At 41.1% G+C, this 286,308-nt stretch overlaps 7 protein-coding genes, 1 long non-coding RNA gene and 1 other non-coding gene across 15 annotated transcripts; 4 read left to right on the forward strand and 5 right to left on the reverse strand.

Annotated features, from left to right (window-relative positions):
• The first annotated feature begins 14,617 nt into the window (after positions 1-14,617).
• On the forward strand, positions 14,618-77,094 carry LAPTM4B (lysosomal protein transmembrane 4 beta). Its single transcript, XM_057400516.1, has 7 exons — positions 14,618-14,805; positions 31,257-31,368; positions 38,282-38,355; positions 38,954-39,076; positions 48,091-48,189; positions 55,773-55,868; positions 74,189-77,094. The coding sequence occupies exons 1-7, from the start codon at positions 14,710-14,712 to the stop codon at positions 74,261-74,263; spliced, it is 675 nt and encodes a 224-aa protein (XP_057256499.1). The 5' UTR covers positions 14,618-14,709; the 3' UTR covers positions 74,264-77,094.
• LOC130594552 (uncharacterized) lies at positions 36,008-49,523 on the reverse strand. Its single transcript, XR_008971115.1, has 4 exons — positions 49,383-49,523; positions 46,583-46,683; positions 43,094-43,156; positions 36,008-36,108 (listed from the first exon to the last, which is right to left on the reverse strand). It is a non-coding gene; the product is annotated as an uncharacterized LOC130594552 (long non-coding RNA).
• Positions 77,095-88,742: 11,648 nt separating the features above from the next.
• Positions 88,743-158,986, forward strand: MATN2 (matrilin 2). 4 transcript variants are annotated; one of them, XM_057400517.1, is made up of 27 exons: positions 88,743-88,816; positions 97,826-97,993; positions 112,605-113,174; positions 117,363-117,485; positions 121,529-121,651; positions 125,973-126,095; positions 131,458-131,580; positions 135,485-135,607; positions 137,652-137,774; positions 139,496-139,618; positions 139,795-139,917; positions 140,259-140,381; positions 140,475-140,597; positions 140,811-140,933; positions 143,342-143,464; positions 143,559-143,681; positions 143,787-143,909; positions 144,082-144,204; positions 144,401-144,523; positions 144,663-144,785; positions 144,949-145,071; positions 147,245-147,658; positions 150,041-150,193; positions 154,154-154,225; positions 154,759-154,869; positions 155,115-155,210; positions 158,821-158,986. In XM_057400517.1, the coding sequence occupies exons 2-27, from the start codon at positions 97,840-97,842 to the stop codon at positions 158,871-158,873; spliced, it is 3,837 nt and encodes a 1,278-aa protein (XP_057256500.1). In that variant the 5' UTR covers positions 88,743-88,816; positions 97,826-97,839; the 3' UTR covers positions 158,874-158,986. The 4 variants fall into 4 exon arrangements, with proteins under 4 accessions (XP_057256500.1, XP_057256502.1, XP_057256503.1 ...); XM_057400518.1 differs by lacking the exon at positions 88,743-88,816 and adding an exon at positions 89,451-89,484; XM_057400519.1 differs by lacking the exon at positions 143,342-143,464.
• A 1,590-nt stretch (positions 158,987-160,576) lies between these two features.
• Positions 160,577-166,652, reverse strand: RPL30 (ribosomal protein L30). Its single transcript, XM_057400521.1, has 5 exons — positions 166,586-166,652; positions 166,448-166,498; positions 165,377-165,522; positions 161,959-162,089; positions 160,577-160,742 (listed from the first exon to the last, which is right to left on the reverse strand). Exons 2-5 carry the CDS (start codon positions 166,466-166,468, stop codon positions 160,693-160,695), a joined length of 348 nt encoding a protein of 115 aa, XP_057256504.1. The 5' UTR covers positions 166,469-166,498; positions 166,586-166,652; the 3' UTR covers positions 160,577-160,692.
• On the reverse strand, positions 160,968-161,102 carry LOC130594581 (small nucleolar RNA SNORA72). The gene has a single exon (XR_008971122.1). It is a non-coding gene; the product is annotated as a small nucleolar RNA SNORA72 (small nucleolar RNA).
• Positions 166,653-177,592: 10,940 nt separating the features above from the next.
• Positions 177,593-185,738, forward strand: ERICH5 (glutamate rich 5). 2 transcript variants are annotated; one of them, XM_057400523.1, is made up of 3 exons: positions 177,593-178,243; positions 181,132-181,245; positions 184,866-185,738. In XM_057400523.1, exons 1-3 carry the CDS (start codon positions 177,970-177,972, stop codon positions 184,898-184,900), a joined length of 423 nt encoding a protein of 140 aa, XP_057256506.1. In that variant the 5' UTR covers positions 177,593-177,969; the 3' UTR covers positions 184,901-185,738. The 2 variants fall into 2 exon arrangements, with proteins under 2 accessions (XP_057256506.1, XP_057256507.1); XM_057400524.1 differs by lacking the exon at positions 184,866-185,738 and adding an exon at positions 183,291-183,940.
• Positions 185,739-187,305: 1,567 nt separating this feature from the next.
• On the reverse strand, positions 187,306-197,053 carry RIDA (reactive intermediate imine deaminase A homolog). Its single transcript, XM_057400525.1, has 6 exons — positions 196,954-197,053; positions 193,256-193,361; positions 192,654-192,708; positions 191,803-191,871; positions 190,642-190,697; positions 187,306-189,772 (listed from the first exon to the last, which is right to left on the reverse strand). The coding sequence occupies exons 1-6, from the start codon at positions 197,016-197,018 to the stop codon at positions 189,710-189,712; spliced, it is 414 nt and encodes a 137-aa protein (XP_057256508.1). The 5' UTR covers positions 197,019-197,053; the 3' UTR covers positions 187,306-189,709.
• Positions 197,054-197,348: 295 nt separating this feature from the next.
• Positions 197,349-219,753, forward strand: POP1 (POP1 homolog, ribonuclease P/MRP subunit). 3 transcript variants are annotated; one of them, XM_057400526.1, is made up of 15 exons: positions 197,349-197,515; positions 199,984-200,166; positions 200,975-201,150; positions 202,105-202,353; positions 202,909-202,996; positions 203,301-203,476; positions 205,128-205,378; positions 205,511-205,604; positions 206,367-206,478; positions 207,465-207,584; positions 213,287-213,402; positions 214,789-214,980; positions 215,843-215,997; positions 216,862-217,206; positions 218,031-219,753. In XM_057400526.1, the coding sequence occupies exons 1-15, from the start codon at positions 197,395-197,397 to the stop codon at positions 218,689-218,691; spliced, it is 3,039 nt and encodes a 1,012-aa protein (XP_057256509.1). In that variant the 5' UTR covers positions 197,349-197,394; the 3' UTR covers positions 218,692-219,753. The 3 variants fall into 3 exon arrangements, with proteins under 3 accessions (XP_057256509.1, XP_057256510.1, XP_057256511.1); XM_057400527.1 differs by having other exon boundaries at positions 199,987-200,166; XM_057400528.1 differs by lacking the exon at positions 202,105-202,353.
• A 21,459-nt stretch (positions 219,754-241,212) lies between these two features.
• On the reverse strand, positions 241,213-284,875 carry NIPAL2 (NIPA like domain containing 2). Its single transcript, XM_057400537.1, has 11 exons — positions 284,533-284,875; positions 268,790-268,858; positions 265,529-265,700; positions 258,899-258,958; positions 256,810-256,931; positions 251,991-252,087; positions 247,402-247,537; positions 244,897-244,985; positions 243,111-243,174; positions 241,666-241,760; positions 241,213-241,353 (listed from the first exon to the last, which is right to left on the reverse strand). Exons 1-11 carry the CDS (start codon positions 284,635-284,637, stop codon positions 241,259-241,261), a joined length of 1,104 nt encoding a protein of 367 aa, XP_057256520.1. The 5' UTR covers positions 284,638-284,875; the 3' UTR covers positions 241,213-241,258.
• Positions 284,876-286,308: the final 1,433 nt, after the last annotated feature.

Below are 286,308 nucleotides of genomic sequence, written 5' to 3' on the forward strand. Positions count from 1 at the left end.
CAATCAGCTATTGGAGTAATCTCCTCAGGAAAATGGTGGATTCTCCAGCATTGGACACTTAAGGTTTGACTGGTCAGGTTGCTAGGCCACTTTGTCTAAACTGTGCTTTTGCCACAAAAAGTTGGACTAGATGATCCTTGAGGTCCCTTCGAACCTGGTATTCTTTGATCTCTCATTACTCAAAGCAAGGCATCTTTCTGAAGAGCTGAGCTACAGGCTGGATTCTAGATTGGCTGCAAGAGTTAAATCATCCTGATTTAAAATTACTTATAGTTCAAGCTAAATAGCTAAAAAAGGAAAAGTAATTAGTTTGCTAACGAACAGCTATTCCCTATATGAATTCCCTATTTGTATACACTGATTAGGTATTTCCTTAAACTTTTTTTCATTGCCATGAAAGCTGGGAGAATTGCATTACAAAAGTAATCCATGCCTTGGGAGCTCAGGTATTTCAGAGAACTCTTGTTTTCCTCATCAAAACTGACAGACAAGTGATGATTGGCAAGGTAATCTCTTCCTGACTGTAAGATTGAAATATTCTGACATCAGAATCTAATTGGCCAAACTACTTTTGCAGCCAGAATGCTTTCCTTAGAGCTCCAGATCTTTATCCAGTCTTGGGGTGGGGAAAGCTTTTAAGATAACTGTGGAGCTCTCATCCAGATGAGTTGGAAGATGGTAAGTGTTCCTCATACGGACACCTGTTTTGCCCAGGTAACCAAGGGCCCACTCTGTGCCCGCTGAGTTTGGAGCTATATGTTCTGCTTTAACTGAGGAATCGTGAAGGCTCTACAGGAGGTATCTCAGACTAAGCATAGACCAGTTTACATTTGAATGAAGTGGGATTTCCCAGTTCCCATTTTTTCCAGGAAAAAAAACCAAAAACCCAGCTATACTTAAGTAAGCTATACTTAAGCTGGCCATTGTTTGAATGCAGTAAAATTATGAACTGTGGGGTTTTCTGTGGTATGCATAAAACACACCTCAATAGTTCTGTTTTCTGTCAATCAAATCCTGCATGGACTTACCAACCTGGTTTTCTCTAGAGTCTTGTTTAAGACTTTGAGAGGTCCATGTGTTCTCCTACTGCTTTAGACTAATGCAGTGTTAAACATCAGTACTCCAACAGTCCAGATGCTTCTGAATTATAGAAGAACGTAATCCATCAGTATTTACTTTTCTGATAGCACAGGTGGCAGAAAAAAACCTGTAAATTCAGTGAAACAAAGGCTGTAGTCTTGGCCCAACTGAGTTTTGCCAGGGCCAGTTTAGGACAGGGCAAGCTACCTTGGGTGCCTATTTCAGGTCATCTGTTAGAAGTAACCCTGCTGTGCCAGCATCATCTTTCATTTGACTCTTGAACTATTCTGTTCCAGTTCTGTCTCTCGGTTACCCTGGCCTTTAGCTTTGCTGCAGAGCTAGAGTCTTTCAAGTCCTTTGAAACTTTTTCAGATAAAACCCTTTCTCCATGCTTGCTGCACAGTCTGAGCAGCTACTTCAAGAAAAAACAGATCAGAGACTGTATGGTGACTCACATGCTCTTGCAGACCAACCAGCCAACATCCTACAGCATCAGTGCCCATTTGCCTGTACTTAACCTGGCCTGTCCCACTCACCTCCAGAAGGTGCAAGTGTAGCTGTTAAGTAAGGCTAAAACTGCAGTGGTACTTGACAGGTGTCCTTACGCCAGCTAGCTCTCCAGTATTTCTGCTATGAGTCAAGTCTGTGGCATGTGTAGAGTAGGGTTAATATTGGGGTCTCTTTAAATATAAAGACTTTTGCAGTTGACCTTAACATTGGGGGAGTTCCCCCTTTTTTTCCTGTCACTCTCATGCCTGGATGATTATTTCTAAAACCTTTAAAAATCTTAATTGTAGTAGAGATTTGCAATGTTTTCTTCCTTTTTGCTGGAATTCTCTTCTGCAGTTTCCAGGGACAGGGGTTCAAAGAGCTGTCTCCTTGGAACTAATATGATAATTCCATTAAAAAGAAAAAAAAAAAGGAAAACTTGTCTCTTTCATAAGCAAAAATAATGATACTCAGACTTGACATGGGGATTGAGCATTTCTAAATAGTAGTAACAGGAAAACAGATTTAAGTGCTTTTCTGGAGTGGGCTCAGGATACTCAGCACTGGTAGAGCTGAGCTGGAAAATCAATACTGTGCTATTTTATATTCATGTACTACAGAGATGCAGTTCAAAGTCATCTAAGTCATGCAGCCTGCTGTTAACCATGGAACTTCTTTACAGTGCTTTAGGAATGTCTCTTTTACTGCAAGGCTTTGCAAGGCATGCGGAACAGCAGATTTAGTGATTGGTTTTGTGATGATTAAAACACTTTAATGTTGCCTTAAACATAAAAAAATTCTTTGTTGGCTGTGACAGAAATGTGTAATTGAAGGTCTCCAAAGCCCGGCATTTTAGTGTCTGAGGGGCAGGTTTTACACCACATGGTTTGGATTTCTGCAGTCACATCATACAAACACTAGGCTATGAAAAACTTGGTCAGAAGTCATGTGTCACATCAGAAAATAGCTTTTTGCCTGTTCACTTCCAGGCAGAGCATCTGTCATGTAGCACAAGGTCAACATGCGGAAGCAGGATTGCAAGCACTTCACTTTGCATTAATAATTCTATCACTTAAAAATCTTGACTTTGTGCTAGTATGCCGCTGGGATTCATCACTCTGCTGTCAGAGAGCATTGTGCTGGAACATTTTCTTATGTAAAGACTTAATGTAATGCTAACATCTCTTGAGAGCACCGCACGTTGCCTTTCGCACACTGTTTTACTTCTGCTTTCTGTTGCTGCTGTATGAAGGACATGATATGGTTTGAGGCTTTAAACTCTTTAGACTTAATCATTCAAGATACTTCTTGAGCAGTCCACCTCAAAGGAGGTATTTTGACGAGTTAACTGGAGAAAGAATTCCCAACTGCAAATTGTGTTCATTATTTATGGCAAACCAGTGGCTCAGCTCTGCTCCAAATGAGCTATTAGCAGGGTGTTCTGCCAGGGTTTTAAGGATGTCTTCATCAGCATGGTAAAACCTCTCAGTGAGGGGTGCTGACTATCTCGCAAATATGAAGGTGTACTGTGGCAGTTAAGTGGTTTAAGAGCTCATATACACTAAACATCAAAAGGAAAAAAAATATAAAGATTTACATCGTCAAAGTAATGCTTGGTTTTGAACAATGTCATGTTGGTGTTGTGGTTTAAACCCAGTCAGCCAGCTCATTCACTCCCTTCCCCCCCAATTCTTTCCCTCCCCCTACTCCTGGAGGGACAGAGAGGAGAATCGAAAAGAATACAACTCCCACAGGTTGAGATAAGACCAGTTTAGTAACTAAGGTGTAACACAAATCGCTACTGCTACCACCAATAATAATAATGATAAAGGAAATAACAAGGGAAGAGAATACAACACCTCACATAACTCGCCCCCCCCCCCCCCCCCGGCCCAACCAAGCACCGACCCATACCTCCTCCAACCCCACAGTCCCAGCCCTTCCGGGTAACTCCCAGTTACCTCCTGGGCATGACGTGCTGTGGTATGGAATACCTCTTTGGTCAGTTTGGGTCAGGTGTCCTGTCTCTGCTTCCTCCCGGCTTCCCCTCCTCCCTGGCAGAGCATGAGGCTCACAAAGTCCTTGGCCAGACCAAAACATCATTGTTATCAGCTCTGTTCCCAAGCTGAAAGTCAAAACACAGCACTGCACCAGCTACCAAGAAGGAGAAAAATGACTGCTACTGCTGAACCCAGGACAGTTGGTGATCAGTTATTTTGATGTTAGAACTGAAAAATTCAGATGCTGAGAAGCTGAGCAGTGTTGGGTACTTCACTGAAGGAGTCTGCAGTAAGGAAGCTGCAGAATGCATAACAGCAGCATTGTACTGTTACATACCTACTGACTTGCCCCACCAAATTTTACTTCATTTCAGAGCACTCCCAGTATCACTTCAAAGATTGACTGAATGAGATGCTGAGTTAGTACTAAATGGGAGGTACTGCTCTTCAAAGGGACAAACATGTATGTATCAGTCTGATCTGCCATTTCTAACCACTTGTATTCCAAAGGTTTGTACACAGATGTTTGACACTGAGTTGCAGCAGAGATGATGAGTTAGAATTGTGTATTACTGCAATTAAAACTTCTCTGTGCTATTTACTGAATACCAATGAGAGTTGGGAGATCTCTGCAATGTTGGCTCAATCAGGATTTCCCAAAGTTGCTTCAGACTATAATCCAACGTGTTCAGATGTGCATGCCTATAATATGATTTACAGTCCCAATACAGTAATAGACTTTACATTGATAACCTGTATTGGAACACACAGCAGAAAGCATTGTCATTGTGAGATGTGTTTTTGAAGTGATGTTTACACAGCTTTTGGGGATCAGTTGCTGAGTAATGCTATTTCAGTAGAATTATATTGGTATTTACGATGTCGTTTGCTATACAAAGTGGAGGATGAAAAGTTAGGCATATAATTTAAACTATCAATGTTACATGAAGTCAGGTCAACGGAGCAGTTTGCCTTAGTCGATGAGGAATGGGTTAGAGACCAGTTGAGCAATCTGGACATCCATAAATCCATGGGTCCAGATGGGATGCACCCGTGGGTGCTGAGGGAACTGGCGGAAGTCATTGCTAGACCACTCTCCATCATCTTTACCAAGTCTTGGGAAACGGGAGAGGTGCCTGAGGACTGGAGGAAATCAAATGTCACTCCAGTCTTCAAAAAGGGCAAGAAGGAGGACCCGGGTAACTATAGACCGGTCAGCCTCACCTCCATCCCTGGGAAAGTGATGGAACACCTTATCCTTGGTACCATCTTAAGGCATATCAAGGATAAGAAGGTTATGAGGTTGTGATGTTTTAATCATCACAAACATGATTTCACCAGGGGGAAATCATGTTTGACCAATCTCTTAGCCTTTTATGAGGAAATAACACGGTGGATGGATGATGGCAGAGCGGTGGATGTGGTCTACCTTGACCTCAGCAAAGCATTTGACACAGTCTCCCACAGCATCCTCATGGCTAAAATGAGGAAGTGTGGACTGGATGATCAGGTAGTGAGGTGGACTGCGAACTGGCTGAAGGAGAGAAGCCAGAGAGTTGTAGTCTATGGGGCTGAGTCTAGTTGGAGGCCTGTAACTAGTGGAGTGCCTCAAGGGTCAGTACTGGGACCAGTATTATTTAATATATTCATCAATGATTTAGATGAGGGAATTGAGTGTACTATCAGCAAGTTTGCTGATGACACTAAGCTGGGAGGAGTGGCTGACACGCCAGAAGGCTGTGCTGCCATCCAGCGAGACCTGGACAGGCTGGAGAGTTGGGCAGGGAATAACTTGATGAAATGTAACAAGGGAAAGTGTAGAGTCCTGCATCTGGGCAGGAACAACCCCAGGTTCCAGTATAGGTTGGGGAACGACCTGTTAGAGAGCAGTGTAGGGGAGAGGGACCTGGGGGTCCTAGTGGACGACAGGATGACCATGAGCCAACACTGTGCCCTTGTGGCCAAGAAGGCCAATGGCATCCTGGGGTGTATTAGAAGGGCGGTGGTTAGTAGGTCGAGAGAGGTCCTCCTTCCCCTCTACTCTGCCATGGTGAGACCGCATCTGGAATATTGTGTCCAGTTCTGGGCCCCTCAGTTCAAGAAGGACAGGGAGCTGCTGGAGAGAGTCCAGCGCAGGGCAACGAAGATGATTAGGGGAGTGGAACATCTCCCTTATGAGGAAAGACTGAGGGAGCTGGGTCTCTATAGTTTGGAGAAGAGGAGACTGAGGGGTGACCTTATAAGTGTCTATAAATATATAAAGGGGGAGTGTCACGAGGACGGAGCCAGGCTCTACTCAGTGGCAAACAATGATAGGACAAGGGGTAATGGGTACAAACTGGAACACAAGAGGTTCCACTTAAACTTGAGAAGAAACTTCTTCTCTGTGAGAGTGACGGAACACTGGAACAGGCTGCCCAGGGAGGTTGTGGAGTCTCCTTCCCTGGAGACATTCAAAACCCGCCTGGACACATTCCTGTGTAACATTATCTAGGTGTTCCTGCTCCAGCAGGGGGATTGGACTAGATGATCTTTCGAGGTCCCTTCCAATCTCTAACATACTGTGATACTGTGATACTGTGTGATACATCTGTCATGAGGAATCCTAGAACGACATTGTGGACATTTGGAGGAGCCTATGATGAAGAGAAGCCAAGAGTGGCTTTGGTTTCTATAATTTGAAGAGCATCAGCAGCCTTGATCTGAGTCTCTTTAGAAGAGACAATACAAAATATAAAGTACTAGAGAGCTTCAGTCTCACCCCATGCACACAAACTCATGGTACCGGTGGGTTCATTTTATGCAGTTTTTAATCTGAATTTCCTAGCTGCATTTCCCAGTACATACAAAAGATTTATAGATTGGAACAAACTTCATCCAATGAAATTTTCTGCACCATCAGCACCATAAAGTGTTTTCCTCACTCTTGAAGTCTGTGCTGCATCTCTGCACCTCATGAAGGACATACCATAGGCCTGTAATTATAAACAGTGTATATAGAAGGTATGCATATAAATATACAAAATGTTGCGTGTACAGTACTTGCAGTTTGCCTCTGCAGGGACTGCAGGAAAAGGCAAGTATTGGCTGTGTCTGAATTCCTATCATGTGCTCAGCAAAGCAACCATCAAGGGGATTCAGGACAGGATGCTGAAGGGTGCAAACACAGATGACATTTTTGCATTTAAAGCCACCACGTCCTGTGGCATATTCTGCAGGCTTGGCTGGCAAGGAAATGAACACCACTGGTGACTCCATATTAAGCAGTAGATGGGTGAATTGGTAGAGGATGTGGCACCTGTGAGAAAGTAGAGTGCTTTTCTTATCACAGTAAAAAAATATTACGGGTGGAACTACCAGTTTCTGTAACGCTCCTCTTCAAACCTCTGCCTGTGGTGAACACTGGTGAGAAGTGCCCTGGAGTTTGCTCAAAAGTCCAGCAAACTTGAAAGAAAGCAGGAAAAAATAGCTCCACAGATATTCAGATTAATATCTAGCAATAGATGGTGATGCTATTCAGTTTCTTCAAAGTTGGTGATAGCTCAAAGCTCAGGTTTTTGGCTCATATGGCTTAATGCGCTAAAGAATAAAGTGCACCTGGGGAAAAGTCTGAGCAGGCCCCGAGTGAAATGGTGAGTTACCTCTTGAAACCTGACTAGCATCTAAAAATACAAAACTGGGAAGTGTTTGCTGTGTAAGTTACTGGCAGTAATAACCCATAAATCACAGTTATGGAAGATGTGCTGGTTTAATTCCTCTTGACTGTACTTAAAAATCAGTGTTGGTTCTCAATAGGTTGGAAGAAAATGATTTCTCACTAGACTGAGATTGACAGTAAAAGACAATGATTATGACTTTTCATAGATACAAGTAAAAAACTAATCTAAATATGTAAACAGATCATGTTCCATGAGCAAAACGGGGCGGGGGGGAATTATCTACCTTTTTTAAAACTGAGCTTTTAAAAGAAGGGGCAAAACTCATAATTGCATAATGAAAAAGGAAATAAAGTCTGGCAACATTCCCAGAGTTGAGCCATACTCAAATGAATCCATAAATTAAACATTAACTAATCTAACTAATGGAACTAAAAGGAAGTAAATGCTATTTGATGTATATTAGCTTTTCTTAGAAGGTCTGCCTCTTCTATCAATCAAAGACCTGTGACCTCTCTGACCACAAACTCAACACAGTATTAAAATCTGTCACTGAGATTTCCTCTGCTCAAGCAATCTGGCAAGCAGTGAGACACTGCTGGCAACACAGCAGCTTATTTATCCAGCAGCTCCATCTCATCCTCATATGCTGTATTTCATGTTCTATAAATGGCTACAGACTATGGATAAAATGTCCCAGTCAGTTTAATCCTGTGTCCAGCATAAGAATTCAGGCAAAAAAAAAACCTCCAAGTGTGACCTTCCACTGGGTCTCTGTAGTAAAATGTCAAGTGTAAATCCTGGGATGTTTGAATCTGAGCAGTGGAGAGGAATGGGGGGTACAATCTCAGTACTGTGTCCATTGATGAAATAAATACTGTTATGCCTGATGCCTGCCATTTTAAACGCTTATACAAAACTGTCTAAATCCCCACGCTAATAAGAGAAGCAATAAACATACTTAAAGGACTGGAAGCTGTGTCTGATGAGTAGAACATTAATTCATGAGTTTACCCAAAAGACTTGGAGAAGACTTCATTGTAGAGCAGACGCTACTAGGATACAAGTTGCTAAAGAGCTTATCAGCCTGATGGAAGGAAAGAATGAGTTTGAGTTGGATACAAGACACCTGTATTGTATATATACTGTGGTTATCAATTTGGTTGATACTGACTGGAACCAAGCTGCCAGGATTGGTGGTGGTATCTCTGCTTTTCAGTGTCTTTAGGCATGCTAAGCCAGTGGAGGGGAAAAGCCAAAGCTCTTCTGCTCCCCTGGGCATAAGGTGGGGTACAAGGTTCACTAGCTCTGTTCATCTGGGAAAACTGAAGTTATTATAGGAATTCACAGACTTTTGAGACAAAAGGGGAGAGAATTTATTGCTAAGGTACTGGTTAGTGGTGTAGAAATGCTACAGGGTAGAAAGTTTCAAAGAATAAATATGCTCTTAACACATCATACTCCATCTTCAGATGTACTTTTCACACTCTGACTTTATATAATTTCATGTATTCATCTCAAGCATTTTTACTAATATCAGTTCTCTTTAGTCAAACTTGCATTAGCACTTTTAAAATTTCCATTAAACCTGCACATTATTACTAACCAAAAATTATTTATGAGAGTGGGCCACAGGCAGTACCAGATGGCTCTAACTCCAGTGTAAATACCTTCTGCACACCAAAACTTCAGTGAGGGGAGCTTGTGGCAACCATGGCAAATGTGCTTAAGAAAAGAGCAGGAGCAAGGGAGATGAAAAAGGGAAGGGACACGAAAAAGTCACCTGAGGAGAAATGGAAGGAGACACTGCTGGCGATGTGATGTACTTTTGAAAGGAGGTGCTCCATGCTGGAGCAGGTACACCTCTAAGGAAACTGCAGCCCGTGGGTAGCATATTGCGTCTGACACTGAAGGAAGGTTTCCAGCACATGTTACCAAATTGCAAATCTGCAGCCAGGCAATTAGTGAGATAATCACCTCACCTATTTTTGAGGTTTCTAGTGAATGCAGCACAGATGGCTTCTTATTATCCAAAATGTTAACACTAACCTTCGAAGCTATCATGAATGGGAAGGCCAGAAGGAAAAAGAGCTGGGTCTCAGTGTACTTCAGAGTTCACCAGCCTTCTTGTGAGCCCTCTCCACAGGAAAACGGAAAGGCTTTCAAGTTAGTAAAGGGGAAAATGAAGGAGGCAATAAAATGAGCTTTTTCTTGGAGAACATTTGAGCTCTTGGCTTTTCCAGTTAACACAGGCAGCTTATCCAAATATTTTACTGATATGTTGTTTTAAAGTCAGCAACTTTAAAACAGAATTATGAAGCTGTGGGCCAAGGAAACTAGAGTTACAATTGCGGATTACTATCATGAAAACTAAAATGGGTAAGTATACCAGTTGTCTAAGAGATTAGAAGTGCTGTCTTCTATAAGGCAAATCATGACAAAATATCCCAGAAATGAGCTAAAAAGTCCAGGCATTTCTCTCAACAACTTCTTAAAGGTCAAAAGAGAATTGAGAAAGAAAGGGGGGGGGGGGGGGGAGGGGCAGGGGGAATAAATGAATAAATAAATAACCCAAAATCCACACAACAAAAAAAGACCCCAAATACACCACCACCACCCCACCCCCCCCCCATCCCAGTTTCTCATCCACTGTTTAGTACTGAAACATGAGAATTTGACTAGCTCTGTGTGAGCAGTTGCACACCAAGCTGAGTCTTCACAATGGCTCTTACAGGCTTCTCAGGCTTCTAAAGTGTGCTCTGACATGCTGGAGAAAAATACTATTCTCATCCTGATCTTCTTTACACAGCTCAGAAGAATGAATGACCTTGTGAACTCATTTTTACTTGTGGCAGTAGTCCTATTCTGTTGCTTGTTGGCCAGTCTTTGTGGCAGAGATAGCATAAGACGTTTACTGAAGGGTTACTTTTTTGAGAAAGCAGGATGTTTTTAAAACTTGCATTAAATGTTTCTGTAGCCCTGAATATGTGAAGCATTTGCAGCCATCCTGAAACACAGGCTCTGAAGCAAGCCAAACAACAACTTTGACTCTTAAAATGCCTCTTTGCTAAAATCACAGTTTCCCAATGTTGTCACCACCCTGTGCCCAAGGACAATCCCCAGACCCTGGTTTCTGGACAATGTTCAACCCTTTTCTTATCTTGTCTTAACCTGGCCAAATGCAAAGCAATTAACAACTTCTTTGCTCACTCTGGAGCATGCGGCTAATTCTAAAAGCAGATGTTTTCCCTTGAGCTGCCCTTTAGTGTATGTGCTGTGGGTAATGCTGGGCAACAGTGTAATTGAATTATTCAAGTCCAAATGAACTATACTCCACCACCTCTGTAAGTGCAGACAGAAGATGGGAATGATAGGCAGCTTCCAAGCCACCAGTCCTCCTGCCTTGGTTTCAGCCCAGCCAATAACTCAGAACCACACAGCCGCTCCCTCACTCCCCCCTTTTCTTCCTCCCCTGCTACCGGAGCGATGGGGAGGAGAATGTAACTCCCATGGGCTGAGATAAGCACAGTCCAGTAACTAAAGTATAACACAGATCACTACTGCTACCACCAATAATAATACTGATAAGGGAAATAACAAGGGAAGAGAATACAACTGCTCACCACCTGCAGACCAATACCCTGCCTGACCCGAGCAGCCCTTGGGGTAACTGCCCCCAGTTTATATACTGGGCATGATGTGCTTGGTATAGAATACCTCTTTGGCTGGTTTGGGTCAGGTGTCCTGTCTCTGCTTCCTTCCAGCTTCCCCTCCTCCCTGGCAGAGCATGAGACTCAGAAAGTCCTTGGTCAAAGTAAACATTACTGAGCAGTAACTAAAAACATTGGTGTTAATCAGCGCTGTTCCCAGCCTGAAAGTCAAAAACACAGCACTGCACCAGCTACTAAGAAGGAGAAAAATGACTGCTACTGCTGAACCCAGGACACCTCCTAAAGCCGTCTTGCTCAGATATGTATCAAAAAGGTTGGAAAGAAGAGTACCAATAACCAATTTTAATGAAAGCACAGGAAAAAGCCAAATGGATCAGAGCATCCTCTGGCAGAGAAGTTGTACCCTGGAGTGAAATCGTCATGGAGGATACATGAGCAGCACGGAGTACAGAGCAGCAGTGGGACACAGGATATAATTGTTTTTCTTAACAGCTTGCAGCACAGAGAATTAGCAACAGGCCAAAGTTGGGCTGGGTCCTTCCCCACCTGGCTAGCGCAGCTCTCGGGATGTGCTGCAGCTGTATGAAATAAGCTTGTCGATTTACAGCTCTGCTCTGGTAAGGAGGGGCATGGGCCGTGAGTCTGTATTTCTCTTCTGGATGCAGCCTGCACAGTGACCTGTGGCTGAGCAAGGGCTCTGGTGTTGGACTGCCACCTCCCTCTCTCTTCACCAGGAGTCTGCAGAGCTGTTGCTGTCACATATTCCCATTCCTCTCTCCAGCTGAGGTTGCTCCTGTGCATTAACTTTTCCCTCTCCTTAAATATGTTATTCCAGAGGTGCTACCACCATTGCTGAGGGGCTCAGCCTTGGGCAGCAGCAGGTCTATCTTGGAGAGAGGTGGCATCGACTCTGTTGGGCACCGTGGAAGCTTCTAGGAACTTCTCACAGATGCAACTCTGTGGCCCCCCTGGTACCAAAACCTTGCCACACATACCCAATACAGTTGGTTATAAATCAGGAGTGTTACATGAAGCCTGATGTTTCGTGATCTTTCCCATCAGTCTTTTTGAATGGAAATTAATAATTATACAGGAAACTGCTCTAGAGTAATTAGTGTTCACCTTCTCGTTCTTCCTTCCTTTTTCTTCTAAGGATATCCAAGTTAGTCATTTATGGGAAATAGTAAGCAAAAGAAAACATGCAGTTAATTTCTCCTTACAGAGATGAGAGCTGTGCTGGGGGATGTTACAAGCAGCTACTGCCTCCAGCAGCTCCAGGGCCCAGGGTTCCTCCAGCCTGGCTGCTGGAGCCCAGCTTGTTGTGCCCATTCCAGGCTAATGGATGTGGCCACTGTTTTCCTGTTTGCAGGCATAGGACACCAATGGGGATGGCTACACAGATGACCACAGGCATGGTGCTGCCTTCAGCTGGACTTGTAGAAGACTTAAGTACACACCAGCCAGTCCAGCTTGACCTTGGCACGTGAATACCACACACACCTCACCAGTTTGGGGCAGGTACAAACTCACACTGCCCAGCAGCCAGCCCCAGGCACACAGGCTATGTGTGACCTGTAGTCCCACTCCAGACACTGGCACTGAGCCCTTTGCTTGCCTCACACCAATGCCCGAGTAGCTAGCCCTTACTCCATGCAGCCGTCGTCCATCCATTCCCCACCCCCTCTGTGGAGAGTGAGACTGCACAGAGGGATAGTTAAGAAAGGTTTTATAAGAAGAGAGGGTGATCAGACACAGGGCTCCATCAAACAAGTGCACTTTACATGCAACTGACCCCTTTTATACCTCTTTCTGTCTGATTTCCTCCCTTGCTCCTTCCCCATTCTTTTCCTCTTATCATTCCTCCCTAAGTTTTGTACCGATCAAATATCTCCAATCCTCATGTTCCTCTTGTTTGACCCTTCTTATCAGTCAAAAATTCCAGGTGACACTCTCCAAAGCTGAGCCTGGAGCTCTTCAATGGCCCATCAATCAGTAACCAGAGACTTTTGGTCTTTGGCATTGTCTCAATTGTCACCTGTCCAACAGATTTGCTCTGTGTATTCTTGTTTATCGCATCCCCCTTTGCCTACTATCCCCTTTGTTTTGAAAAGATCAGTTCCTTGGTCAGATAACCTTCATGAAGCACATTCTTTTACCTTCTGTGCACACTTACAAGGTGAATATACAAGGATTTAGTCTCTGACTTACTTACTTTCTGGTGTTACAGGACAAGGTCTCTCAAGGTTACCAGTGAGATAATCCGGACCACATTGCTTGGGATTTTCCTTTGGTCTCTTGAATATTTGCTTTGCCAATGTGGATGTTTCATTTTACTAGAATTTTATTGTCATTTTTGAATATGAATCTTAAAAATACAATATTTGGCTTATGCATACAATCTAGTCAAAATCGTAAATTCAGTGCCAAATGGCTTTTCTTTTTATGTACAAAAAAAAAAACAAACAACCCTGAAAGTTTTATAAGGACAAGCCAAGAAGAAAGGTTATGTAAAGTTGCTACTTAAAGTATTTTTAATTTAATTTACTATAGTGGCTTTATGTGTAGGGATAAGGCATAGTTAAAAATGCTCCTCTGTGCCAAATTAGCTTTTATCTTGGAGTTCCTGTTCTGTGCGGATGTATATATGAAACAACGAAGAGCCCCAAAGCAACCATATAGGGAAATATTTGAGTAATTTCAATGTTATATTTTGATGATAAACTCTGGGATTTGGTAGGAAGCCAAGATAAGACGGCAGTAAATAAATTATTCTTAGGGTCAGGCTGGGCATACAGATTTCCTGGGAGAATTTTCTTTGTTATTTCCTCTAGAGAACGCTACAAGTCTCAGATAAATAAAGTATGAAAAAAGTCAGCTGCTTGGGAGGAAGTTTAGCTTCTACCCACACACATCAGTGCTGGAACACACTGGAGAGTCCTTCCCCCAGTGCTGTTTCCCCACCTCCATCAGAGCAGTAACTGCATGTAGTAACAATGAGATTATTGTTAATAAATTTATCAGTTACATGAGGCAACTCCAGCCTCCTTAATAACTGCAACTTTGGGAATGGATTGGGAAGGCACTATGAAAGACGATAAATCACAGAATCATAAAATGCCAGGTTGGAAGGGATCTCAAGGTGGTCCAATTTTTCTAGGCAAAGCACGACCTAGACTAGATGTCCCAGCACCCTGTCCAGATGAATCTAAAGGTGCCCGCAGCTCATGACTTCAGACTATGGGGCAAATCCAAAGCATTCCATGATCTCCTCCACTATTACCTTTCTTTCTAGTGAAATGGAGTGTTATTTCTGTTGATTTGCCAGTCGAGTTGTCAGATGAGCTAGAAGCTTTCCTAAGGAAGCACTCTCTGGGTCCACTCTCACCACAGTAACTCCAGGCCCAGCGGTGCCTGGGAAGTGCGGTAGGACAGCGGGAGAACTGCGCCACGCCACTACCGCGCCATGCCGGGCACAGGCAGGCCAGGCTGTCCGCTCCCTCAGTTCCCTCAGCTCTGTGTGTTAGATTCCTTCCGTGCTTTGCTGTGACTGCTCCAGCGCTCCGGGGCCGGTGCCCGTGCTGCCACAACGGGATTTGGAAGCAGCACCTCCCCTGACCCTGCGAACCCCCCCGCCCACGAAGCCTCCGCCCGCCACCACAGCCTGGACCGGGTCCCTCCGCTGTCGGCCCCGCCCGCTGGGAGGGGCGGCCCCAGCCCGGCCTGGCCCCGGCCCCGGCCCTGCCCCGGTCCCGCCTCCGCGGAGCCGCGCGGTGAGAGGCGCGTAGCGGCGCAGAGTCCCGAGTTGCCGCGGAGATGCAGAGCTCGGCCTGGACGCGCTTCTACTCCAACAGCTGCTGCCTCTGCTGCCATGTCCGCACCGGCACCATCATCCTCGGAGTATGGTACCTGGTAAGCGCCCCCTGCGGCTGTGCCCGTCCCATGGGGGTCCCCTCTCGGCGCCGGCGGCAGCCTCCGGTGCTGCTCCGCGGAGGAGCTACGCGGGGGAGCGCCCTCGCTTCCGCGCTGCTGTCCCCCGGGTGTCCCCCGGCGAGGTGTTCGGCCTCTGCCCGAACTGGGAAACGAGCGGTGCGTGTGGTTAATGGCCGGGGGAGAGGGGCAGGAGGCAGAGCGCCGGCAGGCTCACCAGGGTGTCATGCGAATTGCTCTTTAGGGGAGGAAAATGTAAGGGATGGAGATCCCCGGAGAGAGGGGTTTCCCCCCAAACTTCGGAGCGGTGTTTGTCGACCGCAGCTCTGAGCCCCCGCTGCTGCGTGAGCCCCAGCAAGGCTGCCCGGACCCTGACCACGCTGCGCAGAAAATGTTGGTTTCTCATTTCTGACCGCTGCTTCTTGAAGTTGGGTGTTCTCGTCATTGCTGTCCCTTGGTTGTCAGATAACTGCTTGTCAGTAGTATCTTGGTCTGTCTGGCAGGGAGCTCTCAAACCTTCCAGGCAGCTGCTATTGGGTACTAGAAAGACTTCTTTCCTCTGGCAGGGTTATAGGACATGAGTGAAGAATGGACCCTTGAGGCACAGTTTTAATGTGTTACCATCGAGCCCAGGGGTTGCTCGACACCCTGTTATTCAGCCAGGGCAAAGACTCGGTGCAGAGAAGGCACATTAAGCCCTTGATTCTTCTCCTGTCTTTGACAATCATTTCCTCAATCCCTTGGGTGGCAATGCAGGAAAAGCAGCTTTCCCAGAGCCGGCCCTGCCATAGTCACAGGATTTGCAAGTGTGTCATGACAATAAAAAGAGTGGGTTCATGGCTGTGGGTTATGTCGATGCACTTCTCAGCCTGCTCAGTCTCTTGGTATGGGAAATCAGTCTCCCTCTGACAGCAAAGGCCATGCAGAGCTGTTTGCCAAGCATCATTTTTCAAACAACTGCAGATGGAAGCAGATTAGACCCGGGTTTATTTGCTAACTACTGAAATTCCCTTCAGAAGCAAGTGAAAAACGCAGGGCTGCCCTCCATTGTAGGACAGCTCATTAAATAAATTAAATCAGTGTAATAAAAAGGCTAGGTTGACATTTATGTCCTAGACATCATATAAAATCTTCCATGTCCTATAAAATACATCTTTCACCACTGAGAAAATGGTGCATTAGTTGAACGATTTCTTCCTCCTGGTTTAATAAAATAGGAGTTAGATGCAATATCCACAGCCTGTGGTATCTGGTATCAAAAAAGACGCCCCTCTTTGCCTGGCTGCAGTGAAGTTTCAATGAGTTTTAATACGACCTGAAAGGTTTTGAACATTTCTTCTAGGATGCTTATTATTTCTTTCTGCCTTCAGCTGAATGAAGCCCTTTCACGTTGGCTCCACAAAGGCAGGGATACAGATAATTCAGCTGTTCAGTGGACCTAAAGATATTTGAGAAGAGGAAAGTGCATCAGCTGGCCTTAGATAAAAAGAAGAGACTGACAGCTTTTTAGACTTTGTTACCTATTGCATTACTAACATTTAAATACCAGTGCCCAACTTGACACAGTATTTTTCTGCAAAATCTGCTTTTAAATTCTCTAGCTAGCAGGTATTTCCTGATTTACACCTCTTCCTACTTGGCTTCTTTTGCTTTCATAACTTCTTCAGGGCGGATTTCTCAATGACTTCAAACTGGCAATAACTCATAACACGTCAAGGTGCATGTTTCTTTCTGCACTTTCTCTACAATTACAAATGTTTAGATTTTCGAAGTTAACTATTAAGAATAGAAACTTAGATGCATATTGATAACAAAGGCTGAGTCTTTTTGCCAGCTTACAGAGTTAGGAAGCAGTAAGGAAGGGATAAGGGATAAGCAGTAAGGAAGGGATAGCTACTTGAGTAAATAGCTCCCCTGGCTGAAAGGATTGGTTTACAAAGTCACATACAAAAATATTGCTTTATCTCAGAAGAGCAATTATGATTTGATGCCATGTTCCATCAAGGGTTTACATAGAAATAGATGCCATTTTTTGCCTGCATTTTGGGTGGTTCTCTTGCCCCAAACCACATGTGAGCTATGAACATTGCCTCAAATAAAGTTCAAACAAAATACCCTTTGATTTTTCACCATGCATACGTGTATTCTTTATACTGTTTGACATTATGCTTTACAGGAAATTACTTGAGGAAAAAACATCCCTCTAAGAGAATGAATAGTTTTGGCAGCCTTTTAAAATAACATTTTCACACGTTGACCATTTTAGTATAATTTCAGGAGGCAGAATTTCATGTCTGAGTAAATGTGGAAAAAATAGTGCATCTCTCCAGGATGGTATTTTAGCTCTTTAGTTTTAACGTTTTAATTGGATGTTTGGGATCCTACGAATAGTGGAGAGAGTGGGGAGCTGAGTGCAGGGCTGCATGATGAGAGCACTTTCCCTCACAGGTAAGGGGAAGGAACACTGTGTGCACTTCCAGCACAGACCCAGCAGCTATGGACACTTACAATGGTCCTGTAAAGTATCAGTAGCTGGGAAATAAATATTTAACTTTGCTCTATTTTAGAACATAATGGACCTCAGAATGCTAATGTTTCTATAGCTACTGTGATTCAGTAGTTTCTTCTTGGTAGAGCCATAGCTACTCCATCTAGAATATTATAATTCAATACAGCATTGGATGATATTGCAATGTGGTATGCCAGAATACAACATACACGTTCTCACCGAGCACTGAGGTACTTCAGTGTCAAAAGTAACTTGCAAAGGGTGGGGAAGCCACGGGAAATTTCCTGAAAAGAATATCTCATCAGGTTGCAGGACAGCCCGCACTTCAGGAACTTGTGTGCTGCCTTGGGGAGGAAAGCTTAGAAGGGGGTGCTATAATGCTGAATGCAAATGTTATGCTGAAGGTTAAAATAGCAGTAATAAGGCTGGCTGGGGTAATATTTATTTCAAACCCTGAGGACCAATTTGGTTTGGCTGGTTATTTTACTTTGGTCTGTAGCCCATTGGCATAGACTGTAATGTATTATAACATGAAATCAGAGGTCTCAAGTAATAACAGAGAAGGCACAAAAGTCTTACAAATGTCATATTGTTAAAAAAAAAGCCAAAACTGGAAAATTAGAAAGTCACTTCCAGCAGCTTAGGTTTTGTTCCAGACAGTTGTATCAGCGTGCTGTTCCAGGCAGGGACACCACTGAAATGAGCCAGCTTCAGTTCTGATCTCCCCTGGGTGCCACAGTACAGGAGAAAGCCAGTATTTTTGTCAGTTCCAAGTGACCCAGTCAGTACTGGTGAGTCAGAGCTACATCCCCATCGGTAACGGCATTTATAAACACAGCATGTCTTCTTCCTGAGGAAACGGGCTCCGCTCTCTTTATCTAAAATACAAAGAAGGAACAATGCCAGACATGCTGGCAGTGTTATGGAAGGATTTCCCACTCTCCTGACACATGGCAGTTATGCACAACCCAAGACCCCACCAGCACCACCTGGGATAATGGGAATTATATGCCATTGACTTGGGTGGGAAGAAGATGAAACTTTAAGACATCAGCTCAGAAAAAAACCCCAAATGTTACAAGAAGGAGCTTTCATTTTGAGCTCTATGTGCCCACTGCTGCTGGCTGCAGCAGTGCCCTGGGCAGGGGCTGCTCCTGCTCTGGTGCCCCAGGAGCATGGCAGGAGCCACAGGAGCTGTGCAGCCCCGCTGCCTTCCCCAGGGCCCTGGCAGTCAGGGGCTAAAAATAAAACCCTAATGGAAGGCCGAGAACCTTTTATAACCATGCGTTACTGCATCGTGCAGCTCCCTTGGAAGGACGTGTGGTAAGAAGGGAAGTGGAGTGAGCCGCAGCTCTTAGCCAGGGCAGCTTTAGCGTTTGAGCTGCTATTTGTGGGCAGCTCATCATCAATTGCTAGTAGTGGCATGCCAGTTCTGGGTTTCTCTGAACATGCAGTTGAAAGCACGCATAATCTCTACCTGCATCCCAGGCAATTTTTAATAGGAGAATTGAATCCTAATGGATGAAAAAATGTGCTGTCTGTAATGTAAAGTGAAGGAAAAGCACTGTTTGCTGTGGCCTCATTGATTCACAGGTTGAACACCTTGCTGAGATCAGTAGAGTACACTTGACCCGATGTCAGAAAAAGACTCAAAGTATATCTTTTGCAACTTATTTACCTATTTCAAGCCCTGTGCAAAGCAGCATTATGGCAATGTGCTTAAATACCAGTTAGAAGATTGCTGAAATACTGGCTTACTTGGCAGGGAGTAGAGATCAGCTCATGTAAGGAAAATACACCTACACTGGGGTCCTTCCAAGCTACTCTGTACCTCTTTCTGCAACCTTTGCACTGTCTGAGACAGCTCACATCAGGAAGGAGCTGTAAGTGGAGGACCCGTGAACAGGGGGGAAAGGCCCTTTCAGGGAAAACAAAGAAATTCTAAGAAAAGATGAAGTTATTACTTACTTTCAGACATGTGAGAATTGGGAGATTTTGAAAAATTAAAAAAGACCTTAAGTTGTGAAAAGGGAGAAATTGCAGCATAAGAAAGCCTGATGTTAGAGGGAATTGGAAACTTTGTTATCTGAGAGCCAGGTTGCGGGAATTTGCATGAACACGAGTATGAGGCCTTGTGTTTTACTTAGAAAATTAGTTTTCTTTGCTTTTATATAGAATGAAACGGGCTAAGAATAAAGGATCTCCAACTTTATCTCCATATGAATGATCATAGTATATCAGCCAACTCACTGAAGGCTCTGCAGTGACTGAATATTTATGTCCCAGTGCCATGTCTATAAAATTATCAGTAGTTTTTCTATTGTCTGTACTTCCTTTCATAAAATGAAAGCTGAGACCTTGAAAAAAACAGTAGCATTCTGAAGTAAGTCATTGGAGACTTCCTGTGCACATGCTTGCTCTTTAGGAGAGTGCAGAGAAAACTTGAAATTCATTATGAATAAAGAAAAATATGAATTCAACTTTCAAAAGCTTCCCTGTATAACTGATGTACCTGTTGAAATCCAACTGAGACTGAAATCAGAGGAAGTTCAGAGCATTTGCTCTTGCAGTGGATCACATCCATTTCATTATCTTCTTCAAGACCAGCAGGAAATAAATGACTGATCCTGCACAAATATCTGCTCAGGGCCTGCATGGTATTTCCTTAAGAAACTGAAAATATTTTAGGTGTGATAGAGTAAAGAATAAAGACCTGCACTGATCATTACCATGAGCACAATGTATCTTGTCTGAAGGACCTTCTCAATAACTACATTCTGATTGTACCTTATCTAGAGGGACAGAGTTAAATAACATTACAGTTAATTTCTTCAAGAATGGCTTCTGGAGAACTTAAAGAACTCCTCCCCACCATGCCCATGCCCATGCCCGTGCCCAGGTTGGTTTCTGCAATACAGGATCTTCTCCTGCCTCCTTTCTCAAATTCATGCTTCAGGCCCTCTTCAGTTAAATTACAAAATACATGGGAGGAAGTTAAATTGCACAATCAATAAGAGAGCTTGCAAAGACTGTAAATACATCTGCATGACAGAATCAATCCATGAACAGCCCATAAAGATTATCTGGAAAAAAAAAAAAGGTGGATTCATTGGTACATATCCCAAGTTACGTTTGTGCTTTCTGTTCTGAATAAAACCAGCCAAGTTTGTGTCTGCTGTGTTGCAGAGAGGAGCAGAAACAGCACTCTGTCAGTCTCCAAAGACTCTGTCATGCAGCAGTGTTTTCACGAATGTTTTTCTTTTAAAAACTTTCTAAGTTGTTGAAGGCAAAAAAATTCTTGTAAGAATCTTCTGGACGCTCCATGCATCTACTGTTTATTAGTCTGCAGCACAACACAAGGATTTCTGTAAACATCTTTAAGCTTTAATCCACTTACATAGTCAGTTTTTCTTATATCCTCAAATACCGCACTGGGATTTTTCACAGAGTGTATGACTCTTTGCAGTGATAGCTGATAATCTGCATCAGTTGTCCAGCATAATGACACAGTTATCAATTTAGAAAATGCAAACCTTTGTTAAATACCCTTCTTTTCTCAGTAAGGCCTTCAATTGGATAATAAATTCACTGGGATTACAGGGAACAGTTGTCTCCCTCCAGTGAGAAAACAGATGGTTGGTTGTAAGAGGAGCAAAATTTACATAAATGCTTGTTAGAGGAAAGAAACCCATGAAGAGTCCAGTATGCTATAATTAAATTTGCGGTTTATACAAAAATCATGAATGTATTTATGGAAAGGAAAGGAGGTATTGCATTAATCAAGTAAAATGTGTTTAGAAGTTCTGTTGAAGGTTTAATACGTATCTCCTAGTGAGCCAAAGGAGAACACATTAAGCTTCATAAACTGATCATTGATTAGACTGACGTCAGTGAAAATGCAATTAGTCTTATATATTCCTGGACATATGTAACGGATGTTGCAAAATAGCCAGGAATTAATTTCCATGATTGCTTTCTTTTTCTCTGGTTTTATTGTGAGGCTTACACCTTGACTGTAAAACTATGCAGTTTAAAGTACCCAAGACTTGAAAACGTGCACAGGAGCTACTGTGCTGTTCTGCAGCTGGGCTTAAGGTTTAAAGCCCCAAATCTCCAAACAGCAGAAGAGGAAGAGAAAAACCATGCTTGTTGCTGAAGGTGCGAGAGAATGCTCCTTGTTGATCTGAGGTAGCGAATCTGCCAAGAAGGCATCACTGAAGAAGCAATCCAGACTTGAGCCTTGCACACTTCCTGGACCTCCTGTGAGTCTCTCTCTTTTGGATGTCTGCAGTCAGCTCTGACTACCCTCACCCTAGTCATCTGCCTTAGAAGAGGTTTTTTAAAGTGCTGTGGCTATTTCTCATTTCATTGCTGGCTTGTGCTGAGCAAGGCCTTGTTCTGTCAGGAGATATATTAAGCTACTTAAAACAGACAGGACAAATGCTTTGGCAGAAACAAAGGTTTGTGGAACATTTTCATCTTGCAGAGGTGTATTTCCCAACTGTGAAACAGCTGTGCCCAGAAAAATTGGATCCATGTGATCATGTTGTTTACTATTTCAGTAATTATCTGTACTGTACCATCCTTTGTGTGTGCCCACTTCTTCCTTGCATAACTAAATCCCTGCCTTGGGTTACAAAGTGATGGAAGGATGCAGTTTATTACTGACAGCGTGTTGTGGTTTAAACCCAGCTGATAATTCAGTACCAGGCAGCTGCTCACTCCCCCTACAACCCTGGGCAGGATGGGGAGAAGAATCAGAAGAATGTAAAACCCACGGGTTGAGATAAGAACAGTCCAATAACTAAGGTACTATATAATTCTACTAGTAATAATGATAAGTGAAATAACAAGGGGAGAGAATATAAAACTAAAAGAGGAAAGGAAAAACAAACAATAAGCCTAAGTGATGCACAGTTCAATTGCTCACCACCAACAGCCTGATCTGAGCAGTGATCTGCCCTTCCATGTAACTGCCCCCAGTTTATATGCTGGTCATGACATGCTGTGGTATGGAATACCCTCTTGGCTATTTTGGGTCAGGTGTCCTGTCTCTGCTCCCTCCTGGCTTCTTGTGCCCCTCCTCACTGGCAGAGCATGAGACTGAAAAGTCCTTGATCAGGGTAAGCACCATTTAGCTAAATCGTTGGTGTGTTATCAGCATTATTCCCAAAATAAAGCCAAAACACAGCACTGCACCAGCTACTAGAAAGAAAATAAACTTCATCCCAGCTGAAACCAGGACACAGCTCTGGTCCCTTACATGGCTTCTGTGGATCTTGGCTTGGTGACTACGTAAGAATAATTGAGCAAAGGTTTGGTGTGTTTTGGTGGTTGGTTTACTGTTTTATTTTTAATTCAGTGTGCATATGTGGCTTGTGGTCCAAAGGTGGGGCACACTCCTCTCTCACCAGTAACAATGTCCAAAGTGGCTAGAGGTGAGTCTGAGCCCATACAACATTGTGGGCTGGTGTGGGTAAGACGTGCTGGCCAGCGCCATCTGCCTTGGGCAGCCCAGCGTACTCACAGCTGTGTTGACTGGCCCTTCCTCTGTCACATGCCCCCACTAAGGTTGAGAGCCACGGAAACTGCCACAGCTCCCATCAACATCTGCCCTCAACCTTTCACAGTCACCTGCAAGACTCAAAAATCCCTTTTTGGAAGTCAAGGGCAAACACAGAAACCAAACAAATCCCAACTGACCAATCTGAACAACCCTTTTTCCAATGAGGTTTTAATGCATACCACTTCTTTGCTGGCTCTTCACAGAATCCTGAACCCAGATGTGCTTTGGTAGAAATTGTGAGCTGGTCTGGCAATGTTATAACTTGAACATGGGTACATGACTGTATTTCCCCAGAGCTCGGCAGAAGACCTCAGCAGTCATTTTCGGGACTTTGCTCAGATACAGTTTCAACTCTCTTTAAATACAATGTAAAAATAATGAAGTAACCACTGATTAATTTGCATAAAACATCTTATTTCCTCAAACTATTTAAGGGCAAAAATTAAGTATGTAACACATTAAACTCTATCTCTAGGGAGGCAGAAAACTCTAGTGGGCATCCTGCACCGTCGGTCCATCTATTTTTTGTCATATAAATGAAGTCATTACCGTGTTGCATTAATAACAGACCTCTTGTGGTTTGGGTTTTAGGACTGTTAAAAGGCTGGCAGTAGGCAGTAGTTGAGTCATTTGTATAGGGGAGTGCTGATAAATTATGCTGGACTTCCTATATCAATTTAATCAGGATAGTCTTTAAAGTTCAATGCCCAGTGTCATTTTAATAATCAAAGTTGAAATTATGTATAAGTATGATGAAAATATCTTATGCAGCTTTCTATTATACGCTCTCTGTAATATGCTAGTCTGAGCCTGCCTGGATCATTCTTTGACTTCTCATGAGTAAAGAAAAATAAGCAACAAGAATTGCAGACTCTAGCCTGTCTTCTCCAGATTAAAAAACACAGAAACTTAATTGCTGCTTCTCATCTGCCTAATGCAGACCCTATTCCAGTGCAGTATTTCAGGTAGCAGCCAGAAACATATCCTTTGAGAAGCCACACAGGGAAGTAAGACAGAACAACTTGTGTAGGAACAACATTTTCTTTTATTCTCCTGTTATTTTAAGGCTGGGCAATAATGTGAAGCAGGAAGGCTTATGTTTTGTTTTTAAGATGCTTTGTAATACAGTTAAGCACTTGCATCTCCTGAATAAACAACTCACCCTTTTCTGTATTCCTCCAACCTTTTGGCTTCAGTAATAATGTCTGATCATGAATTTCACTGGTGAAAGGGATGAAGGATTTTCTTTTAATCCAACTTTATGTGGCTGTCTTTCTGTTTAGTCTCCAGACTCTTACGTTTCATTTGGAGAAAGATAACCAAGCATGGCTGGGTTTTCTTCATTGGACCATTCATTAATTTGTGTATCACTAACACATCTGCTGCTTGTCCCCCAGCACTGGAGAGTTGAAATGTTTTCAATGGTATGAGGCAGAAGGCTTACATAGCAGAGAAGAGGGGAGTATCTACTCTTGACAGCCAGGGTTCTCTTGCTCCTGCTTTCCAAAAGTTCAAGCCACTGACTGAGGTGTGCTCAGATGTAACTCAGGGTCCTAGCGCCCTGAGGAGGAAGGTGACTGAGTCATCGCCATGAGATCTGTAAAGAAAGTTGGGCACGCAGAGGGGACACCTTGTTCCTTCTCACATTGTTTGCCTACTCTCCACAGCAGTCAGACAGCTGGAAAACCTTCTTTGCTAAAATTGCCTCCTTGTTTCCTCTTTAATCAGAATTCAGGGGGAAAAAAAGGAATAAATCGATCAACCCAACAGACTTTGCCTAACAGAGAGAGAGAACAGATAGAAAAATCTGCCTATACAGGGTAATAGTTCATAAAGCTTAACTCATCATCAGTGCTAACAGAGAAGTTTGAGAAAGGCACCCCAGATAGTGCAAATCTGCTCTGTCTTGGGTTAAACCCTGAACTTGATATTTTTTTCCCTTTTGTAGGGTTCTTGTGTCTTTCTGATGAACAAGTGCTCTTGCTTCGATTAGCATCTCCTACGCTAAAAGAAAAAAAAGCAAGAAAAATGCAAAGAACGTGCCAAGTGGGAAGGCAAAGGTGCATGGGGAGAATTCAGGATGCTGAGATAGCTTAACTATATGTTTTCTGTATGTTTTATTTTCTCTAACAGGAATACTAACTTCAAATGTCCAAGTACTATAAAATATTCTTCTGTTGTTAATTTAGTTTCAAGGAGCAAAAATAGTTTAAGACTGGGCTTTTGTTTCTACAGTTTCTATAGAGAATGAGCGCCTACAGTCATAAACTTACCCTGAGTTTTTTTTAAGGGAGGTAGATGGCATGGGGATGTTGCTTGAGACTTTATTCAGTTTTATTGAAAACATTTAGTATTTCTTACTAGTAAAATTAATGCCCTTGGTGATTTGCTTCAATAATGACTCTATAGAGGACAACAAACTAAACACTGCCAGTTTTGTGGAGTATTAAAAACACATTAGTGTTGTGTGTGCCAGCTCACAACCTGGCCAAGGTTTAGGAGCCTTGGTCAGCAGCATCCCAGGATGGGTCACTGTTCAAAGTCCGTAGAGAAATCTGCTGTTATTTGATTCTCAGTCACAACTGTTTTTGTTCAGAAACATTATGTCATCTTTCATCTGGTAGCTCGATATGGACTACAGAGTAAACTCCATTGATGTTTTTGGTAACCCACTGGCCATATCAATCACAGTATTATAATTTACTAGTACAGATTACATAAAGTTGGCGGGGTAGCCCAGAATAACTGTGTTTTCATTACTTTTTTTTTAATTATTATTTGCTCTATCATTAAATCAAAGTTTATCTTTGCAGTTTTCTATTTTTCTCCCCTTATCTAAAAGTATCAGGGTTCACTGTCATTAAACCAGCTCTCCAACAAGGAGCAAAGGCTCCTTAGTTAGTTCTCTACCAGTGCAGAGATTTAAGGAGTGTGCTTAAATGGATTTATCTTGAGTTCAGTGAGGCTGAAAATAGACCCAGAATTGAAAGTGTGCGTAAATTTTTCACAACAGAGACAGCATCCAGACTGTTGGCTTCAGTTATAAGTTGAATCTTCAATATGAATAAAGCTAGGGGGTTTTCCTTACTTTTTCCTACAAATACAAGGATTTCACTTCACTACGTCGGGAAGTCTTGGGAGAACCATAGTAGAACATTTGTAGAGGGGACCTTCAATAGAAACATTGATGTATTTTTAGTACAGTGTGTCAAGTTAAAGTAAGCTTAGTATTTCCTCTTCCAAAACTTCTTTATCAGAGCAATTTTATTTCAGCTCTTGACTGTAAGCTGGAGGAAGGTAGGGGAAAATTAAGCCATTATAACTCCTGACAATCCTTCAGTATTTGCAGATATCTGTGTAAGTTGCTGGCTTGAGCATTTCACTGCTTGAATTAGGAATTGCCTAAAGATCTGTCAATTGCATGTTCTTAGGAGATAGTGGAACTAATTTTATTTTAGATAAACTGGGATAAAGACCATGCAGCTATGTTCCTGTGAAGGGTCTGAAATTACAGTGGTACTCAGTTTCTCACCACTTGTTGATGCAGTGGTTCCTGACACCTTCCTTCCCCTGCACTTTATCTCTGTGGATGACCACAGTTCACTTGTGATCTATGGAACAAATGATATGGAAAAGACAACTCACTTGTTGGTAGCAGAGGTTTGAATTTTAGTGCACAATACAGTTTCCAAATGCTGGATGCTGTCTGTGGAAGACATGAGGTTGCTTCCTTGTATCCTAAACACTACACATTCCCTCTAGCAGAGCTGCCTCATATCATACCTAAGCTGCTGGTTCTTTATTGTGGTAGAGATGGTAACAGCAGCAGTGGCTGGGCGTGCCAGTCAAAGGCTCAGCACCTGCTGCCTGCATGCACCATCTCTCACACAGTTGTTGATGTTTAAAATATCTTCTACTCAAATCTGAAATGGTGTTTGTAAGCCCAGAGCAGGAAACCAAGTAATGCTCCAGTATTTGCACTACGCATCTCCTCCATAGTATTTCCTGTTTCCCCCTTTTCATTATACATTCTGGAGTCTCTACAAAGCAGAGTTATTTTCCTCTTCTATATTGATGAGAAGGTGGATGTTTTCCACCTAGTTGCCAGACAAGCAAGATTTGGGGATTTTTAAAATTATTATTTTACTTCTGTATCAGGATAAGAGGACAGTCGGGCATTTCTAGGGCTTTGTGTGGGATCTTTGTCCAGTCTTTTTTGGGGGCACTCTGGGCACCATTCTTCAGGGCCTGAGCCCAGGTGCAGGTCTGGGAGCTGATAACGGGGTCCACCAACAGCCCCCAACATGGCAGGTGATGAGCCAGGGCCAGGGGCCATCCAGGAGGCCCAACTGGTGCAAAAGGGGATGAGACAGGGGCACAGCTGTAGACAAGCTACAGCATGCATACAAGAGATCCATCCAGAAAGCTTAGCTGGAGACCAGCACTCTAGTGCTGCCACTGGGACAGTGACTGATGACCCCAGGCTGATCTGAAATGGGGTCCTGGACCATGGACAGGGGTGTGGGGAGGTCCATGGTGGGACAGGGTAGGGTCAGTAAGGCCTGTTAGTGCCCCCAGGCTCCTCTTCTATCACTCTGGGTAGCACCATGGCCCTAACCAGCAGCAGGACCCAATGGTTACCGTTCTGACTTGATTGTGCAAAATCTTGCATTTTATTCTTACCACTGAACACCACCCTGTTACATGTTTGTGATCATGCTTCTGTTTCTCCATCCATAAAAAGGAGGATGGCAGGTCTCATTGGGAAGGTATAGGGCTTAGCTGCTTACTGGAACTTTGCATAATAAAAATGCTTTCTAAGCATTGTTAATTAGTTATTACAGCATTTGTTGCTGATGGAATGTAAAGCATCTTGCAGAAATATCCCTTTCCTTTTCCTAGAACAGAAGTTTCAACTCATACAGCTGCATATATCTTCGGGGAATCTCTTTACACTCTTGTCCTTGATTATGTGTCCTTGGAAGATGCTCTATCTGTAAGTTTTTAGACATATTAGTTTTATGCATTAAAACATTTTTTAAAATTCAATGGTGGCATCAGTTTCAAAGCAAAAGGAAAACCCTAATAAATAGAATATACACAACGGTACACACATTTTTTTCTGGAGAAAGAGGATGAGAAATACACATGGTTTATTTCACTTGCACTGCTGACAGCATAGTTGAAAGGTGCTTAAAGATCATTATGAGGATCTCAAGAGAACAACCTGATAGAACAGAAAAGTGATGCACTAAGGAGCATTAGAGAGATTCCTACTGACTGCAGCAGGCTTCAGATCAGGCAAACACAAATCCGTGTCTTAAACAGAGACTTAGAGGCAATGCTGACAAACACGTAATCTGAGTCTGGACGTAGCCAGAGAAAGTAGAGTGCCTAGGTCAGTATTTTGTGAATCTTCCTGGCTGTGTCTGTACAAAAGATGCCTTTAAAATAGCAACACTATATATGTTTATAGTTTCTGATTGAAGGGTTATTTTCAGTACTCAAGTAACATATTTATTACTGACATATGTCCTCTAGCTTTCTGTAAAGCATATAAAGCTATGCATAATGTTAAATAACGTTGTTTGTTATTTTATGCATGTGTAATGTTAAAAAATGTAGGATTTATAAAACATAACTTTGAATATTGACAATCATCTGATCTGTCTTCAAAGACAAGATGAGCAGCTATGGCTGCAGTCTTCCCAGCACAAAGCCATGTAACTGTTCTGTGGAAAAATGCATTAATGAAGACCTCTAAGCCCCTCCAGACAAACTGTTCTGCTATCTGATTGTTCTTATTATGCAGCAAACTGCCTAACCTAGATTTCCTTTTGCTGTAACTTAAATCTGTTACTTCACTCATTTCCCAGCAGATCTGGAGGAAAGTCTATTGCCTCCTTTTCCTTGCCTTTCTGAACAAACAGACTGAAAGCATCTCCCTACGCCACCTTCTTGCTAATCAAGCCCAGTTTTTCCCCTGTCAGTCACACTTTCCAGGTGTCTCATCACCCTGTGTTCTGTGCAGGATCTTCCCCAGCGTTTTTCTTGGAACATTTTGAAGGACTTTGAACTGGACCCTGTCTGCAGAGGCCTTGTGGAGGGCAAGTGGGAGGATGAGTTGTGTGTCAAATACCTTTGTTTCTGCAGTACTGCCCACCACCATGTAGCTGCAAAGATGAGCTCATGGGATGGCACAAAGTCACATTCAGTTTATTCGTTGTCATACCCAGACTTTTTCTGGGGAATAGCTGAGGAACTGTTACCTATTCAGTTATTTCTTCTCTTCTGTAGCTGTCACAAACGTGATGCTCTATGCTTGTTGGTATTGAATTGTGCTCTACTGTCTGAATTCTGCCATACCTGGTCAATTTTACCTCCTAAAGTGCTTACAGTTTGGCATTGTCTGCAAATTAAAGAAAGGTACAAGTCACATGTGACTTGAAATACCAAATTTTTCAATGGTGCTGGAAAACCCTAATAGATACATCTTCCGTGCTGACTGTGAATCCTTGACAACTATGCTTTCATTACAACTATCCAGCTGGCTGTGCACTCACCTTCCTGCACTTTCAACTAAACCATGTTTTCATAGCTCATTTATGAGAATCTCATAATGTCAAAAGGCTTGCTAAGATGCAAAGAGATGATCACTACTGGTTTTTCCCTATCCACAAGGCCTCTGAGTCTGCCCAAAATGGAAAATAAAATGAATTTAATTAGAGCTTGCCCTGAACAAGCCCATGGTGACTGTTGGTTATGACCATACAAATTTGAAGTACTAAAATGGGGATACTACTTGATTGTCTGTTCTTCGTCTTATTTTATGCTTAATTGTCATAATCTAGCTAGAAATTCTTTTACATGGCCTTCCTGCATTGAAACTAATAAACTGTGCTTGCTCATTCCCCATCTTGTGAACTCAGTCTATTCTCAACAGTTTTTCAATGACAGTTACTAACAGATCTGGGGCCAGGTAAACCTGATGGAATTTGTCTATCAAAAAGCATTTATCTTTATGAAATTCTCTACCCTGTTATGTCATATAATAGCCTGTGTTCCTTCACCTTTCTGTTGCTGTTAGTAATCTGTGAGAACCAAAGTAATGAAAATCCATCTTTCCCAACATACTCTATTATGCCAGAGAGAGACTTCATCAGGGACTGTAGTGATAGGACAAGGGGTAATGGGTTCAAACTGAAGCAGGGGAAGTTCAGGTTAGATACAGGGAAGAAGCGCTTTACTGTGAGGGTGGTGAAGCACTGCAATGGGTTGCCCGTGGAAGTTGTGAATGCTCCATCCCTGGCAGTGTTCGGAGCCAAGTTGGACAGAGCCTTGTGTGACATGGTTTAGTTTGAGGTGTCCCTGCCCATGTCAGTGGGGTTGGAACTAGATGATCTTAGGGTCCTTTCCAATCTTAACTGTTCTATGATTCTATTATCAGCTTTCTTCTCTCTGTTTTTCTGTTCATCAGTTATCTTCCTAGTTCTGTAGAATAATCTTTCAGCCAGGCTGTGTTATTTCACACTGAGCAATCTTCTTTTCTGCAATTAGCCCTCTTTGCTTAAAGCGATATGAGCATTTTGTTCAGATTTGTTTTAAAATATAGCTCTTGGCTACATCTGTGTTCCTCTCACAGCTGATACTTGACAATCCGCTTCTACTGAATCACTTGATACTATATTCTTGTGTTTAATTCACTTATTTCATTTCATAGCCAAGGCCTCAACATATGTGATTGCCTGTCTTTGCCGTATGACACAAGAACATGTGCATCAGACATAGGGCTCACATTGCCACCTACTTCTGTCTCCACAAGGCCTCCTCACTTAGCAGCTCATGTGAATCAGCTCATCACTCATGGCCTCTTAAAATATAGCCTCTTCCATCAAATCAGGTCTTCTCTGATCTTCTCTGATCTTTCACAAGGTTTGTCCCCAATTACAGCTCTGCCATGCTAATAATCCTTGACTGCAGCACTCATTTGTAATAATCTCAAAATGATTTGTTTTGATTTATTTTAGTTTTTGCAACAGAACAGACTGAAGTGGATGCGTTAACATGTTTATAATCTGAAAGAGCAGCAGCATCTTTTATGATGCTGTGGGGAAAATAGGAACCAAAAGGGATAGTCCACATTTTGTTTCATTTTCCTGCCATGGCTCGGGGAATAAATAGGTCCTGTTTACACAAACCCAGAAAAAGTAATTGCAGCGTTAGTTAGATACTACAGTTGTACAGTTTGAAAATGGCATTTACTGTGGTTGGCATGGACTGCGGTGGGTATATGTTGCCCAGGGGTTTTTCATTTATAACTTGCACAACTTGACCCTTTTCCCTTTTTCCTCTCTGTAGATTATCAATTCAGTGGTATTGCTGATTCTGCTGAGTGCCCTGACTGATCCTGACCAGTACCATCTAACCAGTGCTGAATTAGGGGGTGAATTTGAATTTATGGATGATGCCAGTAAGTATGAATTGCCTGAATACTAGCACTCATTGCTTCAGTTTTATGCAACTGTCCTATCATTTCAGTAGTTACTGTCCTTTAATTATTGCTTCACCTTGTTATCTTAAAGATATTTTCATTGTGAAAGGTGTATTCATGGCAGAGTTCAAACTCATTACCTACTAGTAACCTTGTCTGCTACCTATTAGTAATCCATGTGCTCCTGGCTTGGCAGAGGCCAACCCTTGACATGGAGATGTTATCCCTGAGCATGATGCAAAAAGCCCCAGGGGACTTTTGCTAGACACAGCATGATATGGAGTCTCTGCACATCCCAGAACTGTGTCCTGTAGTGCCTGCACAGGCGTAAGAACCCATAGTGCTTCTTATGTAACTGGCTAAATATGTTCATTCATGTTGTACATATTTACACACCTCCCATGTACACATGGCAGACTTGCACAAGCCTGTTGTAATAGATGGAAGTACAAATATTAACTGCATGGTCATAAGCATATTAGAAATAACACAGGATGAATTCCTTCTCTCATCGAAGGCCATAATAGAAAATCTTCATTATAGTTTCAGGGCAGAGTGAAGTAGGCCATTTATGTCTCCTGAAAAAACTTCCTATCCATTGCAAATGTCTTTTTCTTCCATGACTGTTTCAGATTATTTGCTGATGTTTGGTCTGTTGATTTGCTTTAACCATTTAATTTGTATCCAGAAAAGTTCTCCTTCAATGTGATTTTGATATTTTCATTTCTGCTCTCAAGATTGTTACATTCAACATTTCTCACAGTAATATGAAACAAGGTCTCCTGCTAATTACACTGGTGTCTTCCTGCTCAGAATCACACCCATCCACAGCAAAAGGCTCTAAGTCCTTCAGTAAGAATATCAGTAAGAAAAGGAATGGCCCCACACATGAGAAAAATAATTGCACCCATAGTGGGTCAGAGCTGCTGGGTATTAGTTAAGGGATGCTTATTTCCACAAGGTCTTTATTGCAGATATGTCTAATTCAATTTATTAGAGGGCAGTTGCTACTTTATTGTGTCTTCATTGAAAAACCACCTACAATTTCCAACTAAAAATCTTTTTATATAACTGGATTTAAGAAAGTAAGGACCATAGCAGATACAGATGGGCTCCTAGCTGATTCTGACATATTAAAACTGACTGCCTTGTCCTAATTCTCAGAGATTAACCTTGGTAATGACTGTCTGTCAGTGTGGTTTTATATAGCCGACATCAGAGGCCTGCCAGTGCCCAAGGCTTTAAAATTGTAATTCTGTTTTGTAATGCAATAGCTGTCAGATCAAGTACGTTGGGGATTTCCAGCTACACTTGAAAATTTTATTTTCTATATTATTTTTTATCGAGGCTTCTGAAGTGAACCCTGCAAGACTGTAAAAGGATGGCTTGTGGGCCAAGTGACCTCATTTCTATTTGGTAAAGAGAACATTCCACAGGCGGTTAAATTATGAATGAACATTTGAATTAATGTCTCCTTTTATTTTTTGCCCCCCCCCCCCCCCCCCCCCCCCCCGTTTTAATGCCTTACTGAGTAAAAGCAGCTGAATCAAGCGACTGGCTTTTATAGTTACTGGAAATAGCTGGCAGGAGATAATTTTGTTCTTTTTCAAGTATAACTATATTTGTTCAAATCTGCAGAAATGCTTTCTGATAAAAAACGGACAAACTTCCACTGTCCTACTTTTGTCTTTTTTCCAAGAGTTTCCCAGGTTAGCTGCATGTGCTGAAATTCTTAGATATGAAACCATGCGTATGAAATACAGGAAGATACATCTATTTTTATGATAATGAAGGTCCCAAAGTTGTTATCTATAGGTACTTGTGTTGACAAAAAATAATGATGGAAATATTAGTAACCATTATTACTAATTTTGATGCTCCTATCAATAGCAAGCAAAAAAATAATTACAATCGCCTGTGAAATTGTCTCTCCCTTTCCCTCCCTCCTGCTTCATAACAGAGCTGAAAATATGATCTGGAAATAAACTTATCAGCTGAGTCACAGTAGTGGAATTACAGCTAACTTGAAGTTTATGACAGATTTCTCTTGACTTCCAAGAAACCAGGATTCCCCCAGTATTTGTATTCATATTTATTTCTGGCTGTTCTCAGGCATGGTTTATGGAGAACAGTCAATTTTCTGTTTCAGCAGTGGGAAAAACTCCTGCCATGCATAGAGCCAGAGCCAGTGTAGTGTAAACTGCTTGAAAATGCCAGTGCAGCATCAGTTCTGCTAATGGCTGCTCAGCCTAAATTTCAGGATTTAGCGTGGTTCCCAGTATGTTGCCAGAGGCTCCAAAATGCCTGTTTGAATAAGGAGAGAAGGAATTTACCTCAGCACTTAAAAAGGCCTGTAGGTTATAGCTTTTCCCCTCTACTTTAGAAAAGGAAACAAGATGGGAGGGAGAAGTCTGCCAAGACCTGCCATACGGCAGATGGAGGTACTGGAAGACACCAGTGTGTGTGGTTTGGCTGGCTCTCTGAGATGTACATCTAGGAGCCAGGGAAGACGCTGGGTTTCCTCCTGTGCTGCATATTCAACTAAGCCCATTTAGTCTCATCTTTCTTTTTATTATTTCCTTAGGGCCTGAGGGAGTTTATGAACTAGAAGCTGGACTAGGAAGAAACAGAAATGTCTGAGCTGCCCAGTGTTAATACTGCTGCTGTTAAAAGACTAGTAATCTCTGGTCAGGAGATGGAAGAGCCCTATAAATTGTTTCAACTCCTCAGAGGGTTTCACCTGAACCTCCTGCTCAGCTTCTCTGGATTCTGACATGCCAACAGCCCAAACAAGCAGTGAATGTTGCTTAGTTATACTTACTGCCGTCACAGTTTCACACATGTGTGTGATACTTCATAAGCCATATGAAAAGGACTGAAATCCAATGTGTGCCCTATCCTATGTGTGCCCTATAGAAACTGAGGGGAACTTTGACACTGATGTCAGCAGCTGAGGCCAAAATCCACCCGTGTCCCTGCCCAGGCAGGTAAGACAAGCAGAGGTTGCAGGGCAAGGTAATGTGATGGTCTCTCTGCTGCATGTGACATGCATCCAGGGCTTAAAAAGATTAATCAAAGCAGATAAATTTAATAAGGAACCTACAAACAGGAGGCCTGGACTTGTGCTGGGGGTTAAATGGAAGTGGTAGAGGAGGTACCCTTCCTGCCCCAATCCATCACCACTACCCAGGTAGCATGAGCCCTATGTCACACACACAGGGAGGGGAAAAAAACTAATTCCATGCTCCAGTGTAACATGTTCAGGGCTGCATCTTCCTCTCTAGCTGTATCCCCTGGAGTAAACAAGCTGGGTTCAAAGGTGCAGCAAACCCTTTCCTTCTCATTGGCCTCCTTCCTTTGCTGGAGAGAAAATGCCACCGCCACACAGGTTGTGACCCAGGAGGCTGCAGGGTGGCTGGCAGCAGCAGGACTGAGCTTGCACAAGCAGTCTGGAGGAGAATGAGGCAGTATTCCTTAGCTGGCAGTAAGGAGGCCAGGCTGCTGGATAAGTAAGGCTAGGAAGGTGGGCAAGACTGCCTGAGGATTGTAGGCTGGTGATCAGCAGCTTTCTAGCCCCTGCTGTTGGAGCTGTGAGCCAGTGATTAACTCCAGGGCTAGGGCAGTTGACGAGCTGGAGGATTCGAGGTCTCCATCACTCCACACAGGTCCTGGCTCAGGGACTGGCCTCGCTGGCTGCTCCTCTCTGTCCCCACAGCACCCACCACCAGCCATCTCTAGACAAGGAAAGCGTAAGGCAAGGAAATGCTTGTGAGATGGGTTTGAGGGAGCTCCAGTTGCAGAGCTTGCTGTGCACAAAAGCACCCCATGGCAGCAGCTCTGCCCAGCCCCAATGTGGTAGGAAGGATCTCACTGCAAGGTATAAAAGGAAAAAACCCACCCCAAATGTTTTCTTTAAATCCAAGCAGAAAACTCAAAAACTGTCTAGGACAAGAGGCTGTATAACCATTGCAGTGGTCCAAGTACAGCCCTTCTAGCCGTAAGTGCAACAGACAGTACAGCATGGCTAGAAATCACACACCTCTGTTAGCTTCTCAATTAATGTGCTATGTATCTAGTTTTGTTCTGATCAACTGAAGCTGACACAAATCAAAAACCCAATGAAGCCTTAAATGAGAAAGAACCAGCTTAAGCCAACTAGGATTTGGCACAGCAGAGCACAGCTAGAGGGACAGTGGGGATGGAGAACATGAATATGTCAGACCAGAGCCTCAATGTCAAGTTTACTGCAGTTTGCTAGGTGCTGGCTCTGAAGCAGTACTGCTGTGGTCACAAGCAGGGTGAGGTCTGTGACTGCTGCATCTGCTGCAAATGACAATGACAGCAGCTTGGGTACAGTGAGTAGGTGGCTGGGATTAAGAAGGGACAGAATAAATACATGAGCAGTGCCTTCAAACTGGTGGTTAGAATGACAATATTGATCCAAAGAGCCTCTTTTACAGGTGGTTCAGTTGAGGTTGGTGGCTACAAGCAGCTATTTCCACTTCTCTCCTTTTCTTTCGTTACCGCAATTGTACTTGGTCTATTCAAAATCGTTTTGATTTCACAGGATGTATGTGGGTAACCAGAGTAAAAGACCACACAGTTATGTGAAGAGGCTTCAGTACTTTTAATTGATACAGGTTTCTTTTGTGGGTGCTTTTTCCTCTTGAGGGCAGAATTTAGATCACCTCTAACAAGCACAGCACATCCTTACAGCTCCTAAAAAGATGGAGACTGGTTATGGCAATGCAGTTCAGATGCCTGTGCTGGATTGTCTAGATTCTCTACGCAGTCAAAGAGGAGAAGGAAGTGTCAGTGAAGAGCAATTTGGGATGAAGAGCATTTTGGGATACACTGAGATGCTATCCCCTCCTGAATTACGAGCAGGGAGCCCAGCTGCCTCTTAATGGCCTTTCCAAGCACCCACAAGCCAAGCTGCATAAAGCCACCAGGTAGGAAACTGGGTGCAGGGGTGTAGCTAACCTCAGCACTGAGTGCTGATGCCTCTCCTGGGTGAGACCTGCTACTTTTGACCATAAGACAAACATTCAAGCAAATAAGGTCATCTGGACTTCAGGCCCTCATCAGACTACAGTGATTTAAATGTGCTCCTCCAGGAGCCCAAGAAAGGGGCCCCATCCATTAAATTAGGAAGTAGCGCACAATAGGGCTTCTTCTGTTTCATTTGAGTCCCTATACAAGGACAAAATCTAGGGGCAAGAGAGAGAGAGCAAGAGGCCTGAAACCCAGACACAGGAAGTGTCTTGGAAAAGAGGAGACCTAGGTACCTTGTTTCTTGATCCTGCTATTGGTAGGCATGGTTCACGAGGAGCCTGTAGCCTAACATACATGTTATGCTGGATGATGCCCTTGCCAGCCAACAGTCTCTTCCTGCTCATTTTTCTGCCAGCTTCACAAGTCTCAGGATCCTCCCTTCATCAAGGGCCAGCAGAAATCTGGTTTAGTGCTGGTAGAAGCTGTAAGACAGAGCAAGGTTTGTGTAACCTCAGGCAGAGGGGGATCAAAGTCTAGCTCCTTTACTTTTCTACATGCATAATTGTACTGGTAGGCTGGAAAAAATGACAGACAGGACTTAGGGTCTAACCCTCCTCTTCAGCCATAAGCTGGTGAACCTGCACTGCTGCCTGGTAGGTCCACAGCTACCAGATCTGGACATTCGATGGAACTTTGATGAAGGTTTCAGGGCACCTGCTCAGAACCTCATTTTGATGTAGCCAGAGAGGTGGAAGGACTGTCCCATGCTGTGGGATGCTCCTCATCATGTGCTGGATTGGATGTTGTGTCAACTCTGTGATCAAATGGAGGTATCTTCACACTTTGAATGCCTCCAAAGTCAGGCAGTGATGGGTAGTGAACAGCCTGAACATTGTCATGTATTTGTGCGTCTCAAATCCACCACAGGTCTCACAAGGCAGGTAGTTTAAACGCACCTGGTGGCAACAGTGTGAACAGCATGTTCCTCACAGGTACCAGGAGAGGTGGGATCTCCAAAGTGATGTCCTCTGTACCTCAAATCCTCTCTCCTCTTTGTGCACTGGTTTAGCCTCAGAAAAGTAGTTGCAATGTTCAGTTGCGTTCTTAAGCTCACTATAAGGTTGGACTCAGAAATATACTTTCAGTATTCTGGCTATGGCCTGTAATAATGATATCAATGATATATGAAAAGATAAAACATACATTATTTTTTCCCCCAGCATCTCCTTCCAGCAATTTGTGGCTTAGGAACTTCCTGTATCTAATGAAAAGTTCAGTGAAAGCTGAGCAGCAATAGAAGAAAAAAATAGAGTCCTGTAATTACTCCAGCCAAAACCTTAAAGAATCTTTTCCTTCCTCTACTACTTCACCTTTCCTGACAGTTACACATCTTCATTAATAAACTGTATATCTCTGTAGTATTCTTGGTTGAAATAGAAATTTCCAAGATGTTATTTCTGCTCTACCTCTGCCTCTACCTTTTCCAGAGTTCTTAGAAATATGCAAGCAAAGATACACAGCAGCTACTAGTACAAAACCAATCTGTAGCATGGGAAAGCGGACACTTTCTGACTACAGATGTCGTCATCACCAGCAAAATAGTTTTCTTGTCAAGACTGCTGCTGATTTTTTTTTTTTAAATCTTCAGAAAAAACAAACCATTCATGGCATCTCCACAACCTCAGAGAGGCTGCAGAGTCTTGCACAGTGTAATCACTGTCTGTGCTTCTCATAAGAGCCACAGATTTCCTCCAGCAATGGCTTAATATGCACCTGACTCCCATCTCCACCCGCTTTCAACCCTGCTCTTTATGATGCTCTGCATCAGGTAGAGGGCAAAATAACTGAACCAAGCTCTGAATTTATCTGCAATCATTTTGATGTGTTTCTCTTCCAGATATGTGCATTGCCACAGCAATTTCTCTTCTTATGATTCTGATCTGTGCAATGGCTACATATGGCGCATATAAGGTAATTCATTATATTTGATGAAGACCTGAATCAAGTGAAATGTAAAACCCTGTAGAAACAAAATTAAGAAAATTGCTTTCTAATGATGTCTTGCTTAGTTGTTTAGCTCAAAACTGAGAGGGGAAAAAAAAGTCAAAGAGGCAGCAGAACTGATTGATTAGATTGAGGGTATCCCAGGGCCCTCTGCTGCAGGCAGGAAGAGTGCCCAGTTGTGTTGAGTGGCTGCAGTTTCAAATATCAGTAAGCTCTGGGCAAACTGGGAATTCAGAGAACTGAATCTTGTACCTACCAAAGTTGAGGGATGATTTTCCCCATTCACCTGCCAAGCCTGTGCTTTGTCTCAGTATTATTCCTATTGATTAGGAGAGAAAAGTATCATGTGGTTTCTAAATATCCTAGTATAATGAGTTGTGGGCTTACACCACACATATTACTGCAGTTCAGCAGCCAAACTGGATTGGCCAACCTTTTTGGCTGAATACCCTATTTCTTTTAGCTGATCTAACACTGCATTGTGTCAAATATTCCTTACAGTTTAGTGCAGAAAGACATAATATCCTTCTATTTTAACTTGTGGCTGTTTTTATTTCCTTTTTAGCAACATGCAGCTTGGATCATCCCTTTCTTCTGTTACCAGATCTTTGACTTTGCTCTCAACACGTTGGTTGCCATCAGTGTACTCGTCTATCCCAGCACAATTCAGGACTACCTCCACCAGCTGGTAAATCACTCGATGTTCACAAGCCTTTAAGGTGGGGGGAAGGGGGGAGAAATGTGCAACGTGCACTGTTTGTCCTCTATTTCTAGCCCACGATTTGCTGTTGACTTACTATGCAGTCCTTGAAAGTCCTCTCAGCCCTTGCTGTTGTGTGTTCAAGAGCCCTTGCAAGGTTACATTACTAGCTTATTACAATATTTGGGCAGACCTCTGGAGTTCTGCAATATCGTGGAAGCTCTCAACACCACTTCATTTAGAATGAGACTCATATTGCGAGATATAGATAATAAATAATTGCTTTTGGATTTAGAGTTATTGTGTTCCTATACATAGCTTATTTTTGGTACTATTTCAAGGATGTTTTCTTGCTCCTTTTAATTCATTTTGTGGCTTTAATGCAGATTTCATTAGGCAGGAGTTCAATTCAATGTAGGTTTGGTTTTGCTAAAAAATACGTTTGGATCCTGTCTTAGGGACAACCAGAGGCTCCCTTATTGCTGTGGTCTGCTTTGGCCAAACGTCCATAGCCGTTGTGTAGACTTACAGGGTATGATTATAATCACCTAAAGTAAAGACAAGAGCCCGTGACCCTCTGTCTCATCACAGGATTACATGCCATGTCCAGCAGGGTTCAGGTGGAGCAGGAGATCTCTTGAGAAGCCAACACTGCAGCTGTCTCTGAAAATCTGCCTTGAAAACCTGAATATAGATTATCTTGGCTGTGAACTTTGTTATGTGGGTGGAAAAATAGTTAGGGCAGTATAAAAGGTGTTCCACAGGTGTTCCCCAGGGCTCAGTACTGGGGCCAGTCCTATTAGTATCTTTATCAATGACCTGGACAAGGAGATCGGTTGCATGCTCAGTAAGTTTGCAGCTGACACAAAGCTGCGTGGGAGTGGGCTTGAGGGTAGGAATACTTTGCAGAGGTGTCTGGACAGGCTGCATGGATGGGCTGTGGCCAATTGTATGAGGTTCAACAAGGCAAAGTGCTGGGTCCTGCACTTGGGCCACAACAACCCCATGCAATGCTACAGGCTTGGGGAAGAGTGGCTGGAAAGCTGCTCAGTGGAAAAGTACCTGGGGGTGCTGATTGACAGAGCTGAACATAAGCCATCAGTGTGCCCAGGTGGCCAAGAAGGCCAAAGGCTTCCTGGCCTGTTATCAGCAATAGTGTGGCAGCAGGGCCAGGGAAGTGATTGTCAGCCTGTACTTGGCACTGGTGAGGCTGCATCTGGGCTCCTCACCACAAGAGACATTGAGGTGCTGGAGCGGGTCCAGAGAAGGGCAACAAAAGCTGGTGGTGGGTCAAGAGCACAAGTGTTATGAGGAATGGCTGAGGGAACTGGGGTTGTTTAGCCTGAGAAAAGGAGGCCTAGGAGGGACCTTATTGCTCTCTACAACTGCCTGAAAGGAGCTTGTAGTGAGGTGAGTGTTGGTCTCTTTTCCCAAGTAACAAGTGACAGGAAAAGAGGAAATGGCATCAAGTTGTGCCGTGGGAGGTTTAGGTTTGGTACTGGGAAAAATTTCTTCACTGGAAGGGTTTTCAAACACTGGAACAGGCTGCACAAGGAAGTGGTGGAGTCACCATCCCTGGAGGTATTTAAAAGACGTGTAGATGTGGCACGCACTTAAGAACATGGTTTAGTGGTGGACTTGGCAGTACTAGGTTAGCGGTTGGATTCAATGATCTTAAAGGTCTTTCCAGCCTAAATAGTTCTGTGATTCTATGAATAATAGATAATAAGAAACAGCAAGCAGATAAGTAGCCACACAGATCTGCTAGAAGAGGCAATGTGTCAAGCCAGAGGGAGCTGGGATGTGTCAGAAGCCTGTTATGCTTCACCAACACTCACCTGCATTCACAGCTGCTGGTACACTGGAAGAGCAGCAGAGGAATAATTCAAAAGGTTCTCAGAGATATGAGTGGAAAAGAGCAAATTATGGCATCTTGTCAAGTGCTTGAAGCTGGCACTGCCACTGGCTGGAGCCCTTCAGCCCATCATTTGCCTGCAGTTCCTTTCTTCTGCATCAGTGCCAGCCCTGCTCCTGTGGCAGCACAAGCATGTATTTGGCTGCAGGAATTCTCCCCTCTTCAGAGCAGGAGTTGTAACCAGGTTTTACTCAGTCTTGGTCACTGTGGGAGAACATGAGGGGTGCAGGAGCAGGCTGGGAGCTACACACCAAAAAGCCCCTGCTCTTCTGCTGAAAACCTAGTGCTACATCTAAAGCTGGCTTACTAGAAGGGCAAAAAGCATCTGATTCGTCTGCTAAACATCACTGTTGTTCCTGCAGATAGAAGAAATAATAGGCCCTTCTGTAGCAGGCTTGGAAGGTATTTGGAACAGTTCAGCAGAGCACAGCGTGAGCCACATTGCTGCTCTGGAGCATTAAAATCTCTGGTTGCACAGATCTCTGTCTCGCTGTTGTAAATCATTTTCTGGACTGGTAATGAAGTGCCGCAAGACTTCAGGAGCACTAAACTGTCAGTGCTCAAAAGGGCAAGGGGGATTTCCAGGATAATTATAGGCTGATTAGCCTGACATTGCTACCAAGCAGAATAGTAAACAGGAGGGCTGAGAGGAAAGTCAATTGGTAGAGGATTAGACTGGAGGAATATGATTAATGGTTGCCAACATGGTTTCATGGAAAATCAGTCCTGCAGGCAAACTCATTTTCTTTCACTGACAGGATTACTGTCTTTGTCAATAAAGATGGGCAGGGGCATAATAGACTTCCATAAGACATTTGACATTGCAGCATGATGTTCAAAGCAACAATAAAACACTAGATCGATAAAGGATGTATCAGATGGATTAGGAAAGTTTAGCTGGCAGACTGCAATGGGTTATGGTCAAGCTGACCATCTGCCAAAGAGTTTCTGTTTTGGGTAGAGGAAGGTCTCCAGGAATCGGCAGTAGGTTTCATGCTCTTCCTGACTTCCATTAATAAAGTTGATACCAAACAGGCAGTTCACAAAGGCTAACGTCAGCCTTGGGAGAGCTTCCCCAGGCTCATTGTCTAGAGCAATCGAATTCTCTAGCTGGAGATTGCAAGCAGGAGCCTAATCTAATTGTTCTGTGTCATCCTCTGAAAGACCCTATCCCTACATTGCCCAAAGTGAGCACATTGGCATTTCACAGAGGCTGTACTTGTGACTTTTCCCAGCAAAATCACTTCTAATATAACCCATGGCTGACACAGAGATTAATGACAAAGTAAATAAGAGTATGGGCAGAGCCATTAATCAGTGAGTTAGAGTGACTGAGAGCCCGAGTTCAGTCACTAATGGGTGCTACACTGCTAAAAGCAAAGAAATGTGAAAACACGAGGAATACGGATGAGCATGCTATGGCAACTGTACCTGGGATGCAGTGACCCTGTAAGTAGTCTAGGGAACTGAGTGTCAAAACAAGAGTACCCAGATTTTTTTTTTTTTTTGCTTTTTCCAGAAACCATTCATAGTATTTGTGGACAGATAAAAACCAGCAATTAATAGTAATAGAGAGGAGACTTCCTTTCTCACTTGGTGACATAGGTTTCATCTGTCTGTTTATGGTGTCTGTTTACAAAACAATGCTTAAAAGTTAGCGAACATTTAGAAAAGTTCCTCAAAAAACTTTATAAAATCTGGATACATTGAAGTATGATGAGAGACAGTCAGCTTTTCCTGCTTCCTTTACTGAGAAAGGTGACCAAGAGGTGGTGCCATTAGAGTTTTCGTATGCAGAATAATGAGGCATTAAAAGGCTGTTTAAATTAGATGTGAGGCACAGTGAGTAGCTAAAACCTAGTCCAAATTAAGTTCATTTAGAAACAAGAAGTTTCTATTTTACCATTCACAGTGGAGATTAGTGATTGGCAAAAACTAACAAGAGCTGTAATGAATTTTGTACAGTTAATGTCACCTGTTAACAAAGTTTTGAAGCTGTTCTGCAGCTGCTTTGAAGCTGTTTATGCCTCCTGTGTCTTGGCTGTGGTCCCAAGCACAAGCAGCTCAGCAGGAACCCCTCATACTCTTACCTGGAAGGGCCACATCAGTTGGCAGAAGGTTGTTGTGTTTGGTTCAGAAGAAATACACTGTGTCTGAGGGGGAAAAGCAAAAGGGAGAGAAGATCAAATTCACCAGTATCGGATACTCACACACACAATGAGATGAAGCTAAAACCAAGCTTTTCAAACTTTTAGCAGTAATGCTGTCATTGTAGTCCTAGCACTCAAACATTGTTAAATGAACAGGCTTGTACCCATGAACTTGTTTCCCTACCTTTTAATAATGCTTATGGTAGATAAGTTTGGCATCTGAAACACCATGTTTAGAACAAGATTGCAGTCAATACCTTTGTACCCATAGGTGAGACCTGAGTCATGCCAGCTGGGTGTGATCCTTCCTGATGATTTATAAATAAGCCCTAGAGTCAGCTTGGCCTCACCCCCTTTGCAGAGGTCTGCCAAGGCAGGCAGAAAACAAGGGTTGTATTTCTTCCTGGCATTCATATAGTTTTTGTTCCTCTAAAACTGCTTTGAATTTGGTGCATGGTATTTTAGGGAGCACAGCTCCATAAGGGAAATGAAAAATCCTGACAGTTTTTCAAATCTATTATTGAATATCTGGAAGAAGGTATGCATTATGTGATGGAATATATTTGGCAGTCTTAGAAGAACATTTCTTTCTTGCTCAAAGGTGAAAACCCCATGTGTTTAACAGTTTCTACTTCCCTATGTTAGTGTTTGGGATTATGTTATCTATTCACTTTGGTGCACATCTCCTAGATTTCAGTCTGTCAGTGATGAGTTACAAGCTGCTTTCAAACCCTCCATGTACTTTTAGCAAGATGATAAATAAGTACCTATCAGTAGGTGAGGCAGAGCCCTAGCTGCAAATGTTGCAATTGTAAAATACAGAACATTGTGTTCACAGGGTATGTGGTAATGTCAGCCTATACTGGCTGCTGATTTCAGAGGCACAACTGTCTTTGGAAACTTTTTGTTGCCTTTTAATATCCAATTGAACACAGGTGTGCCACCTAATTCCCATAAATTGCAAAAGCATCTCAGCATGAAGAGTCATGTAAAATAAGTAGATGTTATAAACTTATAAACCTCACGTTTGAAATGTGTGGCGATGATGTGGTGAAACTTTCTGAGGGTTATGTTGGACATCTTGGTCATTATCACTGTCACTAGAAAAACAAAAACCTTCACACATGGTAAATCCAGATTGTGTAAATCAAAAATGATTTTGCTTCCTGCAGCAGTAATGATCTAAAGCAGTTTGACTTAAAGCACATTTCTTTAGCGACACTAGATCTTTGATATATGGGCTTTCTAAAGTCTCTAAATTAAACACTTCACCTTCTGTCAACTGATAACAGTATTTGAAATGAATTGAAGCAGAGGTGCAGAACAGGTGAATCTGCAACCGAGTAATGCAAACTTGGTTTTTATTACAGTACAGGCCTATGACAGTTCATCTAAAGAAAATTTTAGAGTATATTAAATAGCTTTTCTACGGGACTGCCTCCAGTGTTACTGTTTAACAATTCAGGTGGTTTCAGTCATGCTTTTAAATCCTAGGGGAAATATCTAGAGAATGTGAAAGACATTAAATCTAAAGAAATGTTTCCTATAAACTAAAGCTTAAATAAGGAATATCCTTTCTGACATTCTTAATACCATTTTATAATTCCAAAGGAGTCCTACTAACTTCTAGCAGAGCTTTAAAAGTTCTGCAGACACATTACCATTTTCTTTAGGGTTTGTAAGATGCAAATACTCAGAGGATTGTAACTGCTGAATGAGAATCTGTACCATCTTTTTAAATGGATTTTTGTGGTCCAAGGGAAGAAAAGCATTATGCAAGCAGGCTGAGGGAATGACAAAGTGCTTCAGCCTTGAACTTTCCTTCTTGTGCATTTCTACAATATTGATGCAGTAGAAATATGATTTCCATGCAAGTTTTAGATTCTTTTTAGGTCCCTAATAGAGCTTTTTTATGTATAATTTTTTTAATGGAAAGTTTACCAGGTATATTATGCATGCTGGCCTCTTCATGTCCATGACAAGGTTATAAATGATGCTTTAATTATGAAATTAGCATGCCAGTGCCACACTACTACAACAACATCTTGTTTGTATGGGAAATTTCATCATGTCCTGCTGCAAAATCACTCCTATATTTCCAGTGAAGGGCTTGATTTTTCCTTCCCAGCTGTATTTCAGTCTTAGTTCCATCAGACCTTGCACAGGATTTGACACTGAGCTTTTCCCAGACGTCGCAGCACTGAGCCGGTGTCCAGGGCCTTCCAAGCAGCAGGATTTCAACTACTGGTCTCCCAACAGAAGAGCAAACCCTGAGCACACAGGCAGAATTTTTCTTCCCACCTCATACACCTACATCAGTGTTTAAGCTTATCACTGGAGTCAGCAGAATTCAATGGGTCTATGTTTCATCTGAACCACTGTTGGTACTCATTTTCCATGAGAGTCAATGTTATGTTCGGAGCAGTTGCTGCTATGGGAGGATCCCAAGGGTGAGCCTGGAGCCAGCCAAGATGCTTCCCACCATCTTTCCTGCTTCACAAAAGCCATAGGATTTATAAATTACTTTTCCTACTGCACTGAAGGGATCTGTGGTTGTGAGTCAAGATCAGACTGCTCATAGGCCAGCCTGGGCAAGCCAGTGTTAGGCATCTTCTGGCTGGCAGGTGCCACCAGCCGGGTTAGCAAACAAAGGGACTTTCTTCCATGTTGACCTGATGCCCTTGGGCTATTCACTGATGCTGTGAAAGCAAGGTCTCCCACACAGCAATCCAGGAAGCTCCAGGAGGGACTGCTTCAGTTTTCCAGCCTGCACCCAGAACTCCCGGACACCTGTGGTGGGGGTGACCGCTGCATGGCTGCAGCACCCGCTGCCTTGCTGGGGCTTGCTTAAACTTTGCGTCACTTCAGGACAGAGTCGCAGAGAGCAGAGCCTGAAGGGGACAAACCTCAGCATTTGTTCCTCATGTGCTCTCCTGGCTTGTGATTCTGGTGCTAAATTATTGTGCTTTCACCTGGAGCGCTGCTGCTGTAAGGAAGGCCAGGCGCTGCTCTACAGCACATGGTGCTCCTGGCTTACAGCTCATGGCTCCAGCATATGTTCCTTCTCTTCAAGGTAGCAGGAACTTTCTTGGTCATTTTCCTGCCCTCTTCTCGGCCCCATGCAAATTCCAGTTGAGCTGACATCTGGAAACAGGCCTTTCGCTTATGGCCAAGGCCCCAGCAAACAGTCATCCAGTGTTTGACTGATGACTGGTTCTCAGAAACCAGTGTGTAGGAGGACCACAGCCTCACTAGGAGTTTTTATTACGTTCACAAAATAGCTCGACTAGTTTTTTAATGGTCAGTCAGTATAAAATAATCATGTTGGAGAAGTTTCATTGTAATTGTCCTTAACTGATTAAACTTTCTAACCGCGTGCATGGCCTCCCTCCTGCAAGCAGGAGGGCAAGCTGTGGCGTTAATACTTACATTTTCTGCATATAAGGTTTGTGTTTATTTTTCAGTTCATCTTTTCTTGGCATATACTCTTGCTTTCTTCAACTCTGGGTGACCGCATCCGCTATATTTAGCTATAACCCTCTGTCAAAAAAAAAAATTAATTAAAAAAAGAAGAGCAACTTACTGAATTATACCAAGCTAATGTCTTATAAAAGCTGTAGCTCAACAAAAGATAACATGATAAAAACTCCAGCCATGAAATTCAGTACAGGAACAGAAACATTGCTGTCAAGAAGCGGAAAATGTGCTTATATAACATTATCTGCAAACGGTTACAGCTGCTGTTGATGTTAACCACTCTGAACAGGTCATGGACACGCTAAATAAAGAGCCATTCTCACTAACAGCTGTCCACAAAAAAGAGATGATTTCCTGATTCACTGGGCTGAGTGCTGGTATAAGGGGTGTTAAGGGGTTACTCTGTATTTACATCATCATCGCCAAGAATACAGTTATAGCTTGGTCTAGTTAATTGTCCTGACAAGGATGCAGAGCTGGCCTGGTTAAGTAATTAGACCTGTAAGGGAAACGGGAGTTGTGTGTGGAAGGAGCTAATGCATTCAGTTATAATGAGCTACTGTTGCAGCAAAGCTATCTTTTGTGAACAATAGTTTATTCTAACCGAAACAGGAACTTGTGCCTTGCAATATTTCAAAGCGATTTGGAACATGCGTTTTAGAGGTTGTGTTTTCTTGAAGTAATAACAAGAACTACAAGGCAGTAAAACATCTTCAGAGGCAGTTTTTCAGCCAGTGATCTTAAAGCATTTCACAATTGTAAATCACTAGAGCCTACGCTAAGTGGGAAGATTAGTTTTGTTACCTCCATTTCATGTATGAGATAAGAGAAGGACCTGGGGCACATTTCAGTTTGAAATCATGTCATTGCTCCACTGCAGGACCCATGCCTACTTGGGGCACGCACTCAGACAGCAGCACTAACAAGTGTCCTGGAGAAGTAGTCCAAATTTAGCCAAAACAAGATGGAGCAGAATAGACCAAATGCCTTTTGATCAAATATTTAGGTGAAAGGATTGCAGTGTCCAGCTTTTCCTGCTATGATTTTCTGGAAGGAACTACCACATTGGCAACCAGTGACAGTATAATGATTACTTAATAAGTACAGGACTTGCCTGCCATTGCCCATGATGGCAGGTTTTCTGCTGCAAAGCTCCCCAAGAGATGTCCTTTGCTGGTTTGTGTCAGATACAAACCCAGTCTGCAGAGAGGAGAAGACAGCCCATGCCACATACAAAGCAAAAAGTAAATCCTCAGCCCTTCAGGAAACATTTGGCAGCTGAGCCTTCCTAGTGTGTCCCAGCCAAACTCACTGAAACTGTTTTTTGGTGTGACAAGCTCCTTATTTAGTAGATCACAGAAAGTTTTGTAAACTGTTAATTATAGAGTGCACTAATTGAATGGCTCCTGAATGACTTGTGAGATGAACTTACAGTGGTTTGCTTCTTTTTGCTTATGCAGCCCACCAATTTTCCCTACAAGGAAGAGATTATGTCTGTGAACCCTACGTGTCTGGTTGTGATTATCCTCCTGTTCATAAGTATCATTTTGGCTTTTAAGGTAAGTACATTACTGTGTATAATGTCTACTCCTGGTCCTGGATGGAATGTCCCTTGCTTGGGGGGCCTGGCTTTAGAGAGATCTGTGGAACTGCAGACCAGGCAGCCTGACAGCTCTACAAAGCATTATGGAAAAAAGGCAGAAAATCTCATAGACAAACACATGAACATATAGGCCTCAGTGGGGAAACATGATGCTGTAGGGGCAACTCATAATATAAATCCTTTGAAGGAGCAGGTTGTTCGGTGGGCAAGGGAGAGCCTGCTGATACAGACTTCTTGTTTTTTCAAAAGGTCTGTGGCAGAGTCTGTCATCAAAGGCTTTAAATACCACCCTCAGATGTGTAGGGACAAGAGGAAAGGTCATCTCACAGACCATAGCTAGGAAATAGAGAATAAGGATAAATCACTGTTTTTCACAATAGCAAGACTCATGATCATGAAAGACCTGGGAAGGGGAAGGAAATCTACATCAACACTTTTTTGCAATGTCATTCAAAACAGAGAAAACAGCCAAGAAAGCTTTGCAGAAAGAGCTCATGGCACTGAGTGACTGGGCAGTGAAGTGGCAGAGAAGCTCAGTGGTGACAAATTCCAAGTGGTGGGCACAGAGGAAGCACAGTCTTGTTTTGCAGACACTGCAGTAGACTCTGAACTGCATGACCACCTGGAAAAGGGATCTCATAGCTGTAATAGCTAGACCTGTGAAAATACTAGCTTACTGCTCAGTTCTGATCAACCAAGTAAATAAAATGCTAAGAATATTAAGAAAGGAATAGAAAAACCAGAAATCTAAAGATTTCTTTGCCAGTTTTGATGCCTACCACCTCTGGAAGTATGCGTTTACTTCTGGTGCCTTATCACAAAAAGGATGTTGTAGAGCAGGTAAATAGATCCAAACAATCCCTCCTGGGCAGGACAATGTAAAGGACTGTCACACCAGGCAGCAAAAGGACACAGGGAGTGATGATTTAGTTGCCGTTATGTAAACCTCACGGGTGAGGCTCTAGCTGTGGTAGATACCAGATAAAGGGGAGATGTAGCATCACCCAGCACAGCTGGAAAGGCCTCATGTGAAACCACTGCACCCACGTTTCTGGTCCAGCAAGGTCCATCCCCACCTGCTGTGCAGGGCAGAAGTCCAAAAGGAGCTCAGAGTAAGATCACACAAATCATCATATGAAAAATAACTACCTGTTGCTCAACAAGTCCCTGAGCCTTGGACCTCCTGCAAAGTACACTGGTACATTTGCCCTCTTCTTGCACCCTCCTGCAAGTTTCTCACAGCACAGTGCTGCCGCTCTTGTATTTCTTGTGTTGGGTTTTATTTCAGAATAGCTCTTGCTCTGTCTCTGCAGAGCAATTACGCGTTAGACTAGAGAAGTCCCGAAGAGCCACAGAGACACCAGGGATGTTGCTTCCAGACAACACATTTGACAACATGAACAGGGAAAGTTACTGTGACAAAAGAGGTAGATTAGATTATTGAAGATACTTCAAAATTGAAGGAAAAGAACCCAAAACCAACAAACAGGGTATTTTAAGGTACTGTTGGAAGTGATGTTCACTTTTTTCCTGTCATTTAGAAATATAATTTAGCCTTCTGGCTTTATGTGTTCACAGCCATATAGCTGATTTTTTTGCACCTTTAAGAAATATGAATGAATGTGATAAACATGTAGGTGTGTCAGGTGCCACAAGGGATGTGCTCTTAAATTTCTCAGATGCAAGCATTAGCTCATCTTTACTCCAGGCTGGGCTGGTATTTTGTTGACCTAAGTATGGCAGCGAAGTCCTAAGCTTATAAAGAAAAAGTGGAGCTAAAACTGGCATGGCAAAAATACTTACTACAGAAGAAAGAAACCTAAGAAATTAATAGCAAAAAAGACTAGTTTTGTTTTAAAGTGGCGAACACATGTTTTATGTTTTTTCCAAGAGTATATGTGGTTCATATAATGCTCATTCTAGTAGCATATTATCATGCAAATGAATCACAAAAAATATGACTCATGCAGAAACACATGCTAAATTATACTTAGCATTTTCATTTGAATTTCTTGTGTTCCCAGAAGAGCTGCTATGCAGATTTATGTAGTCTGCTCCATGAAAAGAAAGCTGGACACTATGAGATGCATCACACTTTATCACTGATAGACTTAACAGATGGTACCACATTTATGCATTGAAACTGAAAAGGTACTGTGAGTAAAAATATGCTTGAGCTCCCTCTCCCTCTGGAGTTCAACTAGAAATAAGGAGAGAAAACAAAACATTGTAGCCTAGGAAAAGCTACAGTAGTAAAAGCTGCATTCAGCTGGTGGGAAATACAAAACAGAATCACGTAACTCCTTAGAAACATTTGGCGTCATTATGCTTTTGTTTTGAGTGAAGCTACATGTAAAGGAAAGCACTGTTGAGCAGAAACCAAGATATAGCAGTATAATGTGATTTTGTGCTTTGCAGTAGTGGGATTTCAAAAAGGGAAGGGGGACAAGAGAGGGTAGCAAAAAAGGGAGCCAGCTAGCTACATATAAGCACTTGTCTTTTTAGTCCTTAGGATTTACTTGGATCTGAAGCAGCTAATGGATATTCCAGGTGCTTTCATGCAGAATCTTTTTCAGGGTAGACCAAAATGTGTTATGCCATTTACTGTGTTTGTTTAGAAACTGAACCAGAGTTACATACTATGAAACATATGTGTTTCCTATCTGGCTGAGGAAGGGCATCCAGCAGCACAAATGTATTTATATACATGTACACAGGATTTCAAACAGCATATGGCCAACACGGTTTTTGAGTAGTGCCTTGCTCTGCAGTCGGTTTGGAGAACAGGGGCTTCGTTTCCTCTGGCCAGTCCCAGCTGCTGAGACAGAATGATTGATGCTTCAACCTCTCCCTCGTCACCCTGGGCAAAGATCCCCAGGCCCAAATGATCTAAGCTCTGGTGAGCACAAACACAACTAGAACAGGTTTCCCTGACTACTCTGCAGCTGCAGAGTACTGGACTCTTCTTGCCATTCTTTTGCTGGAAAGGAGATAAGAAGAACTAGTTGCCAGTGGGACAGCTAAAAGGTATTCCAGTTCAGTGAGACAGGCTGGTCTTCACCAAATGGAATATTAACCCTGATCTCCATAATATGCCTATAACCTGCATGTACAAGGTGTTGAGCCTGGAGATGAGACCACTCTGCATGTTTTGGTGTCATCAGCAGATGGGAAAGGATAATGTAGAATGAAGTTCTGTGCTCACCCTGAGACTTTTCATGCCCATGGGGGATGGCTCCTGGCAGGGAGAACCCTGACCTGCAGCACATCACCCCAGTGTCTGCTACCTTCCTGCACCGATGATGGAGCAGCAGTCGGGGCACAAAAACAGCCCTAACAGCCAAGCTCTGATCCCTGCTCCCAGGGGTGGCCAACACAGAGCCATGAGATTGCTACCTGTTCTAAGAAAGCCTGGGATAGGTCCCAGTACGGGGCTTGCTGGTGGCAGAGTTCTTATAGGAGAAGCATCTCTAAAGCAAGGGTCATTTACTTTAAATCATATATGTGTATGTGTGCCTTGTGAGCCAAGAGATGATGTCCTGGCCCATAACCATTGCATGCTAGTGGTTTAACATCATTAATTCTTGCATTTCTTTACAACTGCAAAGAAATGCAAGGTTTGCAGCCTTTTTATACTCACAGGATAGTGAGAAGGTAAGATTTAATTGCAGATTTCATCAGCACAGCAACCCATTGTTTTTCCTGCAGCACCAACATGTGAAATACACATGGCTGACTGGTCTGCCATTAGCATCCGTCTGAAATCTTCATATAAATTTTGTTTTGTGTAGAAATCTTTATCTCATTTTCACCAGTTACTGCAGACCAGCCCAGCTCTGTAAATAGAAAACTCACAGCAGATGGAAGAATAAAATGGGACTTGGTGCAGAAAGCTCCAAACCCAAGGGAGCTCTGTCGGGTCTGTGGCATTCACCCTGCGCTTGCTGCTAGTGAGAGAGCAGCCCAGAGGGCTGCTTTGACCCAGATAGGCAGATTTCTTGCTGTGTTACAAGAAACAGCAGGATACAGCAGCCTCTAATTTCCACAGAGATGCTGGTCAGTCATCTGGTCAGACACATGTCTGGTGAGCAGAAGTTGTGCAGTACATTACTTCGTTATGCCACTTAACAAGTGCATATGCAGTAACAACAGCAAGAGGCAGGGTTAGAACTTTTTGTGGGTTTCAGTTCCTCAGGGGTCAAGTCATTTCTCACCATTCAAAGGGGAAGACTGAAATGTAGTAGAAGCAGGCACAGTGCCTGTTTCCACATTTAGTCCTTCTTGTGCACCCTTCCTTTCACGTGGTGGCTGCTTGAGGCTGCCCCCAAAAGATGGTTGTCAGCAGCCTGTGCCGTGGTATGCGGGAACACCCGCAAGGGTGGATTAGGCTGCAGTGGTTTAATGCCTTTACACAGGACCTATTCCAAATGTGAATATTGGTCTCCTGAGAGAAAAATTGATGTATTTATATACTGCGTGTCCAGCCACACATTTTAAAGCAGTATTGGAAAGCTCAGCCAAGTTTTTCAGGAAAAAATTGGTAACTGAGTCAGCAATCCCATATAACGGTGCAGCAGCATCATTAGAAAACAATGATTAGGAACAAGTTTAAAGAAGAAGTTACAGGTTGAGGAAAATGAGTTTCCATGACTCATGATTTGCAGGCCAAAGCCCTTGGACAAGTACATGCTCCAAAAGCTGCTGCAGCTCGCAGCTGTATGTGGGTCACTGTCTCGGAGCCAATTAACTTGGTGTGTGCTGGTTAATGACCTCTTTAATTCAAGGGCTGGAACGGACCTCACCCACTGAGAAACAACCCGTGCATGCAGGATCAGGGCTGATTAGAGCTAGGGCTCAGAGCTGGAAGAGCTGTAGGAGTTCTCTGTGGGGTTAAATGTGTTTTATTCACCACATGTAATGGAATTGGAGCATTTAAAAATAAATCTCCTGCTAGCGTCTCCCAGATAAGACTGTATTATCTGAAATGGGGCTTCCCTCAGTTTGGATTTTGACAGGAGTATAGAAATTGGCCTGCAAATAGGGTAGGCTTAATGTAAAGGGTGTCTTACAAAGTCAGGCTATATCCCCACAGAAGATTACTGTATTCAGTCTCTGTTCTGTACTAGTTCTCATGCCTTTCTTAGCACATAGTATCTGAGCATTGAAAGCTACTGAACAACTTATTGCTATCTATAATTAACAATGGCATTTTATTTAATTCTGTAAAAGATGCAGTTTTCCATGCATATGCCTTTGCTCCACTTGTTTCAGTAGCCTGGGGCAGGTTTTAGTACCTTACACTGTAGAGTCAGTCTCACCTTCTCTTTGGGACTCTGCTGCTCCAGAAGCCTTTTGCTCTCCCCATTTGATGGTCAGAAGTACTAGGAAGTCTGCAACACCTCCAAGTCACCCAGGCTCTGTGAGATGCCTTAGAGAAGAGGAAGCAAACTTACTGGATTTCAGCCAGCTCAGCCCTGGCTGAAAAACCTTCCTGATCTGCAAGCGAGCCATCAGTGAGTCATGTGGCATCCTGAAAAACACAGCTCATGTGTGACAGCTCTGGAGAGGGAGGAAGCACGGGGCAGCTCAAAAGGATAAGAGGCTTTAGGAAGGTCATCAGTGCAAGTGAGTCATAGAAGTATGACTCACTCAGTGAGGCACAGATGCAAATCCAATCGGCGCTGGCAGTTTAATTTGCACACGCTATGTGTGCTGTGCAGAACCTACTGAATAAAAATATAAGCTGGGCACTAGGAGGTTTTTCTCCTCACCACTGTCATGTGTGACTACATGGGAAGCAGAGAGCTCCAGAGGGATCTGCTTATTCCCACCAGCCTTGTCCCTGGCATGCTGAAAATCTGATTCCTGCTCCTCCACATGTGTTACTGCCTCCTGCCTTTCTTCCAGTCACTTTGCACACCTCTGCTGGCCAAACTGGAATCTCTCCTGCTGGTGAAGGAGATGATGGACATGAGCACTTCACCCAACCAGTTCCAAAATAAGTGGAGACAGCTAGTTGTTTGGCAGGGAGCAGCCACACCCAGAGCCAAGCGAGCTCCAAGAACAAAACCAGTGGAGTTTACGATTCTGTGGTAGGAGTATTGCTACAATAGCAGTTTGTTTTGCTTTATACTGAAAAAAAAGGAGAATAATTTGTAACAGTGGTTAAAAGGTTAGAAATAATGTCAGATTTCAATTAAAACTTTAACACAGGCATGTTCCTCTAGACAGGCAAGAATAGGAAGACCCCTGACATTCCAATCATATAGAATACATTGATTTAATGTCAGATTAAGTGAAACAGAGTATTAGAACAATCAGCTGATATATAGGATCATCACAAAATCATTGGCCAGGTCAGGTCAGGCCAGGCCAGAAGACAAGGAGGGTTTCCTGTAATTTGCTGGGTGATTCTTCAGTCCCCAGCATGCTTGTGCTCTTTTTAGTGGGGTTTGCTTCCAGTTTCTAATACCGTTAACCCCCAGTTGATGATATTTAAACATCCTTCCCCTGGAGGAATTCAAAACTGATTTCTGTTCACTTTTTGCTGCTGTTCCTGAGAATTCTGCATCTGCAGTACCACCTCTTTTGCCACAGTCTAACTTGTGCCTTCATTTTATGTAGTAAAACTCACCCCTGACAGTATGCAGTGTCCCATGCACAGTAACGCAGTGCCTGACTGAACTCATCTCTGTGTTTCTGGAAAGGTGTAAGAAAGAAAGACAGCATATGTGACCTGCTCATTTAAGGAAAATGGGGGTTATATACACAAAATGATGTTACTTTAGCTATATTCAGGACCAAAGAAACCTCTTCTTTTCAAATCGATTGGTCTACCTGAAGAATATTACTACTACCTGTAATATCAAATATCTGGAATAGTAAATTTCATTCAGGTAGGTCTAGGCTGCTGCATCTCTGCCTAGATGGAGCAGCTCATAGTGCAACACAAGTATCAATAACCACAGAACCATATAATCACAGAATGGCTTGGGTTGCAAGGGACTTTTAAAGGTCATCTAGTGCACCCCTCTGCTGTGGGCAGGGACACCTTCCGCTAGATCAGGTTGCTCAAAGCCCCATCCAGCCTGGCTGTGAACACTTCCAGGGATGGGGCATCCACAACTTCTCTGGGCACTGTGCCAGTGTCTCACCACCCTCACTGTAAAAAGTTTAGTCCTTTTGTCCAGTCTAAACCTTTTCAGTTTAAAAGCATTGCCCCTTGTCCTGAAACTACAGGCCTTGGTAAAATGTCTCTATCTTTCTTAGAAGCTCCTCTTATATATTGAAAGGCCACAGTAAGGTGTCCCTGGAACCTTCTCTTCTCAAGGCTGAACAACCTCAACTATAGTTATGAGTAAAGGTGCTAGATTACTCACAGAGCCCCTACACATACTTACAGTCAATGCAACCAGCAAAGTGACTGTCCCTTGCTTCTAGCAGGCTCATATGCTTATTTATATAAGAACAGAATTGCTCTAACAGAAAACTGCATAGTTTATTTTTCTGCATAGAATAATAAATCCCTTTTCTTTTCAGGGTTACTTGATAAGCTGCGTGTGGAACTGTTACCGATACATTAATGGCAGAAACAACTCAGATGTGCTGGTGTACATTACCACCAACGACACTGCGGTAAGGAAGTTAGATCACAAACATTTGTCTAATATTATATGTTTAATAGCTTTATTTTACATTAAATTCTGACTCCTTAGTTAACCATATTAATTCTTTTAAGAGTCATAGAATCATAGAATCATCCTCATCTGTTGTTTATGTTTAGACTTGAGATTCAACAGACTGGTGTACTGTGGTTACAAATCACATCTACTGCTATAATACTGCTTTTATTTTATGCATATAATCTGTTAAAGAATCAGTGTTAAGCGTAAACTACAGTTTACCTTGTGGCCACAGGAATGGCCCCCAGTTCTGAGCTCTTCAGCTGTGTGATGGTCTGGACACTGGGGGGGAGACTGATTAGGACCCATGGATGCCATAGTATATATGTGCTGTGAAATGTGGATTTCACTGTAGAAACTGTCATTTAGGACACTCAACATGTGATGTAGTGCTTTACACACTCACAGAGAGGAGCTAAAAGGCAACAAAAGTTCAGGGATTCATCTCCCAGCACATGATAGGCTTTGTATAGTAAGGAAGCAGAATAAGAAAGGGGATCAACATGAAAGGAATGAATAAGCAGGTTTTAACCTCAAAGAATGGAAGGTTCATTTTATAGAAAGTTAGTTATGACATGGGTACATGCAGAGCTTGACTGCTAAGCAAGGTCTTGCTTGTTGAAGAAGGCACTGAAGAACACAAGAAGAAAGAGTCCCTGGAGAGAGCTGGTTCTGTTTGCAGCAGTATCTCCGTGGAGCTGCTCGGTTCCACCCAAGCTACACACTAGAGCTGTGCCAAATCGGTCCCTGGGGTGACTCCACTGGCTTATGTAATGAGGGTCTTTACATCATTTATGTAACAGAATGAGAGCAGCATGAACTCGGTCCTTTGGATCATCTGGGTAAAATTTGAGGATTGCCTTCCTCAGGTTTTCCTAATCATGGGTGGTCTCCACACACTGAGGTATTAAACCTCAAATTTAAAACCACTGGAATGAGTATTCCTTTGCAGCTGCAAAAAAAAAAAGCCACTTAGAAAACCATTACAACTTTTGCATGAAAGCTGTAACTCTTGCGTAGTTATTTGTCTTCAATACCTGGAGCTTTAAGAAAAGCGTAAAAGGTTTTACAGAATATGACAAGAGTTGGCAACCAAGACATTTAAGTATAAAAATACAGGTTTATTGAAAGCTAAGAAGTATTTACTACTTTCTTTACTGGGATTTACTTTGAGTAAAACCAGGAGGTTTATGTGAAATGATTTTGATAGCTCTTTTGTTCAGCTTGCGGGTAGCTGTAACTCATCTTCAAACATTGCTAACTCTACAACCCACAGAACTGGCAGGCTCGGTGGTGGGATGGTGTCAGCTGGATTATTTTGCAAACTAAATTTACTAAGGCTTTTTAAAAGCTACATTAAAACCACTTGCTGCTTTGGCAAAGGAAAATACTTTGGTTTTCAGAGATGCCTGGTTAACAAAACCTCTCTTGGCACTTTTGTAGTTAGCAATCACCGAAGTGCTCTCAGCTGCCTCCTCATCTTTAAAGTACTTGTGTTTCTGTGCGAATGGAAGCCATTTTATCTCATTTACAGATGACATATTTTTGCAGTGATAGTTTAAATTAATTTTGCTTATCTTGATCTTACAAGACAGCTACAGAAGAGGCAGGTTTTGAGAAATGTTGTGCATTCCTAGCTAGTGGCCTGACCATTTGGCTCTTCTTTCCTTAATATTCACGCTGCCTTAATTTGAATATGGTCTTGCGTTCAGATATGATGCATCTGTGGTTCATTCTTTCTACATCAGTTAAATGAGATGAGATTAGGTTAAATCCTTATTCTCCACTGTGGATCCAAAGATTGTTGTTCCCTTCATTTGCCCCTTCAAATTAGACTCAGATACTTTTTTTCTATGTCTACATTGAGAGACATCAGCAAGAACTCCTGTTCAGATGACTGTAAAAAAGTAAGCTCAACACAATGGATAAAAATGGTTTCAAAAATGAAGTGTGGAACAATAGGGCCTTGAAAGTTGAGTGCTGAGGATCTTTGAGAGTTTAGGACTCTTGAAGAAACCTCATGAAATTTTGAACTGCTGTGATAGATCACTGCTGTCTGTTGAATTGTATAATATTCCTCCAACACTCAAGTGTACTTTTGTATTAAAACAATGTTTTCTTATTTTTATTGATGCTGGGAAACTTCTTTCGCTAGGGCTCCTTCACACAGACATGCCTCTGAATTCTAGACTACCAGGTTCTTAAAACATGTGGGTCAGTCTCTGCTCTCTGTTTTGAAAGAAATGTCTCATTTTTAGACTCAAAACTGCTACATGAATTCCAACAGAGCTACAGCTCATTTCTGCAGGGCATATTCTCATCTTCAGGGATGGTTTTTTGATACATACTTATCATCATAATTGCTGAAAGAATACCAGTCTGTACAAATGGAGGTGAAAATCTAAGTTTAATTATGGGACTGGGCATAAGAGCTACACTTAGACTAACAAGTTTTAAATATGCCCCAACACTTCCAAAACCTAGAGATCAGATCCCACCTAATATCCCTTGTACTGCGTAGTAATTGACGTATCACATCTACACTTTACACACAATTTTTTTAAGTTATTAGGTTTTCAAGTGCTAGACACTGTATTACAATGAAAAAAGAATTTAGAATAAAGTTTAGATATAGGCTACAGTATGGGTTAGTTTACTGCCAAACTTAAAAGATCTGGTTTATATATTTGCATGATTAGAAATTCAGAATCTTTCTCCAGTTACATTAATATTTTCAATGGAGCTAAGAAATTTATTACTCAAATGCTTTATTATTGTGTCTTCTAATTTTTTGTGGGAGAGCTATCTTTGAAAAATAACTTAAAACTAAAATGTATATCTTAGTTCTATTATAATTTGCATTCAGAGGAAAAAAAGAAATCTCTACCTTCAATAACACATCATCAACTAATTCATCCTTGAATTCAAAATTCTATATACCTGGAAGATTTGTACTGAAAATGGAAAAAGAATGGGTAAGCCCCTCTCCTCTACTAATTCTAATTACACACAATTTAATAGCCATAAACAATTACATTCATGTTATGGCTATTTGATGGTTGTTGTGTGCCATTTTTTTGAAGGGAGACATGTCTGTTGTAAAAGAAGACATGTCACCAGCAATAGCTATTTTTATCTCTGGTCTTTTAACACCTTGGCAAAATCAGATTCTTGGATCTTCCATTGCCAGATAAATACAAATTTACTTATACCTTCATAAGGATTATTATTTTCCCTCTTATAACTTTTGAACTAGAAGTTACCTGTTTTACCTGCTCAGAAACCTTGACAAGTATATCTTCAATTTAAATGGAAATAGGACATTAATGACTGAGCTTTTCTCAAGAAGAACAGTCAAATCCTTACTAGCTGGGATGCTGTGGCATGAGAGACAGGAAGGATCCACAGTTACTTGCTGGCTGCAGGAGCTGTGAACCCTTCTGAGATGTTTAAATTACAGGTCTCTTTCTTAGGAAAGTAAGAAACTTCTTTAATATAGAGTGCTAGGATTTGGTTCAAGAGAGTTAGAAGTTGTGATTGTATATAATTGGTTCTCCAGTCCAGGAAGCTGTTCTGAAAATTGTAACTGGATTATCTTTTGTTTTACTGTATTTCTTAATTTACCACTGGGAAGGTGGGTAAGCACATTTACACATCACATTGGATGTAATTTGATTAGGAGAATGGACAAGTCCTTAAGCACAGCCATGCAGGCCTGCTTTTTTGTTCCTTGGCTCTCTGCATTCAGGAAGTCTTTGGTTGATCTCACAATTAGTTTCCCCCATTCCTATCTAAAGCAAATCCATCGTGACTCTGTAAATTCATGTTGGGAGCATCTCAACAGCAGTATTCATCTGTCATCTTCTTGTCTGGTGGCGTGGTGGAAATCTACTGATACGTTCTTCCAAGAGCTGAGCTTTTGTGTTTTCTGTCCTCATAAAGCACTGCTCTTTGCCAGCACTGGTCGTTGGCACTCTGCTGCATCTGTCGTACCTTCTCTCATGCTCCTCATGAGATGCTCTGTATAGACCCCTCTCTGTTACCAGACACCAATTCAGTAATACTTTATTTTTAACAATATTCAGCTGTCTCTGCCTTCCTACTGACTATCCAATTGTAATACCACTAAAAGCCATGGGAACAACTCAAGTGTGGACTGAACTAGGGAGGAAATTCCCAGCACTGAAAGTTAGTTCCCCCCAGTCAAACTGGTTCTTAGAAATAATGCTCATAGATCTGAATTGTAACTAACCTGATAGATATGGTTATCGGCTGCCAGGTAATCTGATTTTTTTTTCACTCAGTGGTTTAAGCCATCCCTTTTGCAAGTGTGCCATCTGGAAGAAAAGGGCATCCTCCCCACTGCAGGCTCTGAATGGGATATTCCTGCTGCCCCTCTTAGGTGAGAGGTCCTCCTCCTGTGGTCCTTGATCAAAATTCAACTTCACATGAATGTACCTGTCTTTGCCCAAAAAACAGACTGTGTTTGTGGAAGGGGGGACCAGGAGGTACTACTGGGCACGGGAATGGACCCCAGCTGGTGGGAAGACATGACCCCCTAGTGCTCCTGGGGCTGATAATGCTAGTACCTGGGTATCCAGCTGTGTACCTTAGTCACAGCAGAGCCTCTTAGAGATATGGTAAAATCTACCCCCTCTAAGTGTTCTTCCAGTATTGCTCTCCCCTCATTTTCTGGAGATATCTGTAGGAGATTTTGGCATGGCAGAAAGGTAACTCCCCTGCAGTGAACTGTAGTAACCTGAAGATTATTTTTTTCCACTTTCCCCAATCTGGGATTGCTTTTTCCTACCAACTGCTCAAGCACACCATGGATGAAGATTAGTTTTCTGCACTAATTTAAACTGTGACAGCAATACCATGGAAATGTTCGTCTAATTTGGTAAAAAATGACAGCTTCTGAGCTCAGAAGATAACCCAAAGTCAGCCACTTTGTTCTCTGGAGCAGGAACAGCTCCTTTGTGTTCCTGGACAGCCAGGGGATTTCATTCTGTTTATTTTTAACTCTCACTGAAGCCAATCAATGGAAGTTTTATCTTCGGTCATGCTGCCAGTGGGGATAAAGCATAAAGCCGTAAATCTCTCTTCAAAGTGGGATTTAGATCCTTACGTACTTTATCAAATCACTTCAGTAGATTCTACCTGACATAGATTTAGTTGCAACAGTTAATAAGTTACTTGGATTTTCAATGCAGATGTATTCCTTCTGTGGACATGAGATCAGCTAAGTAGCCTGTAATTAATCTGTCAACACTTTTGTTTGCTCTCCCTTTCTCAAAGCAATAGGAAACCTATTTGAGAAGTGCAGGGTTAGGTCTTTCATTCCTGTTGGATGATTCCTCTGAGCAGAGGAAAAATATTCTTCGATAAGGTTGGAAAAAACGTTCTTTGTGTTATTATGTGTGGAAGACAATTTGTTTGGCTACTGGAGAAAAACCCTTAGACTCATGCCAATTAAACAGACTGAAGCAGGAGATGGCGCCCAGAGACAGACAAACCATGCACAAAATGATAGGCCCTTTGGGAACTATGATTTCCAGCCAGTTTTGGGATGGTACATGTTAAGAGTAGAAGACAACTTGGAGAACGATACTGCTTTAAAGATAACTTTCCATAATGTGGCATAAAAGTCCTACAGACTTGGCAGTGTTCACCAGGTAGCTGGTGGTGTGCAACAGTTTGTACGCACAGCATTGTTACTGAGCACTAGATCAGAGACATCTTTCTCCAGTGAGTAGTAACCATGAGCATACTTTAAAGTGAGCAAACACCACAAATGAATACCCCTGGTGTGACTCGCTCTCTGAGCCCTTCTCAGGGCCTCCAGTTGAGTCCAGGCAGAGGAGGTCTGACCTTCCTTAGTGGAAACTGCCTGGATAGACCTGCAAGAGGGAAAGCAGGTAAAACAGGAGGCAGAGAAGAGGAAGAAGAAGCAGGAGCAGAACTGCCCAGAGCTGGAGGTAAAGGAGGTGGTTAGTTAGTAACCACATGCAGTAGTCTACATGAGACCTGGGAGTGTGGTTTAAATGCTGGATCTGTTTTTCTGCAGAATTGTGCTTGTAACATTCCCATAGCAATGTCTTTAGCCCAAGAATCTTCAGAGGACTCAGGCTTCTTGTGGATGCCAGCTTTCATGTCTTGCTTGTATGTGTGTGCACTTCCTCCTCTTCTGTTTGTTTTGCATAAAAGTATCATGACAGTCTGCATCTGCCAACAAAGAGCTATTCAGCTTCTCCAGCGTTTCATGTTTTACCTCTAGTAAGTGCCATCCTGTGTCAGTTGTTCTTCAGTCTTAGCAAAGAGAAGGCCTTTTCTTTTTTCTTTTTTCTTTTTTCTTTTCTTTTCTTTTCTTTTCTTTTCTTTTCTTTTCTTTTCTTTTCTTTTCTTTTCTTTTCTTTTCTTTTCTTTTCTTTTCTTTTCTTTTCTTTCCTTTTCTTTTCTTTCCTTTTCTTTTCTTTTCTTTTCTTTTCTTTTCTTTCCTTTTTCATTTTCCTTTTCTTTTCTTTTCTTTTCTTTTCTTTTCTTTTCTTTTCTTTTCTTTTCTTTTCTTTTCTTTTCTTTTCTTTTCTTTTTTTCTTTTCTTTTCTTTTCTTTTCTTTTCTTTTCTTTTCTTTTCTTTTCTTTTCTTTTCTTTTCTTTTCTTTTCTTTTCTTTTCCTTTTCTTTTCTTTTTCTCTTTTCTTTTCTTTTCTCTTTTCTTTTCTTTTCTTTTCTTTTCTTTTTTCTTTTTTCTTTTCTTTTTCTTTCCCTTTCCTTTCCCTTCCCTTCCCTTCCCTTCCCTTCCCTTCCCTTCCCTTCCCTTCCCTTCCCTTCCCTTCTCTTTTTTTAACTTTCCCCACTTTATCATCTATACTCTGCTCTTTCTTCCACTCCTTCCTGGTTTGTGAAACGATTTTGTCCTAAAATCAAGCATTTCCTGTGGTCTGAATCACTTCATACTGCCTGTTTGATCTTTTGCTTAGCGCTATTTGCTATCTTGTTATGTCTTACCTATTACAAGGTAGCTGCTGTCAGGAGCCAGCTGTGCTGTTTGGAACAGTGACAATTTGGAGCAAATGCCCTCTTAAATTTAAAAATAAGATTTCCAAAACATTTTCATTTGTCACTACAGTCGTTAAATTTACTTACAAGTTAAATTAAAAGATCAAAATATACATTTTAATCTATTTTCCCCAGTAAATTTTTATCTTGAACACAGAAACTGTATTTATGTTTGCAGCTCAAATACTGGGATTATTCTAATACATAAAATTCCTAAGAGATTTGCAATAGGAATAGACAAATCTGTTCTCAGTATTCGTAATTAGATTAAAAGGAAGACATGAAATGGGGATGTGTAATTTAAATCTTCCAAATCTCTTTGGATTCACTAATTGGGAGTGTTGCAATGTGGGATGAAACAGAATGTTTATAAATTTGCAGTGTTTCTTTACAGACCCTTTTTTCCTAGCAGGGTTGATTCATTACCATCTGACAGCTGCTGTTTTGTGGGCTTCAGAAAACGAGTCAAAGTCTTCAGTATAATTCAAAGGATATGCATCAGTGCTGCAAAAGCCGATGACAACTTAAATCCCTGTTGCCAAGGATGTATGGGTGTTAAGCTGAGCCATGTGTGAATTTTTCAGGTCAGGTTCAAATTGTAGTTCCACTGTGCAATGAAGGATGAGGGAAGCCTGAATTCACCCAGGCAGGTATTGCTCAAACAGGGAAACACAGCAGGGTGCAAGAGGCAAAGTCTCTGCAGCAGTTAGCCATGTTGTGGCTTTCTACTATATAGTTGGCCCACACTAGAAGCCCTGCCCTCCTGCAGAGCTGCTCTTCCCAAAGGCAGTCCTGCTTTCAGCTCCAGCACAAGCTCATCTGGTGTCTTTGCATCAAATCCCCTCACACAGTGCAAGCCTAGCCTTTGCCAAGCAGAGGAGGAACTCCTCACACATCCCAGTCCCTCCAGCCATGAGCATCACTGCTGAAACTTACCCAACACCACAAACTAGGCAGATGCAGAAAGAACGTCAGTCATCAGCTGGATGGAGGGAGCTGTTGCAGCTGGTGGTTCAGTAGGTGGCATTGTCCTCTTGGATATGGTGTGAAAGCGATGCTCAGCTCCAGGGAGGAGCACCCTGCTGCGGTTGTTTTGCTAAAGATGAGACAATAATGGGGAGATCTGGCTTCCTGTGGTTGTTAATGGTTTCTGGGGACTTCTGAACCATTCTTTCAGTCTAATTTCAGTTCACTTTAATGGCTCCCAGAGCAACTGTGCTCTTCCCAGCTCTTCAGGACTTTTTATGGACCGTTGGCTGCGGTCTGCCCCATACTGCAGAGCACTTTTTGGTTTTGGTCCTCTGTCTTAAGAGCAGTGAGGAAAGTAAGGTCTGAGTTGCCTAAATACATTGTACAAAAAAACCTGTGCCATTTTATACGGCAGTATTATGCCTTACTTTTTAATAGTGATACCAAAAGAATGTGTTTGCTTGTTTAAAAATAAAAATTAGTTGAAAAATTTATATGGAAGACAGTAGAGATTGATCATCTTAAAATCCCAGATCTTACTGCTCCCAAATGTTACAGTGAGACTTCAAAATCTGTCATCAAACTTTACAACTGGCCCATCTCTCTGGTGTAGTGCCCAAAGACTGACATTGGGTCACCCAATGTCCTTAGCCATGTAGATAGGGAAAAACAATGCTTTTGGTGATATGAAGATAAGACAGAAGGATTTTCAGTAATATCTGTAATGCAAGCATGGCTGTGATAGCCACACTTTAGGGGAGATAACCATTCCTATTAAACCATTTGGCTGCTGTATGTGAGCTGTTCCTAGGAGCTTGTATTGTTTATTCTTGTGTGGGATACACAATGTAATTGTAAGAGGAGATAAGGTTAGAAAAAGATGCAGGTTAGTAATTAAAAAGTCTGTTGGAAGATTAGTGCTCTGACACAGTCTCTGCACTCAGGATAACACATCACATCTTTGTTACACAAAGGATACTTCAGGTTTTCAGTATAAATGACCTGCAGGCAAACACCCCCTGCATGTGCTCATCCAGAAAACTCTCATTTTGAAAAAAAAAAAGTAAGGAAAAATTGAAAAATAAGTATGTTCTGTCCATACAAAATCATGATGTGCAACTAGACATGCAGCAGTAGAGGGCTGGCCAAGACACAGGAAAGACTTCTGCGGCCTGAGGTGGATTATCCCTCCATACCTTTGAAGGGAGAAAGTAATTACACCATTATTCTGGATGACTTTTATGAGGTTGCACATGATGGAAAAGTACAATAGCTTCCCGAATCCAATTTTCTTCCCAGGCAAGAGTAATCACAATCTGTCCCTAAATATTGCTGTGTCCTACTAATATATGCATTTATTCCTGTATCTGGAGTGCTGAAAAGATTGTGATGCTTTCTTACAGAAATCCATAAACTCCTGTAAAGTTTCTTAAATAGCGTTTTGGAAAGCTGGTGGCTTGGAAGCTTGGCAGCTTGGTCAAAGGAAAATAAAACATACCAACTCTAACTTTGCACAGATGGTTTTGCAGCCTACTTTGCTGAATGGGGTGATAAATTATCTCAGAGTTATTCTGCTTCCAGTTACTCCATCTGTAATCATTCTAGTGTGGTTTCAAAAGGAAATGCATGCATATAAACATGAAAATACTTCCTGTCCACATTGAGGCAAAGGTTTCTTGGGATTTATTTGACAGACAACATATCATGAAACCCTTAAATTGTAACTAACTAGGACATTTTGGACAAACTTTTCAAGCAAAAGCATATGTGCTTAAAGCAAAGTAAAACATTTCTCATTTCACATGAAAGATAATTTGGCTCAGATATGAAGCTTTGGCCCTATACCCAGGGCTTTTTCATCTGGGGACAGGGAAAGGAGAAAAAGAAAGATGGGAAAGGTATTTTGTAAACATTTCTCTCTGATTTTCTCAGAAACGGTTGCTTTGACTGAACTCATTTGACCAGAGCAGCCATTTACATTGTAAACAGCCACCCCTGAAGCATATATTTATAAGCACTTATTTATAAGAATTGCTTCTAAAGGGCACTTGAGTTCATCTGGAAGAACACCTAATTGCTGCCCTCTTGAGCAATGAAGGAAGCTTCATCCAAATGGAGGTCATCTCTCTTCCCAGCACCCTCCTGACTGTGATACTTCTTCACATGCCTGGTCTTGGAGCTCTCTCTTCAGCCCGGACCCAAAACTGTTTCTTTGTATGAAGAAATTAACTGTGAACTACACTACAGGGGAGCAAGGACCTTTAGCAGGATGAAAGAGGGACAGAATAAAAGAGAACATGATAGAGGTCTTTAAAGTAATGAGTGGCAGAGGAAGTAAAGGAGGAACAACTGCTCACCATCCTAGCAAAAGAACCAGGGTAGATTCAATGAAATAGCTAGTGGCAAGTTTCATAGCACACCAAAGAAGGCATTTTTTTATGTAACACCTAGATTAGCTGTGAAACTGCTTACCACAGGACACTGCAGGTGCTGAAATTCAACATGGATTCAAATGCAGGCTAGGAAAATCAGTGGAAGAAAAATTCCTGTAAGACATGACCACTGATTCAGCAAGTCCCTGACATTCAAATTGCTACCAGTTTGAAGAATATTCTGGGCATGTCGTGACTATATATGTTTGTACTGCTCCTCCTTAATTTCTTTCGTTGTTCTGGTTTACACTTCTCTTTTTCATCATCCTTCACTAATTGCTGTGGTCTGGATGGACCTTTCACCTGATCCAGTAGGGCTGTCCCTGCATGCAAGTGGTTTAGCTGCAGTGTAATGAAAGCTAATCCCTACTTCTTTCTTCAGTGCTTATCTTGTATGCAACATTTGAGTGCTTCTCACCACAGAATAATAATACTAGCAGTAGTAGTAGTAATAATAACAATACTACTACTACTAATAGTTTCTTCATTACTAGGAAAAGCTCTTTCTTCTCCTGAGGCCTGTCAGTCTTCTCATACAGTCAGTTTAAAGTGTGTCTTCATGTTAAGGGCTTAAAGAGAAAACTGAATTCTAATGGATTTAGTTTTAATACTTCCTGACTGTTTCAGTCAATCTCTCCCATTGAGTGTACATGATCTACTGTTCTTCAGGGCCAAATATTACTACTTTTCTGAAGTTATCTCAGAGATGACCAGATCAGGTGACCCAAAGGTGCAGTTTGCACCTCCATTTCATGAACTGAATTTTTAAAGTATTAGATATTAAAGGTAGTGGAAGACCTTGGGTGAGTCACTTCTGAGTCATCTGAAAAGCCTTTGGGCTTAAAAACTCTTGGGCACACATTATAGAAAAAGCACATTTCTCCAGAAGCTCTCGATAAACGCGATTTTTTCCCACCCTACATACAGAAATGTTAGAGACTTTAGAAGAATGTGCCTCAAGAAAACCAGTATATATAGTAACTGCCAGAAAACTTGGTACAGGAAATAGAACATGGAATACATTGATAAGCTTATTTCTTTTCACATAAAATACAAAATTCATTATGTAGTCAGTGAGTCCAGTGCTCTTTATTATGCATAGTACTGAAGGAAAGAGCTGCCACCTGGTGCCTTGGGTCTCCAGCACAGAGCTGTGCTGAGATCTGGATTTCTGAACGTTTTAATCAAAAAACACACCTTAACTTTACATTTTCCTCCGTAATCTCAGAGTTCTCACAAGAAAACCACGTTGTCAAACGTGACAGGGAAATGTTGCAAAGACAGGATTACTCTCAGCCTTTCCTGCATACAGAGTGAAGCAATCAGCCAGCAATAGCTGTTTATGCACACAGAAATCTTCTGTTTTCCCCAGATGATCTCCATAATATTTGCGTAGTCAAGAACCCAACAGAACAGGAGGGCTGTTGGGACTGTTTTGAACTGGACAGGTGGTCACATCAGCAGCCTTCCCTCCAGAGCTGTCTGTAGACTCACTGCTAGCTTCACCGCAGCTGAGCTGGGTTAGATTGCAGTTAATGGCTCCTCAAAGCACTGCAGCTGTGGAAGGAAATTCCACTCCTCTTGGCTGTGTGGGTGACATGAGAGCAAGGAAATAAACATAAAATTAGTAAATGTGATTGTGCACCATTAAATGCTCTCCAAAATGATATTGGATTGGTATAAGTTGGGTGGTCTCATGGAATCATTGAGGTGAAATGAATCCAGAGTAGAGGACTGGTGCAACTAGGCATGTGCTGTTTAAAACCTCATCTTTCAGTTGTGTTGTTTCTGAACCTGGTGCATCAGCGATGTGCTGCACCAAGGAGAAAATTCTTCCTATTTAGGAGAAGAAAGGCATGTGGCGACTACTTCAGCCTGCAGCTGTGTCAGCATTCGTCCCATCACCAGGCCAGGGGCTGCATGTGGGACAGAGGCTCCTGGATGAGGAAATAGCTGTGGTTCAGCACTTTTACCTGTGAAACAGTCCAGTGCTGGCTTTAGTATGCTGTCACCATCTGCTTACCACTATTCACTCTGTGGTTACTCTCTCTCCCATTTTCAGTAAACAGAGTGTAAGGCCTGAACCCACTAACACTTTGTCTGTGAGCTATGTGAAAGAAAAGGCTCCTTTGGCCCTCTCTCCTTTTCCTCCCCATGTATTCGCATGGGTGTCCCATAAAGATTCCTGGTAGGGGGTTGGGTGTCTGAAATGTAAAGATCACTTCTGCAGAGGAATGATGTGTAAGGCATGCATAGCTGTGATGAAGAGGTTGGGGTAAACATTTCCAGGCATAGGCTGAAACTTCCGCAAATATATTTTTAGTTCATGCGTATTTCCATGATTTAGTCCCTGTCTCATACAGTCATATGAAAGTTTCATCCAAGAGAGCTTTAAATCTGTTTTAAGGTTTCCCAATACCTTTTAAGATGTTTCAAATAATATGCCCGATTCACAAATGGGAGATCTTCCTAAACACAAAGTCAAGCACTTTGACAAAACTCAAAAGGTCAGCGACAGGACCAGGATTAAGTTGCAGTGGTGATGACCCTAATTCCTCTCAATTACTCATGGTTACCTGTCCCTGTCTATATACTGTGTATTGATGCAGCGTGAAGTCCTTCAGCGTAAAGGACTAGAGTTTTATTGAAAAGCTAAAGTTTGAGAAAGCAACCCGAACACTCACTACAACCATCTACACCTTCCATAGACAGCTTGAATCTGTAGCTTTTTTGGGATTATCAAATGCATTTCTGTTCTAGAAGGTGTTAGAGGAAAGTATGTTAGAGCTGTCCCTAGCAGCGTTTATTTCTAACAAGACATCAGCAAGCTGTTTTGCCATGGAGACATATAGCTGCCAGACAAAATGCTGTTCAAACTCAAAGCTGCTATGTGACAACTGTACCGTTCTACACGGTGAAGAATACAAATGGCTTGGAAAGAAGTGATCCAAAGTTTTCTGGAGACACAGGAAGATTTGTATTGAGTTCAGTGAGTTTTGGATGAGACTATCAAGAATGTAGAAATAATCAATGAATCAAATATTGAAATTTACTCATACAGGACTAAGCACATTTTCTTTACAAATGTCCTAGATACCAAACAGATCTAAGAGTTTGAGTTCAAACAGCAATAATGGCAGCAATATGAGGAAACTTGTACATAAGCTGAAGAAAGAAAATTTTCCACTGGAAGTTCAGGTAAATGTGGAAATCAGCTGCAAAGGTACAGAGTCACTATTAAAAGTCAATTCCTCTCCAGAAAAAAAAAACTTTTGGGCCAAGATTAATTTCAGGCTGTTTGAATATACAACTATTTGCCTGTTTTTCTTCTTAGGCATATTTCTAAGCAATGTTTTAAAAAATTGCTCTCCAAAGCTAGATTAACCAGGATGTAGAAAATAAATGACAAATGCTTATATTATCTGAATATGTTATAGCTTTTGGCAAACCTGTATGGTAATTATTTCTTCCAGAAAAGGTCATCATGTATCATGTGGTTTATAATAGAGAGATATTTATGTAATACAATTATTCAAACCACTTGGATGACAACAGCTAAGTCAGGACCAGGATTCCTCGTGGGTCAGTTCTGGATTATTTCTGTGTATTATACAACAAGACTGCTTATCACAAAATGCCTAAATGGTGTTGGGAGCAAAGCCCAGCACCCGGGGCTCCCTGTCCCACTTAAGCACCTAACCTGTCCATCGGGCTACATAGTCACATTTTCTCCTATTTTCTTTCTTTCCTCGTGGATTCTTGCACACTTGGCTTCACTGTGACAACGGGAAGGTGGAAAATGGTTCTTCCAACCTGACTGAAAACCTTGTGTCTGGAGCATTCATATGGCAAGAGCTGTGGGTTGAACCCTCTTGGTTTGGGAGCCCCTACAGCTCTGATCTCAAGAGTCTCTGTGCAATGCTTATCACCAGACAACTAGTCATGTCAGCTCCTCCATTGGCTGCATAGTAAGGAATGATGTTAAAATGCTACATGGTTCTTAAATACAACTATAGGGGTTTTGAAAGAAGTCAGGAGCTTCTGTCCTTTGGATTTTAGGCATCTTACAGTACTGACCCCTGCAACCATCTAAACTCGTTTGCTGGTCTACTGATAAAAAGCCAGAATGTCTTTTCACAGGGATCACTGAGTTCCAAAAATGGGGGTCCTTCATACCTACGTTTTGTAGTAACTTGCCAGTGACAATCTCAAACACACTGTAAACATTAGTCCCAGAGCATCCAGGGGAACTAACATACAGTTTTCCCAATTCACAACAAACAAGCAAATGTAGTGCCTAGGAAGCAATGCATCAGTTGCCCTAGTGGATGTTGTACCCTGTGGATACCATGGACGTAAAATATGCATATTTTTGTTCTTCATGAATTATTTTAGACTGCATCCATTCTAATTAGGTTCTTATATAAGACTGAGTAGTGAGTTTATGTTTATTTTTCCAGTTTCTGAATTCACCCTTTGGCTCAGTGACTGGCTTCCATTTTATGTGTCTGGAGAGTAACATACTGCCTGAATAACTATGCTGGTTCCTGTCCCAGGCATTTACCTGCTTCCATTAAACCATGCTGAGATTTAAAATTAACACAAGAGAAGGGAAAACCACTCTGATCTAGATTTTCATACCAGATACTTTGGTATAAATTCAATGATTAAAATTCTAATGAAATTCTCTTTTCCTTAAGATTTTTGTAAACTGTTAACCTTTTCAACAGTGAACAGTTAAAAGCCGAGATAATTCAGGTTTTATTGTATTTTTCCCTTTTGCCAAAATTAACTTAGAAAAGTTGATTTAATTGAGAAAAGATGGAAAAATTGTTAAGGGAAAGTAATGTAAAAAATAGTTAAAAGGTAGTCTTACAGAGGCAGAGTTGCAATATTTGTAGTTCTAGAGTGGTTGCAGAGTTATCAAGCTGTTGTGAAAGCTGAAGGATGATAATTTAGACTTATGTTGACAAATGATTAAATAACAATAATAAAACCACACTGGCTGAAAGCTGAACAGTTATATTAGTTTAAAAGACTTTTACTATACTAATGACATGAGATACTTGGGGTTCCAACCATGTATTCCACAAACCCTGAGGGCTTTCTTCCGTGTTTTGTCCAACATCTTCATTCACCTTACCCTTTGTTTAATATCCTGGTGATATTTCTTTGTCTAACTCAGACACTGTTAGGCAAAGGTAGTAATTTTGAATTCTGCTCATTCTACACTTATTTTGTTATCACTGTTGTGTTCATGCCAGGGTATGCAAGATCAGGAGACTGAAGTATTTAAACACAAAAATGTGTGGGGAGTAAACCTGTAAAGTCATCACTGATAGAACTGTTCAGACAAATAACCTTTGCCAGCAATACAGTGACCCTAAACCTTACAGACATTTGCAAATATTTCCACTGCAGATATTTTCTTGTGATGAGGCATTGTCCCAGGGTTCCTGGGGACATGGACCCATGTAAGAGCTTTGGGTCCATAGAGCAAATCAGAGTGCCCACCTCAGAGGAGGTAAAAGACTCGCCAGAAGGCTGTTCTACTAATAAACAGATTTTGTTTCATACTGGAGTGAAGGGAACGAAGACACTTACTCATCTCAGTAAACCCTCTAGTAGACCTACTGTGAATGACAGCAACCTCAATGCTGAAGTAATAACACTGATGTAACTACAGTAGTCTTAGCACACATTGACCTAAAAGATGATCGGAGCGCAGGAAGAGGTATTGTCCTTTATTAATCAGCTCATAGACCTGGAAGATGGACAACTTTTTGGATTGCATCTGTTGTTATTTCTTATCACACCTGATGGACTCTGAACCTGAAAGAAATGGACCACAGTTTGGGGTTTAGGATTACAAGAGTTCAGTAAGACAGCTAAATCTTCACAAAGTGAACTCGATTCATTTTCAGAGTCATCTGTAGAACAGATTTAATTACAAATTATATTGCTTCATAATCAAGTAATGAACATTTCAGTACATTTGAGAAACTAGTGCTTTTTTAGTAGCACAAGGATTTTACTAGAAACCCTATTATTAAACTAACGATCAGTGCTAGGAAGAGGCTCTCAATTGTAGTGTTTTTCAGTTTACATGGTCTAGCGGTTTGATTCGCCAAAGTTACATTGCAAAATATGTTTATTATTTTTTATCACAATGTTTATTTGAAGTTCCCTGTGTTGTCCTAATTTCACTAGATTAGTCAGCTGTGAACTGTTTGCACCCTTTAAAGTTGATATAATCTATTAAATGCATTTTTAAATATTTGTATTTATTAAATACAAGGGTTTTTTTATTATATTTTTTTATTATATTTTTTATTATACAGTGTGCATAGTGTTTTGTATTTACAAACTCAAACATATGGTATTAATAAAGAGTGATGGCCTGACAATTTTCTTTTCTAAATAATGAAACTTTTTTGATTAAGGGCTGAAGATGCCAGGGTAACCATTCTGTAATCTAACAAACTTGCACAGATGTACTTGAACACATGCTCATCAACACGTCTGTAAACTCACATAAGCATAATTGTGAACTATCCTACAAAACCATGGAACTATCCTACAAAACCATGATCCAAAGTCTATTTAAATCTATAGAAAGATTCCCACTGATTTTGTTATGTTGTGGATGAGGTCCAAAATGGATGATTACAGATGCTTCTTTGCAGGCAGGTTTATCAACTTCATTAGGAACAGGTGACATCCTCTCATGGTGAAGCTTCCATTGACTTTATTGAGATCAGGATTTTCCCTATGCATGTTTAGACAATCAGCTTTATGTACTTTTCAATGACCAAGAAGCAATAATGATAAATCTGGAAATTCCATCATGAATAATTGATCTTCAGCTGCATAAAATATCTCTGCCAATGCATTACAACTGATATTCTTACAAAATACTGAGATATTTTAGGGAACATACACACTCGTTCTTCATTCAGGCATCTATTTTATCCTCAGTCCCTGCTGGGATTCACAGACCAAGTGCTCCTTTGCCTTTTCACATGCAAGCTAATTAATGTTAGTGCTGGTGCCATCAAAAATTGCACAATAGCTAGCTTTCTTGCCTAAAGAAGTAGAAGTCTTGGTTCCAATCTCTTCTCTGCCCAGTGTGGCCTGAACTTGCATCTCCCATGCCCTAGGAAGCTGCCTGGACTCCTATGAATGGGGATGATATATGATTAAAGCTGCCCTAATTTCTATCAGATGTTTAAGTATTCACTGAAGTGCTTTTGGGAATGTAGGTCTTCCTTCTTATGGCTGAGTGCCCCAGAAGCACAAAACTGGAGATTTATTTAGACATTGTGTAATTTGTTCTCCATTTTCTTTTTTTATTCCCCCCCCCAAGAAATTATTAGCTATTCCAGGGAGAGCTCAGGAAGAGAAGTTTTCAGGACTTTTCTCACTCTGGCTTAGCAGTTCAAGCACTCCTCCAGAAGACATAATTTAAGCACTCTTGACAGAGGAGAGCTGCAGAATAAGCAGCTACTGTCACTACCAGGCTGAACAAATTCAGGTACCATCAATGAATGATCTTTGGCTGAATCAAGCTGTCACTGGAGTCAGTAAGAAATGAGGAGAAATCACATTTTCCTTCATAATGAAAACAGTCACACAAATTGAAAAGGAGGAACTTCAGACTAACAGTGTTTCATTTTCTAACTGTCTGCTCCTGCTTACTAATTTACTCTTTTTTGACTATTTTTTTAGGCCAAGGCCGTAAGGGTTTTCTTTTCGGTAAATTTTATCAGATAGCTTCTTTTTAAAAAATATAACCTTTTTTTTCTTTCCTGCAGGTCCTGTTGCCACCTTATGATGATCCTGTGAATGGAGCTGCTAAAGATCCACCACCACCTTATGTGTCAGCATAAGTGACAGAGTGCTGTGTACCTAGGGAGGATAGCTTTACTTTTCAGACATTGGAGCAATAGTTTGACAATTCCACTTCCAGGATACAACCTCTATGGGTTATACATTGCTGGTTCGCTGACATATTGAAAACTAAACTGTATCATTAAAATTCTGTAGATAGTTTTAATAATTTGCTGCAGTAGTGTTTCAGAAACTAGTGAACTACTTTCAGAACAATTCTTGGTAGTGCTACGGTTAGGGTAGTCACTGAATAGCTTTTTCCACCACGTCTGATACGCAGTGATTGATCGAGAACATAGAACTTTGCATTCCCAATCACGTTGAGAGTGTAACTTACTTTTTTTTTTTTTAATTTGTGAACCTTCCAAAGCATTACAAATGTGTTTCTCAGATGCCCACTTTCACCTTCAGAATACAGACCAAGTCCAAAACAGTGACATTCCACTTCGTTCCTGTTCTGCAGGGATTTATTAAGTTGTTATACTATAAAGGATGATGATTGCAAGAAGAAGAATGATTCTTATGCACTATCCATACACTTATCAACCTGGCTAATGGGAAACAAATTTAATTGGGAAGAATAAGTATGGGAAATAAGAGTAGACAAAGCACTCTGGTGTGTAACAAGCCAGAACTTGTGGTCTACATGGACTCACCTTGTCCCAGCCTACAACCGTTTTAACACTTAAAAAAAAAAAAATAGTTCTTACCAACTTTTTGTAATTTTCTTTTCCTGCCTGTACACCTTTTTCCTTCCCACGAACCTCACAAATAGTATTGTGAGGTCACAAAATCCCTACTTTTAAAGTCCCATGGTTAGGTGACAAAGCTGCAACTTTCACACTCAATATGCAAATGTTTTTCCATTGGAATGTGCCTGTAAATATCACAATGTTCTGCTGAGTGTGAACTCAATTATGCAGATTCTAAGATATATGTTCCCAACCTATGGGAAATTTATGCATGTAACTTCCTCAAGTATCAACAGAAATGTTTTGCATGTTTCTCATATACATCAGTGTGGAGATTTTAGATTCCTTTTATGACTGAACTGGTTGTGCTGGGAATCTTTCCCATGGGACTCATCCATCCATGAATGCTTGCTTGAGGTATTTATTTATTCCCCAGAGAAGTGCCTCCTGCACATGTAACTTTTTGTTGCTGATGAAGGTTCTACTTTTAATTGAAAAGGAACAAGGAAGGGAATATAATGTGTGTCTCTACCTCTCTTGGTTTCCCTCTGTGTTGTCTCCTCTGCTTTTGGGGTGATTGAACAGGTTGAAGCTAGACTGATGCCACTGCACACCACCCCAGATAAAGGGCAGTGCAGAGCTGAGCCGCAGTGCAGAGGGGCACCAGAAGAAACCTTGCTGCTGTGTCTCCTGTGGCTGGGCTGGCATGTGAGTTCACACCCTCCCTAAGGAGGACACGCGTTCTCGCCCTCAGTGCACTGACTCCATTGTGCAGAATGAACAAGAGTGCAACTTTTCCTGGCTTTTCCTGGAAAAAGAGCTTTCCAGGGGAACACAGGAACAACTCTACATGGAGATTGCAACTGTGACCTGTCCTTGCAGAGGCCAGGGAAGGAAGGGCCAGACTCTGCCTGCCTCTTCCACACCCCTGGGAAAGGCAGATCCCCATCTGCTTGTTGGAATTTTACTTTGGGGTTCATCTACTTTGAGAACAAACTAAGCAATGCTTTTGACTGAACCAATCCTGAAGTCCATCCATTGATCTCTGTCACAGTCCTATTGCTTCCTTCAAAATAACTCCATGTATTATTATCTCATTACAGTTATCTTCAGGAATGAATCTGAATTTGGGGGTTGGGCTGGCTGGCTGGGCTTCTGAGCTTCATTTTCTTTCATTCTTGACAGATTTGTGAAGGATTTTAAACAGTCATCTGCTTGAGAAAAGCCAGTTGTAAATACATTGCATCTGTGTACACAAACTTCTCTACAATAAAAGGGTGTTTCCTCAAAACTATGGAAATCACTTTACTGGTCTTCCAAGCACAAACAGATGCAAATTCTTGCCCAATCAATCTGACATGGCCAGATTTTCTTTGTAAATGACCTAAACAACAGTTTTTCTGTCTACTCACCAATCCATTCACCAGCTTTCCCTCCATTCTGTATAAATGGAGAACAGACCATTAGGTTCTATAATTTACTGTACAATAAAACCAAGAGATAATTCAAGCTTTTAGCTCACTGTCCAGAATTGCAGGCAGTTTTCCAGGTTTGATGAAGTGTGTAATGCAGAACAGGGCTATACTGAACTGCACAGAAAGCTGGGGCTTCTTTTTCTCCACATCATTATAGGGATAATGTTGTGCTAATTCACATGAAATTTATGTAGGCTTTAGCTTGTCTTACTAAAGAATCAAGACTTCTTCAATACATACCATACGTGCGTAAGTGCGACTATATGTGTCCTGCCAGTACTCCTAATACCTTTTGGATTTTGTCCATTTTGAGTTAAAGAGGGCGGGAAGGTTATGGTACCAAACCATGACCTTCCTGCATGTACTGTAGATAGACAGCTGAGGCAGCTGGTGACAGGTAGGAGGGAGCTCATAAAGTAATGTAAGTTCAGCTGTACAGATGACCCATGTGAGAGATGAGTTCCTCCTCTTCCAAAGAAAAACTAGGTTCCCTGTGTTGCATGAAGAGACATGAAATCCAGCTGAAGGGTTTTTATCCTCAGTTGTTGAATTAATTTTCCATGTCTAATGCTCGGAAATCCACACCACAGCTTTTTCTGTAATTCATTTTTAATAGTCATCTGTGGCACAGAAATCCATTAAAAACTTGGCTTCTTAAGTTTCCTTGCTTTGGGAACTGCTTGCTCCTAAGAGTGCTTTTTTCAATATTCCTTGCATTTTTTCCTGTCTCCCAGATACTAGGAACATGTGCTTATCAAATTCTCTCCTGCTTTCCTTATCTTCAACTCTGATACAGAAATAATTTATTTCATTTATAATTTCTAGTAACTTACTTAAGAGTGGAAAAAAAAATATTTTCAAGGTCTGTTGACATGGAACATCATAAATATGGGGGAAAAAACAGCAAGTGGGAATCTAAACCTTGATAGTGCCAGAAATGTCAGTAGATCTTTGCTGAAATATTCTAAATTTTTGAAGTATCTGTTACAAGGCACTGAAGGCTTCACAAATCTTACACATACTAAGGCACAAATCTGTGCCTGACACTCTTATTCCTGATGCAACAATGCAACTTCCCTTTGCTGTACACTCTTCCATGCATCGCGTTGGAGAAAGCAAAGGAGAATCAGTAGTGGCAACCCAGCGCTGTATGGCTCGTGCTTCTAAGTACATACCATTTTCTAAAACATTATTTTAGGTGTCAGCCTGTCTGTACTTCTTTGAGAAAACCTCCAGTTCTTAAAAACAATTCAGACTTGATATGTTACCAAAGGCCATGTCAGATCGATTAATGGCCACAGAAAAGCTTGGCAAGGAAGCAGAAAGAACAATAACTAGTCTGAAACAAATTCCAAATTCTGCACTTGCAAAATCAGGCATTCCTATGGGGCCTGTTGGCCAAAGTATAGCAACTAGAAGGACATCACAGACAGTGTTAACAAATTTTTGGTAATATTAACAAGTCTGCACACTGATGCTTGGGAATATGCAAGATGGAAGACTTGGCTATTGGTAAGGGCAGAATGGAGAGAAGAGTGGCAACAGGAACAGAGCATGGGAGGGCAATATTCATGTATGTCTTCTAAAGAGCACAGATAGCCAGATCAAGAGCATTGACAGGGTTCACTGCTACAAACCCCGCTGGGTCAGGAGGAAGTAGAATTGCTCCTGTAACCTGTTACATTAGCTGCTACACCAGTTCTGTTTCAGATTTCTATTGCTGTAGTGGATGATACCTTGGTCTCACTTGTAAAGCAAAGACATCTACAGATGTATTATTTTAAACCTGAAGGAATATTGGTTAAATTCCTGCCACACTGTCTAGTCTGACAGACAACTCCAAGCTGCTTCTCTGGAGCTGCTATATCCTTAGAGGCTGCTCTCTTTAGAGGTTTTCTCCTTAGAGGCTACTCTCCTTAGAGGCTGCTTTCCTTAGAGGCTGCTTCTCTGGAGCTAAGTTATATCCTTCCCATTTACATATCTATATTAGCTGCAGAAGTTGCAGTCAGGTACCATCAAAAAGCATTTCTTGCAAAATCTCAGTGTCTATGATAGGGAGGTGTTCCAGCACTATCTCAGTTCACAGCTCTGAGAAATCCAAAACAGCAGCCATGGTTATCTGAAGGGAGGCTTGGCTCTGATAAATCAGGATTAGAGTTCTTTCAGAGAAGGACTCTGCTATGTGTGATGTCTCCACACCCATGGACTTGACCCAAAACAGTTCTGCAACGTGGCCAGTTTTGCAGCTAAATTGTTCAGCAGGGTGTGGAAGCCACATGTGTGACCTTCTGCCTGCAGCCTGAGTCTACCTCCAGCAGAATGGAATACTGAGGCAACAGGAGTGAAAACCTCATCGTCACCCAGCCAGCAGATACAAAGTTATTTCAAAGCAAAAACGCAGTTCTACAACTCTATCTTAGACAACAAGCTACAACCGTAGTTTATTTTAAAGGAAGAACTTCTTTTCTTTCAGATTATTCAAATCTTTCTAATGGGAGGGTTCTCAGAAAGTCATGAAAGGTTCATCTTGTGTAGCCAGGACTGGACTTAACTAATCAGTGGGAGCAGAGGACACGGGGTCGCTTGGAAGGCTGAATAAACAGCAAGGAGATGAATGAGGCATGGAGCAGGGCTGGCTACTTGGCTTACAGGAAAAGCTAGAGAGCCAGCAAAGACAGAAGAGCTGTGAAGCTGCTCTGAGAGGAAGTCATGGCAGAGTCTCTGCAGACCTATCAGAGGACTTCTGTTTGCTCTTTGAGGTCAAAATGACCAGCAATAGCAGGGATGAGCTTTTAGCTTGTAAGCTGTGCTACATTACAGTACTTGCATGCATCCCGCTAATAACACTATCAAACAGATTTCTGTTTTTGTATAAACTTTGCCCAAGTATCCAAATGCTTCTGGGTTTTGGAGGGGTTGAGAGATTTTTTTGAGATTCCTTCTACTTCCTCATCAGAAACTCCTGTTGATCACCTGTAATTTTGAAGCTGTTTCCCCCTCCAAAGTGCTCAATTTCAGGTCTCTTCATTGCAGCAGAGGCAAGGATGAAATTAGAGACAGAGGTCCAGCACTGGTAGACTTTCAGCATCAAATCTTTTGAGGATCTTCAGTGTCAGGATGGGCAAGGTGTTCATAAAAATACAGATGCCATCCTAATAAGACAATCTAAGGATCATAGATCTTTCAGGCTCCTCTCTGGGCCAGAGGCAAGCACAAACAGGTGTCCTGTCCCTTACAGAGAAAAGGTGACTGGATAGACAATTACTTTTATAGTTGTATTTTGTGCATCACCAGTATACCAGTGTAAGACTGCCAGATAAACAATAAATTGTTGGGACACTCTGAGATTGGTACTATCTACTTGAATGCTGTCATTCTTGGCAGTATCAGATGCACTCATTTGAGGGCAGCAAGGGCAATGAAAGTAAAGGAACAAAGGCAAGAGTTGCCAATTAGTTACAAATATTCATCTTTTGTGAGTTCAGAAAGGCTTCTCCCCATCAGACTGTTAGAAAATTGGAATAGGTTTCACTTCCTTCACTGCATTAGAGCCAAGGATGAAATTAGCTTTATCAATTGCATAGGCCAGCTTAAATTTCCTGCAATTGTGAGATCCTGCTTTTTCCTTCTCATAAAGTCAAAGCAACTAAAGAAGTTCAAAATGCTTTTAATGAACCAGACTAGTTGTTGTTTTCTTTTTTGTTTTTCTCCAAATTATTGATATTTCTTCTTTTTTTAATGCAAATGTTTTCCTTTTAAAAATAGATATTTAGGTATCTGTCATATCTGTGGCCATATTTTCATCTTAGGAACTGGCTGGTTTCTGTTCCAAAGGTATATTTTCTTTGTGCTTTTTAATCTTGTGAATTAGCATTAAAAAAAGCCCAAAGCACAACATAATACATCATTATCTTTTGGTTGCTTCTTCTTCTCCTTGCAATGCAATTTTTCTGCCTGGATAGAAAGTTCCAACACAGTAGTTTGAACAAATAAAATACAATAAAGGCGAAGTATCATTATGCTGAACAGACACTGTAAGCTTCTTTGCTGGAGCAGGTGCAAAGAAGGGCAACGGAGCTGCTGAAAGGTCTGGAGCACAAGTCTTATGAGGAACAGCTGAGGGAACTTGGGTTGTTTAACCTGGAGAAGAGAAGGCTCAGGGGGGACATTACTGCTCTCTACAACTGCCTGACAGGAGGCTGTAGTGAAGCGGCAGTCAGTCTCTTCTCCCAAGTAAAAGCGATAAACTGGGAAGCAACAGCCTCAAGCTGCATCAGGGGAGGTTTAGATTGGATATTGGGAAGAATTTCTGCACGGAGAGAGTGGTCAGGCATTGGAACAGGCTGCCCAGGGCAGCGGTGGAATCACCATCCCTGGAAGTGCTCAAAAACTGTGTAGATGAGGCCCTCAGTGACATGGTTTAGTGGTGGACTTGAAAGTCCTTCAGTAAAGGTTGGACTTGGTGATCTTAAAGGTCTTTTCCAACTAACTTGATTCTATGATTCTAAATACTCCAGGGGTCTAGAAAATCAGACCCCCTGTGAAAAAGTGAAGCTCAGAAAAACTTGTCTGTAAGTGTCCTATTCCTATTAGCACTGAGCAACATAACAAACATATGTTTCCATAACTGCTGCTGTGGAGCAGCAGCAGTTAGATGTGAGCTACATTTACCAGCTAGAGCTGCCTTATGCCCTTGTACAAAAGGCTGCATGGGCAGTACAGTTCCAGTCTTGCTGGGACCAGTTCATTTTACACAAGCAGTCTACAGATGAGCTACAAAAAGGGGTGTGTGAGAAAAGGGGGGAGGTGAATGTTTGAGGAAATACAGCTTTGCCTTAGGGATTATGAGAGCAGATAGAGTCAGAAGCTGGGAACGTTTCCAGATGTGATCCTCGATCATGTCTGTGATGTCTACACACTCCCAACCTATGGTGTCTTCTCTGGACATTTTTTAGTTTCTAACTGGCATTCCTGCATTATACTTATCACAGATAACAAAGTAGATAGTTGATTCTTCCTTGCTTTTGAAGCTAAAAGAAATTTATTAATCCTTCTGAGAGTGTATCTTTTCCCTTGGAGTTGAATTCAGTGGCAGTATTAGCAGTATCCTTTTACTACCTATCCAGGTTCAACAAACTGTACCCAGCTGAACACCACCCTTGGGGACTTTCTCAGGTCACTTCCTACCTACATTTTGCCATAATTCTGTCATTCAGTGCAATACTCAGAAAACTGATAACAAAACACAGGACAGCTTGAGGACACAGGCTTTGTCAAACTATCCGATTTAAAGCGGCTATGAAATGGAGCAACATGAGATCAAGAGTAAACATTACAGACATGGATATTCCTTAGGCACTTTACCTCATACAACACAGTATTTTGACTAGGGAACTAGAATGATATAACAACAGCACTGCACATATGAAACAGACTGCAAAACAGCTGATCAGCCTCTGCTGTATGTGAGCAAAGAACACTCAGTGAGTGAGTGCATTTCAAGAGAAACTCTGCAAGGATCAGGTTTTGACTCCATGGTGCTTAAAATTCTTCATCCATGACTTTAAAGAAAGCATAAATCATCAGTGAAGGAAAAAAAAAGAAAAGATTCTATTTTGCCTATACCTTAAAGCTGTGAATAATTCAAGCAGAAAGTTTAAAAAACCTTGGAATGGGTTAGCAAAGGGCTGAAAGAACCATTAGAGAGTTGGAAAATATGCCATCAACCAAAAAATTCAGGAAACGCAATGCCTTTAATAACTGAGATTTAGGAGGTGACTTAAGGACACCATATAAGTACAAAACGTCAATAAAAGGAGCATAGGGTGACCAGCACAAGGACTCACGGAGAGATGAGCAGACCTGCTGCCCTTCCTCAGCTCCCAAGGTCCTCCTCACAGCCCTGGCAGCAAGGACCAGGCTTCTTGTCTTATGGGTGTTGGAACAGGATTGGCAACAAAGGGAATTAACATCTACATTTCCTTACACAATTTCATGACATTTTCCCACAATGGGAAAAACCTAGGTGTTGCAGGACCAAATTTTCAGAAGTCAAATATTTTTTTGAGATGATTATTTTAAGAAACCACCAAAATTTCTGAACACATGTTTAACTTGAAGACCATAAGTTATCTTTAAATCTAAGTTCAGTGCAAGCTTCGGTGCCTCCTATTAACTTCTCAAAATGGTTCATTCACAAGCCAAATTTAACTGGGAGTCACCATCATAGCTGTACCATAGCCAACAGAAGAAATGCTTCCAGTATGCAACATTTAATCACCACCAAACTAGTTCATAATAGCCACAGTTCTCTGTATTAATTGACACACATTACCGTGATAGCCTTTTAACAGAATATATTTCAGCTGGGTCATTCAGAGCCAGGCAAATTTCACTAATCATATTTTCTATATTAACTTTTCTTAAATGCAGACCAGCATATGTGTGTAAGAACTGTGTTGACACTTGCTGTGAGACAGTCTGCTTCCTTTATAAAGTAGTAGTATCATCAACTAATTTTATTAAAGATGAAATCAGGGTAAATCTCAAGTCAGAACTGATCAGTCAACAGTTGTTTCTGCTGCAAATGATACGAAAAAGCACCCAGGAATCAGGCTGGATAGCCTACCATTTGTTTGCTTGGCATCTGAACCATCAAAATTTACGTTGATGTCGTTTTCACTTTTTAATCTTTGATCTACGTAGTTCTGTATGAATACTGCTAGGTCAAGAGCCAAACTGCCTAAATTCTGCCAAAGTTGTAGTTCAGATGAAATTTGCGTCCCTATTTTGAGCACAACACAGACATTACCTAAGACTCATGAAGAACCTTGTTATTTTGCTTAAGATCCAGACACGGGTGAAAATTCAAACACATCACTATGCTTAGTATATTCTTCATGGTGCAAGGACTGATTCAGAACTAGCAACTTGCATGCTTTCTGGATCACGTTGAAACATCTAAAAGTCCAGTTCCTTGTATATGTGATTTCAATTTTGTCCCAGGAACTGAGTAAAAAATTACTGTCTTGGATTCTGAAGGAAAGAGGAGTTGAATTTAAGCATGGCACATCTTAAATTACTAAGGGAAATGCTGAAAATGCAGTTTTACTGTCCACATATTGAAAGTTACAGCAACAGTAAAGCCTGTGAATATACTTAGCAGAATAGCAATCCTGGGACAATTTTTCAGCTAGTTAAAATAGGTGACTGCTGTCCACAGGTGAGTTCAGTATGCATTTTATCAACAGTATGTAACTTCATTTAGTCCCACCTCAGATGATATCATAGATCACAGGTTTTTTTCCCCAGGAAACATTGCCCAGGATGGACAGTAATCATAACCTACCACACAATTCTTCTGAGGAAAAGGAAGAAAGGATGTAACCCCTATAAGAGGCAAATGCTTGCTTTTCAGGTACCAGTTGCAAGAGTTCTTATTTTCTGTTTCCAAAATATACTGAAGAGCCAAATGGAGTTTCTAGGAGAATTTCTGTAGGAAAACATTTGTTAATTGCAATATCTGGGCTTCAATAAGCAAAACCTTTTCCTCCTGCCCATTTCTCTAAGCCACTGCAGGTAACTTTAGCTGCTATCCATGGCACAGTAAGGTGGAGCTCTGCAGTGGGACAGCAACAGCAAAGCAGAAAGGGCTGAACTGAGACTGTATGATGTTTGGCCATGCACACCAGTGAGTTATTTGCCTTTTTCAGATGCCTTAAGTATAATACGTCAATCTTAGAATTAAGTAGAAAGCCAGCCAAGATCCTAATCCTCAAACACCTGGAACTAAAACACAGCAAAATCAACACAGAAGTGTGGGAGAAGAGTAAGTGCAGGCTCTTTACAAATTCATAGTCCATCAAACTCTTTAATCTGTTTCAGTTTCACTGGTTTTATGTTTATACAAGGAAGTTCACAAACCATGAACCATGAACATTGCTGTGCAATTCACGTATCATCAGTCCATCACTAACACTCAGGTGAGTCCTTTCTACCACAAGCAACAAATAAACTTTGCCATTCATCTGTGTTTAAATCTTTACTGAATTTGTTTTTAAAAAGCAGCATGTTCCTTGAAATACGGAAAGTGACAGCTGAAAGGAAAGGGTGCATGCAAGAAAATAGTATGGGTTTTAAAAAAATCTGTTTCTTTTTAGAGGCTATATAATGTACCATGTACAAATTAGAATCATTTTAAGTGTCAAGGAGGTGGCTAGCTGTGGAAGAAATGCTCAAAACAGTAAAGAAAAGTTATGTGCATGCCTGAAGTAGAAAGGGGGAAATAGCAAAAGGATAATGTTTTGGGGGGGGGAGATGATGAGAAATAACATATTATCTAACTCTTAAATAAATAAATAAAATTTATTAAATAAATAAATCTTTTTCTTCAAGAAAACAGATTAGATGCAGACTTGAACTTTATACCCTTCTCTTTTATTTAAGTGATTTTAAGTGATGTCAATGGAGAATCATGAAGCAATTGACAATTACTGACCAACTGTAACATACCTGCTTTACATGACACTACTTTACACTTTTTTTTAACCACAACAGCCATATAAGCCAAAAACCAGAAATCTGTCTTGTCCTTTTTAGAAAGCTTGGTAGAGTAAGAAAAGATTTATACAGTTTATTTTCAAGCTACTGTAGAAATTTGAATATCCAGTTGTAACTAGAAAGAACTTGTACTGTATGGTTTTTAAGATACCAAGTACCTGCTGATCAGTGGAGACAGCTTCATTTCAATGCCCAGGAAAGGGCATATCTTTTAATTATGTAGTTAAGGACGGTGCTTCCATTGATACACTCCAATTTGTATATGCATTGGAAACTTTACTTGATTAATTGCACTGCAGTGTGGCTTATAAGCCCTGTGAGTTAATATTACAAGTATATTATAATATTTCCAATCAGAAGGCTGTGGGATACAAACTTCTGAAGTGATTTAAAAGATATGGTTTGATTTCTCTGGTCAGTAATAAAGACAACAATAAAGAGTAATAAAGACACTTAATTGTGTAACAGCTTTATGATCTTATTTGTAAACATTTCAAACCTTGCATGTCAATAAATAAAAAGCTAAATTCCTCCACTGGCAAAAGCCGCAGATTTTTTTATTGAACGAACAACTATTATTATGTATTTCTTTCAACTTTTTTTACAAAGTTCTAAGTATTTTCTTGTTTGCAGTACAAGCTAACAGAATTTTTATTATCTAGGCCTTCGATAAACACGTCTTTCTTCTTCTTGTCTACCCAACAAAAAACTTTGCTGTTTTAAAGTATTTTATTATAGTCAACACAGATGAAGGCAGGATAATAAGCAAAAGCAGCAGCAACTACAAGCAAGAGACATGAACTTTAAAACATGCTCATGTCAAGGGGAGCAGACAATTTCCATCCCAAATGACAGCACAGGCATCACACCAAATTTTCTTAACAATTGGCTTGAGTCAGATGGTGCCCAATTAAAAGCAACTGGAACAACTTGATTTGTTCAAATGCCATCTCAGCTTTTATTCTTACCCATGTAGTAATAAGAACTTCAAAACAAATTTTGAAGCAAAGAATAACTAAAAATTTTGTGAAATAAGTGATAAATGCAGGATTAGTTTCCCAACATGAGATTTTGCTTATCTAACCTGCTTTTTTTAGGCAAAGGAAATTCAGTGGACCTAATGCGTCTGCACTTCAGGAAAGCATTGCCACAGTGGAAATTACTAATTGAAATCGGAACTAGGAGAGCTAAGTATGGACCTAACTCATGGATCTAGCTCTTGACAACAGGAAAACAGGTGAGGGAGCATTCAAAGGGGAAAGTTAGAGAAAGTTATTTACAATTACTGAAAGATCACTTTGAGAATCTTATTTAACTTTTTAATTAATGAAATTGGCTGGCAAAAGTGGATTTTATTTTTTTATAAAACATATAAGATTCAATAGGCATTGCACACAAGAAGGAGGACCTCATTTGGAAACAACCAAATGATCTTAAGAATGAAAGAACTTCAGGAGACATGGAATACCACAGTATAAAATGAAAGATCATGTATCAGGTAGGATTTATTCACTGGCAAACAGGTGCAGCTGCACACATAAACTGAACACAAAGATGACCATCAGCCATTAACAGTAATGAGGCCACTGAAAATGATAATGAAATCCTAGACCACATCAGGAAAAGTATTTTCAGTAAATAGAAATGATCTGGTGAGAGCTCGGATGGCGTATCATGTTCAGTTTTGCCACATGCACCCACAAGAACTGGCTGAACACATATACAGCAAGAACTTGCTTGTAGAGTGAAACAAGAGTGAAGGCTGAAAGAGAAAATTATTGCTGTCACTAAGTACACTAAGCAAGCCTTGAAGAATAAAAAGAGACGTTTAGGTTGAAAGACAATGTTAGTACTAGAAAACAAGTATAAAAAAGCCATAAATACATTTAGGCTGGAAATTAGTAGGAAGTGTCTAACTGTAGTAGGAAGGTCTGAAACAAACACCTAACAGCAGGAGGAAAACCAATTCACTGCTGTTTTACTAGAGCACCTGCTTTTAAGATAGAATGTACTTTCTGAACTATGTTTTTTACATTATGTGGTTGCCTGTGACAATTCAAAAGCAGCCTACATCACTGTGTGTTTCTTCCAGACTGAAAACTATCCTGCCAAGCACTGAGAGAAGTCAGGAAAGGAAAGCAAAGACTCAGAAAGCTTCTGATACCCAGTCAGCGATCTTAAGATAACTTAATAATTGACTGCAGATCAAAGCACTGCCTGATAGAAGCCTCCAGCTTTGTCTAACTTAGTACCTTCCAACTTTCCTCTACACATTCTCCCAAATGTTGACAGACTGAACGATGTCTCTCCCAAAGCAAAAAAGAAGTCACACTGTGGAAGACAGAAGCTCATCACTTGAGAAAGGACAAGAGGCAAAGAGACAGTGAGAGCCTGTAATGTGTGGAATACACTGAACTTCTGGTATGGTATTAAATAAAAAGCAAAGTTCATTAACAAAGTGAAATAAAAATCCCCCCATCCTCTAAGCTGTTTTTTATGAGGCAAATAGATGTTTTATCAAGCTTTCTCACTGCCATCATACCCTTTCCTGCAATCTCCAGCTGGGATACTCGCCATGTGTTCAAGAGCAGCAGGCTGCATGGGATCTGGGAAGAGCTAGTGTTAAGTTTTCTTCTGGATAAGTTGGAACTGAAGCCACCAAGCCAAGCCCCTGCAAATTCACATCATTTTCTCACCACAGCGCTTTCTCTCCTGTCTTTTGTCTTCCTCTGGCAACTCAGCTGGTGCCTCAAGCCACAGCACAGTGAAATCTCCAGGGGTATAGATTCTGTGTTTGAGTTGACAGAGCATTATGGACTGTGGCCTCTGCTACACTACAAAGGATGAAACAGAACAGGTGAACTATCCTGCACTTGGCTTTGCTGTGTTTGCTATAGTGTGTATCAGTGTTCACCTGCCTTTTTAGTTTTTCCCTTTCCTCTAGATACAGAAGAGGTTCAGGAGCCAGGGCTCAGAATGAAAGGTGGGGTTAATCCAGCCCCTTTCAGTCTGAGATTTGCTCATCATTTACACCCCTCTTCTTAAAGATTAGATTTTGTACACCTGCCTCACAGACAATTAATTGTGCCTTGGAAAACTTACCCAAATTAGCTCTGTTGATTTCTGCGGTTTGTTCACCATCCCAGCAACTCCGGGGGATACAAATCTCCTCTCTCAGACCATGCTGGCACCTAATGCACTGGTTTGGCAATTTTACCCCTTTCCTGCTGGACGTGACGGTAAGCCTGGCTCACCTCTGTCATTTGGAATGCCTTTCACCGACGTTTTTTCCCAGGAAAGAGAAATCGCAGGAACAAAGCAGGAATTTTACTTTATCTTGTTCATACACAATGAAAACGTAAATATTGATACAAACCCCACAGTCAGCTTTTTCCACCTGCACTACTGAGTGTACCTCTGCTGTGACAGCAGGGAAGCGACAGCCCCTTCTACCTGGCCCATTTATTTGACGCCGCCCGATGCGTATTCCCCGACAGAGGCTCCGGAGGCTCGCCGCGGTGGCAGACTCCCGCATGATTCACCGGGGACTGTTTGCCTTGGCCCGGAGGTCCTTGCGCGGGGAATGGGATTTCCATTCCCCAGCGTTTCCCTTGGTCAGCTTCCCTGGAAGGGAGCGCTGGCCCGGCCCAGGGAGCACGGCGCTGGCCGGGGATGGATGCGGACGGCCCTGCCCTGAGCCGCCACACCAAACCCACACCGCTCTCCTCTAGCGGGACCCCGCGTCCGACACTCCCCCGCAGCTACAGGAGCTGCCTTTGCAGGGCAGGGAAAGGTCTGACGGGGAGGAACCGGCGGCTGGGCCGAGGTGCGCAGCGGGCGCGGAGCGGAGGGCCAAGACGGGACTACCGCAACCGGGAGCCTGGGGAGGGCAGGAGGAGCGGGGCTGTCAGGAGGGAGAGTGTCCCCCGTCCCTCGGAGACAGACGGGAGGGAGCGGATCCCGTGAGGGCCGTCGCTCCAGTTTCTTCCCTAACGGCAGGCGGGAGGGAGCGAAAAGCCAGACCGTGTCCCTCACACGGGACAGGCGGGCAGGAGCGGGACCGCGTCCGTTACTCGGGGAGAGAGGGACGGAGCGGGACCGCGTCCCTTACACGGGGCGAGCGGGACGGAGCAGGGCAAGAGCCCGTGTCTCTCACGGGCAGACGGAAAGGAGCGCGACCGCGTCCCTGACGGTGGCGGAGGAGATACGGGCCGCTGCGTCCCGGGGCCGTGCAGGGCAGGGCCGGCTTTGAGGGTCTAGGAATGGCAGCCAGTGTCTCCCTAGCGGGCCGCCCCTTCCTTTCCCCTCGGTGCAGCTGAGCTGGGCTCCTGCTGCTCGGGGAGGGGGCTGGCGGGAGGCGGCAGCTCCCCTCAGCCCGCAGCGCTCCTGGTGGGGTAGGAGGGGGAGCGCTGTCCTAAGCCGCGCCGGGCGGGGAGGAGGCGCTCCCGCACTCGCTTCTGGCCGCCGAGCGGAGTGGCCCCGCCAGCCCCTCAGGTAAGCCCGGCTCTGCAGCTTGCTCTGCCGCGCCCCGCCTCTACCGCCGCCAGGCCGGCCCAGGGCGCCACGCCCGGAGCACAGGCCCCCCCGCTGCCTCACTTGCCGCACGCCGGGGCTCGCATCGCTGACACCTCCGGGCCTGCAGCAACTTCTGCCCCGGGGTCCCTGCCCCGCGGCGGCCGCACCCCAGCCGCTCCCCCGAGCCAGCGGACTGTCGGGGAGGGCTCCACGGGGAGTGGGGGCTGCACCGCGGGCGGCAGGGGCCTGATGGAGGGCGGGGGGCCGAGGCGAGGGGCCGCGGCGCGTTCTGGGGCTGGGTTAGGTGCTCGCTGGGTCCCGCTGGAGGGGTTTGCTGCTCGTGTTTCAGCAGCGGGGGAAATGTTTAGTTTTCCTTTGGACTGCATGGTCTGAGCACTCTCCTCCCCGTGCATGCTTCAGGAGCTCATTTAACAGTGTATGTGCTGTAAGGGAAGAGTGCACTGTATTTTAAAATCAATGCAGAATCAGAGCCAAGCTTTACCTAGACTTTACCAAACTTTACTTTTTTGTTACTGAGTGGCCTGCAGGTGTATCTTTACCAGCTTCCAGCAGGACGGGATGCAGTTTATACCACCTGCAGGTAGCTGTCCACTGGAGTAGTCACCTTTATCACGCAGGTGGGAGCTGCCTGGGCTTCCTGAGAGCAGTGCGTTTGCTGGAGATGGGAGGAGTGGGGATGGTTTGCTGCATCTGATATACTTACCCTTGAAACCCAACCGAGATGGTGCTCTTTAATCTCGTAAAATTTGCTGTGGCATCTCTAATGATCACATGTTCCTTTCAGAAGAGTTCTTTCATGTCAGGCTGGCTACTGTCACTGTTTAACCATGGGTTAGTGTTGACCAAGAGGGATGAATGCAACATCCAGATTTATATAATGCTTCCTAAATGCTTGGGTTTTCTTCTGGGGCCGTTACTCAAGGGGTGAATGATTCTGACTGAGACCTGAAAAGGTGACATGCTGTGTTACGTGTCACAGCTGTGCTACTATCAGGCAGCTGACTACTTCAGATGAAATTATCATACTGAATCCCATAATAAATTCTCTGTAAATCAAGAACTTAATATCTTTTCCCTAAAATCCTACAAAATCTTTCCTGAGTGGTAGACTCCTCACAGAGATGTGTCAGCTTTAAGCACCAGATTTTTAAAAACTTTTCCTCTGTAGTGTATATCACTATGATTATAATTATGTTCATCAAATTAAGTTTGATTTATTTAATATCTTAAGAAAATGTAGCACTCAATTACACAAGGCTGCAGCTAAGATCCTCAACCTTGCACTCAATATTCACACCTAATTACTTTACATGAGTCTTTCCATTGACTTCACTGGGATTTCTCATGGCAAACTAACACACACTCTAGTGCTTATGAGCTGGGACCCTGGGACCCAGCTGTGTAATAGTAAAAGATGTTTGAATCATCCAGGCAAACTAGGGAAAGACTAATCAGATCTAAATACTCCCCCTTGATTTACAAACTATCTCCAAGGGAGGGTAAAACACTAAGCACTGCTATTTAATTATAATCTGGGCATCATTAACAAGCTCCTTTCATATTTTATACTCATTGCCGGACTGTGTTTTCTTTATGAGCAAGGAGTATTTGGAATGGAGTGGTTTTAATCCCCGAATTATTATTTTACACTGGTGCTGGTACTGGGGTCAGTGTGGGTTTGCAGATAAGTTTTAGAACTGATGTATTGGGTTTTGTTAAGAAAAAAAAAAAAGCCTTTCCATTTGCAATTAGCAGTCTGTTATGGTTTGCAACTGTGCTTCACAGACACAAAACTAAGCAGCCCACATATGTATTATATGTCATATAATATATGCTTTTATATAAATACCTACTCTTCATGGTAGAACTGAAGTTTCTCAGTTTTCCCATGCTACTCTTCTGAGAACATTGTGGAAACTCTGATGTCTAGATCAGATTTGGAACCAGAAAGTGCAAATGAGTCTTCCCCAAAGATAATGAAAAGGCCTATTGTCCAAGAAAATCCTGACATGGAGATTGATGCTGTCATAAAATAAGAATTCCTGCTGCTAAAGCTTGCTGTCTGACCACTGGAAACTATGCAGAGTAAACCATACTATGGGTGCACTGTTCTACAGCATCACTGTTAACTTGTATATGATGTGTCTGAAGTGACTGAAATTCAGCTTCAGCTCTGAGCAGGGCTTGGACCTGATGAGCTACAGAGGTCTGTTCTAGACTTCTATAATTTAGTAGTTTCTAGTTCTGTGACAGTGATAGCAGGAAGTCTATGATTTAAATGAGTGACTTACGTAAAAATAAGTAATGGATCCCTTAATGCTCTTTATTGCATTATAGTTGTAGAAAATTAAATCATAGTAGTAGTACATATACACTAAGCCCTTTAGATAACTGAGCCCATTGTGTAAAAGTCCTACTGTGATGTTTACATCTCACAACAAAATTCAGTTGTTGCTCTTTCTTCATCTTTGCTCTTTCTGATACATTCTACATTTCAGTGTACAAATTCATAAAGATGTGTATGTGCTTATCTGACCTCTGTACTTGGATAGGCAAACTGTTCTTCCACCGTCCCCAGTGCTCTTCTAATGTCTTCCAGAATGTGTTTGCCCTCTTGTGTCCTGTAACACCTTCAGCTACACTCTGCATATGGGTACTCATGTACTGTGTTGGCTTTGTGGAAATGTTTGGCTGACTACCAGATGTTGTCATTCACCTCCGTTCTAGGAACTGCTCTATAATGCATTTTGGATCTTCCCTTTACTGTTTCAAAATCTAAGTTAATTTCCATTGTCACATTTCATTATATTACTTCAGGATACAACTCAGCTGAGAGCATTTGTAGCAGTAGTCAGAATAATTAGGTACTGATGGAGTTTCTTTCAGTTGCAGATCAACTAGTACAATGCAGAGGCACCTCTCTGCATTGTACAGAGCACTGGAATAGCCTTTTAGATGCTGAGGTAGGAATATGTGCTGGATGAGAAGGACCATATGAAAGAGCAGGAACCAAAGGTTGGAAGGCTGTGAATCTGTGGTTGTCATCCTGCCCCATCATTATGCAGACATGTCTAGAACAGGCAAATTGCCATCACATGCTAGGATCATGCCCTTTTGCAGACACAAAACAACATGTGGCCATAAAACTTCCTGTCAGGAAGGAGACCTTCATGGACCCATTCAAAGAATTTGACCCAGTCTTCTTGTGCTGGAGTACACAACTTCTGGTCCTTAAGCCACTGTAGATTTGGATTACTCTTAGTGTCTGGACACTCATTATTTTAGATTGGTAAAAGACTGATGTTGCCAAGTCAACAGTTATATTATTGTGGTGGCTTGCTCTGCTACTATGAAAGCATTTGGGTTGTCTGCCTCAGAGCACACCTGCAGTAACAACTGACTTTGAGATAATGAGTTTCTCAGATTCATCTGATACTACTGATAGCATGAATAAGTTAGACTCTTAAAAGGAGCTAAAGAATGTGTTAGCAAGGACATACCAGTCTGCTTTGCAGGACTTGGTGTAGTAGTGGGTTATATACTCATGTGCACATAGTGCCTGCCATCAGGGTTGAGGAGCAAATAAGGAATTTACAAACTTGGAGCACCTGCAACCTGTTTTCTTCTTCATTATTATTTGGTTATTTGGTTATCTCACCAATGATTATTAGTGAGATGCAGTTAACAACCATGATTTAGGGGAGTTCTACCTGTCCTGTGTTGCTGAGCCTGGTAAAGCCCTCCTTGAGCAGCAAGGAGCTGCAGAAAATCCAGTGTGTCATTTGGTGGAACAGGATGACAGCAGAGCACTCCTTTGTAAGGCTGAAGGCAAGATGGTGCTTCTTGCAGATGTGCTAAATATCCTCCTGATTATGGCCCCCTGCCCCAATGCCATACCTGCATGGCTAGGGATGGGTATGATATTGGACTCTGTGGGGCTATATAGCTATTTTTCAGAAATGGAAAATGCCTGTGTCAGCAACTGGTCCAGAAAGATGGAGGAAATTATTAATACTCTATGTCCTGATACCCATACCACACAGAGTGATTTTATGAGTAACGGACTAGTAATGCATGTGCTGGTTTGTGGATAGTAAAGTATCTTGGAACAAGTTGTAACTGATAGTTAACAGGGCTTTACCGTGCCTGATGTCCTTGGGTTTGTATAATTTCTGAGGTGATGGGATTGAGAATGAGGTATTTTGTGGCTTTCATGTAATAAGAGATCATTCTTTTTCCAAGTAACTCACTGTGCTTGCTAACTTGGGGACACAGACTCTGATTTTATTGGCTTGTACAAATCACTTGCTGTTCCTTTAACTTGAGTAAAAGTCTTTTGATTTGATCACAGTTTCTTAAAAATGGGTACATAATAGGGAATGCTGAAAGAACTTCAGAATATTTTCCCCTTTTATGCACTTACATTTTTTATAACTTAAAACTACTGAAGTTGGATCTGCCGACAGCTTAATGAAAATAAATGGCTGTTTCTTTTAACTATCAAACAAGGAAAACTGATGGCAGCTTCTGCGGTGGTAATAACTGCTGCCTCTGCTGTTTTTTCTTGTCTTCCCTTTCCTTCCCATCTATGATGAGAAATTACATAGGGTTCAAGAGAGGGGTTATTATCTGTAGTTATTAAAGGTGTTGATGTTCCAGGTAACTGCTGAGAATTTCCGCTTCTGTGCATTGTGCCAGTTTTGGTGGCAGATGAAGAAGGTGGAGATGTAGGGGTTTGTGGAGTTCATGTTTCTGATTTAGCCTTGGAAGGGAACTTGTACTGCAAGCTGAGGAAGGAGACCACCCAGAAGAGTGGGAGACATGAGCTGAAACATACTGCTATGCTTTCCAATTTCTTCTTTAGCATGACCTGCCCAGCAAGAATAAGTACATTTTTAAGGTACCTGAATGAAAAAAGGTGGCCTTCCAGACTAATGGGAGGGTTTCTGGATTCTGTGTGAAAAAGCTTTTCCTGAAGTAAGAGATGGAAGGACACTGACTTCAGCATAAGCTATAGAGCACCAGTTTGCTCTTCACATTATTTGAGAGTTATCGTAGTGAAGAGGACAAACCTTAATAACATGCACAATGCAGTGGAGAAAGTCATTGATTATCACCATTTACACTCAGTATTCATCAGTGTCTCTGTCCAAAACAGTTATCAGTCCATTATGAGAGGACTGCCATGGACAGGTATTTGAAAGGGTAGAAAAAGGCTTCTGTTTTCGAGTGCTGTCCAACAAAGAAGATAAGTATTTTAAAGATGAAGTCCTGATTTCATTTTTCAGTATTCTTACACTGTACTTCATGAAAACTGAAAATCCATAAAAAGTATTCTGTTGCATGGGTGTATAGCTAAGCAAAGCAGAGGTAAAACTGATAAGAAAACATCATGGAAACATCTAGGTCTTGACCAGCAGTCAATTAGGGAGCAAGAGAAGCCTGAAAAGAACAGGAGAGTCTGTATATTTACTTCCCACCTTCTAGGAGAATCTCCTCCTTTATATATTCTAGGTAGCTGCAGATACTGCAAGCAGCCCTCACTAGATTGTACTGTGAGCAGCAGTTACTTGTTCTCTATTAGCAGCTTTTTCACATGTCCAGTAGAACAGTGTGCTGCACTGGCTACTCCAAGGTTACTGTGAAAGCCCTGCATAGAACCCTTATCTTCCCCTCTCCATGGACGGAAGCTAGTGGAAGCCACTGCATCTGGTGTTTAACCTGGTTGAGCCCTATGGACTGTCACACCTCTTCTTGGTGTCCTTTGCTTTTGAGGTTTATGGGCAGCAGGTAACCCCCAGTGGTGTAATACTGAATAATCCTCCTGTGGCAGCTGGAATTGAAGTGCTTGAAGGTAACCACAAAAGTATGTGTAAGTCTGGTACTTTGGGAGTGTGTTCTTGGCTGGTAGAGCAAGGATTAGCCAGCATGAGAAGGCTGTGCCAGCAGCCTGGCTTAGCCTGCTGAGAAAATGAGGTGTTAAATACCAAATGTGGTACAATAAACACCATCCAACTTCTAGAGTGAAGACAGAGGACCTTGCAGAAGACCCAGAATATAAATAGAGAACTATGGGAGGACTGTATGTGGAGAAGCTGTGCAACCACAGTATTACTGGTCATGTGAAAACGTGAGCAGCAGTGAACACGAATATGTACATGGAATAGAGCAAAGTACAAGTCCAAACTATCATCACCTCAGGAAGGCAGCACAGAAACTTTCAGTGTGGATGAAAGGGTACAACAGGCTTGGATCAGTGTCAGCTCTTACCACATGCACAGCCTTTGGCTTTGGGAAGGAGGGATGAGTTAGGGAACTGATAACTATGTAACAGCCAAGTAGCCCTCTTGACCAAACTCTCATTCCTGGCTCCTGTGACAGAATCATAGAACCATAGAATAGTTAGGGTTAGAAGGGACCTTAAGATCATCTAGTTCCACCCCCCCTGCCATGGGCAGGAACACCTCACACTAAACTATGTCACGCAAACACCATGACATTCTTGATAAAGGAGCATATTTCTCTATGCTCCTTAGCTCTCTGAGCATGCCTTCTATGTTTCTGAAACATTGGTGCTAAAACTGGCATGTGTCCTTGAGGTCCGTTTGCCTTGTGTGCTGAAGGAGCAGGCCAGGCAGAGAGAAGGCCCCCTTGCACAGTGCTGTGGTTGTTGATGATATTCTGGGAAATGAGGAGACAACCTGGAGGAAGTTTTCATTGGTAATCTCCAGCAGTAACAACTGTTGCCTCCAGCAGAATGTTGTCCCATTTTCAGTGGTGCGTGCTGTTTGCAGTGTCCATTTGTTTCTGACTAGAGCACTTGGAAATACTCTACCAGTAATATCATCCAGGTGTCCATGCTGCTAGGGCTCCAGAAATTTATTTTTTGTGGCCTCTATTATAAACACCAACTATTTACATCTCTTTCCTAGTTTGAATGTCCTTAAATTATATATTGCCTGTTATTGGATACTATTGAATGTTTAAGCAAAGTTGGGCATTTTGAGTGCAAAAACTCAGTGCATTTTGTTCTCTAGCATATATACTGAACCGTGTGCTCACATTTGGGGATGTTGAGTAGGGTACACAAAAGGAAAAAAATAGATTGATAGACCAAAAAATAGATCAGTCTGTAATGGTTGTGTGAGACAGACTGGAGAATAATGTATAAAACCTTTTTATTAGACAGAAAATATTTACTCAGAATTTTCTTCACTGGATACCTCATGGGGGGGAAAAAATTCTCTGAACAGCACCATTTAGTTGTCTTCTGTTACAGATCTGTGACTCTGTCTGCTTATCCAGTGTAGGACCCTACTGAAATTGTTTTCAATGTGCTAGTTACTTAACCAAGAATTACTGCTAAAATTTCTACTGCTTCTAAAATTTCCACTCAGTTTCAGGTAGAACAGTTCTTTGTTGTGAGAGCAGGTAGTTTTATTCATCTCTCCTGTTAGCTCCTGTTAGAGAGGAACAATAAGTTTTGGGGGAAGGTAGAAGGAATCACCATCTGAGGAAGCCCACCAACAGGGGACATGGCCAGAAGATGAGTTAGTGTTAGCTTTCTCTTTGTGGACAGGGTCAGCTGTGGCTTTTGATGGTGTGTTAACCAACTCGTGGGCAGGAATCATCTCTTAGTGTAAGAATTTTGCCTGTCACCTTGCTCCTCTCTATGACAAAATTTCTCCACAGTCTATGGCAAGCTCATTACCAGTCCTCAGAAGTTTCCTTGAGTAAACAAGATTCATCTTGCACTGTTATCTTCATGCTGGCAACTATGGACAGTCTCCTGAAAAGGAAGCATGAGCTGTCACCAGTTTGTATTTATAGTTGCTGTTTCTGGAATATATTCCCTTCTCTTGTGTCAATACTCCCAGATTCTCTGAAGCAGGTATCCCTCAGGCTACAAGAGCCATTAAACTTCTGAAAAAATGCAAAAGAGGGCTGAGTAGAATAATGAAAATGGATTTGTGTGCTCCTCAAGCCTGTTTATGCTCATAGATTGACTGAAACGAGGTTTCTTTTCTGCTTTGAAAATACATTCTTATTATGAATTCTTTAAAAAAATGATACATTTTAACTATTCAGTTTGAACTTCAACTAGTAATACGAACGCTATGCAAGGTCTCCTAAGTGCCACTTTATTATGTAGATCTTTCTTGACAGTGTAGGTATTATTCAAGCCAGTGTATCTGCATGTTTGTATGTGATGGGAGGGAAGCAGTGCAGCTGAGGCTGACATGGTTACAGTGGATCTTTTTGTGTAATCAAAGAGCTCATCTCCTCTCCCTTATTGCAGTTTCACATCCTTGAATGTCCTTCTATTTCTTGAAGATGAAGAAAATGATTGTTTGCTTCCTTCTGCTGTTTGGACACACTCTGCTTTCCACTATCTTTGTCATGGCAAAAGATCTCCCTGGACGACAATTCACCCAAAGAAGGGATATTAACTCACAATCTTTACTAGGTAAGTTACAAAAATACCCCCCAAGCCAACCCACAACCAAGCCAAACACCACCACCAAAAGCCATCTCAAATAAAATTATAAAAGGCATGAGCAGCTGGCCAAACTTGGCTGAGTTAGGTAATAATAAAAAGAAGATTGCCATTTGCAATGAATGGAATATGAGGAAGTTTGTTGACCAGTTAGCAGCTGCTGAAAAAAGGTTTTTACTTTTGGGGTACTAGATCTACTTTATGTAAGTGGCATGAAATAAATACATACAGGACTGTTGTCTTGGGAAAAAAAGACCTTATTTTCACTGTTTAGAGAAATTACATATTGGTCCATGGAGGCTCTGCCAAAGCTGCCTTTTACCATGCCAACAAGTTTTAGCTGTCTGTATGTATGTTCTCTGCATAAAGATAATTGAATGGAACTCAGTGGCTATTGAAGTAAGGCTTATCATTACATGACTTGATGCTAATCCCTTTGTTTTGTCAGGTTAATTTTATTTATAATGAGTAGATCATTTTTCCTCATTTTTTCTCTTTTGTCAAAAATCTGGGGATGGAATCTAGCAGTTTTAGCTTGCAGCTGTCATATTTTGAAACATGAGGTTCATCTCTCTCTTGTTGATCATTGCCTGTTCGTCATCAGGCAGTTTGCTGGTCAACTTTTTCATCTGCTAACAGTTGGTGACTTAGAATCATTTTCTTTTGCTCATTGTTTAAATTAATTGCCAGATTATGAAAACAGCATGGATAGGGTTTGGACACAGACCATCATTAGAGCTTTGTGATACACATCAATAGCAGATCTAATCTGATATCTCTCTCCAGCCACTGGGAGATGTTAAGTGGCCTAACTCCCTGTAAAGGTCACCTAACCTAGCTGAACATGAGGAATTTGAAATTTCCTGCAGATATATTGGGGAAAAAAGAAGAAGAAACATGAAAGATTGTGTGACAGAGAGGGGAGCACCGAGTTTCATTAATGAAACTCTTCTCCAAACAAAACATCATCCTTTAAATATGTAAAATTCCATAAAGTACCATTCATAACGTCCTTCATTGACTTGAAAACCCTGGTTGTCAGTTCCTATAGAACAAATTTAAGCCAAATGACAACAGATTTCCGTTTCTTATTCACTTTTCTCAAAACTAATAGATGTGGTCTTGAGACACTTGGGGTTTTGCAGCTGAAGGCTGAAACCCACAACTCTGGAGATCTAGTCCATTGAAAACCATGGATGTGGAACAGCAAAGAGAAATACCTACATTCACGCCTTACTCAGCATGACTCTCAAACTTTCTAAAATCCTCAGTTCTAAAATGTAATTAAGTAGCATCCCCTCCTGAATATTTTAGGATCCCCAGAAAATAGCCTATGTAAGCTTACTACCTTAAGAAAACAATTACCCATCTCTCTAGAAAATGAAGGCAACTGCAAGGTGTTATGTGGAGAAACTAAAAGGTGCCACATTTCCTTGCTTGCTTTTTCTCTCTCTCTATTTTTTTTTAATTGTGTTTGTAGCCTTTTTTCATATTGTAAATAGTGGAAAATATATGAAAAGAATTAGCACATGATATAAATCAAAATGTATAGATAAAATTATTTCTTTCCTCTTTCAAAAGACAAGCTATTTGTGGTCCCTGCATTTGGAAAATTCTGGATAGCTGTTCAGTTTGCCATGTACAGGATGCAAACAGTTTTGGCAGCTCTGGCTGGAAGAACCTTTTCAAGACATTAAATGATGCAAGAAACTTGGGACATTCTCTAGTCCAGCCCATAAAAGTATGTGGCAGTTTGGAGTCAGACTCTTAGGCCTTGTGTTCTTTTGCAATAAATTAGGTCACCTGCTTCAGATTCAGCAGTGCATATGAACAGTGGCATGGTGAAAACGTGCCTCTCTGTAAAGAACAGAATGTGTAAAATGCATGCCACTCTGCTGGAAAGCTGCAGTGTTCCTTAAATTACATGAGATAGAACTGGGCCAAACCATGATCTCAGTGGCATTGAGTCTATTAACTTAATAAAATCACTACAGAATTGCAGTAATTTAACAGGCATTAGAGGCTGTCCCCTTCTACATAGTATGTATATTATAAATAGTGGTGATGACAATTGCTGCTGTCATGGAAAGATGTGGTTGGCAGGCAGAAGTGAGCAATACAGCTGCAAAGAACCAACAGATACCTGGAAAAGTAATAAAAGTTCAGGTTGGGTTTTTTGTAGCTTTGAATGGAGGTCTCTGTTTTTAGGACTAAAATGAAGGAGTATGCTATGCAAATATTAGTTAGCATTCAAATATTTTTATTCATTTTTTCTTCATTTTGCCAATTTTTAAGACAAAAGCATACTGCTGTGATAACTGCTTACTGGTAAAATACTAGTAGTGTCCATGTAAAAGTCACTGCTCCAGGAAACTGACAACATACATAAGCAAAATGAATGGATGAGAAATCCCATGGAATTGTCCACACACAGATAAAAGTACTTTGAGATGTAGCTTTAGGTGGACTTAATTTTTCAGCAGCCATGTCCTAATACTTCATAGATTTGTTAATTTGCCTTATTAGGACTAATAGTTTAGACATTTTAATGAAGGTTTCAGAAGGAATGAGATTCTCTCTGTTTTTTTTTTTATCCCCAGTCTCTGTTAAGCCTCAGTATGTGTTGTTTTAATTTAGCAGATCTTTGCAGAGTTTACTGTTTAAAATTATTATTGCTATATCTAATGATTTCCATTAAAAACATCTGAAATCTTTTGTGCAAGGATTGATTGGACATGCAGGTTTTTTAACTCTTTGTATGTGGTCCTTGACAGCTAAATTGCTTTGCAGGTTTTTCTTTCTTTAAACACGGAATTAAATTTGAAGTATTTAAAGGTTGTCAATAATACTAATTTAATTAAATTTGTCATTATTTTCTTAAATCTTTCTTACAGCATATTAGTTGTAGAACATGTGCAGTTGCTTTAGAGATAGAAAGTATACCTGTATTTCCCAAAACAACAGGATTTGTATTAGATTGCTGGAAAATATTGATTTAATGTCAGTGTACTTATGTTCTAAAGGATCATTTCCATAGTTTTAAAGATCTTGTGAAATAACAGAAAGAAATAGGGTGCTCCATTTGTCTTCCTTGTGGCAGAGGGTGGTTGCCTCTCCCCTTGCATGGTATATGAACTAAATTTTGCCTTCTCTTTCCCCTCATCAGTAATTTAATCCTGAGTACTGGATCCTTGGCCTTACAGTGATTCTGTAAAGGAAATTAACCTTTTGTTTTAGAATATTATCTTTTAAAGGCTTTATCAGCACTCTGAAGAATTTTTACTTAACTCTCTGACAAAACCATTGCACCTGCTGGGCACAGCTGCTTTGTTAGATTATACACAGATCACTGAAAGCACGTTTTGCCATCTTAGCACTGGTTTTTGGATACTAAAGAAAAGCAGTAATGGAAATATACTTGCTACATGGTTATAAAGATAAAATTATGTCTGTTACATTAACTAATTCCATTTGGATATAACTGAAATAGACTTTTGCACCTGAGCAGACTGATGAAGACCTGTGTCAGTTACCCAGAGTGGTGATTTACATACCATGATTTCAAAGCCATGGTCAGAGGTCCACAGCATCTTTTGGCAGGTTCCATGTTCACGAGCAGTGTGTACCCAGTCCTTGCAAGATGTGGCTTTTTTTTGGTGTTTGATGTTGGGAGGGATTTTGGTGGAGCAGATTTGGAACTTTTGCGTTACTGCGTCTTAATCAAAGCAAACCAATATTTCAGCACTGTGGAAAAAAAAATGGAATAACAAGTTTTTGTGATTTTGGTGGGTTTTTTTTCCTTTCGGTGAACTCTGTTCTTGTAAACCGGGCATGTATTTCAGGTCACATGGGCATATTCTTTTGAAGAGCTCTGATGTGGATGCATAGGAATAATTGAATAAGCTGTAGAATAATATTCTAAGAAATATCATTCCTTCTGTTCCTGAGGAAGGAATACCTGGTTTTGAAAATAACTATTTATGTGAGAAGAAAAGCTAATTTAGGGGATGTTCTTTGAGATACTACATGATACCAGAAAAAAAGAAACTACAAGAGATTTACTGATACTGCACAAAATTGAAACAGAGAGGGGAAAGGAGGCCAAGAAGGAAATGTACTTGGCTCCTGTTTAGCAGAAACTGCTGCTGAATGCAAATGTTCCTCTGTGTGTTTAATTATATTTTGCAACAAAGTATGTAATGATTTATCTCTTGGTTGTACATATATGATTCCACTAATAACATGAAGGGAAGCAATATAAAGTACACTGAGTGCTCACTAAATTTATGAATCACTCTCACTACAGTCAGTTAAAATTATTCCAAACATTCTTCTATCATAGAATCATAGAATGGTTTGGGTTGGAAGGGACCTTATACATAGTTAAGTCCCAACCCCCTGCCACAGGCAGGGACACCTTCCACTAGAGCAGGTTGCTCAAAACCCCACCCAATGTAGTCTTGAACACTGCCACGGATGGGGCAGCCACAACTTCCTGTGGCACCCTGTGGCAGTGCCTCACTGCTCTTGCATTAAAGTATTCCTAATATCTAATCTAAATCTCCACTTTTTCAGCTTAAAGCCATTCCCTCGTGTCCTGTCACATGCCCTTGTAAAAAGTCCCTCTCCAGATTTCTTGTAGGCCCCCTTTAAGGTATTGGAAGGCTGCTCTAAGGTCTCCCTGGAGCCAGGTTAAGCAACCCAGTTCTTAAGCTTGTGTGTGTGTAACTTCAGGACTCAAGAACAATATCAGGGTAACCATTCTGGGGTTAATGTGGTATGAAGGCAAGTATGTGACGAAAGTGAGTCTGGTCAGTGATGCTTGTGTGGAGTGCAGATAAGATTTCTGGTTAGTTTTGGTTGCAGTCATTGTACATTTGTACACTAAGAGCTGGCTACAGATCTCTAAATCCTGCTAATGTGGACTGTTGAACCAACATGCAATAACTGCTTCAAGAAACTCATTCATATCTTCAGCGTATGTGTGTATGTGTTATTTCCTCACATAAATGCAACCCTGCCAAGTATTTTGTCCTCAAACATGTTAAGTAGACTCATAGTAACTGAAGTCTGCATTGCAATTGAAGTCAGAATTGTATCTTGGTAACTGCATTTTGTGTTTGACATACTATGTTGGTAGTATTTTAGGGCCACAAAAATTATCAGAGGGATGGAGCACCTCTCCTACAAGGAAAGGCTGAGAGAGTTGGGGTTGTTCATCCTGGAGAAAAGAGTCCAGGGAGATCTTACTGCAGCCTTTCAGTTCTTACAAGGGGCCTATAAGACAGACGGGGAGAGACTTTTTAGCAGGGCCTGTTGCGATAGGACGAGGGGTGATTGATTGGTTTAAACTAAAAGAGGGGAGATTCAGGCTGGATGTGAGGAAGAAGCTTTTTACTGTGAGAGTGGTAAAACACTGGCACAGGTTGCCCAGAGAGGTGGTGGATGCACTGTCTCTGGAGACATTCAAGGCCAGCCTGGATCTGCTTCTGAGCAACCTGATCTAGTTGGAGATGTCCCTGCTCATTGCAGGGCGGTTGGACTAGATGACCTTTGAAGGCCCCGTGCAACCCAAACTATTCTGTGATTTGATGACATCAAAACTATTTCAGTCGGTAGGTAAGGGTAGGAAGAGGTTGTAAATTACATCTTTTGAATAACCACTTATTTAGTTAAAATATAACCAAACTTTTATAAAGATAAAAGGTAATCAAACATGTACCCATTTAGATTCTCTCTAATCAAAACGTGAAATTTAATATTAATAGAGATGTGTTATATTTGGAAAGAGAGCAAAGCATTTTAGTCTGTGAAATCACCTGTTTCTTCCTTCTGAGGTGTGTAGGTACATCTTACAGTCATTGTGCCTCAAGGCAATATTAGCAATTGAGCGCTTTGCTTCCCAGTAGTGATTATCCCAATAGCTGAGAGGTCTCCCATGGATTTTGTGCCCTATCTTGAAACTTCAGCTTTCATTGTAATCTCTCAAAATAGCATTCACTTTTAAGCCTCTTAATGAGCTACTCAATAATTAATGTTATATGGGATATAACTTTCTAGCAGCAGAAGAAATTTTCTTGTATTTATTTTATTTCTTGTCTTTTCTTTATTTTGTGTTTCCTCTAACAAAGCCTTCTTCCATCCTTCCTTTCTTCTGTCTTCTCTCTTCTCTTTGCTTTGTTTTCTTATCTTTTATATCTTTTATATTTCCCCCTCCCCCCCTTTTTTTTTAATTGATTTGGAAGTTTTCCACAAGGAGTAAAGAATAGCTGCTGCTACAGAAAAAGTCGTACTAAATTGATAATGCTCTTTGTATTTCTGAAATTGTTTGCTACACCCCCCACATATTACTGTGAAATACCATTTTTGTTTGAAAAAGTTTGCCTTGACAGTAATTCACTGAGTAAAATTACAAACTGGTTTTATGTGTGTATTCTCAAAGAGCTCAAAGCCTCCTCTGTGTATTTTGTCTTGAAGGAAGGTCAGGCCAAAAGAAAGAATACTGAATGCTCAAAAGTAAGGTGGTTTTGGCTTCATTGTTAGTACTTTAGCTTAATAATTAAAAAAGCACATATGTGCAAAATTAACTTGAAAATCCTAGAAAAAGCATTTGCATAACTTGAGGAACATCTTATTTTATAGGCATGAGTGGGTAATAGGACACTATTGTGAGTTAAGACAACATGCCTTTAAATTGATTTGGAAGCTAGAAGACACCGTCTACTTACTTAAGTACTGCTGAAGTGGTAGAACAAATGGTTTGCCAGGGGGAAGGTTGGACCACATATTTTGGGGTGAGAAGGGAATGGCATATTTCACTATCCTATGGTGCTGTTTCTGAAACTATTCTGGAAAATAATCTAATCCTTAGACCATTACCAATGGATAGAAATATGAGGTGTCAGGTCAGCTGATCAATGAGTAATGTTGAGGTTGCTAACAGCTTTCCCTGTAAACAAAGGCATGGTGACTTCAAAAAAAAGTATGGATAGGAGTTTTTAAAATGCTAAGCTAATGCCCTGAAAGCAGAACAGCACAAACTCATTGAGGGCACATATTTTCCACTGAATTTTCTACACTGCTTCCAACAGTTATTTACTTTGTCTGTTTGTTCCTTCTCTAATAATTTCTGTGTCCTTCCAACAGTACCCCAAGCTTTAGTGTAGATGTTATTGATGCCAGCACTAGCATGGTGGCATCAGGATGCTTCGTCCTTCTGTCCAGGTGTTTCCTTGCCTACAGGGGAAAGCAAGACACTCCCTGATCCTCCTGACCATGAAAGCAGGTTTTACTCCTGTCAGGAAACCCAACAGTTTCCATCTCAGAACAGCTGAAATATGTAAAAAGAACTAAGAAACTAGAGAGTATCCCTACACCATAGTTTGATTATGCCAGAGATGGCACCAGTCTCAGTAAATAAATGAGTAAATACTAGGAGTCAGTTTTGGGACTGTGGAATTAGAGAGACTTCATGTTAATAATGACTTTGTTAGTTTGGAAAGGACGACAGGGAAGGAATAGAAATAGTGAGGTGAAATGAGAACTAGATAATGGACCCTCCTGCAGTTACTGATAAAGAAGCATTTGCATGTAGAAGGAAATGGGAATCTGTAGGCAAGTCTCCTGCTATACAGTTCTTCTAGAAGTTTTGGAAGTTCAGGAAAGATTTTGTCAGAGGCAATAAAGAAATGTCTGGAGGCTCTGGTGCATTTAGAAATTGTTCCCAGATGAAGAAATTTGTAAGGAGGAATGGGTGAGCTGCCAAACTCATAATGAATCTTTGTGTTATGGCCAAAGAACTGTGAGTGTGGGGAAAGGCTCAGAGCAAGGGTGGGGCCAGGGAGTACGGGGGCAGGTCTTGGAGTCAGGGTCTGTCCGGACCTGGCAAGAGGTGGAGTCACCTGCAGAACCAAGTGCAGCATGTATATATGCCAAGAAGGTGGTACTAAGCAGTTTCTAATGTTTGCTTCAAAACCCGAAAACAATACCCGAAAAGCACCATACCATCCTTTTTCTTTGAATCAAAATGAGAAAAAAGAAAAAGAGTGATAACTAACTTGCTCAAAATATCTCACTAGAGCCAAGAAATGCTTGGAATTACTGCCATTCTTCATTTAGTCTAGGCAACAACCACAAAATGTGTTTTCCAAACAGGAGCAACATTATGCTGTGTGCTTCATGCTTGATCTTTGCAAAAGAAGCTACTGCAGTTTCCTGGAAGGTGTATGTAGGTAGATATAGGTATGTCTTTCTTCCCATCTTAATGTTTTACTTTTTGGTATATTTATGAATTAATTGCAAATTTGAGTATTCTTTGCTTCTATGATTGTAGGGTAAGATTAAACCTCAATGAACTAAGAAATTATCTGGAAATATCAGAGAACCTGTCAAACACAATATTTCTGGCTGGATCTTTAGCTATGGAAAACCATAGTTCTGGAATTTAAGAACAAATATTTGACACCTAGCAGGTTCATACATTTTGAAACAAATTTGGTAGGAGTTATACTGAGATTTGTAACGAAAGAAGTTCTAAAGAAAAGAGAGGCAAGTAAGGTTGAGGGCTAGAGGGGAAAAAAATGGCAAAGAAAGAAGTTTAAGAAGAAGTTTTATAATGTGCTAGCTGGAAGAATAGTATTCTTATTTAATTCTGAGTGAAGACTTCTGTTACTTAAAGATAAAGTCTAAAAATAAATCTGGTGTTATTGCTGGCAGTATTACAGGACATGTAATATTTTTGTATATACATTACTGTGAAGTGAGTTAAGAAACACAATATATTGAGTCTTAAAATTGCCATTAATGCATTGCCTGCTCAGGCAATAGTTCTTCTATGATCTCATTATTCCTTAACCGATCTCATTCTTCCTTTTTGCTTAAATTGTCTTACTCTATATAACAAGAAACTTCATGGAACTAATATTTACTTGTTATGAATTACTTTTTCAATGTCTTAACTTTCATGTATTATTTAGCTGCCTTTAGCATTTATCTATTCACATGTATTAGGATAAAGACATACATAGCCAAATAAGTAATAACCAGACTTAAAAAAGTATTAAGGAGTCATAAAGATGCAGGACAACAACAGAAAATAACTCAGTTTTAAGCAGTGATCTTTTCAAGGGAGCTGGCTTGCAAAAACTTTTGAAAAATCACCATCTGATACATCTGGGACCTTTGAGTATGTTTGGTTTAAATATCCCAAAATGGAAATGTTTCAGGAAGTTAAGCAGTGCTAGGGAATATTCTTGGGCATTGGGATTCCACTGTTATTATTGCTGTTTAATTGCTGGAGCTGTCTCTGGCTCCCAGTGATTAGCACTCCCCAAGCAATTCCTTCCCGTGGTTCAGAGGCTACAGGGGGATGGGGATTATTCCCAGTAGACAGCTTGCATATAACCACTCAATTTTAGAGGAAAGGTGAGTTTAATATTGTGAATGCAGGCCAGCTGGCCTCTGAGCGTAGACAATATCTTAGAATGCTCTCTGGCACTACACCAGTGGTTTGAAATGGTCTGTTTCGGTACTATTCAATACCCTGACCTTACAAAGTGTTTACATCCACGTTGCTTATTAGGATGGGTCCCTGGCTTGTGCCCGTATCATGCCTGGGGATTGTTTGAGAAAATGTTAATTGTCCTAGGACAAACAATACTAGGAACTGTTCTAATGATTTTACAGCCTAGAAGAGTCAATTCCAATGCCCAGGAAAACCCTCTGATGCTGCTTTAGTTATATTAAGGCAATGTATCATTAGTTAGAAATAAGCTGAGAGGGTACAAACACACTCTCAGAAAAAGAACCTTGGTGGATGAGCAAAGTCAGAGCAGTGAGAGGTTTGTCAAAGCCAAAGTAGGTGTTCAGGATTGCATGTCATTTGCTTTGAGAAAGGAGTCAAAGGAAACCCACAGGGATCAGGGAAAAAAATCTAATAGAATTTTCAGCTTTAGGGGAAATTAAGATATCTAATGTGAAGTATTCTTTTAAGCTTTATGTATCTGGCTGTAATTGGATCCAAGCAGGATTCTTCCAAGTAGAACTGAAATTTCCTTGCATTTTTAATTTTGCAAAGGTGGCATCACTGAAACTGTCATTTACAAACAGGATGTTGAGTGGGGAGGAGAATTTATTTACTGTTGATTTGACCTTGCCTTGCCTTGCCTCTTCTGTCCTTGTCTTGCCTCTCCTGGTCTTTCCTTTGGATAATAGAGCTTACACGGAGGGGGTTTTTAACTTTTGCATTGACAATACAAAACCTCTGCGGACTTAGAATCAGGTTTATGGATGAGTAGCTCTTTCGATGAGAATGTCACTTTTCATAAACAGAGTGGAAGTGAATTACTTTTGGGTATGAGGATGTTTATAGAATCATAGAATAGTTAAGGTTGGAAAGGGCCTTAGGATCATCTAGTTCCAACCCCCTGCTGTGGGCAGGGACACCTCACACTAAACCATGTCACTCAAGGCTCTGTCCAGCCTGGCCTTGAGTACCACCAGGGCAACTTCATTGGGCAACCCATTCCAGTGCCTCACCACCCTTACAGTAAAGAACTTCCTCCTTATATCCAATCTAAACTTCCTCTGTTTCAGTTTTAACCTGTTACCCCTTGTCCTGTCACTACAGTCCCTAATGAAGAGTCCCTCCCCAGCATCCCTATAGGCCCCCTTCAGATACTGGATGTCTGCTATGAGGTCTCTATGCAGCCTTCTCTTCTCCATGCTGAACAGCCCCAACTTTCTCAGCCTGTCTTCATACAGGAGGTGCTCCAGTCCCCTGATCATCCTCATGATATGATTTAGCATAAGTTGTCCCTGCCCATGGCAGGGGGGTTGGAACTAGATGATCTTAAGGTCCTTTCCAACCCTAACGATTCTATGATTCTATGATTCTATGATCAACATCCCCAAGTCCTTCTCCACAGGGCTGCTCTGAATCTCTTCTCTGCCCAACCTGTAGCTGTGCCTGGGGTTGCTCCAACCCAGATGTAGGACCTTGCACTTGGCATGGTTAAACTTCATAAGGTTGCCATCTGCCCACCTCACAAGCATGTCAAGGTCCCTCTGGATGGCATTCCTTCCCTCCAGCGTATCAACCGAACCACACAGCTTGGTGTCATTGGCAAACTTGCTAAGGGCACACTCAATCCTACTATCCATGTCACTGACAAAGATGCTGAACAAGACCAGTCCCAACACAGATCCCTGAGGGACACCACTCATTACTGGTCTCCAGCTGGACACTGAGCCATTGACCACAACTCTTTGTGTGCGACCATCCAGCCAGTTCTTTGTCCACCGAGTGGTCCATCCATCAAATAGATGTCTCTCCAATTTAGAGACAAGGATGTTGTGTGGGACAGTGTCAAACGCTTTACACAAATCCAGGTAGATGACATCAACTGCTCTACCCCTGTCCTTCAGTTCCATAGCCCCATCATAGAAGGCCACCAAATTGGTCAGGCAGGATTTCCCCTTAGTGAAGCCATGCTGGCTTTCACCAGCCACCTTGTTGATTTTCATGTGCCTTAGCATGCCATCCAGGAGAATCTGCTCCAAGATTTTGCCAGGCACAGAGGTGAGACTGACTGGTCTGTAATTCCCCGGGTCATCCATTTTCCCCTTCTTGAAAATGGGGAAAACTTCATTTGCCAGCTCCTTCAGGACCCGCAGATGGATTTCATCAGGTCTCATGGACGTGTGAATGTTCAGGTTCTTAAGATGGTCTTGAACCAGATCCTCTACTATGTTTGCCGAAGTTGTGATAAAGTTCCCTGTTTAAAATGAGGGTTGGTGAGAGGAAGAGGTTATAGTTTCAAGGGCAAGTGCAGAAGCATGCAACTGCTTAAAATGTGTCACTGAAAGTTTATCTGAGAGGATGGGTGTTCAGATCTGTTAGTCATTACTGATTGCCATTCCTCAAAAATTCCAGCTGGAGTTTTGTTTAAATAGAGTTTTTATTTTTCATGAAGCCCATCTCAGCTATATCAGCTTTGATAATTACAAGGTTATTAAAATTGCCACCAAATCAAAAGACAAAGATTTTAAATACATTTTGGAAATATGTGTATTTCTATAGATAGAATTTTGCTGGTGAAAGCAGTTTTGAAATATACTGTATTATATCCAGACTGATTTTTCTTAAGTAATTTAGCACAATGGGGTGGGTTTCTGAGACTACTATCCACTAATGCTGTCCAGGCTTTTTCCCACCAAGATTCATGCCTGATTTCAAAATACATAACTGAGTCTCTTCAGCCTGGGATCCAAATCTTTATACTCAAATTAAAAAGATTCAACGCCATGGGTCTAGTTTCAACTTGTTTTAAGGGAAATACAGTTACAGTCATTTTACCTTTCTCTGTCTTTCCCCTCATACACACACACACACACATATTCTTAGGCTTTTTTCTGTAATTATCTTTCTTTCCCCTTGCTCTGCTCCCACAAATCATATCTTAGTGTTTTCTTTGTATTAAAATTGTGCTGGAATATTGCATGCTATATTAGTAAAAATAATTAATAATCAGATATACCACTAAGATATTGAGATAGAAAATAGTTATGTCAGGATATCTGTATCCCATTAGAACTGGAATTTTGTTTCTGCTCAATTTGGCTTGCATTCAGTATCCTCTGCTTTTGAAAGAATGAGCAACCCGAGTATATTCCTACGCTTATGAATAAAGCCGTACTGTAGACTGCACATGACTAAATCCAGGCAGTCATTTGTATTGTCATCAAAGGACATTTTTATTCTATGCCCACGAATGTTCTTGGTAATCTATGAAAGAGGCTTCTGAGTTAGCAAGTGAAAACAGGCATCTTTCTCACCCTTTTCCTTGGCAGAAGTACATGACTAGTGTTCAGCAGCAGTCACCAGTGAACCCATGTAAAGGCTTATTAAATCTTTGATTGGCCCACTTGTGCCATATGACATGACCTTTAATTACACAAATACTACTTTTCCACCAGGCATTTGCCTCATTCATTGCATAAGAGAGATGAGAGTGAGCTGAGAATTGAATTAGGTTGGGCAATAAAGGGAGATTAGTGATATCTCAGTTTAGTAAAATGAGGACACCACTGCAGTTTGATGAGCAATCTTGCCACCTTTTATCTTTCAAGCCAGGGAGACACCTAGCTACCTCACAGGTTTGTTTGCAGCCGTAGAAATTTGAGAGCATGAGTGGAGGCACTGATTCATCCGTCTAATCCAGTGTCCTGTCTCTGACGGTAGTCAAAAGTGGTTGCATATGAACGACTTTAAGAGCAAGACAGTATTACCTGCAAGTACTCTCCCAGCTGCCATGCTTTTGTGGCTCAGGGATTTCCTAATCTGGAGTGGTCTTTGATGTGCTAAACCTCAGTTGATTTTTCATCACCAGTATCCTGTTGAGCCCTTTAAAGTCCATTTGATCTTTTGCCACATGCTGCCTACTGTGGCACAACTCATAGCTCGCTTCCCTTTGCTTGCTTCAAGCCTGCCATGTGCTGGCTTTCTGTGAGTGGTCCAGACAATGAGACCGTAGTCCATTCTCATCATGCAACTCATCCATAAGTCTTACATTCTTTCAAAAAAAGAAGGATGCTAAGCAGACACCAGAGGATGCAGCGGGGGTCCCAAAAAGCTGGTAGTATGCCCAGAAAGCAGCCAGCCTTCACTTCTGCTGTTATTCATGGTAGCTTGGACTATCTGCCTGTGCAATAGTCAGATATAGATGTACCCTGTATTATTTCTGCTTCAGTGGCTCTTGGAAACAAAAAGACTGCTGATGGCTGAAACAGAAGATTTCAGGAAGTGTATGTGCAGTGTTTTGGCCAAGTTGAATGCTGCTGCAGACAACAGGATTTTCTCTCTGGTGCAGCCACAGAATTTTTGTGTGAGATGCTGAATTAGTCCAATATATGAGACTTTTCCCAGATGGCCATTAATTATGTGTTTGAAATCATAGGGTTTGATTTACAGAAGTGCTGATCACTCACAGCTGCAGTTGATGTCATTGAGAGCTGTACTTTGAATATGCAAAGTACTGATTAATGCCAAGTTCCCTGAAAAATCAGACCCTTCACATCTTGCATCGGTCACTGCAATCTACAGATGCTTTTAACCTAAATTTCTGTGTGTTCTGTTTTCCCTGGTACCTCCCTCACTCATCAGAGTGTTATTCTAGTTCTCAGGCACTACCACAAAAAGCATGACAGTGCATCCCACTCAAGTTGTAACTATGTAATTTGGAGAGGGTTTCCATTCTGCATGGTGTATCTCAAGCAAAATGACATAACAAAGTACAGCACAAATACATACCCATTCTACTGCCATTGGTTATTCTGGGGACTGATCTCACCAAAAAAATAAAATATGTAACATATACTGATCATATAACAGGCAGCTTTTGCTCTTTACTAGAGGAGAAATTTGTATTCCTACGTAGCTTTAGTACTGGCATCTCCTGTTTTTCCTGTATTTTCCCAGCACTTGTGGTTATTGAGACAGCATGCTTGAAGTATCAGGTCAACCTAAACTGACTTGCATTTTGAAATTCTTGTGAAGTATTTTTGTTTGCATTTTGCCTTCCAGAAAATACTTGCAACAACAAACGCCTGGACCTGGTCTTCATCATTGACAGCTCTCGCAGCGTACGTCACTACGACTTCGAAAAAGTGAAGGAATTCATTTTAACCATCTTGAAGTTTCTGGACATCAGTCCTGATGCCACCCGTGTAGGCCTGATTCAGTACGGCAGCACAGTCAAACAGGAGTTTTCACTGAAGACATTCAGGAGGAAGCAGGATATTGAAAGAGCAGTGAGGAGGATGATGCACCTGGCAACTGGCACCATGACCGGACTGGCCATTCAGTATGCAGTGAACATTGCGTTTTCAGAGTCAGAAGGAGCTCGGCCTCTGAAGCAGAATGTGCCCCGAATTATCATGATTGTGACGGATGGGAGACCACAGGATCCAGTGGCAGAGATTGCTGCTAAAGCACGCAACTCGGGAATCTTGATTTTTGCCATTGGAGTGGGAAGAGTAGATATGAACACACTGAAGTCTATTGGCAGTGAACCACATGAAGAGCATGTGTTTCTGGTTGCTAATTTCAGTCAGATTGAAACACTGACATCTGCATTCCAGACTAAACTTTGTGGTAAGGATTTTATCTATAGTTTTGAATGCAGAGATGAAAGTAAAACATGGAAAAAAATATGCATTATAACTAAGCTTTTTTTTTACATGAAGTCTTGTCTGTTAGAATTTACTAGCTAGGCAACATTCAGGACAGCAGTCATATATATGGGAAAAAACTAATTCGACTGCTGTGTGCCATAAACAGTGATCTAATTCCTAGTGGTCATAAGCAGTGAGGCAAACACACGTATCATGATTTTCCTGTTCATTGCATAATAGCGATAAATTTACAACCCTCTGCTATTTGAATATTAGATAAGTTGTTTCATCTATTGATTTTAAATGTGACCTCTCTTAGTACTAAAACTTCAAATTGATAAATGGTCTTTTGGTTATTTAAATAAATCTCTGGAGTGCGTGGATTCCACTTCCAAAGCTTACATATTAATTCTATGCAAACAATTACCTCTGCACGTGCCTAGTAACTGGAAGTGAGACACAGAGACATGGTAGGGGTTCTATTCCATCCATTTTAAATATAGAAAATAAGGAAAAGGCATTACAGTGATACCATTTATTCATACAATAAATATTTTAATAGGTATTAATTTACAACACAGAAATCGCTTCCATCTGTAATTTCCTGATAAGAAATTATCTTTCACAAATACCATGGCATACATAATTAATTTTATTCCAATCTGAGCACTTAATATAGCTTCTTATTTATTTCTGAGACAAATCTGAAAGATCTTCATACAGATTTGGCATTAAGCTGAGGCATTTTCGGCAGAGTCCAGAAAAAGAAGGCCTGGTGGGATTGAATGCTCACTCATCTCGGGGGATGGTTATGCCAGAAAAGAACTGAGACTTATTGTCAGGATAGTCTGGAGAATTTTCCTTACTTGGTCTTTTCCAAAATTGTTTCAGGCTAACAGGGCTCCAGCTGAACTGCGTAAACACAACTCCATCACAGACATTCATCAGATAATAGACTTTTTTCCTGTTTCTTCTTTGCTGTATAATTAGCTGGCATAGTAAGATACATTTAAGAACCAAGAAAGAGTAAACTAAACATGGGTTGAGAGTTGAAATGGAATGAACAGCAGATGCTTCAGAACTTCATCTTACTGATTTTTTTAATTGCATTTTAGAAATAAATCCAGTGCAAATACCACTTACTCATTTTTTCTTTTCAGGCTAGGCAATGCCGAGTAAATGTATTAGAGTTTTATAACTCACTTTCAATCCAAACACATGTGATCCTCAATAAAAATACCCCCCTACAGATGAAGGAGTATGGAGGTGACAAAGTTTGCTGCTGCCTCCTTCTGTCAGGCAATGCCTTCGCTACATTTGCTGTGTCAGGAATTGAAAGTGAGATTCCAAAACGCACTTGACCCAGGCCCAGATGCAACAGAGAATTTAAGTTCTTAGATTTTTATAGATTTCAGGTTAAGGGACTAAATTGCAGATAGGATCCTTAATATTTTATTGAGTCTGGGCTGTGAAGCAGTGTTCAGCTTGCTGAATTTCAAAAGAGCAATCTAAAAATCCATAGCCTCTGCTTCCTAGAGCACCTACATACACCTGGGAAATGTGGTTAGTTTTATTAAGTCCTTCCCAGTGTGGACCCAGAGGCAATATCATTGTAGTCAAACATCTGGACATCTTGTTTCTTTGCTAGAGCTATTGAATACAACACTCTGGTCAAGTCTTCTGGCATTGCAGTCTGCTGCGCTTCTTGCTGTGGGAAAAGACCGTGGCACCTGAGCTTTCCTTGTGCCTGGATTGCCCTTATGCCCATGGAATGTGTCTTCATGGTTTCTGTGAAGATTCCAGGTTTCTGGCCAGCTGCTGAAGCTCTATGGGAAAAATAAAAAACAGACCAAGTTAACTACTGCTTACCCATGTGTGGCAGAGATCACCCAGTGCCTATCAGCTATATTCTCAAAAGAATCCAAATAAATTGTGTGTGCTCCATCCTCTGCTAAATCAGACTTTCCCTACAGTTGCTGTGTCTGGCTGCTAAAGATGTAGGGGTGTCAGAAACAGCAGTTGAAGCCAGGGGAAACCAGCAGCCTCTTTTAATTACCAGTCAACAAGATAAAAGAGAAGCAAACAGTATCCTGGGAAATCAGAGGCATGAGGAGTGAGATGAGAGTGGAAAACTCAAAAGAAGATAAACAGAAATGGGGATGGATCAGTCAGGAGCATATAAAGTCTCAAATATTCTCCTGTAAAGTGGTGTCATCCCCATTTTACATTGGAGGAACACCATTGCAGCTGAGAGAGCCCTGCATTCTTGCAAATCCAGATACAGGTGTACCTATGCGAACACATGAATCTCACACTGAATCTATGAAGGTTGATGCTTGCTTGAAGATGTTAATATTATTGTCTTGCTCAAAATCAAATAAGGATCCTATGACATAGGCTGGGCTAAAATCTGATTCACAAGGCTCGCATTCAAATTCTTCAACTATGAGTTCACCCTTTCTAATACTGCTGTCCACTGCTGAGTCCTCCTGCAACAAATGAGGTTGCACAAATGACACAAACTGATGACCAGAGTATCACTGATTCTTCAAAATGGGTGCAACAGAGACACTTTGGAAAAAATTTGTGGTAGTGTATCAGAAGATTGGTAACAGATGGTAACTGAATTCTCAGAAGGGACTGAGTGATTAGGGTGCCCATTATCGAATGCTTCTATTTTCCCTTTTCATTTCCTAGTACTCTGTTTTGCAACCTTATGTTCTTTTGTTATGGGAGGACTGACTTTGCAGTAATAGTCTATAGATTTACACTCTATAGCTTTAGTACATGGTGAGATATTCTGATGCTTAAACTACTGAAATGAATATATTTTTCATTTGTCATATTTGAAAGTGCTTCTTTGGTCATAAAAAGCAGTACCTGATGTTGCAAGCTGGTGACATATAGCCAGGAAGAAACGTCTGTTTAGGGAGTATCTTCTGATAAACTTCATTTTCAGAATGGCAGAAAGATGAAAAGAGAAGTCCAAGCAGGTCTGTATTCGTATAAATAAAAGTACTTGAGAAGTTTTATTATGGCAGAAAATCATGAGATCCAAAAAGCTGATTAAGAAATGGTGGTTTGCGTATTTGTATGCATAGCTCTGTTAACCATTCCAAAGACCACATATTTGGTATGTATCTTAAAACCATTTTTTTTTTTTTCCCCCCACAAGTACCACACATACCACATATTAAGTTATTTATCAGGCTTCTGTTGTGGCTCCTGGAAGATTACTGTTAATACCTATGCCATAAATCTTGAGCTTTGTTGACCTAGCAGAATAAGGAGCGCATCAATCCATAATTGTTGTTGTGCAAAATAGATTATTTTCCACACAGTGTTCCCTGTGAAGTCGTTCACCTATATTACAGCAATGCTCCTGTGAGAAGAATAAAATCCAGAAGATTTCTTAGTTCCCAACTACTCAAGAAAAATAGTTCAGCAATGAATTTGTCAGAATTCTTTTTCTTTTTTTGCTGTCTCAATCTGTTGCTTTTTATTACTTGCTGTTTGAGATAAAAAATGCAAACATTAAAATTAGACTCTAGAGTGTAGCTCAGCTCAGCTCCCATTTACTGGAGCTTGGAGGTGCATGACCTCAGTATTGCCATATATTGCTTGTAAGTTTCTCACTACTAATAATTGAGCGAGTCGTTTGATGATTCGTCATCAAGTTGTTTTCTAGTTATTCTTCTTTGGTATTGTGCTGTGTGGTGATTTTCTTCATTCAAGATACTGAATGTCCACTAGAACAGTTTGTACTTAAATTCTACTTATTTTCTACATTTGAACGTGGTAGGTTTGTTTCATTGTCTTCTTGGGACCAGCAAGTAATTACTGTTTCCAGATACTCTACTGTTTATTTTTGTTTTGTTTATATCCCCATTTTACATGAAATTTCATGTCCAAAAGCATGTCACCAATGTCAACCAGACAGAAAATATCTAACTTCATAGGGGTTTTTTTTTAGGAATAAATATATAGTATTGTTTGTTAAGGATTTTTTTTGTAATCTCATAGGTTTAAGCTTCCATTTTTGTCTTTACTGTCAACTCTTAGTTTGAAACTTACGAATTGCTTCAGTAAAATCTTCTATACTTTTTATTTATTTTGGTTGTGACCACAAGTAAGACCAGAAGTTAATGTTTTACTTTTTTTCTTTCAGTGCCCCATATGTGCAGTATAGTTGAACATCAGTGTGATCACTTCTGCATAAACACCCCAGGCTCCTACCTATGCAGATGTAAACAAGGATACATTCTGAATGCTGACCAGAAGACTTGCAGCAGTATGTTATCTTTCTTAACTTTTCTCTTTCATGCTCTGAAAAAGTGCTTAATATCACCTACCCTTTAGGGGCTGAGCTCAATGTATAATTAATGGTAATCATAAGAGTCTAAAAAGGTGAAATTTTAATTCTTTTTTTTTTGTTTTGGATCATTAAAGTTCTTACAAACCTTTCTGAAATGCATCTAGCTAATTTTTATAAACAGCTCTTCAGAGGTACTGGATAAAACTGGATAAACTGGATAAAATTACATTTGAATTCTATTGATGTAGTAGGTTCAAGAGTGAAGCAATAATCAAAGACAGAACTGTTTTATCATCTTGCATGAGGTGAATCTAACTACTTTAGTAACTTGTCTAGATAGCAACCAGTGCTAAACAGTACAGAAAGGTGCAATAAACCCCATATTAGAGATCTGTGAAAAAATTTGCCATTCTGAAAAGCTCTTCCGAACTGCTGTTTGGAGCATAAGGGTTTGGAACCGTTCAAAGAATAGTTTCAGAAGCCTTCTTTATGCTCTCATTTCCTTCTTTAAAAGGGTTGATTTTTTTTTTCAGTTTTAAATATTTAGCTTTATAATTTATAATAATAAACTTTTTTCACTCTTTGATCTTTGTAGCAGTATTTCTTTTGTCCAGTTTGACTTGCTTCCTAGTAATTAACAGCGGACTACATTAGATGGGTATGCCAAATTTATTTCTGTATCCACCATTATTTTGAAGAAATCATGTAATACTATTTTTAATTACTTGTGGAAGATGTACTTGCTACAAATGTAGTTTCTTGTCGTGTGACAGTGTGTGGATTCAAGTGAAATTTGACAAACTGATTTTAGCCAGAAGAAAAATCTTGGAAAACATCTCTCAAAACATTGGAGGAGACAGTCATGGTGAGAGCATAGGACATACCCCTCACGACTGATAATTTAGAGTTAAGGTGAAGGATGAAGGCTCAAATCCTGTCCTTGTGTTTGAACTCTCATGTTCCACATCTCAGGAGAGTGCTGTAAAACAATCAGATATCTTGGGATCACTTTTGCTTTGTGTTGTATTCTGTATCAGATGCTTAATGACCACTCAGAGTATCTGAGGTGACTCTGCAACTTGGGGATTAAAGTCCTTGCATGTGCAGTGGGAGATTTCCTGTGATGTCAAGCTACCGGATGCATTACTTTTAGGAATCTTTACTTTCTAGTCCTTCTCAGCAGCATCCTTCACCAAATGTAGACATTTGTCGTATGCATGTATGTAAATCACAAGGGAATGTTTTGTGTTAGATGGAACAAATTAAACATTTTCTTTGGGGTTTGGTTTTGGGTTTTTTTCCCCCTCAAAAAGGCACAAAATTTTTTCCCCTATAAAGAAAATTTCAATCCAATCTGGAATGTTTCATGATTATGTAGTTTAGCAGCTGAGCCAAGACAAGAGTAGTGACAAGAACAATTTTTCACACAGCTTGTTTTCTCTGCTTCCGCATATTTGCTATAGCTTTTCAGAAAGAGGGTGGTCAGAATCCAAAATGATGGCTCCAACTATGTAATCACATTTCAGTAATGTTCTCTAACTTGTTCTTTTCATTGTGTCCTTCTTAAAATGCTTCTAATTTAAAACTTTCGTATTCTTTGAATCTTTCTTTTAAACCCTCCTCATGCTATTGAGTTTATTAAAGAATTTCTTAGAAGGAATTCTTTTGCTTTTGCCTTTCTAGAAATTATTTGAAATTCAGAATTTCTTTTTAATTTCCTCTCACACATTGTCCCCATCCTTATGCCTAACATCAGTTTTGACTGTTGAATTTTTTTGTGTGAGTCAATTAGAAAAAAAATTAATTACAAGTACGAAAAATTCCTTCTTTATTGTGTCACCTTCCTTGTTGTGTTACATTTCTATACTTTCCATCAGCCAGTAGTTCAGCTTTTGGATACTGACCTGCTTCAAATTACAGGTTAATTTCAAAGAGAGTTCTGGAATTGTCTGTAGTTTTCCTCCTGGTGACACAGTAGCACAAGTGCACAGGAGCCCTCAGTCTGGTCCCTTTCTACCACTTTTCAAAGCCCATTGCTGCATTGCTTGACTTTTTTTTTTTTTTTATTTTTTTAGCTATGACCATCTAATACTATTTTTCCCCACTTACCTGTCACACATGATTTGCTTGACTGTGTACTTGCTTTGATCACCGATCGGATGATACTAGATTGCAGTTTGCTAAATATGAAAAGGAAATGAGTCATTCAGTGTGTTGGTAGCCTACTTCTAATGGACTTCTTTCTACATTACCAAACTATGAAACAGTTTTAGCAATTAGTGCTGGAAATCTAATATTGAGAGCCATCAGACTGGCCTTAAATGTGTTAGGATGGTGCAAATCTTTGGTGAAAGAGGGAGGTGACGCAATAGCAGTTTGGACAAGGTCACAGCTTTGTGTCTAAAAACTTCCCTGAGAAGTAATGGAGTTCACGAGGAAAGGGGACCAAGCCTGGACAAACTGATCAGCTTATTTCTGGAGGTAAGGAGAAGCACTGTGAGCAAAATCACCACAGTCTGTGGCCATTTTAGTTACCCTCACTGGCTGCTGATTAAACAGGATGTATTTATCTAAGGCTTGGATGTCTTTGTAGCTCTTTCATGATCAAATAGTTTCTTTATATATATATTTTAACAGTTTCTAAATTAAACAGTGCAGAAAAGATGACAGGAATGTACCCAAAGTTATACTGTTTTCAGTCTTCTATTCACTTTTTTTTTTTTTAACGTTGTGAGGGTACACCATATTAGTATTCAGTTCTTAAAAATCCTTAACCAAATGGCTTCAATCAGCAAAGAACTGACAACTTAGTATTAGGTTGGAAAAAGGTACATTTGTCTTTTGAACAGATGATAGTTCAGTTCCTTGGTACATTTCATTATATCATTATTTCTAAAAAAGTATTTCTGTGCATTGAAGAAAGAAAATCTGCCATACCTGTGATTTGTTGAAACATTGTTACTTTTATTTCATGAAGACGTTTTGCATCCATGCAAAGGATGCTTCTTTCACGTACTCTGGTGTAACTTCTAGAGAAGAGTGGTTGTGTCAGATAATGGCCATTCTTTACTCATTACACCATATTTGTTTAACTTAATCTCTTCCATTCTTCTCTAGAGATATTAAAATCTTACATTAATACACAAAACAGTACAAAAGAGGAGATGGAGCTGAAACAAGCTGAAAAATTATCTTTTTGCGGGTGTTTATACTGGAACAAGAGAATTAAATGACTGTTTATGCTGTTCATCATGCCGCTTGATACGAAGCAGACAGCTATAAAAGAAAATTCACATTTGCTTGGCTAGTTTCCTAAACATGTTCCAAAAGCCTTTTTGTAACTGTAGAAGACCACTATGTGTTGAGCAGTCCTGATCCTGAGTAACACAGAATACTCTGCTTTCCAAAGATTTCACTGGGGAAACTTAAGAGTTCCCAGAAAGCTGTAGTCTACTGAAAAGAAAGCCCAGAGTGCTTCATTTGGCCAGATGCTGAACTGACCTCATTTGACATAGTAATTTTTCTAACGAGATCTTTTGCTTGGGAGGGGTAACTTGCTATGGTATTTTACAGAAAATTGAAAAATTATAAAAGAAATTAAATACCCCCAAGGTTTTTTGGTGTTGTCTTTTCCTTTCCTTTCCAACCTTGTCATCATTTCTCTAGGAGGGTTTTGAAAAAAAAAAAGACACAATTAAACACAATTATTTTTTTCCCAAAAAGCCCTGAATGCCCTTCAGACTTTTAGAGAAACATACAGTCAAGCAACTCTGCTAAGCACCACTGGTCCATCAATAGTTGTGCCTTCAGCTGAAGGAATGAGCTCCTCAGTTTGGAGTGATTGTTCCTGCTGGCAGAAGACTTTCACTGTGTGACAGAACATTGGCATGTTCTGTGTTAAAATGAGCTCATATCTAAAGAGCTGTTCATAGCTTCCTGAAATTTAGCTTTGATTTATAGTCTGCATGTATGTTATAAAAAGTCAAAGAATTTCATACTCATGCAATTATGTTTTATAGCTCAGGACCTTTGTGCTGTGGAGAAACATGCATGTGAGCAGATTTGTGTGAACACACCTGGGTCTTACGTCTGTCAGTGTTATGAAGGCTATGAGCTTGATGCAGATGGAAAGAATTGTATTGGTGAGTGTAAGTTTAGCAATTCACGTTTATCTCTTGACGCAAACCAAAGGGAAATTCAATAAAAATCAATATCCAGTTTAGCCACAGACATTGATGTCAATGGGAAGCTCTCTTCTCTGTGAGTGGTAGATAAGGATGAATGTATATTGGCATGTTTGTAGGCCTTTACTGATAATGAGTGGTGGCTTGGGAAAATGGTTCCAACTAATTTCACACAGAAAGTAACATTGGTGTTTTGAAATAACATACCAGATGTTTTATTCTAGATCCTTGTAGGTGGCCAGCGATGTACTGGCATGATGTATGTGGCCATTAAAAACTGAACAAAGCCAGACAAACTCAGTAACTCCTTTTCAGACAGAAATTATACATGAAAGAACTTGGAAGTAGACAATATCTTGCCAATTCCTATTTGGTTTTGTGGTCATGCCAGGAGAGATTTCAAACTCTTTTGGGGAAGATAACTTTAAGCAAAGTTTAGCCCCCCTTAAAAACCCATCCACTATGTGCCTTTCATTTTTACTATGGGCAGTAAAGAAGCAAACATCAGTTGAAGAAATACAACTCAAAATAGTGAGTGTGGAAATACATTATAATAATTGTTTAACATAAAACTTACTTCCTTCTTTATTACTATATAAGTATCTCACACTTCTTCCCCATTTAAACACAGTAAATACTTTTGGTATAATCTTTTTGAAAAGTCCTTAGCCTTCTCATAAGCTTTTCATCCCATGCTAGATTTTGGGAAAATATTTGTAAGCTAAACAATGTTTGAAACTGTCTGCTCAGTGATAAGTATGGCTGGCAGAGCTGTTTGCCTTTTTAAACAGCTTTTCATTTTAACTGCCCTTCTTCCATGTGAACAAAATCCTGCCAGTTCAGGCTTGGTGCTAATAAGCCATTCTTTCTCCATCATGCTGCTGGACACTGTCTCACCACTTTCTTGGCGTTGCTGGACATGCTGTCCTCTCTTTTCTGGCACTGGTGGTAGACTGTCTCCATATTACTGCAGCTGTTGGGCTTTGGATCTCCTCTCCTGACAAGTTGTTGGCACCTCTCTGCAGTCCTGGCACCACTAGATTTTTTTTGGCTGCTTTCTAGGTTCTTAAAAGTCTGCTCTACTCTTCCTTCACATGTCTTTTCATCCTCCTTATGCCTTTACTTATTTTGTCACCTTTTCTTTCTAGCCTTTTCTTCTACCCTTCTCCTTAACTTACTTTGTTCTCCTAAGCCTGAATAACCTATATAAATATCACAGGAGTAAAACAGCAATGTAAGAGAAAAGTGACCCATGCTGTCCACAGTTCAGAGAGGGCAATGTAAGCACCCAGAATGCAGAACTGGTAACTGGAAGTAAAAGATGGCTCTCACCATTTAAGAAAAATAGGGTGGAAGAAACATGGGGAGATGACAACTGAATTAAATGCTTGCTTACTAAAAAGGTCATTAATTTATCCTTTAGAAAAGTTTCTTATTGAAATAGGCATGGACTAACATTAAAAACAGTGAGATCTCTACATATTCACATTCTACTATATGTCTCATGACTCAGTACAGAAATACGAAAATAATAAAACTTAAATATATTAGGAAATTATTATTCTGCTTTGCTCTTATACAAACTCTGTATATTTTGTGCATACCAACTAAAGGATTACAGTACTTCAATATAAAAAAATATAAATTTATAATTTTTCTCAGTCTTTTCAGGAAGATTTAACTCCATGGACAGCTTACCTACTTGCTGACTGGAATGCTGTTGACAAGTTTCCCTTCTAAGCAAGTACCATGGAAATGAAATATAAACATGAAAGTGAAATGAATTTGTAGGTCAATTAATAGTGCCAGCCTGCAAGGCTAACCCAGCCTGAAAGTAGGGCAATTTGTATACAAAAATTACTGAAAGAGGGAATACTTAGCTCCAAAAACAACTGTCAAGCTAATGTTCTGACTTCTTAATTGTGTTACTGGAAAGGCATTATTTAAATTGATATGCTCATTATTCTCACATTTCAACAGATCTACTTTTGTGGACCCCTGAAGATTATAAATGGGAAAAGAAAGCCTGGAAAAATTAGTTACCTATTTTGATGTTGGGCTTGTTTTTTTTTTCGTTTCTGTCCACAGCACATTAGCAGCTATATAGCGATAAGAAGGCACAGTACCTCCCTCCAGAGATTGTAATCTGAGAGTGCTTAGGTTCATAGTTGCTCAGATGTTGATAATAAAGCATTCTAAGGCCTATCTCAAACAACAAAGCTGTTGAAAAGGCTTGACAGAGCAGGTGTCAACTTTGGGCTTATGTAGTTTCGGGGAAATGGAGGCTGAAGGGTGACCTCATTGCTATCCACAGCTTCCTGAGGAAGGGAAGTGAAGAGGGAGGTGCTGAGCTCTTCTCTGTGGTGTCCAGTGGTAGGACACGTGGGAAAGGTTCAAAGCTGAGCCAGGGAAGATTTAGACTGGATATTAGGAAGCATTTCTTTACAAAGAATGTGGTCAAATACTGGAACTGGCTTCTAGTATCTGGTTGATACCCCAAGACTGTCAGTATTTAAGAGGCATTTGGACAATGCCTTTAATGACATCCTTTAACACTTGGTCAGCCTAAATTGTCAGGCAGTTTTACTAAACAATCATTCTACTGGATGTTCCAGCTGTTCTATCCTATCTTACTCTATACCATCCCATTCCATTTCAGTCTATTACAGTCTAGGCTAAACTTTATAATCATTGTCAGGCAGTTGCAAGTATTGTGGTAGAAATGCATTTTGTTTGAGTTTAAATGTGGGGAGGAGGTGACTTTATGTAGCAATCCATATGGGCTGCTTCCCAGCTATGATGCAGGGTAGAAAAAATTATATATTCTTTGGCCTACTTATTTCTTAATGTGTCTTTGAAAACACTTGTAAATGTGCATGTGGTCAGAATTAATTTAAGAGGAAAACTGAGTAATTGTATGATACATTATATCCTTGAAATATATATTCAATAAATATGTTTCTATATTAAACTATTCAGTCTGGAAACAGGAAGGTGCTTGCCAGGAAAACGGTCTCACACAGTAGCCCATAACAGGTCTAATTTAACTTGATTCAGCACAAATATTTTGAAGGGTTAAAAGAAGCTCTTTCAAAGTAGCTAAATGGATTATCTGCTTTCCTGAATAGATGACCTTGACCAAATATCTTAGCACACCTGAGTACACTCATGGTTTGCAAAGGCAGGGCTACTGAAGAAGGAACTGATTTCATTAAAACAAATTACTGCTTCTTAATTCAGGAGGCTCAGCAGTATAAAGTAATGAAAAAATTACTCATTTGGCAGAGAAGGGAGCTTGTTTCATTAAATGTCTGTGTGAAGTTGAGCACATTACTGTTTTCTGCAGAGATTCAGGTAAACTTGTCTAATGTAGGACTGGCAGCTCTATGGGGACAGGACACCTGCTTTGTGACTAACCTAATTTCTTCTCAGACTTTCTTTGTGATGAAACAGCTTAACCTGCAAAGAGAAGTTAAACGTTCTGTTTTTTTTTTTTCCTAGCACTTTTTAATGGGCTTTTCTGAGTAAACTCAAAAGCATTACCTTACTACCCTTTGGCAATCTATCTTGTAAATACAGGTTTGTGCAATAAATGACCAGATTTATGAAATAAGGGACCAGACTAGCTATGATATTTTACTTCTCTAATACAAAAAGCATTATATAAGCAAAATATCAGTGTTGAATACCAGGCAGAAGCTCTCAGGCTTCATAGCTGCAGCTGCTTTGTACAGGATGAATCTAGAGCATATTAAGGGGAATAAGTGTACTGTGACAGTCCTCATTGTAGAAGGTATTGCCGTGGGCCTGCTATATACTTAGGCTGTGGGAACAGCTCTTGAGAAGTAATACAGAGGGAACTGAGGAAAAGTAGAGTAATTCCAGGACTGGGACTGGAGAGACAGAAGGCAAAACTAAATAAATTAAACTTTGCTGTGCCCTGGCATACAGTGTGACCATCTGGACAAAGTTACTGGCTTTCAAAGTTACTGGGTTTCCAGATCTGAGAAAACATGTTGAGAAGGCTCCTGATAATCTGAGAGTTGATAAATGTTCAAAGGGTAGGAGAAATGATCCAGGACTCATATCAAATCTGATTTACCAATTGGTATTGAAAGTGCACTAATTTTTTTTTCAGAAAGGCTCTTCAAGACAGAAATTATACCAGGTTTTCCTTTCTTTTTTATAGATACCATGTGTAACATGTACCACAATATCTATGCATAATTGTTCTAATTATGTTTTTCTAATTGTACCTGTTGGTCTTGTTCTTTTTCAGTTGTAGATTACTGTGCTTTGGATAATCAAGGTTGCCAACATGAATGTGTTAACACTGAGGACTCGTATTACTGTAGATGCCACCCAGGGTTCATTTTAAATCCAGACAAAAGAACTTGCAGAAGTAAGTTGTGATAAAGTTTAATTATGAACAGTTCGTACTACTTCTGTCATCTTCTCAGCTATAACACTCCCATTGGGACTGGGAAAAGTGGATAATGCATCAGGTATAGAAAATGGCATGCCCTGGAAGCCAAAGGTCTTGAAAGCATTGCAAGTTGTTTTGGTGGGTAGGTTTTATTTTGGGGGGAGAGGCTAAGGATAGGGCTCCCTCCTATGAGGAGGAAGCTTTTAACATGAAAATAGGCTGCTTTTCAACAATGAAAACCCAAAAGTTTGTCTTGCATAGTCTTTTTGATTATCCAGACTTTTCAGTTAGAATGTCATCTCCCTAGCAGGGTAAACAAGTCTGTACAAGAGAATTTATAATCAGCTTGGTTTGTAATACAAGCTAAAATTAAATAGAGCAGTTCCACAATCAGAGAACACAAACATTGCTGCCTATTTTCCCATGTATTTTTCTCAAGAGTGAGTTTTTTGATAGTGAGCTACATTTCTGGCAACCTTAGTATCTACTACCAAGCTTCAATATTTCCACCAGGTTATAATAACTTCATGACTTTGTTTGCTTGTTGTTAGTCAAATTTGATTGATACCAGGCTAACATGCTCAAAAATCACCAGAGTTAGGAGTGGATATAAAGTAGAGGGGACTGACAGACCAGAAAGTACTCTTGCCAAAGCTTCCTGTAGTTGGCAACACAAACTAGAGCCTCTACAATGTTTAATGTCATAACTCACTTTCAGGAATGTGAAGCAAAACCCTTAATACACCTTCCTAGTTACCTTTCTTCATAAATATGGGCCTTGTTAAAGAAATATTACTATTGTGTCTGTAAGCAGACAAACTCCATTAGTTTAGGTGAATGGAACTGCTGATGCCAGTGGTGAATTTAATCCGTATCATTGAAAAATATGTTCACGCATTATTTCTCAAAAAAATACATCGATATAGAACTGCATTTCTGTGCTGTTAACAGCCTTGCGAGCATTTCAATGTTTATCATGAGAGACTATGTTAAACCAAAAAACTGTTTTGTTTATTATGCTTGGTATCTATTTAATTTAATTTTAGCATTTGGAAAGGAAACATTTAATCCAGGCTGTAGATCTGACCTTACAGTCACAGGAAAGAGACACACTTCCCCAAGGCCAGAGTACAGTTTGTACTGGTTCAAGGTGCTCATAGATTGTATGAAGTTACTCATTTGTCTAGTACCTGTCAGATAAAGGGCTGGAAATTCTCTTATACTTCCACATCCATGTGTTCTTGAAATCTTATTATAGTATAAGTGCTTTCCACTCCCCAAGCACAAATTTTTGTTAACTCATTCAAACTAAGTATGTGGATCTTATGCAGTGTTTTCTCCCCAAGTTTGAACAGAGCAAAGACCTTAAAACTACATAAACATTTTATATGTCTTGAGTGGTTATTAACTTATGGTCTAGCTGTATGAATTACTTTAAACTTTTAAAATTGGTGATCCACAGAATAATGGAAGCTGAGGGAGTAGCAGGAAAAGTATTATTTTGTGCTTGTCCTGTCTTTATCCTCTTAGGTATCTGTTGCTTGAGATAGCACTTTGGGCTATATAAACTCAATCTGACCATGTGCTGCTGTCTTTATCTTGGAAATACAGACAGGATCTCTGGAAGTCATTTATTCCAGCTTCCTCTTCAAAGTGGAACCACCACAAACTGTAGATCGAGTCAGCTGTGGTTTTGTCTAGTTGAGTCTTACAAACCTCCAGCGGAGAGTCCAAAAGGTCTGTGGACAACCTGCTCCACTGCTGTACTGTCCCTCTAATGGAAAACATTTTCCTCATGTCCAGTGGTAATCACCCAAGCCACAAGTGGTGACCTCTGTTCCCATTTACATTATTTGGCACTAGCAAGATGGTTTTAGTTCCAACACCTTTGAAATGACCTACAAGAAGTAATTGTAGGCTGCAATTAGATATCTTCCTTTTCACCAGGCTTATTAAGACCAGATTCCTCAAGTTCTCTGCACAAGTCAGATGCACTATGTCCCAGCAGCACGTCTCTATTGAGCCCTCTTCAGTTTATTACCTTTAACTGGGGGAGGAAGGGAAAGGATTATTCCAGAACTGGACTAGGTATGTCAAGCGCAGTCTCCAGCTGGCCTGGCAATACCCTTGTTGATCCAGAACCTGACCTGCAGACTGACTTCTCAGCTTGACCATGGCCTTCCTTGCCACTGTGAACCTGCCCAGCAGTCCTGGGCAAAAAGACAAAAGCCTATGAGTTGGAGCCCTCTGCTATCTGTTAGCCCTCTGCTATCTGTTTGTGCCCACCCAGGTGGGGTAACATAATCCATCACCACATTCCCATTGCCATTTCCCATCTGATCTTGACCAGAAACTCTCAGCAGGCACATCTATGGTTTCATATTGGATCTCTGTGGAATGGAGGAGATCTTTAATATAAAACACAAAAGTACACTGCTCTGCAGCAGAGTGCAGTCTGGGAGCTAAGGATGGCTAAGGATGCTCTGCAATGGAGTGCAGTCTGGGAGCTAAGGATGGCTACAAGACAAGCAGGGCCAGTAACCTCTCTGACAAGGCCTTTGATCCCACAGTATCCAAAGAAGAGGAGCAAAACAGGGCTTATGACAGTAAACAGGCTCAGCCAACAGTCCGGTGATCACCAGACAAGTCCATAGTATCAAGAGAGGTCTCAGATCAATTCAAAAAGTCAAGTTAGCCAGTCAGCATATCATGATCAGCAAAATGGAAGGCTAGGCACAGACATAACCTATAACATAGCTCAGGCAAGCACCAAGGGTGAGAGACTGACATTAAATGCAGCTCCCAAGCCAAGGGGCAGAGGCCCCAGACAGGCTTTTCACAGCTCTGTGCATTTCTGCCATGTTAACTGAATTCTGGTTTGTTTTTTGGTTTTTTTTTAAATGCTTTAAATTAGCTTAAAGTTAAAAAAAATAAAAATTTCATTAGGTTGCAATTAGGGAAAAATCAAAGTGGCTGGACATGGGGGGCCATAGAAATTGATTTGAAGAAGTAGTCAGGGAGAAATGTCAGATCATTCTCTTTCAAGATGTATGTCCTGAATTCAAGCATAAATAAAACTTAGTAAGCCAGTTTTCCTTACACTTTATATAATCTATGCCTTACTAATAAAATAAAGGATGAATGAAGGAACTATGTAGATCTTAATTCTGTGAAAGTCAAGACAGCATGAGAGCTCTTCAGAGCAAAAGTATCCTCTAGCTCCCATATGTTATGAATCACGCTGCCTCTGAGTCAGCACCAACAACATGAAGAAACAGACTTCAGACCACTGGATTTAAAATGTTTGTAAGTTTGGAACCTTTAACATAAATTTCTTATGTTTGGCTTACATACTGAATCTCAGGGATGATTGCCAATTAGCCAAGACTCACACCCATGCCAGATCACATCTCTGCATCAACAAGCAGTCCTGGGTCTGGAGTGCCAGCTCAGGATAATCTCAGCATCCTGGCTTTCTTTTCTTAAATAGAAAGTAAGCTTTCATGCTTATGGCTACAAAGAAAATCTGGAAAATGTCAGTGTTATCAGTATGGTTGTGCATATCTGACAGATGTTTTCCCTGGGAATTACTCCAAACTTCTTACAATAAGATACAAGGAACAAGGTTCATGAGAGCAACCCTCCAAACACCAGCAGAGTACTCTGTGTGTAGCTGGAAGAGAGCAGCAAATTCAGATTATCAGTGAGGCAGGAAGAGATCATTCCTAGCTGCTACGTTAACTATTAAGAGGTCTTCTGCCACTCTTGCTGCTCCTCTCAGGAGGATAGATGTAAGCTTCTGCTTGTACTTATGGGTGCTGAGCCTCAACTGTTCTTCTTTAGGGAAGGCCCCTGTCTGAGTTGTGAGCAGGTTCACATCACCTATAACTTGTGGAGAGGCCTTCTGTTAGCATACTTAATGGACTGTCTTAATGAAGCCCTGTGAAATGTGTTTTTAGTGTTCCCAGGATAATAGCCTCAAGTTTCCAACAAAGATAATAAAACATGTTTTTCAGCTCCTTGTGGTTGTCTTCAGGATCAGGTACCCAGGAAAAGTGTGTTCTGCACACTTCAGTTAGCAGGAATTTGAGCAGGTGACTGCGACACAGCTCTGAGAAGGTCCAGAAGGCATACAGCTATATTCCACGTGGCTTTATGGTTTCTGTCTCTCCAGTGCACTCTTGAACAAGCCATATTTTCTATTTTTTGGGGTTTTATTAAACAGATAAGATCCCTGTTATGTCCATGTCTATGTACATATGCTGTCATAAAGAGGTTTGGTAAAGGAAATGTTCTATAACACATAGAGTTCATAAATGGTAAAATCCCCCTCTCATGTTCTCTTAGAAAGTCACATTCCACTTTGTTTGTCCTGAAAATACAGGTGGTTTGTTATTGCTAAGGGCTTTCATCATATATAAAGGCTCAATTGCATTATCCTGCCACATATACAAAGAAAGAATAGTTCCTGCCTCAGAATGCCAATTACCTGTGGGAATAATAATTAGCCTCTGAATGTCAGTTTTCAGATTGTGTAATGAGGTGTTCAAAAGTGCCTGGATGTCTTTAAAAGCGGGACTTGCTTGATTTGTTACTTTTTTATCTATTTTTAGCAGTGCTGGGAGGTTAAGACCATTCTTTTACTGGTATAAATTATTTAACTCCACTGATATAAAACTAAGTGATGGCCAGACACTGCATCTAAATGAATGTCAGGTTCTTTGACTTCATCAATAGTAGTAAACGCTATGTGGTAAATGCCACAGTGCTTACTGCACAATTACCTTCCTTTTTAATGTACTTTATATGCAAGTTGTAGCTGTTTCTAGACTTTGCTAATCTTCTCTTTCATGAGCATTTTAAATAGAAGAATTGTGTAGCAACACCCAGAGCTGTTAAAACACCAATGCGATGACCTAATCATCCTGGTTTGGTCTTATGAACAACATTCAAAAACGTGTTTGTGCATTAGTACCTATAGTATCTAACTTGCTCTGGGTAAAATAAAGAAGCAATTTTGATAAGGCAATGTATAGGACTTAGCTGCAAAATGTTAAGGTATATTTAAGATTCTAATTTCGCTACTGAGTGTAGTACATGTGCTCTCAGAGAATTCATTGAAGTACACATATCAGGTGTATCCGAGTATAGTAAATATTTGGAAAAAAGATTTTATTTTCATATTTTGAAACAAAATGGCAAAAAGTCAGAATGGTGCCTAGGAAAGAAAAAGAAAAAAAGAAAAGGCTAAAGAGAATAAAACATAATAACTGGATTTTTTACCTAAATTATTTCTGAGGAATAGTACTCCTCGCTGACATTTTTTTTCCTCATTTAGGACCAGACTATTGTGCGCTTCAGGACCATGGCTGTGAGCAAGAATGTGTTAATACAGACAATTCCTATTTTTGTCGATGCCAAGAAGGGTTTAGACTTAATCCAGATAAAAAAACATGCAAAAGTGAGTAATTCTTTGGACATCATAAAGTTCATCTGCTTTTATTTCTCAAACCTGCTGTAAATGGTTTCCCTTCTGAAGGGATGAAAGTTTTCTCTATAATTAAAGTTCAAACAATTGTTTCTTTATAAACTTGAATTTTAATTGAGCCAGTCATGCTGGCGAATATACTGTTGCTGTTTTGTAGACTAGATTGTATATTAGATGTTTTCTGAAGAGATTTATGGAAACCTGAGGAGTAACAAAGGAGTGGCTCAAAGCCAGTAAGTTCATTACTTATTTGAAATTTTCTGACCTTATCTGGTAGTGACATAAACAGCTGGAAAAAGAAAATAATAATTATTTGCTTTGCCCCATTACCCATTGCCCCATTGGCTTCCCCAAGAACAGATGTATTTCATTAACTTGGGAAAGTGCTGGGTAGGTAATGTAGCTATTAAAATCAACTTAATGTCACACATGAAACCTCAGTTTCCTAAAACAATTGTAAAAACAGCATCAGCAATGTAAGGGTTCTAAACCAATCACACATACTATTTACTTTAAAAAGTCTTCTGTGTTACAGCCCTTCTTGAGTAGGGGCCTGGAACCACAGCAGATTTTCAATGTAATGTTGTTAAAGTTTAAGGAGGATATGTTCGGTAAAATGAACTAGCCTGATCTGGTGACTCAGTGGTTGGAGAGGAGAAATGTGTTGCTGATATTTTATGAATAGGAAGCTTGCTTGGAGCAACATAATTATATTTTAGACGCTCATAAAATTTATCTTGTTTTGGAATTGTATTTTCTTTCAGTCTTAAGGACATGTTCTCATGAAGCATCTTTGTCTGCACAGTGCTGTTTTTACAGCAATCCATGCTATTCTGGTTTTTATTATCTATATGATATTTTAATACATTCAGGTTCTTATAGATTGGATGTGCCTTGGTAAGTATAGGAAAAAAAGAACAGTGTTGTGTAAAGTATTCATTGCCAAGGATGTAGTTGCAAACTAAAGCCAAATTATAATTCCCTTTTCAGAGTTCTTAACCTTAGTGACATTTCCAGGATTATGCTCCTATTCTAAAACTTGTTATAAGAAGTCTCATGTTAGATAAGTTAGTAAAATAAAGCAGAACATTTGCAAATATGCCCTCTTTATAAATCAGGGAGAATGCATCACTGGTAAGTAGCACCAAGCATTCCTCCTTCACCATGATGCATGGCTTCTGATGACTACAGGAGCAGGCCTGCGGGAGCCAAAGCGAAGTCTTGTATAGCCAAATATTTGCAATCCACTCTCAGATCCTTAACTCACTGTCAGCTTTAGCAGGTGTCCAAAGAACAGAATCCAGTACTGTTTAAGAAAAGTGAGTTTTTCTAAGCCATTTTACTTCAGAAACCCTCATGGCTGGCTTGAATTCCTCACTGTTTTTCTCTCCACAGAAGTAAACTTCTGTGCTTTAGTCAGCATGATCGTGAACATGAATGGGTTGACATGGAAGAGTCATTTGTATGCAAGTGTCATCCGGGATACGCCCAATGACATGATGGCAATACGTGCAGAAATGACCATGTCTTATGAGCTGCAGTGACAAGTTACTGCAGTGGGGGGAGGTGTGAACAGAATGAGAAAGCACCCGTGGGTCCCTTTTGAGATCTTTCTGAGCTATGCAAGCCTATGTTATTGTAAAGTCTACCATGGCCTAGTGAAGTAATGCTATAGTGAGATCCCTGATCCAATAGAGAACTAAAGCATCATCTTTTCCAATCCAAATGACTGTGAATATGCGTTCAGCCAAGATGTCTAACACAAAGACAGTGTTGAACATCTGCATCTTTGCTATGGGCTATGTAAACTGCAACACCTGCCACAGGTGTATGCCAGTATGTGGAAAGATGTAGAGACTTCTGCCTTCTATATGTATATGCTTTCAATGATCTGTTCGATGAAATGTCCTTTTTTAGTAAGAATGTTACAAAACAAATGGTCAGTGTTGCACCAGAAAAAACAAACAACATTGCCCGCTTGACATCACCCAGTTTATTGAAGGTACCTTTATCACAGAGAACCATTCTACACATCATCTAAAATACCGGCAGCTGTTTCCCCTGATACTTATGAGATGTTTTTCCAAAGGAACACTCATTACTGAAATAAAAAAAAAATTGATAGGCCAGGGAGTAATTATTTCTAAATAAAATATTTGTGATAAAGCCAAATTTAAGGAAACTTGGATGTGTTGCAAGAGCTCAGCGCTTTTTAACTGTTATGATTTTAGACTATCACAAGTTGAATATCTAAAAATTAGTATGTCCCAAGACACTCGTTGTTTTTTAAAATACTGAGCTTTCCCCGTCTCTTTCCCTTCTTACATGTTTTTTTAACATATGTAATGAAGCACACAAAATGACCAAATTTACAGTATACTCATTTCTAAAGCCTGATATTTAGCACCTTTGTGATTACACTACTCCTTGAAAAGATTCTCCATGAGAACCTAAAGTATTAAAAGATTCTCTGTGAGAACCTAAAGTATTCAGATGTTGAAATTCACATTAGTATGGGTGTTTGTATTGTAAAAGACAATGCCAAACAGATGCAATTTTTCACAGAAAATACTGGGGGGGGGGAGGTAAATCTGGGTTTTTCTCCACATTTTTTTGTGCAGTAAGAAGTTACACAAGCCTCTTCATGATGATGTAAACTCTTGGAAAAAGGAGAATGTTCCAGCTGGAACTTGCTTTACCTAGTAAAATCTGACACCATGGCTTCACTTGTTCAAGCCAACATTATCTTTATCTATGTATAATAGTAAATCTGGACCCATTACTGCAAACTCATTGCTTAGTTAGATAAACTAATAAACAGCAATATTTAGAACTAAGTAATTTTACATTAAGGAGAGATTTTTTTTTTTTTTTTTTATGTAAGCAAAAGCTTCAGACGTGCTTGTTCACATCTGTAAATGATTTGCAAATAGAGACATACGAGGCTGCATTTGTGTCTGAGGGACCTCCACTACTTTTGATCAAGTTCAGCTAAAGTGATTTTGGACTGTATGACTAAAAATAGCCATTAACAAGTCAGCAATAAAATATTATGAGGAAGTTCAGTATAAAGTCTTTTTCCTAATATATGCTTTTTCTGTACTTAAGGAGTCAGCAGATTACACAGTACATCTGCAAGTGCACGTATCTCACACTACTGCTTTGCTGTCCGTTCTGTGAGACAGCATAGTTTTTAATTCCAGTTCACCTCTCTCTCTGTCTTCCCTTACCCTATCACACAACCAGTTGCATATAAGAAAAAAAAAAAAAGTCCATTTTATCTTGGAATAGGAATAGGAAAATCAAAGAAAAGGAACACATTGAGACACTCTCACACTCATCATTTGTATCTGTCCCCCACTAAGCTTTAACTGCTTGAACCTGTTGGCAGGTTAAAGCTTTAAATTGATGATTTCTCATCCTGTTGAAAAAGAATTTACTGTGTATGAAATAATCTAAAAGCCATAATTCGTATTTCAAGAGTTACTACTATTCATACTTTCCCTCTGAGAAAATTTTATGGTCCTCAAAAGAGAGTCTTTCTTTGTAAAGCAAGCAAGTATGATTCTGCAGGTAAGAACAGGCAGGACTTCAAGGTTCTCCCTTCACTTCACATTAGATTCCTTTTGTGATTTTTGGAAAAGGGGATCTGCACTTCATCAGGTTCATTATCTGCCAAGTGGGCTGGTTGTATTCATTTCACTTAGGTGTTGTTAATTAACTCAGGTTACTCAAATAGGTGGGCGTACTGCATAAATAAAAAGCTGTACTGATATTTTTACCTTGCTCTGCAAAGGCATTGTGTACTAACTAGTGTCATAGTGCTTGTATCTAAGGCTCCAGTGTGATTTCTTCAATTATTAATACAAATCAATAGGAGTGGACCACTGTGCTGAAAGCAGTCATGGCTGTGAGCAACTGTGCCTGAATACTGATAGCTCCTATGTCTGTCAGTGCTCTGAAGGATTTGTCATCAATGAGGACCTAAAAACCTGCACACGTAAGTGTTGTGAGAACTTCCTTGATTTCAGCTCACCTGGGAAAGGTTTCTGGTTTTGTACAGGGAAGAGAACACATCTTCAATTTGTTCTTACAGTCTGCATTTTGAAATATTTAAATAATTGTTTGAAAACAGAAACAGACAAAATGGACTTAGGAGAGGGTACTTGTCAAGATAACTGTAAATCCTTACATAGAAAAGTTTTGGAAGATCTGTTTATCCCCAGGTGTCGAGGAAAGTTTTTCAGTCACATGACTGACAGGTCATCTTGACAGCAGCATCCCCAAGCAAACTGCTTTGCATTTTCCACCGGAACCTTTAATGAGTGACCAGAAGTTGTCCTGACAGCTTTCAACCCTTTAAAAATCTAATGATCATGGCGAATCATTGCAGTTTCACAAATAGCTGAATTGCCTCCTTCACTGGAAAAATAATATGTAGAAAGTGCCAAGAAAACAGGAATGGGAATACATTTTGCCTGTTGACTTTTCCTGGACCTCTTTGATGAGATGGTTTGGCCATTTTTTTCTACAGATTTTAGAGGTATGGTATTTTTCAAGCTTGTTGAGTGCTGGAGCAGCTCCAGAGTTTGCTCTTTTTCTTACGCTCCAGCAACACAGTTTTAATAGAAGCCAAACTGCAAGTGCTCAGTCACAAAAATGATCTATTGAGAAGTGAGGCAAATCAGCAAAGGCAGTTTCTTTGTCTTTAACCTTGTCTTTGCCTCCATACTAGCCTTTTTACCCTATCCAATACCTTGGCAGACTTTGCTTCTGCCTGCCACTGCAGTTCCATAGACAGGGACAGATGGTAATGCAAAAGGAAAACTACTGTATCTGTAACAACAGGGTCTACTAGAAGCAATTTATCTAGACATTTAACTGAAAGAACCACTGGAAATTTAGAAACAGATGAACTACGGAGTTTTATCAACTTGCAAATGGAAAATCCCATTTCCTGTATATTTAAAAGAGATGGGTTTTTCACTCTTGACAACTTTCCTCCAGGCAGTAGTTGGAGACCTATCAGCAGCACTAGAACAGTGCTGTGGCTTCTGGAATCCTTCTGTGCAATGAAATTGAGCCATTTTGAATAGCTCCTCTTCTTGCCAGCACACCCCTCTCCTCATGAATATTTGAGAAAGAGATTTGTCCTATTCCTGAGCTCCAGATGAGCTGTTGAAACCTCATGGCCATTTTTAGGCTATCATTAAGAGAGTTTGCGCACTTGGGGATTTCCTAAATGAACAGTTGAATGGAAGAGATTAGCATTTAACATATCCCACTCCTAATAAGAAAACATCTGGGAATTACTGTTCTAGTGTCATACACAGGCACAAGTGGGAACACCTGAATGGTAAATGGATTTCTACTCTGAAAGCTAATTACAAAAAAGAGTGACACTCTGTGTGTTGCCAATGGACAGTAGCAAGTGCTGCCTGCAGGATCCCAGGGGTCCTGTGTCTTTGTATTACAGAGAAGAAATTTGAGATGAGAAATAGACTGTATTTGACAGTACTTGTCACTTGCAATTCTTTGCAAAAGCTTGACTAGTCTAAGCCAAAGCTCGCTGAGGTCCCTGAGAAGTTTTCTTCTTGCTGCCACAGCAGCTGGGTCATGTGCATAAGTGAGTTCTGGGGACTGCCATCTTCACAATTGGACACTTAGAGATCGTATTTAAAGAAGAATGTTCACAAGATTGTTTGTCACTGTCCTATAGAAAATCATTGCTAAAGTGTTTTGCTTTGTCCTTCTTTTAATTCCGTTTTTAAGTACTGAGATGTGGACTCTGTTGAGCCATGTTACACATAGGAAAATATGATTTCCTAACTGTGCTTAAAGTAGCCAATGGGAAGTACACCACAAGACCCTCTTACATTTTATTGAAGCTGTATGTACTTTATCAAATAAGGAACTGGATTGTCAGTTAAGCAGTTCAATATATTTGTATTTACTTGCTTATATGCCATTCAAATACTAGAGATGAAATAATAATTGATTCATTATTTGTTAGATTTTTTTAGTAACTTGATTTGCTCCTACAGGAGTTGACTATTGTGCTCTGAATGATCATGGCTGTGAACATTTGTGTGTAAATGGTGACAGATCTTACACTTGTCAGTGTTTTGAAGGATACAGGCTTCGTAACGATGGAAAAACATGTAAACGTAAGTTATTATTCTCAGAGTTAGATTTTTATTACACACATAGAAGAAATCTGTAAGGTAAGATTTAGTTGCCTAAATGTTGCTGTCCATGCTCAAGAATTCTAAAAGTTCATAGTTTCTCCCTTGGTGTCATATTTGCCAGTAGTATGTCAGTATCTTGGGTATGCTAAGGTGTCTAAAGTGGTACTGGATACATAGTTTTAGGGACCTGACTCATACACTAAGTGTCCGTACCATTTAAAATGTGGCCCAAAACTATTCTATTCATACTTACATCCTGATATTAGACAGCTGTAATTTTCTTCTCAGGACAAGGCAAAAATCTATGATGTTTCTAAAGTCTTATACAGCCTGAAGCTTGCAGCATTATTAATAGAAAGTTCATTTTATCCAGTATGAGATACGGATGATTGCAAAAGAGATGTCATAATTACATCACGTATTTGACTACATTGTGCAGTTATGATGTGTGGCAGATATCAAGAAAAAATTCATTGCAAGTTTCCCTCAATTTTTATAGCTTTGATCACTAAGTGATCAGAGAATAATCATGGATAAATCTCTGAAAGCTATACAGGTGTCATGTATTTTGTAATTGTAATCCCAATAATATCCACAGATCTTATCAACATCTGCTGTTAAAAAACATCTACAGGGGAAAAAAGAAGTCATCCAGATATCATCATGACAAATGAAAAGCTCCTTAGTCACAGTTTGTGTATAGTAACAACACCATACTGCAGAGACTAATTCTGCTTGACTCAGAAAGTACTGACACTCTAAAAGCAAGTGAAATGTTCTGTACATGCAGAAGTTCAGAGGGATCTAGATAGACTGAAGCACTGAGTTCTGGTTAATGGGATGAATGGGAACAGGCTTTCTAGAGAGGTGATTGATGCCCCAATCCTGTCAGAGGTTAAGAGGCATTTGGGCAATGCCCTTAGTAACATGGTCAACACTGAATGAGTCAGGCACTTGGGCTGAGGATCATTCTACATCCCTTCCAACTGTAACTAAACTGTTCTGTTCTATTCTGGCCTTGCAGGAAAATAAAGGGTGTGGGGAAGAAAGTGAAAGCAAGATTTTAGTTTATCTAATGCTAATTAATAGATGTTATTTTATTTTGAAATATGAATTGTATCTGAATTCTGTATCAGAACTGAGCATCTGCTTGCCCAATCATAGCTGACAGCTTCCCAGAATTTTACAATAGATAGGATCATATAATTTGACTTTCTCACTACCCTTAAATACTACATACACTGAAATTTTGTAATCCTACTTTACAGAAAAATGGTAAACACCTTCTGAACTTAAGAACAGAGAAAACAAGCATAACTATTTCAGGTTTGAGCAGGTTCATTACTGAAGATAAAAAGATGGTGATAGACAGATCTGTTTCTCACCAGAAATTTGAAATGTGGATGTGGGATTTAGGTGCTTTGGAAATCCCTGTGGGTCATGCTGGGGACATGTGAAATTCTACAAACTCTAGAACTGGAACAGTGCACTTTTCCTTAATAGTAAGGTTGTAAAATTAGGGGACAAAGATGTACCTTTTTGTTACAACAACAAAAAAAGACATCAAGTGCTATAAATTATTTGCAGGATTGAGTCCAGTATATCAGCAAGGACAAGAACATTCAGTAGCTGGGAATTGTAGGATTTAGACCATCTTGCCCTTAACTAACATGATTTTAAATATTTTAAATTATGCCCAGGTAAAAATGTCTGCAGATCAGTCAACCATGGCTGTGAGCATATTTGTGTCAGTACTGACAATTCCTACATCTGCAAGTGTCGTGAGGGATTCGTATTGAGAGAAGATGGCAGGACGTGCAGGAGTGAGTGACCAGTATTTACTGAACATTTTTGCATGTGCATCTGGCAAGTAAAGAACTGTGGGAGTTATTTTTCCACTTTTTACTGGGAAAAAAAAACCAAACCACTTTCTTTTGATTTCTGCATCTTTTTTAACATGTTTTCATTCAAAACCTGTGTTTATATCAATCATTCCCAGGACGAGACATCTGCAAATCAGTCAGCCATGGCTGTGAGCATATTTGTGTTAATGGAGATGACTCATATATTTGCAAGTGTCATGAGGGTTTTCTGCTGAGAGAAGATGGGAAAACATGCAGACGTAAGTACTCTGATAATTATTCATAAATCATCTACAGTATGGAGATTTGTGGAAGTGTTCTAACAAATACAACAACAGTTGACTGTTACAATATAGAGTAGTATTGGTATACCTACCAGGAGCTTGTGAGAGACTCTGTGGACAAAAATAGTATATTTTAATAGCCAAAATGATGAGGAGACAAAAAAGAGTCAAATACCAAGAGTTGTAAGTGTTTGCTGCCTAAAATTTTGCCCATTTCTTCCAGTGGTATCAGTAGACCTAATAAAAGCTATTACTTCTCCCTGCATGATGCATTAGCTGTAGATGTGCTTTAACCAAGTATCATCAACTGTTCTCAGATGAAGACATTTGCAGTTCAGTTGACCATGGCTGTGAACATGTTTGTGTTAATGCTGATGAGTCATACATCTGCCAGTGTTATGAGGGATTTGCACTAAGGGAAGATGGAAAAACATGTAGAAGTAAGTATCCGTATCTTTAATAGAATATTTCCTTTTTAATCTTTGTATTCATAGACATGTTTTAAATGCTGGTAACCTTGTAATTTTTTCCAGATAGAGATGTTTGCAATTCCGTTGACCATGGCTGTGAGCATGTTTGCGTGAATACTGATAGTTCATACATTTGCCAGTGCTATGAAGGTTTTATACTGACAGAAGATAAGAAAACATGTAGACGTAAGATATTTTATGATACTCTATTTTTTGCAGTCAGAGGTCTACTCAAGAAGCATATTGTGTTAGAGGTAGGTCTCCTTATAGAGGATTTTGCCCGACAAAAAAGGAGGGTACTTTATTTACTTACTGGGAGCCTATTACTTTTAATCTTTAAAGTATTGGAAATTTTCTCATTCATCAAACTGTAGTAAATAAAATCTAAATTATTCCTAGATAAGGACATCTGCAAATCAGTCAGTCATGGCTGTGAACACCTTTGTGTGAATAATGAGGATTCATACACTTGCCAGTGCCATGATGGATTTGTACTGAGGCAAGATGGGAAAACATGCCGAAGTAAGTATCTTATGAATAAAAAAATAAATTTTGTTTTCCTGTTATTAGGACATTATTCACTGATTCATAATAGTCAGAATGGAATATTGTTTTCTGTAGATCGTAAGACTTCTGTGAATTAACGACTGTTTGAACCAAAGACATACTTCAGAAAATTATCAAATTTTAATGCTTGAATGTAGCTTTTAAAATGTTAACTCTATTTCTAGATTGAGTGTATTGAGTTTCAATCTTGAGCATAGGATCTTGCTGCATTTTACATTGATGGGTTGAAGTTGTAATTGCCACTGAGTTGCTCTCTGTGTGTTCCTGCAAATCATGACTTAACCTGATCCTGCAGATCATGACCTTAACCTCTTAGCATATTCTTTTGTAAAGAATAAGCAGGTGAAACTCCTTCAGGCTCTTTGTATGTTTTCTAATCTTTTTATAAGTCTCTTCTGGTTCCCCTAAAACGTCTGCTATTTATCAGCATCCTTGAGGGGACACCAGAGTGGTACAGTTTTCTAGAAGGAGACACAGCAGGGTCCAAGGTAGAGGAATTATAACCCATCTAATTGTTATTTGAATCTACCTATCTTTTTTTATCTTTTATGCGTTTTTTTAATCTACCTTTTTTAATCCTTTTTTAATTAATCCTTTATTTTATCCTTTTTTTTAAACCTATTCTCTTCTACTGCTAAAGATAGCAGTCGGTCTGTGACTGACTAAAATATTCTGCTTCCTTGGAGTTCCAGGAGCTACTGAAAACTAACGCTAAGCATCCGAGGTGTTTTTCAGCCAGCTCTTTTACAACTCTTCACTGCAAGTTATCTGGTTTAAAAATGTGCGTGTTCAGTAGGTGCTGGGTGACCTACTTCTCAGCTAAGGAAACCGTTCACTCCAACAATATCATCAGTGGCTTATAAAATATAAATTCAGAACTGAATGCACTATATATTTTTAGGATCTGTAAAGAATAGCAATTCTACCATTTCTATCAAAAAACATTATTAAAATGCTTTTTGCTCCTAATTGTTGTTAAATATCTTACTCATACTATCCTTATTTAGTTGGCCATGCACACCCTTGACCTCTATCTTATTTCAGTATTTTCAAATTCCTGATATTGTCATGTTCAGTAAATGCTTTGAGCGTGCCTTTCTTTCAATCATTATTCAAATCTTACAGCTGATTTCAGTTTCAATTTCCAAATGAGGTTGTTTTCTAACTACTTTGGCATTCTTTTTAGATTATAGGATTAAATTTTTGAAGGGTATCTAGTAAAATAACCTTAAATAGTGCAATCATTCACTTCCTTTATTTATTTTTTTATTATTATTCCCCACATGCCAAAATACTGAGGCTCAAATTTGCCTTCAGTTATATAAAATTCATCCTTTTGAAGTATAGCCATGTCTGGTGCTGGCTTATATTTGATACTGTTTATAAACAACAAGTGGGTCTGAGTTGCACACAGCTGTGTATAAGCAGATGCTAATTTTTATTTACATAATAATTTCTTTTTTGTGTGCTATAATGGGATCCAGTTTACATTACCATGTCTTAAATGTAATGCTTGTTGAGTTAGAAGATTGCCCTCTTTAGTGGTCTTTGGAATTTTTGTACTGGCATCATGAGACCTCCAGGTAACTTTGCTGAGGTTGAAGTTCTTGTAAAAATACAAATTTTTCTTCCCCACACATTAAGTATTTTGCAGAAGGCTCAGTCTGAACTTGGCTGTCAGTACTGTTCTACTTTCTATGTAAGGTAGTTCTCCATTAGCGATTGAGAGTATTTTCTTTAGTGTTGCAGTGAAAAAGAAATAATGAATGCTGATAGATGGCTCTGTTTCCTTCTCTACTTTCTCCCTATCTGTCCTTGAAGAGGTTTTAACCAACTGGTTTTAGCATTGCAGTCAGACAAATCCTCCCATCAATTTTCAGCAACACCAGTTGGGCTATTTATCCTCTTAAATGAGTAGTTCCTATTCTTCTGCAGTTTGTTTATGCAGACTCTTGGCACTGATGTAAGGATGTTAAAGAATTATTTTGCTTTGTGTTTGTGCTGTTTTGCTTAGTTTTATTTTTACAAGCATGAATTTGTGCTGAATGACTATACTAAATTATTCCTTCCTTTCACTCTGACTGCTCTTAATATAAAGTCTTCCTCCTTAGTGTAGTCAGATTAATCCTAAAATGACTTATTGACAGTGGGAGGCCATCCAAACCATGCAATTCTTTCTGCTCAGATGGTAAAGAACTCATGCTCTGTGTAAGCTAAGCTGTCTATCATTTGACTAGCTGGAGATTCACTTTCAGTTTGCAAACTTCCAACTTTCTTTTCTCATGGGATTACCCCCACAGTCTTGTATTTATAAAAAAAGTTTAACTAGCAAACCACATTAAATATTATCTAATTATTACCAGGCAAGGATATTTGCAAATCAGTCAACCATGGCTGTGAACATGTTTGTGTTAATGCTGGTGAATCATTTGTTTGTAAGTGTCAGGAGGGATTCCTGCTAAGAGAAGACGGAAAAACATGCAAAAGTAAGTAGTCTGATATTTATCAGCATACTTTGTATCTGCAGCTCATGTTTGTGTAGAAATGCATTAACCAGCAAGAGCTGTCATCTGTTTTCAGATAAAGATGTTTGCAGATCAGTCAACCATGGCTGTGAACATCTTTGTGTTAATACTGATGAGTCATATATCTGCAAATGCCATGATGGGTTCCTACTGAGAGAAGATAGGAAAACCTGCAGAGGTAAGTAGCATGAGAACTTAATTTGATAAATTTGATTAATTTGATGAAAACATAGAATCAAGGCCTCTGCTGATGCATGCTGACTACCAACTCTTCCATTTGCAGACAAGGATGTTTGCAGTTCAGTCAACCATGGCTGTGAACAACTTTGTGTGAATACTGAAGATTCCTATGTCTGCAAATGTCATGAAAAATTCATACTGAGGGAAGATGGAAAGACATGTAGATGTGAGTAGCCTTATCTATAAAAGTGTATTTTTATTTCAGGCTTTTAAGTCTTGTGGCTGTCAGTGTTTGCACACACGTATGTTGGTGAATTCCAACTGTTTGAGCAGGTTAGTAAGAGATACTACCTTTCCCCAACAAGCTTCACCTCACAAACTCCATCCACTCTCCTCAGATCAAGATGTTTGCAACTCAGTTGACCATGGCTGTGAACATATTTGTGTTAATACTAATGATTCCTATATCTGCAAGTGCCATGAGGACTTCATACTGAGGGAAGATGGGAAAACTTGTAGGAGTAAGTTGTTTAATCTTTGTTTTATACTTTACTTCCTAATCTGCTAATGAAACACACTGTGCAATTTGTGTCTTTAACATAGAATCAGCTTCTTGGAAGGGAGCTCCTTCATAGAAGATTATTGCAATAATTTTTTCACTTTGTGAAACTTATTGACATAGATAACAGTGGTAAATATTATTTTCATTATTCCAAGGTAAAAATATCTGCAAAGCAGTCAACCATGGTTGTGAACATGTCTGTGTTCCAACTGGCGATTCATACACGTGTCAGTGTCACAAGGGCTTTATATTGATGCAAGACAGGAAAACATGCAGGAGTGAGTAGCTGAAACCTTTATGGAAATATGTTTTTCAGTCATAAAAGAAATAACAGACTTAGTTGCACTCAAAGCTTGTTCATGCCAGTTTTGTATTTGAGAAATGGTCTAATAAGGAAATTCTCTTAACAATTCTCAGATAAAGACCTGTGTAAATCCATTGACCATGGCTGTGAACATGTGTGCGTTAATAATAACAATTCATACAGCTGTCAGTGCCATGAGGGTTTTGTCCTGCGACAAGATGGGAAAACATGTCGAAGTAAGTAACTCAATATGTTTGTCAGCCACCCTTCTCTGGCATCACTACATAAACAAACAAAGATGTTATACTCCTTTGTCATACATTATTCCAGTATCATGTTTGGAGTCTTTGAATTTATACATATGTTAAATACAACACATATAAATATTTCAATTTACAGAGAAAGATGTCTGCAAATCAGTTGCCCATGGTTGTGAACATATTTGTGTTAATAATGATGATTCATACATCTGCAAATGCCAGGAGGGATATGTATTAAAAGAGGATCAGAAAACATGTAGAAGTAAGTACATTTTATTTAGAAAGCATTTGTTTCTTTGATTTCTAAACTACTTAACCTCACTTCAAAAAATGCCTTACTTCAAACATGCTACGATATTTCAAAGCCCAAAACATATGTGAGTGTGATGGAAAATGTCTTGAATAATTAACTTGATTCTCTTGTAATCAAAAAACTATCAAATTGGAATAGTTGTTTTGGTATAACATCAAGTATGATAACAAAAATTTTCAAACACGAAGAAAAAAAGGCGAAGTGAAATCTTGTCATCAAGGAATGTACACTTTAATCAGATTCATACACTGTGTTGCTTTTACCTTTATATACTCTATCTTAAATTATCTATAATAAATTATCTATAATAAATTAATTATTACTTCTGTTTACTTCTTTTCCAACATGACATGCTTAGAGTGTGACATACATTTATCTCAATGCCTCTTAATACTTGGACAAAAATTCTTCTACTGAAACACAATAAAAACATTTATACTCAAAATTGGATGCCTTAGCTGGGGACACTTACTACCAAAAGAATGGTAACGTGTTCATGGCTGATCCCAGTCCTAAGTAAACATTCACCACGAACTGTTGCCCTATCTTGACTTCTGCAATGATACTGAGGTGGCTCTGACACTCATATTCGTTGCATTTCTATCACTTTACTAAGCTTAGTCATCCTTAGATGACTGCAGAAAAGAATTCTTGGACAACAGTTTTAAAAGAGAGCTATTGTCCAAGATGAAAAGGACAAGCTTTAAAGCTGAAAATTCCTTATTCCTACACTGTCTTGCTAACAGACGTCTTCAGTAATTTCTGCAGTCAAAGTAATTTTTACTGCACAATTCTCTCTTGTACAGTGCTTACAGTATTCTTACTATACAAACATCAGAGATGAGTGGAGGTCAAAGTTTCTTTGGTCCAGACTAAGATGCAAATGTTGCATTCTTTAGTATGGCAAATTCTCCCTGGAAGTTACATTGATCAAAACAGAAGCTCAGCATTTCTGTAGCACAAGCCTACTAGTCTATGCCTGCTGGAGGCAATTGCTTTCCAAAATGCAGAACACCTGACAGAACGAGTCTGCAGCTTTAAAGACATTTTCCATTCCCTGAATTCCCTAACTTTGTCACAGATGCACAGTGCCTACAAACTGCTTTGATTTTTGTGTGTGCACTTGCCAAAAAGTATGAGAACTCCAGCTTTGTCAGTCTCCTGACAAACTCCCAGCTTTAATGGCTAAACCAGAAAGGTTTCATTTCAGCAAGACATAAGCCTCCCAGTAACAAGATTGTTAGAAAGTTATAAGCAAAAAGCTCATATAAACAATTCTGATCCATGTTTGGCAGCTAGGGACATTTCTAGAATTTACTCTCACCTATTTTTTTTAGTTATTTTTCTGACACTAGAGATTTAAGTTTGTGCTATAAAAACATGTGCATTGTCTGCCTTTTGTCCCCAGACTTGAATCTCATCCTAAGCTCTAGGGCAGCTGCCTAACCCTTCTCTTCTTGCTCAGTCTTCCCCAAGCTCTTTGGCTTTTGCCTCACTGTTCCCTGCTGTTCTAAATATGATGCCTAGATTTTTAACTTATATACAAGTGTGGCTTCACTGACTCATTTGCTTGTACCATCTTTACCTTTGTGCTACTTCTGCAACACAAATGCAGCTCAGTAATTCTCTTCCATGTCTTTCAGTACTGGTCATTTACACAAATGTAAAGTTAGCATACTTTACAGTATACAGTATATATAGTATATATATACACACACTATACTGCATACAGTACTTTACAGTATACATAATTCCAGGCCTATATCTGGAAGAAAATGATGGTAACTCTGTCTCTATATCCTAGCTATATACTTCAGTTATACAGTTCTCTCTACTTAAGTCATTCTTAATTTGCTGATTATTACATCTAGTTGTAGTATTCTGCAAAGCAGTATGTCTCAGTAAGTATTCATTGTCATGGTATTTTTGTTAAACTGTTGGTCATGGGTGCACTCTTAGTTTTCAATAAAGACTATACACAACATCTTCAGACACACTGGCAAAGATGGATGAGCCAGGAACATGATACTCTGATGATCTCTGAGTTTATGTGTAACTGGATCCCTTTTTCAACTTTGTGGAGATCTGTCATCATCTGAACACTCTGCTGCTTATTTCACAGGATGCACTGAAGGACCATTGGACCTGATGTTTGTGATTGATGGATCAAAAAGTCTCGGAGAGGATAATTTTGAAATTGTAAAACAATTTGTCTTGGGAGTCCTGGATACACTTGAGATTTCACCCAAAGCTGCTCGAGTTGGTTTGCTTCAGTATTCCAGTGAAGTTCGCACAGAGTTTACATTAAGGCAGTTCAGCTCAGCCAAAGACATGAAGAAAGCTGTGTCACAAATGAAATATATGGGGCGAGGTTCCATGACAGGACTGGCTCTGAAGCACATGTTTGAGAGAAGCTTCACAGAAACGGAAGGAGCAAGACCATTTTCAGCACATGTCCCTCGAATCTCCATTGTGTTTACGGATGGACGAGCCCAAGACGAAGTCTCCGAGTGGGCTGCTAGAGCAAAACAAAATGGTAAGGGCAGATGGTTTTGATTCCTTCTAAAAGACAAACAATGTTAGAAATAGAATGTAGTATATTATGGATGCGCTCCAGCATGTGCTAATACAGAGAGTGTTTGCCATAGCAGGCTGGCTAATGCGGTGACCACTGTAGCAGAACATTGGATCTTTAGTGTTCACAAGAGCCTTTGCTACAAGGCACGTATGTCATCCTTAGTGTGGGACCCATGATGAGTGTCTCATCTCTGAAGTTACATGCCATACACAGTTGGTGCTACTACCCACCTGGCATGCCATGCAGTGTTCCGAACATATCCATATATGGTGGAGTCAACTCGAAATTTTCAAACCTTTTCAAGAAAAAAAAGAATCCCTTTTTCCTTTGCAAACCATTTTCTATTTTGTGAGAAACTTCTTTAAGAATAAGGGCTGATGGCCCATAGCACACAGAGAATAGACAGACTTTAGAAGATGCTGCACATCTTTTTTTCTGTTCTTGTTTTATTGGCTTGATATATCAATCTTAACTCGATACATGATTAGTATAGCATTGGTCAGGACTGATACCTCTCTGTAAGGAGAAAAGGGAAAAATGTTGAAGGATATGAGAGGAGCATGTACTAACAATGGTGTTATTACAATGAAATACAAAGTGTTTCTTAAAATATTAAAACCAAACCCAAGGATTTCTACACTAACTTGTGAGAGCTGGGGAAAGTACACTGAGGATTTACAGGACTGAGAAAAAGAAATACAGGCCAACCTTGCTTATGCAAGCCATGAATGAAACATCAGCTCCAGACAGCTTACACTCACATTTGTAATATTTGCTACAAGCCAAATGTATCCCCTGTGTAATTGCAGTGTAGGCAATGTAGTAATGCTGAATATGAAATTGGCCTTGAATGCTTTAGCACTGATATCTCCAAGACTTTAAAAAAGCAACAAACCTCAGCACGACTGGCCCATTCATTACATTGAATCAGCTTCTGGCAAATGTTTTACTTTCCTGGCTAAAGTGAAGGATAGGCAGATTCATGACAAAAAGTAAGATGCTTATGTTAAACGTTAAACAGTTGGGAAATACCTATTTTATGATGTTACCAGCCCCATGGTTCGACAAAAAGGCTAAACTTGCAATTCAGTGAGTGTGTACCTGTTACTACCCTATGATAACAGAAATATCAAATCTCATCACCAACCAGGGGAAAAGGCAGCTTCTGCTCTTGAATATATAAAAGAGCTTGAAATACTCTGAAGCAAACAGTTGTATTATGAATAGCAAAATCACTACTAGCTGGGGACATTTTCTAAGCCAGAACTGATACAAAAAATGTTGTAACAGATCACATGTTCATGAGAATAAAAAAATAACTGCTGAAAAAAGTGTTATTAAAGATCACCATGTTTTGTATTCATTGCTTGTTTAAAATCTGTCCAATGAGAAGGCTGTGAACCACTTCCCTCCTTCCCTGCTTTCAAAATGAAGGAAACTACAAATCCTCATTTTCTTTTTCCCTAGCACCTCTGCTTGTCCCAAGCACCCCTGTTGTAAGGCTTTTTCTCTCCTAACTCCCCAAACCATTTCTTTTCCCCTGTTCTTCCCCTTGTAGGTCCGGGTGCGTTTTAACTGCCTCCCAGCCCCCTAGTGTCATTGAGAGTGCAAGAATCTTGTTTCAGTGTTCCGGGGATTTCAATGAACACTAAGTATTTGCATTTTTCTAAAATAAAAATTTACTGCAGTCTTGCAGGATTCTGCCCCATTTGCTAATATAGAGCAGGTTTTCCCATCAACCCAGTAATTAGCTTTATTGCACACACCCTACACAGACACACACAAACCAAGTACTTGCAGTGCAACTGTGAGAGTGATTTGTGCGATTAGAATCATGGAATAGTTAGGGTTGGAAGGGACCTTAAGATCATCAAGTTCCAACCCCTCTGCCATGGGCAGGGACACCTCACACTAAACCATGTCACCCAAGGCTCCATCCAGTGTGGCCTTGAACACCACCAGGGATGGAACGTTCACACTGTCCTTGGGCAACCCATTCCAGTGCCTCATCACCCTTACAGTGAAGAACTTCCAACTTCTGGATGTTTTGCAGTACTTCTCCTGGGTTCGTTTACTATCAGTAGTGGCCAAGCAAGAGTAATGTCTTTTACTTAAAAACTGTTAAATTCTAGCAGAGCACTGAGTTTCTATACATCCCAATAACTAAAGCATATTGAACATGTTCAAAACCAATGTTGAAGTAAATTACACAGCATATTCACTTACACTCTCCCTTTTTCTCTAAAACAACTAATGCTTGTATTTTCCTTTCCTTTTGCAGAGAAACAAGGGTTTAGAACTGCTGATGTAACAATTTTGTGCCATTTCTGTTGAATCTAGGTATAATTATCTATGCCGTTGGAATAGGACAAGCAATTGAGGAAGAATTGCTGGAAATTGCTTCTGAGCCACCGTACAAACATCTCTTTTATGCTGAGGATTTCACAGCTATGGAGGACATCAGTGAAGAGCTAAGAGCCCAAATCTGTGAAGGTAACAGTATTCCACTTTCGTTAGTTAGCAGAAGAAGGAATGCTTATAGAGCTTTTGGTGGCCTAAAAGGACAAGCATCATAGTACAGGTCATAAATCATTAGTGTCAGCATTGCAAGGACTAAGTCACGGTAACTTTTCTGCCCTTTAATATGTGAGGAATAATCTATCACCAGGTAAAGGTATATAATAATTGTCTTTATTTTCATAAAGTTTGCATAAAATGCACACTTCTGTACCCAGAAAAATCAATTGCTCCTTCCCCTTTCTTTTTCTACAGTTAAGTCAGCCATGCACTGAACCCCACCCTGCCAAAGAAACATTATCTACTCCATTAGGAATGTGGGAGAATAATCAGAAATTTGTAGTGTCTTAATGAGAATGAAAAAATTACTCTTAAGACCAGTGGCAAAAATCTAAACCACAGCAAAACAATCAGGAGCTGTTGTGCATATTTATAGAAGACTAAAAATAGTTCATTGAACATGCATTCACAGCCACAAAGAGTGGATCTGTGCTGCATAAGCTTCAAGTTTTGCTCCATAAACATGGAAGGTTTGCACCCTTCCTCACTCTGGCACAAACAGCCTCTATATAAACATATGCAGCTGAAGTTTTGTAAGGGGAAGGGGAAATGTGAGCTGGGATGAAAGCTGTTCAACCAGAGAGAGGACAGCATGCCTCTCCCACTCACGCATTCCCAGCAGTTGGTATTACTTGTACATTCAAATTGGTACCTGAAGCAAAATTCAGAGTGTCATTGTGTGAATAACAGTAGTCCTGTCATCAGAATTGTGCAAGATGATTTCATTTGCACTAGCTTATATTTGGTTGTTTTTCTTGGAATTAAATGCAAACAGGTTTTATTTTCTTCTTTAATGCTGCTGTGTAAAACTGCCTGGCAAGCAGCAGTGCACTTCTTCTTCATACAGATGTCAAGGAAAATTCTGGGGAAAAAAAAAATCCAAGAATGTTTCTTAGCTTGTGTATTCCTTGTGTTTCAATCCTAAAACGTCCTGGTTCCATCTTGCTGAAATACAACTGTGGCAACATGAAACCAAGCCTGTTCAATTAACTTTCTTATTAGGCAGGTAATCTGCTGATGACAGCTTGTCATCTTAAAGCCTGGGGAGACATCAAAGCTATACTGGTTGCCAGACAATAATTCTCCCTCATTAGCAACCCCCAGAGCTCGGTGATGGAAATGCATCCTTCGGGTACCCACAGTGGTGGTCAGCAGCCAGGCTTTCTTTTTTCAACTACATTACTTGCCGTATGAAAAATAAGTAAATCCTGCCCCTCTGTGGCAGTTTCTAGACTACACCGCTAAGAACTGGGCAGAGCTGGTGCCTGTTTCTGTCCTCGTCTTTCACCACCAGGCAATCCCTCACACCTGTGAACTGAGGGCTGACCCAGCCTTGTTTTTCTGAACACTCCAGGACTAGCCATCACTGCTCACAACTCGCTCCAGCTGAAATTCTGCCTCCCAAGGCTGTTACACAAGTTGAAAGTTCTTTTTCCCTCTCTGCTCTGGTTTACTGTTTTCCTTCCTTTGCAACAGCAGTAATTTAATTTTCAGTACAGCCTTGTCCTTAGCTGAGGACTTCTGAGGCTCCAGAATGTGAGGGGAGACCCTCTGAACATCATGGCCTCCAATGACAAAGCCTCTCATCCCCAGTCCCAGTTGTGGATGGGCTGCATGTTACCAAGTAAAGCAGAAGCTCTCCAACTCTCTTTTGGGGTAAGGGTTTTTCTTCTGCTAGAAAGCATCAGCCTTGTAGAATGGCTGCTGATTACTATTAATTATTCTTGATGACTTGTAGTAAAAACAAGTAGTTTTCTCTTTTGCCTCTTATTAAAGAGGAATTCAGCTGGAAGATTCCCATTCATTGCCTTGGTTGATGTTCATTTCTTGTCTGGAAGCACTAACAAGGCTACAGCAGTGTCATACATAATACACACTCCTCATGATTGCCTCTTCACCCCTGTTCTGAGCATGTGCATTACGGAAACCTTTAATTACATGAGCACATACTATTTTTGTCAAAAGATCCCAGCACTGCTCAGATGACAGTACTCAGCAGCCTGCTGGTTAACATTCTGTTCTCCTTCCAAATTGAGATCGTTACCAGTGCTGCAAATAGCCACTGCTTTTGAAGACACGCTTTTTTGAAGACACTTTCTCACAGGCTTTTTTTAAACAAAATACTTAGGTTTTGTTACAAAACCAAACACTAAAACCAAACACCCAACTTTAGCATTGTTCCCCAACAAATTCGACTATTTATGTTCACTGCCCTGACTTCACCAAGGGATTTGGTTAGGGTTAGCAGCCTGTCACTACTTGTCTGACTTTACAGAGGTGACGAGATCAGACATCTTAGGGCCCCAAGCCTGAAGAGTTGTTTCTGAAATGCCTGGTTCCCAAACTGGAGACCTTCTGCCATACTTCCATACTTGCCAGTGTATCTACCATTTTCTTTCCCGTCATTACATATGAATCCTAATTACTTGTCTGTACCAGCCCAATACCCAAAGCTCAAGCTTTTCAGGTCTGTTCTTCTGTCCTTCCTACACAGCTTCCTAATTCACCTACAGCTCTTAAATGAGCTCTAGCGGAAGTCATTACCCAGGGTCACATACTCGAGGTTCCTTACCCATTTCTTCCCTCCTACATTGGAAGCCTCACCATCCTTGTTCCTAGCTGATTATTCTGCTGGACTCCTCACCCAGTTTGTCTCATTCCTTATGCTGTGATCTCACCCCACACCCCTCTGCCCAGAACTTTCTCAAAAATCTGTATTGCTTCTATCAGCTGGTTGCCATGCAGACTTTTTGATATGTTGTACTGTACTGTAGTTTTCTTAACGACTCATCTCTGTTCACTCCCTCTTCCTCACACTGTCATTTCAGCTCCACCCCAAGAGGGTCTCATCTTCTCAGTGCAGCTTAGGACAGCTGCATATTGCTGCACATCTGTCAAAATTCATTAGACCAACAGGGACCCCAATAGCTGTAACAAACCTGTGAGGCCAAGAGCATCTTCCACCTCCCTAGTGCGCCTTCATGGTGGGCCAGGAAAGCTTGCACCATCACCTTTTACGCACATTCACTTTTAGTGTAGCTGCTCTTGGTATATTCACCAAGGAAGGAGTCCCAGATGCTCCATCCACTCCCCTGCCATAGCTGATCAAGACTTGCAGTTGTTAAATGTATGCTCATCAGCTCACCTGAACCATTAAGCAGTCCGCAGTTAACTAAAGTTGAAGCATGAGCTCATTCTGAAGGAACAAAAGCTGCCTCTGCATTATCCTCTTCTAACAAGGGAGTAATGCTCAGACAGACTCAAGGTGGTTACTCCTACATATAAAATAGGTTTCCATTTCTCTCCACACACCTATCAACTAAGATTGCTATGTAGAGTCTGAAATAAATTCCTACATTTTAAAGGTTGTGCTTCATGAATTAGAAACTTTTTTATAACTATAGTGTATAAAATAAACTCTACTCCATCCTTCTCACCTAAGCACTCCCAACACCCTGATCAATGTTTCCCATTATAAAGGAGAAAATTGAAGGAGTAAGAAATTTCTTCTTTCTCCAAGCAGTTTTTAATTCTTGTTCAGTTCACTCCAAGGGACTCATGGGTGACAATGATTAAGATACAAGAATTTTCACTAAAGGACACAAAGTAGGTTGCTGTCATTTCAGATTGCTTCACTACTATTAATCTTAAGCACTTCTGGTTTGGAAGAGTTCTTCTGATAGCCTGAGTTGAAGGGTGAGTCCTGGAGTTTCCATGAACACTGGGCCTCTTCTGAACTGCAGAGATATGAGGAATTCTCCGTATGTTATGAGAGACAAAACAGCAAGTTATTGGTATGAAACATCATTTCTAGGGAATGTATTTTCATTGCTCCTTTTGTGATCTCCTTTCCTTCGGCAATTTCTTGTCTACCAGCCTTGAAAGAGTCAGCTCACCAGCAGGATCCATCATATGGGAGGATTCGTAAGACTGGTCCACAGCGTTCAGGTTGGCTGCTTTACCCCAGCATCCTGCTGTCTCCCCAATCATTGCTAAGTTCCCTCTTCACACTGCCTTCTGTACAGAACCCTAACAATTCACCTGTGAACTGTTTATCCCATTTCCCTTCCTACCCCCCTCCAAGGCACCCTCCTTTCTGCAACTCAGATCTACTTTCTGCAAAATATTGGAGATTCACTGTAACAAATGCATGGCTGCATGCTTTTTACACCATCCAAATGTATTATTTAATGGGGAAACTTGTATTTCAACACACTGCTTGGTATTTTAGAGCATGTTCAGCTTCTAAATCACTTCTGTTTCTTACAGGAACCTTCACAACTTAAATCATGTACACAGTAAATACAGCCTAACAGTTCAGTTCCTTTACTTCTTTATATCCCTTGTCCTCTAAATGAATGAGCCTCATTGCAATCAGCGAGATTACTGACTAATTAAGAAGTTGGTGCATTTGAGTAGAAGAAAAATACTGTGTAATTAAGTGGGTTTGATTTTTAGACTTTTGGGGGGGGTTCCTGCAGGACCTGAATCAACCACAATAGCCATCACAGATGTCATTGCCTGTCCTGATCTTGCAATACACCACAAGTATCTTTTTGAAGACAGTCACACTCACTCAACGAGAACAACAGGTAATCAAGTTATCTTTGTTTAGTATAATCCAGACTGCTCTTTAAATATGGAGGCCCAAGCGTTGGGTACTATTTCCCAGTATTTAAAAGATCTACCCCAAAGCATTCCTTTGGAAGTTTACAAGTTTTGAGAACAGGGAGCTCTATTAAACCTGCTCTGCATTTATAAATCCTTGTCATTTCCTCCCCCATCCCATTTGATTTATTCAGCATTTAGCCTGTGCTTGACTGTTTCTGTTTTTCAGCAAAAGCTTCGAAAGATAAAGACCAGTGCAAATGTGAAAACCTTGTGACATTCCAGAACTATGCAACCAATGAAGTAAGAAAACTCACCCAGCGATATATCCTTTCAGTATAATTCTTACATATAAGACAAGGGGGTCAGGTTAAAAGAAATTATAATTGTAACACATTAAGTCTAAGCTGTCTCCATAGCTCAAATCCATCTACTGGAATGAAAAGCTGAAGCACTGAATAATGTTAATCTCCAAGAAGCAAGGCTTTCAAAACTTGAAATGTGCATCTCCTCCATAGAAAGAACTAAATATTCATAAGGATCTTAACCTTTAATAATCCCTTGCAGTAAACACCTTCAGGACAGTAAATGAAATGACTGGTCAAATTCAAGGCTAACACTTTTTGCTTTGGGTCATTTCTTCAGATGGTATCGAAACAGCATTTACTGCCTACAGGAGTCAGAATCACAGAATCCTAAGGGTTGGAAGGGACCTCAAAAGATCATCTAGTCCAACCCTCCTGCAAGAGCAGGGTAACCTAGAGTATATCACACAGGAACTTATCCAGGCGGGCCTTGAATATCTCCAACGTAGGAGACTCCACAACCCCCCTGGCCAACCTGTTCCAGTGATCTGTCACTCTCACAGTAAAGAAATTTTTCCTGATGTTCACATGGAATCTCCTATGCTCCAGTTTACACCCACTGCCCCTTGTCCTGTCACTGGACATCACTGAAAAAAACCTAGCTCCGTCATCCTGACACTCACCCTTTACATATTTGTAAACATTGATGAGGTCACCCCTCAGTCTCCTTTTCTCCAAGCTAAAGAGACCCAGCTCCCTCAGCCTCTCCTCATAAGAGAGATGTTCCATTCCCTTAATCATCTTTGTAGCCCTGCGCTGGACTCTTTCAAGCGGTTCCCTGTCCTTCTTGAACTGAGGGGCCCAGAACTGGACACAATATTCCAGATGCGGCCTCACCAAGGCAGAGTAGAGGGGGAGGAGAACCTCTCTTGACCTACTAACCACACCCTTTCTAATGCACCCTAGGATACCACTGGCCTTCTTGGCCACAAGGGCACATTGCTGGCTCATGGTCATCCTCCTGTCCACCAGGACCCCCAGGTCCCTTTCCCCTTCGCTACTGTCCAGCAGGTCAGCCCCCAACCTGTACTGGTACATGGGGTTGTTCCTGCCCAGATGCAAGACTCTACACTTGCCCTTGTTGAATTTCATCAAGTTCCTCTCCACTCAGCTCTCCAGCCTGTCCAGGTCTCGCTGAATGGCAACACAGCCCTCTGGTGTGTCATCAGCAAACTTGCTGAAGGTACACTCAGTTCCCTCATCCAGGTCATTGATGAAAATATTAAACAGCACTGGTCCCTGCACCGACCCCTGAGGGACTCCACTAGTCACAGACCTCCAGCTAGATTCTGCCCCATTGACCACAACTCTCTGCCTTCTTCCTTCCAACCAGTTCTTGATCCACCTCACTACCTGATCATCAAGCCCACACTTCCCTAGCTTACCTATGAGGATGCTGTGGGAGACAGTATCAAATGCCTTACTGAAATCAAGAAAAACTACATCTACCACTCTACCATCATCCATCCACCTAGTTACTTGCTCATAGAAGGCTGTATGTTGGCTCCTCTTAATGACCACCTCATCCTTGATATGTCTAGAGAATACAGGGGATGTTTTTCTTCTGAACTGCTTGGTGAACCACCAGATGCAGCGAGTCATTTAAAACAATACTCAATGAGAAATTCAGAGGACTGAGATCTGATTAATTTCACATAAACAAATGTGCAAATAAAAATTAACTAAGTGTAGATCAACAGCTTCCCTCCAAGTTTGTCTTTTCAAGGGAGCTGTCAGTACTGCAGCCTTTACACTACCTCTAACATCCACCAGATATCTCAGGACACAACAGCAGCAGATTAGCAAGACAACTTCCCGTCATGTTTTACATCATGCAGCAAATTCCTGTATTTTCTTCATTAAAGCGGTTTCTGCCCCTGCAAATATATAGCAAGACAACGTCTCATTTGCTATTTAAGTTTTCTAACCACGTGCAAAGCCAATAAGCATTTATTTTCTGCACAGAAAAATGCAGCAATGACAACAGCTTGTAACTGTGTGATTCCTAGACAAGAACAGCTTAAGAACTAACAAACCTGCAGAGTTAACAGGCTGTCCAGAGTCAGACCAAGAGCCCTCAGTGGTTGTGACAGCTGGCAAGTTGCTAAATATTGCCTACCAGTTCAGACTTCACCTCCAGCTGTTTTGTGTAGCTGCAGCAGGCAGCCTCTGTCTCACCTTCCCAAGTGAATCCTTCAGCTTAAGGAATCATGTTCTGATCATGTGACTGATTTGAATTATTGCATGCTAGAGTAGAATTGCTTCATAAAGAAAACCATCACATAAGTTTATTGTTAGGTGCTTCAAATGCTCATTAACATTTATACTTCCCTGACAGGTCTTCTCCAAAGTCTCCAAATAACTTCAGAAAAAAACCTCTAGGTCATTATCTACAGCTCCAACTTAGATGCTGAATGAAAAGAGACAACCACTCTTTCCCCCTTAAGGAGAAGCCTTGGGCTCCTTACTGTCATCTCCTGCAGTCAGGCTATGAGAAACTCTTGAGCTTAGGATCAAAGAAAACAGACCTTAGCTACATGGGCTTTTTTGCTTTACAATTTGAACAGGCAACCCTGTGATTTTGAGAGTCTGAAAAGAACTCAAGGTGATGGAAAAACTGTTGATGCCGAACCAGAGACCTAGGCATATGTATAGGAAGGAACAGTTCCAAGCACTTCTGCAGTACTGGACAATTGGTGCTTTGAACACAGAATTATGCAGTTGCTTCTCCATTACAAACCTCATTTCTCTGCCTTATCCAAAGAGCAGCCTAGATACTGAGTAACATACTAGTTGTTGACAACTGCAGAAGACTGCTGGCTAGTCCTCATCCCAGGGATCTGGGTGGGAGGGAGGAGGAGACCCAGCCACAAAACTAGCATGTTACAGAATATAAAGGGGACCAATCCAAACTGTTAATGATTTGTATTGAACTACATTTAACTTTTTCTATCAGTCAGATGAATGCAGTTTCTACTGCTTGAACTTTACGTCTGTAAACACCTACATAGAAAGCAGCTCAAATGATGCTAACATGCATATGGTGGGGCCAGCCCTAGATCCTGTGGAGCTTTTGCTCTACATCAGTTTGAAAACCACTGGCCCTACACTAGACCTCCTTACGGCTGGAATGTAAGATCATCAGCAGTCATTCCTTCTGCAGCCAGGGAGCTCTGTACAGTTTTAAAAATCTACTGTTAGCTTACATATAGTTTTCTATGTGATGAAAACACTTTTTAAACACCACTGACTAGGGTAAGTATTTAGGGTTCCATTTAAAATAGCGGGAAATGGACAGCATTTTGAAATACCTGCCTTTTTGATAAGCTGCAGCCTGAACTCCACATCAGGTATGCTTGTTAATGAACAGGGCTTCATACAGCTTTCTCAGCTGATCAAAGCAGAACAATAAAATACAGTGTGTATTCTATCAGAAACTACTGGGAGTCAAAGAAGGCAACAAAGACGAGAAAGAACTGCAAGTTTACAGCCCACAGCAATCAGGGAGCTGACACCACTTTTCTATTAATGCATCCTGTCAGTAGTTCTCTTTCCTTAACTTCTGTCTACTGGAAGAAATGACAAAGAGAATGGAAGACTTGGAAAACAGGCTAAAATACTGACCAACATCTGAAGGGTGTACTACACTGTATATTTATACATGCAAACTTGTCAGAGCTATTTTCTTAAACTGGTTCTAAGAAAAATAACAAATCCTCGTGTCTGAAGTTGAAAATATTTTTGATCCCTGCATCTATATACTATGTGTTCTGTCTTGCATTGACTGCAGATAAAAAAAAAGTCGAAAATTTTATATACATAAACGACTTAGTAACCAGCAAAAATTCTAACTAAGCAGAACTAAACTGAAATAAGCTATGCAAAACAATAAAATGCTGTTATTTTTTGAAGTGAAACCTCTACGTTTTGAAGTACTTTTAGGGTATGAATTTATTTGGCTTGCTTTTCTGTATTTCTCTCCTTCACTCACTCTGCTAGTATTTTAAGCATCCCTGTTTGTATAGATATATACAATTTTATATATATAAACAGAGAAGTGGGACAGCATTGTCAGCAATTAGGTTTCACTTATAGTCTTCAACCACCAGTCAACTACTGAAATCAGCTGGAAGTAAAAATACAAATTCATGTTGAAACTGTGATGAAAGTGGGAAGTCTGCTGGATTATCAGGGTATCATAATATGATGTTTCAAGTACTTTTTTTCTTACCACATTCAGACCATGTAACTTCTCCCTGCTGTTCCTTGCTCAGCATTAACCTTCCTAAATGCAACTAGTATTTTAATTATGAAGACCTTTTTTGAGCAATACAACTAGCTGCAGGCCTGTCTGTGCTTAAGACAAATGAAAACAGTAAACTGCTTCCAGCCATACTGGCCAACTGAAGTGCCTGAAGTTTCACTCTTTCCCCTCTGCAGCTAAGGCATGCTTCTGCTTTACCATCACACTAACAGCCACATCTAGATTTCACATAGCAATATCTAAGCTATCCTGAACTGATCCAAATCTGTAGTTTAATAGGTAGAGACACCCACACTTCTGACACACACTGGTTTGTCTATTATCTCCAAATGGAAATACACAGCTTCATCCATTCTGTACCTGAAGTAGTTGCAGCAAAACTAGACTAAGTTATCTCAGGTAAGCTCATGAGCATGCATGGATACAAAGCAACAAGTTTTGAAAGGTACCTTGTGCTTTGCCATACTTTGGCCAACAAACGCAAGTTCTGCAAGGACAGTGGTACATACTGGTTTTCACTAGGTGTTTCTTCTACTGCATGTCAGCAAAACACTGGCACCTCAATATCAGTAACAAGGTCCTGCAGTCATGATCTTGCACAAAATGGGCACAAATCTGTAAGACAGCAGAGTCCTCAGCAACAGTGACTTGAAGATGTTGTTAGAGACAGACAAGTTTGTATTCAAAATGCTAAAAAAGCGACCAATTTAAAATCAGCTTTGAGAAGTTAATTGACATTTCTCTTGGAAAGGAAGGAAAAAGGATAACTTGCACTAGTACTTTGTGATTGACTTGGGAGTGGGAATTTTTCAAATTGTAAGTAAACTGTATGGGATCCCCCACCAACATCTCACATCTGCTTGCATCTCACATTATGCCTTGTTTTTACATTAACACTCCAAACCCCAAAACCAAGGTAGTCCTAGCTTGCTGGTATTTGGCACCATACTTCCCATGATTATGTCCTCCTCCACTTACCTCTCGAGACCCACAACTTCTAGAGAAAGAAACAAGCAAGTTTTGTCCTGTGAAGGTTATTTCTAACAGAACAGGAAACAGCAGTGGTAATGAGTCTTCATTTATATAGTTTGTGCCCTAAAACCAACAATGCTGTATACAAATTTTTCTTAAAATGGATCTGTAACCAGTTTTATTGTAGAAATAACTCTTTACAGCATTTACTTCTCGCTGGTTTGTTCTGGCATGCTTCTGATGATGTCAGAGTCACCTGTAAAACAGAAATACATTGTTACAAGAGGACCCACAGAAAGATGATTTCAGAAGTAAGCCAAAACCAACCACAAAAACCTGAACACACAGATTCTACAAATAGAAAACAAGTTAAAAGAAACACAAAGACAGTCTGTTCAGGGAAAAAAAATAATCTGATGGCTTGGTAAGAAATACTTATAACTGTATTTTGCCAATCCACACACTTTTACAATAATTATGTATCTGTCACTAGCATTTACAAAGCCAGTACTAGAACAGCAATCTAGTCCTGGAGGACACAATGCATAGTTTTAATATAGCGAATGTCCAGCCTCCCCTGATCACAAGAGTATCAGGACAGTGAGAATATTCGCATTACATTACACAGCAATAATACTTACTTGTGGTTCCCACCCACTCAAAATCAAACGCGGAAGTAACATTTTGAAAGCAAAGTTTACAGCTAGTATTTACATATAAGCAAGCTAAATAAAGTTTTCTGAAGAAACAGCAAATTCAAAACAATTTCATTTGGGGAATATTTGGTGTGATTACAGAAATCATTAAATCCATATGTATGCATTCTGATCAACAAGAACAAGAGACTGATTCTTCTCTTAGAGGATTCCGGAAAGAGGATGAGAAGTCACCTCATTAGCAGTCTATATGAGGAACCTGAACACCTCTCTTGGACAAAAACTGCTACCAAACCAGAATAATTACAGACTTCCAGTTTCAGTAATCCATCACCCCTGGATCAGCACCACCTACATATAGATTATTTTTATATACATATATATATGTGTATATATATATATATATAATTCACATTCCTTTGCCTTACATTAAGAACAGTCAACAGGCTGATGTAAGCAGCAGGTTGCACCAGCTCATATTCTAGTTGATAGGCTCAGAAACACACACCATAAAGTTGCTTCCCAGCCACTGAACCCTCATTACAGACCAAAAGGTAAACAAAACTGAGGCTCACATGGTTTAAGCATTAAAAGGAGAGTACTGCAAACATAAGCAGCAGAAATTCCAGGTTCTAAGAACCTAGGACTCACAAACAGGATCTTGGTAAGAGGAAATGATGAGTTAAACCTGACAGACAGTTCAGCAAAGTGTGTCATCACACCTACATGTCAGCTGCTCAGTGCTGCTATTCATGGGTGAACAAAGGAACCACCAATACATAATTATTTGGTCACTATACTGTAGGAGAGACATACCTGGGTCAATGATAGCCAGTGTGCACACTCTGTAGTATTTCCCACATGCTGTGCCCAATTCAATGTTGTTGCCGCTATAGTGGTGGACGCCAGTCTTGGCGAGCATAGCGTAGTACTCAATCTCTGATTTTCTGAAATTCAAACACTAGTGTTACAGTACTGACACTATTCACTTTAACTGTAATACAGTGAGAGCAGCTTTAACTCCCACCAGTTAAACCTTATGCAGTTGTCCTTCCCACACAGAAGGACATCTGCTCCTTGCCAGGCATCCTCTGGCTCAGGAACCCTTATCCAGAAGTATGCTGAAGGTATGAAACCACAAACCCACTTCTGGAGTGCAAATCCTCGAGGCTCCTCCTACAAATGCTCGTTTCTACAGGAAAGAAGATTCAGAAGTTCCAGACTTCCAAAAGGTTGTAGGAGCTAAGCCAAAGTGCACAGACGACGACCATTATTATCATATCAAGTTCACTGCCCTGGACTTCAAAAAAGCAGACTTTGGCCTCTTCAGGAACCTGCTTAGTAAGGTTCCATGGGATACAGCCCTAGAGGGTAGAGGGGCCCTAGACTGTTGGTTGATATTCAAGGATCACCTGCTGCAAGCTCAGGAGTGTTGCATCCCAACCAGAAGGAAGTGCAGCAAGAGGGCCAGGAGACCTCCTTAGATGGATAGGGAGCTCCTGAGGAAAATTCAATTGAAAAAAGAGGCTTATAATAAGTGGAAGCAAGGACAGGTGGCATGGGAAGAGTACAGGGATGTTGTCTGAGAAGCTAGGGACCAGGTTAGGAAAGCTAAGGCCCAGTTAGAATTAAACTTAGCTAGAGGTATTAAAGATAACATGAAGGGATTCTACAGGTACATAGCAAATAAAAAACAGACTAGGGAGAATGCAGGCCCCCTCAGGAAGCTCTCAGGAGAACTGGCTACACAGGGTTTGGAGAAGGCTGAGGTTCTGAATGACTTCTTTGCCTCGGTCTTCACTGGCAAATGCTCTGACCACAGCACCCAAGTCTTGGAAGGCAGATGCAAGGACTGTGAGAATGAAGACCTCGGGCCCACTGTAGGAGAGGAACTGGTTCAAGACCCTCTTAAAAATCTGAACGTGCACAAGTCCATGGGTCCTGATGAAATCCATCTACAGGTCCTGAAGGAGCTGGCGAATTAAGTTGCTAAGCCACTGGCCATCATATTTGAGAAATCATGGCAGTCAGGTGAAGTTCCCGATGACTGGAAAAAGGGAAATATAACCCCCATTTTCAAGAAGGTGAAAGTGGATAACCTGGGGAATTACAGACCAGTCAGTCTCACCTCTGCCTGGCAAAATCTTGGAGCAGATTCTCCTGGATGACATGCTAAGGCACATGGAAAAACAACAAGGTGCTTGGTGAAAGCCAGCATGGCTTCACTAAGGGGAAATCCTGCCTGACCAATTTGGTGGTCTTCTATGATGGGGCTACGGAACTGATGGACACGGGTAGAGCACTGGATGTCATCTACCCGGACTTGTGCAAAGTGTTCGACACTGTCCCACTCGACATCCTTGTCTCTAAATTGGAGGGACATCAATTTGATGGATGGACCACTCGGTGGATAAAGAACTGGCTGGATGGCCGCACACAAAAAGTTGTCGTCAATGGCTCAATGTCCGGCTGGAGACCAGTAACGAGTGGTGTCCCTCAGGGATCAGTGTTGGGATCGGTCTTGTTTAACATCTTCGTCGCTGACATGGACAGGGGGACTGAGTGAGCCCTCAGCAAGTTTGCCGATGACACCAAGCTGTGTGGTTCAGTTGATACGCTGGAGGGAAGGAATGCCATCCAGAGGGACCTCAACACGCTTGTCAGGTGGGCTGATGCCAACCTCATGAAGTTTAACCATGCCAAGTGCAAGGTCCTACACCTGGGTCGGAGCAATCCCAGGCACAGCTACAGGCTGGGCAGAGAAAAGATTCAGAGCAGCCCTGTGGAGAAGGACTTGGGGGTGTTGGTTGATGAGAAAATGAACATGAGCCAGCTTCAGTGTGCACTCGCAGCCCAGAAAGCCAACCGTATCCTGGGCTGCATCAAAAGGAGCATGACCAGCAGGTCGAAGGAGGTGATCCTGCCCCTCTACTCTGCTCTTGTGAGACCTCACCTGGAGTATTGTGTGCAGTTCTGGTGTCCTCAACATAAAAAGGACATGAAACTGTTGGAACAAGTCCAGAGAAGGGCCACGAGGATGATCAGGGGACTGGAGCACCTTCCGTATGAAGACAGGCTGAGGAAGTTGGGGCTGTTCAGCCTAGAGAAGACTGTGTGGAGACCTCATAGCACCCTTCCAGTATCTGAAGGGGGCCTATAGGGATGCTGGAGAGGGACTCTTCATTAGAGACTGTAGTGACAGGACAAGGGGTAACGGGTTAAAACTTAAACAGGGGAAGTTTAGGTTGGATGTAAGAAGGAAATTCTTTCCTGTTAGGGTGGTGAGGCACTGGAAGGGGTTGCCCAGGGAGGTTGTGAATGCTCCATCCCTGGCAGTGTTCAAGACCTGGTTGGACGAGGCCTTGGGCGATAAGATTTAGCATAAGGTGTCCCTGCCCACGGCAGGGGGGTTGGAACTAGATGATCTTAAGGTCCTTTCCAACCCTAATGATTCTATGATATACCCACTGGCCACATGCTGAACAGAGATCTGGCTGCAGTTAGCTAAGAAAATCAGTATTTTTTCTTAATAATTTAAAAAAAAAAAATCAACTTATATTCTCTTCTCTTCTGACTTCTCGCAGGAGATTCTAGTGGTCAATACTATTCCTCAAGCACTTCTGGGTTCCCCACTAAAAGACTACCTACTGCAACAGTCCTGCCATTTGTCAAGCATCTGATACTGGCTGTCTGCATTTACAGTTTTTTAAATCTGTTGGATTAAACCTTGATGGCAACAAGGGCCCATAAATTCTACAAGAGAGATGTCACAAAGTCCGTAAAGATTTGATTCTCAAAAAAGCAATTTCACTGGCCAGGAACCTGTATTTGTAACTTTCACAGCAAATTCTGTGGGCTTCAAATACTTTAAATCAGTGTAAATCACCAGTGTTCCTACTTGCAAAATTATCTGCCATTACATTCCTATGAAAAAAAAACACAGGAATTCAGCCCCATTATACTTTCAATGACTACTACCAGTGTGAAAAGCTACCAGTACCTTTACTAGTGTGAACTCTGAACTGGAAAGCTAAAAAAGTGTTAGGAAGCATTTCAACACATCCAGACCTGAAATTGCCACACACCAAACAACCCATCACTTTTACTTCATAGCAGTCTGGAATATGCTAGCAAAGTACTCTGCATCAGAACTCACAGGAGCAATTAGCATGAAGTATACTCTGTATTTGCACAAAGAGCCTGTCTTAAAGAGTTTTTTCATACATCTGCTTACCTCAAAGCAGGGCAGTTGTTGGCTAGGATGACCAATTTGGCTTTGCCCTGCCGAATCATTTTCAGAGTCTGTTTGTATCCTAGTACATATTTACCACTTTTCATAACCAGCTGAAGCCTAGAGTTTATGGACTCTAGAGATTTTTTCTGAAAGAGATATAGAAAAGCATTACTGTATGGTACTTTATAAAAATAAACATAAGAAAATTAAAACATTCAAAATACAAGCAATCCAATTCTAATGATTTCCCTATAATTTGCAATACCGAGTAAAAAAATCCAGCCTACCATATGAGAAAGTTTGTGCATAAGAAGGTCGCTGATGCTTTATTCCCAGTTCCATAAAATTACCTCCTACCGATGTATCTTACAACAGGGAAATACACCTTAAAGCACTGTTGCTGGTATTTATGTTAACCAGGTGTATTTGACGGGCCTTTATCAAAGCTCAACTAATCAAATCCAAGTAAATACACCTTCTGGCTTGCAAATCTAAGGTTTGAACTATTCTTCTTCCTTGAGCACACGCTAATAGCACAATACTGGTTAGCAGAAATAACCAACGACATGCAGTAAGAGCTGATGCTCCCAGAGAGCATGGTGCTCATGACAGCAGACAAGTGCATTTGCAAAGATGAACATCTAACAACCACCACCTAACTAGAAAACCATACTTGTCAAGAGTCGCTCTAAGAGAAAGACAAGAACATGGCAGGAAATGCAAAAGCTGCTCTCCATCCTCAGCAGGAACCCAGCACCAGCTCCCCCTCCCTCCCGCCAGCACCGGGGTCCCGTGAGTAACCCGGGATACCGCACAGGAGGTAACCGGGGACAAAGTCGTCGGTGGGAGGCGGCCGCAGGACGCGGCTGGGGCCTGTGCGAGGCCAGGGCCCGAGCTCCGAGGGCCACGATCGGCGCCTCCGGCTGTGCCCAAGCCCTCGCCCCAGCCTATGCCCAATGCACTCCGCCTCACAGCGCCCCGAACCGCCGTCCCAGCCCGCGCAACACCCGCCGCTGCCACAGCCCGGCCCGCCGCCGCCACGTGAGCCCGGCCCAGCCCGCTCCCACTCACCGTCTTCTTCGCGGCCACCATGTTGCTGCCTCGCGTCGAGTCGGGCGGTACCTGGAACACAAGGGGTACGGAGGAGGAATTATCACCCAGGAGCGGCCCCCGCACCCGCCCGCACAGCCCCGGCCGAGCCGCGCTCACCAGATCCTCGCCGCCAAGATGGCCGGGCAGACGGAAAGGAGAGAGCTCCCGCGGCGCACCACGCTTCCCTGCGGCAGCTCTCGCGAGAGCCGCACACAGCTGACATTCATCTCCCTCCGGCTGCCGGAGGAGCTACCGCTATGGCGGCCGCGAGGTTTCCTCCTTGAGCTCTCGCTTTCCCCGGGCGCACAGGCTTCCGAGTTCCACATAGCGAGTCTGAACGCCTTTTTCGCCGTCACGGCCTTACGGAAGACGTCGGGCGCTAAGGAAGCCACTTGCAGGGATTGTCCCAAGTGCCCGGAGCTTCCCGTTCACTGTGGGGCTGTCACTTCTGCCACAGGGTTGATGTGGGAAATGACGGTTTGGGGAAAACAAATTTTCTCTGGCATCACAAGGCACTGGAGCGACAGACACACAGCTGGTCTGGCTCTGTGTTTCCCGTATGTAAGTGCTGAGTATGCTGGCTTTCTGTAAGTCAGCAGTGCCTTAGTTTCACCAGGCCTAGTATTGTCTGCCTGCCCCAAATTCTGCACTGCAGTCATAAATAAACTGCCCCGATGAGATACAGCCAGGATTTCAAACATGAAGTATGACACTGAGCTTGGGAATGGCTCAGGGCCCAAGGCTGTGCGGTGGCCTTGGCCCATGCCAGAGCAGCTCACTCGTCTGCTGTGCTGGAGTCATGGTGCAGGGAGACCTCTTCCTGCCCCCCGTGGGCTCTGGAGCTTGCTATAAACATGGCTATGACATGAGGTTCTCAGTTTCAGCCTAAGAAGAGTTGTGGTCAATCCCATGGTGGTGTCCAGCCTAGGACAGACACCCAAGTTGGTGCAGTGAGCAGCAGCACAGCACCCGTTCAGCTGGCACCTGCTTGTGATCAGCAATATCAGTGTTTGGGGTAAGAGTTTTTGGGGACTCCCTGTGACACACACACACACACACCCCCCCTCCCCCCAGGAGGAGGCCTGGGGGTCTACCCACAGGACAGCAAGTATTCAAGTATTCTGCTGATACCACCCACACTGCTCTTAGGACACACTGCACCAGAAGGGCACCCCAGCATATACCTTTTCTTATTAAATTACAGCTTTTCTGGACTTGCTTGGGTTAGCAAAGCATGGGAGTGTGTTGTGCTTGATGTACTTGTTGCCTTTAGGAATTCTGATGCTTTTGCCTGTATGGGATATATAGCAACAAACTAAAAAGCCAAGCCAAAACATGTTGTATTCTGTTATTCTAGTATGTTTACATTAATAAAGCTTACTTCAAATAAGGGAATAATCTGTATTCCCTTAGATTTATAGTAGTTTTTAGATTTACAGTAATGTAAATCTAAAATTTGTCATGCCTTTCTAATGGTATAGCTACCTCCACGGTTAATTTCTTCTGCTCTGTGTTAGAAAAAAATATCACCAAACGTAAGTGGAGCTTAAATATCCCAGATGGAACTCAAGCATTGGTCCATCTCTAATGGTAAAGTTCACTGGGAATAATTTTTTAGATTAAGCATACAGAAATAATACATGTACTATATAAATAATAGCATAAAACCATTACGTTTTGGTGTGTCTCTATAGTCCAGTTTCATTTACTGAAACAAAATAATTTTCAGCCCTTTACACAGTATACTTAATTTTGAAGTGTACTTCAAACTTTTATTTTCTTTGGCAGCTGAAAATTAAATGCCATTCCACATCTCCTTTTCTTGTTCCTTTTTGCCCCAGCACTGAGGTGCATTGCTGATATTCCTACCATCAGATTGTGACTTTGATTTTAATTCTTTAAACTTCTACCTGGTTGGTTGTGGTCAGGTGAAACATTCATCCTTTCTTGTTGCTTGTCTACATTACTGGGAAGAGAGCATAAAGCTCAGTGAACTTCGTGAAGTCTTGAGCACGGTTCCTCTCAACTCTGCCGTGTTTTATGTTGTCTTGCAATATGTGGGAGCTGTGCCCGGCTCCGGCAGAGGGAGCTGTTGTCAAGAGCACCTTGCAACCCCTGCTCAAGTTAGGATGAGAATGCAATACCGCTCTTAAGGGTTTATAAAACTAATTCTTCCCAGTGATGTGGGGTTTTTTTTAAAAAAAAACTCTATTTCCTAAAGAACTTTTTGACAGATACTTTCGTTATTGAATCCCAAATTGCAGAAACGAGCACTGCTGACTCTCCCCCCAGATCTCCTTTCTGTGGCCATGAAGGCCTCTCCTGGGGGTCTGTGGTCCATAAAATGTCCTTTAGGTCAGCCCAAGCCAGATGAAAGCAACACTAAAAGGAAGAAAAGGCTTTGGCCCCACAAAAATTCCTTAAACAATATTATACAGCCACTGTTTGTTAAAAATCAGCAGCTGGGAGTGGCTGGGTGTTTACAATGCAGGTGTTTGAGAATTGAAGCATGGGGGAAGGCCCGGCAGACATCAGCCAGTTTTGCACCTTCCACAGGTGATACTGAGCTCCCCTCTGTGATGAGGCAGTGATACTGCAGAAATAAAAGGGAGGGAAGAAGCAGACATTGTCTCTATCTTCAACAAGCAAGTCTCAAGATGGAGAGATCCAGGGAGCACTTGGCAATCTCAGGGAAAGCAGTTACTTCTCCCAGCAGTAACAGCAGATACAGTGGCCACATCCAGCTCTCCTGCCTGCCCTGCCAGCAGGGCTTAGCCAGAGAGATCAACTCCTTCACAAGCTGAGTCGGGTATTGCTCTGGCTCAGGGGCTCTGCAGGCTGGTGCTGGTTTGGCAGGGAGGATACACATGCAGGGGATCGAGAGTACATGGGAAAAGTAGGGCTGCTCCTTCTCCCTTACTGCTTTTCCCACCCTGGCCTCTCTGCACTTGCCTAGTAAGAGGGCAGGGTTTCCAACAGAGAGGCAGATGATTTCATTCAGACCTGGGGAGTGGTGGCCTTAAAGGAGGTCTCTCACCACCCTCTCCCCTTCCTCCCCCCCAAAAAAATGCTGAAGAGATTGTGTAAGAAAGCTGCAGTTTAAGAAAGTGAGAGCATTGTGAGTAAAGTTACTGGTGGAGCGTTGACCTATCCCAAAAACTGGAGAGCAACTTCACCATTTTGGGCTTGGAGGAAAATTAAACCAACCCATTGTATCTGAGACGTTCTAACTGACCTAGAAGATGGAAAATATCTAAGATCATAACGCAGCCTTATTTTCTTTGAGTCTGGACATGCGATCACAGATTCCTCATCATGACTGGAGTAACAGTCTAATGGCCACCCTTCAGCTGGGGCCATAACTTCATGATATATTGACCTCAGTAGAGATAACAGCTGAAGGAATTCCCACCCTGAGCTTTTCTTTTGTTTTGTTTTGTTTTTTTCCTCACAGTTGTTTTTAAGTCAGGTCAGTACTTCATTTGATGTCTTGCCAGAGGTGGAAACATGCAGCTAGGGAGGGGGAGATGAAAGGGTAAGGCAGGGGGCTCCCGTGGCAGCACCAACACCAACGTATCAGTCAGAAAACAACAGTGCAAGCCACGGTAGAACAAGGTTCAATTCAAAAAAGACAACTGATCTTTTGAAAAGCTGGTTCTGCATCTTTATTTTACCAGTATGCCCAAGGCATACTGTTGATAGGCTAAAAAGCTGCAAAAATATAGTCCTGTTCTTTCTTATATTTTCAGTCCCATCAAAATCTCTTCACAGTTACACAATAAGGTTGTGTGAACACCTGCAGCCATTATTTTCTCCTTTTGCACTTGTCAGAGCTATTAAAAGTGACAGACTGTTCTCTGATAATGATCACATTTACAGCAAATGCAAACGTGTTCATCTGATTTTCACAGGGTCATGCACTGAGCCTGTCCCCTATATTGTCAGGCAGATGAATGCAGCTCTTTGTTTCAGATCTCTGGGAAGTTGGAATCCCAGTAATGCACAGGTCCAGTGGGTCTGGATGCAAACCTCTCCTCAGATACCTTTCCTTCCGGTAGCTTTCTTATAGGAAGGAAGGAAAAGAACTGTAGAGGAAAATTGGCCAAATGCAGAAAGGTTATCTCATTAGGGAAGAGGGAGAATCTTCAGGTTAAATACTGTCTACTGTGAATACCTCGGTATTTGCAAACAGTGGATATATTTTCAGCCAGTAAAAGGATGCTAAGGAGTATCTGTATATGCACATAAACACATACATTTGTATACCTATTATGTGTAGCTAGCTTAAATAGCGTGCCAGTAGAAGATACTGTATTTTCTAAGGGCCAAATTGTGCAGAAATCCACAGGTATAGATTTCTAAAGACAGTAATTAGTCTCATAAGAAGATCTGCAGATTCCTTCTTTTCCAGAAATTACAAGCTATGTCCTAGGAGCTAAGTTTCAAGGTCAGTGTCATTCCAGGCAAAACAAGACTAGCAGTTACAGAAGGCAGTTAGAGAACTGCAGTTCATAGATCAGCATCACAGAGCATCCTTCAGTTTGCAAATTCCATCAAATTTTGCAAATTTGATGTTCCATCAGTTTGCAAATTTGATGTTCCTTCAGTTTGCAAATTTGCATCAGTGGAATGTTTGGCCTGAATTATCTGTCACAATAAACAACACAGAATATTTTATTGCCTCGTCAGTACTGGTCTTTCTGCACAAAATAGAGTTGAGAAAAGGAGGCACAATTTTCAAAGGAAACTTCATGATTAATATAATTTTTTGAAAAGTCTACTGTGATTTGGAAAGCCCCAGAATTTGGGTCTGTCAGAAAGAAGATATAAATTTAATAGCTGCAGTAGGAATAGTATCTAAAATACTCAAAATTGAAGCAAGTGAGCTCTGGAATGAGTGGAACAAGTTTGGTCATGTGGTAGTAGCTAGGACCTTAGAGAAATCTTTATGAAGTTTGCTTTTGGAAGTGCATTTCTGCTTGTATATAAGAGGACATAGGTTATTTGTTTTGCTTTACCTACAGCTATCCCTGAGCACTACCTGTTTACATTTTATTTTACTTTCCCAACTTACATTCCTGAATAAAATAATTTTCCTTGGTCTGAGACAGAACGTGGCAATACAGCCCATACACTGAGATGCAGCCTTGTCCTATCATGGTACTTCCTATGTCCAGCTCAAGCACTGCCTCTGTTGTATCCAGTCTTCCTGCTGAAAAAATGCAACTTCTTTGCTCATGGGAGAAGGGGAAAAGACCATGAAATTGTTATTTAGTGCTTCTGGGAGTGACCTGACAAATAGCCCTTGGGTTCTCATTCCTTTCTCCACTGTTCAGTAAGATGGATGGTAGGTGCACTCTGCACAATATACCCTTTGGTTAGGATACAGAGGGGAGCAGGTACAAAGCTCTGCAGGCAAGAAAAGCAACTGAACGTAACTTTCCCTTTTCCTCAGTGCCCGGTGCTCAATGAATCTGCCCTGGTGGCCTGGCCTCCTTGCTTTGTTCTCTGAAAGAAAATCACAGAAAAAAGGTAGGTTACCGGGTATGTTTGATGTCCCTCCCTTGTGTATGTGCTGTCTGCAGGCAAGACAAGTTCCTTCACAAGCACAGGCATTTCTACTTTCTTATCAGTGGGAGCAGAGCTGTCCCAGTCAGCAGGCAGTAGGTGGGTTCCCAGATGTCTTGCATGTCCACCTCTGAAAAAGCATAAATGTTAGATATTACTGGAATTAACTTTTAAGTTGCTAAACCCTCCATTGTACTTCTGCTTTTGTGCTTACACAGCAGCTTTATGCTTTGGTAATGCTAAAATTACCAGCATTCCTAGTGTCTGGTAAAAATCTTTTACATAGTCACAGGGAAATCTGTACAGCCTATGTTTTTTTTCTGTTATTTTTAAAAAGTGTCCTAAAAATGAACTCAAGCTGAAAGACGGAAGTTAATGTGCTTAAACTTACATGGTGTATTCCCTCCTGTGTTGCTCCTTGTACATTTGCCAGGTGATTTCCCAGAAAACATGGGTGTGCTTGGTGTACATTGCGCCTGCAGTAAGTCCAACAGCTCCAGGGTACACCTCATATCCATACAATATGCACCTTACACGTGTCAGTCTCTCCCAGGGGTGCCAGAGTGTGTCACTTGTGCTGCAGTGACAGTACATATACCGTATAGTATACCCCATGTCCAGGATTTCTGTATGTCCTGAAGCCTGGCTGAAGTTAGTGCTATTGTTCCACCTTGGCTGTGGGACATCAACAAACCCTGGACAAATGTCCAAAGACAATATGATTTGTCTGGACAAGTTTCTTGATGGATGAAAAATGTTTATTTAGAACAATGGGTGATTAAATTTGAAGGTCATAATGAAACACATCTTGAGTGTAATAAATAAATGACACTGGACTTGCTTGTGCAAGCAAATATATGGCAAATATTCTTTATTCTTACTCTTTGGAAAGTTTCTGAGCCACCTGGACTTCCCTGGACATTTGCTGATTTGCCTACATGTAGATATGAAAATCCTAATATATTTTCTTTACTTTTAAAGGCTGATAGTAAGGAGGTGGCTTCTGAATCCAGAGGACCCTGCAGCGTGGGGACTCCTTCTTGCCTCCCAGCTGCTGAGACCCTAGAGGTGTTTCCATCCCAGTCCCACAGGATGTTCCTGTTTGTGGGGAGGGTCAGTAGCAAGGGCAAGCCCCGTGTGTGTACAAGCACACACATCTGGTATGCTAAGGCAGAGCACTGCATTTAGCAGCACCTGCATGTACCACATACAGTGTTAAGTGCAGATAGCCCAGTGCTGCTGCTCCTCTCTGGCTTCTCAGGACTGGGGTTCCATGCAGAATCCCCTCACCTCAGTCTTAGGTTCACAAGCACAACCCACATTCATGGATTCTCAAATACCACCATGGCCTCGACATCCATTTGGACCCTCTTACCTGGTGTACAGGTGCTAACCTGGCTTGCAGTTTGCTAGCCAATTCCACCTACACGTGCACACACACAGGGTTAGATTCATGGATCTCCAGCTGCTGTCCCACAGACCTGCAGCCCCTTTCCCGGCTGCTGCCACTTGGACTTTGTGACACCCGCACAGGAAACCGCCTGAAGGGCAGGAATGGACAGGACGGGTGTGCCGTGCCGGGCTGCGCGGGGGGGGGGTGTTTTCAGGCGCCGTGGCCAGAGCCACCCCCTCTGCCCCCCCGTCTCCGCCGCTCAGCGACATCCCCAGCCCCTCCTTACCCCGCCCCGGCCGGGCAGCCGAGCAGAGGCTGTAGCGCTGCCGCCGCGCCATGGGCTGCTCCAGCAGCGCCCGCAGCCCCCGGGAGCCGCCGCCGCCGCCGCAGGGTGAGCTGGGCTGGGCCGGGCCGGGGTGGGGACTGCCCGCGGGGCTGGCGCAGGGGGGAAGCCGCGTTGTCGAGAGCCGCCGGGGGCCTTGGTGCGGGAGGTCTTGTCCGTGGAGAGGCGCCGCGGGGGGCAGGAGTCCCTCGGGTTGGTCCCGGCTTTCAGTTCTGATGGAGCTGCGCGTCGTGAACGACCGCAGAATCATAGAATGGTTTGAGTTGGAAGGGACCCGAAACATCAACTAATTCCAACCCCCTGCCATGGGGAGGGGGACACCTCACACTGCACCAGGTTGCTCAGAGCCCCGTCCAAGCTGGCCTTGAGCACTGCCAGGGATAGGGCAGCCACAGCTTCTCTGGGCAACCTGTTCTTGTGGCTTGCCACCCTCATAGTGAAGAATTTCTTCCTGATAGCTAATCTAAATCTACTCTCACTTTTTTTCAGATGTTTCATAATCTGCTTCTTTAAAATGAATCAGTTACTGGGTTCTCCTCTCTGCAGCTTTTTTTTTTTTTTTTTTTTTTACTTTAGAGACAGGTTCTGCTGTTGTCCTTTTGTGCAACACTTTCTAAATTCAATGCTTCTGTTCTCCCATTAAAAATAATAGTGACCTAGCAGTACCTGACCCTCCAATCCTTCCTTTTTCTTACAAAATCTGTACATCCACCCCAAGACAGTTTACAGCACTAGGAACATTCTTGTGACTATGATTTGGCTCAGGTCACAGAGGGTTACTTTGAGTGCAAGGTGTGTTTGTAGGATGGTCTATAAGGGTATCTTTGCTATTCACTGGAAGTTAAATAAAACCATGTTTCCACATTCATCATATTTTGCTCTTTCCTCCAAGGGAGGTTTGGAAACACTTTTTAGAAGAACCTGAATGATGCAGTTACAGGTATTGTCCTCTCCAGAAAATCTTCATCCGAAGATGGATACATAAAAGTTGTTTGCATTTCATTTTACTGCATTTCTTTCCTGTGTACTTGAGTTCTAAACATCATCTGATGATAATATTCTGGCTGCAGCATTCGTGTTTTCTATAGGGGTTTATTTTTCCATTTGTTGCCTTGTGGTGGTGTGGTTTGTGACTGCAGAGATGGTGGCAGGTTGCACGGGGTGAGTGTTGTCTGTGCCACAACCGAGCCAGCGTACATCTGCAAACCGAGGAGCCCCGCTGGAAACGTCGGCAGGAATCTCTTCACACTGTACCTGCTGCCTTGTTCACCTGGTCAGCGTACCAGATTGCTCTGGCTTTCTGTCCTCTGCTGAAAGCTATTTGCACGGAATGCTGAAAGGCTCAGAGAAACAACTGAAGTAATTTCTGAGTATTTTTAGGAATTCTGTCTACAGGCCAGAATGTTCAGTTAGGATAGGTTAGGAAATGTACTCAATACATCAACTGATGTCATGGCAATGATGAAGTGCAGTTTGTAATTACAAATGAATGATCACCATTAACTGGGCAGGTCCCAGGCAGATATGTTAGTTATTTTCTAACTTAATTTAATAAGAGAGGATAATTTAAAAGAAATTTCTCTAAATGTGTTAATAGGAAAAAAAAAGGTATTTCATTTTCTTGCACCGGTGTGTAACTCACAAACAAGAGGGGCTTTTCTGAAAGGAAAGAAAGAAAGCAAAGGGGAAAATAAGGGGAAGATACCGTAGCTGTGGCCAATGTACATTCACTGTGCTTTTCATTGCTTCTCCAGCTGAAATTGCTACAGCAGGGAAAATAAAAATGATGAATTTAAAAAATAAAACCAGAAGGCATCCGAGGAATGTTGACTGCCACATGATGCTCATTCCTCTTGGGGGTAAAGGTATTGAACAGCTCACTGGGAGGATTTACTCTTTCCATATTAGAGAATTCTTTGCATTTCAGATGAGAGCAGAGGAATGCTTCCAGGGTTTTACAGCAGTGCAGGGCTCGCGGTGCATGGAAGCATTTTATAATTCCATTTATATGAAACATCTTGGTGAAAAGAGGGCTAGCTGGAAGCTACAGGGTTGATGTTTGTAGGAGCTGCAGGAGATACCTGGTAGTAGTGGGTTTGAATTGTTTCTTTTACTGGTTACACCAACTCAAAACTATGTATAAATGCTATTTTTCATGGCTCATTTATTTCTGTCTGTAGGTTACAAATACTCCCTGTCCACCTGGTACCAGGCAAGGTGAAGGCATGAGAAGTATCTAGAGGGTTAAAAATGTGAAAAGATCAAGTCTCTGGCCTCCGAGCGTACGCTGCTTTTTTCAGTTCCTGCTTAGGATAGCTTAAATTTAAGCTGTTACTCTGATTTGGTATCTGTTTCATGTTGAGCTTCATATTAGGAAAAGGAGTACCTGGAAGCCAAGGTGTGATAGAGATCTAGAGGAGGTAAACAGTGAAATAGATTTGCTGTTTCTTCTAACACAAGAACTATGTCTCCTGAAGAAATAACTAGCAGCAGGCTTAAAAACAGTCAGAATGTGTTTTACAGGGGTTTTAAGTGGGCAGTAGACCACATTGCCATGGTCATGGTGGAGGCTGAAAGTGTGAATAGACTGAAAAGGGGCTTTGGCAGGTTCATGGAGGAATGTCCCCTGACGGACTGAAACCCAGCTCCACAGGCTGGGACCCTCTGCTCTTTCCACTGCCCCTAGGGAGCCATCAGGGGCAGGGTGCTGCCCTGGGTGGGTCTGTAGCTGAGCTTACCTCCTTTTTTTGAGGAGGCAATAGCTATTATTATTGAGGAAGTAATAGCTATTCTAAATAGTTATGCCTTGTGAAGGGGTTGGTTTGACTTTGTTTGGTTTTACACTTTCTGGGAAAAATGAGATTTTACATATCCCATAGTCAGAAGTTGTTTTCCGTCCAGATTCCCTGTTCTCGCTCTTCCCCTGTCATAGCCGTCCTTCCACAGTAGGCATACCCTAACAAGGTGACCCTTACTGGGGAAGTGTTTTCTTGAATGCCTCAAAAGAACTGCAGTTACCTGAAGAGCAGCAATATTGAAGCCTCTGTTTCAAGAGCAGGTCTTACTACATTTTTTCACAGTTTATCTATGTGTGTATAAAGTATCATACAGTTCTGCTCACTGGCTTTGACATTGCTGTCACCATTTTCTCAGAAAGTACAATTTGTTCAGTTTTGTAATTATTATACAGATTTCATACGTGAATTCCCCGGGTTTTCACCCTGACATTCCCTTGCAGAAGGTTAAGTACATGCTCTTCTCAAACTGAATTTAGTCAGAAAGTTAGTAATTCGGTCAGATAGGTAGGCAGAGCTTATCTTGAGTCAGTAACTTTTATTCTTAAGTACCTGTCAGAGTAATTTTGCCATTTCTTTGTCCACAAATTTTGCCTGCCAAAACAGCTTTACTTAGTGAAGAAGTCGATGAAAGGATCAGAAGTTTTAATTTGTTTAAGCTTCTTGTTTTATTAGACAAAGAGTACTATAAATGGTAGGTTAGTATTTAAAAAGACAGACAAACTGGTTTTTGTTTCAACAAGTGGGCACTGCTCACCCTCTGGGACAAGAGAGTTTTTCTAAGTGTTTTTTGTTCAGCCCCCCTGGAGACACCACCAGAAGTTTCCCATGTACGGCCCATGCCAGCAGCTCCCTCCTGCTCAGGACGTTGATTCTGTGCTTGGCTTGGGGCAGGAAAAGGTGCTTCTTTGCATGCATCCCATCACCAGGAAACCTTCTGCACACTGCAGATGTATAAGGCAAAATGTAATAGGACATTGACCTGTAAACAGGTCAGCTCTCTTCATGTAAAAACGTATGATGTGCATCAAGCCAAAATGTTTGGGGGTTTTTTCTATGTAAAAGCTGCACCATCCTCTACTTAATATGAGTAAGAACAGCAGACCTGTGGAGAAATATTGTCCATAGCCATGTGGGAGCTCTTTGGCAGCTAGTGCTTGTGGACTGTGGGTCTGGTTCTCACCTAGCTTACATGCCACCTCACCCACCAGTCATCCGTAATTCTCTTTTTTCTCTCCTTGCCCTGCTGTAACTAAAAGCTTCATCTGGTGAAAACACCCTGACTGCAGATGATCATGAAACCATAGCTGACCAGACACAGCTGGACCCAGTGGAGTGTGTGAGTCTTGCCTCTGAGGAGACAAACCTGGGTGAGCGTCTGCCAGGAGAGGAGCCTGCAGCTATGATTCTGGCCATGGAGGAGAAGATGGATTCAGTCAGTAAAAGGGAGGAGCCCGAGGGCACCGAGCCCCTGCCTGCACAAGAGGAGGAGAGCTCTGAGCTGCCAACTGTGTGGCAAGAGGAGAGCAATGGACCTTCACCTCCAGCACCTGGAGAGGATGCAGGAGCACCATCGCCAGGACCAGCAGAGGACAGTGGACTGGTGGACAGTGACAGCTCTATAGTGGAAATCATGAAGAAAGTACATATTACTGAAGAGGACCACCTCATTGAGGGTAATATTTGTGCTTCCATAAATTTAGGAGATCAAATTCTGCCTCCAGGGACTTGTGTGAGAGTGCATTTGACTTTACTGAGAACCTTGCATGAGCTTCTGGAGTCAGAATTTGGTCTGGGGAGTCTGTACAAGACAGGGTGTAGAAGGATGTGGCTGGGGAAGCCTCAGACTCACAAGTCCAAGCTGTAATAAATTTAATAAGCATTTTCAGTCACTATTTCTGCTATTTCATTCCATGTCCTTTTGGTTCTTTGCAGGTAAAATGTCCCACCATACCTCTCATTTAAAATGTAGTTTTGTGTAGCTCAGAAGCATTCTTTAGTATTTGCAGGGACCAAAGGCTCTATTACTTAGTCACGTGTTAATTATAAAGCAACCATCCCTGTGCACATGAGGCTAAAGGGTGCATGCCTAGATGCAGAAGAAAAAGCTCTTTGATGCACCCTTGGCATATCCTGTCTGTCCTAGAAGCTCGTCTACTCCACAGGCAGATAGTAGTAGTGACAGAACCAGGGGTAATGGCTTTAAACTGAAAGAGGGGAGATTTAGATTCAGTATTAAGAAGTTCTTCACTATGAGGGTGGTGAGGCACTGGAACAGGCTGCCCAAGGAAGCTACGGCTGCCCCATCTCTGGCAGTGTTCAGGGCCAGCTTGGATGGGGCTTTGAGCAACCTGGTCTAGTGTAAGGTGTCCTTGCCCATGGCAGGGGATTGGAGCTAGCTGATGTTTAAGGTCCCTTCCAACCCAAACCATTCTATGATTCTGTGACATAGGGTTTGAAGAGGACTAGCTGGGGAGAAGGCTGCATGAGGAAGCAGTGGTGTCTGAGACTAAGCTGTTTCCATGTGCTGTGAGAGGGACCTTTAGCAGGAGGTGTGCTCATCTTTGAGTTAGTGCTCAGAAGACATCTTCCATGGACTGCACATGCAGGAGGTGAACACTTCAGGAGGAATCAGATTTCTCCTAAATGGTACAAAGCAGCTTGGTGCGGAATCAGATACTCCCTGGGGGAGCATTTCCTCAGGGAATAAGCAGGTGAGGCACATCAGGAGTATTTCTGTGCATGGAGAATGTGGCATCTGCAGCCTTTCTCACTCCACATTTGCCTTGAAGAAGTCAAGATGTGGGAGAAGGACTGATCTCTGTGAAGCTCAGAGCCAATTACATGCACTGCCACTGTGTGGCTTTGCTATGCGTGTCTCTGAACTGGCTATATAAATCTGACTCTTTGTATCCCAGTAGCTGAGCACAGTGGTTGGCTTGTCCTCCCATGTCTCTTCACAAAAAAAAATTTGAGGTTTCCTCTACATAAAACAGGCATCTATCCTTTGGAATAAAGTCTCATTTATGTAAGCAGTGACTGGGTGCTCACCTGCAAAACACAAAGTCTTGCCCAGCTGAAAACTCCAGTTTCATTTATCACCATTCCTGAACTGCAGGGCACAGTGCTGGAGGCAGGGAAGCATGCCCTGAGTGTTGTGGTATGACCTCATGTCCATGGAAACACGTTTACAATAGACTGTTTGCCTGAAGATCAGTTATGGGGCTTTGACCACCAAATGGTTCATGCTGCTTGCATGAATGAAACAAGGCTTTTGGGGAAAAAGAGTTTTGCTCCTGTTTGTTCCAAGCTACAAGTAACATCTTGTGTGCATTATCTTTCCATGAGACACATGAGGAAGAAGGGACCTTCCAGTTTTATGTTGTGATGCATATGATACTTAGCATTTGCTTTGCTTTCCTTTATTCTTCAGCAGCTGTGCGAGTAAATTAATTGGGTAGGAGCTTCCCAGGGACAGCACAGCTTCAGCCAGACTGGCACGTTACCATGTTTTCTATTTCTGTTTTGTTCCAATTGCAAATAAAACTGCACACATGTAAAATAAAATCCAGGAAAAATAATTCAAACAGATACAACATTCATTATGTGTATTGAATAGAGCATCAAGGGGATTTTGTGAAAGCATCAGAACTTTACAGGCATGAGGCATGCATGTAGCTGGATGATGGAAAGTGACTAGGAGTATCCTTTAAGGTTTAAGGATCAGCTTTAACCTGAGGGAGGGGAGAATCATAGAATGGTTTGGGTTGGAAAGGACCTTAAGATCATCTAGTCCCTACCCCTTGCCATGGATAGGGACTCCTCGCACTAGATCATGCCACCCAAGGCTCTGTCCAACCTGACTTTGAACACCACCAGGGATGGAGCATTCACAGACTCCCTGGGCACCCCGTTCCAGTGCCTCACCACCCTAACAGGAAAGAACTTCTTCCTTATATCCAATCTAAACTTCCCCTGCTTAAGTTTTAACCCATTACCCCTTGTCCTGTCACTACAGTCTCTAATGAAGAGTACCCCCCAGCATCCCTATAGGCCCCCTTCAGATGCTGGAAGGCTGCTATGAGGTCTCCACGAAGCCTTCTCTTCTCCAGGCTGAACAGCCCCAACTTTCTCAGCCTGTCTTCATACGGGAGGTGCTCCAGTCCTCTGATCATCCTCATGGCCCTCCTCTGGATTTGTTCCAACAGCTCCATGTCCTTCTTAAGTTGAGAAATATATTTAGTCTAGATTTTAGGAAGAAATTCTTCCCTGTGAGGGTGGTGAGGTGCTGGCACGGGGTGCCCAGAGAAGCTGTGGCTGCCCCATCCCTGGCAGTGTTGAAGGCCAGGCTGGATGGGTCTTGGAACAATCTGGTCTAGTGGAAGGTGTCCCTGTCTATGGCAGGGGATTGGAATTGGAACCATTCTATGGATTCATTCAGGGGATACCTTGGTAAGGGGCATTGCAGAGCTGACAAAGCAAAATCACGTTTACAGAAATGAGCTGGGGCACTTGGTGCTTTTCTTAGTGTTCTTAATTTGATCTCTGTGGTTACTGTTCCCAGGTGAGACGGGAGAACAGGTGGAAACTGAGCTGCTCAGTGAGACACTAAGCAGGGGGTCTGAAACAAAAGAAGAAACAGGAGAAGCTGTGGATAGTGCAGCAGCAACAGAGATAGGTATGTTGACAGAGGAGGGAAGGACCATGTGGGTTATTGTTTAAGAGACAAAAAAGACTGCTGTTCTTAATGAGCACATCTTGTCATACCCCTGCCGGTGTACAGCTGCTCTCTGCATTTCAACACAAAGGAGGGAGTCATCAATACTTTTATTTGCATTAAGAGATATTGGAAGCACTCAATTGGAAGTCATGCTTTTTACATGGGTTGTCTTTATATAATACAGGAATCTTACTGGTGATAAATTATCCCTTTGTTGGGAAAATGCCATGCTGGAACATACAGTCGTGGAAAATTAAAACCCATGTTAAAATCATGATTTGGATCATTATTATTTGCAGGCTTGTTTTTATGAGATAATGCCTTAATGGTGCTTTGTGATTTCCATTTCCATGACAGACAGTTGTTTTAGATCCCCTTATTCTCCTTATCAGCTGAAATCTGCAGTGTAGTGCTGGGATGAAAGTACAGTGCACAGCAAATGCAGTCACATGGTGGGAAGGAGAAATCACAGGCCAAATAAAGTGCCTTTGGAAAATCATCACACCAATGAAGAGAAGGATTTGAGGGGATAGGATCGTCTGTCTGGCAGTCTTGGAAATTATGTTCACACTTCTGTCATCAGTCTTTCTGCAAAAGTTGTTTTTCTTCCCCCACATTCACTGAGAGTGTGAGAAGGTGAACAATCATTTTTTCCTCATTTTCGCACTTATTTTTTCTGAGCCCATCACATAGGTATTTGCTTGCCACAGAAGGCAGAGCTTAGCCCATGGCAGTGCTGGAATGTGGAAAAGGATGAGCAGGGAATGCAGACACCTCTTTCCTTTCCCCAGTGAATGTTACTGCAATGACTGAAATGGATCAGTGGCAGTTTAAATCTGGATACTGTTGTGTAAGGGAGACATTCTTCCATCTTGAAAGGATATTGAACAACTGAAACAAGATTCGGGGCAGGGAAGCAAGATTGCTGAAGGGAATGGAAAAGATCTTACTTTGAGAGAGATCAAAACCACTCAGAGCCTTCCCCCTGAGAGAGTATGACTAAGAGGATGTGAGCTGATCCTAGTGCAAAATAAATACTGCTCTGAAGGTAGCTGAGGTCTGTCTCTGAACAGGGGAATGCTCAATGACACACCAAGGGTGGTGAATTCAAAACCACTAGAGAGATTTACTTTTTTCACACTATATTAGCAATGTTCATGCAAATTTACTGTCAGGCTCTGTCACAGAGAATCACTGCAGTTGGATGTCTCTCACCTGCATCTTCATGCAAAATTTCCATCTTCTCTGTGTTCCCCATCCAGCCTTGTGGACTACCATTCACTATAAGGAAGTCTCATGTTCCCAACCTATTCTTGAAGGGTCTTCTGGTTGGAAAACAAGTACTTAGAGCTGGGATGGTCTGACACTATGATTTCTGCCAGTCAATCCCCTTGGGCACCATCTTTTAGCTACTGAGGAAGCCACCAAGACTTGTCATTTCTCAGCTGCTGGTGGTCAACATATGTAGTTTTCAGGGGTTGGTGGAGGTTCCTGAGCTATCCTTTATCATGGAATGGAGTTTTTGCTAGTCCTGCTCAAAGCAGGGTCAGCAGGAGCAGGTTGTCCTGTTGGGTTGTGAACATCCCCAAGGACAGAGACTCCACAACTCTGGGCAGCCTTTGTCTCTTGTCCTTACTGAAGATTTAATGTCTGCTTCTGTGTCAAACATGACTGAAATTATCAAGTGATTTCAAAAGTTTATAAGAGAAAAGGCAGCAGGGTGGGGAGGAGCATAAGACTGGCAGTGTAACTGGATTTCACACAGGTGACATTAATGACTGTAAGAGGAAGACTCTGTATGAGTGCGATGGCAGAAGAGGGAGCAGAGCCAGTGGCTGCTTATGGCTGTTTCAGAACATCCATACAGATCTGTGAGAAGAGCAGATACACCCTCCATCCTTTGATGCTTCCAGAAAATGTTCATTTTGAATTCCTGTAAGATTTAGTGGATATCAAGTTGTACCCTCCATTAATTCTTAAATTAATTTTTCCATGTGTTTCAGAGACAGCTAGGAACAAGGAATAGAAGTTACATCTCTATGAACATCCTCTTCTTAGGCCTGCTCTTCTCTCAGCATGAACACTTTCTAATGTTATTGGGCTGGGAAAATAAAAAAGCTTTTATGGATTGAGCCACAAGCCACAAACATCAGTAAGAGGTATCAGAAAAAGCTTTACATGATATACATTTTTTGAAGTCAAGCTGCCAAGACTTCAAGCATTTGGAATACCTGAGCTGTCACCTCCCTGCCACAGAGTGCCTTCTGTACACAGCCAGCACAGTGGGATAATTTTCCAACAGCAGAACAACTGTTCAGCTTTCAGTAAGGGCTTTTTCTCAGGTTCAGATAACTAACTTCAAACCTTTGAAACCTCCAACCAGCATTCTGTAGCATAAAGAATACACTGTAGCACTTTTTTTTTTTTCCATAGTAGTATGCAATTTCTCTTAGTGCTTGGACTATCAGCATATGGAGCTGCTGAAGTGCATAGGCACAAAGAGGACTGGAAGGTGAAAGTGCCCATTTAACCAGACTGTAACTAAATGCAGAGGTTAGTTTTCCAGCAAATGGAAGATCCACAGGGTGCAGTGTCCAGGACCCAAGGGGGTGTTTGCTGCTCACTCTCCCATTTTTAAAAATAGGTGAATTGAAAAGCCAGTAGTACAGTATGTGTGATGACTTAAGCAGAAACAGGGAGAAAAGGCCTTTTATCTGAGAGGGATGTTTTAGTTTTACAAATCCTAGCACACTTAAAATATAACTTCACAGCACTGCTGGTGATTAGTAACCTGTCTTTGGCTGTACAGCTCCTAATACACATTTTTGGTTTCTAAAGCAAATTTCTAAACAAAGACACATATAAGCCTGTTCCGAAAGGAGAGGTCATCTATTATATTTCCCTGCAGTGCAGTCCTCAGGAGCAATATGCTTCCAGGGACTGCCTGGGGTATTTTCCAAAACGCTAAATAATGATTTTGGAGCTGAAGCTGAATGGCAAAGCTTTCAAACAAATTTCCTGTGAAAACAGGCCCTCAGTATAATTGGTGCTATGGATCAGACAGAGAATAAAAATGTGTTCTGACGGTAAATATTGCAAAGGGACTATCTGTGTTACTGGGGACTGTTTACAGGATTCTCCGGCATAAGGAAGTAGAACACGGAGAAAAGGCCAGTTAGATATCTAACAAGGGCAAGCACATGTTGCTGTTTATTAGTTTTACTGTACAAAAGAACCTCACAGGAATCTTTATTCTCCCCTGAAAATTCTACAATCCCCTCAAAGACCTATATTTTGTGCTGCCTCTGCACATCTGACTCCAGCTGACTTCAAGTTGTTATCCTTGGCAACACCATAAACTTTAGAACCAAAACGAATACTTTTTTTTAGGGTTTTTTTGCTAGGTGGATGCTGCAGTTTTATTTTTTTATTTTTACTAGCTTCCTATAATAGAGATGTTAAAACAAGCAGCTTCTTCTAGTAAAATGATATTTTTGATATTAAAGCGGGAATTAAAATTTCAGACAGAGATAGTCAAACTTTTTGTCCGTATGTGCAAATCATTCCATGACAAAAAGCCCTGAGAGATGTACCATGCACCTTGAAGATCTGAGGAGTGGAGGAACCCAGGATGCCCCAAGAACTTCCACCTTCAGCTGCATCTCATGGTTGGTTTCCTCCTGCAAGCTGAAAATTCCACCAGCACCTATGCCAGTACAGCCCTGCTCCCAAACACAGGAGATGAAATCAGCATGGGAGCCATGCTGCCTACCTGTGTGTTAGATCATGAGCTGCAGCAGTTATATTGAACAATATTAAAGCATAAACCAAGAGGAGTTCAGTGGTAGAGAACAGCAGCAGTAATAGCAACAGAGGAAGCTGCACTTGGAAACAGACTATGAATATACAAGGGAGTCAAGAAAACTTGCTCACCACAAAGTCACTCTTTCTACCACTGGTGTTACAAGGAAGACAAGTAACAATACACATTCTTACCTCACTGTCCAACTTCTTCAGGTCATTAAGCCTGGAAAGAATGTAAGCCACTCAATGATTCAACAGTATCAGCTCTTCCTGGTAATCTTCAGTCCCTACATACTCTACAATTACAACAGATGAAAGCTATTTTTCCTTTCTCATATATGAAATATGTTTGATGCTGTCTTGAACGGGAGATGTTATATCCCCTAAATTACTACAAGATCAAATGCAGTTGATAGATGCATGCTGAACATCCCTGCCTTGAGAAATACATTTGGGTCTAGTAATCATGGTTTGTGTTGGCATAAAGGGCCAAAATACATGGAGTTATCTGCCTCTGCAAACTTGGGAAATCAGAGAGGTTGCCAAGGGCAGAAACTGGTCTGTGGATCAAGCAGCTTTCTCATGTTAAAGGCTGAGAAGAGGATATGCTCCGATGTCTGTGTTTACAAGATAACACCTCCAGAGATATGGCAATATATCTTAGTTATTGGTTTGGTTTTAAATGTAATCAAAATACAAAATAATATTCAAAAATGTTTATCAAAAGCTAGACAATCTTCAGCCCTTCACTTCATCCAAGGTAGAAGTAATCATTCCATGCGACAGGAAGCGCTGGGCAAGACATTTAGAAAGAACAAACTGAATTTCCAAGCTAACAGGTAAGTTCTGGTAGGAATTTTGTTTCAGTTACAATAAAGACAGCCCTAGAAGAGGTTACATTTGCACGCTGTCAGCTATATGCAGGCAGATATTCTCAGGATCCCAGATACGCAGCAATCTGGCTGGCGGGGACTGGCTCTTTCATTCAATGAGGAACTGCTTCCAGGTACAAACTGCAAGAAGAGTAAGGTGCTTGTAGCAGAAGATTGGGGAAGTTTGATTATATGCTTTAGCAGAGAACAAACTTTTATGAAAAGTAGGTACTGAAATTAATTTTTGCATTGTTTAATCTGTTGAGAATACAGTAAATTAAATAAAAACTGCTAAAAGAAACCTAGCAGAACATGCTGAAGTATTGCTTTACTTTCACACAAATAGAGGACCTGTTTTGTTGTTTTTTTTTAAGTAATGTGATTGAAACAAATTTTACGTGGTGAAATTAGGATGCCCCATGCTGAATTACAACTTCATATTTTGCATGCTAGCTGTTCAGTCTAGCAAACTAAAAGATAAAGTGTAACTTCCCTCTGGTTAAAACAGCATTTATTAAATGTTTGTGTACTTTGGTGAGCTAAGACCTAAGTGATAGCCATGATACTTGCTTTTCATAGGGGAGAATGATGGGGCTTAACCTTGTTGTTTTAAAGAACAGAATCAAATCATATCACTCTGCTTAAAAAAAATAATAAAAGTTTTAAACTTCTCTATGGAAGGCTCGTGGTTTATGTTGAGAACTTCTATGCTATAGCTGTAAATAAGAGAGTTTATTTCAGTTATTCTAGAATTCCTATAACTGAAGAATACATATTTAGATCCAAGCCATCCAAGAAACTGTGCAACTGGTCTCCACCTAAAAGCTAAAAAATCAGAGCCAAAAGTGGATTTTAGTTCTTGACTTCTTGCAGAATGGCACCTACTTACTGATACAAACATTTTCAATGGAAGTATGTGTTGCATCTTATTAGCATGCATTGTTTTTCAGGTGTTTCACTTACATTTCAGTCTCAGACTTTCCCTTACTGGCACTAGTGTATTTACATCACTTTGTACCAGTGAAGTCACCCAAGGGAGTTCTAGACGGGACTTCTACCAGCAAATGAACAAGAGAGCACATAAATAAAGAATACAAAATTGCCACCTAGTGTCAGGTTCAAGGTTGGCAGAGAGGCACCATAGCACAAGTCAGTGGAGAATAATGTGAGAGGGATGACGGGATAGCCATAGAGAGCATACAAGGCCAAACTTGGCTCGTGTTCAACACTGTGGAAATCTGCCTAAGATGAACTTTAACTAAATCCGCTATAATAAGTGAAATGCATTCCACAAAGCATGTGAGCAAAGATGTAACAGAGAAACACAAATACAAATCAGGAATCTCTTTAAATGTAACCCCATTTAATTTCATTATTCCTAATTAATTTTAGCTGACAAAATGAAGCAACATTTGCTTTGTGTTTTCTAGAAAGTTATATTCATGTTAGTACTGATCATGTTTTTTCTTACTTCTTGAGTCAGAGTTGTAGAACAACATTAATAGTATAGCCAAGGAGAGAGAACAGAGCAGAAGCCAAGGCTAATAAAGTTTACATGTAAAAAGTTTATATGCAGAGAGTCAGGTACCTTTCAAAGGTTGTTGCTTTTAAGTTCACTGTTTGAAATATCAAAAGCATTTTATCCTGCTTCTAATAAAAGTATCTGCCATTTTGTCAAGAGAAAGCAAGATAATGCTATAAAAAAATCCATACGTTTCTACATACTTGCTGTGACAACCTCATTGTTAATTTTTTTCTGTATAGATACAATTTACAACCTCAGTAAAAAGGAGAAATTGTCACTCACATCACAAGGGGTAAACAGGGCTGACTCTTCTCACAACTTTTCAAGTGGTGTTCTGGTGTATGCTAAAGCAATAACAGGAATGCATGAGAAATAAAAAACATAGTTACTGTAATAGTGCAGCTGAAGTAAAGGGAGCTAGAAAGCATAGCAGACAAGCAGGAAGGTAAGGAACCGTAATTGGGATTCTTCCAGTTTATCCAAGATAGCTGAAAACTTCCTGTCTTGAAGGATTATTTTAATCCTTAAACATTAGCAGATAGATAATAGCCTATTCTTTTGGTATGAATTATTTCTTACTGGATAAACAAGATAGATAAGGATTTTTTTGTAGTATGTATCAAAGCATAATCAGGAAAAGTTTGTTCCCAGAATAGACCAGCACAGTTTTGAGATGTGATTATACTTTATTCTCATTAAACAACGTTTGTTTTAATGTTTTGTTTTAAATCAAAAGATACTCAAAGTTGAACTGCTATGAAAAAGGTTACAGGCAGATAATTACAACTGATTTATAAAGTTAGCACTTCAGAAAAGCATAATTGCCTTCTTTTCTGAAGCTGTTATTAACTTTAACCAATTTAACCAATTGCTTCCATATGAAGAAAATATGAGTCTCAATAGTAATCTACTCTGTAAAGAGTTTAAGACAGTTGAGAAACAAATACAGAAAAAGTCCCCAAAAGTGAAGATGTACGCTAAGCAATTCAAGTGTTATTTTCCCATTTCTGTAATTTTCTTTCCTATTTAAAATTGTTACTGAAAGCCTACTATTACAAGTCATTACAGTTTCCCATTTTCAGATCAGTCATACTATAACTGCCATACATTCACCCAGATGTGCATTTTAATACTTGAATATCCAGTGACCATCATAAACTAAGGGCCCTGTGCTGCAATCAAGCTCAGCTCATTTTAGCAGGACCCCTGGAGGTTTCAGGGTGTGCTGGCAGACAGCTCACTGCAAGCTCATATTTTACAGGATTCAAGGCCACAGTCCAGAGGAAAGCACCTTTTCTTGGTAAGTTCTGGATAGGCTGCACCAATGGGCTATTGTATGAGGTTCAACAAGGCAAAGTGCCGGGTCCTGCACTTGGGCCACAACAACCCCATGCAATGCTACAGGCTTGAGGAAGAGTGGCTGGAAATCTCAGCGGAAAAGGACCTGGGGGGTGCTGACTGATGGCTGCTGAACATGAGCCGCCAATGTGCCTAGGCAGTCCAAGAAGGCCAAAGGCATCCTGGCCTGTATCAGCAATAGTGTGGCCAACAGGACCAGGAAAGTGATTGTCACCCTGTACTTGGCACTGCTGAGGCCACATCTCAAATCCTGTGTTCAGTTCTGGGCCCCTAACTAAAACACAGACATTGAGATGCTGGAGCAGGTCCAGAGAAGGGCAACAAAGCTGGTGAAGGGTCTGGAGACTAAGTCTTATGAGGAAAGGCTGAGGGAACTGGGCTTGTTTAGTCTGGAGAAGAGAAGGCTCAGAGGAGACCTTAGTGCTCTCTATAGCTACCTGAAAGAAGGATGGAGAAGAGGTGGCTGGTCTCTTTTCTGAAGTAAGACACAATAGGACAAGAGGTAACGGTCTCAAGCCGCACCAGGGGAGGTTTAGACTGGATATTAGGAAAAATTTCTTCACAGAGAGGGTGATTGGGCATTGGAACAGGCTGCCCAGGGAAGCGGTGGAATCACTGTCTCTGGAAGTATACAAAAAATGCTTAGATGAGGCCTTCAGTGACATGGTTTAGTAGTGAACTTGGCAGTCCTGGGATAATGGTTGGACTGAATGATCTTAAAGGTCTTTTCCAACCTAGCTGATTCTATGAAGTTTACTGATTTCAATTGTGTAACTGCTGATAGTCAACTGTAGAAATACGATGGAAGGGAAAAGTATTAAATCTAATACTGCCTTTGTAGAATAATCAGTCTCTATTATAGTCAGGCTGAAGCATCTTGGAGAGGTCCCTGAATGGCAATGGCTTCAATCTCAACTCGGGCACCCTGTGAGAAAACAATGAAGAAAGATATTAAAAATTTAATGTATCTATTTTATGAAGCAACTGGATGTATAACACAACCTTGTACCAACAGAATTATATTTAAGGGAAGTTATACTGCTGACAGTGGTATTACTAATTTAGCAATGTTAGGTAATTTTGGAAACACACTTTACTCCTACTTAAGTATCATAGAATCATAGAATCGTTAGGGTTGGAAAGGACCTTAAGATAATCTCGTTCCAACCCCACTGCCATGGGCAGGGACACCTCACACTAAACCATGTCACCCAAGGCTCTGTCCAACCTGGCCTTGAACACCGCCAGGGATGGAGCATTCACAACTTCCCTGGGCAACCCATTCCAGTGCCTCACCACCCTCACAGGAAAGAATTTCCTCCTTATATCCAATCTAAACTTCCTCTATTTATGTTTTAACCCGTTACCCCTTGCCCTATCACTACAGTCCCTAATGAAGAGTCCCTCTCCAGCATCCTTATAGGCCTCCTTCAGATACTGGAAGGCTGCTATGAGGTCTCCACACAACCTTCTCTTCTCCAGGCTGAACAGCCCCAGCTTCCTCAGCCTGTCTTCATATGGGAGGTGCTCCAGCCCCCTGACCATCCTCATGGCCCTCCTCTGGACTTCTAGTATTGTAGTCATTTTCATAAAGAAATGTATCTCTCATATTCAGATCTCATGTGTAGGAATAAGACTAGTATATTTAGAAAAAAAAAACCTAAAGACTTGAAGAGTCTTCATTAAAATAATGACAATTGAAGCTGTTCCAGAATAAGAACAGCCGTCAGAATGTTTCAGATGTAAGGCATTTCAGAAAAAAACATTTTTTTTGTAGGCAGAAAAGGCACTTACTTTGGGCAAAGCAGCAACCTGATAGGCTGCTCTGGCTGGAAAGTTTGTCTTGAAAACTGTAATTTAAATAGAAACATCCATCAATCACTTAACTTTACCTGATGAAACACAGTTCAAAGTTATCTGTATAAAATACAGACATTAGAACAGTTTCAGGGTTAAGGCTACAAGACAAAAAATCTTCTGTGGCAGCTACTGGTTCCCCTTGGGTTTTATTTTTTTCTGGTCACTGACTGCTCTAACATCTCAGCAAGCTGCTACCACTCATCAGAAGCCAGCTACAGTTGTGATCTAGTGGCCAGTGCTAACCCGCACTGCTGTCACTGCATGGCCTTAACACCACTTGGCTGAAAAAGAAAGACTAAATCAGAATGGTGATCATCCAATTAAAAACACCAGGGAGTGGGTGAGGGCCCTCTCACAGAAAGAGCAAGAGAGAGAAATAGGTGCCTGCCAAAAAAGTCAGGAGCAAAGATCCCCAATGTGCATAAAGTCAACAGGGTCCAACCTTACTCATGGACCATAACCAAGTCTTCGTTTCCTTTCAGATAGGGCCCACATTTTCCCTGGTCTTCCTTTTACCATCCATGTAGCTACAGAACTTTTTTATGGTTGCCTTTGATGTCCCTGACTATATTTAATTTAATTCTCTCAGGACTTTAGTTTTTCTAACCCTACCTTTGGCTGCTTGCACAATTTCTTTGCATTCTCCCCAGGCAACCTGTCCTTGCTTCCACCCTCTCTAGGCTTTCTTTTTGTGTTTGATTCTGTCCTGGAGCTCCTTGTTTATTCACATGGGCCTCCTGGCATTTTTGCCTGGCTTCTTCTTTGTCAGGCTGCATCAGTCCTAAGCTTGGATCCCTGAATACTAACCATACTGGGGACAATGCAGCAGAGGCAAGAGGTATGGAAGATCAACCTGTAGGGATAGCCAGACTCGATCTTCACATGACACCGAGTTAGTGGGATGGTAGGACACCAATCCACAAGAAGTGAGGCTATGCTTCATCTGGTGTTTGCAAATTTTTAATGCTATATTTCTACTGGAATCTCAAAGAACCTGAAACTATATCATGTCAGTCATTAAAACACTTTGCTTAACATGAATATAATTTGTTCCACAAGCCATACTGGTAAAAAAGAAACAAAAGAGTTACTTACACTGCTTGTAAATATCATTAATATCATTGAAGTCCTTCATATCTGCCATCAAAACTGTAGTCTTCACAACTAGAAATTACATAATTCCAGTTATTTTACTCCTCAGACTTGTCTACAGAAGTTGAAAATCTTACGTCATAAATTTCTTTCACATATTCTAAACAGTTTGAATATTTTTGCAAACAGGTATTGACCTTTAGAGCTACCACCTAGAGAACCACCTAAGAAGTCTGAATACCTAGTATACAACAAAACTTTAGGGAACTAGACCTTCCTGACCAGCTCTAAAAATACCTGGTTTAAATTTCATTCTAAGAGTCTAAATTTCTTCTGAGAGTCACAGAACTGATAAGCAGATCAATTAAAAAAAGCTGTTGTAAGCCAACTGTTGGCAATAAATTACGTCATATAGTATCTGTTGCCAAAAGGAAGTCCATAAAAGGCCTGAAAATATAGATTTTTTTAATCCATGACTCCCCACGCCACCATTAATCCTGGTTTGGCTCCATTATTAGTGTCCTCCCCCAAAAAAGTACTGAAAGCACCTAGAGTATTAACACCACAGATTCTTTAGTCGGTTGCACTCCTGTCTATACCTGAGCTTCCCCAGTTAGAGTTAAAATATTAGTACCATGGGCAAAAACTTTTGGTGAAAGGCAGCTTTCCATTGATACCCATCAGAAAGACTTTCATGTTGATTTATTTATTTTTTAACCCAAACTCATGAGAACAACTGAATGTTTAGCAAACAGCTTTTTTCCTGGTTTTTTTTTTTTTTAAGATCACTTTATTTTTTTTTTCTTTTAATCCAGATAAAACCACTTGTTTGCCACCATCACAGCAGCACTTACCATTGCTGTAGTCACAGCCTGCAGCTTTCAGGATTTCTCCCATGTTTTTTAGAGCCTAGTGAAAAACAAGAAAAATCTTTCAACTATCAGCCGGGTTCTATTTAGGTATAGATGTAAATGCGAGTTGTAACTTGGTTACATCTATGTTACAGTGTAAGTTCACCAAGCAAATCTTCAACAGCCCTCCGTGGGTATGCAAAATCAGAAATTAATAAAAGCAAGCTTCCAATAGTACACAAATATTAAAACGTCTATTCACTGGAGCTGCATCATAAGCTTACAACCATCTCGTCCTTTTACCTCACACCACCTCTTTGCTGCTGCAGGAAGAGATGTTTCCCTGAGTCAAGCCAGGGTTTTTACTGAGGTCTGAACATAAACATCATTCTTTCCTATTTTCCTACATGAAATACAGACTCATCCCCTGACCTCCAAGTGGTTTGGGCAGAAAAAGAGTTAGGATGAAATTACTTCCTCCTGCTTTTCCCTCATCCTGGAGGGTGTGAAATATGCTCTCCAGGTCTCTTCAATTTCTCGTAAGTCCATGTTTAATTAAGCACATGTCAACTCCATTACAAGTTCCTTGCTAGAAGACATCTTACCTGCTTAGCTTCTTCCTTTGCCCCTCCAGAGACAAGCTGCCCAGTGGAAGGTTCTATACCTATCTGTCCTGCAATGTACATCGTCCGGTCTACCAGCACTGCTTGGCTGAAAACACAAGTGATATCTTAGGTTTAATGTGTCCCCATCAAAACATTTAACTACCTGAAAGCACATTACACATCATCTTCAGTAGTTCATAATAATCTCAGAAAGACAGAGGTTATGCACACACACGTCTGCACACAGATTCATACTTTCAATCTGTTTATGCCTTTGGGAAAGCTGGGATCCATGGAAGTGCATAGCTCTGTTTTTGAGGAAATAAACCCCGTTTCTTGCAAAAGCAGAAGGTATAAGTGCAGCAACACAACACTAAATTCAGCTACATAGCTTCCACACTGCAGATAGCGCAGAGGGAAGGCCGAGTAAATAAATACAGGTTTTGCACCTCCTAGTTAAGTAATCCATCCTAGTTTGCGAAGTAAACAAGACCTTGCATTCACATCTCAGCTGCAGAGCAATGAAAAAAAGAGAAAAAGAAAGAAAAAGCAAAGGAGGGATGATTAAAAAATTTCATGTTTTTCTTCTCAAACAGGCACCGTGATAGTGAGCTACAACTGTGAGGTGAAGTCCTGCAGTATTCCTTCAAAGTCATGAATTTGGCCAGGCAGCACAACACCTTGATCATTCCATTCCCAGAACAGTCATTCCCCTCTCACTAAATAACCAAAATGACCCACTGGCTGCGTTAATTCAGAAGAATGCAGAATTCAAGTTATTTGCAAAACACACAGATATAAATGTCAGGTGTGTTTTTGCTGAAGTAGCGCTGGCAATTATTAATGTCTCTAATTACCACAAAGAGATTAAAAGATCAAAGCAAAGATTTAAGCTACCTAGCAAATATTATGCAAACAACATAATTTACTTCTCCTCAGCTGGCAATTAAAAATATTTTACAAAGAAGTGACAAAAAGATTCTTTTGAAAGTGTCTGTGGTGTGTCAGCACCATTTTTTCTTATCGCTTCTTATTCCACAAGAAAATGCATTAACAAGCCTCTCAAGTTACACAAACTAGAGTTAGGCACCTCTCTGAAGTATCTAAATTAGGAAGTTAGCTTCCCTTTAATGTCAATGGGAAAAGACGAGGACTCTTCCAGAGAACATTTTTACTATGCCTCTTAATTGAGGTTGACTCAGCTGGGTTGTTCCAACCCCTTGACTTCATGGGACCAACCTAATTTCGGGACTCACTAAAATGATTGCAGTTAGGCAATCCAAACAGTGCCATCACTTGCATTTTTCCTTTTACCCCTGTCTTACATTCTTCTGTAATTTCATAAGGGGAAAAAATACCCAGTAAATTATCTGATATGGTAAATATCTTACATGATGATTATTTTTTCTATCATTGACTAACAAACCTGGAGTAAATCACAAAACTATACCATTTAAAGAAGATAAAGTAGCAAATCGTTTTCTAGCTGATAGAAATTCTTGTGGATAGAAAACTTGTAAGAAGCAAACACATGCTTCTTTATTTTCTTTCCCACCATGTCCTGCTTTGTTTGAGGCACAGACCCTGAGGCCACAAACTTCTGTTTGAAGCACAGAGAACCATGCAACAGGAAGGTATGAGCTCTCTAATAAATAAATACAAAGGAATCATAAATAACTGGGAGGAAAAAAGCTGAAGCCTTCCGATACCACTGCCAGATCACTATCTGCAGCACTTGTGTTGGGCCCCCTTCTCTGCTCCTCAATTTCCTTCTCTTGGTACACTTACTAGTGGAAACTTCCATTCACTAAGACTAATAACAATTCACCAACTAAAGGGTATACATTTACTGCAGTCAAATGCATGCGCAAAGCTCAGAGAAACTTCATCTACACAAATCCCAATCACACTTTAACTGCAGAGGTATCCTGTAACTACAGTCAATCATAGCTACTCATTAACCTCCAATTCAGCAGAGATCTGAGAGTGTCCCTAAAGTGCTTCAGGTTCCAGTGTGCCTAAGTGTATAACTGGACGGACATTACTACATTAGAACATCACCCATGAGAGATGGTGCCAAGAATCATGCTCTTTAAAGCCAAGGACTGCAAAGTTAATCAGATCTTTACAAGACTGATTGTTAATTAATACAATAACAGTATCTCTGTTGTGTCTTTTAAAAGTTTAATGACATTAATGATACACATATATACACATATGTGTCTCTTTATCTACCCATTGATCTCAAGGTACTGGAAATTGGATGCAGCAAAGGAAATACAAAAATACAGTAAAAACAGGTAACCAAAAAGCATCTGCTGCAGCAGAAGCAGGAATGCTGCTCATATGTCTCAGTTCTTCATTCCTTATTAAGCCCTCATTCCTTTGTTACCATGTTCAGACTCCACAGCAGAGACATAGCAGTCAGTTATTGTGCAACTTTTGCTCACTGGACTTTGACAGGTTTACTGAAAACTGGTAAGCTAAGTTAGTGATAAACTTATTGACATTAGACCCATCATACAACTGACAGGCTGCATAACATGCAGTATTTCATCCAGAGCCCCCAGTAAGCACAAACTGTTGGAGTGCAGTTAATCCACACAGAAGTGGAGTTGAAGTCTAGGCCAGTACAGCCAAAGAACTGTTGTCTTCCCATGCCTTAGAGGTTCTATGAGTGGTGCCAGGCCCCTGGCTGCAATCCATGAACAATTTATTGTTAACAGAAGTTAACCTTCATGTCATGCTTCTCTGCTTCTACATTTTATGTTTCTCCACCTTTATAATTCCTATACAGTACACAGAGTTTGAAGCTCAGAAAACTCAGTTTCAAAATAATGGGGATGAAAATGCACCTGAAAGGCAGTAAGATGTTACACGTGGAAAAGTTTAAACCAAACCAGTCTGTATTTATACTGGGAAAAGAAAGCCTGAAAGCATAATTAAAAATTCTTAGAAAATGCCCTGGTAAAGATTGCTTGATACTTCAAGAGTCTACTATAGCTACTAATTTTTTTTTTCCGCATCCAAATAGCAAGGAAAAACCTTTCTCCAATTAAAACTGGGATTTTTTTCTTACATTTGTAACCATTGCAGCAACTTACTTGTGAAAACATCAAACATTACCTATTTTTACAGCAGCTAGTTTTAGATTTAAAAGCATTTATAACTTGCTAGTAGTCATAATCAAAATAAGAAAAGTTTGCAATTCGCAGGCCGTGAACTCTCCAACTGCAAAGCACATCCTGGATTTGGCTCAGCCTTTGCTTTCCATCACCTCCTAAATGAGCATTCACTGCTAACTTCCCTGTGACACGTTTTTTTTCTACGCAATTTTCACTAAGAGGAATTATTCTTTCTGATTTTTTTTTTTCCTAATTTACTGCTTTTCACTAATCTCAGAATTATTTTCCCAAACTGACTTTCTGAGAGACATTTTAAAGCCCCACCTAACACGAACAGGACCATCCTGCCCCAGCCAGGCTGCAGCCCGCCGCTAGCACTGCGGACCCGTTCTTGCCGTCGGACCACCGGTGTCCCTGCGGGTGCCGGTGGCTGCTGTAGGGGGGGCTCACCCCCGCAACAGTTCCAGGGCTGCCTGACAGAGCCCCCTCCAAGGACCTGCTCAAAACCCATCTGCAAAACCTGCTCCCGCTCACTCCTGCTTGTACCAAGAGCTCTCCCTCGCTAAGGCATACCTGTAAGGACCCAGCGCAGCGGGAGCCTTAGCAGTGCTGATTATTTTCTTCACGATCGAAGCCATAGCTCCCACTACCGCCACTAGTACTCTCACCACCACACTCCCCTCTGCACCTCACCGCTACTGCCTATCTCGCCCCGCCCACCTCCTGACACACCGGCGCGCACCGTCCCCCTCCCACCCCGCAGGGGGCTCTGGGAAATGTAGTTCTTGGAGCGGTGGGTTGAGCTGCGCGCCTGCGCGGTGGTTGCGGTGGCAGCGTGCGGAGGCCGCTCCGTGAGTGAGCGGTGGGTTAGTGTTGGTGGTTACTCCGCTTGCGGCTGCACCTCCTGTCTACCCCCCCCAGCCGCCAGGGACCGGTTCGACAGCCTCCGCCGGACGGCTGCGGGGTGTGTTGGTGTGACCCTCCCCTCCCAGCGCCCCCCGGGCCCTGCTGGAGATGTCTGGGGCGAAGGAGAAGAAGCGGGCCAAGAAGATGAGGAACCAGCCGGCCAGCGTCACCCTTCCTGCGGAGCCGGGGCCCTTCCCCGGCGGCGGGAGCAGAGCCTGCCCAACCCCAGGTAAGGCCGGGGTGCGTGGTCGCGGAGGGGATGTTCATCAGCCGCCTCTCAAGACACGGTGTTCCCGTCCTCTGCGGCCGGCGAGGCGTGCTCGGTGTGGGGGCCCCTCAGGGTTTCGTCCCCTGCCGTTGACTCCTTTAACCCTGATTTTGCCATAACTGTCATTAATATGCGCTTCTCGATATCATCCCTTTGGTTACACGACAAACCTCTTGCCGCCTACTGCAGCTTCTAGCCTTAAAATTAATTCAGTGATAACACCTCATCCAGTGACTTCCCTCCTCTAGAAAGAGAAGGTCAGACCTGGGAGGCGCGGGACGAGCCGGTTTAGCCTGCTGGCCCTGCGATAAATGCACTGCTTTTCCATCAGATCCGCGTGCCCAACCAATTCTCCTTTTGGTGCTTGTGGCTCCTGTATCTGTGGAATAGTATTGTCTTGAGGTAGCAAGGCATTCCCCTAAAATAGCAGTGTTGCTAGGTCATTTCTGGTACACAGGTAACTTCTGCATCTGAAGATCCTGTATGCCACATGCTTTTTTCATCTTTGTTTTCACCTGCATCCTTTATGCTTCAGTTGAACTTTTGATTTCCATACCCCTTCCTCTTCACGTTTTTATTTTCTTATCTATGTTTCTGTGGAAGCAAGCACACATAAGAGCAGGGCCTGATACTGTGAGGCCTTCAAAAATTGACAAATTGCATCGTTATGGTTGAGCAAAAAAGTGTGTCACAGTATATTTAGGTGACTGAAGAGTTTCTGAGCAGACAGAATGACACAGCAAATTATGGAAGAAGATTTTATGATATCATTACAGGAGTGCAGCCAGATTAAACATTTTTCTAACTTCGTATGTAGCAGGTAACTTCTAAGATGACATGGTTATGTGTTTTCTGTCCTGTTGAATAGCATGCATGTTCATCAGTATAACTTTTTTTGTAATGTATTTTGGTTTTATGGGCCTATTTTGTAGAAACAGGAGAAAAAAATCTAAATGGGAGTTTAGTGGATCTACATAGTACCTGGAATAATTTAATTTTTCTCTATATTAAGTCAGTCACTGCCTTTTGAAACAATCTTCCATCTTCTGATTAAAATATTTAGTTCCTTCATTCTTGCACAAATTTGATAATGAATGGTGTGTTTGTGATATGAGTTATTTGCTGCAAGTCACCCTCCCATGATTGATTTAGGTTGTAGTTCTACACAGATTTGCTGGCTTCAGCAATATCTCTTTCTCATCTTCACTGTCTGGACAGTGCTGCTCTCTGCCATGTGGAAAACCCAGATCAGGGAGTTACTCCACATAAAAACTAACTTCTGTTTTCACCCCATTTTTTTTTTTAATCTGAATTACTGCAGTTCTGCATGATGTGTGATTGTATCAGGGCTGCAACAGCATTGCTGCTGAGTATAAAACTTCAGCTTCATGCTTATTTGAAATGGAAAAAGGGGGTTCTTTACCATTTTAAGTTCATTCACCTCCAGCAATTGATGCTGCTGAAGGTGAATCTGCTCTTGGCTGTTCCTCATGCCAACAGGACAATGGTATAGGCTTGTTTAAGAAGCTGATCAACCTGAAAAATTATTTTTTTAATCTCTTACCCCATTTCTTCTTACACACAGGTTGGTTTTTCCCTAGAGAAGCTCCCTGAACAGTATGGCCCCATGTTCCCTCATCTTGATGCCGTGGGTGGGGTGGTGGGAATGGCTGTCTCGGCCCCTTTTAGTCCAGTTGTGCAGCGCAAACTACCTAAGAAGCGTATCTCAAGTCATACTAGAGATCCTAACCAAGATTTAACTGAATAGGTTGAATATAAATTAATCTTTAAATACGGACTTCAAGGCCCTCTTAAACTTGAAGTAATGTTTAGGTACTTGTCACTCTTGAAAGGTATGTATGTACTTCTAGAAGCTTACTGTAGACTTTTAGTTATTTAATTTCAGTATTGGTTAAAATGCATCAACCTGAGAAGTAGCTTATTTCACCAGCATACTTCTATCATGCTTACCTTATTTATTTCTGTAACAGAAGTATATGTGAGACAAGAATGTATTGGACTGGGGGGGTTGAGGGGTGGAGATCAAGGGGCAAGAGGCAGAATATTAACTTTACTTGTTTGGTACTAAAACCCTGGCTAGACAATAATAAAAATTGCTACTGATGTTATGTAGACTAATTTTTAGTCAGGTCTTTCCTGTTGGATCTGGTAAAGGCAAAGTCTGGATTGGGTACCAGACTTTTCAGACTGTGGAAAAGTTACTTAATCTACTGCAGGCTTGCTGCAGGTCAGTGCAAAATTTTTATTTCTTCCTATAAAAAAAAAGAATTATGATTTCTGATGGCTATTTTTGGTACCTATATTTATAGTAGGAGGAATGTGCAGTGCAGTCTTATGAGGAAAGAGTTGCCAGTTGCTTAAACTGCTTTGCATTCCTGTTACCTCTCTTCATCTCTTAAACCCTCCAGGAGATGCTCTTTCTGAGCACCAGTATCAGCAGCAGAAATTTTTGAATCGATCATCTGGGCCTTCTTACAGGAAAGACCAGTATTTTCCAAAAGGGCAAAATAGAGGAGAGAAAGGCAGAGGAAGAGGAGGATGTCAAGGAGGACGCCAGAGCGTTTCTGAGGAAATGCCAAGATACATAACAGGTTTGTATATAATAAAAAGGTCATAATTTGTGTGTCCAGGACAACTTGCTGGTGATTAAATTTGCTGTCTTTATTTTTGTGCAAAAGCAAAAATTAGAATTGATGCTACATTCTTCTGCTTTTCCTAATTTTTTTAAGCAGTTGTGTATTGGAAGGAATGACCAGCTGTTGTTTAATGAGTCCTTTCAGATTTCTGAGCTGAAAAGTTGCACTTGTAATGAAGGATACACACTTTGGTTTCTCTTTGCCAGCAAAATGAGTACTAAGAGTCACTTGCTTTTAATGTAGCCAGTGAAACTGATTTTGCCCATGATGTGAGTTAAAGACAACTTTCCATCTAACAAAATGTTTATTTGGAGATACTAGCCTTTCAGAATGTGGAGGTGTTCCTATAATAGATACAGTTACATAAGCATGAAACAAGACCAACCTTTGGATTCTTATTTGGTCATTTTAAACCAGTCTGTAATGTGATTACTGCTTTCCTTTTTCCATTTTTTTTTTATCTCTCTGAATTTTATCTTAAAAATATTACTAATTCAGTAAAGTACTTAATGCAAATAGGACATGTTAGTTATACCACAGCTTTAAGATTCATTCATGTGTAAGTATTTGCTTAATCCTATCTGTAAGTTTCAGAGTATCTAAAGAATCAAAATTTTTTCAGTAATCGTATACAGTATTTACTTCTATCTCAAGAAGACTGATGTACTGGGAATACTCTACTCGAATTCAGTGATGTATGTACAGTGTCCCCTTCTTTGATTTTTGCTATTTGTCATGCTCTGATGCATTCTTTTCATTCCAGTGTCTACTTTTGCTCAAGCTCGTGCTGCTGAGATCAGTGCCATGTTGAAAGCAGTTTCACAGAAGTCTTCAAACTCTATGGTTTTCCAGACTCTCCCGAGGCACATGCGAAGGCGAGCCATGAGTCACAATATTAAACGCCTACCCAGGCGGCTCCAAGAGATTGCCAAGAAAGAGGTATAAGTGTGCTTTACGGTAATTGATAAACTATAGAGTGAGTACACAGGTTTTCAGGCTTTGACATTTGGCTTCAAAGTGCAGGAGTGCCTCCATTTTAGATGGTGGTCTCAAGTCTCACTAACCACTTGGCTTTGTGATTATTCGACGTCTTGAAAAGTTATTAGAGTAGTGATGACAAAAAGGCCCACTGCAGGAGGGATTGTTCAGACAGTACCTTGGTCCCAAGGCAAACACCTGTCTGCTTTGCACCCCACCACAGCTGTAGCCTGCGACCCTGATGGCCTCAAGCCAGGATGGCCTATTCATGACCAGAATGATGGTTCATGTGTTACAGCTCAAACGTGGGAGGTATACTGGAGTTGTTGGCAGGCTGTGTGCAGCTTAAGACTTACTGTCTGTTCCTGGTTGCTCCTGAAGCTCATTTTGTGGCAGTGTCACAATGCTGCTGTGGAGTTATTTGCTCCTTAACCACTATGGCCATCCTGTGTGTTTTTAGAAAAAGGTATAAAAAAATTGATTCAGTAGGATTTTATTGTGAAAGTCTGTCTGATGTTTGGCATTGATCACTGTTATCTCTGTGCACTTCTTAAAGTGATCAAGTCAGTTTGCTTGGCAAATTTTCTATGTATAAAGGTTGACTTGCATTCTTTTTTTCCTTCCATTGACTTTTTTATTAGTTCTTTAGAGGCCTTACCCACTCCACCTTAAGTTCCTGAAGATAATTGTTCATGATTCAAAAACTGGATTTTAGTTTATCTATGGGTACTTTGATACACTTGTGTGGGTGGGGATTGTGCATGAATTTTCAAAGTCTTAGCCTTAAGAATTATGGAGAACTATCATCAGAATAAAGTCTAACCTAATACTAGCGCTTCTTGTATCTTTATATGTGTCAGCCTTTTTCTTCTGCAGAAGTTTGTCCTCCTTCAATATTGTCTCTTTTAAAAACAGGCAGAGAAAGCTGTACATCAGAAAAAAGAACAGTCAAAGACTAAATGCCGCAAAGCTAGAAGGCGCCACATAAATTTGGTAGCAGAGTTTAATCGCAGGCAAAGAAAGAATATTTGGCTGGAAACACACATTTGGCATGCAAAGAGATTTCACATGGTAAAGAAATGGGGATACTGTTTAGGAAATAGCCCTACAGAGAAGTGCTACAGGGCTTGTTACCGAGCTATGACAAAACACTGCCTTCTTCAGGTACCACCCTTACATCTGTTTTCTTTGTTATTTTACCAAGGTGAAGTAATCAGCTGTTCAGTTGTAATGAATATTTCTGTCTCTTTGAAGTACTGTTGTGTCAGCTGTTTATAACTGCTAAGTGTGAAAGGAGTGATTTTATAATAATGAAGGGCTGAAGTATCAGAGAGAGTAACATGAACTTTTGGAAGAGTCTTAAAGTAACTACAGCTGAAATACTATATCTTCAGTCTTCTCAAGGGCTAAGAGATTAAGTGAATCCCTGCATCATCTTCCTGATCAGGATGCTGTTGAAGACAGGCGCTTTGTTCCATGTCCTTTTTGGTCTGTTGGTTTGAGAGGCAGGTTGGCCCTCAAACAAGAAATGTTTGACAGATCTCCTATAACTAACAATTTGAAGTAAATAAAAAAAAAACAAAACCCAATCTCTCTGACACAAATTTTAGTGAATGAATGATTACTACTTCAGTATAAATTGTGAAGCTGCGCCTGGTACTTCATTGCCAGGCTCACTTTCAAGAGTTATTCTTACTTTACACTATCCTTTTGTTTCAGGATTTATCATATTATTGTTGCCTGGAGTTGACTGGTAAAGAGAATGAGCTTCTGAAGCCCCTCGCTCAAATATGTAGCATTGACACAGGTAAAACTTAGGTAGTGCAAAATAAAGTTAAGATTCTTAATAGACTAAGGGACAACCCATCCTTTTCCTTTTTTAATATCTCACCAATGTCAGTCATAGTAATAGAGTTGATACAGAGTTGTGATTTTTTTGGTTGAAAAACATAATTAAAATGTCTCGGACTAGGACTATATGTTCTTATTTTCAGTTGCTTGTTGCTTAACTAATTCTAGTGCATGATTAGCCCACAACCAGATTAAATTTCAATTTTTTTATTTTTTAAAATGAGATTATTTTGCTTGAAAGTAAGGATCTTCTTCTTTAGGGTTAACATTTGGAGAGTCAGAATGTCTGTCTGGAAAATTCGAGGGTTCCGTGAATCTTTACCGAGCAGATCGCTATCCTGAGGACATGCTTGGTCCTGTTACATTTATTTGGAAACCCAGGGATGGGTCTGAAAACAGACAGTTGTGGATCTGGATGCATCCAGCTCTTAAGCAGGTATTTTTTGTTTCTATGTAGTTGAACTCTGATTTCTTTATGTGTTGTACACTTTTAATGCTGAAGATGCCTTCTGAAAAGTGCAGAAGATCTGGTTTGAGACCATCTGAAGAACCTGAACGTGCACAAGTCCATGGGTCCTGATGAGATCCATCCGCGGGTCCTGAAGAAGCTGGCAAATGAAGTTGCGAAGCCGCTGGCCATTGTATTTGAGAAATCATGGCAGTCAGGTGAAGTCCCCGAAGACTGGAAAAAGGGAAATACAACCCCCATTTTCATGAAGGGAAAAATGGATGACCCAGGGAATTACAAAGCAGTCAGTCTCACCTCTGTGCCTGGCAAAATCTTGGAGGAGATTCTCCTGGAAGGCATGCTAAGGCACATGGAAAACAACAAGGTGCTTGGTGAAAGCCAGCATGGCTTCACTAAGGGGAAATCCTGCCTGACCAGTTTGGTGGCCTTCTATGATGGGGCTACAGAATTGATGGACAGGGGTAGAGCAGTTGATGTCATCTACCTGGACTTGCTCAAAGCATTTGACACTGTCCTACATGACATCTTTGTCTCTAAATTGGAGAGACATTGATTTGATGGATGGACCACTCGGTGGATAAATAACTGGCTGGATGGCCGCACACAAAGAGTTGTGGTCAGTGGCTCAATGTCCATCTGGAGACCAGTAATGAGTGGTGTCCCTCAGGGATCGGTTTTGGGACTGGTCTTGTTCAACATCTTTGTTTTGAAAGTTGGGGCTGTTCAGCCTGGAGAAGAGAAGGCTGCGTGGAGACCTCATAGCAGCCTTCCAGTATCTGAAGGGGGCCTATAGGGATGCTGGGGAGGGACTCTTCATTAGGGACTGTAGTGATAGGACAAGGGGTAACAGGTTAAAACTGAAACAGAGGAAGTTTAGGTTGGATATAAGGAGGAAGTTCTTTACTGTAAGGGTGGTGAGGCACTGGAATGGGTTGCCCAGGGAAGTTGTGAATGCTCCGTCCCTGGCAGTGTTCAAGGCCAGGTTGGACTGAGCCTTGGGTGACATGGTTTAGTGTGAGGTGTCCCTGCCCATGGCAGTGGGGTTGGAACGAGATTATCTTAAGGTCCTTTCCAACCCTAACTATTCTATGATTCTGTGATTCTATATAATACACCGCTTTAGGAATTAAAAGTTCGAAGATTGTTTCTGTTGTAATCATATTTGTGTTCTGCAGCTTGTTTTTACGAAGTTTGTACAGAAGCATTTGAGGTTTTTTTAATGTTGGAGCTTGTTAAAAGTTTTCTAGTGCTACTTGTTTTGGGATACATTTGCAATATGATGTTGCTTGATTCATATCCTTCCCACTGGCACCCCCAACAGGCTAAGTGTAGTCTCATCACAGAAAATCATAATCTGATACTTAAGTTATGAACTTTAAAAAGATAAAAAGGTGAAATTTTGTGCAGTGTCAAGTTTTCTTATATTGAGTGAAAATAAATTCTTAGGAACATTCAGTATTGCTTTCAGCTTTTGGTAGCAAAACCTAGGCTTCAGCAGAATGAAGTTTATTCTGTTAAATCCATATAGGAAAATTGTAGAGTGTAATTGTAAAAACTGTGCTTAAGCTTTGCAATGCACTGCTTATCATCCTAACCCAAAGTTTTCCTTTTTCTTAAGGACATACTGGGAGAGTTAAAAGCAATTTTTCAGTGTTCAGAGCCTGAAGAAACCTATAATTCTGAGCCTGCTACAACATCGGTTCAAGAGGAAAAACAAATGGATGTTGTTCTGAGTGTTGGCAAGAAAAGAAAGAAGGAGGATAAAGAAGGAGAAAAAGTTGTGCCAATGAAAAAAATAATTGGTGATGGTACTAGAGACCCATTCCAGTCCTACACTTGGATTTCGCAGACTACTGGTGTTGTGATCAGGTTTGTTCATAGTAGAAGTTAGAAATTGTGACCCATAACCTTTTAATATAGCTGAATTCTGGCTTAGTAGTACTGGGGGAAAAATGTGTGTTGTACAATTGTACATGAATTTGAAATTTTCTTTTGTTTCAGTGATAGAAGCATGGAGATTCTCAGATTTAGACTGATTGGCCCATTGTCACACTCTGTCCTTACAGAGACCTTGAAAGCTGCTTCTCTACAAACAGTAAGAAAATTAGCCATCTGGATGTTACTGTAATTTTGATAAGGTTGCTAGAATGTGCAAGCTTGGTTTTGCTAGAAAGAATCGTAAACTATCTAGTCTTACTTGTTTATAAAGGTTAACCTATTTGTTTCTACTCGGTATTGAGCCTTTTGACTAACAGTGATCTCAGGAGGAACTCCTTTCTGGATTTTAAGTGGGGGTAGGAAGAAAATAGAAGCAATGGTTCTGTTGAGTAGACCATGTAGTTTCTGCTGAGACGTCCAGAATAATTCATATTCTCTATGACAGATCATAGGTCATGTTTCTCAAGAATGAGCACCTAGAGTTAAAAAGCAAAAGATGTAAGGTATAGAAAACATTTGTGTTTTCAATCAAATACGCAATTTCACCAGGATTTAGTAATTTGTTCACTTCTTGTCACATAGCATCACTGTTATTTTAATGGGGCTTTTTGTTTCTTGCAGCTAACATGATGAGGCTATGAAATCTCTGGCTTTCTGTAAGAAATAATTCAAAAACAGAATTAGGAAGCATTGTGGATTGCTTTGTTTATTTTTTGGAACACAGGTTAAACTGAGCAGCTTATTGAGTATTACTGTAAAGTGGAGTATAGGAATTGGCTGCATAAAAAAAAATGATTTTGGTTTGAAACTTGCAGAGGAAGAAAACAACAATAGTGGTTAAGGCAAACTGAGAGTGAATTCATACTGGTAGAAAATACTGAATAACCACTTGACTTTAATAAGATGTGTTGTTTTCCAGGAAATGGCAGATTCAGAAACAGAACTGAATAACTGGTGGGTAGAAAACTGCAAGGACTCTGAAAAAGTATCTCTTCATCAGTGTCAAAGTGCTATCTTTGAGCTATTAGAAGGTATTTGGGCATTTGGGTGCTATGGGAGGATGGGGAGACTCTTAAACTCTGATGGTCAAAACAGTCATGTCAACTGGACATCAGTTTGGAAATGCTTATTTTTTTCTTGATCAGGAGAGTGATGCCATTGAGCATGTACATAGGTAGTTACTGTGGCACGTCAAAGATTTGAGAAACGTTACACTAAGTTTTTGTAAGGGAATTTTAATTTTAGTACAAACTTTTAATAGGTAAACTTAATGGATAAAATTAGATAAAACTTAATAGATGAATAGGTAATAGAATCTTGTTTGTTTGTGAGTTTAGATTTGAGATTGCTGATGGGGTATAGTCTGACATATACTCTCGGTCTCCCCATACACATCAAATTAAAGCACTAAGTTGTATAATACCTCCACCAGATAAAGTGGTAGGCTCCTACCCAGAGTGAAAGTATTACACCTTGCTTTATATGTTTCTTTTCTAATGAACAGTTGTATATTTGAGTTGTAAGGTATCATAAAAACACCTCCTCACTTTCTAGCACTGAAGAAGGTAAGGAACTGGCTTTGGTGGATCTCATACTGTATTCTCAAGCTATCCAATGTAATTAAGCAGAGATGAGGTAAAACTTAAAAAACCCAGTTTTGAATTTCCTTCAGCTGGAAGATAAATGTAAAACAAAGGTTGGCTGTTCTTTAAGAGGTGTGCCAAATGCAAAAGATAAATTGAGTCTGTAAGTTGTGTGAGAGTGATCTGATTTCTATGTTAAACATAAATAATTGCAAAGTAAGTCTTACACTGCTATTGTTGTCTTGCTATTGGACATTTAACAAGCACTGGTGAGTTTAAAAAGCATGTTAAGTTGAGTGAGTACTCTGAATTGCTTTTCTGGCTTACAGTGATGTCACATCCCTGCAGGTGAAAATGCACAAAATAATAGTGCAGAAAAAGATCAGAACTTAATTGGTGGTTTCATGGCAATGTTCATCTGTGTATTTTTAAAGGGATAAGTTCACCATCACAGCTGCCACCAGGTACAATACTGGGCCTCACTGCTGGAGATCCTCGAGTCAATATGCCAAAAAAGAAGACAAAAGCTATGCCAAACTTTGAAAAATACCAAGGTAAAATACATTGCTTATGTTATGCTTTGGTGGAACTGCCAAAGGCAAGAGGTGCAGTTTCTCTGTATACTTTGTTTTCATTGACTGTCATCTTCTACTGATTGTCTCTTGCTGCTTTCCTGTAACATGGGATTTCAGAATGTTTCTTCCCCTTTCCAAAGCCCCTGGCTGAACAGAAACAGCTTGAAAGTTGCATAGGTTTTAGAACAACAACTGTGAGGGAGGGATATGCACCAAAGCTGGTCTTGTGCTCAGTGGAAGCCTCTGTCTGACCATACAGATGATCCAGGTTCGAATCCTGGCAAGGCCAACCAGGTGCTAAAAGCTACATAGTAAGTTTCTGTTTGGTGTTTAGTCTTCCTGATGCCGTTTATCTGTCCAAGAATATATCTACTGTTTCTGGTTTATAGTCCTACAATAAAAGTTGCAGTTCTACTGGGGAAAACAAAAAAAAGCCATTGCAAGGTTAGCATTGCAAATGACCATGATGCTGGTTATGTTAAAAAATGGAAGATGCAGTTATGACTTCTGGAACTTTAATTTCAGTACTGACTTACGGAGTATTCCAGTGCAAAATTCAAATTCATTTGGATGTGAATGTCCTTGAAAAATGTGGAAGAACATATACAGTGGAGTTTGTGTACAGTGCTGCGTAAGCATTTCCAATTAGATTGACTGGACGCAGACTGCGTCATGTAAAAGGAGAAGCATGGTAACCAGTTAACAAGCAGTAGGAAATAGGACAAGCTGAAGGTGTAAGAGACTTGAAAATACTTAATTTCCTTGGTGGTGTGTTTGCAGGACACAATAATAATCTAGCTTTTCCTTTCGCTTAAATCAGGTTGAGCACCTGTTTCAGTTTCTGTCTTTTAGCTCTCTGGACAGCTCTGTCATTTGGAATTTCTTTTATCCTCCTATTCTACCCTCTGTATCTAGAGCAGCCTTTATCCTGTTAATTAGTTCTGCTCAGCTAACTTTCTCATCATTAATGTTCTGTTGGAAATGATGCAGCATACACAACCTCAGCTTCGCTTCCTTCCTGCTGAGAAGTAAGGTGAGCTATATAGCACTTGTTTACAGATACTGGTTTGAGTTGGTAGAGGAGTTGGCAACTACAAGAAGCAGTTTGTCTCTTTTCATTCTGCTTGTCATGTCTGTGAAAATGTGTTCAAGAAGGCAATATCGGCAGAAGGCTTCTAGGCATTGGAAAAGTCTCATAGTAATTCTCTCCCACTGTCAGAGCTGGTTGTCCCTCAGGAAGCAGGGCTGTGGTAAAGAGGTAGTGATGTAAGACAGCCACCTTCAAGACCGGGGTTATCCTTTGCTTGAAAAAAATCTTCTAAATCACAAGCATTCAGAAAAGCTGGTGTTGCTGGTTTCTTTCTGAGTGTTTTTTTTGTTTGTTTGTTTCATCCTGAACTTAAAACTGCATCTGTCCTCTACGATTTGTATTCGGGAGAAGGAAGAACGTCCTTGTTTAGCTAGCAAGGAAAGGTGAACCACATGATACCTTGTAATTTGGGTTCTGCTAAAACAGTTGTTGTTACACACTACTGTGTGAGTTAAGTAGGCAGAAGGGATGAAAGAAGACAGGCAATACAGCTGTCTCCTAGTAAAAAAATCAAAAGCAGATCATAGTGAGTAGAGAAGGAGAGGGGGCAGGCTTCTTACATGAAGCAGGTCAGGAGAGAATAGGAGGAACTTATGGTTCAGTGGGGAAAATGGCTGCTGAGTGCCCTCCTAATGTTGTGTTGGAAATGTTACAGGAGCGTTCACGATCTCCTGCATGCTTATTACATGTGTAGTGGGGAAATCCTATGACATGGCAGTTCATCTCTTCAAGGCTGAAGTCTAACTGCCACTCTCCTGTCTTCCTCATAAAGTATTTCTAGGTGTTAGTTGGAAAGAGAGCCTATTGTTACTCTCCCAAGACTGTTGATCCTAACCTGATTTCATAGTTGAATATGACAGCTATTATCTCTGCCTTAATGGGTCTCCTTGTTCAAGTAAAAGCAGAGAAGTGACTTTTTTAATTACTTCCCCAGGGCCCTGTTACTAGCCACCCTTGGAGTGAGATTATTGAAATATCCAGCAAGAATTTCATCAAAAGCAACTTACTCCCAAAGGTTATTCTTGTTTGATTTAGCATTTTTGCCAGCATTTTTCCAATCAGTTGTGGCCACTCGTTCTAGTAGTTCCTTTGCCAAGAGTAACACAGGAGCGGACACCATCCTCCTCTTCAAATTATTGAATGGCAGTTTGTTTAATCAAAAAAGGAAGGAATTAATCATAGCACATAGCATGAATCACTACAGCACTAGTGTTACCCACACTTCCACGGTAACCCCACCCTAAAAAAAGGCAGACTTCTGTAAGATCTGTAATTCATGGATGGTATTGATTTGGCCCTTCTGTCGGAATAAATCTTTTCACAAGCCTTAGAACTACATAAACTTTCTGAGCCTTGGCTTTGATGTGAGCTTGCTTGGATGTGGTAATATTGTGAGCTGATCCTTATTTAAGAAATTTTAGTAATCATTCATTTGCCTTAGTGATGTGTCATGTTGATTGACTAATAAAAAGGATGTGTTGCTGTATTCCACACTTTTTTTCCCTTTTCGCTTCCTGGACATTCATATGCTATTATGGTTAGTATTAGGAAGATTAAAACAGCACTGCATATATTAGCAGGTTCTGTATGACCTTTAGCCTCTCTTCTTCTTTATGTTGTATAAGAGCTAACTGATTTTCTTAGGAAATCTTTACTAATTTAAAGATGCATTATTTATCAAATGAGTGAGTAGTTTAGCCGTCTTCTTTGCTTGTGGATTGTCATACATGCAGTCTATGAGCTGATACACATCTGTCATCTTCCCCTATCTCCCCCCCGCCTTTTCAGTTACTCAGACTCCTGTATGCATATGTATGTGCGCAAGCTGTGTGTTACAGATACTTGTTGACAGGATTTAATCAAGGAGCTATCCTCATTTCTTCAGGCTGAAGGAAAGAAAATTTGTGAATAAATCACTTCTCACTGCCCTCTCAGCAGGTTTATGCCTTCTGGAAGTCAAGACTCCGGGTGAGCAGTCAGTGCTTACATGACTGCAAATTAGTGACGTTCTTTTCTCCATTTTAAAGAACACTTCTGACATTTTATATGCTTTTATTGTCTTCTGTTGGAGAATGCAAATTCCACTGCCTTAAATACTGCTCAACATGGAGTATGGCAGAGCTTTTAAACAGTCAGTGAAAGAGATGCATAGAAGGAGAATGCATCATGAAAGATGAGTGAGGTAAAGTTCTTTCTGCAGACACAGAGTCCTTGCTTGCAAATACACCTCTTGCAGAGGTTTAGGTATGTGGCAACAGTTGTCCTGGTACTATGCACCCCTATGTATATATGGCTCTGAAACTGCTCCCTAGCAGTGCTTATGTTTTTGCTTTTCCTGCTATTTCTTATAGAGGGAAGGAAAAAATTCAAACAGAAGAAATCTTACTCTTAGACCTGTCTTCTAAGACTGTTGAGATAACCAGGTACAGAAATCAGAGCAACAGCTTGAAACAGAGCAAAGCCTTCATCTCTCTGCCTGTCTAAGCAACAGCCAGTGACACCAGCAGAAGTACATAACATGCTGATTGTCACTGAGCTTTGTGTACTTAGTAATGCAACTGCCTATTTCCTACACTTATTCATCAGCAGGGTTATTTCCCTACTACTATTTCCCTACAGCGACCTTAAAATGTGGACTGAAGAAAACGGGAGAGAGGTAAGAAATAAGAGAAGTGGTGTGAGGATTTGGAATTATGATTTGAATTATAGTATGCTTGGTAGAGAGACTAAATTTCAAAGGGGATTGAGGAGAAAGAACATAGTAAGAAAAGGGTATTTTAAGATAGTGAGGAGGATATTAGGTGGACTGTGGTGATGGAAGGAGGCTGACTTAAAAGAGCTTTCTAAAGTGGAAAAAAAATTGTGCCATTATAGAGTATAGGAATTGTGAAGAACTGCAATATGACAAGGACTGACTAACTGAACTGTTGTAATAGAAAGAAGTAGTTAAAGGAAAAAAAATAGCAGAGAAAGTTACAGTGAATAATTTACAGCTGAAGAAACTAGAACGTGTTTAAATAATTTAACATAAAGAGATTCTGGGGTTCACAAAGGCTTTCTGCGCAGAGAATGAAAAAGTCACCTTACGTTAGCTGTAAGTCTGTAACTTTCCCCATTGGTTATCTGTTAAGAGTCTGGAAGGAATTCCCCAGCACCACTACATACCATTTTGTTTCTGTCTTCTTTTCCTTCCTTTGAGGCATTGATATTTGCTGTATCTTCAGACAGAATGTGCCTTGCCTCTAGGAGCGTTGAGCTGTTGTAGATTCTTGCTCAGGTTCCTGTCCTTAATTCTTGGTCTGAGAACAAATTCTTATTCTCTGCTCATTGGCAGGGAATTGGCGAGGATTTTCTTTTTAGTTGTATTGTTCTTAATTTGAAGGAGTGCCACCCTAACCTGGTAATTTCTTTAGTATTTCTTCCTCTCATGTAAATGTAACTCGTCAGCAAGAATGCATAGTAAGTATTAGCTTAATAATACCATCAAACTGTCAGTAGTGCTGCCATATTTACTATTTCTTTTGGAGGATTTTGCAACTCCTAGTAATGGGGACATCTTAAAGATTATAGATTTTAAATAAGCATTGCAATTATGTTTGGCAGTACTTACTGTATTGAGAGCCCTCGAAGTCTTTATCAGCATTAACTGGAAAGATCGGTTGAATTGTCTTTTGAAAGACTGCTTAAAGTGATGTTAGAAACCAAAACAAACCCCAACACATTATGTTCTTTTAATATGTAAGACCTTGTAGATGACAAAATAAGCAGTAAGTTTCAATCACAAAACTATGACTAGGCTTGTTGTATTGTTTATTGGTAAGAATTACTTAAAATATGGATCAGCATGCATTGCATACTGTATACTGAATTCTTTTGATCCATAGGTCACTAAATGCCAGTATACATTCTCTCTGCTTTGGTCGGATTGTGAAGGTGAAGAAGAGATTGTTTTAAGTATTAAATAACCTGTCAGTTTTAAAGCTAAAAGTGTTGCCTATCCTCAGTAATGCACACAGCTGTTGGTCTGCATTGACATAAGCAAAGAATAATCCCTTCCTCAACATGCAGATCCTGAAGAGATCCAGAGTGGGAAGCTAGTGCTAAATAAGTAGTTGCATACTAGTCATACTCCTAAAAATATTTCCTGTATGTGCGTTTCTTAAAGGTAATCCTTGCTTCTCTTGTAAGTTTACTTAGGTGGACATATTTCAGGCTTTGCAATGTTGCTGTTTCTGATTTTCAGCAAACCTGTTAAGCTTCACACTCTGCCTGGAAGGTCAAATTCCAGAATATTAAAGGTGGCATGATAAAGGTTCAACTTACATTGCCAAAGGTGATATCATTTGTAATAAGAAATGTCTGTAAGAGAATTCTAGGTTAATGCTTCTAACAACTGTTTATTTCATATTTTGTATTTGGACAAACGTGATAATAAGATAGTCCGCAAGCAGTAATGCTTGTTCAGCATTTAATAGTCTGTTTTTTTAGTTGTCTGCTCATTGTACTTATGATAGTGAAGTGGTTTTGGTAGTTTGATACTTAAGCCATGAAAATTGTTTGAATTTTGTTTGAAGGTTCTCTTCTTTTGTAGATAATGATAAAGTTAGGCAGCTGTACCTGGAGGGTGTACCTGTAGAGTGTGCTCACAGCTTTATCTGGGACCAGAGCATCTGTAAGAACGTCACTGAAAATAAAATCTCAGAGCAGGTAACTAAGAAGGTGGATTGCCATGGAGAAAATGGCTAATGGTCTAGTGAGTCCATAGAGTGAGACTCTTGAAACTTGTGTATATCCAAGAGCAGTAGTTCGCTAATGTCATAGTATCCAGCTGCTGTGTTGAAGACTTTGAAGTTCTTGGAAGTTCTGTAGTCTTTGTGTAGTGTTCTTGCACAACCACTGTTTCTGATTCAGTTAAAAGAAAGCTTTATTTGGTTGTCTACAGGACTAAATAGTTGTGTATTTATTTATCAGAAGGGTTTGGAATTGGATTTTCCTACATCACCTTGGCTCATGTGCAGCATGAGGGGTGAAGGGATGAAGGGGTGCAGAGAGTCTCTGGCCATTCACTCCTCAGTCATAGCCAGGATGATTCTCCTGACAAATGAATCACTGAATTTGGAAGGAAATAAATCCCTCTGGTTCTGAACTGCACCACACTATGCTGTGGGTGTTCTGAGCAATAACCTGTGATTTGCAGAGAGCTTTAAATATGCTGTTACAGGTTTGAAATCTCCTATCTTGACGTTTCTTTTGACAATGGAGGAGTAACCCATAAAATGTATGAATAAAAAGGTGATTTAGTCACTAGAGGTGATAAATTTTCGGCACCATTGTAATCAAAATAACCAATATTTATATGACAGAAACATCTCCCTAAATCTCTTTATAAAAGTAAGTCCTGTGCTCTTTCAAACTGGCTGATGTAGTGTAAAAAAGGCAGAGTGCTTACAAAATACTACACTAGTGCATAACAGTTGCTACCACAATCTTTTTGTATATGGCAGTGTTCTTCATGCTGTTGTGAAATGAAGTATTTACCTTATGAAACAGCTGATGCAGAACTGACATTTAAAGCAGCAGTCTGATGGTCTTTTTTTTTTAATAAATGCCTTCTCTTAATGGGATACAATGAAATACAACAACTGGTGATTGGCAGTGCCTTGGCGTCAGCATGCTTTATGTGAAGCTGTTTCGTGACCAAATGTTCTTTCCATCTCCCTGGATGTAGTTCAGATTTGCTCCACATACTGACAGACTGCCTGAAAGCACCTGTTCAGTTTAGTCTTGTGCACAAATCTGTAAATACCAAGTTGAAATACTTGTTTGTCTTCCTTCATCTGTGCTGTGCATTTTTGCTCTTGAGTTTCAGTACCTGCTCTTCATCAAGGTCTATGGAAATAAGGGGAGAAAAAGAGTGCTTAGTATTTTTTTCTAAAAACATTTTTTTTATTCCTCGATGAAGGTCAGTTTGAGTATGTAGAATATTACTAGTATATTTTTCCTGTTTACAAGCTTACCTCCTGTGTCTTGGAAGGATATATGGAAGAGGGGAAAATGGTTACTAACTTACAGGAAATGTCTCCTCCTTCTCAGGATTTAAACCATATGAGAGCTCAGTTACTGGTACCTGGATCACACCTTGATTTGGGTCCTTGTGAATCTAAGATTCCCATACTGTTGGTGCAGCAGCCAGGGAAAATGGCTGGAGAAGATCGACCAGGATGGGGAAGTGGCTGGGATATCTATCTCCCAAAGGGCTGGGGCATGGCTTTCTGGATTCCTTTCGTAAGTGACTGCAACTTGCAAGTAAATAGGAGAAATTACATAGTTTGCTTCAAAAGAATTGATTTTAGAGAGTATACTTTGCATTGTATAACCAATTAACAAATCAAAATCTCACTTTAAGAAAGGGTGTCTGAACTGGTTGATGACAGAAGCTTGGTAAAATAAACAATAGCTTTCCATATATTCTGTTTGGTATAACTGTGCCCACATGGCGGTCTAAAGCAGGAAATCAGAGTGGGGACTAAGGAGAGAAGGCTGATGCTATAGCTGTTTGGTTTTGTGTTTCTACAGGCATATGCCTCTAAAGAGAAATTGTTTGGTGCCTGCTGCTAATCTATTTCTAGCTTGGCTATCTCCACCAATCTGTCAACAACTTGATTTGTGAGAGAGCATAAAACACAAAATTTGAGTTAAGCATGAATGTGCTCCTCTGATGCTGTTTGGAGCATTCTGCTTTGAGTGTTTGGATGGAAGTTTTAATGTCTTTCTGCAGTTAAATTTGTGCTTTTAAATGTGCAGAGGATCAATAGCAGTGATACCTATTGTACAGTTAAAAGAAATTGGGCAGTGACTATGTCAAAGTAATATGACATTCCTGGCAACATAAAAGATCAGAACCTGTGAAATTCTGTTTGGTTTTTTGATAGTTTTTCAGAATTAAATTTAAAGATCATGACTAACATTTTTGTTGAAATTGGCATCTAGAACTGTGAAAACTATAGTTAAGTTTATTTTTTTTAAGCTAAAGTGACAGACTTTCCATTTTCTAAGGCAGTAGCTCTGGAGCATTAATGTTTTGTTTCAGTTAGGAACCTGGAATCAGTGCAAACATTGCTTTTTTTGGTTTTGGTTTTCATAACAGATATACAGAGGTGTACGAGTCGGCGGCTTGCAAGAGGCTTTAAAGCATTCTGAGTATCAAAGAACGCCTCACACTCCAAATGATTTCCCAGACTGCCAGGCAGGAATGCAGTTTGCCAAAGAACTGGAAACCAGTCTTCTTGAAAAATTCAAACGGTAATATTGACTTGATTGCAAGAATGAAATAATAGTAACAAAAAAGAATATTGCTTAAAATGCTCCTTAATTGTTGTGTTCATTAAGACTTCATTGAGATTTTTCACTAGCATTTTAAATCCTAGTAGTATAAACAAAGAAAAGAAACCTAGATTTATTTAACACAAAAGCTCTGCTAAACAGGGCATATAAATTAACTAAAACCTTCTCTTCCCAGAGATATGCTCAATTATAAGGCTATAACAAGGCTGTGTAGCAATAAAATAAAGCTATTTCAGGCTCCCTTAGCAACAAATGAGAGAGGAGATAGGGGAAGGCAAAGGCAGAATATCAAAGTATGTACAAAGTGCTAAACAATAAAGTGAATGAAGAGGTATATTTCAGCGTCCACTTCTTAAATACCAGGTATTCTGAAGTTTGCCTTCATTTTCCTTTTCACCCCTAACTATTCTATGATTCTATGATTTTCACTGCAATAAATACAGAACTCTTAATCACAAGTATGGGGTGGCTGGAAGTGTCCACTGCACCAGCCTGTGTTGGTTCTCCTTCCAGCTAGGAGGGGAAATAAAAGGTTAGAGGAAAAGGTGATGATGTCAGTCCCAGTAGATAGAAATATCCAGCGTGTCTGAAAGGATATGGTGGTCAGAAATACAGCACTGTTATCTAGAAGTATAACTTTAAAATTCTTGTTGAATGAGATTACAGAGGAAAGCACAATTAAATTTCTGTTCTAAATACTTGGTTTTGAAAACACAAAACATCATTAGACCAACAGGATAAAGTAGACAGCCTTTTGAAGTGCTAGGGACTGAACAAGAGCCCAGGAAATAAATATTCTTATGTACTTAATTTATCATTTAGACGTCCACCTGCAAAAAGGCCAAATTATATCAAGCTGGGTACTCTGTCTCCTTTCATCATTCCTTGGGGGCAGCTGACAAAGAACTGGGAAGAAAGAATGAAAGCATCAGGAGAATTTGTACGTCCTTCTTCCTCACACCCTGAGCACTGTGAAATGAAAGGGCATAGGTTTTGTGACCCCAAATCAGAAAAGATAAAAGAAGCTTCCCCTAAGACTGGTGAAGTAGAGGGGACCATGGAAATAACAAGCTCTGAAGGTACCTTGAAGACAGAGGATGTTACAGGCACCCAAGACATCAGTGAGAGAAATGAAACTATGGCAAGAAGTGATTTTATTGTTCTCAGGTATGTCAAAATGATGCACACGTGTGAGGTGGTATTATTTTATGGGGAATTACTGAACTGGGGAAAAGATGAACTCAGCCTTGATTATTAAGATGAGAGAATTATTTGATCCAAATATAGTGAGGAGATTAAATAGTTTCATTGTGGATCAGAATTTGCAGTTGAGTAGAAGTCCTTTTCTGGCTTTTCCCCAGCAAACTTGGTGACTTGAAGTAAATTTCTTAAATTGTCTTAAATTTAACACTTGAGTTTAATGTGTTCTTGGAGTTGGCATATTCTGTCTTTGTTCCGGGGGGATGGAGCTTTTAGAAGCTCATACTTGTGATTTGAAAAATTTGCTAAATCAGCAAGTGTAAATCAGCTTGCATTTGCTTTTTTAATACATCATCACAGGTGGTTTTTGCACTACTTCAAAAGGTTTATAAAGAAAACAGAATCTCCTGCATTCCAGTGCAACGCATGAGGGCAGCAACAGTGTTTGGAAAGTGCCTGAATGCAAGTCTTTCCTCTTTGTTTAGTTATCAGGGGAAGAAAACATTGGTAGTTCTGGACTGCATTAATGCCACTAAAGTTTTTAGAGCATTTGTGATTTAACAAGTTTTGCGGGTTTTCACAAGTAATGTGTCCTTCTGAAGGAATACATTCACACAGGAATTCCACTCATCCATGTTTATGTGCTAAGAGGGATACAAATACTACCTTGGAAAGTTACAGGAAGCCCCATGTTTTTTTCTGATCACACTCTTGCAAATATGTGGGGCACTGTGTTTCTGTTGTACTACTTGTTACTAACTATCCTTGATGTTCTTAAAAATTTGTAATAGGAGCGAAAAACTACTAATGCAGTTATCAGCCTGGTGTTACCCCACTGCTGGAAAAGATCGGCGAATCCGCCTTGTGTCTCGACTGGGACAGAAGGAAATGACTGAAGATGTCTTTTTGCCAATCTTGATGAGCTATCCAAGGGCTCTCGTGTGGGTCAACTTGTCTCTCTTGAGAAAAGGGAACCCTGAATTACATGCCATGATTTGCATCCCAACAGAAGATGACTTGCTGCATCTAAGCAAAGACAAATTCTTCTGTGGTCCTCAAGAACCCAAACATCGTGATCTATTCAAGCACAAGGTACAGAAATTAAAAGAGGAGAAGAAGAAGAAAAAAAAGGATAACGTAAAGGTTCTAGAAGGTGACCCTCCAAGTGTTCCAGAAGAAGAAACAACTGAGGAGCATGAAGACCTCATTCTTGGTCTTTGGTCGGATGCTCTCCCAGATGTTACTTCCCACTGCTCCAGAACTCTCTTGGGATATGTTACTCAAGGGGATTTTTCATTGGCTGCAGGCTGTGGAGAAGCCCTGGGTTTTGTTAGCTTGACAGGGTTAGTTTATATGTTGCACAGCCAGCCAGCAGATAAAAAAGGGCTCGTTTTGTTAAGAACTCCAGGATCTTTACAGTACAGATTTGCAAGACTTACTATTGAGGTTTAATTATCATTGCAATGCAGTAGAATGCCAAAAATACCAAAGAATGTCTGTTTTGTCTTTTGTAGCCTTTCTGCTGTGTCTCAAATTTGTGGTGATTCTGAGCCCCAGCAATGTCTTGAGGATTGTGAAATAATTAAAATCTTTGTAACATTATTAATGAAAACAACTAATGCATAAACAGTATTACTTTGATGTCTGCATTGCTAAGGATTTTTAACAGTAACAGATCCATTATCATGATCTTCTTTATCTCTAAAGTGTATTGTTCATTTTCCATCTCAGAGCAGCAGATAATATAACAATACACAGAAAATCATTCTTCTCCTTTTAGAAATCTTCAGGTGCATAGGAACTTTCTAGCACACTTTCACATGTAACTGCATGCAGTCTGGACCAGGGTGTATAGCCAGTGGCTTTTCCCAATTCCTTGTGTCTGAATAAGTGTGGTTGCAGTGGAACAGAGCTACATAGCACAGAAAGCAGAAGGATACTTACTGTGGTGGAAAAGCTCTATGCTTAAATAAAATGCAAATTAAATGTAGCCCAGCTATATAATCTTGAATTATAGCAACTGGCACTCTTAAATAGGAAAGTATATCAGTCTCTCTAGTCTGAGAGAAAAAAACTGTTCTTGAAAGTTAATGAGCTTTTCAGATGAAAATTGCTGGTGATGGGTCAGCATACATTTTCTCTTAATAAAAAGGAGATATTTTGGTTCCTTAAAACACAGTATTTTTTTTTATGGAATGTGCTAGGATTGAAGGCTTCTTAATGTTATGGTATGGTTTATGAATGTTGTTTAAACAAAACTTGTATGCTGGAGGGGTGAGGGAAGGAAGGTGTTTGATTTGACTGGGATGGTGTGGGTTGGTTTGATTTGGTTTGGTGTTTTGTTGGGATTTTTTAATGATAGCCTTAAGTTTCCAGCCATTCTTGAGTTGTGCAGCTTGAGCACAAGTTTACAATAATACCCTGTAGTTTAGTAGCAGCATGATACAAATATATGCCAGTTGGTAGAATTACCCTGAAATGATCATGTACCAATAAAAATGTAATTATTCTTGATTGAGGAGTCGACTAGGCTTGATTTTTTTAAGAAATTAAGTATGAATCAGTTAACAGCTTTGTCTTTCTAAGTATCAGTCTACAAATTAATTCCCTCATTCACAGTTTTCTTTGAAAAAGGCCTAGGTGAGTAGACTAATGTTGGCTGGAGTTATTTGGTGGAGGAAGGATTTAGAGTGCCTTGCCCGTAATTATTAAAATTTAGGGCCATTGTTGGATTAAATATGGTACACACATGGGGAAGGGGGGAGAACCTCTCTGATCACAAGGGAAGTATTGAAGTGGGGATGGATTTATTTTTTTAGTCTCCAGAAGACCGATTTAAGAATGTACACTGGTGGGATGGAAAGATGCAGCCTCCAGCACAGCTTGGACTGCAGCGCCATGAGAAATCGTGCTGAATGGCTCCAGCATCGTTCACCTTCGATGCACCTGATAAAGCAATCATCGTCCCAGAAAGGTCCTGAGAGGTATCTGCACGAATGCCGGCAGATGGCCCCAGAGGAAAACGCTTGGTGCTGCGTAGGGCGGGGATTCACACGCTCAGAGCCGTGTGACTGCTGCAGCCTGTAGGTATGTGAGAATAAGGAGCCCCTTAAACATTACAGCCTGGCTACTCTGATCAAGTTCTCTCGTGGTAATAATCCTGGGTTTAATGAACCTTTTGAATTGTGAGCCCAATTGAAATATTTCTCGGATCAGAGTTTCCATAGCTGTGTTTCATGGGAAGAAAGAAGGGGAGGTGATGTTTATATGGCTTTCTGCCCCTTCGCCTCCCTCATCTTTTTGGTAGATGCATATTTTCTTGCCTCAGTAGACCTGGCTCGTATGTGGGAAAGAAAGAGGAGAAGCCCCCCACCCAAGCTATCAGTTTTTTCTTTTCTGCTTGTAGATCTTTTGTTCACTGAATCTTTCCCAGGTTTTTAATTTTTTTAAAAAACATCTGGAGCCTTTTTTCTTTTCCTCCTGTTGGTAATTTCTGCCAGGTTTTCATTTTGACACTTCCTGTTACTTTTCTTTGATTTCCATTCTCTATTTCTGATTTATGATCCTTGTCTCTGGTGAGCCAATGAACAGAAACTGGAATCCAAGTGCATCCTGTTCTGTATATCTTGTAATATTGTTACACAGTTGTTTTCCTTTAAGTCAATGATTTATGCCTTAAGACTTCACTCTCCTTGTAAAATGCATTGCACGCCTGATAAGCTAAAAATGCTCAAAGCTCTCAGCCAAAGTTTGTCAGAAAAGTACTGTGACTTTATGTAGCCGCAAGGAAATTTTTATCTGTGGTTGTGATTTCCAGATTCTGAGCATCTCAAGGGTGACTTAGTCATAAAAACTGTGTCAACACCAAATAATCAAACTATGGATAATGAAACCTGTTATCTCTGCATCCGCTGGACAGAATGTCTCTGTTCATTATGTTGAATCAGGTGTAGTCTGTAGCGCACGTCTGTTCTTGGCCTGTATCTTACTGCAGTTACTATGTCGGTTAACTGCCCCAGAACATCGGGGTCCATTCCTGTAGGCTGATACATGAGTATTTTGGGAACGCAGGAAGCTCTTGCCCAGTGAAAGAAGCTCTCACAAGCTCTCTGGCTCACATGCTGTTCCTCCAGATAACTTTCTCAAAATGGATGCCAGCCTGAGCCCATAGTTCCCGTTCCTTGCTTGGCAAGAGCTTTTGGATCCTGAAATGAAGCACAGAAGGCAATTCTGGCACTATCTGTAGCACTGTGAAGTTCTCAAATGCTAATGCACTGCTCCTGCAGCTCTTCCTGCAGCTCCCTCAAGGCAGTTGAGTAAGTGCTGTACTTGAGACTCACCTGGTGAAGAATCTTTTCCCATCTTCAACCATTACTTACATGGTGTTTGCCTGCTACCTTAAGACAGGCACAGTGACTAATGGACCTAGCAAGCTGAGGGGCTCATGGCTCCGAGGTAGGCATTCTTTACTATTGCAAATCCAGAAAATGAGGTTGCAGAAGAGGATGGTGATTACCCTGTGGAATGAGGTGAGGCGGGACCGCAGCCAGATTGTTGTGTGTTCGTTAAAGGCATTCAGGGCAATCAGCTTGTTTAGCAGGCTGTAAGTAATGGAAGAAGTTACCTGGCAGAAAGGCAGCTGGGGTTGTTGAAACAAATCTGGGAAAAGAATTGGCAGGGTGACAGACTGCTCGATGGAGGTGGAAGCCTTGGGGGATCATGGCACATGTAGACAGAGAGTTGTCAAATGCAGCATGACAGTTTTCTTTCAATACTCTAAACCTGGAAGAGCCAAATATGTCAAACCTGATCTATTCACTTGTCCATGTGAAGTAGGTAGTAGGAACAGAGCTGAGGGGAGTAGGCTACCAAAAGCAGGTTTCTGAAGCACTGACTGAGAAAACCAATAGCATTGTTTTATCTTCCAAAATTACAACATGCAGAAAACCCCCACCCAAAGACCCAAAGTCAAAGGATTCCAAATGCTTTTCCCAGAGGCTGACAATCTAAATAGCACCCACAGTTTACCTCTTGCAAATTCAACTCAGCTGTACTAAAATTCTTTGTGAGCACAGGTCTCATCAAATCCTTGCAAGAGCAACTTAAACTTGTACTGAACAATGAGAACTCTGGGCAAGGACAGAGAAGATGGGCTGAAACCATTTTGTGGCAGCTTTGGAAGTTAGAGCCTGCTTGACCCTGGACAAAATAAAGTTAATGAGTTCAAGGAAGTTTGCAAAGTAGGTGGGGTGACAAAAGAGCAGAATAGACAAACACAGCTTTCATTTACTGCATTAGGTCTCTTAAAGAAATACATTTTCTGCTGTAGCAGGAAAAATGCCTACACGGAATGGTTTTTTTTCCTTTTGTTTTTTTCGACACTCCAAGATGTGCATAACATGTACCAGCATCAGTTTGGTTGACACATTTCAGCGGTCTGTTCATCATGGGCTTACAGCAGTGCTGCTAATCTGAGAGCCTTGCGCAGCTAAACCCAATTCTTAAAAAACAGAAATCAAAAAGACATCCAGGACACAGCAAGAGCAAAGCAGAGAATGGAAAAGCAGTCTGAAGGAAGACAGAGGCTCAAATTTCATGATCCAAATATGTGAGGATTTGCTGCAATTTCTAGAAAGGAGGGTGCAAGTCAATATTTGATTTCATTTCAAGAAGATCAAATAAATTGCCAGGATGAGGAAGGCTGTTCATTTCAGCTCTGTTCTTCTCTCAGCATCCTGTTTCTCATCCCAGAAAATCTTTTAAGAAGAATACAGTGGTTGTGATGGATGGCAGAGCTCACATGTGTAAACCTGTGCACACATCAGGGCTCACTGTTACGCATCCCTTCTCTTAATTTCTGGTTATCTTCTTTTTTCACATCGGGTAGTATCAACCCAACTTGGATAGGCAAAACCGGAGATATTTAGGGCTTTATAACTCAAAAAACAAGTTTAAATGCTACCTCAGAAATAAGCCACCTCCTCCTTCTCACTTGAGGCACCCCAGTTGTTTCAACTGTGGCTCTAGTGATGAATTTCATGTGTCTAAAGTTGTAATTAATTACAAATACCACACATGTACTTCTGAAAAACCTTACCCAGGTTGTACCAGCTGTCACCCAGAGCAGCCTCACCCCCAGAGGAAGCCAGTCGCTTGGAACATGTTGTACTGAGTGAGAAGGAGGGACTGCGCTCGTCACAGCCTGTTACTTTTCCTTAGCACTCCAGAAAATCCACAGTACGTGCACAGAGGAACAACTCGTAAATCTGCAATTAAAAATACACTCTCCAGATTGGCAGCTGCTGAGCACAGTGATTTTTAATTTCTGATGTCTCAGAAGCATGTGGAAATGGTTTTGATAGAGGCTGGCAGGGATTAAAGGGTTAACGATAGATAATTTATTTTGCTGTAAGACAAAATGTCTTACAGGAATCAATTGCATTCAGCTTTTCTGAATATTTTTATAATGCAATAATTCTTGTAAATCAGTTGGCAAATATATCAAGGGGGTTCCAAATGAAGTCACAAACCATCTGAAATTGGCTACCAACCGTAACCAGATTTTTTTTTCAAAGAGAAGCAGATGAAGAATAAATATCAGCACATCAATAAAATAGTAGTCCGGGGAAAGTCTTAAAAGAGAATTAATTGTAGTTTCCATTAGTCCTTTCAAGACTTTCACTGAGCTACTGTATTTTGAAGCATTAATGTTTTGCAAGCATTAGAGTAAATTATTTTTTAACTTAGCTGTAGTTTCCATTACTGTCTTTAAGAACTCTTATGCCTGTGCGTAGCACAACTTCTGACATGGTAACCCCAAAACTCCAGGTTTCTGTAAGCCCCTAAAGTGTCCCCAAACCTGGTGCTGGGACTGAGGAGGTTTCCACTGCAGTGCCCAACCTAGGTGCACGTGTCTGAGAGCCATCCGCTGAGACAGCACTGGGGTGTGAGGAAACAGCTCTAAACTGGGGCAAGATACCAGCACCCTCTGTCAAAAGCTGTGGAAGCCCATCATTCCTGTGCTGATGGTGAAGCTCTGGAGTTCTTTGATATTGGTAATGTTGTAGCCTTGGGATTATTTTCTATAGCATATACACTATAGCATATATGCTTTAAGGTATACATTAAAACACATCTAATGAAGAATTAGATATAAGTCCACAGCATTAGCATGTGTCTCAAATAGTAGATCTCTCTCAGTAGTTAAAATGCTCGGATTTTAAGAGCTAAGTATTTCAAACCCTGTGGGGAGTTTGGGTATGCAGCCCCTGAGCTCTGGTTCTCATCAAGGACCTTTCTGCAAGGGCCTCTACTGAGTTCCCCCCATGAGTTTGTACTCGGTGACCTCACCATTTGGTGTGGAACAGTTTACTTGTTTTAAACTTTTCTGTTGAAGTGTAGTAGGACAACCATGCTGATGCAGTGCCTGTGTTTTAAATTCCATGTTGGTTCTACTCTGAGTAAATCTTGGTCTTCATTTTGAAATACTGTGTATTTTTTGTTCAGATTTCCTTCTGTAGAAGGCCATCAAAAGCTGAAAGACTGCTGTCCCACAGTACAAGAAGGGATGCTGTTAGTCTGGCCAAGCAGCTATCAAAAATAGGCAGGAAATACAACATAAATTCATTTTTGTCCAAATGTTTTCTACAGACAAGATCCCAGGCTATTAGGTTAACTCCAGGGACTCTAAAGACAATAACTTGAAGTCCCAGGACGGTAGCCAGGTTTCATGTGGTCTTCAGGGATGGGAACAAAAAACCTCACCAAAAATAATAACTTCCCTTTCACCACTGAAAACAGTGGACTCCACATGTCAGCTAGATTTCAGAGTTTATTAAGGAGTAAAAGAGGTGATCTCTTCTATCTGCAAGGTCTTTAAATTGATGACCATTAAAAATTGATTCTTATTCAGATCTGTTTGTAAAATTGATTTGCATACTTTCAAGAATATAAATTAGTCTGTGGGGACGTGGACTTGAGAAAAATATGCAAGTTGCAGTATCTGTTTCCTCCTTTTCAGTCCTCAAAATGTTAAGACCACTGAGTATTGAAAAATATGAAAAGCTTCAGCCAACCTCCTGTCTGAAGTTTGAGTCTCCTTCTCAAACAGGAGCTAAACAGGGATTCTGACCTCACAGATAGGTTATACTTTTAATCCCATAACATGAAATTACAGAAAACCCTTTAAACTTTGATTGCTATCATTAAAATTCTTTCCTTTAAGATATCACCTATCTTCTTTCACAGACTGCAGCAGGTACCCTACAATTAACTGGACATTTTTCTGTATACACTTTGATTTTTTGTCATGGTGAAGTTTTTTCAAGTGGAAAATACAAGCGGTAAGAATGAAAAGCAATTTTCTCTGGGTATTTTTTCCCCAAATAGGAAGCAATATATCGTACAGAAAACTCTGAGTTTGGTTTTATAGGAGTATGGTTTTCCAATAAATTAAAATATTAATTTAAATAACAAATAAAAGTATCTTTAATAAGTTTTCTGTTTTCACTTTCAAGTTCTGAACTACTCTTAGATGAACTTGCAGGGCACTTCTTTTCCCAAAGTCTCTTTTGGGCACCAGCATACACTCTGAATTATTCCTTTCCTGTAATGAATAAAACCATCAGTCTCTATTTCCTGCTACTTCAGATTCAAGCTGGATGCTGAAGGAAGAAAAACAGTGATTGGCAGAGCTTGGAGAGGGAGCCAGGAGCGCCAGCTCATCCAGCAGAAAAACTCAAGTGCAACAATTCCTGGTCCAAGGAAGCCAGACCAAAACTCTCACTATAACATCCATCATTGATAGAAACAAAAGCTGTTGTGCTTCTGGGTATGTTCCAACTTAATGAAGGGACAAGCAACCAAAAGAAGGAAAAAAAGAGGAACCCCCAACTGCGACAGCACATATGAACAACATCTCTTCGCAAGGGAAATAAAGCAGTGAATTAAAATTTATGGCTTCCCAGTAGCATTACATACCCTGGGAACAGTGAATGTTTTGTTTCTTCCCAAAATGACAAGTGTTAAGATCATAAAATCAAACTCAACTGGAGTAGCAAATTGATTCTAGACGATCTAGTTCTTCCAGGCTGTGTCATGCCGAGCGGAGTCAGTGGTTGGTTGCCTAGGGGAGCAAAATATTAGGAATAACACTGTATTTAGGGACTGTTCCTTACGAGCATGCCTCTGAGAGGGGAGGTGTGTTCACGTGTTACTGTGCTTAGCGCAGCAGAAACCCTAGAACTGAGTCAGTCCTGAGCATTGCCTTTCTCGCCAACTTTCCAACAGCAATGAACTAATAGCATTTCCAAAGGTTAACATTTCTGTAACTTTGCCAGATGGTGGGGTCATGCCCTGTTTTCTGCTAAGACAATTTCCTTCCCTCGTTTTTTTTCTCATGACCTTTCCCCTACTATTTGCCACCATCCATTTTGGCCCACTTCTGTATTGCTACAGAGCTCTAACACATAGCTGAAGTTATCATCAGCTCCACATTTGTTTTCTCCTCTGTGTGTGTAAGTGCTGCAGAACTGCTGTAGCCATAACGAACCTGCCTAAGCCCTAGCAGCTCGTCATGCAACAAACAAGGTAGCCTCTCAACTTCAGATGTGTGTGAGGTTACTCGTGTCCAGCGTGGTCAGGGCTTAAATCTGGCCTTAATGGAATATTAATTTGTCAGCAATAAGCACATGGAGACATTGCTGTGGTGTTTACCCTTACAAGTTGGAGGCGCATCCTTCCCCCTTTGTTTCACTGAGGCAATGTTGCATTTGTCCTAGAAGAAAGTGTTCTTAGAAGCATTGACTCTCGGTAAGGAGACCATCAACACTTTAACCTCATGTGCAATTACCAGATACAGGTGTCTTGCCCTTTGCTCTGCCACCTCCTAGTTGTTCTTACTATCCCAGAGATGGAATAGTGATCTGGATGCATCACTGCTGTTATCCGATGTTGATCTGATCTTCTGTGAGTTTCGTAGTCATTCGGTGTTGGAGGATATCCAACACATGGTTCGCAGGCTCAGAAACTGTCCCTCCTGGGTCTGAAACCTTTTCTTAACAATTTTTTTCACAAGTATGGTGTTTTAATCTTTTCCCTTTGCACGCTATGTGGTATTCTTGATACAGCTGATGGAATGCCTCAGCAGCCTGCAAGAAATTACGGCTTCTCTGCTTCTGTGCCACCTCCTGGCTCAGTAATTCATTTAGTAGCATGAAGTGCAGTGAGAACAGATCATTTACTGAGATGTCACTCTTAGAAAGTAAGAGACACAAATAGATGATCCCTGTCCAAAGAAGTCACTCATCTGTGCAGGTTTCTCTGAAGAGATGACTGGCATTTACTGCATCCTTGTGTTGCTTACTGGGCTGTATTGTTCCTAGTTCTCAGAGAAATGAGTCTTCAAAACCATAACTCCACTGTGACCATATGTCCTAGTTAGATGTCCAACTTGTTTGCATTTTTGGAGCACACTGCGTTTTTTGTAGCCCAGCAGCATCTGCAGGCAGCTCTAGCAGAAGAACTTACAAGGTGAGCAGGAGCTGGCCCATAAGCTTTGGTGACGCTCTCATCTGCAGCTGATGGACAGCCTGGCATGCCAGGCTGAGGCTTACTTTGCGATCTGCAAGAGCTCACCCCAGGCATAGGAGCTGTCCTCTCCAGACCCTCGGCTTCCTCGGGCCATTGATTTCCGGAGGCAGCAGTCCTGCACAGAAATGCACCAAGCGCAGGTTTAACAGGCCAGTGACACTGTAGCACCCTACCCCTTATGCTTGTTACGTGGTTTCCCAATCCTCGTGACTATCAAGTCAACAACAAAAATTTCCTCCAGGACCCAGCCCGTAGAGCTGCACTCTATGAATGTATTTCCATAGCAAATGTCACTGCCTGAGCGCTGTGTTTTAGCTTTGAAGTCTTGCTTGGAGGGGTGGGGAAGGCAGGAAAAAGGTCTGTGTATATTTTTATAATGAGGACAGGGTTTTTTTCTTCACTTCCTGCTCATGTGGTAATGGCTGAACTTTGCTTCCTTTCTTCTTGTGAAGGAAATGTTCCAAAATAAACAAAAGCACTGAGTTGCAAGCACGCACAGTGCTGAGAAACCTGGAACCAGGAGGCGGCAGTTTCCTAAAATTAGGGAATGAAAGCAAGGTTACAACGAAACCTTTTTACTATGTTGACCTCTGTTCTCACTCTAGGTTTTCATATAAACCATTGCCTAAATAATTTACATGAAGCCAATGTGAAGAAAACCAACTGGAGAAGGACGTGTTGGAGAAAAGAGAGTGGTTTGAGTATCCCATCAGCGGGGTAGCCCTCAGGAGAGACAGAGGAGCCGTGCAGTGGTGTTGAATGGTCATCCATAAGTGCCAAAGGACTGAGAGACCAAAAGGGAGAAACAAACTGAGAGGCTAAAGGTAGGGGGGTGGGTTAACGGGAAGCCTCATGTGAGGAGAGACCGTGAGGTAGCTGGCGGAGGCTGTGCCTCTGAGACCGGGGGAATGTGCCTTTCTGAGATGTGAAGCTGAACAGAAATGAGAGGAAGGAGGTCCCTGCCCATCTCCTCCCAGGACCATCCCAGCTGATCTGCTGATCCCAGTCCCTCCTCTGTGATGCTCACAGTCCAACTACCCCAGGCTGTGCATCAGCTCTTTACTGGGGCCAGCTATTTTTCATCTGCTTTTCAAACTCAGGCTTGGGACTTGTATTTTAGCTCAAAGATAAACATTTTGAAAGCTGTCTTCTTTCTCAGAGTGCAGGCACGAGTTGTTTTCAATTATCTTAAGAAAGCTTTACTTGGCCAGGCCAATTTGTTCACTGTTTCTCTTGTGTAGTTGGTCTGTTTGTCTTGTAGAGCTGGCCTATAAACCAGCTATTAGGGATTTATTGTATAACATTATCAAGAAAGTAATCTTTGAGAAAAAAAATTAAATCACTTCTAACAAGCCCTTTTTTTTTTTTTTTCATTGCAGTTAACTTCATAGAAGCCAAATGATCTCTGCTGCTGACCACCCAAACCTGCTGGAAAGTGCTTGCTCCAAATGAAAATGGTTAGGTTTAGTCATGATTTAGTCCTAAAATGTTTTAAGTGATGATTTGGGCAGGGAAAAGAAAGTTCTTCCTGTAGAGGGATGATATAGGAGAAGGAAGACTTCTTTAGTTTTCAGAATGATATATTTTTGAGTCATCCATGCATGATAAGTGCAGCGACAAGTGGGTCCTGCCCTTTGCTAGGTTTGTGTCTATTTTATAGACACACATGCACGTACTCTTATATAAAGAAAGAAAGCGATGGAGGGAGAGAACAGCAGTGATTATTACACCAACTGGTTTTATTATTGGTTTTGCTGTGCAGACTCTGAGCCATGTGGGTGTTGATGGTTGACTTTTTAAGAGACTTAATGAAGGTTACCTTTGGAAATTGTGACATTCATAATGATAAATGTGCTTCTCACTTAGAGGAATCCAGTTATCTTCAACAGACTATGAGAAAAAAATTATTTTCTTTGTTTTTTTTACATACTTCTGCATTATCCCTGTTCAGAGCTAATGCCAGTATTTTTCAGATGACTGTAATTTTATTGCTTTCCTACTGACAAAGGGAAATGAGGTATCTTTCTTAAGTGCTCCTCCAAAAGAATGGAAAAGCAAGACGATTGTAAGTACCAAAAGGAGACTCCTCATTATTTACATCTTATTACTATTCAAATGGAAATTCGATGGGGGAGGGATACTGATTCTAGTCAGACTGTCCTTTTATGTCTCATATCTGAGGCACCTCTCATTCACTGAGAAAATGTTTTGAGACTCTTGAAGGCTGCTTCTCAACCCAGAAAATGAAAGAAACCCGTTAGAAGACCTGGCTCTCTTGAGTGGTCTGTACATTTACTGTATGTATCTTCTGGAGCCCACCCACTCTTCCTCCTTGGGATGCTCTTACACTTGTGACTGGTGACACAACCTGCCTTAAAACCTGTACTCGCTCTTGATTCTCGCATGTTTTGATCATCACTGACATCAGCTAGAGCACACAAGGTGCTGAATGTATCAGCCTTGACTTTATACCCTAGCTCATGGGAATACTGGGAGATCTTACATCTCAGGCTTTCCACACATGCTTGCAGAACAGCATGGGTTATATTTGCACTGGGGTTTAAACATTTTGTTTGCCGTGACAACAATTAGAGTGCTATTTTCTATTTTGCTGTAAGTTAGAGCTGTAAATAACAGTGGAAATGTCTAACCACCCCCTGCTCTCCGAGCAACGCTTCATGAACTCAGAACCGCTAGAGAACAATGCAGTTCTTCTCTCAACTGTTGCTGTGTCTGTGGGAGAGTATTTCTCAACCTGTGCTCTGGGGACCACTCATGGTCTGAAAGACTTCAGGGAATGGTTTGTGAGATCACTCTAAAACAAAGCAACTCCCCCCACTATCTCCCCTATCCCAAAACTGCCCAAACCCACACACACGTCACAGCTTTCAAGGGGAGGCCTAATATTTACTTGATTATTCATGAAGACCACTGCATGAAGAGTGCTCAAGCAGCCTGCATCCTAGTCCTCCAAAACCTCAGGGATCACTGGATTAAAAATCATGGACAAACACTTCTTTGGAGAAGTATGTCCATTATGTTATTTATTTGGGAAGACACAAAATATCTGCCTCATGCGTTGTCTATACTTCTTAGAGTCAATGACAGACTGCTGCATCAGGCTTCTATAATCCACCAGGACCAGCATATTAGGTGCAACAGTGCTAGTAATAAAACCCAGCAGTTTTATATTATCTTACTCCACTCCTTTCATCTCCTGGACACCACCTCAGATGCTGCAGTGGCCCTTACTACCCTTACTACCACTGTTGCAGTAGTCTGGGTTGCTTTTGCAATATAAATATTGCTCCTGGAATATCCCTGCTACTGCATATCCTCATCTCAAATGCAAACCTTTCCCCTTCCTCACAGCTCCTCTACACAGGAAAGACATTCTTCCTGATATACACAGAAGCTTACATTGCAGCTCTGTATCTGCAGGAAGCCAAGACTAAAAGTAACAGCTACATCAGATTGTGGAGTGTAAGACAAGGAGAAACCTCCACATCAGAGGCTCCTGTGCTATTGCAAACAAATCATACATTTTGCATGCTCCATCTTAAGACTGGTTGGGTTTCTTGCTCCTGCTGTTTCTACAAGTTTGTTGGAGCCTTGTTCCAGAGCTTGCTTCTATCAGAGCTTGCTGGAAACTTTGTAATTCAGAAACATTTTTATGGTACATGTAAATCTATTTATTCAGGTGTTCATGCTGCCTTTTATGTTAGTGAATCATCTGTGCAGCGGTCACATCCAGGGCCCCTACCCAGATGCTGCTGAGCACCCAACAAATGCTGCGTGTGGAGCTGACCCAAAAAGATTCAGGACAAGACTGAGCAGAAGATGCCAAACACAAATGTGTGCAGAGGAGTCAAACTGGTATCCTGACTGCTGACAGCCCTGGTGCCGCTTCCATCGCAGGGAACACAGAAATACCTTAGAGTACTGCTGTGAAAGGCAGATTGAAGTAATGAGGAATCACAGGCGTGGTTGCTCCAGAGAGGAGGAGGCCAGGTTTATTGCTATACCTCATTCACCTGAAGTAAATTCTTTACAAAAAGGAACCAAACCACTGCCACATTCATGAGCACACAGGAATTCTTGCCTGCGCTGGAGCATGGTCTGTTGTAAGTGTGGGCTCAAGACAAGGGTCTGAACGCCTGCCAGTAACCCCAGCAGTTTGGTTGTTAGTTATTAAGGAGGCAAAGGAAAGCACAAGGACTGTGGTATCCGCTGTGGTTTCTGCAATCTAGGAGCACCAACGTTTGCTGAAATAGAGTTAGGACTGTTCCTATCAGGTTTTAGCACAACTGTATTCTTGTATGTTGATGTTGAGATCATCTTAACCAACGCTTTACTGCAATGTGTGTTGCACATTTTACCCTGTTTCATACAGCCCCAGCTGAAGCCTAGCTCTGCCCATGGCTTGGTACGTCTAAAGCCACCATTTAGCATAACAGAACAAGTTAACATAGGCTTGCATGTTGGCCAGCCAGCCATGATACCTTTTTAATGTACGATTTTGTTGTGGCCAATGGTTAAGGACATGATTAAAGCTGTGATTTTATTTGACACTAGAAGATTTATTTATGCATACTAAATAAGTATTTTTTCCAGTTCTAATGATGTTTACTGCATGTTGCACAACTTCAGTCTCTAAGAAAGGAACAAAAACAGGTACAGCCTGAGTACTGAGTGGCACAGCACACTGCACATTAACATACACATAATAGAGCTGATACCAGTGAGATTCTAATCTATGCCACAAAAGTACACTGTTAACCAGACATATCCACAAACACTTCTTCCTCTACATAACACTATTTCAAGAAGACAGATACCCTGGTCTCAGGCACAGCTGTCAGCACTACTTCGTTCTCTGGTGTAGGAGATCCCATTTTAAGCTGATCCTAAAATTCTGCCCAATTTCTACCATCTGACCTGAACTTTTTCATATGAGGTGTTTACCTCAGAGTGCCATTGATGGTTATTTGTGATCAGTTGGTTTAACAATATAGTGTGACTTCTTCAGAGAAAAAGGTAGTAAAAACTGTTTATTTCTTAGCAAAACAACAGCACTGATTTTCTTTTCTCTTTAATGTAGGAGGAAAGAGGCATCCCAAATGAAGACTCTGCTGACTGCAGCTGAAGAGCAAGGGAGTGCAATAAACAGGAAAGTACAAGTCTATTTATCTCTGGCACAGCTTGCCTTTTTCTAGTCTGGATGGAAAAGAAGACGAAAGTCCACGGAGCACTTGAGTGAACAACAAATGGCATCAGAACAAATGCAGCAAAAGGGAATGCCAAGGTTGTCATTTCTCCATCAGGGGGTTGGATGGGTTTCCTCCTCAGAGAAGCACTGGGAGGCTCGAGGCAGGACCTCGTGCAGGAAGCAGGTGGTTTGCTTTACCAAGGGCCATGCGTAATGGCCAGGGAGCTGCGCCACGCACCAGGCCAAGCTACAGCAGATGGGCTGCAGTTCGCTCCGCTCAAGGATATTTTTCATGTTATGTGTGGAAAAGAGCAGGAACCCTTGTTTATTATATGAGGCCTTGTAGGACTTTGCTTGGAAAAAAGCCATTTCTTAGATTAAAAAAAAAAAGCCATTAAAAATGTGAGTCACTGCAATCACATTCAAAGTGCTCCAACACAACCTTTTATTTGCAAAGACTTCACCAGGAAAAGCAGCTTTTTTATTCTTTTTAAAGAAGAGTTCCTCCACCAATTGCCTCAGGCTAATCAAGGTGACATTATGGATCTGTGCATTTGAAATTATGAAGAAAAAACACCCCAAACATCTCAAAGCACTGAATTCAAATGATTCGCAATGCAAGGGTACCAGCAAAATAGCTGATCAGCCTGGGCTGTGGACGTCCCCACTCTGAGATGCCCAAGGTTCTCCTAGGGTCCTGCTTCTTCTCCCTGCATAAAGAATGAGTCTCCCCCACTCCTGGGGGGGATCTAAGTTTTAAAATGCGTTTGTGCTGGAGAGAACACTGTGGTGCATTTACAGTCCAAGGTCCAGTGTTACACCACAGAGCAGGCACAGCTATTTTGCTGCTCTTTGGGGTTTGGGTACCCCATTTAGCATTACCAGGTGCTTGCATCCTCTTGGAGGGGAGATGCCTAAACTGCTGCTTTCAAAGCACATCCTTGCCATGAGGCTGGGAGCAGCAAGGGGCAGAGGGCACAGAAGCCTTTCTGTTTTATATGATAAATATCCACATCTTTTCTCTCTGGTGTACCATCACCATCCTTGAGGAGAAACCAACTGACATGGGCAGGGTCTCCCCACATCCAGACACACCTCCCAGTACCCATTTATTTACTGCACCTTAAACTGTCACTGAATGAATCACCCTTCTCTCAAATCCAGGCTGAGCTCTCAAATCTCTCAGGCACTGGAGAAAGGGCAGCTTTTGGTTAAAACCATTACCAGGTGCCACCATGTCTGTGCCAGCCCCTGGGACAGAGGGATTTGGGGTCTCCTGCTGTGCTGGGCCTCCCAGGGACCTCTGAGCAGGATAGAGGTCCTACTTTCAGGGCTATCCTGAGTAGAGGTCCTACTTTTTGGACTGCCACTGCACTCAGCAATGAGTCAGAAGTCAAATCACTGAAAATAATCAAGGTTGTTGCATCTCTGGGCATGCAAAACAGCCACTGTTAAATTACAGTGTCAGAACAGAAAGCGTAGGCACCTCCTGGGAGGGGTGGCAGGGCTGCACCTATGGGGAAGGGGAAGCTGGGCATCCAGTCACAGCATGTTGGGTCTGTTCTGGTTCTGTGCTACTTCTTCAGTGCTGCAAGGATCTGAGTTTTACTTTACATTTGACCAGTTGCAGACAACATAAAAAGGGAGAGAGAGCAGAAAACAACCACAGAAAACAACTTAAGGGCTGACAGAAGTGTCTGATGGTGAGGGACTGAAAAGGTCTGTCTGTTTGGCTTAAGGAAAAGCCCTAGTCATCTTACTGTATTTTACTAGAGGGACTTACCAAGTGCTTTAAATCACTGGCAAAAGACGAATAGCTGCAAGTTAAATCCAAACAAGTTAAAATAGACATAAGGCAGTTCAAAAGCAAACAATGACTCATTGCTAGTACAAATTACTAATGGCATTGGTGGATCCTCTACTTTGACTAGCAGGAGAGGACGGGGTCCCCTCTTCTGTAGATGGGCCAAAGGGTTCACACAGAAGTGTTTGGAGGAGATTGCCTGGCTGGAGCTGTGCAGGAGGCCTGGCCAGATGACGTAGAGCTGCCTTCTCGTATCAGCAACCTGCCATTATCCGCACTGCTGCATCAAATCCTGTAGCACATCCATGCACCCAGCACCTAGTCAGTATTGTCAGGATGTGCCTGTTAGTTAACTGTTAAATACTGTCTGGAAAAAACAAACACATGGGTAACTGTGATGCTTAGTAATGGTAAATCATATTCCTCAGCTCCCTTCCCTTGTAAAACACAGAACAGCTGTTCTTGGAAAACTGAATAGAATCTCCAGTACTTTGTTGTTATACCCTACTGACAAACGATGTGTTACCAGCAGTAACCTTCAGTGACAGGTAAGAACTGCCTATTTAGAAGCCTCTGTGCCATTCAAGCTTTTGCTCTTACCTTTGGCTGAGGGCATTATAGAGCATTAGACAGCATAAAGCTCTGGCCTTGTGTATGCGCTATTGAAACTTGAGAAAAATATTTAATGTTCTTTTTTTTTCAAATGGAGAGAAAAGTCCTGATCTTATGTTCATGCTGCTCTGGATTGATGCCCACCAGCTATCAAACAGAAGACAAATGACAGTGCTGTTCTTTCAACCAGTTTAATGATTCTGGCAAACGACCTGGCAGTAGACTCCAGAGATTTCATCTAGGCAAGGCAATGCCTATTCCAAGAGTGGAAATCTCTAACTGGAGAGCTGGCAAGTGTGTGTTTGTGCTGGAGGCTTAAATCAATCATTTCTATTTTTCCCAATGTGATCTAGCAAAGTACAGAAATTGGCTCCTTCATTGATGGCCACAGGCCACTTTTCATGCTTAAGTTATTAGTGCCATGGGCTACAGTGATACATTGACTTCATGTAAAACAGTCAGTGTTGGAATCACCTGTTTAATCATTCCTCTACAGTAGCTCTACTTTGAAAACTGTCAACAAATGCCCTGTTGACACTGTGAACAAGGAGTCCAGGAGACCACTGTATGGTAGTGGTCCCCTGGAGTCATTCCTCTGTGTTCATGCAGAACTCGCCTGCCACCACAATGTCTTTCTGATTCTGCTGCCAAATATCACTCCCCTCATTGTTACCTTGCGAACTGGCACAAATCCCCCTGGCACCAATGCCTGAGTCAATGAGCAATCGAAGTGCTACTGCAGAGTTATACTATTTATACTATACACTTTCTCCCTCAAAGGCTTGGACAAAATTTAGGGGCCTAACTGTGAAACTGGAATTTAGATTAAATAAGAAACTTACTCAGCAGCCACCCAACTATTTAGGATTGATCTGCTGTGCCTGGAAGTTCCTAAGGTGCCAATAATTCCACATCTGTGGATATCTAAAACTGCCCTTCCTTGCCCTGGTGGGAACCCCAAAGTGAAGGGAGCGTAATCTAAGACTGTAGGTTTGCACAACTTCCTTGTAGGACAGTACTCTATAAACACTTTCCGTATCATGGGAATTTCCTGGCCGCACTGTACCTTCTTACAAAGGTAAGCCTGTGGTGTGCACCCACCACACAGCCTGATTTCCTCACAGGGAGGACCTGACAAGAGCCCTGATGCCATGGAGGCACTGGCAGGATGCTCATGGTGTCCTGTGTAGTATGTTTCAAAGATAAGTTTATGTGCAACCTAAGGGGCCAGATCAGCTACAGGTGTGCTGAAGAGATTTAACACATGACAAAAGCGCAAGGATCCTTTCTAAAGGGAAATGACTTTTCATGGTTTATATGTAGTGATGCATATGCCAGTGCTGCCTCCTTGTATGTTATAACTCAATGGTTACTTCAGCCAGAGTGCTTGGAAGGGGCCTCTACACATCTCCCAACTTCAAAAGATTGAAACATCTCCCATCTGCCAAAGGCATGCCTTGTTTCCTCTCTTCCTCCCTAGGAAGAGAATAGTCATCCTTCACTTGCAAATCAGTAAGAAAAGAAGCAACAAAACAACAAAATTCCCTGACAAACTAAAACCACACACAAAAATGTATGGGACTTGCAGAAACCTGGTCTAGTGGAAGGTGTAGTGACACCCATGGCAGGGGGTGATCTTTAAGCTTGCTTCCAACTCAAACCATTCTATGATTCTGTTTATTCACTGATGTCCCTAATTGTAACCCAGAATCCATAAACATTACAAAGGGTTTCTTGAAGTCCTGAGAATCCAAAGCACTAAAAATTTCTCTGTCTTTTGCTTGCAGTGGCCTCAGGTTGTAAATCTTCCAGCTTGGCCCTCCAATAATAATTGCGGTAATTTGTCTCTGTCTGCTTTGGGTAGCTGCTAGCATAGTCCAGCTGATTTCTCGAGAAGGAATGAAAAACAAATCTAAAAGAGAAAAAGGCCAAGCCTCAGAGAACAGTAACAAAGGAGCAAACTGAAAGAAAGTTCAGTCGAATTATCTGTGCCCTAGTGCTATCAGAGGCAGGTGAAGTGAGTCACAGGGAGCCACAGTCCATGCAGGGCCTCATGAATGGGACAAAGAGGATGAGACTTTTATCAGCACTCAACCACTCAAGCAACTTACCAGGCTCATGAGACTACAGCTTCAAAGCACAGAAGCTCTATGTTCAACCTCTCTCCTTTGCTTCCAGGTGACCAGTGCCCTTACACACAAAACATGAAGTCACCAAATGCTGGGCTGTGGTGAGGAGCAGGCAATGAGCCTGCCAAGTGAATGCCAGGCCTCTAACATGGGCAGAAATACAAGTCCAAAATGCCTTTATTTTTTTTCCAGCTGAAACCATTTGGTTTCAGCATCCTGATATTTTATGCCTATATGTTCAACCTCTCTCCTTTGCTTCCAGGTGACCAGTGCCCTTACACACAAAACATGAAGTCACCAAATGCTGGGCTGTGGTGAGGAGCAGGCAATGAGCCTGCCAAGTGAATGCCAGGCCTCTAACATGGGCAGAAATACAAGTCCAAAATGCCTTTATTTTTTTGCCAGCTGAAACCATTTGGTTTCAGCATCCTGATATTTTATGCCAAAAATTAAATGGTCTCTCTCTACTCCAGAGCTCCCATTTCCAGGCCTATAGCCAGTTAATACTTCATCTCTTACTGCAGCGTGACCAGCAGTGGAACAAGCACTAAATGAGTCCTGCTGGTTCTGGTCTGTCAGGATCCCAAGCTGGAGCCTGAGGGACCACATGAGCCACCGCCTGCCCACCACGCCTTCCGTGGTTTGATTTCCTCACATCCCGTGGAGGATCTGTTCGAGTTCAGCCTGCAGGTGCAAGTTTTGCAGTTTATATCTGGCCCACGTTTTTGATGTCAGGAAAAACATTGCAAGAAAATAACACATTATTAAAAAGAAGGGCTCCAGAGACTCTTTTGTATTCCAGTGAAAAGGCTTTTCTTTTAGCAGGCATTTGTGGTGTTTGAGACTTAAATATCATACGAATCTGAAAATTACATTGATTAGAAACTGATTCTTGAAACAAATCATGTTCTTTTCTTGGCAGACAGTAATGAATTCTCATCAATGAGATTTTCTGATCTTGGAATACATTAATTAGCTGAAACATTCTCACATCTCAAAAAACATGTCAAATCACAACTTTTAATTGCATATAATTCCTACCAGTGTTTTGCACCATAAATTCATTTTAGTTACATTCAAGTTTAAAGAAAACATTCTTACCCTTATAATTTTTGTGCAATCCCATAGGAAGAAAAAATCCCTTTTGTTCCAGAGAAAAACAGTAGTTTAAAATAAGTAATAACTTTTGCCACAGGTTTTTACATTTGATTTCTTGCTTTAAAGAGAAAATCCCACACCTGGTAACCCTTATTACCTCCTCCAAACCTCCTGAGTCATGGAAACAGATTTCAGAAAGATGCCCAAGGCCAGTAATTTTAAAAAAAAGAAACAAAACCAAATCCTTTCACCCATTTGTTTCCCAGGTCACAGAATGAAAAGCTGTAGGCCTACTATTTCCATCTTTAGCACACTCTCACTTGAAACTTAGAAAGCAGCTTAAATTTGACTTGCAAAAGAAAGATAGAGGCATGTCCCTACTCCATGGAGAGCATATGAAAAGAATGTGCTTTTTTTACTTTAAGCTTTAGAAACTTAAGCTGTAAGGGGAGAAAGGAAGGCCACAGCCAGGCAGCTGGTACAAGTAAGGTGCAGACGCAGAGTCTCGTCCAGTGACAGCTGGAAAAGATCCATGTTGGAAAACAGCTTCACAAGCCCCCCTGCTCCCTGGCTCCCGGGACATTGCTCTATAGGAAAACTGCAGCTCTGTGTGTGCTTTGTAGGGTTTGAAGTGAAACTGTCATATGGATCTTCAGCTGTATGTGTTTTTTAACTGAAATAATTGTTTGGGGAAAGAAAGGAGACCTCATTGCCTCATATCCCACTGAAACGAAATGCAGCCTATGGCCCCTATCCGTTACTGCTGATTAACTCAAACCTAAACTAAGTACCTCGTCCAAGATGCGAATGCTTCTCAAGAGCTCTTTCACTTGTTTCTGCAGAGGGGGTGTCAGACCCACACTGTGCCAGCTATGGTAGAGCAGTACTACCAGGTAAGTGGACTCATGATGAATACCCAGAAGCAGTTTCTTGCCAGAAGGCTGGGATGAGGCCCATCGAGACACCGCAAACCCAAACACAGAACAATATTGACATGGCTCCCACCACTACTGGCTCTTCAGATCAGTGTTCAGAGACATTACCATTTAATGAGGAAAAAACTGTACTGTTACTGTGACTTTTTGTGATCCTGGTTTTTAGTCTTTTGTCATGCAGCATTATCAGTGGTTTAGGAGTTGCCCTACTTTTCTTTTTTAGGACTATTTTCCCAGGACACATCAAGGGAAGGAACCTGGCTATCCCATTCCCACTGGAAAACTTGGCACTTTCTTCACTAAAACCTTGTTTTCCTGAAAAGAGAAGCTAAAGCTCAGGATAAGCTACCAGCAGATAGTATAGCCCAGCTCAGCACAGGATTCTTCTGGGAGGATGTAAAATGTCAAGCATGGTTCCCTAGCTCTGCCTTGACTGAGCACCTCAAATGTGTCATGTGCCTATGTTTACGGCAAATGCTCCCTTCTTCCCCCCACCTCACACAAGTGTCTATTTCCTTGGAAGATAAGAGAATCAATCTGATGGCAGAAGATACTCAGGATTTTTTCTCTACACGTGAAATAAAATACTCTGCATGTACATATTTATGTCCACCATATATATGTCCATCCACATCTTCCTGAACAGGAAGAATCAGATTTTTAAAAGTATTAAACATATAGCAGAATGCTTTGAGGTCACTTGTGAAATTTCTTCTCCTTTCCCACCTTTGCCTTTAAGCATCTACAAAGATCTGTGAGGTTTCAAAAGGGAACCTTTGTAATCCTGTTCTGTGCCTTGTCCTAGGTTCAGCAGTAGCAGTCATGTTTCTCCTCCTTGGTAGCTGGTGCAGTGCAGTGTTTTGACTTTCAGCTCGGGAACAGAGCTGATAGAGATGTTTTGGTTTGGCCAAGGACTTTGTGAGCCTCATGCTCTGCCACGGAGGAGGGGAAGCTGGGAGGAAGCAGAGACAGGACACCTGACCCAAACTGACCAAAGAGCTATTCCATACCACAGCACGTCATGCCCAGGATGTAACTGGGAGTTAGCCGGAAGGGCTGGGAGACTGCAGGGTTGGAGGAGGTATCGGTCGGAGTTTGGTCGGGCTTGGGGGGCGAGTTATCGGTCAGCGGGTGGTGAGGTGTTGTATTCTGTTCCCTTGTTATTTCCTTTATCATTATTATTATTGGTGGTAGCAGTAGTGATTTGTGTTATACCTTAGTTACTAAACTGTTCTTATCTCAACCCGTGGGAGTTGCATTCTTTTCAATTCTCCTCTCCATCCCTCCGAGAGCAGGGGGAGGGCAAGAAAGGGGGGGTAAGTGAGCGAACGAGTTACCTGACTGGGTTTAAACCACGACAGCCTCTTTGCATTTCAAGGCAATTAAGACTCTAAAAATATCTTCAAGAGGCATTGACACTAGAAGAATGTTCTGTTTCATTAATGGTTATTTAGTTTTTCTTAAGGCTTCCTTTAACTTCAGAACACATTTGGGACAACCACGGGATACTTTCAGTGAGATTCAATAACACTATGACTCACTGACATATAGGAGTACGACACACACTTGAATATGTCCAACAAAAAGGTGCTGCAGATCCTTGTTCTGGTGGCATTCCTCCTGTTAAGTGTGCTTTCTTCTTTCAGCCTTGACTTTTCACCAAGTTGTCTTCATTATTCAAAGTGCCATAGTATGAACTGTGAGAATCTGGTTGTATTTTGCCTGTCAAATTTTGTCCTAAGGAAATAGGGGGAGGGAAGGGAAAAACAACAACTCTGAAGAATTTCAAGCAAACAAATCCCCCACCAATCCATCATTTAAACATTCTTTGCTCCAGTAATCACTGTTTTTATTTGATCAGTTGTAACAATAGCTTGGAAAAACTCTGAAAAATTCTTTGAAAAATCTGTTGGGAACAGGAATAGAAATTAAGGGAACAGTATATTTATTGAATATGACTAGAGCACATTTGTGACTCAACTCTCCTAAGTCATCCATTATCTGATATATCACTTTTAACAGAGACAGAAAAAAAACAACCCTACTTACCAGGAATATGTCCACAGTCAATAAAAGGAACTTGTAAATGCTCCTCTTTTTTATTTCTTGCAATTACAAATACACCAAGGAAAGACAGGAGACACCTGCAAAATAATAGTGGTACGGTATCATTAGAAACAGTTTACTGCATCTGAGATGATAATTTCTTTCCATGTTTCTGTTTCAAGGACTTCCCAAACCCAAGCTGCTCAGTTTATATAGAGACTTTTCTTCCTGGCAGCTCTATATACTCATCCTGGGCTCCCTCTCAGCCTCGTTTTTGTCTCCTGAAGCTTTATTACCAGTTCCAAAGGTTTCACAAGCAAAATCACACTTTCAGCAATATATACCTAACCAAATGCCTGTGTGAGACCACAATATTTGAATCCCTGAGCAAACCTTCACAAAGTATCTAATCTAGTATTCTAGCATTTGCAATTTCATTAACAAGTCAGACTAGCTACAGGCAATCAACATCTCTGTTGTTTTTCTCGCTTAACTGTGTGTCTCAGGGGCAAGCTATAAGCCAGAAGCAGTGAAAAACTGCTATGCTTAGATAAATCTTCTATTCACCCTGTGCTGGACATGGAACCACTAATTCCTGCCTGCCAAATACATGAGTTGAATTTGCCCATCTCTGTTTTTTGGTCACTTTTCCTGCAGTCAGACAAGATGGCAGTTGTGTGCACCTACTCCAGTCCAGCTGCAGAGGACAAAGATGTCTGTAGCTGTCGGCCCCATTTATTTGACATCACTGGGGCAAGAAGACACCTCCATCAGTTCTGGGAGATGCTTTTAACCATCTCACCCCATTGTCAGTCACTTAAGTGTCACCTGTCCCACCAGGGACAGTTGTTGTGGTGCTGGTAGCCAGCAGAAGGTTTCTGCTCTCACAATACCTAGGTCCTTCTTCAAACATTTATTGTTAACAGATTTTTAGTATGCTTTGAACTTTTCTGCAGGCAGTCTGTGTCTTTCTCTGCACAGGAAGATGTGGGGAGAGAGTTTATAGTACAGCCTCATAGGCAAGCAGCTCATATAATTGCCCATGCCTAGTGGCAGCAAAGACCAGCTGGGCACACAAATGGAAGGTAACATGGGAGGAGATTTCTCTCAGTTGTAAAAGCACCCCCTATAACATGATCTTTGGTGGAGAACAGTGACTTCTCCTTCCTGCTGGAGGAGCACATGCTGCTGGTTTTTCATTCCATCATGAGATTAGTAGTTCATAAGTGTCTCACATTTTTACATATTTGGATTCAAAACCAGGCCTCCAAACTCCCAAAGCACAGACATCAATCTTTCCTTTAATGTTTTTTTATCCTACTATAATGGCTATTCCATAATGCTTTAATAACAAGACAGGTTTCTTCTTACTGAGAAAAGAAGGGATTCCACAAGGCAATACTGTTTCAGTACAAACATAAGCACAGATTTCAGGCCAATACACTTACCCGAACAGAAACATGAACAGGCTCAGCAAAGCTGAACTTTGGAATTCCCGATAAAATATGACCCCTGGAATGTGACAGAAACAAGAATTGCAGATTTTGACTGGCTTCCAAGTGATATGAATTACAGCTGGGAGGGTGAGGAGCATTGTCATGCTCAAATGGAGCAAAAAAAAAAAATCCAAACAAGGTATTAATGCACATTGTGATGGGCTCACTTTTTGTGCCCGTATTCCATTAAGTAGGCTTTGTCAGGATACTGCATGGGATTGAAGATTAAATCTATCAGGTTGAAGCATCTGCTGTGTTAGTAACTGCACAGATGCAGGTATTTTTTTGCATTGTCAGCAACAGTTTTTATGCAGGTCAAACTCAAGGTCTTATTCACAAGCAGAGTCATACCAATACAGCTAACAGGTTTTTTGTGGATTTAGTTAAGCCACTCCAACATACCATGTGGACATCTGAACTCCAATTGGGAACAGGTTTTCGGTAACTAGCTGTGTCCCTGAAGTTTACACCAAGTTAAGGGCTCCAGCAGCCAAGTTTGCCAAGTCTTTCTGGCTGAAAGGAACACTAGGTCTTTCTGGTCACCTCTCTTCCAGGAATTAGCACCTCTGCAGTGGAGGTGACAGAACCAGATGTGTATCTGGATCTCAGCTGCCCCAATTCACAGCCAAGTATATTAGCTTTAAAACACTGATGAGCATATTTCTGCTTAGAAACACCAAAGTGTTAACCAGCACAGCTGAAGTGTGACTGTATCTTCAAAGGCTGTAACTGGGAATGGGGTGTCATGAGAGAGGTACCTTCTACAATCACCCCAGTAAGATTCAGCAAAGGTTGTTCTTCTAAGCCCTACACTGATTTAACTAACCTGGTGCAAATGCATGTGTATCCAGTCTCAAAGCTATTAAGCTATTCCTGAATAGGTACTTGATCTTTTAAGGAGGCACAAGGCCAAATTCCCCATATGGTCACAAGAACGCAACCCCTTTTTGGCACATGTCTCAGTCACAAAGTGTAGGTCTCTTCTAACACAGGTGCTGAGGCAATCTGTGCATGAAGCTAACTCCCATTCTCATTAATGGCAGCTCTGCATGAGAAACTCCTGCACAGCAATGACAGGAAAGCCCCAAGTGTGTGTTAAAACGAGTCATAAATGTTCTAACAACATGATCATTTTGGCTCACTGCTGATACAGCATCTTGGTCATCCTCCTTGCTTATGTTCTTATGCTGCGCACCATTTCCAAGATTTGCAGTCCCTCTTTAACAACACTGAGTTCAAAGTTCTCACCCAGAATAAAATGTTAAATGCTCAAAAAGTCTTTGGGGTAATTTTATTTCCTTCACTTAACCTAGAATTCCACCTTCTGAAATGGAATATACACTAACTACTATGAAACACAGCTGGTTGTCATTTGAGTAGTTTGCCAGGCTGTCAAAATTACTCTACCAGTTCGGATGCAGAGAGGCTGGTGTGCACATGGTGAATGCATTTACTGTATGTCAAGATGAGGCCAGGGTAAATGCAGGTACTTCTAGTAAACCAGCAAGGCATAGTAAACCATACATAGAAATTCTGGAAATGCTAGAATTTGATTGTTTTTATTTTGCTTCAAAAGTTGTAAACTTAACTAATTTTTCAGACTTAAACACCTGTCAAATAGGAAAAACTTTTTGTGAAGTCAGACATGACTGGTTTGTGTTCCTCTTCACAAGCAGTAACTCTTAAAAACCTGATGTTTAGAAAATCATTCTGGAGAGGCAAAAGACGAGAAACAAACCTGAAATGATGGCACTGGTGGTGAAGAAGACAAAATTAATGGGCATAACTGCTGTCGCCTCATACAGATGCATTGCTTGATTCAAGAACCTGGAAGACAAGTGTTACTGTACCTCATGCCTACAGGAGGTTCATTGCACTTTAAGTCAGGTTAAGCCACTTTATGTCAGTTTAACAAAAAGTGTGACCATTTCTTACCACAATAGCAAGTAACCCCAGACAGATGCATATGTATGTTGAATTTACCTTCTGGTTTTGACTCTGCAGAGTACAAACAAATAGGCAAAAGCAAGAACGCTGGCGTGGATTCTTCTGGCATAGGCTATCCTTTGAAGCACTGTTGGAAAAACTTTGTCTGCCACAGATAAGGGAGGAATGCTGGGGTATTATTGCTTATGGTCTGCACCGGCTCTTGGAAGCAGTGCTGCCTGTGAGCAGCCAGGGACAAGTTGCTCTAATTTAAGCAGGATGTGTAAGGCTATATTTCCAGCATGGACATGAAAACGTAAGTTCTTGTAGGAACTCTTCCACTTTGTTGATGTCCATATTGCTTCTACTGCTTAATCCAACTTGACTAAAATGCCTATTTGTACGTGTATTCATGCAATCATACCCCAGACACTCTGTCCTGATGGGAAAGTCCAGGAAGGTGGCTCCTTGTTCCTTGGGTGGGAAACTCTGCTGTGTTTCTCAGAAAGGCAACACAAACACCCACTGCAATCCCAAGTAACAGTGTGCAGGACCGCAGGGCCGTACACTGCATACATGCATACGCTGGCCATGGAGCAGCCTGCACAGTCAGCTTCGGTGGATGAAAAAGGCAAAGCAATTAACTCACTTGTGTGGAGACCACAGCTATCAACATTTACCCATAAGGTGATGAATCATGACTCTGAGCTCTTGGGTGCACTGGTAGATACACTGTTATGTGAATGGTGCATTTCAGACCAAAAGAGAAAAATCAGGAGGCTGCAGAGTGTACTCAAAACCTATAAAAAGAACCGCACTTAAATGTTTCACTGGTACAATATATGTCCACAGTAAAAATCCAAGCTTGGATCTGTTTTAGCCATTAAAGTAATTGCATAGTTATTTTAGCAACTGTTGAACAGTCTCCATGGTGCTTTAAAAATAAAGAAATCCTACATATCCACAGGATAGTCAGGATTTTGAAGTCATTGAAAACACCTCATTATTTTCTCCCTTTTGCAACAAACTCGGTCACTGGGACTAAAACAGTGATACCAAAGCCTAGCATTGAATCCAGGAGGATGCTGCAGCACAGGCTGTTTTGAGCTAACACACAGCAGTCAAATAAAACAAGAGAGGAAACAAATAAAATGAAAAATGTAGACTGACAGCACTGTCTCTGTGAGAAAATGTGTCCAAGAGAGAAACACTGATCCCAGGGCATGAAATGGGCACATTTAATTTCTGCTTTAATTCTGGCTGAGCAAAAGAAAAAAAAAAAACAAAAAAAATAACCCCAACCCCCCTCCCAAAAAAATGCCAAAAGAAAGAAGTTAATTCAGCAGCTTCCTATTTACCAGGCTTTTATTTCCTATTTTAAATGCTCTGAGCTGCTCTCCCAGCAAAGACAAGTTGGATGCAAATCACTCTATAATCTGTTACAGGGGAGTTCCTGAGTCAGCCACAGAGAGTCACTGAATAATAATGCATGGACTTTCTGATTCCACATGGGAATGGTATGTTCTGCCACGAGAAAGCTGGGTTGGCTCTTCTACCGGAAAATAATCATGCAAGTAAACACTCAGACTCACACTGGAGCAATCTAGATGAGATTACTGAATGATGCTATCAGCACCTGAAGCAAAGGGACCGGCATAAAGAGAATGGACTCTGTTCAGCTGCAAGCCATATTTTACCATGCTGCCACCCCCAGCAATCTGCAAAGGCAGCATAAAGCAATTACTTCAGAGGCCAGAGGGGAAAACTTGAATGTCCCCAGCACACCAAAAGTTAACTATTTCCTAAAAAAGTACAGGCATACAGGGTAGCAAAACACAGCATGCAGATTTAACAGAGGCAGGAGAAGGCTGGGATAAACTCTCTTCTGCAGTCTGACTAGGGACATCAGCTGGAGATGTATAATGAGGGTAAACATGGCCATTTGCTTATTCAGCGATGAAGGTTTCTAAAAGTCACACCTCTCTCCTCCCCCTCCCCCCCCCCCCTCCCCCCAGTTTACATAAACATATATTTAATTTAATGAGTTCAAGTTCAGTGTCCCAAAACTGAAAGTAAATTTGGGAAGACCATGTATAAGGTGATAATGAGAGAAGGTGGCATCTAGAAATCAATTGTAAACTGAAAAATAAAGCCTAAATAAACAATACAATCAGCCATAGGCAATTCATGTGTCTGGTAAGGCTCTGCCAGGATTTTGTTGCCTTTAAGTGCAGCTTGTATCTGGAGTCGGTATCAGAACCAAAACTTACAGATAAAATGTGTATGAAGGTATGGAGGTACGTAGACTCTCACTTACTTGACTTGGAAAGCACAAGAGGTTGCCATCAAAACAATCATGATATAGAAAACAGGATAAGTTAGCTGCATTTTCCCCTTCACAGAGAGTGTTATCATGCTGGCCACAGCCTTTACGGCAATGACAGTCAATGACGCTGAAAGGGAAAAGGAGAGGTTAGCAGGGCAGGACTCACAGCAGTGACCTTGGAGCATCAGTGAGGGAGGAGAAAGTGCCAGGTCAGACTCACAGGTTGATAACCTAAAATGACTGAGATAGGGTCTGGGCACCTAAACCTAAGTGTGTGATTTTATAAATGCTCGCTCAAATACTGCCTCAACTCAGTGGCCTTAGCTCCATGCATGCTTTGTACTTTGCTTTTAAGTTCCTCTAGCACCGTGTCTGCAACCCTGCATCTACTCAGTTTCACCATTTTCAGCAGGGTAGCTGAGGTTAGAGACAGATAAATCTTTCAAAGTGAGACTCGTGTGTCTGTGTGTGAGAGAGACTGAGTTCATCATGAGGAAAGAACTGGACACATTTTGTTGAGCTGGGCATATGCCCTAAACACTGGAATACCAGTTAGAGGTGGTGTAACAGCTTCCACATCTTCCAGACATACTTTATTGAGCTAACTTGGAGTCCATGTTGTATTGTTCAGGAGAGGTCCGAGAGGACTCGTTATCTGTTCAAAGTAGTTGGGACACCTCCTAATAGCAGCCTAAAGTAATCCTCCCCCTCAGGATCTCTCTATGGAGACAGGAGCTAGCCAAAGCTGGTCAAAGCTGACTTCTGGGATCACATCCCGAAGCACCTAGCTCTCCTCACAGGTTGTGGGTGGAGAGCAGACAACCGACGCAGGGGTTTGAATTTTGTTTCACAGTCCAGGCTCTTATGACCATTTATTGGATCTAGCCACAGAATACAGTATTTCAGTGGTGTGTTTTCAATCCATTTAGTCACTGTCATTGCATTACCACAGACAAATTTCAGACAGCAGGCAATGGCTTTAATACACGTTGCCAGTTCAGAGAAGTCTTGCAATCCATATCTTTTAGAAAAGGGTCTGACAAACCAGCTAAGAGTTACTTTAGGTTTGCTTTTGGAGTGTGCTCTTGGCTTGCTGAAGCTAACCCAAGTAGGCTGTGATTACTGCAAATAAAATGTAACAAATTCAGAAGAGACTAAAAACGATAAGAAGAGTCAGGGTGCGGAGATGACTTTTGAAGAAAGGTAATTAATCGTCAGGAGCACTGTCCCTCAGCTGGGATCCAGTTCCACCCTCTTCCAGAGCTGAGGAGTTTTGGATTTCAGTGGTCTGATTCATCCTCCCATAACTGCAAAATGCAGATTGGCAAGGATAGCTGCACTGTGCAAAAAGTTCAGGCCAAGGGTTGGGAGAAAAGGTGGGGGAAGAGGAATGAATTCAGGTCTGTGGTTTTGACTGCAAGCATTTTTCTTACAGCAAGTCCAAAAGTTCAGGGGGAGTTTAAGAGTTGTATATATCTTGTGATGATTCTGTTCACCATCATGAAATTCACTGTTTTCCTGACAACCTTTCTACCAAGTACTTCACTTCTTGCTCTGTAATGGAAATAGGTGGAGGGGTTTAGCAAACAAAGCAGTAAAACTGAGCCGAGGAGGTCAAATGCTGGTCTGCAATGGTGCTAATGGTATGATAAAAAGCCAAAAAATACACTCAAGTCCCAACAAGCAGCCTACATGAAAAATGAAATCTGTACTCTAACAGGGTGGAGTTATTACTTTAAAAGAACATTTAGAAGCAAAAATTAGTAGTTTGAATTGTTCAACTAAGGGTAAAGACTGCTAAAATATATTTCTGATGAAAGGGCATTTTCCATCCCTTAAAATTTTAACAAACCAGAAGAGAAAGCATCTTTTTCTTTCTTTTTTTTTTTTTTTCCGTTTTATTTTGGTTTTTTGTTGGTTGGGTGGGGTTTTTTGAAAAGTGGAATGATCTCTTTAGTTAAAGTAGCCCTGGGATAAGTTTCAAAACCTAGGAAATGGTTTTCCTATCTCTGATAGAATGACACCCCCCTAAGGCTAGTGTGACAAATGATGTCACTTTCCAGCTGTTAGGGCAGGAAACTCAGAAATCCCACTTTAATCTGAAATATTTTCCCCCAAACTTATGATAACTCCCAGTATATACATGAGGTAAGACAATTCCCACCAAATGAACTTGCAGAGTTGCACTAAGCAAAACGTTTGCAGATTTTACAGTCACCCCTGTATTTTCTTAAAATGAAAGCATCACCCATACCCAGTAAAACACAAAGGCTGCTCTCTCTTTAAAGAAACCTTCCCACATTTAATTTACACCTGTATGAACCCTCCACCAGAAATGTATCTGTGCAGATACGAGAAAAGGCAGAAATCCCCTTCAACAAGCTGCCACCAAGACCCCAAGCCTCATGTACTCCTCCTGCAGCCAGGGCCCTCTAAGGGCAGTGCATGAATCAGACAGCTTGGAGCAAAGCTGCTGGGCCCTCCCTCAGCACCCCCATCACTCTGCTCAGCTGAAAGGTCAGAGACCCAGCAGAAGGCTCTAAGTGTAGTTTTGTGGGGACTGGCAGGCACCAGGACAGCTGCAGGAATCACAGCCAGCCACAGTTCTGGGTTTCCTGCTCAAGGGAAATGTCAGTATTTCAAAAGTTCCCATGAACCAGGATTTGTTTGTTTGTGTCTTTTTTAATAGAGCTGAAATAATGACACATTTTTTCTCAATCTGCATATGCTCACCAAAACCTCAGCAGCCACCAGCTGAAACTGTATTTTTGGTTGATTACGGCTTGACCACCCAGCTGCAGTTAGTGTCTGCTGCTGTTCGGCAGCTCCATGTGCCCCTTTGGCAGTGGTGGCATCAGGGCTGGCAGGCTCCATGGCAAAATAAGCACACAGGGCTGCACAGTCCAATGGCCCAGGTCTCCCAGAGCCATATGCTCACTGTTTAGGGCAGCTATCATGGTGGGTCTGCCCAGAACGGCAGCAGTCAAGTGCAGAAGCCCATCTGGGGATCTTCAGGCTTCCAGCTATGGGACAAGGAGGCTGGATCTGCACATTGCTCAGGAGCACACAGTGCTTTGAGCTCCTTATGGCAGGTTTGAAAGCTGCAGAGCAGCTCAGGTGAGCTCTGCCAAAGCTCCTAGGTTCTGTACTAGAAGTGGGAGGATGGCTGTACTCACACTTCATTCCTCCAAACAAAGAGAGGTCAAACAGTTCAACCTGTGAGGTTCCTATACCTCTGACTCATCCAAGAAGCATGGAAAGCCTTCAAGGCTTCTTCAGAACTACAAATCCTAATCTCCCTAGCACTGGGAAACTTAAATGGGAAGACTGTCCCAAAAGTTGATCTGAAAGTCTGAGCTTTTCATCTAAGTAAGTTCAACAATGACAAAAGTGAAGTGTTGCGCTTTAGAGTACCAGTATAATCCCAGAGTGCAGCACAGGCTGGGATCTGCCCAACTGGGAAGCAGCTATGGGACCTGGGGTTCCCAGTAGACAAGCTCAGTATGAACAAACAGTATGCTGCTGTGGCAAAGAAAGCCAACAGGATGCTGGATTGCATTAACAAGGGCATCACCGGCAGAGATGAAGAAGTCATCACCTCACTCTTCTCAGTGCTTGCTGGGCCACCTCTGGAATACTGTGCTCTGTTTTGGTCCCCACTATACAAAAACGATGCGAACAGGCTGGAAAGGGTCCAGAGAAGGGCCACAAAGATGGTCAAAGGACTGGGAAGGCTGTTGTATGAAGAAAGGCTGAGAGAAAGGAGTTTGTTCACCCTAGAGAAAGGAAAGCTCAGGGGAGACCTTATCACCATGTTCCAGTATTTAAAGGGTGGCTACAAAGAAGATGGAGACTCCCTTTTTACAAGGAGTCACATGGAAAACAGGAGGGGTAATGGGTACAGGTTACTGCTGGGGGGATTCTGATTGGACACAAGAGGAATATTTTTCACAGTGAGAGCAATCAGCCACTGGAATAATTTCCCCAGGAAATTAGTGGATTCCTTGAAGTTGGACACTGGGTGCTGGGCCATCTCATCTGGACTGTGCTTTTGATTTGAAAGGTTGGTCCAGATAATCCTTAGGTCCTTTTCAATCTGGTGTTCTACGATTCTGTATGCAAACGGGCATAGATAATTAAAAGTTCCTGTACAGACATAGCGTATCACTGAAATCACTGCATTTGTTTACAGACTGCTTACAAGGTCTTGAGCTGTACTGTTTTGATGAACTATTTTTCACAGCTAGTCTGCTCTCCAAAACAAAGTTTAAAACAGTCTGCATTCCCAAGATCTAATACTAAAGTATTGTTTAAAAAAAGCCTCAGAATACCATTGTACACAGCGTATTAATTTCAAAAAATCTGTAAAAAGAGATAGTCCCAACAATAAGCATAGAAACTGTTTCATAAACCAGCTTTTTTCTTCAAAAACAGACCACAGTAGGAATCATGTGAAATATTTCAATGATTCTCCTTCAGCACACTGCTTTGAAGTGGCCCTACTCTAAACTAGCTTGAGAGACTGACAAGCAATTATCAAGTAACAGACAGCAACACTGAAATGAATAATATGTTCTTACCCAGTAGTGCTACCATCATTAACAGAACCACAATGTGTTTCACAGCTTTTCTTTTGTAAAAATAGAGGAGAATGCAGAATATTATAATTTCTAAGATCTGAAAATGAAAAGGAAGAAAGTTAGAGCTTTGAAACTATGTAATAAATGCTTCAAAGTCTTTGAGATGTCACAATCACTTTTGTTGCTCTAACAGTTCAAAGAAGAATTACTTTATAATGCATCTTCTGCTCAGAGCTAACCTTATTGCCAGTTGACAAACAATTGTTGTCATTTATCTTTTCTATTATAGCAGAAGTTAAACTTTGAGTATTTCTTACCCCTTTAATTTTCTTTTTGCACTTCTAGATATATCTTGTCACTGGTAGCATTGAGAAGACTTTTTTAATGTGACAGCAAAGATACCCATGTTTATTGATAATAATTCTTACAGAATTATTGATAATAATTCTTCACTTCCTATGGAGTGAAGCACTTGCCTGGAGGAACAGCAGTCTCCTAAGTTATGGTATTCCTAGTGTCACTCTTTGTGACACGCAAGCTTACTTTTGCTGCCAACTTAGCCCTTCTCTCCAGTCCTACTAAAAAAAAAAAACACAACCCCAAACACTGTATTTCTTGTTTTCTGCCATACATCATAAGAAGGAAAACATTTATTTCATGTGGTGGTTCTCAAATCACAGGTGTCTGTCGGGAGGTTTCCTTGGAAAGCTCAACGACACACTAGTAGACCTCACTGTGGGATATCTGTAGCTGCTAAAGCAGATTTGCCTACATGGTCCAAATTTGGTCCTTCAATAACTGGCAGGTAAACAGTAGACAATTAAATTTACTGACTTGCTGTTAAGGTACCTTTTTGCAGATTCCCTTAGTAATTGTTGCCATTTGCCATCTCAAAAGCATAGGTATTCTCCCTCTTACCTGAGTTGCCCAAATACTGCTCTATGCCTAAAGAAAACACTAAGTGCAAGAGTCAAAAAAAGCTTCTGTGAAGCTCAGAAGACTTATGAAAACACAGATGATGGAGAAAGAGAAGTTCTTTTGTGCACTTTGGAAAGTAATCAAATGGGGGAAAGAAGACAGAGAATGAATTTGTCATCATTACTGAATCTGCTTATCATACTTTTTTTGCCAACGTAACAAGTCATAGAAAAACCTCATGTCTATCTCCTTGGGTTTGTCACCAACATAATATTTTACATTTTATAACACCACTCTAATCAACAGCTGCTACAAGGCAACACTAGACTCGAAAATACCTGGGTGTTGCGCTGATGAAATTTTCAAAGAAGCAGTTATATCATAGAATCACAAAATGGTTTAGGTTGGAAGGGGCCTTAAAGTTCATCCAGTTCCAACCCCTTTGGCATGGGCAGGGACACCTTCCACTAGACCAGGTTACTCAAATAATATAACAGCAAATTCTTGTTTTGGGGAGTGACTACAGCAGGAAAGCAGTCATCAGCTACATTCAGTTACTAAAATTCTCTACCACATTACACCTCCCCCAGTTTTGTAATGTTCAAAAATATGAACAGAACATGGTAATGTTTAATTCATTTTTTGTTTACCTTCACCCTGATCCCTTGTTCCCAAAGACAGCTCAGAAACAATTGAATTTCAGAACATTAAAACCACAAATTTGGGTTTTATATTACCTTTCTTTAAAAAATACCAAATAGTTATCATAAGAAAAAAAAAAAAACAAATCAACAACAACAACAAAAACCCACAACATTTTGGTGTGTTTTGGTTTTGCAAAACGTGATGAATATAATGTTTTGCTGTTGTTCAAAAAAACCCCACAACATTCCTGGAGTAATCCTTGTTTAACAGTCTTTGCAATCTCATATGAAGAGCTGGTCTCCTCTTCCTCTAGAGTGACATCCCTCTGCACCAGGCTTGCTTTAGTTCTCACCTCGTGCTCCCTAGCACCCAACCTGTTCTTCCATGGTTCTGTGCCACTCAGTGACCCACCAACTGGTCACCTTTAATTGCCAGACAAAGGAGAGGCCATCACATTGAGTCACACTGCAAGCAAAGTGCATGACTTCTAAGAGGACCTCACACAGACAGGGACCCTTCCTGGAGTGCCTCAGCTGTTGCCTATGGCTGTCTCCTAAGAATTACCCAAAACAGTGCTCACTCTCATAGCTGATAGCTGCAGTAGTGTTAAATACAAAGTCCAGGAATGGGAAGTGTGTATATTTTATCAGCTTCACATAATTCTGTTTAAAAGAACTGAAGGAACTTGACCTGCTTAGAATCATTTTTGCTATTACATCCAATCTCTACTGAAGTCTCCACAAGCCCACATCTTATCAATCAACCTTTTTTATAATCATGATTTTTTCCAGAAGGCACCAGAATAAAATATTACATTGTCTGCCTCAACTGTTTTTTTCTGGGTTATACAGCACCATAAGGACCAACAAATGAGGAGGATCTTCTATGCACTTCGAAGGAAAAGCAGAAATGCTTTGAACCTGATTTTACAGAGATTAAATATTGATGACCCAATACTCACTAAGCTTCTGTTTAAGGAAACCTAAGAGCTTCATACATAATTGATGTCTTCTGTAGTGACTTGAAATACATATAAGCAAAAGAAAAAAAAACAAGCTAGAATAGTCATTCTTGCTCAGACATGATTATGCTGCTGCAGAGACTCAGGAGGTGACTCAAAGTTGTCTTATGTGGGAACTAGAGGCTATTTCTGCAGAACTCCTCTGATGCCAGTAGAGTGCCACATGGGGATGGTTTATCACCCACACAGAACATTTTGTACCACTGGGGCTTTGTATTTCTCAGCAGACCACACTTTGGGGGTACTTTCAGAAAGCCTGTTGGGCTGCCTTATTCTGCTATACTGTCTCCTCGCTCTATATTTATACTGTAAGCTCTGCAACTTCTGCCTTGCTTTTTTATATCTCAGCAGTCAACCTGTGCTAGGCATTTTACAAACAGCTATGAAGAGCTAATTCCTTGCCCAAAGAGAATGTTTACAGGAGGGTTTGCTTGAACCTCTAGCAGTATACCAGGATAACCAGGCTGGTATCTCAGAGTCTCTCGTAGAGCCGTTCCTCTCTCCTTTTTGGACAGAAGAAGCTCAAAGCAGATGAATTCAGGAAACAGAATTAACAAATACAGCTTAATATGTTGTAGAGTCAACAAGATCTGCTGTGTACTTGCTCCTTCTACAACCCATGTTGTACATGTAAAACTGGATGCTGGCTGAGGCCAGGAGAAGAGGGAAGAGAAGTCCAGGGTTTACCTACCACCTCCTCATAATGTCACCTAAGAAGAACACAGCACAGTCTTCCTAGGCAGTCAACTGTGTTCTTATCAACTTTTCCTGAAATAAAGTCAGAAAAGTCCTCAGATGGGAAAAAGCCCTTTTGCTGTTGATCCCGTTGGTTTTAAGAAAATACGAATAGGATATGGCACAGAAATTTCTGGTATCACTGGCTGTGGATGTGGAGTTTTCTTCCTCCACCACCTCTATGCAAGTGGCTGAGTCAGAAATTTAAAATCGGTGCCTAAAATATCAGGCTGTTTTCGTACCTGTAAGTGGAACTGCATGATAGAAGGGAATATTCAATAGGAAAGAGAGAGGGCTCTCCACTGAGCACAGAGACCCCTGTTCTGAACTTCCTCTTAAAGAAGTCGCTCTCCCTCTGCTGATTACATGGATTTGCTGAAGCTCTTTCTGAGGCTGAGTACCCTACTGAGTACCCCACTGAATACCCCAAAACTCTTAGGCATTGCCTTCAAAACCCTCTCTACTGCCTGACTGAAAGTGTATGTTGTGATTTATGCGGTATGATTATTAATTACTTCCACTGAGTTGTACCACCATCTTTCAGGAGCTCTTAAAATGCACAAAAATATTAATCAAGAGAATCAACATTTGCTGTGGTATCATGTACTTTCTGCTTAATCAGAAGTCCTATGGATAGTTAGATATACGTGAAGTCTGCAGGCTGGGAGAAAGATTAAGGTGCTTAAACTGTCTATTCAGTGGCTTTCTATCTGAGCTCCCTACCAAGAGAAGCCTGGGCACTAATAACATAACCCAAGTGAGCCACTTTACCGGGAAAAAGTAACTGCTTCTGAATCTCCTATATTGCATTTTTACATTCAGCTGGAGGAGCAAATTTTCAGCATTCCAGAGGAAAAGAAAGAGAAAAATTCCTCCTACTCACTCTGGTCTTGTTCCTGAGGCTAATTAAAAACATCAAAGATGATGTATGGTATTTGAAGTTTGTATACAGATACTTTAATCAGAATCGTATTTCTGTATTCAAAATTCAAACTCAGGTTCAGATTAACCTGAGTGAGAATGAAGCAGGCTGCCTCTCCCCATCTCAGCTCCATAAAAAAAGCTCCTTTCAGCCAGGCTTAACAATATGGGGATAAAACAGAGCGATATGAAAGAAAATAGCAGGACCAAGAACATATATAACCTGATCTGTAAAAGTACAAGTCCATCACATTCCAGAAAATCCTGTAACTTATATGTACACGCAGTGTGGCATGAACACATATACAGGAAATAAAAGTAGTACCATATTTAGGTTTCCCTCACGTCTACCAAACCCCCAGATCTTTCCATTCCTCTTAATCCTGCGTATCTGTGACTTTCCCCTGGCATCTGCACATCAGCATATCTAGGGACTGGGGTGGTGATCCAGATTCTCTCTCTCTCTCTCTCTTCAATTTACCTTTAGGACAGTTTTTCTGCCACTAATTAGTAATGCTGCAAAATACCCAATAACCCAAATTTTTCTGATTTAGGAGGTGGTACGAACCAGATACTCACCGAATATACCAAAAAAGGCCAACTTACTAAGTAGTTCTGTACTTGTCTTGCTGTGATCTCTTGGGGTACATTTGGAGCAAATGTCACCAACAAGTATGTACCTGTTACTGACAGTGTTCCTCCTTTAAAAGAAAAGGACATGTTATTTCAGTAATATAATATTTGGTAATCATGGTCATCCTTGCTCTTCAGCTGATTTCAAAACAGTTTCTAGAAGAAAACTTAAGTCCATCTAATCAGATCTGGGCTTGGGTAATTGGGTTGGCTTGTATTTGTGGTCTTATCTAGTGTAATTTTTACTAAAGACTCAAAGGAATTTGGAAATATGAAAAAGAAAAGCTGTCAGTAAAGCCTTGTGAATTAGGATTTCTACTCAGTAATGCATTTTCATATAGTCCCGATTCTAATACCAAGTCCATGACAAAGGAGAATCCATTCTTTTTGTTTCTCACAGGCACAAAGCAGATCACATAAAATTATCCTAAACTGAAAGGACAAGTTGCTTACTGAGGCAGACAGCTAGATCATTAATCAGTGTAAATAAATATAACTCTTCCAAAGCTGGTGTAGCCACTGAGATCTGCACCAGCTAAGGACCTGCCCTGGAAACATTAGGCACAACACATGTTCCAGTCCAGTGCTCATGTGAAGTTGTCACAAAGCCAACATTTTGGCTGCTCCCTGTTGTATTTGCAGACCTATGAACTGTTGATTTGAAAGGTTGATTTGCAGAAGGCTGTTCAGCTGTTAGGTTGCCAGGGCCCCTTTTCAAGGTCGAACTTGTGTTATTGTGCTTTTAATAAAAATTTGGAAGTTCTGCCTTGTGGACAGCCAGCTGACAAACACAGATGTTCATTGAGGTATCAAGATAGAAGTGAGCCGATCCTGAGCTCATAAACTGTATTGGATTAAGGAAGATGTTAGCTAATCAATTTTTTTTTCAAGTAATCTTTAAAATTCTTGGCAAACCTATAAATCAGTGTGGAATACAAGGCTCAGGAATACAAAACAAAGCATATCCGGAGGGCTTTGCTGGCACTGCTATCGCACACCGTTCCTTTGGAAAAGCAGAACTGTTCTATATTTATGTGCTTGCAAAAACATCACCATATTTCCCATCATACAGCTCATTCCTATGGAATGTAGTAACATTGTTAAATCCTTCTTGCAAAGTTGAACACAGAGAAATAAAATAAATCAGTGCTGAACACTAGTTAAAGCAACACACAATGTGTAAGGCCATAAGGGAAACATGATCAGTCAAGAGAGGGGGGGATTTTGAATGTAGCAGCTGAGCTGGCAAACTTGGATTCCAAACCTAAATAACTGTTTTATAGTATTCCTGGAACAATACTGGACAGATCTCTCTAAAACATGAGTACAGCTGGGATGTCCTCCTTAGATGCTAGGAAACCCACAGAAGTATCAGGTGCCCTGTAGCAACATCAGGTGCACTGTCCCAGCTGAGATGGCTTGGTGCAAAGACCAAACCCTGAAATACGCTCGTCTATAACTATTACTGTGTTCAAACTGGGCAGTTCTGTTATGCAAAAAAACCTTATACACAGACAAATTTGACATGATTTTACAGTGAAGACTGTTTCTCAACAAAACACTTGACAACTTGATTATTTGTTCTTTGAAGTGATAAAATTAATACCAAAAGGGAAGTTGTCACTTTTAATTTAGCTTGGATTTTTGTGCAGTGTCTATGCTGTAAGCAAAAAAAGAACTTGTATTTGAGTGAACAAGTAAATAGCTTCATTGTTTTTATTAAAATTGTGTTAAGCTCATAAAAATAATACTAAATACAACCTCAGAGGCAAAAATAGACAATGAAAATTAATTTGAGCAAAAAGAACACATAAGGAATGAGTTACGAGTTTGAGAGCAGAGGACTTGGGAACGCAGTCTTTTCCATATGCATTGAAGATTCTCTCCCTTTTTGTCACTTCTTCCCAATTTTGAAAGTATCTGCCTCGAAACACTTGCTTGGGAAAGTGGGAGTGTGAAGGTGGGGGGCTGTGTGAGTTACAGCTTGCTAAGCATATGGTGACACACATGTCCATAATAGCAAGCGCTTACTTACCCAATATATCAGAAGTCCTCATGGTCTTCTTTAGAAATAAGACAGAAATAAATGCACTACCTAGAACAGAAGTATAAAAATAGGTTTTATATTTGTTAGAATATCAAGTGCTATAGCAAAAAGCTACCCCCTGGCCAAGTTTATATATATCTCATGGCTGTTGTGGTTGCACCATACCAGGATACAGCCAGCCAGGAGTCCATTCTGATAACCAATGAATCCTCAGTTTTTGTAAGATTTTAAACATATCCAGCAGGCTTTTATGTGGTTGAAGAGATGCAATAGCCTTCCCATCTCCCACACAGACACTGCTTAAACTGCTCTGATTCAGTCATATGTGGAAGCATCAAAGAAAGCTGGGCACCAATCAGCCTTACTGTTTCACTCCCCATTTTGCTACCAACTCAGTATATGGGCTTGCTCAAGACAAATTGCCTCATAGAGGTATAGCATTCTGCTTCTTTAGACTTTAATGTATTAAAAGCTTTTAAGTAAAGAAGCAGCAGTACAATCAAGAGGAAGAAAGCCACTGCAAAACCGTACTGAACTATGAACCAAGAGAGTGATCATGATGCCTGCAAACAAGCAGGTGTAAGAACCAACCTATGTACCATACAGGAGCACTGCCCATGGTCTAGAGGAGCTTGTAATAAGGAAGGAGAAAAATGGAACTGAACCCTGAATGTAACCTCCTGTTCCTTGGGCCACTCTTTCTCTTTTTCAGCTCTTCTCTGCCAGCTCCTAGACAGGCCTCTTTGGGATGAGCGGCAAGTGGCAAGGTGAGCAGCAGTAGTGGTCAGGCCAGGATTTCTGGTAAGCAGCTCAGTGTGGACATGTGCTAGAGAGGGAAGAAGGGATTTTGACTTAAGACGGACGAGACTGTTGGCCACCTGGGAGAAACCGCTCTATTCCAGCATACAATATTAGAGCATCTACCTCTAAGGAGAAGCAAAAGAGGCTGAATAGCTCCTGTATAAAAGAGAGATGAAGAAAGGCCTTTGGGAGAGATGCATTGGTAATGTTAGATTCATTTAGAAAACTCAAAGAAAGACTCTGCCCAGGAGGGACAGTGAACCTAAACCCATTGAACCTAAACATATTGAACATATTGAACCTAAACCACTGGATGCTGTTACAAGAGCTCTGTTCCTGTCTACACCATGAAATTCTAGGTTTATTCTTGAAACAACAGATCTTTGCTTCATTAACTCTATTGTTCAGATGGAAAAGTGAATTTGCGGTTAGCTAGTAGATACACTCTAGGTAAATCTAGAGGGGCTAAACCAAGAGGTAAACAGAGAACTAGAATTCAGCATCATGTCTTTGTTACCCAGTCAGTAGAAAATCGGATATAGCAGAAGTCATGAATTTAAACTGCATCAAGAGTGATGGAGATCTATGCAAATGATTAAGTGCAATAAAAGAATTTTCAACTGAAAATGTCTCACTGAAAGTAAGCTGCCTGACACAATTTTCTTTATTTGATGTTTCAGTGACAGCTTTGCTGCAGAAAAGACACTGGTATCCAGGCAACACTGGTATTAGCAGAGCTACCTAGGTTTACCCACCCATTTTGCAGAATATTTTTGTACTCATTTCACTGGGTGAAATACCAAAGGAGGAGTACTAGCCATGATTCAGACTAATGTTTACACCTCTCTCAGTCTGTGCAACAAGAAAAACATTTTGCTTTGAGACCAAGCATTTACACTGTTTTATGCAACTTAAGGGTCTACCTCCACCTAATGATGCAGTTCAAGTTCCCCCAGTTGATTCTGCACTATCTCTTGAGCCCTGCTGAAGCTGTGGGGATGCAGTTGCTGCCAGTCATATTTTAAGATGTGACTTGAAAGTATGCTTTATATAGACAGACCCTCAGTCTACCTTCCAAGATGAGATTCAGGACCATCCCAGTACAGAAACACTTGGAGATGCTTCAATCCATCACCAGCTCAAGATCTTGTAGTCTGTCACACAAGATCTGGGAAGATGACGAGGCAAGGTAGTACATTTGATCACTGCAGCTCAAATCAGCAGGAGGTTAAGGGGATGGAGAATGGGGAGCAGCCTTATTTCCACAAGGGATCCAGAGGCTGCATAGTAAGAGGGGGACAAGGAAAGAAGTCTGAATGCCAGTCATAAGAGGAAAGTGGTTTAGCTGAAGGATAGTATGAAAAAAATATTAAAAAATGGTACCCAAGTATTTTTATTAAGGACATTCAGAAGGAAATGAGCTGTTTTGGAGAAAGGAGCTTTGTTCACGGCCTTGGGGCAGAATAAAGCATCTCTCTCCCATGCACAGAAGGACAGGAAACACAGATGACTCCTAATGCCCATGCACAAAGCACAAGGACAGGCAAGTCCATGTGCACTCTGCAGGTGTTGGCAGATAAATCACAGCTGGTTTTGAGTGCCTGTATCACCATCTCCATGGTGGAGTCTGCATATAGACAATTCATCTCCGTGTCCTGACACTATCAGCTTACAACCTCCTTCATCTTGTCATGCCTACATCTCAGATATACTCTTGTCCAAGGGGAGGGCAGAAGGAGGTCAAGGAAAACCAGTCTGCTGACCTACTGTGGGTCATTTTAGGGTAGACAAGAGAGAGGATCGGTGTGAGAGGATGGATGCGTTTAGACCTGGTAGGACGTGGGTCTCCTTCAGGGCCAGAGCTCTGTGTAAGGGAGGATTAACAGAAATTTGAAGAAACTTAGAGAATACCTGTATGCATAGCCATACAGATATTCTTTAACAGATAGCTCTGAGAGAGCTAGCTCTGCCCAAGATATCTGGGAACAAATTCATCACAGCTAGTTTATATGATAGATACTACTGGTGCACTGAATACAGAGGAAGATATTACAGAATTCAGTCCGTTGGTCCATAAGCCCTTGACAGCTATCCTGCACTAGCTTTTCTAACATGATTAAATATTAGTACTGCACAAGTGGTGGACAAAACATGAAACATTTTTTTCCTAGCCTTAATGCCAATATTCTTATAAAAAAAAGGCAAGCCAAATATCAGAGGAATTACTCAAAAGAGAAACCATTAAGGTGAGCTTAATTCTGGAAACTGCGTTATAAACACACCACAGAGAGAAGGAAGAACCCTGAAAATCTTTTTGTTGCATCTTCTAGGCAAGTCCAAACAAAGTATTTTAAAGAATAGTCTGGTGAACCCACTTCTCAATAGTAACAGTTCTCAAAATCCCAGATTCTTGGGCCACTAAGATGTTACATTACAGTGAGTGGGAGAAATATTCCCATTTCTGTGAGAATATCTGAGAAACCTTTTCCTAAAGCACCCTCAGGGATATCAGTTTTCAGACCTAAAGCAATTTCTTGCCCTACAGCTATTTAGAAGGAATATATAAAAATGCAAAGGGATCTCAACAATATAGGTCTAAACAAGTTATGTGTAAAATAATGTTCTACAGAATGATGAAAACTGCAGAAGAAATGATCTCTGATACCACTGGCCTCTAACACCTCCCCCGCACTCCCAAGTTATTTCTGCAATCAAAACCAAGACAATGAGCTAAAACCCACAACAGCCTAAAATTACCCGAGCTACATGTAAAATATGAGTTTTAATTTTTAAGTATAAAAAGCTTTTTAATGATCACATCAAACATGTATTAGTCCTCCTCTTTTAAATTAAAAATTTACTAATTTCTCTTCTTGAAGAAAACAACTGCTGTCTTCTCAAACTATTTAAAACCCTGAACAGATGTAGAGCTTGCATCATTGCAACCACACACAGAAATACTTCCACTGTGTAAGAAGAAAAATATAGTCTTTGTAGCTTAATTCTAAAAAAAAACCAAATTAAAATCTACTGGTGTCATGCCAATCCATGGTCTGTGGTGCTGGATTCTCTCCAAAACCAGCCATTAGCGCACCCAGCTCAGTAGAATGAGGCACAAACTTTTCACTATTTAATTGATACCGGGTTAAATGCAAAATCCAATTGGATGCAGTCAAATGTGGTAGCAGAACATAATTGATGGTGGCTCCATCTATTTTAAGCCCCAGGATGCTTCCCGTCTCAGAGGGTTGAAGATATATGATGGGTATAGCCCAAATCCATTCTGGACAGACTCCTGTCTGCCTTATCCTCTACCAAAACCTTAGTTTCCAAGCAAAGGAAAATTGTCACACAGACCAAGAGTGACAGAGATCTGCAAAGAATCCCCTAGATGATCAGGCATACTGCAAAACACATGTCCCTCAGTACAAAGTAGGTTCTGAGTACCCAGTGTCAGTGAGAGTCAGCTGTTACCATCTGGGATGCGTTGACACCAAATCTGGAAAAAAAGCTTATCAGAAGGGTGGACTCAGGGTTCAGATACACACTTGGAGTTTGTTATCAGCTGCTTAATTTCTTCATTTAAAAAATTAACTTATGAAAGGCACACATTTAACAGTACCACAGAACAACTGTCAACTAGTCTGTGCCAAGTCCACCCTCCACCACCTAAAAGAAGTCACAGCTTAAGGAGAAAACTATTGCTTGATCTTTTAAATTGGAAGACCTGATGACTGAATTATCCTCTGCCCACTTTTAGTAGATGATGCACATGTGTCTTGGTCAATTTGTCATTACCCTAAATGATGAACTCTTCTAAAATTAAAAGGATGCTCTGTTTCTCTTTGGCTTTAATTTCAGAAGACAAGGAAGTATCTAGCGGTAGGAAGTGTTACTGGGAAGTTATTGCTGTAGTTGGCTGTCTACATCATTTTTACTTTCTTTTCCTTCAGGGAATGTTTGCTAGACTAAATAAAATTTCAGATAGCTCTATTGTTTGGGCAATGAAATGGATACTGTCAGCTGATATACGGGAATGGAATATAAGATATTAAAGTGCTTTCTGGGGTCTTCCAGGATAAGCACTGTGGGTCAGTTAAAAAAAAAAAAAAAAAAGAAAAAGTTATAACAAGCTATAACAGTTCAGAAAATGGTTTCTTGGTGTTTGTTATAAGTAAGAGGAAATGGAGAATGGAGGAAACGGATGCAACTTTTTAACACATTGCAAAGGTAAAGAAGAAGGAATCTGCACAGGTAAAAAACAACTCTAAATATGACATCTACTTTGTATCAGTTTAACAACCAATGGCATTTTTTCCCTTCCTAGAATCATAGAATCATAGAATAATTAGGGTTGGAAAGGACCTTAAGATCATCTAGTTCCAACCCCCCTGCCATGGGCAGGGACACCTTATGCTAAATCATATCACCCAAGGCCTTGTCCAACCTGGTCTTGAACACTGCTTTTCACTTCTTTCTAGTTTTATATATTTGCATTTTATTTAGTTTGGGCAACACATTAAATTGGTTAATGTTTGTTTATGTTCAGATACACCTGGAAAAGTCTGCAGGTGTTAAAAATACAACTACTGCCACCAAAATCTCTGGGATATGTCATATTAATTTACATTTTCATCTCAGATAATATCTCATTCCTTTCTTTGAGAAATCTTTCCTACAATGGTGAGCTACCATGGCTTTGTATCTCATTCTCCTAAATTCTGCAATGGTTTAACATGAAATGTAAAAGTAAATTGCCTGCAGTTTCCTTCCCCCACTATCTCTGCTAAATTGTACCCACATATGGTTGGCTGCCTTCTTCCACTACAGCTGGGCAGTCCACCAGGAAGGTAATTCATCTTTTCTACATTCTTATGCAGAATCACTCACTCACTGCAATGTCACTTCCAAGCGTGAAACTGGTAGCTAGAGACAGACCATGAGATGTTATCATTTATGAACAGCAAGGAAATGAGCTCCAGTGTATGCAGAGCTGTTGTGCTATCTCAGTTCTGAGTGTTTCAGCTGTGGATATGAAATAACTTGATTAAGGGATATAGCTGCATCCTGTATTCCTTTTTTTCACAGCCTTTGTACAATATTGCCCTGTCCACTCTGCATTAGCATAACATGACAACATACTTTAAAATGTATGTTTCTTTATCAAACATCTTTACCTCATACCTGTCAATATGTTAATTACAAAAAATGCATAAAGAGTAAGATCATAAGAAACGAGACCTAAGGACAGGACTTCTGCTAACATCCAACTAATTTACACATGAAAGAACAAATTAATTTTGATAATGTCCATAAATAAACTAAGCATTTCAGGGAGTTTCTAGGCCCTTTTTCTCACATGCTGCAGAGAGTCAAGAAAGCTTGCTCATGTCAACATGAATTATGGTGATGGGCAGCAGAAACCACCTGGTGTGATCGTAACATGGAAAATACACTGCAAGTACTCGGGATCAGACCACAGCTCTATGCAGTCAGCAGGATGCCAGCCCCAAACTTCAGGGGCTTGCAGAGCCAGCAAGGCTGGTACGCTAATGGATGACCAACTGCTAAGAGCTAGAGGGCACAGAGTGACACAAAAGGCACAACTACAGAAAAAGAAAGATATTAAAAGAATCTCTAAGTAGAGGGTTTGTGTTAAACTGTCAGCTCATGTAATTATATGAATAATTCCTTTTCAAACCACAACATTAACATTTCCCCCCTCTGTTTCTGCTGCAGTTCCTGAAGTATTATTCCTCTAGTTACACACAAGCATCCAATTAATGTACCCAAGGAAGAAATGGCAAACCGTCTCACCTATGACAGATACACATCCCAGTGGTGCGATAAGGGCAATGGGGGCAAACCCATAGGCTGTGAAATTGCCCACCTCTCCAAGCCCCAGGAGGGTGGTCGCACACCACCATCGCTTGCTCACGTAGTAGGGCTTCGGCTCTGTTTGGTAAGCCAGTCGGAGATGAGTGCATTTCTAGAAAATTAATTATTAGGAACAGGCATGAAAAGAAAGACTTCCATTGTGCTCTTATGTCTGACAAAAGCGGAATAATTAAGGGGGCTGTCAAATTCAAATTCCAGGTGTGTCAAGGTTTCCTTTTTAAACATGACTTTCAGCTTGTTGTTGCAGAGCTTTTTGTTAACTCAGAGCTGCTTCAGATGTGTGCTTTCTTAGCTGTGGTGGAAACAGCTGAAAAATGAGACTTCTGAATAAATCTGAAAATTATTAAGTGAATACTAACTAGGTAGTGCTTCCAAGCTGTCACTGCGCACCTCTGTTCTTCTCCCAAAGCAAAGCTTAGTAGTTGTGCTGGGAATCTAGTAACAATTAAAGGCAGGAGGAGATGGGGCAGAATTAGAAATGTGGCAACAAACTTGGAAAAGGGAACTGGGTAACATGGTGTTCCTGCTCCATGTTACACAGGCTCACCAGAAATACGATTTCAAAATAAAAAAGGCAGCACTTAGTCACATCTGCTGTAGGGAGAACTCTAAATTAATTAGATAGATTTTAGGATTTGGCTACGGTCTCCTGTTTGACCTTACAACGAGGTCTTGGGTGAAGCATCATTTTCAGAAGGAAAACCAATTATAGCTGTATCAACAGGTATTATATATACTCAGGCAATACTTTGGCAGTGTTTCTTGTTACACAGAGAAGGCATCATTGACACATGTTGTAATTGTTTTCTCTCTGGCTGTACAACAAGAACCTGTATATAACAAAATGATTTGACTATGATCACACTGGTCTCCTTCAGGAAGGCATCATGATTGGGGAGGATGCAATGTTTACCACATTATTTCTGCAGAACAGTGTTTCCTTCCTCAGATTTCTCACAAGCTTCTCTGCACATGGGTTGAAAAAATTGTAAACCAAATGATAGTTATTATAGTATAAATGGTGGTAAAATAATTTTTGTTCTCCAACACTTGGTATTTGACTTCTGAAGTGTCCTTGCAGAGTCCCTGGGAAGTTACAAGCAATTTTCTTCATAATCCAATTCTACTCTGCTTTACAGAGCATGGGCCAAACAGTAACATATGTGGTACACCACAGTCTCAGTCGTTCCTGTTGTTGAGAGGACACTGCATGTTACTGCAGCTTCAATGCTGTGGAACATGTTCAGGAGACGAAATCCTAAGAAGTTTAGCCCTCCAAGAAGAAAAGAAGCACAAGGAAATCAAACTTCCTTGAGGCGCAGGCTAGCAATTCACAGTAACATCCAGGATTTTGCATGGTCCATTTTTATAAACAAAAAAATGGATCAAAAAAAGCCCAACAAAGATCTTATTGAAACAAATATTAAATAATATTCAAATCAAGAATCTAAGTTTTTGCTGAAAATCAATAGGACAAGTTCTTAACTGTATCTTGGGCTCTGGTTTCTCCCCAGGATTCTTGCAGAAATAACTCTTGAGGGCACAGTGTGATTGAAAAGATGTGCAGGGAACACGGGAGAGTGAGCCCAGTGCTCTCCTACAGCCTGCTTTCTCTAGATGCCTGCTTGCTTTCCATAGTGATGTGTGTGGATGGTATTTAGGTGGAGGCTGTATATAATCCAGCTGAAAAACATTGCAAATGGTGGGCTGTTCCTTAGCTGATAACTAGCTAGAGGGAAGATAGGGAGGATAACTGACTACATGGTGGGAAAGGAAAGAGGGAACAATAAAATTTGGTTTGTCCATTTAATGAGTGTGAAAATAAATGTTGAGATCAAAGGAAAATCATTGCTCATATTTATAAGATATTGTTACTAAATGGAGAAAAATCTCTTTAAAAGGATAAAAAACCCCAACAGTTTAAACTGCCAAATAGCAATGCAGAGCTATTGGGTTTTCTTAAACAGCATTTAAAAAAAGCTAGAAGATAATGCAAATCCAGTAAATGCTTTCAAGATTACAAGTCAATAAAAGTCTGTCTGCACGCCTCGGTACCTCCCCTGGCAAATCATCACTTTAGCACTCAGTGCCTGCAACAGACAAAATATATGAAGTCTCAACAACCTTGTTTTTATGGGCGACACTGAATTTTCACTTCACCAAAAAGAGTTTTGCCATTGAAACAGATCCTGTCCTAGTAGTGTCACTGTCAGCAGATTGGAACTCATATTGAAGAAGCAGCAGTCACCTCAACCTGCCTGCTTTCTCTGGCAGATTTCTTTCAATGGGATTCTCCAACTAAAGATATTTAAAATAGAAAGGAATCGTTGAAGAATCCTCCAGCATTAATAAAAAGGGTTATTATTAATAAAAGATTTCATATTCTTCAGCTTTCTGCTTCATCCTTTACAGAAAAAGCAAGAAGTAGCTTTATATGGGACGTATACAACTCAAAATACAAGCTAGCAAAATTACTTTTCCTGGACAGCTTACATAACAACGTCTTCTGTGCTTAAAAGTTAGAAGACCTAAAAATACCATGAAGTCTAAAAGAAAAAGATTATAATGTATTACTTAACTTTCTACTGAGTATGTATTCTAATTATTAATACAGAAAGGATTTTAGAAGTCTTACCCTACAGCCTTCTGCCATGGTTGTAAATTGAGTACCTCCATTGATTTTATAATTTAAAATTATGTTTACTCAGATAATTTCATCTTAATTGCAGAAAGAAAAGTAAAATTGTCTAAGTTGTTTTGGGGCCCAATATTGCAAAAAAGCTTTATGTCATTATGCATTTAATTACATTAATTGCTTCATTAAGTGGAGCCTAAGACTTTGCAGTCATTTTCATTTTAGATTTGGAAACTCAGCCAGGTTCATGTGATGATCAGTGAGACCACAACTGGGTCAAAGCTGGTATTTCTTTATGACACATTACAAGGAGGAGGATTTGTAATTTGTTATCCTATTCCAACACAGGAATCACAGCACAGAACGGGTTGAGAGCTATCACACTGCCAACTACTGCAGCAAGGCACTTTTAAACTAGCATTAAAGAGAGGGAATATTTCGAAAATGCAACGGAATTTGTATTTTGAACTTCACCATAAAAACAAATTGTAACATAAGTTACTCGCTACATGCAAACAACTGAATAAAGAGAAACAATTTCATACCTGTATATTCAAAGAGACACTAATCAGAAAATTGGAAGCAGCAGCAAGTAAAACTCCAAGGAGCTGAGTCTGCAAGATCACAAAACAAAGAAACACAAAAATGCTTATCATTATTTTAAGAAGAACAATACAATTGTGGTTTTCTGGTATCACATTGTAACCCAATCAAAACTTAATTGTTGTACTTTTCAGTCACTGAGTTCATGCTGCACTGAGTAAACTCCTAAAATAATACCTCTACAAGGTTGGCTAAGGCTTAAGTAGTAAATAACTGGGAATGGAAAGGACATCCTGGTGCAGGAGGTGGCTTTGCTCTCTTTCAGTAGAACATCTTCTTAAATCCCATGAAAAAAAGAAACCACAAACAAACAAACAAGCTAGACAGGTCGCAGTTGAACATTACATTTAACTGGTTTTTTTTTTCAGAAAAGAAAACAAAAAAAAAAACCACAAATAAACAAATGAAAGAATACACACTAAGCAAAACACAAAACCAAACCAAAACAAAAAACAAACCAAACAAAAACACACACACACACACACACACACACACAGAAACAAACAAAAGACCTGTTGTGTTACATAACCCAGAAGGAAAATCGACAGCAATCACATTGGAACACACTTATGTTACGTGTTAACATACCCACCATTTGACAGGGCAGCCAGGAACACAGGTCTCCTGACAGTTTCTTTAATGCATTGCGCTATCTCATCAAATTCTTTTCTAATCAGACCGCCTTAATTTTACAAACTTCCTGTGAAGCTGAGGAATTGAAAACATTCAAGCAGGATTCATTATTCTGGAAAGCAGCCATTTAAAGAAATCTTTTCAGCAAGCTCAAATAACAGGTACATGGTAGAACTCCCTGTCTACTTTCAAATACTGTGACATTTTGTACATTGTCATAAGTGTAATCAAGGCCCATTCAAGGTCACTGGTATAGTTCTGTGAGGAGCCCCATTAGCTTTTACAGAAGACAGACATACTATCAGTACGTTTGCATAAATAAGGTCATGGGAACATAACCCAGCTACTACAAAGCAGCATCCAACCCAGTGCTCACTCCCTCAGCTTTTATGACTCTTCTCCAAGGACACCTGTGAACAGTCAGTGCCAACCAACCACAGAGACTTATTTATAAAGAGCAATATGGGGTCCAGTAAGCTCCTGGTGGGGATACGGGCTCCATCTCCGGCAGCGTTCAAGGCCAGGCTGGACAGAGCCTTTCGTGACATGGTTTAGTGTGAGGTGTCAAGGTGTCCATGCCCATAGCAGAGGGCTGGAACTTGATGATCTTAAGGTCCTTTCCAACCTTATAGAATTCTATAATTCTATAATCCTAAAAGGGATGATTATTGCTGTGGCTAGGTAATTCTCAGATCAGGAAAGCACATCCCCAAAAGCATGAAGAAACAACAGCCTTGTTACAAATGGATAACAAAAATGCTTTTTTAAAAGACAGAACTGAATCCAACTGTCTGTTGGAAATGCTCATGCATTTCTACAGTGGCTTACATTCAGAAGGAGAAGCAGACATCAAATTGCTCTGGTTGAAATGCTTGGCTGACTGCCACATGTCAACAAGACATGACTGACTTGTACAAGGAGATGCAGAGAGCAGAATGCAGGAGGTCAGAGGGCTCCTTTTGCTCACACACCCTCTTTGCCAAGTATCACAGCACCAATGCCACAGCCTGTGTACAGAAAGAATTCAATAAGAAGCATTACTCAAGAGTTTTGCGCACACCTTGTGGTACCTGGCCACTGGAGGTCCTTCTCATCTTGCAGTCCCTCCCCACAAGCTGGTATCCAGGGCTCTCACACACTGTGCATTTTCCAGGCTGAGGGAACAACCTTCACTTGGAGCAGTGGGGAGTATGTGACAAGATGTCTTAGCATACCTCAGCACAAACCTCTGCTGAGATCAAGCACTAACAGTTACAAGGACACTAGCAGCCCTGAAGCCTCCTTCTAGACCAGAGAAATGCTGTGAAATGGTCCCCACCTAAAGCTCCAGAGGAGCAGAGGGGATGGGTTTTCCTTCCTGAGGCTTTGATGACTTTACTCAAAGCTTGGTCACTTCACAGATGGATTATTGCACTCCCCTCATCATCCTGCACAGACAGCAGCTTCAATACAACTGCAGTTAAATCAAAATTATTTTCTTGCTCCCAAAGACTTGTTCTTTTTAAATGACAACATGCTCCCTTGTGAGGGGGTGGACAAGTGACCTTGTCAGCCCCATCATGAAGAGTTGAAGAATGAGGAGACAGTAGGGAATAGAAAACAGAAACTGCCACCTCATTTACCCCATCATTTTGTTGCTTTCACATCAGTAACTGTAATATATCCACACTACTCCCAAGAAGAGAAACCAGTATCTCTGCAGATCTTTTCATTTCAGCAGCCAATTCTACCCTTACAGATGCGTCTTTGGGTTACCCCTTATAGCTCCTTTTTCCCAGCTTTCAGCCAGGGTCATAGTCACTGTGCAGGACTTGGGAGGCAACCAGCACACTAGGGAGGAATCAGCCCAAAAGATGGTGTCCATACAGCTCTGGAAGTAGAATTTGCATGCAGTTGGTGGGCAGAGGATGAGGCTGTGTTCATCTGTCATCTAAAAAAATGTGCAAAATCGTATGGGTACTGGTGATAACCCGAGTACCTGCCTCCAGAGACTGTGAATCAAATGCCACTTTGATGGATTTAAACACTGCATGGGCAGGGACTCCAGCAGGAAGTTTTCCAATGTCCTGCAGCACTGTTGTCCTCTCCATTAGAGCAACAACTTTTGTGTCATGGTGGTTGCTTTGTCAGGTACCTCTCTGAGGCTGGCACAGATATCCTTTTTGGACCATGCTGTGTCTGAACAGGAACCATAATCCCAAAAGTCAGTTCTCTTCTTAAGGTTCCAGAAATTGCCAGGAATAGAAAACAGGACAAAAACCTGGATCTTCTTAATTTCTGTGAAATACAGAGACATGCATGACTGCTGTCTCAGTACTGCTCAGTGAAATACCGAGATCAGCATTTCCTCCAGCTGAGGTTGTGCTGGAACTTGGGCTAAGTGAGTGGGCCCAGCTCAGCAGGACTCAGTGCTGGGCAGAGCTGTGGGCAGAAGACCAGACCTGCTGTGGCATCACTGGAGTACAAGTTGGTGGCCTACATGGCTGAAAATGGGTCCTGGTCTATGGGCAGGGCAGGGCTGTGGGCACTTTTAGGGCCCCAACAACCACATGCAAAGCTGCTGAGGTGACACTCCCTTGTGCCTAACATAACCAACCTTCTGTGTTCAAGGCAAATTCATAGCAGTGGCCTAGGCTCAAAACTTACCCTCATTGCTTAAGTCATTTGATTGTAATGACCCCGTGTTTCACCTGAGCACTGCTCTTGGCATGTATATTGCACTGCCTGCTTCAGATTGACATGTGTTAATGAGCTCTGATTAATAATATGATATCACCATACTCCCAAACTCAGGGCTGGGTAGACCTCTAAGGATTAAAACCAGGGTACAATGCCCTAAGGAGATCAAATATCACAGGGATCTGCTCAGGGACATGAGATGAAAGTATAGTAACTCCATGCAGCTATAGCATGGCTAAACTGTCATATACACGTTCATACTCAGACCTGCCAATATTAAAGAAAACCACAGGGAACAAAAATGCAATAAAGAGGAAAATAAAATTGCAAACTTCTCAAATCAGAGCACATCTTAAACTGGCAGGCAATTTCTAACACACAAGAGTTATCACACACAGCAATGCTCAAAGTAGGAAAGAGAAAAACAGGATACCATATCCCAGGCTAGTAAAGCCATGCATGAATGAAAGATGACCTGTGACAGAAGATGGATCACTGTATCAAACCAAAATGGTTGCCGTTTTTTCCTGAAGGCCACAGCAACCTTTCTGTTGTCATGTCACATAAAAGGCTTCATTATTTGTACTGCGTCTGCCATTCAACACCCTTTAGAGGCTAGAAGGCTGGTGGAACAGCCAGTTTGATAAGTAATAAACGTTATATTCTCTGAAGACAGAGATATCATCCAGTTGTGATATTATCCACAGCACTGTGGGTCTTCCCACACAGAAGTCTTGAGACAAAACTTTATTAGGGAATTCAGTTACAAACACCACAGAAATTTGATTTCCTTTACCTTAATACATTTTGGAACCAGCCATGAAAGTCACTTGCTGGCTTTGCAGTCCTTTATGGATAATCCCCAAGCACACAAACCATGGACTGAGGCTGTGGATCTGCTGTTTTCCTTGGTGGCAAAGCCAGCTTGAGGAATGCCTTCCTCTGGTCCCCTGTTCCTTCACTGCCTCCTTTGCATTTGTGGGGCTGGAAAGGAGCTGCTCCAGGTTTGAAATAATCCTCTCAGACCATACCCTTTTAACATTATGTGCCTTATAAGCCACCTGCCAATGTTTAACACTAAAGGCAGATCAAAATTGGCAGGGTTGGATGGGTTAGTGGGCATCCATTTGCCAAGTGGCAGCATATTGCTATTCAAAATAGATGAGCAGCAGTATAGATGTGCAGCAGTATAGCATAGTTCCACACAGTCCCACTTCAAGCCCTCATACGCGATCTAATACTTGTTTACCCTAGCACCTTTTCATAGCATTCTGGCACTATTTTAAAAAGGCATTTTATGCACAAGGTCTTTTTATTGTCTAAGTAAAATAGGAAGGTTACGGCACATGAAAGCCAGGCTGAAATCTAAACCTTTGGCACTAATTCTAATAAATTTATCCCTTGCAGGCTAAGATCTGCATTAAAGACTTTATTACACAGTGAAATGCAATTTATCCATATTACATGTGTGTTTTCCTAATGGACATTAAACTGCAGTTGCCAGGACTGTTAAATGAAAACTTAGAAAAGTTAACTTGATTTGCATTGATTAAAAGGTACATGGCCATTATTTATGGAAACTTGCTATGCTATAAACCGATGAGCAGAAAAAAAGAATCCACTTCAAATGTGTATTGTCAGCTCACTCATCAAGTCTAGTTAAAACCATTCCTCCTATTTGTCTTTATTTCTGCATTTATTTGTGCTCTAAGTGGGTTCCCCACAAACAAAATGACACATACTGCTTCAAAAACTACACATTGTTTCTGTTAATTAGGATTTTGACAGGTCTGAATGGATCTCATTAAGGGGGGGGGGAAGCCTTCTAAACTTCCAATTCTGAAGTAACTCTGAAGCAAGGGGAATTCAGAGTCCTTAACAAAAACCATATTTTTCAAAGATCCACCATGTGTAATTAGGAGAGGCTTATCATTTAGCTGTTATTATTCAGGGAGCTCTGGATGTACTCAGTGCTTTACAGATGCATAAAGAAAACAAGGTCCTTGTTTCAATGGTTTTCATATTGCAATTCATATACTCATATATGGGTTCAGGGCCATGTGAAGTACTGAAGGACAGCTGAAATAAAAGGGCAATTACCAGTACTGGAACATGTAATGAAAAGAATTTGATTTTTATTGTGACATAAGAGGACATTGTTAAATCTACAAGAAGGAGCAATTAAAACATTTGGCACCATCTTTGCTAGGAAGAGGAGAGAGAATTGGTAGCTAAGTCAGGCTAAATCTGAGTGAAGACAAAACAGTTTGCACATTTTACACAGATAGCCAGGCTGGTTTCCAGACCACAGTAAATACAGGTCCTATCTCATGAATATTACAGCATCCTCACCTTTATTAGGTTTTGCCTTTCATTACATCACAAATTTAATACATCTTTTTGCAGAAAAGAGACAAACTGTAAAGGTTAGAAGGAGAGCCTGGTAAGTTATGAAAAGGTATGGGAATTTGAGAGGATAAAACAACTGCAGAAATGGGAACTTTCTAGTCATCTCCATGCTTTAATAATTTTCATGATATTTTATTTATATTTTTCAGTGATTTATTAATGTAAATAATGAAATATGAATGGTGAATAGTGAAATATGCTAAGGCAACTTTCTATATGCTCAGTAAGGTTATATACAAACATATCCAAGCCCTATAATGGTAAAAAGCATTATGAGTAGTATTTTTTTTTTCTTTTGAAGAGTTACAACCAAACTTCCCAAGACCTAAACTTCAATTTCTTATCATCAGTAAGCAAATCTCAAAATCAGAAATAAATGGGAGAACGGAGAAGCAGCAGAATGGATTTTTACACCGTTCCTCAAGTAAACAGCCTGGTATACTTTGCTGCATAACCAAAAACTATTTCATATTCTTACTACTTAGATTACAATTAAAATCTTCTCCAATAACTGTATAACAGAAGCTCTGAGGATTTCAATCATAGCTGATAATATCTTACACAATTTTCTCAAGGACCATCACATAACATCTCCATGGCAACTATAGAAATAACATACCAGAAAAAGCAAGAAAATAATTATAAACTTTTGCCATTTTACAGGTCCCTCAGGAGAAAGGAGACAAGCCAGCATTGCCTGACCAGCTACTCCCACAAAATGGCCAGCTGGCTCAGGGATACTCCTCTGTTGCTGCCGTGGAGCAGGCTTTCTGAATGTTAATGTTTGATCCTGTCTAATTCCTGGTGTACAAGGTAAGGTTCAATCCAGAGCACTCAAAGCCCAGGTATATTAATACCCAGAAACCACAGCCTGGCTGACACTGAGAGGCTGTGCTGCTCCTCTCCCTGTTTCAAGTGGCTCCCTGGACCCATAAATAGAAAGCCAAGGAGGAGATGCAATGCTTATGGGGAGCTGGAGCGTACCAGTTCATGTCAAGTGAAATGGAGCTAGCTCTGCCTGTACTCAGAAAGACAGGCAAGCTCAAAAGGGAGCCATCTCAACAGCTGAATGAATAGTGCTTTTAAGTGTTTCATGAGGTTGCAAAACAAGGCACAGAGAGTACTGTCAGAGACATGGCTCATTCTGCATGTACACACAAACATGCATCCAAACCAAGCATACCTAGCTCATTCCCTCTTGCTATTGTAGTACAATCATGCTGGAGTACAAATGAGCTATTTCTGATTCCACTTAAATGAGACACACAAACCCCTGACAGAAACGTAGCCAATACATTTACCAATTCTTGAAAGAGCTTTTAATAAAAATCTCCCTTTACCAGCTGAGAAGAGCTCATGAGGGGAATGACACATCTCTTTCAGCATGCACCTCTCCAGCATCACTTTCCAGGCAGGCTTGTCTCCCATCCTGTCTCAATTAATCCTCTGTTAGCTGTAACTAACCATTCCTTTGATGTGCACAGAAAAAGCTTCTTCACACACATCACAACCCAAGTGAACATTGTCCTGTTGCCAAACCCCAGTGTCACACATGTGGGCCAATGGTAAAACAAGGCTGGAAATGAAGACACTTCCAAACCAGTGGTGTGTCAGAGCAGCTTCTAACAGAAGTAACAACGGGGGGGGGGGGGAAGATGAGATCTGATTGCATTTAAACCAAAGTTTGATCCCTCTGTTAAACTACTACTTGATTTTATGGTAGAGGAATAGGCAGCCCAAAGGCCCTTCCAATCTGCTGTTCCTGTAGAGGAGGGGTGCTGTACTGTAGTTCCTTGCTTTTCTTCCTGCACCTCATGCATTTGGCTCTCCTAGTTCCAATTCACAGAATGTTAATCACTTACAGATAGTTCCTAATGCAAAAAAAAAAAACAAAAAAGACTGGACTGCAGAAGGCAGAACCTTCTGGTTAGCAACATTATTCACTGAAATATAAACAGCTGCTAGATTACCAGTGATGATTTCAAAACAAGAGGTCTTGCACTCTAAAACACGCACACATACATATGGGTGCATACTCACACAAACACAACCGGATGCTTTTAATTTGCAGATACTTCTGGTCAAAAATGTAAGATGCAAATTAGGGAATAACAAATAAAACCTTTAAAGAAAGGTATCTACTCTCCCTTCTGCTGCAGAAAACAAATCAATTTATCCGAATGATCCCTTCTAGGTACCTTTAGCACCTTTCCATGACATTCTCTGTTGCACCTACAAAAATAACAAGGTGGCAAGTTTGTCTTTTTTTCCCCTCAGTTTTGAGTACAACTGATCTTTCAGCAAGTGTACCTCACAGGGGTTCTCACATATAGAACTTTGTCCTTTTCTCTGGTAATTTTGCATTAGTATAGGATATAAGGGTCAGAAAGCTGCTTCTGAACAGGGATTACTACTGAGATGGGGCCATGAAGTGAAATTCACTCTACTCCCTCTCAGGAATTAAAAAAAAAAAAAGAAGGAGAACACTGAGCGTCTGGCTCATGATGCGAGTGCTATCATCTCTGTGCTTTTGTAAACCACACATTGCACTTCAGTTTGTCCTGGCAGCCTCTAATCTATAGTTGCTGTAGTTTAACTCCAGTCAGCAGCTCAGCTCAGTCAGCCTCTCATTCACTCTGCCGCAGCAAGATGGGGGAGAGAGACAGGGGGGGTAAAACTGGAAAAAAAAAAAAAAAATACAAACCCAAACCTGTTTCTGTCTCACCCCATGAGCTAACAGGCAAATCAAAAGCTGTGTGCACAAGCAAAGCAAAATCCAGTACTCACTACTTCCCACAGGCAGGCGTCCAGCCATTTCGAAGCCAGCAGGTCTCTACCACACATAACACTTGGGAAAGCAAATGTCATCACTCCCAAAGTTCCTCCTTCTTCCCCCAACTTTTATTGCTGGTGACAATCTTGTACGGTATGGTGTATCACTTTGGTCATTTGGGGTCAGTTGTACCAACTGTGTCCCCTCCCAGCTTCTTGTGCACCCCCAGCCTACCCCTGGCAGGGCAGTGCAAGAAACAAAAAATGCCTTGATGCTGTACAAGCCCTGCTCACCAATAACGAAAACATACGCATGTTATTCACACTTTTTTCATCACAAATCTGAAACATAGCACCATACAAGTTACTATGACAAAAATTAACTCTGGTCAAAACCAGTATGATAGTCAAAAGATGGAGCTAGAGTCTTGATCAAATGAAAGCTACTATTATTTGTTTGACTGAAGCTTCTGCAGACACTACAAGCTTTACTTTCCCTCATCTTGACATAATAACTGAGTCATTGCTGCATGAAAACCCAGACAATGAATGAGAACGTTCACAGTGCTTTAGTCACTTTAGGGAGACAAAGATTGTCACTGAAAGATACTAATGTCATTAGAAATCAATAAACACAAACCTTGTGGAAATTCCAAAGCAGGCAGAACAACAGACAAACAAAAGCACATCAAAAAACCCCGGCAAAACCAAAACACAAGCAGAAGACAAACATTAAAACATAGTAGGTTAGAGTCATAAAGCAAAGTAAGTGGAGTCACAATCTATTTACTCCCAAGCTGGAGATCCCCAAAAAATTAAACTAGGTTTTAATTGGGGTTTAACTGTCTGGGTACAAGCCTCTTATGTACCTAAAACATTTTGATTGTTCTTCACAGGAACTTCTTTTCAGTGGCAATATTCTTGGCTGTTGCAGAAAAAGGCTTCAAGTGTAAACCATATCATATGGCAAAATGACCTTGTTCTGCGCAGGATGACAGCTAAGTGATCAAATATGTTAGCCAAGACTGGTGGAGATTTTATCTCCCATGAAACTGGTTTGATTCTAGAGGATTAAATGTCAGCAAGAGACTATGTACACCCATGTTACTACTTCACCTCAGTCAATATGAAGAAGCCATGTCCAAGGAACCAGCATTTGTTTTGCTGTCATTGCTTCCACACATGGAGGTGTTTTCCTCTGAACTTTGCATTCACCATAGGCCTCTGCATCACAGCATTGATTCTATGGAACATAGAAGGATACAAAGGGAAATACAGCCAAAGAGTCACGGTATGTCTCATCCCATGATTTCTATGACAGTTCCATAACCTCTATTCATCTACTCATCATGGGCAGAACAGTTCATATCACTAAACAGGGCCAAAGCTTCCAGCCTAGATGAATCAACAATGGATATCATGGAGGACAATGGAGTTACACTGGTATAGCCTCAATTTAAGCAGTACACATCTGTTTAGTTTGATACTGACTATTTACTTTTGAGTACACCCTGTAAATATCATTGCCGCATTTAAGATCTCTGCTCCAGGCCTGGTGTCGGTTTCACACACCAACTGTCTTTTGAAGATGCTGGCAGTATGTTCCAAAGTCCAGATTAGTCGCAGAATGGAAATCATATCTCCCAACTGTTCACATTAACAAATGCCATTCTTCAGGGACAATCTGTAGTGACATTATAAACATGAGCATAACAATTTATACATGTCACCAAAACTCCAAATGGAATAATTGCAGCCTCCAGTTACTAGGTTAGCCAAAGGTCCTCGCCTCCCTTATGACTCAAGTACACAGTTTGTTGTTCGCTTATCTGTCTAAAGCCTTGGGGTTTCTGTTTGGTCAAATTTCTACTTTGGATTCTTTTTATTCCTTCAAACAGGAGTTAATCAGATCCAGCACACTGTTGGAGACATGCAAGGATAAGATTCCAATATCTCTTTTTTTCCCCTCTGATGCCCAAAACAGACTTCAAGAGCATAGGAAGAGAAAGATCATGCTTCAGCTTCAAAGAGAAATGAAGTTTTCTTTGGGTCACAAAATTGTAAGGGGCCAATGTCACAGGTGACATTAGATAAAAGTTGCCCTTCTCATATAAACAATTATATCAATGAGTGTTTTCCTGTCAGTGTAGCCAGGCAAAGTGCCCCATCAAGTAGTCAAATGAGTGCTACAGCAAATGAAGTGGCGGAAGCACAGATTCAAGATGAGAGCAACAGAACCACTTTGGGTGGCAGCAATGTCCTAGTTCCACACAGCAACCCCATGAAATCTCAGGAGCAGATAGGTCTGGCTGCTCAGGCAAAACCCTTCGCCCCACATCATCTTGCAATTCCCAGGTAAGGCTGGGACACTAAAATCAACAGAGCAGCCACAGCCAATCTAATATAGTCCATTATTTGCAAAGTAGCATAGAAGTTTGGGGCAGGGATCACAAAGCACTGCACTGAGCCAGACCTTTCCAAATCAAGGTAGGGTTCAGACTCATCCCATGCTTGGTCTTCCCAAATCAGTGTTAAGGGAAGAGTAGCACAGACCCTGCTTTGCTGGCTTCAGACTAAATCCGATTCCACTGTTCCAGATCACTGTTCTGAAGAGCAGTGCTTATGATTTAAGCCTTGTTGTGAGTGGCTGAGCTTGATATTAGTCTGCGCTATGCCTACAATCTTCCTGTGAAATACCATTTTGAAACAGTCCAAAGCAAAATAATTTCTGCACTAGGAAGGATATGTATTAACTTGTGTCTCAAGTTCCCTTGGCATTTGTCTTCTGCACTGCACTTTCTGAGAAATGAAAAGAATTGTCATGTTCCTTATCACCTACAAATTCCCAAATTAACATTCTCAAACCTCTTAAAACATATTAGTGTAATTACAAAGCTCCTGTTTAACTCACTGTCACCTTAATAAAAATAAATAAATGCACATGTTCCTTAACATCCTCGGGAAAACTGAAAACTCATTTTACTGTAGCAGCTCTTGGGATGGGAAGCCCTGAAAAGAGTCTGAGATTAAGGAAACACAGCCCAATGAGAATCAGGGAACAGGCACTCAGCAGTTACAGCTGGTACTCAACACAGCCCCAGTCCTGTGACACTGATTGTTTCCAATCTACTGGCTGAGGTCTCCAGGAGGAACCACCAAGACTGCTTCAGTCAAAACCACCTGTGACTTTTCAGCCTAAATAAAGGGGATTTGCTCACCAGCTTCTGTTGGCTGTCAAACTAGGACTTGTTCAAGCAGTTCTGCCAGCAATATTGAAGAGATGAAGTGTCCAGACAGATGGAGGATGAGCTCTTCCATCAATAACATCTGCTTTGGGTCCTGTGTCCTCAGAGCTCAAAATGTGGGGCTGATCTGGTTTGCTGTATCTACTGCCCAGCACCAGCCTGACAACTAAAGAACACCATGAGTTTCAATGCCCTTGTTTCCTTTCAGGGAACAGTTTCAGAATAAGGAGCTGGGGGGAAGTGGAAAAATTTTTCACCAGTCTTCACAGATGAGTACAGTAGCAGAGAGCTGTGTGAAGACAAGTTTGTCTCTACTCTTCCCATGCTCCAGGACTGGCTTACTGATTAGCCTGGAACAGTTAACATCTGCAGTCCATCAGGAAGTAGACTACAGCATGAGGTACCCTACTGAGGCTGAGAAAATGGCATTAAAAACCTATGAAACACTTAAAGTGGAAAAATCAGGAGGGTTTGCCTTCACCTTTGTCCTGGGTTTGGCTGTAACAGTGATTTTTTTCTCCTTCTTAGTAGGTGGTGCAATGCTGAGGCAACCAGGAGCCCAGGAGAGACTTCTTCACTCCATGACAAGTTCTCATTCATCATTTCCAGTTACATCTTCATTCACATAAATCACAACAACCTTTAATAGCCCAATAATACCTGGTAGTTTGTTTCTGTGAGAACAAAGGTGCCCCACTTGAAACTTGGCTCCCATCCACCTTGACATGCTCTAGAACTTTCCCTTATTGAAAGTCATGGTTGGAAATTTCAGTAAGCACTTAAAATACCCTGGTGAATATTTGTAGGATGTGCCATGCCAACTCTTTTCTCTGATGACAGTGCCAGATGAAGAGGCCCTCTCTGGTTTTGGGGTGCTTCCTCAGCCAAGCGGAACAGAGAAATAGTCTTCCTCTCCATGGTGGCAGCTCCTTGCCCTCCTGCACTGAGGCAGCACAGGGGCAAGTGCCCTCACAGCAGCAGGAGTACTATCAGGGACTGTGCAGCCACTGGAAGAAATTGGGACCAAATCATACCCTCACTTTGCTGAGGCTCAGTGGAAGAAGACATCAAGCCTTTAGCAAGGGGATGAACTGAAGAACTGAGTACTGAGGGGATGAACTGAGTACTGTTTCTCCTTGAACATAATGAGCTAAAAAGCCCTAACTAACACTTCACAGGAAATCTAGAGTTCATATTTACAATAGAAGGCAGTGTAGGCAGACCTCACAAAGATGTGTTTTATTTGTGGGATGTCTCATCACAGCTTATAGCAGCCACCCTGCCCACCGATTAGACCACACAAAGGATCAGGTTTCCTGGCTGCATGTATTCACCACCTGCATCAATGGCCTGTGACAGGCTGTGATATATTGTCACGGGACGAGATCCATCTGAAGGAGCTGTCCACATTCTAAACCTCAAATATAGAGCCAAAATGATTTATTACCACAGCCCATGAAATAAAACAAGCTCTCGAGGTGAGCATCTGGGCAACTAGTAATAACTCTGAGTTTATTAAGAGACAGGCAAAGGAGGAAAAAGAAGCAGGAATGAAATGAATTTCCATCTCTAGCTCAGCTTCCGCACTTGAACAACTACACGCTGTGACAGCACACAACAGCCATGTGAAATACTGAGTTAGAGAAGTATTACATCTGAGCTTTTGCTGACTATTCTTACCCATCTGTTTTCTCCTTCTCTGATACAAAGTCAAACCAAGATCAATATTGTAGATAATATCAACTAGTCTTGAGAAATGGTTTTATCCATAAACAACAATATCAGAAATAAACAACCAACCTTTTAGAAGGACTGAGGGAAATAAAGGATTAAACTGAGGCAATTACATACACTGTCCGTTAAGCAGAGAAGGCCCACAGGTCGCGACTTCTCATATTCACTACCACAGCAGACCCAGAAATATTACAATAATATTAGTTTGTCAGGAAATACTTCAGGTAGCTAAGTACATATTTCATCAGATTTTACTGCGTCATTAAACACTCCCATGACACACACCACAGTGCTGAGACAGGGAAGGCAGTGGCAGCACAGGATTCTGTGCTGCTGATTTCGGAGGTGTAGTTCCTCAAGCACCAACCAAGTTACATCCACACATGCCAAGGAGAAGCCCTACCTCTACTCTTCTTTCAAGACTTCACATTTGGCCTTCTACCCTTATGCTGACAACTAGCACTGACAGGAGACGTGACAGGAGAATAACCACAATTAACAAAACAATAGTGAAGAAATGTAATGCCGACAGAGGGAGGTATTAAACTGCACAGCCACATGGACACAGGCACTTTAACTTCTTCCCAGGAGCTGCGTGTTTATAGACATCACTACTCACTCTAGTGCCACAGATCTCCCCAATACATGTATCAGACCTGCTGATCCCATGTGGATGTCTCTGATGCCTATGTGGCACTAGGCAGCTGTGACTGGCAGCCATGCCAAGCCCCTCATGTCTAGAGACTCTTGAAAACAGATCTCATTCTTTCACCTCCTGATGGCTCATGGGGCTGAAGGGCTGAAAAACACTCCTGCAAAAGCAATTCATCACAGCCTTCCAGAGGAGTTTCCAGGCAGGTGGGAGCTGGGGCAGTTGTCTCTGGTAAGAGATAGAAAACAAAGAGCTCCTCTTTAAACCAAACCAAGAGAATGAAATGGCCTCAAGAAAAGGGAAAGAGTCCTTGTGTGAAGACCTGAAACTGGATTGATCACAGCCAGGAATGGAGGGAGAATAGACTGCTTCTGATATTTCCAAACATTTAACATGTGAAAATGGGGGTGGACAAAAGGATGTGAAAACACATGAGCCAGAGTTGATCATTACCTGCTCCAAAGCTTCAGCTCAAGTAAATGGAAGCACAGAAAAATCAGTCTCAGCCACAGACAGCCAAGCAACTCTGAGAAATGATTCATGTGTTCCCAGAGAACCACCAGACTTAAAACACAGCAGTCCTCGCGCGCACACCCCCCCCCTACAAGGAGTACTGGGACAGGGCTGGGATGTTTTGCAAGCAAACTGATAATGACACCATGACGTGCAGGTGGGTGTTGCCATGCCGAGGGAGTTCCCTGTTACTGCCTTTCCCTGGCAACTCTGCAAGCACTTGCAGCTCTGGGGCCCTAACTCCCAAACCCCTTGGCTCTACACTTGTCTCTCATAAGGGATCTCAGCTCTGGTCCTGGGAAGTTCCGCTACCAGCAAAGAGTCCTGCTGCTCTAGGGACCTAAGCACAGGAATTCACAGGTTTCCCTCCCTCTGAAAACACGGAGTCGAGAAATGTCTCCTGCCATCAGGATATTTACGCAGTAGCAAACGAAGAATTCAGAGGGGAAAGTTTTTGGGACCTTCCCTGAGCTACTACCTGCTACTGGGCTGCTCACAGATTAAGGAGAGCAGTTAGTTGCAAGTCATTTTATGCACAATTTATACCAATACTTTGCATCATAAAAAAGTGGTTTGCTTCTGATGCAGTGAAAAACAAGAATGTTGAGTAACCTCCCATGCCTCCTAGTCTGTGAAACAAAAAACAGGGAAAAGGTAAAGGGCTTAATCAACCTCCAATTCATTTTTATTGTTAACAGATGCTTCAAGTTGCTAGATCTCAGGCAGCTTCAGTCTGTCTTTTGCAGTTGCCCAAATACATTGTCATCACTGACAGCAACAGAAACACTGATGACAAAAACCAGCAGTGCTCTACACAGAACAACGCAGCTCTCTGCCCAGTTCCTGCTCACAAAGGACTGCTTGGAGCAGGAAACCAGGGCTGCACAGGCTGAACAACAGGGTGAAGGGGGAGCAGGTGCCCACAACAAACAGGCACTGAAAAGGGGCTCTTCAGAGAATAGTGGGGAGAGACTCAAATGATGACCCTGCTCTCCCTGTGTCCATTTGTATCTGGCCCCCAGCATGAGGCCACATGGCTGACACTTACCTTGTGTGTATGGTACCAGGGTCCAGAGAGGGACTCACTTCCAGTGTCTGGCCCTCCAAAGGACACATTCCAGGATGCCCACTCCAAAGCGGGGAGGATGATCATGTCCCTGTCCTCAGGCCCCAGCCACTGGCCATTCCATGGGCTGCCACACCAGAGTTGCTGTGAGGAGCACCAAGCACGACCAGTATGCAGCACTCACTTCCTGGTGCATGGAAGGCTGTTCAGTGGGTCGCTCCACACATAGGCACCTGCAATCAAAGTCTGTAGCTACCAGTGGGGACCAGGAGACCCTCAGCTAAGGAGTATTTGTAGCATAGGAAATGAGAGGAAGCCTGACAGGTTTTGCGGCTCCCTGCCAGGCTATTCAGGTACCTTTTATTTTCACTCTCTGATGTCCCCAGTGCCCCACCCTGCTCTGGAAAGGAAGCCTGGGAATTTAACTCCTTCAAATCAGTGCCTAAATCTAATGGTCAGTTATTAATTCCTCATTGCTGGGTTGAAAGCATCGGAAGTTATTGTTCCTATATGCATATAGTCACTTGCCTAAATTCTTACTTCTGTCATTTATTCTTTGGCTGTATTTCCTGAATGGTTTCTTTGCAGAGATTCCAGGCAATGGGTTTGTTCCCAGTCTGTGGCTTTATCCTTTCATGCTGTTGGTTTTTATTTTATCACTTAAGCTCTCCTGGGGAAAACAACAAATGAAAAAGCACATTAAAAGGAAGAGTAGGATCTAGCAACGTAGGAGCTTAGCAGAATTACATGGGAGAGAGAAATAGGCTTATAGAAAAGTATAGAAAGGAAGAATTAAACCCCTGCATCTTCAGGCTCTGGAAAAGATAACTGTTTGCAATCTAGAGAGCTCATACTGTACCTTGGGTGTATTTGGTTTGAAAATATCCAGGTTCCTGACAATTACTGTAGCAGACAAGGGTCAGTAGGCAGTTACTCTATCACCTGCTACAGAATTTTCTCCTACTCTCAAGAATTGGCATCGATTGTTTAATTCCAGTGGGACTGGTGGTCCTGCCATTGGCAAGGCGCCCTGAGTGAGAAAAAGTCAGCATGCAGAAGAGCAGGCTGGGGACTGAGTTTCCAGCAGGCAAATAGGTGTGATAATGGAAATGAGCAGCAGCAAAGTTGACTGCAGAGAGAGAAATGAGGATACAGCCCCTTGGTGCAATTAACCTGTTCAAAAATGGAAGGAACAAGCAGTTGCAGGAAAGAAACTGAAGTTCAGTTAATACTCTTCTTCTTGACTACCTAACCAATGTTTGCACTAGCCACAAAGATGTTATTTTAATTCAGCCAGAAGGTGATATAGGAAAGGCAGAAGTGACAAGGTAGCGCTTCAGTTGGATGATGGTATAACACCCTGAAATAACAAGCAATGTTTTGTTCCTGTGTGTGGCCTAACTTGAAATACCAGTTTCTGTGAACACAGATCCAATGAGTCCTGTGTAAATACTGGAGCTAGCTGAAGCCATGTATACATAGGTACACTGGATAAAAACAGCTCCAATATTTCACAGCTATGTAAATCGCTGCAGACTACTATTTCAGCATTGTCTAATTATTCCCTGGAGTCTAAGCTTATATTAAAAATAAAAAATAAATTAAAAAAAAAGGTTTCTATGCAATTTGGGTTATGGTTGCAAAAAAAAAAAACCCTTTACAGTGGAACTGGAGTGTAAACTGCTGCAGTGATACTTGCCTGGTCTAGAGAGAGCTGCAACAATAGCTCAGAGGGAAGTGTGAATGGACCCATTCTTC

This window comes from Pezoporus wallicus, unplaced genomic scaffold, assembly GCF_028554395.1.
Source record: "Pezoporus wallicus isolate ANWC-B61680 ecotype Strahan unplaced genomic scaffold, APGP_CSIRO_Pwel_v1 contig_7985, whole genome shotgun sequence".
Classification (NCBI taxonomy): domain Eukaryota; kingdom Metazoa; phylum Chordata; class Aves; order Psittaciformes; family Psittacidae; genus Pezoporus; species Pezoporus wallicus.

Coding starts and splice junctions, on each gene's coding strand:
- MATN2 (XM_057400517.1), top strand. CDS start 97,840: ATGTCCTTCTATTTCTTGAAGATGAAGAAAATGATTGTTTGCTTCCTT. Junction 97,994..112,604: donor TAACTCACAATCTTTACTAG/GTAAGTTACAAA, acceptor TTTGCCTTCCAG/AAAATACTTGCAACAACAAA. Junction 117,486..121,528: donor TGACCAGAAGACTTGCAGCA/GTATGTTATCTT, acceptor TATGTTTTATAG/CTCAGGACCTTTGTGCTGTG.
- POP1 (XM_057400526.1), top strand. CDS start 197,395: ATGTCTGGGGCGAAGGAGAAGAAGCGGGCCAAGAAGATGAGGAACCAG. Junction 205,605..206,366: donor AAGCTGCTTCTCTACAAACA/GTAAGAAAATTA, acceptor GTTGTTTTCCAG/GAAATGGCAGATTCAGAAAC. Junction 215,998..216,861: donor CTTCTTGAAAAATTCAAACG/GTAATATTGACT, acceptor TTTATCATTTAG/ACGTCCACCTGCAAAAAGGC.
- RIDA (XM_057400525.1), bottom strand. CDS start 197,018: ATGGCTTCGATCGTGAAGAAAATAATCAGCACTGCTAAGGCTCCCGCT. Junction 192,709..193,255: donor CAAAGGAAGAAGCTAAGCAG/GTAAGATGTCTT, acceptor GTTTTTCACTAG/GCTCTAAAAAACATGGGAGA. Junction 190,698..191,802: donor TAATGATATTTACAAGCAGT/GTAAGTAACTCT, acceptor TTTAAATTACAG/TTTTCAAGACAAACTTTCCA.
- NIPAL2 (XM_057400537.1), bottom strand. CDS start 284,637: ATGATCATCCTCCCCGCTTTGGAGTGGGCATCCTGGAATGTGTCCTTT. Junction 244,986..247,401: donor TCTTGTGCTTTCCAAGTCAA/GTAAGTGAGAGT, acceptor CTTGTCTTCCAG/GTTCTTGAATCAAGCAATGC. Junction 243,175..244,896: donor CACCAGTGCCATCATTTCAG/GTTTGTTTCTCG, acceptor GTCACATTCCAG/GGGTCATATTTTATCGGGAA.
- RPL30 (XM_057400521.1), bottom strand. CDS start 166,468: ATGGTGGCCGCGAAGAAGACG. Junction 165,523..166,447: donor TGGTGGCCGCGAAGAAGACG/GTGAGTGGGAGC, acceptor TATCTCTTTCAG/AAAAAATCTCTAGAGTCCAT. Junction 160,743..161,958: donor ACTGGCTATCATTGACCCAG/GTATGTCTCTCC, acceptor TCTGTTTTACAG/GTGACTCTGACATCATCAGA.
- LAPTM4B (XM_057400516.1), top strand. CDS start 14,710: ATGCAGAGCTCGGCCTGGACGCGCTTCTACTCCAACAGCTGCTGCCTC. Junction 31,369..38,281: donor TGAATTTATGGATGATGCCA/GTAAGTATGAAT, acceptor TTTCTCTTCCAG/ATATGTGCATTGCCACAGCA. Junction 48,190..55,772: donor GTATCATTTTGGCTTTTAAG/GTAAGTACATTA, acceptor TTTTCTTTTCAG/GGTTACTTGATAAGCTGCGT.
- ERICH5 (XM_057400523.1), top strand. CDS start 177,970: ATGATTCTGGCCATGGAGGAGAAGATGGATTCAGTCAGTAAAAGGGAG. Junction 178,244..181,131: donor AGAGGACCACCTCATTGAGG/GTAATATTTGTG, acceptor TACTGTTCCCAG/GTGAGACGGGAGAACAGGTG. Junction 181,246..184,865: donor TGCAGCAGCAACAGAGATAG/GTATGTTGACAG, acceptor CATGACAAAAAG/CCCTGAGAGATGTACCATGC.